We start from the raw sequence: 249,322 nt of genomic DNA on the forward strand, positions 1-249,322 counted from the left end.
CTGTTCTTTAATTTCTGAGTTAAGGCTCCAGACAAAGTGTCAGCCAGGCACATTCTTAACAAAACGCAAGCATCACCATCTGTAAAATTGTAAACTTCATATTCCTCCAAGTTTTTCAGAAAATCGAATGGGTCTTGTTTGGCAGGATTAAATCTCTGAATATTCTTGATCACAGCTTCTAATTCATTTGGATTAAAGCCTCGGACTATGGTAGAAGTCATTGGTTCTTCCCCTTGTTCACTAGCATGCATAGTTGTAGTAGCATGGACTGGTGCCATGGGAAATCTAACTGTACAGTCATAGTACTGGCTACTGAATGACTGAGAATCTTGTCCCCAACCGTCAGTGCCATCTTCCTGCAAAACTGGCATTTCTGGAACTGTATTACACGAAGTGACACCTAACAATGTCTAACTTGTATTTTTCTGAGTTGTGCCATTCTTTATCATGAACTGACAAGCCGTCTTTGCTTCCTCTAAATCATTGAACAGTGTTTCCACAGATGATCTAAGCATACTATTGTTAGTTCTCAGAAGTGCAATTTCATTCTGCATCCTGTCCTTCTCTTCTTTCCATATCGTTTCACTAGCCTGGTAATTTTTTTTAAATTACCCCAAACACTGAGACGCTCATTTTCAGCCTCTAACTCATCTACTCTCCTCCTAGTTACTATGTATGAAGCAAAAACAGCTTGAAGCGCATTTGTGATTTTTCCTTTTTTGTTCCTAGGCATTTTGGGATAATTTTCAAACTTGGAGATAGCCCACTCATATGGTTTATCAACAATATTTTCTATTCCGTCAAACATTCCCTGAAAACCGTGTTTAGCGATGTATTTAACAATCGTTCCTTCCATTTTTAAAGTTTTATTGGGCTTTACAGTATCTACATTCACAACGTCTGATTTAAATGACTACACGTTATCTAGTTGCTTTAAGATATTCGTTAGTCTAATTATTCACAGTTCGGACGCAAATGAACACAACCAGCACACTGACCGAAACTTCTAAACTTAATCAAAGCCACAGTCCTTTGGACCTTAAAGGAGAACTCCGGTCAATTTTAACATTGAGCTCATTTTTTTGTAAATTTGGAGTGCTGTCAGTACAGAGAAAAACGTCAAAATTCGGTGTTGCCTACACCGTGTTATCCTCTTTTAAAATTTGCACCCTGTTGACTTCAATGGGGCAAGTTTTAAACCTGCTTTTAGCCTCTTAACATCCTTGATGTGTCATTACAAGTGCCCAGCCATGTGAGTGATTCCTTCAGAGTGAACACGGGTGAATCTGACTGCAGTAGATGTGAAAGACATTAATAAAAGTGTTGTTATTTCAGCCAGCGCACATACCTGTATTTACATCCTGTTTTCGGTCGAAGTCCACAGTAGTCGATTGTCGAGTTCACGCACATAGGTTTAGTACCTATGATCACGCGCGTGAACTCGACAATCGATTACTGTAAGGATAACACGGTGTAGGCAACACCGATTTTTGTCATTGTTCTCTGTACTGACAGCACTCCAAATTTACAAAAAAATGAGCTCAATGTTAAAAATGACCGGAGTTCTCCTTTAAATTTCACTACACAAAACAGTAAGAAAGGTTGTTTTTTTTTTTTTAAATGAACACTGTTACAGTAGGCCTACGTCAGACAAAACCACACTACGTCGGGTTTTATGTTATTTTCTTAAAACAACTTACTTAGCCACAGTACTTAGGGCTTAAACAATATTTTTTCAAATTTAAAACACTGCCACAGTACGTCGGACAAAACCACACATGCTTCAGGTTCTTGTTTTAAACTTCACAGAGTCACGGTGCGTCAGACTCACTAGTCTACACTATAACACAATAGTTGCTAAATAATTCTGTGACCACAGTGCGTCGGGTCTATTCAACTACTTTAGAATTTCCTCAGAATTATTACAACATCACTTCAAGTATGTTAGAAACATACACATTTGTTTCAGTCACTTTAGAAACAACCAATCTAATAACTCTGCCACCACACTACTTCTGGTTGATTCAATTACTTTAGAATCTTAAAGGGGTGGTATAATGCCCTTGTAACAACAGTCTTTGATGTCCCCAGAGTGTGTATGTGATGTTTTAGCTCAAAATACCCCACAGATATTTTTATATAGCATGTTAAAATTGTCACTTTTTGAGGGTGAGCAAAAATGCACCGTTTTTGTGTCTGTCCCTTTAAATGTAAATGAGCTGCTGCTCCTGGCACAGAGTGTGTCCTTTTACCTCACACAGACATGCACTGAAAATGTCAATGTTTACGTTCAAACCGGAGTCAGACAATAATGGAGAGACTCAAGAAGAAGTGACAACATGTAGACTGCAACAGGACATTTCTGTATGGTTATTTGATGAATTTATGTAGCTTATGTGTAGTTATCTTCTAGTCATTGATTAGCATATTCTGTCTTGATAATCTATAAATCGCGTTCCCGGGGGAGGGGTTAATGTAAATTTTAGGGTTGGTGATGTCACTAACCCAGGAGGAATGTTGTGTAGTCCCTACCAGCCATTATTTGTTGTAGTCCTTAAAAAACGATTTCTTTAAAAGCAAATATCTTCCTTTGCTTTGAACTTTGAGCTTCATAACTTTGCAGATGTTGTTTATGCTCAAACAGCAACATTACACACTAACTAAAGTTAAAAAAGTGAAATCATAATCAATCACCCCTTTAACAGAATTATAAGAGACCAATACCAAGTTTCAGTTACTTTAGAAACTTTACACTTAAGCACTTTGTCTCAATTACTTTAGAAACAACAATTCCAGTACAACTCCCACACCACACTGCTTCCGGCTGATTCAGTTCCGTTAGAATCTTAAACAAAATCGTACGGAAAGGCTTAACAACTCTCTGCTAATACTGAATAAACCAAATTCTCTTCTGTCCTTAAAATTTTCCTTTCTATATTTTTTTAAAACGAGGGGGTTTCCTGAAAAAACCCAGCATAAATGAAAGAAAACAGCTTTTTCTTACCTTTCCCCACTTTTTGTTGGAAATTCCTCGGTGTGGCTCGCCAATGTAAGAAAAAATGATGTGGATGTCGAAGATCTCAGTTTATTACAGCATAGCAGTGGCAAGGTACACAAAGCACCTTGGGTTCACTGGCGTTAGAATGAACCTAGAACATCCAAATCTTAAACCTTTTATCCTGTTCTTAATGTAAATTAAGTTGCTCTTGTTGCAACAACTGTGGTCCGAATGTTAATGAATTTGTGACACCCCATTGTCTGAAAAGGTTCTCTGTGTCCAACACCCAGTCCCATTCTACAATTGACTACCATTTGTTCAGGATGTGATCAACCCAAATGGTGAGGAAACAACATAACTTGACTTTCTTTCATCTCTATGATAATTAAGCCAGTTTGGGGATGAGCTCATTCTAAAATATATTTTGGAGTGGAATCTGGGTCGAGGCAGACTACAGTTTCTTACACCTGTAAACACTGTGAAGTGGTGCAAATATTTAGTTCCAATAAGCAAATTGACATTACATTTTGTCAGCTCACACCATAGGTACATAGATGCTGAACATTAGATTTGTAAATCTCTAGAGACATTTATCTAAACACACAATCACCCTCTTTTTTCATTTTAAAGGGTTAATTGAGTTAACTAACCAAAGTTCTTTTAAACCAAAACATAAATAAAAAAAATAAAAAGAAAAAGAAACACTATACAAGTGAGGGCATATCCAATGCATTGTGAACAAAATGGAGGCATATCATTTATAACCAACAAGACAATTTTAAAAGATTTATTCTGAGCTTACAAACCTGTAGGACCATCTTTCCATTTTCTATTAATTAGGGTCAGTTTCCAAAAACCTTTAACCGTTTTATAAAAGTTAAGCAATTTGTAAACTCTAAACAGGAGTGTGGTGAATCCCTAAGCCAGTTAATTTGACCAGAATGAACATAAGTTAAATTATTCGGTAATAAAAATTATTAAATACAATCAAGAGATAGCATCAATTGACCAAACAGACTGTAACAGGATAGATGCAATAAATCATAAAAGAAATTCACATTTTGATTCAAAAAGCTTGTGAAGTCAACATAAGATATTGCACTTTAAAACTTCCAAGTAAAGTTAAGCTTTAAACTTAACAGCATACAAATTCCTCTGAAAAACAGAAAACCCTTCTTGATTTACACATGATGCAACAAGTGCATTTTGGATGAACCATATATAAACACATACCTGATTAAAGGAATATGATTAAGAATATAAAATTTAAAATATTTTCTTTGGTTGATTACTTTGATTTAGTGTGATGCTCTGAAGCCTTTAAACCCTGTTTCTCTCACACACGATGGTAGTCCATCATTTGAGAAGTCCTAAGGCACGTATTACATTAATTCTTGTACGTGGTCAAAAGCAACATCTCGAGTAATCTCGCCCAGCCTTTATCTGAAATGACTTCATATGTGTGAAGAAATAGCGGCCAAGAACAAAGAGTTACTTCTGAACTTTAACCATGTTTACAAGGTCTCTCCCTATGACACATTAACCAATCATTTGTCTCTTGTGAATTGACTTAAAAGATAAGCAATCCAGAGCGTTCACTACGTAGCTTTTGTACGTACTGTAGTTCCTTGTTGAACAACAATATATGATCTTTACCTTCCAAAGCAAAAATACCTCGTAAAGAAGGGAGAATAACAGGTTTGTACTGGCTTTTTCAGTTCTGACAGTAAAACATCTCATACAAAGTTTGGCGTACATCCATTTGAGCTCACTGGCGCATGAAAAGATTCATCAGTCCAGCCTGATGCAGCTCTTGCCACAACTTCATTTCCATGCGCATGTCATGGTTGGCATAAAAACGCACTTGTTTTATCTGTTTGTCATAGTAGTGGTCTGAATACAAGCTGTAGTCAGGGGTCATGAACCCATAAGCATCAACCTGTTAAAAACACAAACACCATATAATCACGAACTTTTACAAAGACAAATAAAGTATGTTTTATGCAACCCAAGCATAGGTTGCATTTGCAGCAGTTCGGAAATTAAATAAATTCTTTAGTGTTCATTTTTAGCTTGAAACTGCAGGGAATTGTATATTGTACAAAAATGCAAGTAGAGGGATGCACTTCAAATAAGCCTGAGTTTTTTTTATGTTGCCAATACAGCCTGTCAGGTGAGTCTTTAATATGTAGTTACGGCGGTCAGCTGTCTGGTTAGATAACACATCTAACATATGTGAAATAAGTGTCACTAAAACAGTGTTCAAACTTTTTACAACTTTTGCTACTGAAGGTGTTTCCATACAATTTGAGGTATAATGTTTTACTTAGTCTTAGTCTGTACTAAACTGTCATTAGGTTCTTATCAATTGTGACCTCCTCTAAATGGATGGATGAGGATATATGGGTGTTTCTACTCATTTTACAGCAGGGCACACTTATAAGACACATGTTTGATGTCATTAAAATCTCAATAAAAAGATTAAACAAACCTGGTCACATGTATGAATGGCAGCCAGGAGCATTACAGCTCCTGTGGACGGCCTGTAAATTCTTTTCGCACCTGTTTTCAGAAGTTTCGAATGCAGGAACCTTGATGATGAAAAAGAAAAGTTATAAACTTAGATATTTACATACAAATGAAGACAAAACTAAACAAAATATACAACATTTATAACATGCCGCTTTCAGTTGATTGCAGCATTCTGTGGTCATATGTGTGTGTATAATGACCACTGAACTGTATAATTGACCGCTGTCTCCTACAACAGATTTCCGCTATAGCTGTGCCAGATTAATGCTGATTAGTTTCACTCTGCGGGATCTTTCTTCTCATATAATTTCAACTCAGATCAAGTAGTCATGTAATAAGCGAGATAATGTGCAGTCAGCCGCTTTGTGTTTCTTGATCTCCCTGTCTGGGATTAATTTTGCAATAACGACTGGCTGAGTGTACCTTATCCCTAGTCTCTGTTTGCAAATCTTACCTGTTTCTGAGGTAACGGATAAAGTCTGGGTGGTAGATTTTGAATTTTTCTACTGTCACATCTTCACCAAAGTATGTAGGGGGGCTGAGAGAGATATACATTACAATTAAATTGAGTCTTACTTGTGTATACAATGTACTGTATTATATAAACCCAACTAACATTGTTTATTTTTACTATTTATTTACAATAATGAAATAAAACATATGCATTTAGGTTGGAGTGTATCTGTTATAGCGATCAAGGATACGTTTAAGGAACTTTGAAAATATCAGTTTACATATGATGATTCTTTTATATTTACTTTTTGCTGCGCTCAGGGCCTTTGTCAATTGCTGTGCGTGTCGAAGCCGCCCTCATAAGAATGTAATCTCGGTCATGATCTGGCAGAAAAATATACCTGGTCTCCTGAAGATGGAGATCAAGATAAAGAGAGAGTTAGCAAACAACATACAAATGGGTGTTGGATGAACTTCATCAGATTGTAGTCAAATGACTATTTCACTCTATAATCATTTTGACAAACAGTGGAGTTACTTTATCTGGTCACACTTTATATTAGGGGTCTTTACTATGTCCTTACATCAAAAAATAAATACATAGACATAAATACAGTACAGACATACATACATACATGTTTTGAAGTGGGATACGGGTCATGGTTTGGGTGGGTTAAGGGAAGGGCCAACAGTGTAATTATAGATGTAATTACAGAAATTAATTTCATACAGGTTTTTTTTTAGGTTACACTTTATTTTAAGGTGTCCTTGTTACAGTGTAATTTTATATTTAAGTACTGAGTAATATTAACAACTACATGTACTTACTATAGGGTTAGGGTAGGATTAGGATTTGGTTGAGGGTTAGTTGCATGTAATATGCCTAATTTACAGTTAATATTATGGCAAGTACATATAACATATGTAACAAGGACACTAAAATAAAGTGTTAACTTTTTTAAAATACAAGTACAGTGTAAAAACATGCATGTACACAAGTGCATTGTATCAAATTATGAATTTAAATGTTAGAACATGTTTAAAGATACTTAATAAGCGGAGCACTGTGTCTTATCTTTGTGTGGATGTATAATAGTCTGACATCATTGGTTACATTTGATATGGGTGGACCTCTGTAGCCTACGCCAGCATAGCTACGCATGGAGTTTCGCATGGTGTTGGTTGAGAACGTGTAGAATGATGTCCGGGATCCCACATCTTTCTCAAACCCCTTAAGAGCCGCACCATTCACCCTGAAGATGGGAGACAGAAAAAGAGAAGCATTGTGATAATGATCAATAAACCGTTATTTTCTCCCAAAATAAATAGCCAATTTTAAATTGCCTGAAATGAGTTGTCATTAATTCCAGTCTTATTTTCTGCCTATGGCCTTCATTGGTTGTCCGCAAACAATGTCTACTTTGACCCGCCCTTAAACACTGTAGTTGTAGTTGAGGCCAGGAAGAGTTTAGTTTATGTTGTAGAATAGGCTTGCAGCAGTAGTCGGTGTTACCGGAGTTACACTGTGTTCGGCCATACAATGATTACATTACTTGGCCACCACGGCACGCCACTGTCATAAACTCTCCCCCTCCCCCTGCTCTTATCGCTAATACCGGTGTTGTCTTAAGTTTATATACCCATGTGAAAATTTCCTCACCATGACATCCCTATTGTCAACATGTTTAGAAGATGCTTAAATTGACACGGTAAAACCAATGGCATCTTAACTGTGTGTCAAGTTCTGAGGAAGCCCCTGGAGCTGAAATTCAGATATGGTAATGGGCGTATTGTTTCCGACATGCGCTGTAAGTGACCAATCACAACAGACTAAGACATCTGACCAATCAGGGCAGAGTTGGAAAGGAGGGGTTAAGCAAGACCGGATCCTTGATCGAACCATTTTAGACACTGTGAAAAAAAAGGTGATTCTGCAATGTATACTATGAGAAAATTTGCTTTTAACCTTGGATGCATGTAAACCTATTGTAAGAGACCTCCAATGCAAAAAAAAAAATACAAATTAGTAAAAGACTACCAGACATGCAAACTGCTTTCTTTATAAGATTTGCATTACTTTGAGGAGCACTGATATAATAAACATCTGTATCTCTTAATGAACAACCTCCTCACCTGAAGACATAGTCATGTTCATCGATCTCCTTGCCTTTTCTTGAACCATTCAGTATTCCGCCGTTTCCCACCACAGCACAGCGGATACACTGGGATTTGTTCTTTCTCTTCTCCCAGTCATCAAACATCAACCGATTTGCGGTTGTATTTAAAATTCCCAGTGAGCTCTTCAAAACTGTGAACAACACACACACACACTAATCGTTTTGGTCCAGCATGTTACACACATCACGTTAATTTAATCACTATAGAAATTACATTAAATAATTACAAGTAACATCACAAATCAATTACACATTAAATATACTTCATGAGTATGAAGTCAGAAGAGTCAAAAGGAAATTAAATGAATAAATCTTTTAAATATTCAAAAGAAAATGAAGGTATTTATTTTAAAACAATTAAAAAAAAAACAACAACAAAAATGTAATAATGTATTATAATTAGTAATATTTAATGTTAATGATTATCGTTTAAAACATTTCATATAATTTGGCACAAAACTAGGTTGACACTGGATTTTTCAAATAATAATAACAATAAAAAATACATTTAATAAGTTTAATTTCTTATTTCTTAATTGATTCTAGAATTTTTTAATGCTATGCAGTCTGTATAAAATGTACCATCAGAAATGTAACTAGTTTTTTCCTCCTATAATGCCATGTTACAAGTGCTTTGTTGTTTTTTATGAGCAGTGGCATTTTCCATCCTGTTTTCATGTTTGCAACAAATATGCAATCAAAACAGCTAAATATTCAATTTATATATATATATATATATATATATATATATATATATATATTCAATTTATATATATATATATATATATATATATATATATATATATATATATATATATATATATATATATATATATATATATATATATATATATATATATATATATATATATGATTCAAAATACCGTCAATACCCAAGCACAAAAGTAATGGTGCGCTAATGGTTATATCCTCCTGAGACCCATAGATTTTTTTTTATTACATCAATACATTGTTTGGAGTATAAGAAACAAATGGAGAATTAAAAAAATAATAATAATATATATTTAATATATATTTTAGTATATATCCAATGTAAGGAACACCAGCAAATGAAAACAAGACTCTATAACCAAAAACAAAACTGTATATTCAGTATACTAGTTATTGTTTTCTATAACTTGCTCTCTGTAAAACAGATATGAGAATAACATTGGAGAAGATTTTTAGAAAATTTTTATATTTGCAATTTGTATGCATACTAGTGCCTGCATTTAATAGGCGTTTTATGTAAATCAGGGTTTTCAGAACTTCGACAGCTCCAGGAAACTTTTACCTGAACCAAACTATGCACAAAGATTTCGACAAAGATTTTCAACTATGGTATGAAAGATATTCTATTAATATCTAGAATAACCTATTCATTGTCTCTAATTAGCATATTATTTGGGCAACATGTAACAAAAACTATAATTTAGCTATAATTATTTGAGTAATAACTTGGCAACATTTTCATAATATCTCATATTATGAAAATAATATTATGAAAATAAATAAATAATTTCTTCCCTAAAATGCCTAATAAGCTTGCAGTAAGTCCTGGTGTCCTCTACAGTGGACATGTGAACTGATGCATGCCTCATAACAGAAAGTCATAATCTGATTTGAAACCCCACTAGAGTTGTCTTGAGAGGTTAATTTACGACAAACCAGTGTTTCCTCTATGTTGATTAGTTAATGGCGGCCCGCCACGGCAAAATTTTTGCCGCCACGGTAACGTTAGGGCTCTACAGTGCGACCATTTCACTCGCATTTGCGCCTAAATATGTCTGTGTGCGATCATGAAAAGATATTTAGGCGCACTTGTGCGACTGACCCGATCGAAGATTTTTTTTTTTGGCAGCCGCCAAAGCGTTTTTTTCGTCCCGCCAAAGTCTTATTTGACCGGTGTGTAATGTAGATAAACTGCTGCGCTTGTGACAGCTGGGCGCATGTTTAAAAGAACGAGAGAGCGAGAGCGCGCGCCCTCTGGTCGCGTGTGCGCGAGCACTCTCTTTGCGAAGCAAGGTTCCACGTTTTAATGAATGGTTAAACGACTGATCTTTCCAACACTGAACTCACGAGACGTCTGAATCGGTGTATAACAGATCGGTAACACTTTACAATAAGGTTCCATTTATTAAACTCTAGTTATAACTACATTAGTTAACATTAACTTTTAATAAACTGCACTTCTACAGAATGTATTAATTTTTGCTAATGTTCATTTCAACATTTAATAGCCTACATTATTGAAATCAAAAGTTGTATTTGTTAACATTTAGTTAATGCACTGTGAACTAACATGAACAAACAATAAACAGCTGTATTTTTATTAAGATTAATAAAGATGAATACGTTCAGTAACATGTATTGCTCATGGTTCATGTTAGTAATAAACTAATGTTAAATCAAACCATATTGTAAAGTGTTTAAAAAAAATAATTTACAGAACAAATAAGAACGTAAGGTGTGCTTACCCCCTTTAGTACAGCCTATATGGTTAGCTAGATTTAGCCTTAATAAACTACAGCATTTACAACTGAATGGTAGCCTATTCAATTGTAGATGGTAGAAAATAAGACTATTAGTTAAAATAAACTTTTTAATGCTACTTTTTCTCCCTGCTTTTTTATATTGATATGATTATATACCAAAATAATCTATTAAAGAAGGATTTTATCTTACAAAGCTATGAAATCCATAGGTAAAATCACAGCTTTTTTTTTTTTTTTTTAAGTGTTGGCCACCGAAGACCATTTTTGACCCAGGTAAAACCCTGCAGGGCCAACAATGTTTGTGTGCGGACATTCACACTTCAAGCAAGAATCGCTAGTGAGGCACGAAATTTATGAATTTAGGTTTTTTTTTTATTTTTTTTATGCAATTTATTTATGACAGCCAGTGTAATTGTTTTTCTAAAACTGAAAATATTTAATGTTCATAAGGTAAACTTTTGTCACACAATGTGGCACAGTAATATTAGGCTTGTTTGAGATGAGCAAAATCTGCGCAGAATCGATCACCGGTGATCAGCGCGAGATGCATGCCGGTTAGAAATGTGTCCGAGTGCGGTCCGCCTTGCTCTGATGTCATGCTGACGTATGTCAAAAATCTCTCGCGAGCGCAAGGCACACCTGTCGGATTCTGCAGTCGCGCGCAGTTGCTCTCCACCGACTGCGCTGATCAAAAGCATGATGGGAAACGACTTGCTGACGACACAGCTTAATGCTCATTGGTTTAAACCGTGATGTATTTGTTCTCTTTTAAAATGTTTGATTTTAAAACTCTGATATCATGTTTTATGTGTATACATTATGTGTGAATATTCCCAAACTATCTAACAGTGCGATCTCTATGGGTTATGCAATGTATTTTTTATAAAAAAAAAAAAAAAAAAAAAAAAAAAAAAAAAAAACATGTCTGTATTAAAGAAAAAAAGACTGATAAACATGTATTTGGAATGGAATTAAATAAGTAGGCTACTTTGGGTGTCTTGTTCATTATATTTATTTTCATATAAAAGCAACAGAACTTAAATTCCATCCAGTTTATTAGCAACACTGTGCACGAGCGTGAATCCGGTGAATCCCGCGATATCCACCTTTGATCTCGCAGGTGTCAGATCCACTGCGAGAAGAGAGAACTGTCCGGCTTGCCTGCGCTTTTTTCACTCCTCCTCTCACTGCAGCCGCCTACTCTCGCCTACATTTCAGGCGAGGCAAGGCGCATCTCAAACAAGCCTATTGTGTCGTTAAAGGAAAAAAAAAAATTTGGACTGTGCTCCTAAATTTTTTTAATTAGGAGCACAAGTGCTCCTAATAAAACAAGTTACCATAAAGCCCGGGCTGTACGAAAGCCGTCTATCAGCAGTGATTGTTAAAGTGCATGTCGGAGAATCCCGCGGATAATCGCGCGGTTGTTCGGACAGACCTGCCCCCACTGCTAAAAAAAATCCTAAAGGAAACACTGCAAACAACATGAAAATTTGTAAGATTTAAATAATTACAAAACATCATATTCCCATAAGGGTGCTGAATTTAGTCATTCAGATGTCAGTCAGTCAAAGACCAAGTAGAGGGAGTTGTCATGGTGAAACCTCCAAATATTTTGTATCTGTATAAAAAGCATTTGAATGTTTTTTCTTTACAGGACATCTAGACTTAAAACTGTGGCTGATATGGTCTACAAAAAAAAAAAATGTGCTAAAACAATGTCCTCTACAAAGGAAAAAAACTCCATTGCTCGGTCTCGGGAGGATAAAAACACCTTGACAATAAAAAAAAACTCTAGGCAAGTACATTTGAACTTTTTGGAAGACTAGCAGATTCCAAAAAAATGACACACCTTCAATATCAACGCCTCCCCAGCCATGTGCTCCACTGTAGTGACTCAAGCGTTGGTACTGGTCTGGGGTGAAATGCTTTGCCCATTGAAGCACTGGAATACTGTGTAGAAACATCTCAGCAAACTGAGTCTGAGGCACACGCTTCCTAATGTTGTTGGGGCAGTTCTGAGAGAGAGAGAGAGAGAGAGAGAGAGAGAGAGAGAGAGAGAGAGAGAGAGAGAGAGAGAGAGAGAGAGAGAGAGAGAGAGAGAGAGAGAGAGAGAGAGAGAGAGAGAGAGAGAGAGAGAGAGATTTTTTTATTATAGAGAAGATGGGTTTCACCGGTCAGATATTTTATTTTGGGTCATTTATTGTAGTATTTTTAATCTGAATAAAATACTGCCGTTTTGTTGTGATAAACTAACCTTTACTTACTACAAACTTCCGCTGGCTCTTCGCTGAATTTGAATGACCATTAAATTTGAATGAAAAATACAAAACTGGTATGCACATCCCAAACACCCAGATTGGGCTCAGGTGCAGGACATCAAAATAACATAAACAAAAAAAGCACAATCGAAACGTTGTGCTTTTAATAAATTTATCTTGAGTAGCATGCAGTGTGCAGACTTCACTTTTCTTTTTTCATTAAATTTGAATGATCACTGCATTTGTACAAACACTTGAATAAAACTGAATTTAAGCAGGTTTTTCTGGAAATTGCACTCACTCACAATACTAACACAGGCACGATAGTTCACAATACTAGGCCAAAAACCACAAATAGACACTCACTGTTTGTGATGGAAGGTCATCCGTGGCATACCGGTCACCAAAAAAGTCTGGTTCAGTGGGTTTTGTCTCATTATTTGGCATTGGCTTTAAGGAGTTTGTGTTTAAATTAGCTTGATCAGACATTGCGCTGTTTTCTAACACTGATGAATCCTCAAGATTTGATTGCTGGGCTGATTTTCGCTCCAGTTCTTCAGCAGTGTCTAGTTCATTCTCAGCAGACTGCTGATATTCCAAAGAACTGTTGTCACTCTTGACAGAATATAACCTGCGGGAAAGAGAGAAAAAAAAGCAATGTTTTTCACTTTCTAACAGCAAGAATGAAGCTAAGAACAACCAGCTCAAGGCCATTAGTAACCGCCCATCCACTAATGCCGCGTTCCAGGCAACCTGTAACCCGTGTTTTTCCAACCTTATACCTGTGAAAGTGCACTGGAACGGCAGTCAACCCCGTGACTTCCCACCCGTGAACTCGTACTAGATCGATGTACTCCCAGTTATGAGTTGGAAAAACACGGGTTACAGGTTGCCTGGAACGCGGCATAAATCATACATCAATATTCCACTGTTTTCCATGGAAAGACAGAAGTGAGCTTTTATCACCTGTCTTGATATCTAATACATCAGCAAACACATCTTGAACAACAAACATGCAGCATATGCCTGCCAATGACTTCATAACTGGGGCAAGCATAATTGTTCAAGACAACAAAAAGCAAATTACTAATAAGAGAGATGTAATCAAACTAAATACATATTAATATTTACATATTATATCTCGCAGAGGTTTAAATCAAATGACAACACAAGAAAGAGAAAACATCTGAATGCCTTTTTTCATTATTGCTTCACTGTGTGTAATCATGTAAATGGTTGGGAAAATTATTACTAGCATCATACTTCAAAATCCTAAAGATCTTTCTGAACCCCCCCCCCCCCCCCCCCAAAAAAAAAAACCCAAAACAGTGATTAGAAGCAGTACTATGGAAGCCACTGAATAATAAAAAAAAAAAAGTAATTGTGACTTTTTTCTCACAATTGCGAATTTACATCTTGAGTTATGAATTCAGAGTTATGAACTATAAAGTCAGTCTTTTTTTCCTCAGATTTTGACTTTATAACTTGCAATTGCGAGGAAAAAACGTCAGAATTGCAACTTAGATTTGCAATAAAAAGATGCTATTTACTTTTACATTTTTCTTAGTACTTAGCAGAAACAAGCTTCCATATAATACTAACACTTCACTAAATAATAATAATAATAATAATAAATCAATTACAAAAACTGTCACATTATTGAACACTTAACAATAGCTCATTATTTATCCATTATTCTCACACACAAGTTATTATTATGACGTGGCTACTGGCACAACAGGTTTTCAAAGTGCAGTTTTAAAAGGCCCAAAATAACTTCTACAGAATCACAAGTTGTAACGCCAGCTTGTATAATGTGTAATTTCCTGACATTCTGGTTTTTTTTTTTCTTCAACCATGCCTGTGTTAAAATTAGAGCTTTGCCCTTTTAAAAGCATCTGGGCTACATTTCACATAACAGACCCTACTTTCAGAGCAATGATTGTGCACTTCTCTAGAGAATCAAGCCAAACCATGATTCTATGCCTGACTGATTTAAAGGAGCAGCAGTAAATCTCAGGTTGTTTGTTTCTGTCCCTTACTGGAGAACAAAGTAGAAAACTTAGGAAAAGGGATCTCCAAACTCAAACTCTGTCTCTAACGCTTTTAGCTGCTCGGGTTTATAAGCCGCTGTTCTCTGAGAAGCTGTTTTTTGGAACAATACCTATTTTGGAAAGCGCTGTGCAAATACATTGAAATCCAAAAACCTCCCCCTCCCCCTCACTACAGAAAACAAGGGCAGAGAGAGCAAAAGGACATGAAATCACTGTCTTAGCTTCTGACACCCGTCTCCATAGCAATAGCAAACATGCTGAAATAATTAGCAAAGGAAGAGCACTGTGATCATGGCTCTCTAGAGATAACATGCGGACTGTGACATGGCACATTTGAAATTAGTGCTCAACTTTCTCAATTATATTTTATGGATTTGACATTAAAATAGGGCTGTCAGTCAATATATTTATTTTATATATATATATAGTATACATAATATTATTATTTTTATTTATTTTTTAAATAGTTTTAGGTCTTTAAGCCAGGATTAGGCCTTTGTTCAATTAGGACATTTAAGTAGCTTTTATAAATGTGTATTAGAAAAACAAATGACTTTATTTTAAGTTATGTCACTGCAAGCTGCTTTCAGTTAAAACAGCTCAAACATGCATTTTAGTCTGAAAATAGGCGTAAACCTTGTCTGTGAAACTGGGGGATAACATTTTTAAAGAAAGAAAACAAAATATTTTGTGTGGATTACACATGTAGCAAAATATATGCACATATACAAGGAAACCAGACAGGGGGGGGGGTCAATGTCAAATAGCTTGTTACTCATCTGACTAGGGGAAATAAAATCTATACACGAACATTTAAAAAAAGTTTAGGGTTAAAAGTCTTTTATGCTTTCCAAGGCTGCATTTAATTGATCAAAAATACTGTAAAAATAGTAATATTGTGAAATAGTATTACAATTTAAAAGAACTGTTTTCAATTTTAAAACATTTTAAAATATAATTTATTTATGCAACTGCAAAGCTGAATTTTCAGATTTCTCCAGGCTTCAGAAATCAATTCCTTTATTATCAAGAAACATTCCTTATTATCAAGCTTTGGAACAGTAGTGTTTTCTTTAGTAAAAAGAAGACGAAGAACAACAGTGTTTCTCAAAAAGAAATAAACCAAAAAGCAACTGAGCTAAAATCTACAATAATTAAATACAAACTTTTTCCCCACATTGCACGCCACTTAAGTGTTCATAGAAAAAAAAAAACTGAATTCACCTTTAAAGGGGACATATCAAGAAAATCTGAATTTTTCCGTGTTTAAGTGCTATAATCGGGTCCCCGGTGCATCTACCAACCCAGAAAACGTGAAAAGTGGCAACCCAGTAACTTTGTTTTGGTAAGCCTTTCTCTGCAAGCATGCTCAGATTTCTCTCCCCTTGTGCCATAGGAAGGGGATCTTATTATAATATTACCGCCCCTTAATCCGCACATTCCCACCCACGGCGCCGCTATTTTGTTTTGGCAAACAACAACGGTGAACAAGACCCTTGTGTGTATTTGACAGCTTAAACAACAAAAAATGTGAAAGAGAAGTTACTCATGAGACTTGACGTCTGACAGCCAGTTGTCTGTGTGCGTTTGGTTCAGATAAGGGCGCTCAGAAAACTATCCATTAGAAGTTTAAACTGATAAAGCTTTAAAACGCATGGAAAAATAACCTTTAATGATGAAAGAAGAACTATTATGAGTGTGATCGTGATGTAAGTGATAATCAAAACCAAGTAGATGTCTTGTTATATTTGGCAGAGAATCTGATTCAAGCAGGAACTTTAATGGAGTGGGCAGCACACAGCAGCTCATATGCATTTAAAGGCGCATGCACGAAAACAGCCTGTTCTTGACAGTAGTCAGAAATGGGCATTTACAGATTTATAAATGATCTGTGAGGTATTGTATGTTTAGTAGTAGACGAAACCGCGGTGCTCATTCCCACAGACACGGCAGAACATACAGACTTATTTCAATAGCAGTCTTTAATATTCAGACACTAGTCCGTATCGATAAATGATTTATTGTACAGTCCTACTTTTGATTTAATCATCCAAAACTTGCCAAATTCTGTGATGTTCCACTTTAGGCTATATACTAAGTTCCATTTGTGTTATAAAGTTGTTACCATTAGTTTAAGAAGGGTATGCAGTTAATACAAGTCCGCTCTTTATACACTCTTCATAGCGCTCTTCATGGCTATTGAATAGATACAGCAGCTGTTTAAACATATGACGTTTTTTGAAAAATACATATCAGTCTCGAAATTGAAACCCAGCACTAATATGTATATATATATATATACAGGGCTGCCAACTCTCACGCATTGAGCGTGAGACTCACACAATTGACACTTTTCACACGCTCTCACGCCACACATCCGTTTTCTCATGCACAGAAAAATTGCGGAGCAAAGAGGTACTTTTAATATTAAACTAATTCTCAGCTCTTAGATTCCATCAATTTTATTACGAAATTCAGACAAAAATACGTTTGGCGCTTGTAAATGTGACGTGACAGATCGCTGAGCGCCTAAGTTCAAGTGCACGTGAACCGATCTTCTGTTACTTTTTTTATTTAAAGATGCAGTACAACTTACCGAAAGTATACATAATATCGACCAATTAGTGTTTTTCAACCACGAAAAGAGGTAAATATAACAGCAGGAGAACACATAACGTTACATTTAGCTCCGGAAAGACATTTAATGACCATAGCATGTTAATTGAATAGAAAAAATAGCTAGAGAGGAGATTTTGCTGAGCACTATATTACATATTTATTATATTTTTACTTATGTCATTAAATAATTGTTATTATAACAAAAACTGCATTATATTTAATTTAATTTGTTATTTTCAACCTTTAATAATACCAGCAGATTGGGCCCTCTATGTTTACAGCATTAGGTGAGATTATTTTTTTAAATAAAATGTAAAATAAACATGTATCCAAATTAGTCAATATTGAATCAAAATCAGATTCAAATCACAAGAATGGAATTGAAATCTTGACATTTTTGTCAAGCAATAATAAAAACTGTATCCTACCAGTCATTGTACAATGTAAACATTGTAACATGTTGTCACTAAACTTAATAAAATTCTATTTAGTTACCAAATGTTTTGACAATCACAATTACACTTATTGTGATGCAATATTTGTTTTTACATAACCACCCCCCCGCCAAAAATAAAATAAAAATCTCACTCCAAGCTAAACTCAAAAGTTGGCAGCCCTGTATATATATATATATATATATATATATATATATATATATATATATATATATATATATATATAGTGCTGGGTGGTAAACCGGTTTCAATTTCGATATATATATATATATATAAATAAACAACCTTTATTTTTAAGAGTGTAAAGAAGTCCACATGGCATTTTAAGAGATCTGTCTTTACCTGTAATGTTTCATGGTGAAGCTTTGGAGGGTCATCACGCGCCATGGCACTTGGATCTGCAAAGCCACGCACACCACGATTAACGCCAGTATCGCGATTCCCAACAACCCAATGAACCACAGCAGAAGCCTCTGAGGCAGCTGGCCTATCATCGTGCTACTTTCCCCGTGCACAAGTTGCTGCGAGTTCCCCAGAACGTCTGGTCACCATGTAAGCACATGAGCGTTCTCCTGAGGAAGTGGAGCTTTGATGAAATAGGGGTTTGAAAGCGCTCCTCCAGGGGAAGGGTTGGAAGGGTCGCTGCTAGTTAACTAGTTCATTTTGAGCTCCGGCTTTCACACGTGGGAGTCTCCAGCTCCACCGAGGATATCTGTGAGAGGAAGAAAATAACACAATAGAGTAAAACTCCACATGCCGGTTTCTACGCTATTAATCCTGTTTTAATTAAAGGGCCTGGTAAACCAGAAAGATGTGATCCTAGTTTCAAAGTGCACCTTTGCTCAAAGAGCATTTCAGATGCTAATTAATGGTGTCAGAAAGACTGCAGGATTTGACAAAGGAAGAAACGAGAGGGAACGGGTGAAAGACGGAAAGAGAGAGCGTGAAAATACCATACAGACAGAAAATGGCTGTTTTCGGAGTTGTATACAGAAGAGGGCGAGGAAAAGCCTGAGCTATTGTGGTGAAATTGCTTGTTAGCAACTCTCCCCCGAGTACAGGATTTTTTTCTAGCAAACCAGCATTACTCCCTCAGGAAATATTTCCTCATGACCACATCTCCTGCTGATGAGTCTGGAAACACGTAACTTCACAAATCATTTTGTATGCAGACCAAGTATGCAACAAGTAGGCCTAGGTTTTAGCACATACATTTCTTTTAAAACATCTGAAAACCAGTTTTCTCTAGAGTTAAGAGTCAGGCTTTGTTATTAACTAAAAATAAATCACATTAATAGAACTACATTAACAACTATTTGAAAGTCATTTATGCAAAACTGTAAATACATGCTATTCAACATTCATGAACTAGTTATTATCATACCTTGTAGAGTGAAAAATCTGAATAAGGAAAGAAAAAAATGCTCTAAAAGTTTCACTTGGGTTGTTATAATTCTCCAATTCTGTCTCAAAAACGAGATAATAAAGCTGAATTCAGAGGCACAAAGCTTTACTTTTTCTTTTCTTTTGAGAATTCCTGCTTTTCTTTTTCTGACATTTGTGGAATGACAAGAATGCTATTTGTGTGAATCAGTGTTTTAGTGAGTAGAAATGCTCCAGAAACGTGCTGTGCTTATAAACTCAGTCTGAGTAATGTCTAAAGATTAAATTACAAACCAAAATCCATCTCCTTTAGGAAACTGCATACATTTCTCTTTAAATGCATTAAAGGTAGAATTAAATAAAGAAAAGAATACAAAATCTCTCCCAAAATGCATAAAAGCCAATGAAACTTAAAAAAAGTTGTCAAAGCACAAAAATAACCATTTTCCCACTACATCAGACAAAGTAACTGTCACCATATGTAACATTCAAAGACAGCCGACTCGCTGAAGCTCTTAAACTCAAGAAGAACTGACAGAATATGTCAACAGACAGAGGAAAGAAGAACTGTAAAAGAAGTAAAAAAAAATCTCCTACCTGAAGGGAAACTCCTGTCAAGCACTGAGAGGGGAAGTCGAGCTGCAATGTGCCTAGTTTAACAACACAACTCTCAGTCACTCTCACACAGACACACACACAGGGCTGGAGAGGCGGGCCTATTGTGAAATGAGTAACAGCTGCTAGCAATTGGTCAACTCCCCTCCCCCCTCCCCAAAGGAAGACATAAAATACGAGGAAGAGAGATGGCTACTTCAACTCAGAGCTTGGTGATAACAGAAAACAGCAAACAAAACAAAGTCAGCTGACGTTCAAAGACAGACCCTGGAATGTGCAAACGTGAGCGTTCAGGCATCATGGAACAGACATAAGGATGCATGCACCAGTGCAAAAACTACCCAAAAGACAACATGCAGTGACATGCTGAAGGCACCCCATGTTCAAAGAGCCTGATAGTCTGCTTTATCACAACTTACAGCTGCCTCATTTACATACAAGGCAGTTATCATCACACCGTCTCACACAGCGGCCTGTCAGGAGGGCAAAAACAGTCACATTAGACTGATACAGAAGTAAATAGGCTGCGTGCAACTTGTGGTTAGCAAGAAGCTGCAGAAAACAAATGCAGTGCAAAATGGGAAACACCATATGAGGGAGCAAGAGATAAAACAGGGGTAAGAAATGTGGGTCAGACTTTCCTGCAAATGGATGTGACTCGGATTGACATTCACATTATTCATTTAGCAGACACTTGTATACAAAGTAACTTACAAATGACAAAGCTGAAACGATTTGAACGGGAGAAAACAACGCAAGAATAGTACAGCTCTAAAGCTGAAGTGAAAGTGTTTTTTCAGTATGTTTTTCATGTGACAATGTTTGGTGTCAGTAAGATTTTTTTTAATTCTTTTATTCAGCAAGGATGCATTAAATAGATCAAAAGTGATAGTAAAGATATTTAGAATGTTACAAAAGTTTCAGACAAATGCCGTTCTTATGAACTTCCTATTAAATCAAAGAATCCTTAAAAAATGCATCCCAAAAATATTAAGCAGCACAACGGTTTGCAACATTGATAATTAATAAGCATGATTTCTGAAGAATTGTGTGACACTTAAGACTGCTGACTCTAAAAGACTTTCCAAACTTTTGAACGGTAGAGTATGTATATAAGGGAAAGGACATATTTAGGGCCCAAGCCCTGAAAGGGCGAACCCGCGTCCATCAGGGCCGGGCTGAAGCTGGTACCCGGGCATGGCAGGGGGGCTCAACAGCGCCCCCTTGAACGGGGTCCGAAAAACTTGGTCAATATATCAAACATGCTTGCATGAATTAATATGAAACTCGGAACACATATAGATCTCATTGGGCCGAACAACTTCCACACTCAATGTTATTAGCTCCGTCCAACAGGAAGTCAGCTATTATGGGTTGTTTGGAAACGCATGCTGTGGAATTTGATGTACTCCTCCTAGGAAATTTATCCAATCGCCTCCAAACTCGGTCAGCATGAAGTCAAGACATTGAGGATGCTAAATTGCGGACGGATTTTTGATATCTCGAACAGTTTGGCCGTGGCGAGGACACGAATTTATGGCGAGAAAAGAGAAACACGAAGTGTTATAACTTCTGCACACATTAACTGATCTTGATGAAACTTCAGCAGTGTGTTCGTGGTAAGAGGCCGATCAGATGGATGTAACTATTGTGAGTCAAAGTTATAGCGCCACCAACTGGTAGCAGGAAGTGTGTAACTTTCAAAATGCTTTTGACAAAAGTGGGGGGGTTAGTTTTACAAACAGTTACAAAAATCAGTAAGTATATTGGTCTCATCGAGCCGGACAACTTTCTACTTTACAGTCATTAGCTCCGAGCAACAGGAAGTCAGACATTTTGGTTTGAATGTGGATTTTTTGGATATTTCAGACTCCTCCTATGTGGTTTATTTTATTCACACCAAACTTTTTCAACATGATGAAAATACATTAAAGATGCTAAATTGTGAACGGATATTAAACATCTCAAACGGTTTTGCTATAGTGAGGGATTCAAGTAATGTCCAAAAAGGAAACACTAAAAGCCTCATATCTTCTAAAAATGTAATTATACACCATTTATTTCTATATAAAAGTATGCAAATATCCCAACTAAACCCATTTTATTCTTATTTTAAAAAGAATTGTATTCAAATTTTATTCTAAGTTTAAAAACAGTAATAGTAAAAAAAAATCAAGTCATACATAGGGCTATACTGCCCTCTTGTGTTCAAAATCAGGTAGGCCTATTGTATCTATATAAAAATATACTAGGTATGTGACGGTGAGAATATTTTACCACCGGTTAATCGACGTGTGACACCGCAGGGGGCTTTTGAATCACTAACTTAAAAACGAAAGTAAAATATGTTCGTCTGCACAGACATTGATAATGGTGCGGAGTAGAGCGAGCGTTTTCAATGAATTCCTATGGAAGTAGGAATGAAGTAAAAAACGTTGACTGTTCTGCTTGTTCCTCCCGTGGACGCGCAGTCGCGCACCGTTATGAATGCCCGTCCAGCCGTGAGCATTTTAGTTTAATTTTAAAATTAGCGCCTTTCGGGGGGCGGATTGCTTGAATTTATTTTACAAAAGCACAGTATTGTGTTTTATTGCGAGTGTACACAAATATAAGTTAACACTTTGCATTTTGAATAATGTCCTGTATGAAAATAATGACGGAGTATATTTTTATGTGTCCACTGTTCAATCGCGCCCGGCTTTCAATGACCTGAACTTTCATGAGGTCATGAAACCGCATGCACATTATAGACAAGAAAAATGATGACTAATATTTAGTCAACTATCAGAAGTGCAGAACAGTAGAAAAAGGACTTTTATGAGCAATTAAAGTAGGTTAGTTTGGAAGTTCATTCCACCAATCATTGAGGAACAATTTGAATCCAGAGTTTCACACGGAACTAGCTTTAAATGTGAAGAAAAGAGCTGGTTGAAAGAGGACAATTTCTGCAGGGGATAAAAACCAAGCAAAAAGCACCAGATCTGAATGCTCAGGGAGTGGACTGTGGAGAACGGGAGTGATTATGTAATTGCTGGCTTTTGCCAGAGGGAGAAAAAAAGGAAAAAAAAAAAAAAGAAGTCAAACAAACTAATTTTCAAGATTTATTTTCATACTGACAAAATTCGTTACTTCACTATACGAAAAAAAAAAAACAGCTATTAAACTCAATGATCAAAATACAGCATGTGTGTAAAGAAATCAAATTAAGAGCTACATGTTAAAGGGCACATTTAATTTATTTAAAAGCTCAGACATGCAAAAACAAACATTTTAAAAACACAGAGGGAGAGTAGTTTGAAGGCGAAATGATCCAGACATTATTTAAGATAATAAAAGTAGTGTTTTTTCAGACCAGTTACAAAAGGCCAGGAAAATGGCGACCGGCGCTTGGCTATTAAACACTACACACAAAAGAATGGTTCATTGGCACGAGTGGGACTGACACGCACTCGCCATGCCAACCACGCTGCCATTCAAAGGCAGAAAGTCAGCCAAGGACCTGCATCTGCTGCCAATCTGCATCTGACCTTCACCAAATGCATCTGAAACATTCTCAGAATGTTTTAACGCTTTGAACCTCACACTAGGGTTCGAATAAATTGCATCCAACTGACTTTGGATACACACATTTAAGTGTGATGTCAACAGGTGACTCATGAAATTATGCCTCAGAGAAATCTCAGTATTTACGCTTAAACCACATGATAGAGCCTCCTGTATTCTGCAATGGGTCTGCAGTTTAAGCTTACTCTGGCGTTCCCTCTCTGTCCTCAAATGAGACACCTGATCCACTCATTAGAGAACAGGAATGAGGCACTTTTCACTCTGACCTTTTCGATGTGGTTCCGTTCACTAAACAGCTCACAAATCAGTAAGAATCTGATATACAAAATCCATCAAACAATGGTACAAGAAAGCATTGTCTAACATTGGACAGGAAGTTACGGCTCGCACGTGTAGTTCAACTTTTGATAAGCAATTTAATTTGCCATATAAATCAACTTCTCTGACAAGGGTTGTGTTTTGTAGATAAAGAGAAGTTTTTAAATAGAAGTTCTCTTTTGAATACAAAACCTAAAGTTGCCCAAACGGGATAAACATCTGGGTCAAACATTCCCAAGATAATAGGCCAAACATTCAATGATTTTCTGGACTGTGCCATTTTTATTGGCTCTAAATGTTTTAGATAAGTGGCTACTAATAAAACCAAAAGGAAGGGACCTTGTAGAAAGAAACAATGAAGACTTGTGGTAGTTTTGAAGCACCACCCCCCAACCTGCCACCTTAACTCCTGCTGAATTGCATTAATCTCTGTTCCTCTCTTGGATCGACCGCTTGGTACACATTGCAGGGAGAGAAAGTGATTGGAGGATTGGCATTTAGTTGTGCTTGAAACCACAGAATAAATAACATGCATGCTATGTCTCTCCGATCAATATTACAGTACATTAGTGGAAGAACAACACTCCTGTAAATTAAAAACAAAATCATTTCCTGGTTTTCCACGACTGTGGGAACCCTGTATGTTGATTCAGGAACATCCTTCTTGGCAAATCACAGTCATCTTGTCCCATGACGTTCTGTAGAACCCAGCTCTGCTATCCCAAATAATACTCTTAATTTTCTATCCATCTGATATTTTTATCTACCCAACTTTCTACATCCATCTCAACTCAACCTCATCCAGGTCTCTCACTTCAGTATGTGCAAAATGACTGCATATATACGTTCCGTGAGAGCCGCTAAATCTACTGTCAGTCCCTATCAATCTAAAGAGACACTCCACACTTAACTTCTCCACCTTACTGCTTTACTGTCAACAAACCTTCGAAAATCTCTATCGCATAGCTGTGCTGCCATCATTCACTGACATCCGAACCAGAACTGGGCTTCACTGAGGGCTCTGTGCGAGCATGTTTGGGTGTCCTGGGGGCTTCTGGGAAATCTCCTGTAATTTAGAGATAGCCTTGAGGGGGATCAGGACAAAAGGCATCTGTATGCAACACACAAAAGGCAGGGGAGTGGGGATGTTTGTGTCAGTGGGGGGATAGGCCACTCCTCTTTAATGTGAAGAGTTAACTTCTCTGCTCAGTATCAAAGCCTTTGCTCTTCCCACTTCTCCTGTCCACTGTAATCTCCACCCATTCCAGTGCTGGAGAGAGACGGGAAGAGGGTATGAAGTAACAGAAACATCTGGAACAGTTTACTGTGAATGCCTTTGTGCCCAGCAAAAGGGGCTTTTCCACTTCTTGGGTAATCTCACAAACGCATACAGATTTTACCCTCAAATCAAAATAATAAATGCTAGAAAAGCTTATTTTTAGGACCATTTTGCAGTGACAATTTCCATGACAATCAATGACATTTTGCCACAATGTGAACCGTCATTATTGTTTTACTTTTGAGGGTTTTGCAATTCCCATTAATCTCGATAGTGATTCTCATCAGATTTCCATTTTTACTATATTATTATAAAATGACTATAATAAAAGCATAAATTAAAGTTAAAATAAAATAAAAATACCATGTTGTATAAATACTTTACAACTTAAATAATATATTATTGTTTTGAAACTTTTTTTTGTTGCTTAATGAGGCACATTTTTTTATGAAAATAAAGAAATTTTTCATTTATATATTTTGATTCTGAGGTGAAATATGCATGAGTTTATGAGGTGAGGCTTTGTAAGATTCAACAACATAATAGATCTAAACTCTAGTGAGAAAATGTTTTTTTTTTTTTTTTTTCTGAGTTCATTTGTCTGGCTGTGTGAAAACAGTGGTTGAAAGGAATCTGTAATTTGGTCATATCCGTGCAAGAGAGACCCACAAAAGCCTCTCCTGGAATCCCGGAGAAGATTAAATTCCTCTCTTATTTCTTGCCTTGTTCCCATGGGAATGCCAAAGGCCGCCTTTCTGGATGAAAAATCTGGTGGAACTAAAATGTCCACCTAGAATCCATCAGTTCATCCAAACAAGCAAAATAAATAAAACAAATAAAGAGAGGTGGATGTTTCTTTGTGCAGGAGGACGGTATAACAGAAGGGACGGGGTTATGGTGGTGGGAGGGGTCAATGCCCTAACTTGTCAATCATTTCCCTAACAGCTGTTTTCTCTGCTGTTCCAACAAAGACTCAAGATGATCTGCTCTCTTCACCGCAGCCTAAAAGACAGAGGAAAAGACAAGTTAGTTGTGAATCAAAATGTATGCACAACAAGCATTGCATTTACTGCAAGGCAAATATATTGAATCAAATGTGTTGCGATCTACCTCATGCTGCTTCCGCAAGTTATTAACAGTCTCTTCCTTCTTCAAAATAGCTGACTTTACTCTATTAAAGGAAGAAAGAACCATTTTTATTGTGGATGAGACCAGAACCTTAATTCAAACATAGTAAAACACCTCATCTGAAGGTTTAAAGCTAATCATATCAATGACATGGCACTAAAGGAAAAATACTCTTTGCCTCTGACCTCTGATGCACTTCCGCAAGCTCCTCTTCTTTCTCTCTGCTCACTCGCTCCACCTCTAAGCGGAGTCGTGCTTTGGCTTCAGAGATTTCCATCTTCATCCTCCTATTCTCTTCCTCTGTTTCTACAAGGCGCTCAGCAAACTCTTGTCTGATCACTTCTGCTAGGCTGCGGCGCTCATCTGACAACTTATCACGGGCCTGTAGCCATTTCATGAAAAGAGACAGAGGCAAAGCATGAGGACAGTAGTTGATTGAAAACCCAGCTATACAAAATCACAACACTTACTGATGCTTAGAATTCCAAGACATTTAATTCCAAAATAAATAAATATGCAAATAAAACAGTTTAAAAGTATTAAAATAGGCTTAAATTATAATATAAATTATAATGTTGGGGTCAAAAAATGACTCTTCTTGGCAAAAAAGACATTTCTTGGCAGTTCTGTGACATTCTCCGCTGTAGTTAAAGAGTGAAGCAACTGGCCTTGTGTGTCATGTGCAAACTCTAATCCTGGACATCTTATATAACCACAATTGGTTATATATTTTCAGTCGTTTCACACACATGCATTTACAGTTAGGTGTAACATTAAATAGAAAGTGTCAAAGGTCAACCAGTTTATCACATTTTTAGAGAAACAAGTAGCCTAGCTTTTTACCTGAATGATCACTGAATCCGTCTGAGGACTTCCTGTCTTACTAAACAAGTTATTATTTTTATAAAGTCCAACTCAAAAATATATCATTTTTGAATATATCATACCATCTATATATCATATCATATACTATATATCATACCAACTCATCAATATATCAGGGGCCAAGCCCCTGAATCAACTCAAAATGAATAATTTTTATATGCACCACATGTCTTATTTATTGAGTCACTTCTCAGATAGACACCATGTCTGGAACTGAAACATCTTTTGCACCACTTCTGGTGGTGTAAGGAATCTGTATGGAACATGAATCAGTCTGTGTCTGTGGCTCAGCCCCCAATGAGGGTATGATTAAAAAAAAGGTAACACTTTAGTTTAGGTTCTAATGCTCACTATTAACTAGTTTCATTAACATGCAGATGGCAGGGTTTTATCATCACTGAGGTCCCGAATGTGAGGTAGGCTAGTTATGAGGGTTCGGGGGCTCCCCCGAGAAAATTTTGATTTCTCTGATCTACATGTGCATTTTAAGATGTTTTGAAGGCCAAAAAAGTTTGATAACAATAGCTTTAAAACCATGTCACGCAGCTGATTCTTTTTCTCTCCTCATCAGCATCACACTCATTTTCTCTTTGTTTTTCTCTTGCTCTGTCTCTTCCTCTCCTAAAGCTGAGCTTTGACTGATATAGGCTTTTCATTTTTGTCTGTCAGTGAAGAAAGTAAACATAAGTAAACTTTTTTATTTCTCTGATATGTGCATTTCAAGACGTTTGAAGGCCAAAAAAAGGATAAGAAATAGTTTTAAAACCATGTCAGCGGGCAGTAGATTATTTGTCAATACCTGCTCTCACTTTTTATCCATCACTCTTTCTTTTTCTCTCAGTCTCCTCATCTTGCCCTGTCTCTTCCCCTCCTAAAGCTGAACTTTTTTAATTTACTGAAGGCTCCAAATTGTATTATATTAATTCTCAACATGTACACATTCATTATTAATCTTGTGCCTAACATGATGAAAACGGCTTTGTTAATGTTTCTTGTCCCCTCACAATGACAGTAAACTAATTATTACATTACATAGGCCTATTTTCAGTTCAAAATGGCGAAATTAGACAAAAGTATATTCGTTTGCCTGATTATTTTTGTCATTCATTTCAAATTTATGACCTAAAAAAAAACTGTCAAATATGAAATGTTTAGTTTAGCTACTTGCATCTTATCTTGCACTTGACCCTAAACTGAAGCATCAGTCGCTCTGCTAAAATTCGCGCTCAGCAGCTTCTGTGAACATAAATCCCGCCTACTTTGATTTGATTGGTCATCTCAAATATTCTGACATTGATGAGCAGTGACAGACCAATGAGGCTCAGATGAACACACACACACACACACACCCTGTCCTTTGTTTCTGACGTGCGCTCTGCTCGGCACCGCTGCGGATTGAAGATGAAGAACGCGCTGAATCTGATTATAACAAGACTGAAGCGAACACTATTTCAGATTGCCCGTCGGGCAGGCCGGTTATGCATTTTGGTAGCCCAACTGGAAAACACAATAGCCCCGGGACGTCGGGCTAGCGATTTTGCGAGCCCTGTGCTGGAAAGATTTCCATGACAGAAAATGACGTCATAGGGTGCAATCGAATCGGCTTGAGCCACGTAATCAGAGGAAACAAGATTGTTTGTTCCTAGCCTTTACAGTTCAAAAGTTATTACCATAAACATGAGTGAAACTTTGGACAGTTGGTGGCGCTAGAGGGATTGAGTTAGAGACAACAAATTTGCTATGGTGACTGTTCAGACTGTCCTCTATCAGTGTGCCAAATTTCATAACATTCCCGCAAGCAGTTCTATGGGCTGCCATAGACTTGGAAGAATAATAGGAACGCCAACAATTTCAAGAGGTGCATATGCACTTTCAGTGCTTGGCCCCTAATAACTGAGAATTGTTACAGTGTTGTGTATTTAGAGCTTGTGAAACGTAGTGCTTTAACACTAGCACTTTAGGTGCGCTCTCGAGTTCGATTGACGTCAGGGTTCGTTTGTTTGGATGATGTGAGCGGTGTTTTCTGAACTTGGGTGCAAACCGTACCTGCATAAAAAGGTTGGTGTGGGGTACGGTTCATGTGATCTCCGGTAGGGTTCGCTGCTGATATGAACACCATCGTACTAAATCGTAGAAGTAAACCGCCATTGATGACATATTCAATAAAACTGTGTGAAGCAGAGAGAATCTATCTCATTTCTGCTCGCCTTTTGCAGAAATGGACTCCCGTGTTCTTTAGAACATTTGCAGTACATTCGTGGCAGATAGACGCAAGTGGCGTTATGTGAAAACAAAACCAGAGGTAGAAATACCAAAATATAAAAGAGTTGTGAGCAACACAATACATTTTTAAACTCGGGTTCGGACCAGGCAATCGAACCAAGTGTGAAAGCACCCTTAAATCTGTCTGATTACCCAATACAGTGGAATTAGAAGTACTGACTGGTTTTGTTTAGTATAAAGTTAGGACCAACTATCATTAATAAAATGTTAGGGAGCCGGAATCGTTGTGTGAAAATGGAATTCTTATGATTCCCATCTCTACCAAGAAATCTACAATGGAGTCTGTAGATTTATAAGTCACCTATTAACTATGAGCAAGGACAAACAAGGCAGCGTCCCCGTGACGGCGGTTACCTGGGTGAGGTCGCTTATCTCTTGCTCTCGTTGTCGTAACAGTGACTGCAGTCGGAGGAGCTCTGCCTCCATCTCACTGTGTTTCTCTCTCATCTCTTGCTGTTTCTGCAGTGCCGCCCGCTCCGAACGCTCCAGATCTCTGATCTCGGCCTCGTATTTCTCCCTCACGCGCTTTATCCTGCACACGACATACACATTTACATTCAGGTTGTAAAAACCACAGTTCTTCTGCCATATATGTTAAATGGATGGGCTTCAGTGACTTAAATGTAAATGGCCACATATCCTAAATTCAAACTATCCAGGAAGAGCCTAAATATGTGGCCCACAAGGATATTGTTTTATTCAAAACCCTGCTGAAAAAAAAAAAAAAAAAAAAAAAATCAGCATAAGAGCTAAAATGTAATTTTTTTTTTCAAATTTGAAATTTGAATTACACACATAGTATAGTATATATACTATACATACATATGCATTATATATATATATATATATATATATATATATATATATATATATATATATATATATATATATATATATATATATATATATATATATATAATTTTTATTTTTATTTTTTTATTTAAACTCATGATGAACAGTATGGCTTCACTGGTCTACCAGCAAGTTACTGCTCAGCAGGGAAATTTGTAGCAAATACCAAGTCTTACCACCAGTGGAAATAAACTGATGTAGAATTGCATGTGAGCAAAACTGTAACATCCTGTGCTATCTAGCTCTCCACAGACACACAAGTTCACATAAACAGGAAGGTGGAAACACACCGGTTGTCAGCCGCTCTCTCACACTCCTCTCTTGACCCTCTGGTCTCCTCCTCTAGTCTCTGAATGGCCAGCTCAATCTCTTTGTCTCTCCCTCGGCGCACTTCCTCTTTAAGCTCCCTCTCTCTGCTCAGCAGCCACGCTTCCTGTGAGAGGAAACACCATGTTTTGAGAGGACCTTAAAGACTTTGTAACCTTACACACACTTATAATTGTCAAACTTTTTTGACTTTGTTAATACAGAGATGGTATGGTTGGTATCAGGGGTGGGTAAACACACTAAACCTGAAAACTTACATCATAGAAAACTACTCCGTTATCACCTTTAATTCTTGGGACAGGTGGATTATTACTAACCTCGACCAGTCCAAATAGCCTATTAGTGGTACACAGAGGTTAGCCAATCAGGTAATTTGCATTTGCTATGAAATTCTGACTGGTTTAGAGCAAAAAAGCTTAATGCACAAAAGAGATATTTGGAATCGGTCATTTTTTTTATGTTTTTGAAATAAGTCTCTTATGTTCACCAAGTCTGCACTTATTTGAAAAAAAATTTTTGCTTTACATTGTATTTAAATTACTCCAGTCTTTAGTGTCACATTATCTTTCAGAAATCATTCTAATATGCTGATTTGCCACTCAAGAAACATTTAATATTTTTTATTATCAATGTTGAAAACAATTGTGCTGCATAATATTTTGTGGATACATAATTCTCAGGATTTTTTGATGAATAACGTATAAAGTTAAGAACAAAGAATAGAACAACATTTATTTGAAACAGAAATATTTTGTAACAATAAATGTCTTCACTATCACTTTTGATCAGTTGAAAGAATCCTTGCTGAATAAAAGTATAATTTTAAAAACATATATACTGCCCCCAAATTGTTGAAACGTAGTGAAAAATGAATTGATTAGCATTGATGATAAAACTCAAAGCCAAGAAAATTCCGTATATAGTACTTTCTTGTTGAATAATAATGAAAATAAAATAACTAAATGTAATCATAACAACTGTTAGTGAAGTGTAAATCTGAGAGTCTTGGAAAGAAGATATTAGTGTGGACTCTATGATGATGTAATTTCCAACTCCCAGTTAACCGCCAGTGTACTGAGAATCCATCCTATATCTTAGTCGATCACTCAAGCTTTATGTGAGATCACCTGACATTAATCATGAGAAAATAAAATTGATAAGCACTGTAGATGTACATTTAGGCACAACTATAACATATGCATATGTTCTAAACATATGCATACATGCATACAATTGCGTCTTACTCTGTAAACATGTAAATAAGTGTAGTACAAGATAAAATATATAAACTAATTTCAAAACATGTAGACATAAACACTTACCTCTTTTTTCATATAATTTTCTTCCCATGTCTGTTTCTCAATTTCGAGCCTTTCCTTCAGGGCCTTAACTTCAACCTAATGGAAAATACAGACAAAAACACAATTAAAAGAACCAAAAGAATGAGACCCAACATTCTATATTGCCACAAAAATGTGCTTTCTAGTGACCTCTGCAAATATTGCACCACCAAATACAAGACAGGTAATTTGAGTTCTGGTCTGAAAGTCTCAGGCAAAAAAACAGACTACAGGTTAGACAAGGAATGATGTACGGAGGGCAGGAGATGAGTGCTGCGCAGAATGACATCTTTAATCAAAAGACATTTCCTGAGAATGTTAAAAACGTATCAATAATACTTGGTATCAATTCAATTATACTGAAAGTTGCATTTACTGCTGGCTTCCTTTGTTCATTGTTCTTACGTTTTTTTGGTACTACTCACATGAAAGTATCAGTTATACACACAGAACTGTAACCAAAGCATGTGGCTGGTTGCAGAATCTGATGTTACAATTTCTGATTGCTAAACATCTCATTGTGTTCGATGCAGTTAAGAAGAGGCAGAGTCAAATGATGTTGAATACTTGAATACATAACAGTTTGTGTGGACTAACATGACTAGATGTGAGTGTTACCTGGTGACGTCTCTCCTGCTCATCTCTGCTCTTCTCCAGTTCTTCTCTTAACGCTCTTCCTGCCAATGAGCTGTTGTCTTCCAAATGCTTCCTTAAGTCTTCCAGCTCAGCATGCTGCCTATATCACACACACACACACACACACATTCACATTTAGTTTCAACGAAACTTGAATGTTTCATCTCGTCCCTCTCTTTTGGAAAGCAACTGTAAAAAAAAAAAAAAAAAAAAAATGGTAACACTTTACTTAAAGCCTTTATTTATAATGCATTATAAAGATATTCATAATAAACATTATATAATAATGCATTATATCTTTTCATAAATAATTGTAACCAAAGTTAAAATGCATTATATTATTTGCAGATCCCTTGTTGCATCTGAAATTTGTTGTTTGCCATGTGTTTTAATGCTTTACACTTTATAAAGGTGTGTTCAGTGAATAGACAAGTATTACAATGTATTATAATTTAATTATATATACGGTAAATGGTTATGATTGTAACTGGTTACAATTATTCATGAGACCATACAATGCAACATAAGGCATAATTAATGCATTCAAATACTTTTAGAATGCATGATATATAAAGGTTTTATCAGTATGTAATATACTTTTATTTTGTTTCATGTAAAATATCTTATAGCTATTACTCCATTGGATTTTTTCTTGTTTTAAGCATTAATCAGAAAAAAAATTGTGATTTTTATTAAAAAGGAAAAATAAACTTACAAGACTCAAGATGCATTCTCTGAAAATAATTTCAATTTTTTTTTGTTGATATTTTTACTTGAACAAAAATTAACCATCCCAACAAGGAAAAGTATTGAGGTTTCTTAGTGTAATTATTTATGACAATTCCTAGATAGCAACTTTTGGCAATGGTTCAGCCAGATAAGCAGGGTCCTGGTCCTGTGACCTTAAACATCCTTTAAACCTGACCTGGCTCCCAGCTGTGTGATTCGCTCTTTCTCCTCGGACACTTCCTTATACAGGCGCCTCCTCTGCTGCTGCAGTGCGTTCTCCTCTTCCTGCAGCTGTTTCTCAAACCTGACACACAAACACACATTCATTTACTCAGTTGTGTTCTCATAATTCAATGCAGGTGAAATTAAGACTTCATCTTTGTTTTACGTATACACAAGGATCTGAGGGATGAAATTACTGCCCTTGTGAGAATATGTAATCATGTCATCAATAAAAAAGTAACTTTAATCTGATTATTTTAAAAATGTAATATAATCTAATTGTAAGTATGTATATCTCGTTTATATATTATAATCAGATAAATGCAGCCTTGGTGATCTTACCAACCCCAAACTTTTGAACGCTATCCAAAACTGTATTTCAGTCTGATCTTCACACAAAGCTATCATGTGGCTTCAGCATCATATGGGTCACGTTTATGGTCCTTTTATTGTATTTATGTCTTTTTAGGAGCTTGACCGATGTGGTAATTATGAACTGTTGTTGTAGAGAAAGAGCTGCATGAGGAGTGTATGACAGAAGTTTGTGTGTGAAATAAAATGATCTTTGTAGCAAATTATGGTTCACAGATATAAACCAAAGGTTATTGGTAATTTAAAAAAGAGATAAGGCCTTTGACGTTCTACTTCAACATCCTGTTTTAACAGGAAATACATAAACACAGGAAAGAAAACTACAATTTCACAGAACAGCAGAGTTAGTCTGAAATAATTATAATTAGCTTTATATAAAAACAGCAGACTCTATATTCTTTATTCTTATAACTACTGTAAGTAAATGTGTGTGTGTGTGTGTGTGTGTGTGTTTTCAAAGGCTGTATTTAGCTTTGAGATCACGTCTAGCCAGTTTCCTCTGTCGCACTTTCCAGGCCAGTTTGAGTGTGTTTGTGTTTTCTAACATCTGTGAACACATCGTCTTGGCTGCCCATCTCTGTCACTGGTTTGATCTCTGATGAACAGATGTGCACTGGACACATGTGAGTGTGTGTACCTTTGCTTAGCCAGTTCTCTCTCTCTCTGGCACTGTTCATCTCTTTCTCTCTCCAACTGCTGTCGTAACTCCTCGCTCTGCCTGACGTAGCGCTGAGCGGCCCTCTCGTCTGCCTGAAGAAGCTCTGCCTCGTGAAGAACTCTCAGTTTCTTCAGCTCCTGCTTGTGTTTGGAGATCAGCTTCTGAATCTCTGGCTCCAGACCTGGAAGAGACAGTTTTCAAACATAATAAAGAACTAACATAAATATTTGCAGTATAGCATTCAAATAGTCATGGGAGTTCCAACAGAATTTAAAGGAGGAAAAGAATAAAACACACTATTTGCTGATGCAATTAGGTATTAGCATGCCTAAGACTTTTGCACAGTACTGTATATACACACTGTATATATTAAAATCAAAACAGGTGTCAGATGAGTGATGTGCAGTTTGACCAGCTTGAAAGTCCTTGGGGCATATTCTCATTATTATGTAAGCAATTAAAAACCAGTTTGCTCAGTCTCCAGGTTACGCACAAAGGTAATTATACAATGTGAATACATTTTTCACAGGTGTGTCATATATCAGCTATTTTATTTATGTCTTTAGGGCACAGAGACAAATCATAAACGTGACACATTTTGGCAGAACCATGCAGACTGGGCTGAAATGGATACTGTTGAAGCATCTGGTGATGTGGCACTGGTACAAACAGATACTTGTTGTCGAACTCTGCTGACCTTTCACAGTGATCTCCTTGATCTTTTTGGTCTTCTCATCGATCCATTTCTCCCGGCGGATCTTTTCTGTGGCACTCATTAACTCTTTTAGCTTCTTAATCTCCTGTGTGGAGGAAGAGAGGGATAGAAGGATGGTTAAACAGAAAGAGAAAACATCACCAGCACCAGAAAGAGCGCAAATGAATGGGAAAGACTGCTACATCTTGAGACAGGCTCTTAAAATAACTATTTTAACTTGACACGGTGCATTAATAACACGATGCTGAGTGATTAACTCCCGCCAAGCCAGTCACGATGAAAAATAAAATAGTCTGCGCGCTTATTACGATGACTACGGTAATCTGAGCTTTGAGGCCTTTTCCTTTTATCAAGTCTTCAGCAATACTCGATTTTCAATCAAATAACACCAAAGCCTGTCATTTTCTTCTTACTGACCCCAAACTTTTGAACAGTAGTGTACAGTAGATCTAAATATATATTGTCATACACAGAACATCCTGACATCCACTTTAGCCCTGCATTTATAAAAGTTCATGAGAGAAGTAGAGATGACTGATTTGTTAATTGTTTAAATGTTCTTTGTGAACTGGATCAATTGAGTCAATAAAAAGACCCACAAAGAATAATTAGCTCATGAATCGGACATCACTACTTTTCTCATTGATGTGCAAAGGTGACCATAGCCGATTTTTGAAGATTTCAGTTTATTACAACTTTTTTTTTTTTCGTTTTCTCACCCAAAGATATTGTATGACTTCAGAAGTCTTGAAATATTGCCATATGGATCACTTTTAGAATGCTTTTGTCTTTTTAAAAGCTCCATTCCATATTCACTGTAACTGCATTAAAGAGAGTGACCAGCACATTATTCATAATTTCTTCTTTTAGTGGTCCATTGGGAAAAAAGAATCTCATACAAGTTTGGAACAACATGACGGTGAGTAATTGATAACACAGAATACTCGTTTATTGGATGAAAACTAAAATGATAAATATGGGGATGTTCTCATTTACTACTGCATTTAAAAAGAAACTAAACAACTGAAGTCACTGAATAGGTTTATTCATCAACCATTGGCTGGTTGCATACACCGCTTAGACCGATTGTACATGTAAATCAACTCATTTTCCTCTTTAAGACTGGTCATAACTTCATAAAGTCATTTACATTGGCCTAATTTGAATCTGATTTAAATTAGACAGATTTCCCTTGGCTAACTGCTAGTTGGTCAGACTAGTTCTTAAGGCACAGTCTTCACATGATGGTTGTTTTTATACAACAGGCCACACATGTTACAGTTTTTATAATGTTAGAATTTGTTCTGTGCATCTTTCCATGTTGTTAGGGATTCACTAGAGCAATCAGTGGAACAGAATGATGAATAATGAGTGAATGGAACATGAAAATAAAAGTATTAAACTTCTGTAATTAATGAATTACATTAAATGTGCACTCAACATTACATCTTTACGGTACATATTTATTTTATCTTTTTTTTTCTGTTTGGCTATTTCTGTATTTTGTTTATGAATGCATGACAGATCAATATAACAAGTGCCAAAGCAATGGAAACTCACTGGAATATTGATATTATCACACACCAAATTAGCATACTGAATCGAAACTCATCTTATTCAGCAAATATTTAACCATTTATGTGCAGCCACTTGCACTGCACAGTGATGTGTTTATTACAGACTGAAAACAAGACACATTGCAGAGGATTATGACAATGGCAAAGCAGCTCCAATTTAGCGTTTCTTTTATGCAAAATCAAAGCCTAAATCTGAAAATAAACACTGTAGGCTATGTTTGCTGCCTTACAAAAACTGCTGGTTCCTTGAAGTTTAAAAAAAGAATGCAAGGTTAATGGCTCCAAGCAAAATAAAGCTGTCTCTGTAAGTCAGCGTTGAGAGAAGAATAAAAGAATGGAAATGACAGAACAATGGAGTGATGAGGGTTAGAGAGAAAAACAGAGTTACCTCGCACATGGGACCCAGAATTTGCCACACCTACAGGCAGACGGAAGGACAGATAAAGAGAGAAACGCACAACAAATGCAGAAAGAGAAACAGTTAGCAGTGGTAAAAGCAACTGAGCAAGCGAACATGCATTTGATGGTGTGCACAAGTTAATACAAACATACTCAAGATTGTGTGCAGAAACACAGCTAATGACAGCAGCAGAGAAAACCACAAACCACAGTGAAAATAAGAAATGTAGAAACCAGTACACGTTTGAGATTGAGGCACTACAAGATACACTTGAACAGACATTTAAAGGTCGAGCGCTCCCTTGTGGCCAAAGCTGATGCAAAAACTGCTCAGACCCTGAGGCACCTCCTCTGCAGCAGGTCCTGATAGGATCACTGCACCACTTCATTAAAACTCAACTCACCAGCTCATGTTGCTCCTGCATCTGAGCGATCTTCTTAGTGTATTTCTGGTCCACCTGCTTGAGTTCTCCTACTACTTCCTCACACTTTTCACTCAGGGCCTTTTTATCATCAATCAGCTGAGAGAAAGAGAGAGAGAGAGACACACATTAATACAAGCACAACCTCATCTAGCAGTAAGACTAGAATGTCACAATAGTAAAACAGTGTTATTTTGTATTATATATTATTATATTATATATATAATATATATTATTACAATTTAAAATAAAAATTTGAATCAACTAAAGGCTATTTTATAATGTTACTGTGATGACAAAGTAATTTTTTCTACAGCATTACTGTTTCATGATCCTTCAGAAATCATTATGCTGAATCATCAATATGCTGATTTGCAGTTTAAGAAACATTCCACATCAATGTGGACCAGTTGTGTTGCTTAACCCTCTGGGGTCTAAGGTGTTTTTGGGGTCCTTGAGATGTTCTGACATGCCCTGACATTTTTGCTTTTTTCAGTTGCTTATAAACATATTAATGGCAAAAAAAAAATTACACACTATTTAGCACAAACAGGGCTACCATGAAATGTGAGCAACAAGAATGTACATGTCTGCATTTTTGAGAGAATAATGTTTATGCGTGGTTATTGAAAAAACTAAAAACTAAAGTTTCTGAAATAAGGCCATAAAACACATACTAAATATGTGCCAATAAGACTTTTGTCTAATGGATGTCATTAACTAGTGTTTTTTCTTCAAAATGAAGTGAAAATCACCCTGCCTTATCATTCACATAACACAATACATTGATTTGAATTTTGCAAAGCACTTTCTGTTTGGAAAGGCCATATGCGGAGTGGGCGTCAACGGTCATGCATATATAGTGGTTCACACCTGAGGAGACAATGGGGCCCGCATACTTAATTAGCCATTCATTCAGGTGAGTCACTGAGCCACAAGAATGCAAGAGCAACAGTTGGAAGCATCTCAATTCTTTTTTATTTTTCCACATATTGGGCTTGCAATTTGGCCTATAATATCCAAGGAAAACATGTCTAGTAATTGTGCAGTTAATTCTCATACTGTATTTTCAGTTTTGGAATATTTTTCCTCTCCCCAAATTTGTCAATAATAAAACACAATAAAAGTTATTTAAAGAAAAGGCTTATATTTACCTTTTAATAGTTTGTTTACATCTACCTTGTAAATATATTTTTTTATTAAAAAGGTTACAATTACAACAATTCAAGTGTAATCTTTCTTTGTAAAAACTAAAGTATACATTTTATCATACATATTTCAAAGTTAAGGATTTGATTGATTATTTGATAACTTTATTTTTGACAAAACATATTATATTTAACATAAGCAAATATTGGCAAACTTATTTGAAAGCTTATTTGAGGTGGCAGATATTTTACATTAAAAATGTATAATCTATCCAAAACTAATCAACGAAATGTTGTCTTTCATATGTCTGTAATATAGGTCTTTCATTTTTATTATAAGAAATATAAATGTTAATTTGCAGTTTAATACGTTGCTTATACAAATACATTTTATTTCAACATATTTTAGTCGATATTTACTGAGTGTAGCAATACAGTTTGCTAAAACCGAAACATTCATACACAAACAGAAACGCCTGACTGTAACGTTGTTTTTATGAAATATTAGGGCATATAAATGTTAATTTTCAGTTTAAAACGTTGCTTATACAAATAGCCTACATTTTATTTCAACATATTTCTGTCGATTTTTACTCAACTCAGTATAGCAATACAGTTTGCTAAAACATCATCATTCATTCACACACGCAATTTAAATTTAAACTGTCTTTTGCGAGCTGTGGTAAACAGCGCGCATCTCTGCCGTTCATTCATCAAAAACAGAAACCCAATTCACGTGAGAAGAAAAAAAAACTTACAGTATTCCTCAGCTCGCTCCTCGATATACCCGCACTTCTGAGGTACTTTTTTCATTATTGTTATTCCTCACAGCGCTGCGAGACGGTGTAAACAAGTAATGATCTGAATAAACTTGTGTTTCTCGAGCTGATATGGGGGCGTTCACAGGATTGCGCGGATTGCCTCATTCATTTGCGTTTGAATAGCGTGCGCTCTCCGTGGGCGGAGTCACATTACATTTGAATCAGTTGTAATGAGGTCGACTGGAATCGCTCTCTTTTAATACAGATTTCACAAGATGAGAATATTTGTTTTTTATATAAATTACTTCATTTAAGAGAAGAGAATTCAAGCTTCATGCCTGTATGTCTGTATGTCTGTTTGACTGAGTATTCGCTGAGTTATTGTTCATTTTCGGACGCGTTTCAGAATGGACTTAACTGAGAGATAGAAGGCAGAACTCACATCACGTTTATTTTTCTTTATTTGGCGAAAAGCACAACACTTTGTTTTTATTGTGAGTGTACACAAAAATAATACACACTTAACAGGATAGATTGATGTACAACACAAGCATATAAGATAAAAATTAATATTTTTATTTTATTATTTTTTTGCACTCATACGGAAAAAAACGAGCCTATCGCGCCGGCGCGATAGCCGACCTCAGGGGGTTAATATTTTTGGAAACTCAGGTCAAAATATTTCAGGATTCTTTGATGAATAGCTCCGATCTTTTGTGATGTTAGAAATGTCTTTACTATCATTTCTGAACAATTTAATGCACTCTTGTTGAATAAAAGTATTAATTTCTTTAAAAAATACCCTTAAACATTTGTAAATTTTTTTGAAATTATGACATGATTTTCATGACAACTAAACATCTGTTTTCTCCTGATCCCTGTAATCCATCCAAATAATTTATTCTAGATTTTGTTTGTTTGTTTTTGTAATTCTCACTATTCTCAATGATGAATTTTATTACTGTAAAACAATAATTAGGGAAGAGAAGTTTGTAAAGACAAATTTGATGATTGATGAAAGTTGCTGAATAGATGCTGTATAGAGGCTATTGTCTTGTCTTTAAATATCTTGGTGTCTCTATGCTTGAGATTAATACCTGGTCTATAAACGTCAGGTGTCTCTGTATCGTAGCTTCATACTGCTGTTTCTGTAACTGGGACGTATGATTGAGCTCTTTCTCGGTCTCCTTCACATGCCGGATCGTCAGCTCCCTCTGCTGGGCCTAAAGACACACATTCATATTTACAAATTAGTCTCAGGCAGCACTATTCACAGATCTGCGGTTGCATATTTCACGTAAACATTGGTGAAAGTCATCTGAGGTTATGCAGAGTATTCTGAAACATACAGATGATAATATATGCATATGTGTGTTTGTTTTACCAGCGCTGTTTGTAGCATATTGACGGTGCGTTTTTTCTCATCTAGCTCCAGTTTGAGTCTCATCATAGAGCCGGTGACCTCAGCAGCTGTGGCCGACGCTTGTTCCACAACTGCTAGATCTTCCTCTGACAACACCACCTACACACACACATATGAATATAAAATTCAGTGCTGATATAACATAAAACTTAATAACTTCATATAGTCAGTTCAAATGTTTACCTCTCGATGTGATCCAGAGGTGACCGAGCGTGGTCTCTCCTGCTCGGACTTCTCCATCTCATCGAGGAAGCTCATAATGCTCTGCAGTTTAGCTTCTGAAAGCAGAGCGCCCCCATCTGGAAGGACTGGAGTCTGACTCAGCTGCCTGTGCCGTTCCACGTTATCAGTCGTCAGGGAGTTGGCGTCTCCATCCTAAGAAGAAAATGTATGTGAAGGTTAGCCAATCATAAAAAGGTCATTTACATTGCTGTTCAAAAGTTTGTGGTCAATTAGATTTTTTTTTTTTTAAAGAAATGAAATCGTATTCAGCAATAATGCATTAAATTGATCAAAGGTACAGTAAAGACATTTATAATTTTACAAAATATTTATTTTTCAATAAATGCTGTTCTTTTCAACTTTCTATTCACCAAAGAATCCTAAAATATGTATCACAGTTTCCACAAAAATATTAAGCAGTCCAACTAATAAGAATAATAATAAATGTTTTTGAGCAACAAATCAGCATTTCAGAATGATTTCTGAAGGATCATGTGACACTGAAGACTGGAGTAATAATGCTGAAAATTCAGCTTTGCCGTCAAAGGAATAAGTTATATTCTAATATATATTAAAATATAATAAAAAGTTGTAATAATATTTCACAATATTAGTTTTACTGTATTTTTAATCAAATAAATGCAGCCTTGGTGAGCTTAATAAACTTCTTTCAAAAACATTAAAAATAAACCTTACCACCCTCAAAATTTTGAACAGTAGTGTATATACAGAACTGAAGATAGGAAAGTGTCAATCCACCTTGTCAATCCACGCATACTTGTCCTTCCTGTAGCTCTTGGGCTCTGACAGTCTCTCTGGCTCCTCTTCTAAGAGCTTCAGTGTGTCTAGCAGGTCATTCAGAGTGGTTTTTGACTGCGTCCTGCTCGATGGTGCGCCCTGCCGCTGGTCCTCCATGCTCACAGACCTCTGGAGGATCTCCTTAGGGCATGAAGCAATGTGATAAGCAAAAGCTTTAAAATAAAAATTCACAGCTGGTGAAAATAGGGCCAGTTTGTTGTAAGTGGTTACCTGTGAACACTGAGATCCTCTGCACACAGAACCAACAGGTGACGCGGCCCTCAAATTCGTCACATCATCCAGATCAGGCACCACATTTACATTAGAATCTGAAGAATAAATGGCAAAGTTTGTGACTACTTAAGAGTGATTTATGTGACCACATGAAATTCACCCACAAAGTATAAAAGGACACAGAATAAGGTAGAGGAAATCGAGTTTGATCAGAGACCCAGAGTAGTGCACACCTGTGTTCATAGCCTTGACGTCAGTGGGAGAAGTGGGTGAACTCTTGGTGAGTTTTTTACGGCCCACTTTCCCAGCATGTCTTATTGCCTCTACCTCCTCCTCTGCGATCTGTTGTACCTCTGCAGCACGTTGGGCTCTTTTCTGCTGAAGCTCCTGTTTGGATGCGCAAATGATGCAATAATATGTCAGAAAACAATGAAAGTAGCCAACACAAACTACAATAGCATTGCAAACTACACTCTACCTGTATGGCGGTATGCCGAGCCAGACGAGCTTTCTCCTCCCTGATGCGTTTTCGATCATCTTCTTTCTTCTTCAATGACTCAGTGGTTTTTTCCTCCTCTGCTCTTTGCTCCCTCTCCTAGGGAAAATACACAGAATTACGAAATAGGCTAGATACCATCAAAGTGAAAGTGATGTGTAGCCAAGTATGGTGTCCCATTCTCGGAATCTGTTCTCAGCATTTCACCCATACAAGTTCACACACACCGTGGCGTGAACACACATTTTTTACTGCAGTGCCCGGGGAGCAATAGACCTATCCGTAAGCCCCCCCTCGAACGCAGATGAGCCAATGGCAGTTAAGTATCAATTGCACGGGGACCGGAACTCGGACATCTTTAGGTTTCAGCGCCATAGAGAAACATTGGAAGATCCGAAGCTCTCATCGATTTTATGGTGTTTATGTTACAAAAATGGTAAAACTATGTGCCTGGGGTACTTTTAACACCGATTCCAGGTATCCCGAGAGGATGGGCATGGGTATTCATCTATTGAATCACCGTAATGTGCGGGCGTTCACCAGCGCGTTTCAAAAGTGTGATAAGATTTGCGTGAATGGACCAATTATCAGCGCAATACGAATGAAGCCCGGTTGATTCATAATATCAATAAATGTGAGTGCAGTAACCTGGTTCCCTAAGGATTCAACCCCAATCCCAATGAAGACAAAAACGTTCATTTTCTGGTTGTCATACTCTCATTAAGCTATAAGTAAAGTTAGTGAGTCCATGCTAACGTACAAACCTAAATAGCTAACTGTTCTCACATCATGTACAGTTTAGGTCAAAAACACCCAATGGCTCAAAAGAGAGCCATCTGCGAACTTGACGACCGTAACATGAGGCTTCTCCCGCTTGCATTGTGATCTGTAAACCCTCGCTACCAAATTAATCGTGTTACGTACCATATTTATTTTGAAATCTTTTATATATCCCTCCATGGCATATTTAAGTCCCACTTGAATGCTCCTAGACAAGAGGTGGTCCTTCTGTGTCCAAAATTTATCAAAAGCATCTTTTGACAAGGTTTTCACACGGACAGCTGTCATTGTAAGGTAGTTAGCAACTCTGTTTGTTTGTCCGAGACAGCAACAATAACTAAGGGGGGCGGGGCTTACCGGTCAATTGGGGTTTAGGTGCTTTGCTCAAGGGCACCTCAGTTGTGGGTAATGAGGGTGGAAGAGAGTGGTCATCTTAAAGACATTTTCTAAATGTCTATGTAACATCTAAGAGACATATTGCAGATGAGCAAACACTCTAAAAAATGTATCTTGCAGATGTAAATGCAGACATCAAATAGACGTCTCTGTGATGTACATGTGCTATCAGGGATATAATATACTATACTATAATATAATACAATACAATACAATAAAATATAATAATTCAAGGTATTATAAACCTTCTTGGGTGAAATACATTACCTTCTTTTTAGATGTGAGGAGGTGTTTGATTGTATTCTCATTGGCTCTCTTTCTGTTGGCATGGCGACGATACCAACGCTGGATGATAATAGCAGCATGGTTCACCTGCTGAATATACCTGTAATTTTTTTTAAATGTGTTTAACCATGTACAAACAAAAGCCATTTTTGAAAAGTCTGAAATGTCTAAAGGCCAATCAAACATTTATACAGAGATGATTACGTAAAACTCAAGTGCAAACATATGAGGGCTGGAAAACACTGCTGACCTTTCGGCCTCCTCCTCGGTCACCTCTCGTCTGCGTGGCTGACCTGGGCTTCGGGGACTACGGGGGGCGTTGTTGTTGGAGCTCGATGACGCAGAAGAGAAATTCTTCTGAGACTTAGTAAGAGAACCACTCACATCCAGAGTCGAATCATCATTTACGGTGGCTTTGATTATGTTACTGTTAAAACAGAAAGAGGGAGAAAACTGTAAATGTGTAAGCCTGGAAACAGCATACTCTAGCAAAAATAGAGCCTTATGTCTAAGATTAGTTCACAGAGCTGTGCAATCATTTAACGGTCATTATGAACCTACTTGAAGGAGGGTTTCTGATTGGAGCTCTTGGGAGTGAGGGGTTTCTCTGAGTGGTTGTTGTGGAGGATGGTGGTCACAGAGTTTCCCACAGCTGCTTTATTGCTCCTGAAAGTCAACACACAGACATCCTACATATTCAAATACATTTTTGCATAATATAATAATTAATTATATTAATATATATCAATATAATATGCTGTATATTGAAAGAAGTATTTTTGAAAGTCTCTTACGCTCAACAAGGCTGCATTTATTTGATTAAAAACAGTTAAAACTATGGCTGCATGATTCATTGAAATAAAACTGAAATAGCGATTTTGCTTAGTGCGAATATGAAATCAAAAAGGTTGCGATTTTTAATTAAATATATGGAACACTGCAATCAGAGCGGCTTGATTGGTTCAGAAAATGCTGCTCTATCTCTGCAAACGCTGAGTTTGAGTCACTTATAATGTGCATTTGAAAAGCAAAATGCGCCAAACATTAAGTTTTTACTCCAAACTCACTTCAAAATGTTTGAAGTAACTTCCATTTGGGATCTGAAGTGGCTTCTTATCACAGAATGAGGCAGACAATATGTTACTTTGTAGTATTCTATACTGTAATTAATGCTAAGTCGATTAGCACTGCATTATAATTATACTTTATTCTTATGAAAATACCTGATATGACTTGAACACAGATAAACCATGTTTACTGTCTTTATGTTTAATAAGTCAAAGCGTTTTTATCTTTTTTTTTTATTCAGCTACCTACAGTGATAGCTGGATACCTTTGTCCATATTAGGAATTTCCTGGAAGTTTTATTACTTCTGTGAGGCATATTTGGACTTTCTGCACAAGGGCGCCTTTCAGCTTCCAGTATCAATGAAACACTTAAAAAATTATATTATTGTTATAATTTGAATTATTATATTATTATATTTATTCTTAAATGTATTGTATTTTTTATTTTTAATAATTAAATAGTAATAATTCTTATTTTTGTTAATATTTTTATTTAGTATTAATAATCCTAATTATTATTAGTCATATTGATGAACCAGTCATATTGATTGCACAACAAAAATGGTGTTCTTTATAATTGTTTTGTTAATTTGCTTTAAACGTTGCATTTTAAAACGCAATTTATCCAGAAAATATGATTTTTCCCCCAAAATTGTGCGGCGTTAGTAAAAACAGTAATATTGTGATATATAATGACAATTTAAAATAACCATTTTATATTTTAATATATTTTTAAATAGTTTTTATTCCTGTAATGGCGAATCTGAATTTTCAGCAGCCATTTCTGTTACTTCAGTGTTACATGATCCTTCAGAAATCATTCTAATATGATGATTTGGTGCTCAAGAAACATTTCTTATTATTATCAAATAAAAATTTGTTTAGGCCTTAAAGCCTTAAAGTCGAAAGGAATCCTAGCAATCTTCTCCCCCGGGCATGCTCATGCTTTAATTGACAAGCACAAAAAAAAGGCATAAAGTTGTCAGTGACACTGTTGTCATGGCAACAGCAGAGTTGGAAAGCTAATCCATGAGGACAGTGTCTACGCTGTCGGAGAAAATGGCCTCCCACCTGTTGTTGGCAGTGAAGTTGGCAGCCAGAGAGACGCCAGCTTCCCTCTTCTTCAGCCCTGTAGGAGAATCCATACTGCAGGTACTGTGAGAGCTGCTGGGCACAGGGAACACTCTCTGCTGATCATCCTGAAAGCAAGACAGACCACGTGACTTTTAATCTTACCACTGTTTGAGGCCTTTTGAGTTCATACATTCTGTTAAGTTACTTTTCATGGCATAACAATCAGAAGGGCCAGTTACCCTTAAAAAACGTTTAATAAGATCTGACAATCACAATGGCATGAGACATAAAGTAGTGGATGAGTTGGACATTACCAGGATGTTCCAAGTGGTACGGTCTTTGGACGTCTTGGAGAGGCCGGCCAGTTTTCTACGTCCATCAGAGCTGCTGTTAAACAGAGCCAGGAAGTCTTCTGTGTGGCCTTCACTGCAATCAGACGCAGAGAGAGAGAGAGAGAGAGAGAGAGAGAGAGGGAGGGAGGGAGGAAGGAAGGAAGGAAAGAAAGGTCAGACTATTACACACCAAACACACATGAGGAACATATAATACTGACACTTCCATTAATGTTTTTAAAATAAGTCTCTTTTAAGTCTCGTTTAACCCCAAGGCTGAATATATTTGATCAAAAGTACAGTAAAAACAGTACTATTGTGAAATATTCTTAGACATTAAAAGAACCGTTTTCTATTTTAATGTAATTCAAAATATAATTTATTAAAGGGGTACATTTATTATATTATATAATTATATTATTGCTATTGGTACATGCTATAAATTAATAGTTGTTGTATAGGGTTTGTTCAAATGCTTCTTATAAACATTAGGAATACCTAGCATGTGTTTCCTTTCTTTAGAACAAAAATAAAGGCAAATCTAGTGCATGACCTGAGATTCAGCTCCGGTAAAACCAACCAGACTATTTAAGCTAAACATATCAGACGAGCATATAAAAAAAAAGTTCCTTTTTCTGAGGTGACAACAGCTGCACTGGGCTCCCAGCAGAGGAATGCTACAGCAGAGGGGCAGATGCCCATAAGCATATGGCAATCGCACCCCTTAACATTTAAATTGCATCAAATGTTTAACATGATGTCCACCCCTATGTCTGACCCACCGGCATCTGTGCTAGCACCTTCAGTATGCATATGTGAGTGTTTTGGGGGTGTGAGGGGCGCCTAGCGTCAGCTGGTCCAATGAAAAGCAATTCAAGGTACTGCATTCCTCCACATTTCCTCTTTTTAAGTGATTCAGAGGAAAGAGGGGTCACGGAATGACAGTTATTAAACACCAGAAGGAAGGGGGAAGGGGTATTGGGTCGTTCCTTCATTTAAACCCCTCTGTGGCATCCCAGGATGCAGTGGGAGGGGAGGGGAGGGCAGGACTGGCAGCTGCCGGACAAAAGAATTTCAGCATGCACACTTCTCCTTTCACTGCGTTCTCATTCGAGCGAAACCGGAGACCCCGGCTCCCCTCTTGACAAAGCTGAACCCGGCCCCCTCTTGCTTGTCTAGTGTTGCAGCCAGCGGGCCACAATAGCTATTGTCTGGGGAAAACCAAATTCACTCAAACCCCCAGCTGTTGCTGCTTTAAGGGTATAAACCCCCAACCTCCACGTCTAGGAGGTGATCAAGCAAGCATACCACAGCTTGGGTGAAGCAAGTCCATGAAGGCATGTGCAATAGATATGTGCGTGCACAAACATGCCATCATTGCTTTAAAAAAAATCATACATGTTGAATAACCTCTCACTCATGTCCCTTGGGGATCATCCATTCTCAAGGTCTGAATAGGACAGCTGGCAGTGAACCTCACAAAACATTATCTTATTTCATCGCAAAATCAAAAGAAATCAATCAGAAATTATATGTTTCATAAAAAACATTTTAGGTCCCTTTAGGACCAAGATTTTTATTTTTATTTTGCATTGAGACGGCATTTTAATTATAATTTAAACAGATTTTCCCCTCAAATTCTCATTACCGTAATGCAAAAAAAACTGTATTCTAAAAATATCTTAATACTTTAATAATAATATAATCCCAGTAGATTCTAGTATTTTTTTAAACAATATTATAAAAGCAAACACTACATTTTGTAAAGTAACTCAGCATAAACTACAGAAAGCACAACATATGATGTATAAATACTATACAACTTAATATATAAGTATAGTTTTGTGCAATATCCTTTTTTTTTTTGCACCACGGTAATGAGAATTGGAAAGAAAATGTTTCATTGTAATGAAAATAATAATGTCACAAACAACCCTAAACCTATAGATCCTAAAAACAGGCTTCATTTTATTAAATGGGATTTAATTCTTTTTCCTTTTTTTTTGAGATTCATCAGCACCAGAAGAGTCAAATGGCATGCAAATGAATGACAGATGGTTCTGTACCTGGGGCTCGTGTTGGCCTGCTGGTTCACCTGTGTGGTGCTGTTAGACCGACGCAGGTTCTTAATTGCCCGTGAGCTTCCCAATCCAGCATCAGTCTGCCAACAAGAAGAAGTGCAAAACAGTTATAATACTAGGCCTGCTGCAGACTAAGAACAGGTTTAAAATGGCGCATCTCTCACTTTAAAGGAGCAGTTTTAACACCCACCATTTGGTTACAAGACAACCAATGCTGTTATTGATGTCCAAACTGCACAGTAATATTATATTACTTTCAGTCTGTTCTTACACATTGTTTTCACATGGCTTTAGGCGATGTGAAATGTAATGCAGGAGTCATATGTATTAATTTACTTATATGGAGCTTTTATATCTATATGAAGGTGTATTAAAAAGTACATTTTTGTGTTACAGAAAAAATATGATGGTGAGTAAATAATGACAGAATTTTACATTTTGGGTGATTTATTGCTGTACTTTAAACAAAGAAAGAATGGTGATATTAAATATCCTTATTTTCATTAGCCCAAATCTTAATAAATGGGTCAAATGGTGAAGACAAATAGCCTAGAAATCTAGACGCACCCTAGCGGCAGCAAAATTTATTTTGCAGCCAGGGTAGTCTAGCAACTCTCCGTTGACTTTCGGAGCTGTAAAAACCTTAATTGGGTCAGGCCAATCACATCGTGTATAGAGTAGGCGGGGCGGGCTTAACATGATGACAACAGTGTTGCGACGGTTCCCTGCTACTTGAAAACAAAGAAGTGTTGCTGCTTCTGGAGAACAGTCTTTCAAATCGGCTTTGGCCGCGACTCTGAAGGACTTGGAGTTAAGTTTTTCTTCTGCGAAAAGAGCAAAGAACGGCACTTAAGTCATTCTTAAAAAAGGAAGATGTGTTTGTAGTTTTGCTGGCCAGATTCAAAAGTTGAATCTATCAACTAACTAACGTTAGCTCCGCTGTTGGGAAAACGCTCTGGTTGGTTGAAGCGCTGTCCTATTGCGTGCAGAGGGAATTTGAAAGACAGCCGTTTATCCCGCCCCTCGGATTGAGCCGTGTCTATGGAGAGTTGCCAGACCTAACATCTTGATGTAGGTCTGGCTTGCCAGGCTAGAAGACAAACACATGCATGACAGAAACGTTTCCTTTATAACAAATGCAAGTCTCCAAGGGAAGATGGTGGCGTCAAGAGTCCAATTTTATGCTTTCATTTAATGGTTATCTCAATAGTGGCAATGAAAACACATAATAACATTTAACTGCTGTGCATAAAATAAAGCATAACCTGCTTGTCTGAATCACCCTGAAGTGCTATGTATATACACAGTCATGACCATCATTGTTTATTTGATTCCCCTTATACAAGAGACACCTACTACAATATTGTAGCCAAACAGACTCACCAAAGTGTTTCGCTTCCCCCGGCCGTCACTGGCCACAGACACAGATATGGATCGAGAGAAGTGTTTTCCAGGTGAAGCACTGCTGGGTCTGCGACCCATTGCGAGCTGAGAGCCGGTCAGGCTGAGGTCCAGTACGTCTCCAGCTGCTCCTGTCTGGATCGATGCGGATGGACTGCGAGTTGTATGCATCTTAAAATGATGAGCATAGAAGAGCTCAAAAACCACAAAGGTAGTGCTGGATACTGTCAGGATTCCCACAACTTTAGACTAATGAATTTCCAATGTGATTACTAAATCACTATTATAATACAATTATTTTATACATATTGTATTTACACTGATTTAATATTTTAGAGCCAAGCATAACTAGAAACATTTATATTGACTATAAACATTTCCATCACTTTGAAATCTCAATGTTCAGTTTCTCTTATATTTCATGGTTTTCCCATGACCGTTAGATCCTATAGATCAGAAGAAGGTGGAATGCCATAGTTAATTTTATGTCAACACGAATACTGTAAAAGATGCTGTTGAACAGCACAAGTAAAGTCATCCATGGGTCAGTCTCTATGGTAACAGATTCAAAGCATCAACACCGTCCATCATATATCAAAAGATTTCCAAACACTGTTTGGTTTCCCTAAATAGTTGATATTATCTGTACATTGGAAACTATATATAAAACTAGATATCAATATGACAGTCTAGAACTTTCTATTAACGTTACAATTGTCTACAGTTTAAACACATAAAAACAAGGACGTTTTAAAACCAAAGGCCTCCTTCGGTATCAGCTCAAACCTGATGAAGGTCAAAACACAATACACTGCCTCTGAGAAACATTGCAAAAAATATAAACAGATGTTTTATTGAATAGTTACTGGATACTACCACAGGATTGCATTGACTTGGTTCAGCTATGGCGAAACTGTCTTTCTTGCACCACTTCTTGCTAGCTTCACTTGATAAACACGACGAATACAGTAGGATTAAACTGTCAATCCACTGCTTACCTTCTCTAAATCGTCCACATCAGATTAAGCAACTGTCTTTATTCAAATAAGAGCGTTGTTATTCCCGTTAGGAGCGTCTGACAGTGATTTCTCATCTGTCTCCAACTCCACAGCGCAACATCTTCTCATTGGCAACCAGAAAACACACACGAGCGCCGCCCATTAAGAGTTTTGATTGGTGGAGATACGAGCAATCCGATTATCTGATTGGCGATTTCGATGTGTATTTTGGACTTGATGGATGAAAGAGGCGTGACGAAAAGGCAAGATAGGTAGGCGTGCTGCACAGGCGGCAGATGTGGTGTCAATTTGATCTACTGAGATAAATAATTTACTATGACTTCTAGTAAGGGAGTTTTAAATGTGACACACTAATTAAAATAATAACTATAACTATCAAACATGGCAAAAATGTATTTATTTATTGAACGTTGCATTTTATAAATATAATTTTATTACATTTGACCAGAAACTGAAACTATGCACCCGTTTAGTGTAAAAACTGTTTATTTTCTAAAATAATTGGACAAGTTTTTGTATATTGTGTATACAAATCAAATTTGGCACAATGTAAATGCACTGTAGATCAGTAATACAACTTTATTTGTCCCTGATTAATAGCAAAAGTAGAATGAAGCAAAATAAATGAGACAATGTCTCACAACAATACAGTATTGATCAATTAATTCTTGGTCTCTGAATCCTAGTCTAAACAAATCTCTAAACAATAAAATGCTTAACAATTCGAAGACACATTCGAAGTCCTAAAACAGTAAACACATATTATTTTTAATCAATTGAATAAACAATAAAAAAGACAAGAAAGACTTTGGGTGTTGGAATGAGTCCTATACAACTAAAAGGACCAAACGCACCAACATCTGACAACAAAATCAACAAAAGTAGTCCAGATCTTTTCACATATTATTCATTTGGTCCGACTCATTGAGAAGAACATTTCAATGTTTGAACTCCACTGCAAGCCTCCAGATGTCTACTGCTTTAGCCAAAGTAATTTCCTCTGGAAGAGTGTCTAGACCAGGAAAAGAAGTGATGTTCTTCGTCTCCAAATGTGATTCCATGGTGGAGCTGATGCTGTGGTGGGACACAGAAAGAGAAAGGAGGAAGGGTGTTCAGTGTTCAGTGGTGTGGTTTAGGATCAACAGTTAGCTTTGGATGCTATTGTTCTCAACACACGCATTCCTATTCTTTCCGACCAGCTGCCTGCTCAGTAGGTGACCAGAACAGGGCATACTGACAGATGGGAGCCTGGAGGGGTCAAAGTGTGCCTCTCTTGGGTCTGAAAGCCCACAGGTCTCCAGGGAATGACTAGGTCTAGGAGGTCTGCATTGTTGTGATTGAAAGTGCTCATTCTGGGTAAAACTTAAAAGACCCTTATGTCACTTTGTGTCGTAGGACTTGGTATTAAATGCTCTAGGGTCTTTTTAAGTGTATTGACTTTTTATTTTGACAATAATTACCCTGAACAATGACATTAAGGTGTAAGTCATTTGGAATTGGACTGATGTTTTCAATTACAAGCCATATACCAAAATGTTCCAGTGTCATCCAGTTTTAAAACGAATTACTATTCAGATCTTTAAAATACTTGGCTGGCATTTTGCAGTATATTTCTTCATGTCATTCCCTTCATGCTTTGTCCCAGGGTCCTGAACATTCTGTAAAGGTTTATAATGAATGGCTGACTGTAGTTGCCCCTTATGAAATGTACATTTAAAAAGTCTGCTAATCAAATGCCTAGCATTATGTGATAAATGGTCAGGCCATTTTTGTGAGCATTTTGCCTTTTGTAGCCAGTTTGCCTCATTAAACCTCACTCTCACAAATGGTGAGCCAAGAAGGCTGCAGTCCAGATGGCTAAAATGCAAAAAAAATAAGATCAGTTCTTACTCCCATTGTGGAGCGAAGCCATCTTCCACAGTGCTGTTGGTCCTGAGCTGAAGGATCTCATGTAATTCCAAAGAGAAAATGTCAATATCTGTGAGGCCAAGGAAAACCTTCACCTGCTTTCTTTCCTCTGATTTCAGATTATCTCTGAATTCTTTGGACAACTGCTGGAATGGATCCTGTAAAATTGTAAAAGATTTAAATTAGAAAAACTGTAATACACCGGATCAATAAAGATGAAACCATCATTATTATGTTCTGGAATGAAGCGTGAAAAAAAAAGTCTTTAATCAATATTGTCCAGCTATTCAGAAGAGTATGGGTTAAAAGTCTTTGAACTGTTGTTTGAGGCACACGCTCTCTTGTTAAAGCTTGGCACACTCGGACCAACACTCTCCCTTGGATTTACAACCCTCGTTTGTCCACTCTCTCTGTTGTTTAGGGTCAATCAGAGGAGGTCAACAGAGGTTACTAGTAATGGGGTCAGTTTAGTGACAGGCTAAATAGCTGAGCAGAAGTATTAGATGCCTGGACAAAGAATGCACTGTGAAAACATTCATTTTAGCAGAAATCATTTATGCATATACTACCATTCAAAATTGTGGGATTTTTTTTAAATGTTTTTTGAAAGAAGTCTCTTATGCTGAAAAAGGCTGCATATAATATTCAGTAAACACAGTAATATTCTGCAATATTATTAACTGTTTTCTTTATAAATATATTTTAAAATTGACTTTATTCCTGAGATGACAAAGCTTAATTTTCAGCATCATTACTCCAGTCTTCAGTGTCAGACAGTTCTTCAGAAATCATCTAATATGCTGATTTGCTGCTCAAGAAACATTTTTGATTATTATCGGTTGTGCAACTTAACTTTTTTTTTTTTTTGTAGAGACAGTGACGCATTTTTGTCAGGATTCTTTGATAAGCAAAGAAAGAACAGCATTTATTTGAACAAGAAATTTTGCAACGTTATAAATGCCTTTACTGTCCATTTTGCTCAACTGAATGCATCCTTGCTGAATAAAACTATCAATTTCTTTTAAAAAATCATACCTAGTCCAAACTTTTACACAGCAGTGTATTCTATACTAAGGCACTGGCTATTTGCACTAAGTTTAAATATTTGTTAGATGCTATTTATACTTAGTGCAAATAGTGGCAGAAACTATTTGCACCTCAGTGTATTGTAGTATATTATAAAACAGTATGTAATAATAACATATTCAGAGTATATTATCATATTTATTAAAATAATAAATGGATGCTGCTATATTGGAACATTACTTGTACAGTACTTGTCATTACCATCCCTACACCTTCTTCTAACCCTACCCGTTAAACACTTCATTCCCTCTATCAAATACCCTTTATAGATAATTTATTTCCATGTTTTCATAATTTTCATTTAAAATAAACGCTACTCTGAGCTGATACGAACCTGGGTTGGTCATGTTAAAAGCTAACGCCACCCGCCTTATTCTACAGTACATGTCAACGATTATGTTGTCAGTGAGATTTATTTTGTAATTTTGTCTAGCTCGTTCAGATGAATGGTTTGAACTTGTAAATAGACACTCTTTACACTCTAAATCTTTTGAGAACTATACTGAGGAAATTTTATAATGGTCAAAACCTGTGTTAATGCACACTTCCTATTGGCTTAGTGTAGGTAGATCAGAAGAAAACAAATGCTATAAATGTAATTCATAGTTTAGATGTAAAAATACTATGTGATAGCTATGTGTCTTAATGATGTACAGTACTATGTGTCCCCACATCACAGCTAGGCTGAATGTCAAATTACCTGTCCTTTCCTCATCATCTGTTCACTTTTCCAGCAAGTCAGGAGCTGCCAGGTGGCTGTGCACTGACTGAGCCGGTTCTCTTTTAAAGCCTGAAACCAAGAAGTGTGGATTTGAATTACAGAAGCACACAGGTGATACGCACTGAGAGTAGTGGTGAAATACCTGTTTGGTTAAATTTCCTTGAAGTTACTGCTTTAAATACATGCCTCACCTCAGCTATGTTATTTGAGATGTGTTGGTCCATTTTCAAAGAGTCTTTCAGATAGGACAGCAACAGGGCCTGTGGGTCTCCTCCAGTTTTACCTAGGAAACGAAGTCCAATCTCCACAGCATACACTGCATCACACACATCAGTGAATGACCGTAACATTGATCTCATGGAGCTGAGCAGAGAGCCCTTTAGAGGTTCCTGTCAATCGAATGGGAAAAATGAGGATTCATTTAAAGAAATATTCAAGTGGACTTTGAATTAAATAAAAATGTATTCATAAATAATTATATGAATTATATTATATTATATTTTAGGCATTTTGCTGACTGTTTTTGATCAAATGAATTCAGTGCAAAGACACTGAAGAAAATTACCTGAGGTATTTTGGCTCCGACCTCATTGAGAACTTCTATAAAATTCTGATGGCGTCTTCTCAGATATTTATCAGTGTCCTGCAATACATTTTTAATTATGAAGTCTTAAGTAACCAATGAATCTGGTCATATATTGAAAAACAGTATGATAATAAGGTTTAAAATATGTGGACTCACTGTTTGAATGCGTGGCTTGCTTGCAAAAAATCGTCTGCTGAGTTCTCTTTCAATAGCCTGATGATCATAGGAGCTCATTGTCTGCTGACCCTTCTTTAGTGTGTAATGGCAGTTAGCTAACACCAGGGGGAGCAACTCCCTCTCCGGGTGACACAGGGCAAGTTGGCTCTTGGACAGTGCCGCCAATGGAACTTTATAGTCACTGTAAGATAAAATACAACTAATGCATTAAGATGTTGAAACACATTTAGGATGCTTCTCAAACGGAAGGCTGCATGATCCTAGTAAGCGCTGCTGAAGGCTATCTTAATTTGAAGGATCCTTGGAAAGTTGCCTTCATTTCGTGTCCTTTATTCAGTTCATTTTGAAGGATGCATCAAGTATATCCTTTGCATCCTTAAATCACCAACAATCCTTTGCACACATTCCAATTCATAAAAAGAACTGATGGAAAATGAGTCGGCACTGAGCTTGTCTGAGTTCGGAGATGAAGGTATACATGTGTGACGTAGCCATGTGCACTTACTAGATCATTTCATTCTAGCATTTAATGCTAAGGAGGGCTCTAGCTTACACGTCTCCAAAGGACTGGACTAAGAAGGACAAAGCCTCACTAGGATGCAGCCTTCTGTTTGAGCAGCACCCTTAGACTTATAAACATGTAAACTTATAGGCTACTCTTTGATTAAAATGGTCACCACTAATACAAGTTAGAATGTACTTATACTCTTACATAATAGGATGCATTAAATTGATCAAAAGTGACAGTAAAAAAGTTTCATTTTCAAGACATTTTTGCAAATTTACAAATCCTGGCAAAAGAGGACGTATGGTATGGTCACTCTATGTAATGTATGGCACCTGAAATTCAGCTTTGCCATCACAGGAACAAATTACATTTTAAAATATATTAAAATAATAATAAAAAACAGTTATTTTAAATTAATAATATTTCACAATATTTCTTTTTACAGTAATTTTAATTCAAATAAATGAAGCCTTAATGAGCATAAAATACTTAATTAACATTAAAAAAATCTTACCAACCCCACATTTTTGAACAGTATATACATTCATTCTCAAATACACACCTGTCTTCCTGGTGACAGAGTTTTCTTGCTTCTCGCACAAGACTGTTGTGGGTCTCAGACAGAAGATCTATGATTGCGTGGAGACATGAGCCTGGTCCACTACGACTCAGGGACAGATACTGCCCGGAGCTTTCCTTAGTTAGGTCTTTTTCACAAAGTGCATGATCCAAACCCGCTGAAGCTGAAATAATAAAACAATTCAGCAGGTTAGCCAAATTATTGTGTTTTCTACATAGGGATGCACAAAATATCGGTCCTTTATCCATTTTTCATTCTATACATTCTAATGTTCTGCTGTTATAATTGTGACTAAATTCACTTGTAGCGTTTTAATGTTTAAGCATTTATGTGTTTTAAATTTATAACCTCTAACAACTTACTGGATATTTCCATTCTGAGTTGGTTCCACACCTTCATGAAGATCTCTACTCTTTCCGACAATAATTTCTTCTGGTGGCCTATATTCAGTAACACAAATTAGAGTAATGTAACATATATACAAAAGCTTCATAATTCAGTCAACTAGCTCTCTCCACCAGTGAGTATAAGCATGACAGACCAGCAGGAATAGTGTGCAGAAGTGAAGCGATGGTGTGGGTTTGGGTCTCAGAGCCTGAAGGAAGCACTTTCATTAGATCAGACAACAGGGCAGCAAGAGCCGGCAAATGGATCAGCTGTCGTATGCAGTGCACCTGAAAAAGACAAACACACACATGTGCATATATGTTTGGGAACATGATTAAAGGCTACTATAAACCATGTTTGCAACTTCTGTAATGTGACGCAAGGACCTGGATAATTATATAACTTCAGTTAACGAACCTTATTGACAAAAAGCTTAAGCAGGGCTGCTTGACTCTGGTCTATTTGCTGCGATAAGCTTTCCACCGTTAGGACAGGTGAGGGGCTCCAGAAGGCAGAGCGGTGGGTGGGGCAGTTAGTGGGGAGATTAAGGATTTGTTGAGGGTTTCCCCTCATCATCTTTATCAAGGGGCTGTTAGAAAGTCGATTATCAGCTGTAATTTGCTCCTGTGCATGGCCCAACATTCTGTTATCCTGAAAACATAGACAAAGGTTGCCAGAAGCAAGTACATGCGGTTATATGACTAAATATTTACACTTTTAATGTATCCCCTTGATATTTAACAGTATCAAGACTGACCTGTAAAACAGGACTGATGACTGTTTTACACACTGTAATCTCCCACTGCTCTCTGGACTTCCGTGAAGACAGATCCACGCCAGCACCTGATTTAGAGAGGGAAAAAATATCAAACATAGGTTCTCTGACTGCACAATGTTTTTACCCAGTGCTGTTACTGTCAATTACGACTAAAACTATTAAAAATAGTAATTAAAGCAAAGCTGAAATAAAATAATAATAAAAAATAAAAATAAAATAAATATTAGATGAAAAACTTGCACAAAAATTTGAAATGTTGCTGTGGCAACTAACTGAAAAAAAAAAGTTTAATTTTAAATAACAAAATGACTAAACCTAAAATAAAAAATAAAAATGACAAGCACATGACAAAATGACTAAACCTTCAATTAAAATAAAAAATAAAAGCAAATTCGAAATATTAATAAATACGGTGACTAAGGTTTCATTAGTTAACATTAGTTAACTACTTTTAGTTAGCTACTTGAACTAAGAATGAACAATACTTCTACAGCATTAATCTTAGTTCATGTTAATTTTAACATTTATAAATACATTATTAAAATCAAATGTTGTTTGTGTTAACATTAATTAATGCACTGTGAACTAACTTGAACAATGAACTGTATTTTTATTAACTAGCATTTACAAAGATGTAACAAATGTATTGCTCATTGTTAGTTCATGTTAGTCAATACATTAACTAATGTTAACAAATGAGACCTTATTGTAAAGTGTTACCATAAATACTATAATAGTAAATAAACAATACTTAAAAAACATTCTTTGTTACTACTGTAAGTAAAATGCATGCAACACTGTCAAAACTTCAAGCAGGTTTAACTTTAGTCAAGATTAATATGGATACCTGAGGTGGTCTGTAGAGCCCTGCTGAAGATCAGATGAATTATAATGGCACAGTCGTCCATGTTAAGATTCAAAGTCTTCCCAAGAACCTCCATGTCCTTCTCAATATGTTGCCAAAGGAATTCTTCGACATCATAAACATTTTGTTTGATCATATTTCTGATGCCCTGTGAAGAACCAAGGCCTTTAGAAAACAGTGCTTTGATTCTCTAATGCTAGTGGCCCACTTACTGACTAAGTAGTTGGCATTATTTAGATAAGGTTTCCAAAAACCAAGAGAGTTAGCATGTAAAACCACATCTAATAAGTCAACTTTTACTCACACATATTGCCATTAGGGTTCCTTTCAACCTTTTTACCTGTTGTTGATGAATGGCTCCTTGTAACATGGCCAGGTGAAGACATAGACGAAGGACACAAGACTGTGCTCGAGTGAGATTCCTGTTTGGGGCTTCAGACCGGTTTCCAGCCCGCCCCAGTATATGTCCAGGTTTTGTCAGGTCTGTGATACTATTGACTTGAGTAAAACCTTCCACTGGGTTATGATTATGGCCTCCTATAGGCACTCCACAAGTGGCACAAGATGAAAAGGCCACTGGTTTACCACACTAAACAGGTGGAGAGAAATAAACAATCATAATCATTTCCCAGACTACAGTATCAATTCACTCAACTGAAAATGAAAGAAAATATCTCACCTCTCCCACAAAGCATGCATGACCATTAGAACAACCTATAAGGTCAGAATGAAAAACAAATTATTTTAGTTAGGTGGCATTTAAAGAAATATTATTATTTTCATTGACTTCATGAACAAGTCACACTCACAGTACATCTGCAGTTTTCCGTCTTTGAGCCACTTCCGGGCCTCACTGGTATGGTCGTCAGGCATTGTGGGAAGAAAGGCTTCCTGAGGATGAGTAGAGAAGCATGGCTATTTTAATTATCATCTTGATCCATTCAAAAATCAAAATCTGTATAATTCATTAAGTAGTGGTCCTCACTGTCATGTTCTGAGGTTGAGAGGCGATGTTGTAGAGGGGATTGAGCAGTCTGGTTCCACTGTAAAACACTGCGCTCGCATGCACTAGGAGCTCCAGTACAGGACGACGCTGAGCAGGAACACCTGCCCTGAGACTCAGGTTAGATCCTGGACCTCCAATCTGATTGGATAAAAGAGCAGTGCAGAGCTCTCTGGCATGTCCTGAGATGTTCTCTCTAATAACGTCCTCCAAGAGCCTGATCTCCTGTTCACAGAGAGGAAAATTAGTCTGCCAGGAGTGTTTTGCCATTTTTTTTATTTTGAGAATCTCATAAAGGCATTCATGCTCAAACATGTTACTATTACAGGTTGGATACATTTAAAACATCAGAATGATAAGTATGCAAAACTTTGTTGCAATTTCAAATGTAGTCCTACTATGTATGGATTCCAATTGATATCTGCGTTAATAAACTCATAAAACCTAACCAACACTTACCTGTGCCTGAGGATTTATAGCTCTTTCAGTTGACATGAAGCGACAGGTGACCTGCCTGAACACAGCTAGAGTCAGCAGGATGTTTTTCAGTGGGCCAGAACCACCCATTGTCTGAAAAAGTTTTTTATAAAACTGTTTACACTCCAGCTCCAAGTACATTATACACCACTGTTCAGAAGTTTGGGCTAAAGATTATTTTTTTTAATTTTTTTTTTAAGAAAATTATAATTTTGTTCAGCAAGGATGCATTAAATTGATTAAATGTGACAAATACATTCTTTACTGACATTCTATCTAAGACATTTCAAATGCTGTTTTTTTTAAATACTTTCTATTCATCAAAGAATCCAAAAAAACAACTTGGCACTCTCAAATGTGTCCTTAATAAGACATCTGACATAATTTTTTTTTTAAATACATTAATTTTTTTTAAAACAGATGTAGACACTGACCCGTAGAGCATCTTTGAGTCCATTTGTTGTGCCTTCCTGCAGTGCTTCTCCCACTCCATTTCTAAGAATGTGGTAAGACTGACCACAACACAAAAAACGATCCACCTCTGCAGGAATCAACCTCTGTAAAAGAGAAAATAATAATGATAATGGAACAGCTACAATTTTTCCAAACTTAATTTTATTATATAACTATATAATACTGTAAACATCCTAAAAACAACATAATTTTGAATGGCCATACGTGAAGGCGTAGTATCTCCGCAGGAAATATCCATTCATAATCAGTGCTGTTGATCAGTGCTTGCAGACAGTCCATGCCAGCCTGCCTGTTGAGTGCTCGAAGCAGGTAAACTCTGTACCAGTCGTTGTCACAGTATTCACACACAGCCTTCACCTGCTCCAAAAGCTTTATCTCCACTTCATCAAAATTATCTGAAAGACATCAAACATATTGAAGGATTGCACACAGTTTTGCAAATGTTATCTATTGTTATTCATTTGAGCATTGCAATATAACTGCCATGAATCAGTCAGACCAGAAGACCCTCTTACCGGTTCTTTGGCTGACAGCTCTAGACAGGATACGGGCAGCAGAGTCCAGACACAATCTGAGGCGAGCCATAGACAGCAGAAACTCAGCTGGGTCATTCTGTCTGGAAGGTGTCTGTTTACGAGCCAGTCGGCTAAGGAAGCTTGAGTTGTCCTTCAGATGTCTATGATCTCCATTTAATCCAGAACAAAACAGGGAATCCTGAATAAACATAATTTTGCTTTTAGAGAGACATATGCAGACTTTAGATAATAATTTATGTGGCTGAAATCAGAATACAGCCATTGGTGATTATACTACATTAAAAAAAAAAACATGTTTTTAGTGCATTGTTGGGCATTTGCTAAGGTACTCTGGATGATGCTAAGGCAATGATAGAAGGTTGCTTACTGGCCTAAAACAAAAGAGTCAAAAGAGTCCACCATGGGATTTTTCTGTATCGCATGTCCATGGTACAAAACAGATTAAGTGCCAAAGTTTAGTACTCAAGCAATAGTAAAAGTGATACTTGCCTAAGCAAGCGCCATTATTGAGTAAATACAAGACAAAAGGGTGAGATTATGGCACACCTGGAAACAGTTAACAAAGAGTCGATAGAGTTCAGTTCTGTCCTCCTGGTCCAGAATATTATTCTCCAGGTCTTCTAAGTACCTTTGAATATGCTTCTTCACCTGTTTGAAACTGAAGAGATTATCTTATTTAATACTGCTCTTAATAAGAATGACCAAAACTCATAATAGAACAACTCACTATATACTGCATATTTAAAGACATACATAAAAGGTCACATATGCCTGGTGTGTTAAAGTGTATGTATGTGTTGTCAGTATTGCAACACCTGTATTGCAGAAGGAGTTTAGGCAGCACAGAGCGCACCACAGGACTCTGGTCAACACATTCCAAAAATGGGGTGAGCTCTCTGGTCTTATAAACATCTCCTGTAATGTTAGACATGTAAACATAAACATTAAAAAGATAACATATTATAATTCATATTATAGAATAAATCATTATTTCTAGATCTTTGTAATGATTTGGTTGACCTGTTTCACAAAACTCAATCATCCGTTCATAGCAGTTCTCACGTTATTAGCATATTGGAGGGGGAAATTATTATGTTTTAAACTTCGGCCTGTTTTTCACACAAAGCTATTGTATGATTTCAGAAGACTTGAAATACAGAACATCGCATGGACCCCTTTTATGATATTTGAATGCTAAATTTATATCCTTTTTGAAGCTTGAAAGCTCCAGTCCTTATTCACTGTACAGAAATTTAATTTTGAGATGGAAAATTCACCCACCTTGTGACAAGATGAGGAGAGAGAAAAGCAGTTCCACCAGGTCCTCTGTGGGGTCTTGATCATCAGTCAGACAGAAGCGAGAAACCACCTCCAGGAAAAATGTGTTACAGCATTTTCTTATCTCTCTATGCTGCTTCAGGGCTAAGCTGTAACAGACAAAACTCATACTTTACAGACTATACAGTATATATCAGAAGTTACCAAGAACAAGGAATTAAACTCACTCTATGGTTGTGGAAACAATAGGCCGGTAATTGTTCGATAGAGGTGCCCTGCACTTGGGACAGTACTTCGCTTCTTCTCTCTCCGTGGATCTCCTCAGACAGGAGAGACAAAACACATGCTCACAAGGAAGAGAAGTGGGCTCTGACAGATCTAACAGACACACAGAGCACTTCAAACCATATCTGTGAAGAAAGAGTATATGGAAATAAACAAAGGTTATAAATCATTCAGTAATGCTTAGTAAAGTAAAATGCAGATTTAAAATGAATAATATATTTAAATATATTACAATAAAATATTGTTACATAGTTTCAAATAAAATCAAACATATCTCAAATTATACAGCTCAAAAGAAATTCAAGTGTAGGCTACCTCAGTTCTCTGATGATGGACTCATCGTGGTAATCATTAAGTATGCGGATGATTTTCTGAAGATTGTCTGTGGTCCTCAAATCAGGAGACCCTTCCATTAGCTGTGAGAAAGGAAATATAAGCAGCATATATGCTAAGGGCTTTTAGGGTTCTAAACTCAAATGTGTCACTTTGATTTAGCATCTATCCTGAGAAAATTTGCTATAAGCACTCAAATTTTACTACAGCAAAAATGGCTTCAATGTCTCGTACAAAAGTAATAAACAGAGCAGACAATAAGCCTAGACTGACCCCATGTAACTGACTGCAGTGTTTCAGAGTCAGTGCTTTTATCCGCTCATCTCCAGCTTTCATTTTGATGACCACCTTTTCAATGAAAGCAGCCACTAGCAGCAACCCCTGCCACACTGACCTAAGGAAAAAAAAGAAAAGAAAAAGATTTTTCCGATATGAATTGAATAAGAATTCATTACATATATATGTCATAATATACATAAAAATCTTTGTTAATATAAAATCAAGTTTTCAAATGATCCCATTTTCTAATTCTGGAACATTCTTTATAACTCACTTTATAGTATCTAGGTGTTTGAGACAGCCAGGGCTGCAGAGGGCGCTGTAGTCTGGACTAAGCACTCTCTCTAAACATGGCTGAAGTTTCTCAACTCCTTGCAAGAAGGTCTGGCATTCAGGTAGTGATGTTACGGGTAGGAGCTTTGTTTCTTCAACACAGATACCAACAGCTAGAATGTCCTCACACTGTAATGAAAGAGTCTCATTAGTCATCATTTAGTAATTTGACTGCACACTGAAGGTTATATTGCTACATACAGTAGCAGTAGTTTAAATAGGCACTGGAATCTAAGTCACCAGCATGTGTTGACCAACTAACTAAGTTTTGCTGATGAACAGCATAACCAGACTAACATACTGTAAACAATCCTAAATCAACATGAAAATCTATGCTACACTCCTGCTCCTCACCATTTCAGGGCTTTCTCTTTTTGATCTTTCTCGCTGGATGATGTGAACCAGCTGAGGGTTGAGCTGAAGGGTATGTGATAATGTGTCCATGCGTGGGGCGTAGATTTGGGCTGCTGCAAGGATCCATGATGGAGAGAGCTCAGGAGTTACTGACATCTCCATTTGCAGAGCAAACACACAACCCAGCACTGCAGTACGAAAGACCTGCAAAAAAATAATAATACATACACACCCAAAGACGCCCACATTAAAACGAGAGACGTGTGAAAACAAATTTGTTGCCATAAAGACAAAACATATGTATCTCACCCAAAGCTCTTCCTCAGAGCGGACTTTGAATGACAGAAGAACATGATCAGTCAAGTAGCGCTGACCCAAAGCAACTTTCTCTCCCTCTGAGAGTTTCTGAATATAGCTGCCCAGTCCACTGTCTGATACAGCACTAACAAACTGTAGAATCATTGCTTTGCTGCCTTTCTCAGTGCCTGAGAGAAAATGAAAAAGCATTAAGTATAAAGTTTTGCATGACTTTGCATTCCAAAGATAAAGGTGTTTTAAGTACAAGTGTATGTGGTATCTGGTTAGCTAACAGGCCAACTTTAGCCAAACACAAAGCAAGAGAACTCACCTCGCACAAACTCTGATTCCTCCCACAAACTCTGGCAGTATGCTTTTATCCGCCAACTAAAAGGAGCAGCACAGCGTTGTTCCACTTCTCCAACAAACAGCTGACACTGCACATTAATCTCCTGTTCTGGAGTGCTAAAAGACGTAAAAATCCACCTCATCAGTTAAAGTCAGATATTTAAAACCAACTGAATGCCGCATTTAATCATTAAAAGGTTTCATGCATTGAAGATACCTTGCATTTTGAAAGAGAGTTAGGTCAAGGAGCTGTTGATCTTCAAAGATATCCAGCCAGAACTGAGACAGACCCTCGCTGAGCCCTTCTCCATACAGTAGGTTCAAGTTGCAGTCTCTGTCTAACACTTCTAACACTTGGGCCAACACTGGGGTCAAAAAACCCTGTAGACAGCGCCACAAAGTGTGCCTGAACACAAACACAGAAATGTTTTGCTTGCTAATTGTTAGTTATCTCTAATCTATGGCTGATCATTCAGTGGAATAAACTTTAATTATCTTGTTTTGATTGCTTGTATAGCAGACATGCAGAGTCACAATAGCCCTTAGTAGGGATGAAGCTTGAGATTATTTTAAAGGCATTTTTGCTTTGTGAAATGCTAGATATGCAAAGCTTCCAAATCATAATTCTACAGTCATTTTTTAACAGTTCAAAGTAGTTACCATTATTTTCTCCGCACAAGTTTTAACAGTCTGAGATTTTTATCTACCGCCTTTTGATTGACATGATATAATTGGCCCTGAGTATCGGCTGTTTTTGACCATCTGGGATATATAGATGATAGATTGTTAATGCTAGTTGCATCATAGTACTGCATTACCGAAGGGTTCCACCTTCCTGCAGAGCTTTATGGTTCTTTGCCACTTTATAAGCCCAGTCTTCTGGATTAAGAACCATCTCCTCCTTCCGCATCAGTGCAAACTCCAGCCTCCTTAGCAACACTTTCTGGAACCGTACTGTAAATGTATATAAACAAATAGTTGTAATTCAAGCTAATAATTTCTGACAGTTTCTAGTTTCTAGGGGGCGCAAACTGACCTCCTATCCGCCCAGGGTCACCTCCCAGAAGGCCAAGCAATATGTTCATGCGCTCCATACTCCTGGAGGCTTTTTTGCCTATATCTCTCAGCAATGAAGCAGCTTTCTGGGTGCAGGCTCTTATTAGGGACAAACTGTGTAGATGTACTGAATCTCCCTGACAACAAATGAATTATGTTGTAGTCAGAATACTGCAATTTCTTCCCATATGGCACATCGATGTATATGTTTAAACTTATCTGTTGCAAGCTTAAAGGATTTTACCCTCTCACTTTCTGGTCCACTTATATCCATTTCTTCGGATTGCTTGACATCTGTAAAAGAATATTGTTTTTCTTGCATCTTGTCAAAGGTTTTCCGATTTAAAAAAAATAAAATATTAATGGTGCTTGCTTGGGCAAAGCTTGCCACAATGATACTGTCATGGGTTGTGTCCAGGGTGTTGATATTAAGTTTCTAGGGTGTTCTGGGTGTTTATAGACCCTTGATATGGCTTGGGTCTCTTCTTCAGTGCAAGTCTATAGGATTTTTATCATCTACCAGGTCGAAACTGTAAGACCAACCACTTACACTTCTCCTTAATAAGTTGCACAATTTGAGGGATAATTCATGTTTGTTGAGTTTAATATTAAGTGTTAGGGGATTGTTTAAAAATATATTGTTGCCTTAGCCAGAACCACTAATAAATCTAAAAAATATTTGACTCATTTCGCCAATTTTAGCAATTAGTGGATGTACAAATTGCAGGCAGCATTTGGTCCTTACATACCTGACTGGATTGTCTGAGAGATGAGTTTACTTATAGGTATTCCACAAAAAGCATTAAGATTTAAGCTCATGTCATCAGAATCTCTGAGGTCATCAATATGAGCAGACAGCCAAACTCCTTTAGTAAAAAAGATAAAGATACATGTTATTTGACAATAATATCTAAACACGTTTCACCTACCAAAATAGTTCCACTTACCTCCTTGAAAGCCAATGTACTTGTTGCCACTTGTTGTACATTGCTCCCCAATTCGGGAGAGCTTTGTTATGAACACAGTATAGACATTGCATTCATCCGACTTTAAGGATAATATTTCATTCATGGTACAGTACCTAAGGTAAGAGGAATGAAAGATGAAATGTACGGACTGTTACTAAACTGAAATCTGATGCAAGTATACTGTAAAATGTGAGTAACGTAATCCACTTTTTTCTAAAAGTCTTTCTCAGAGATGTCATTGTTTTTTAGCCACCAACATCAAAAGACTCACTTCGCTGAAGCAATAAGTTCATTTTTGCACAATGACTCTTCCATGTCCATCTGAACCAAGAGAATGTGTAGAGACAGCCCAGATTTCTTCAGGAATAACCTGTGGAAAAAGAGATAACGTACAACAAATTGTTGACCATTTGTTACTAAAGTGAAAGGTACTGAATAAATTAAATATATAATAAAAAATATTATCAAATTAACCGTATCTTGCTGCAAAAAGAAACTTCTGTGTCAAATTGGTGTAAAGAGAGCAGAAGAAGCCGCTCGGTGGACAAACCCAAGGCTGGAGCAAGATTTCTCACATCAGCTCCAGTGAGAAGATTAGAGAATGTGGTTACCTAGCAGAAAACATGAGCATTGTTAAGTCTCTTAAAAGTCTTAGGAAAAGTGCATCTATTGTCTGTCATCTGTAAAACATTACCTCTAAGAATTTGCTCTTGTCCTTATCGGTTTTGTTCAGATGGTTTTCTAATAGGTCTCTGAGAGACTGATGGCTTTGCTGATGGAAATACATTCTCTGAAGTGTGTTTTTCTCCTGATTTCCGAATTCGGAATACTTCAACCTAAGTACAGAGTCTGGTGTGGAACAATTCAAGAGAAAGCTTTTGGCAGTTTCATAGGCCTCCTCTTCCTCATCCATGGTTTTGTTTGACTCTATGGTTTTGATTGACTCCATGCTGTCTCTTGCTTCAACATCAACAGGATCTTCATCCATTTTCACAAGACCAAAATCATCTCCAAGAGTCACCATTTCTTCATGAACCTCTGCATCCTGTACCTTACTGTCAACTTCCATTGAGGCATCTCCTTGTGCCTCATCAAGAAATTTGTTAATTTCCTCTTGAGACTCTGTTATATCGTCATCAATGTGATGAGCCACAGTTTCCTCTCTTTTCATGCATATGTCCATGGCCACATTAATGTTAGATCCCTCTTCACTTGGTTCATTGATTTCATTCTTGTAAATGGGAATGCATTGGAGTTCATCATTTTGAGTAGCTTTATCGTGGCCCAATTTTTGTATTTTCTCTAAAGCCTGCAGGAGTGCACTGGCACAAGCATCGCCATGGAAACCAACAAAGGCATCTGATGAGCTGAAATCTGCTTCAGTAGATTCAGACTGCTGAACTTTTGAGAACTCTTGCACCCACTGTTTGAGTTTTCCCAAAACTCTGTGCTGCCAAGGAGTCAAATCTGTACTTCTGTCAACTTTGTGTTTCTCCAGTCTGTTTTTAAGAGGAACAGGAAACTTTCTGTAGACTTTTTCCTGGTCTTCCACCACAACTAGTCTGAAGTCTTTGTGAACTCGACACTTTACTCTATGTGAACCAAGTCCCAAATCAACATACTGTTGTCCACTGAAGTACACATAGTATTGATTCAAAGCATCATACAGGCTTTCATATAGATTAAGGAGATTCAAAAGGATGACCGTTCGACCTGTCTCCATGCATGCCTTTATTCTACTCACATTGCGGCATATCTGGGCATACTCCTGGTCTTTGGGAAATCCTGATCCAAAGACAATTTCTGGGCATGTATAGTTCTCCTTGGAGAAAATATGGTGTTGGATTATGTGTAAGGCAGCATTGTTAGTTGTAAGCAAAAGAAGGTATCGACATTCTTTGTCACTGTGGTGGTTAAGACTTTTTTCAATCATGGTCAATGTACTTGGCCTTTGGACATCTTGAATGTTTTGGAAGATTTCCAAGAAATAATCAAGTGGATCAAAATCCTCCCTTTGTCCACTGAAGTTTCTCAACACAGCCTCTGCCAACTCACTGTCACATGGCTCTTGATCTGAATCGCTGACTGTTGCAAAAAGCATTTTTATCAAGCTATAATAATCTCTGAGTCCAAAGAACTGCTCACTGTCATTTTTACAGATGTTTAGGAAGCCTTTTGCTAATTTTGGCAGAAGGTGCTTGATTTTGAGAAGAACGGTTGATGAGGATTCGCAGATGCCTTCAGCTGTCTCAACTAAGTCTTTTTCACTTGGGTCCCAACGGGACACAAAAATACCCCTGTTCATTTTTGCTGGATCGAGAGCCCAGTTTGAGATTCCAACAAATCCAACCTTCATGTATGGTTGTGGGTTGTCACTGTCTATGCATCCATCCTCTAGAAGAGGATGCAATGTCTTTAATGGCATCTGAGGAGAGTCCTCTGCAAGTCCTATTTCATCCAGTACAACTACTGACACATACTCTTCTAAGTTCTTATCCTTTTGGAACCGGGCACAGTTCCGGAAGGTACCAATGATTCCTTCTGGGCTTGAGTGAGGACTGCACTGAAAGGACACCATGTGAACCTCCTTGAGTTTCTTGAATAAGTCACAGTGAGAAGCCTGGCGCTGCATTGCATCTGCTACGACAGTCTTAGCAAGAGATTTTGAGCTCCCTGGCTTGCCAACCAGAAAGAGTGGGATTCTCAACTCAATGCAGACCACCATAAGGAAGACATTCTCTTTCAAAGCCAGATTTTTGGCAATCGTTTTTCTTGTTTGGATCTTCTTAAGAAAGAAGTCTTGGCATGAAGCTATCTCCAGCTCCAGTGACTCTTTAGAGTTAAACTCATCAGGAAAGTATTTGCTGATAGTCTGTAGGTATGGACTTTTGTCTTCGAGTGATGGGTAATAGCAAACACCGACTGCAAGCACCAAGCATTTCAAGATCATCTGCTTAATTTCAATCGGGTGGACACTTGGAAAAAAATCATCTCTGTGGCTGTAAAACCAAACCAGGACAGCCATTGATCTCTCCACATCCCTAAGGCTTACGAAGCTGCATTCATCTGCTTGGCTGCGCATGTATTTCTGAGAGGCAGCCAAAACTTCTGTGATCACACGGTGGCATGCTAGGGGCAATCCATGATCTCTCATTTGTTTTTGCACAATCTGACGAATGTAAGAGAGTTCAGCTGAATCACTTAACTGTCCAAAATCCCATACCAGAGGGACCATGCTTGGGGGTAACGGGTGAACACGGTACACAAGCTGTCTCATGGGAACTTTACCAAGGCGATCCTCAGTTTCCTCAGCTTTCACTCTGTATCCTAAACCAGCTTGCTCCAAGCGATCAACCATTTTGGGTGTGTGTCTCCTGTATGGATTGCAAGCAGCAATTATTTTCAGGCCAGAGTTTTTCTTCAGAGGGTATCCCTGTACAGTTTTGTCACATAGCACTTCCTTAATGGCAAAGATTGCTTCGGTTGTGTTAGCTTCATCAAAAAACAAAACGGTGTCGAGTTTATAATTTTGCCAATTGTTCTGAGCAAGTTCTTCTGCTTCCCGCACCTTCCTATAGATGATGTCAGAAGTAGTACCTCCATGAACTTTGACTAATTTCATGTTTTCAACATCTCTGCCTTCACGTTGCAGATCACAGAGAAAGCGCACAAGCCGCGTTTTCCCACAGCCAGTTTCTCCCATGATGATCACAGGAATCTCACATCTGAATCTCATATGAATAGCCAACATCTTCATAACATTGTCAGTAGTGAGTTCATACGTTGGATCTGGATCAAACTGTCCTTTTACCCAGCCTTTTTTGGCACCAACAACAAAGGAAATTCTTCGTATCTTGTCTTCTCTGGACAGGTCATCAAAGTCCTCAGAAAGGTTAATTCTTTGTCGCTCAATGTCTGTAAACAGGTCTTGTGTCATCACATTTTCCATTAACACTTTGCCACTTTTTGGATCGACTGCATTAAGAATTGTCCCATTTTTCTTTACGTGGAATCCTAAGAAAGACATGGTGGAATGATCTGCATTGAAAAAGATGTATGGGTGAGATTCATTTTCCCATTGTTTTCGAATAGATAGGATGTCTTCCTCATCTTCATTCTCAGAGAAAAAGGAGGGGCTCTGGTCAGAGATGTCAATGGAAGGAGAGGCAAAGTCTCGAGCCATGTGAATCATGAATTTTACTATGAAGCCCTTAAAGCCACTTAAATTGTCAGCAAGGAAGTCTGGATCACAGAACAAGGAATTCTCACAGTCTTTAAGCTGCAGGTTAAGAAACCAAGTAAAGTGCTTTAATTCTGCCCATGATGGGTCCTTCAAGCCATAGTTTGACAAAAGATGATGGAGACAGTCAACTGGATCACCTTCTACAGAATGATATTTGAAGTGATCCAAGTTTAAATTCCTGTTGAACCTCTTTAGGTATTGGTAGGGTCTCTGAATGGCTTCACTTTTAAACTCTCCATTATCCATCAGTGGATCCAAGGATGTGTACCCCCCTTTTTTTCTCAAGATCTCCAAATCCTTGATGTCTTTAGGGGGCCTGCAGAAGATAGTAGGCAGTGCATTCAAAAACCCATGGGTTGTCTGTAAAACAAAGAAATGCAGAATTCCAGGTTAGTCCCACAATCAAAACGTTTTAATTATGACTCAAGGAGCAAAAAGTTAATAAAACGGAGAAAAAAAATTACAAAGCAAACATTCTACCTCCATTTGGGTTTTACTCTTTTGACCCTGCTGAAGTACTTCAATTGCCACTAAGTGAGCTGCATTTCTCCTCCATATAGTTCCCTTGCTGTCACTAAGACATCCTAGAATTAGCAATTTGAATAGGAATTCCTCCAAGCCATGACGCACCTGTAGAGTCAAGAAATCCATTAATAGCAATCCAAAATGTAAAAGGAAATGTAGTGAGACACCCAAAAATAGTATATAATAGTGCACGCTATGATAGCTAAAATGATTAAGATATTTTTTGAAAAACATACGGCTGCAGCATCAATGTGCAACAGCAAAGGGTCCTGCTCTCTCAGTGGATCTAGTCTCTCAGACAGAGTTTGGACAAATCCATGCATGTCAACGTAAGGCTCGATGAGTCTGATTGTTTGAAAAGTGGCTGTTGGAACTTCTCTTCTGAACTGCTCAAAAAGACGCTTGACATAGAGAGACTTTCCTGCAACATTCCAAAGAAAGAAGAGTATCAGCATGTCTAGTCTTGTCTACAAGAGAATATTAGCACCATATTTAAAGCCAAGATAAAACAAAACCCTTTTTATTTCCACAATGTGGAAATACATTTTTGTTCCACAATTTTTTATAGCACATATTTGGAGGGAATATCAGCCAGAAATCAAAATAGCTTCAGAAGCAACAATGAAGCAAACTATTACAATTTGATGACACCTAGAACATGTGTTAAGAAAGTAAGAGTACATTTTTTATTTCATGTTGACTTATATAATATATCCAATGCTTACCAACAGCTGGACGTTCAGATGCAATCATCCAGACAGAGAGTTGCTCTGGATAGACTTTTGAGTTTGTGACCAGCTTAGACGGTATATGGAAGTGATGGCGAATATAATTTTTCATTCTTTCTGCAGATATAATCATACCAGTTTGCACCTTATAGTTGCTGAAGAAGGAAGGAATATATCTATCCTGGTTTACAGGACAGACCATCACTAGACGGTAATGAGGCCCAGCACACCGTTCATGTGTCTCAAAGTATTCCACCAGAGCCACACTCACATCATAGGTCAGTGATCCTGGATTGACCAGAGTGTAAATCTTCTTATGACGGCTTGCAGTACCCTGTAATAGGCATCGGCGGAGGAAGATCTCCACCTCCTCTTTAGTTGTCTCCTCCTGGCACATTAATACCTCATCAGTTGTTGGAAGAGGAAGCTGTGGACTCTCCGCATAAAAAGACAGAGTGGTGCTAATCAGTTCCGCATCAGAGCATTGGACAAGGTTCGGCCTTCCCTCTTGTATAATCGGAGGAATCTTGCGTTTGATGTGCATTTGATTCATGTCAGAGAGATTGGAGAGAAACCGCCCAAGTGTTTCAACATCCACATGGTGGGTAAGGAATCTGGACATGTTCTCCTTAAATTGCTGCCACAGGTCCTCCAAGCATTCCATTCCAACGTGTAGTAAAGGCAGGCCAAATTCACTATTCTGGTCTGATTCCTCTGCCATGTCACATTGAAACATAGATTCAGTCTCAGTTGCTTTTTCAAAGGCCTCTCTGATCTCATTTAGGGTGCAATCTGATTTAATAGGAGTCAAAAGATGCCACATATGTTGTGGCACAGGTTTCCTTCTGATAGTGACACTGTTGATCCATTCGCAAAGATAGACCACTTGCTCTGAAGTGTAGTGATTCAGTGCGTAGTACTGAGAGCGCATCTTAGTCAAGTGGCTACACCACTCTTTATGGAAGCCCTCCAGGGAGCGACACAGCTTTTGAAGCTCCTCTGTAACCTCACCCCGATATTCAACACACTTGCTTAAAAGGGAAAAGCTAACTTGAATGCAGGGTTGATCTTGGTGGTTGCATGTTATCTGTGCTCCCCAGTTTCGGAAGAGCATATTACCCGATGTGCGCAACTGCAGAAGGATGTGGCCCATCCTCTGAACTCCTTCAAAAACCTACAGAATGAAAACAGAGGTAAGTCTCTACAAAACAAACTTTAATTTTCTTAAAAAAAGTGATGCAAATAGAGAGATGATTGTATCTGGTCTTTTATTGGGAATTTATGTTTTCAGACAATGTTAGTTTAATATTTTTTGCAAAATGTTGGTGGACAATGGTGATAATGGACCCAACCTGAGTAAACTTGTTGACTTGATCCCTTCCATGCTCCCCTTTAGATGACATCAACATGAGCTTATTCTGCAGCTCTAAGAGTTCATTAAGATTGTATGTCTTTGCTTGTTCGTTCTTCGTCACTTTTACATGAAAGACATTCTCCAAGCCTGTCTACAAACAAATCACAACTTATTGTTACCAAACGGATACTCACAAACTCAAATATTCTACATAATGTCTGTTGAGTAGAATAGTATCATTGATTTAAGAAAGCTTTTTAAAGGTAAAAGTCTGATTTTAAGCCACAGAGCATTTGTGTTTTAGGCATTTAACATTTTTATACTAGTATCTACTCACTTTCCCATTGAAATCTTCAGGCCAGCCCACATGATACACGCCTCCAGTGTTGATAGCTGAGGCCAGGGACAAAGATGATTGCTCTACAGAGCCATGAGTCTCCCTTAAACCTTTTAGCCAATCCAACCACCGAGCGGAGTCTATCTGTATACAAGATTTATAGATATAGATATATTGTCAACACTTCATTGAAAGCATGTATGGACATGTTTCATGATAGTGATTAGCCAGTTTTAAATTGCATTAAAAATAAGCATAATTCGGCACATATTCGTTGAAAGAAAATAGACAATATATAATACTTATAAAAGTAGAAAAAAAAAAAAAAAATTGTGCATTTACTCATTTAACTTATCAAGCAATCTATCATAAGATTCATATGAATTAGGTGTTTACAGAAACTAACCAGTTTATCCAGGAGTTTCTTATCTTTGTCTAGGGTGTCCCATACTTGCTTAGCATGGTCCATAAACTTTTCAAATCCTGCATTTTCTGATAGTGAGTAAATCAAAGGGCCATAGCCCATCACAGCAGTTTCAAAACTGGCTAGCCTATCAATGTCTGCATCATTCTCTCCAGCAGAAATTGTGGCCAGTTCCATAAAAACTTTCAGGTCCCTTAAACCTGGATGAAATAAGAAGTAAATTGACAAAAATGTATTGAATATGAAGAATTTTCCCACAGTATAAAATAGATAAATCTGGAAAATCTTACTTAGAATTTGCATTTTGACCCATTTAATCAGAGTGTCACTTTCCAAGAATGCTTTCAGACAGGCTGTGTGCTGGCGTTTGACATCTTCCAGCTTTTGCCTGGCGCTGATGAGATCATCACTCAGCGAACCCAGAGTGTTTTGTTTGAATGAGTCATCTCTCTATACATAAAACAAAAAATGTTCACAAATCTAAACAAAAACACATACATGCTAAATGTAATGCGATCACAATAAAGATTGGTCTCTTACCACTTGAGTCAGGCAATGTATTTGACTGAAGTCTCCTTGCAATCCCAACCTATCTTTAATTTTCAGTATGACCTCAGCAGATTCTGCAGCATGGTGAAGGCGGCTATATTCCTGAATCTGATTGAGACGATACTCTGGCCAGTTCTCATCTGGTGGCTCAAAATGATGGCTTTTCAGCATAGTGGCCATCAAAGTAAACTCTTTCTTTAAACGATCTCCTTCACCCCGATCCTCACACCAGCGCAAAGCCTGGTCCACCTCTTTAAAACAAGTTTCTCCAATTGCAATCCGTTTGCCAAGGTTAAGGAAGTCAGTGAGACAAGGCCTCCAGATTCTTTCATGGACTTCTGTAAAGTCTAGTGACAAGAGCTGAGGACCAGGTATTAAATATTCTGTTGCTTTTTCTCGCCATAAACATAGAAGAATGTTGCTGGTTTTCACTTCATACATCTCCCGTGCCATTTCTTGGACTTGCAGATTAGAAGTGTAGAATAACACTTGCCTTGTGTTCTTTATGTTGATATCGTCTTTGGAGAAATATGTTTGCACTTCAACCAGTTTGTGCAGTGGTTCCGCCTGAAGGTTGGTTTTGACCATGTCTTCAAGGGAAGAAACCTCCGGTACTGATGTGCCCACATGGCAGGTATGGAAAACAAAATGTTATTATAAAAATCTTCAGAGAGCTTCATAAAAGTCTTGGCAGGGGATTTCAAACTGGGGTCCACAAAAATTTTTAGATAAATATATATATATTTTTTTTGTTCACAATAGTATTTTTTTTTATGTGTAATGCAATTAGCGTAAGTAAACACATTTACTGTATCTGATATTATCTCATTCTGCTATCTAAGGACTGCTAAGAAATCATGAGATTAATCATGATTTTTTTTTAACTTTATTGACAGCTTTAGATTGTGATAGAAAGAAATAACAACAAATTTGTGTACAATTTTGTGAAGAGAATATATATATATATATATATATATATATATATATATATATATATATATATATATATATATATATATTTACTTTATACAAAGTAAATATTTTCCAGAAAATATTTTTATAATTTGCTTTGTTTCTAGGAAATGCAACAATATAAATACCAATAATTTTATATTTGGAAACAACATGTTGTCTTTATAATATCACACTTGTTATTTATCAGACACAGTATAATGGGTCTTTCATCTTCATCGTATTTGCGGGTGCTTGGCAACAAAAAGTTTGAAAACCACTGTCCTAAGGTACCTTCCTTACCATCTATGACATCTTCAATCTTCCCCAGCATATTTATAAAGTTGGTCATGTACTCCTTCTGTTGATCAAAGGCTTTCAAGTCATTTTCTCTTTGACTGAGTAGCTCGGACACATCGACTGAGATTTTCTCTTCTTTCTTGTTGCTCTTATCTAAAGCCAAAATAAACAAAAATAAACAAAATAAGCTGGTGCCTAATGAAGACTCTAAAAGTAATAATTAAGTAATTCAGAAATTAAGTGAATAAAGGACTGTTCACACCAAGTACTATAACTATAAGATAACTATTATGATATCTATATTGGAATCATTTGCCGCTTCAAATGCTCAAGCTCTTTAAAAGTCAGGTCGATTCTGATTGGCTGTCAATGGTTTTACTATTCATCAGCTGTAAAAATAATAATGATAATCATAATTCTGAAAGTGATCCATTGATATAATTCCTCTGTGTCATTTGTCGTTATAGTTGTGGTGTGGACTTCCCTATTAACATGGAATTGTAATGATTCATTTTATAGATATTCTTATAGCTATTGTCCTTGGCATGAACGGTCGTTAAGACTTACACTGGCTGAAAAGCCTCTGAAATTGTCTCTTATATTTAAAGATAGTCTTAAGGTGGCCCAGGGGTAAACTTCCCCGGCAAAGTGTCTGAATCAGATAACCCAAGAATGACTGACTATCTGCTATTAAACGACTGGCATCATCTTCTAACTTCCACTGATTCCAATTGTCTGTGAAAATGAAGCAAGCCAATGTTAATGAACAACTGCTGCCCCTAATGTATTTATATACAAGGATTCTTTTAAATTGCGTCCAAGTGTTCTTTCTCTGAATAGTCACATTGTTGTTAGACAATGTTAAAACCATGAAACTTGTGAGACATAGTCACTGCACCTTGAGACAAAAGGAAGTTGATTGCTGATTGTGGGTCCAGTAGTGATTCGTGATTCTCCTCAAAGCGAGCTGCTGACTCCACAATAATGGAGGACACGACAGACCATGAAATATACTTGGAAAAGAGAGAGCGTAAAAGGCCTCCTTCCTTCTTTGCCTGCAAGAAAAAGGCAAAAAGACACAAAAATGTTTTACAAAAAGGTACCAGAACAAGATGTACAAATACACCAATCTACCTAATATTCTTTAAAGAAAAGAAAAAAGAGTGAGTGATACATAAAACAAAACTGCATAAACAACGTAATTCTATCAGCTTCAGAAGGTGACATTACCTGACACTGGTTCTTAATAGCAGCCTTACACAACTCTCTGAAACAAGACTGAAGGTTTACATGACTATTCTCAATAGCCTTTGCTGACGTCTCCAAAAAGTACATACCAATCTTGTCAGTGTCAGAGGTCTGAAAAACAAAAGGAGGATGGCTGCATACATTATCTACAGTTCCAATGTACTGTATGCTTCTAAAATAAGGTTCATATCTTACCTGGGACGCTCTCTGTTTCAGGTCTCGGTCTAATAAACCCATCCAGCTTTCAGAGATGCCTGGTATTGAACACTCAATCCCATACAAATCATTCCACATCTAAAATGAAGAATATATCAAATTACTATTTTATAGACCCAGCCACAAGGTCAAGAACTCTGACCTGCAGATATGCATAGTACAATTCAACTGTGGCTTAAGAGCGTCATGCAGTTGATTAGTTGTGCTGATTACTTCACCTGTATTTCTCTTGGGTAAGTGAATCTGGAGTTCTGCATCAAAGGTTCGAGAAGCAACCCATCTCTCCACTTAGTGAAATCCCTTTGAATGTCCTTAAGTTTAGACAAAAGCTGTTTGTGCTGTTGTTTCATTTCCTCTTCACCCTGCAAAATAAAATGATTTACTTAAAAAGACAGAATACCATGACTGACAAGAAGACCTTTATGATACAGTACCTTTGAAAATGTATCATGAAGAATTTCAGCCACTTTGAGCAGGAGCTGGTAAGAGAGGACTGTGACTTTGTAATGTGAGACAAGTCGAGCATTCTTGCAAGTACTCTTGTGAACACTTATGCAATGCTGAAGGATTAAATCCGACGACTTGGGCTCCATGATTCTATTGATTAAAGAAATTCTGCATTAATACCTGCTCAATATCAAATGTCAATGAATCCCACATGTAATGAACTTCCATACCGCCCTCTGTCCTCCTCAACCTTCTTCAACAAGAAGTTCAGGACCTTTTCGGTTGCCTGCAATTTAAAAAACAAACACCGGTTGGTATGAAAGTGTTCTCTCTGTGCCAAATGCAAAACCTGTAGAGCAAGCGAAGTGCCCTTAATCAAATACCTCCAGATATTTCAGATCAGTGTTAGTCTTTTGTTCAGTCTCCTTCATTCTGTACATCAGACTCTGGATCAGGATTTCAAAACCACTTCCAGTCATCTTGGCAAACTCAGGGACATCCTCAAATGCCACGATAGAAAGCCAGCTTTTCAACAAGTAAGGCTTATCTTTGGTCATTGGTAAGTGATCTCTGATCATCTTAAGGACCATACTACAAAATTAAGAACAACACATGTAATCTCACACATATCTATGTTCAAGTCATTATGAAATTTTGAGAATTGAAAGTGCTCCTCTAAAAGTATTCGGACAAACCTCCTTTTGTCAGCAAATCCTCTAATTCTCTCCCTAAAAGATGGAAACTCTATGTTTTCAAGCCCTGCCCAACTCTGTTCATCCATAGCTGAGCCTGGATCTGACTTTGCTCCTTTGCCCTGTGCATTGAGCTTTCTCAATAAATGAAGGGCAGGAACAAGTAACACCACTTCAGAGATCAGATTCCTTGAACATTGGTTCATCAGTCCCATCACAGTGCTGCAAAGAAACCAAAGTTATGATGATAATTGTGGTGTCTTCAAAGTGTAAACAATAAATAAGTATTCAGTAGGAAAGTCCAATAAATCGTACTCACAACACATCAATTGAAGGTAGGGCTGTTAGGGTTGTTTGCATTTCTCCAAGAGAAGCAGTCCTTTCAGAGACAACACGGCAGAGTTTGCCCCAGTCTTTTGGGCTGAGATCCACTCTGCAGCCACAGCACACCTTGAACACTGAGAGGGCCACTTCCAAAGATATGGGGCTCTCTGAAGTTTTCCCTCCAGATTTTCCGTTTAAAATCCAACTCAGTTTATCAGAAATCAGTCTAGAGACCTAAAACAAAGAGGGCAGATCTATAGTCCTTCTAATCTTTTAGGATAGTGTTTTGAAAAGGAAATAAAGTTACAGAAAGCCCACACTTACGTTTATTTGAGAAGGGGAGAAATTCTCTGGAAATTTCAAACGTCTCATGACCCACTGAAAACCTTCTTGCCATCTGTTTAGGTGTTCAATAAGTGTCTTGTTGTCTTCATTATTAAATGACCCACATTTCTGAAACACTCTGTCCAGCAGTACATGAGCAGAGGTCTCCCAGTGTTTGCAAATTTCTTCTCGTTCGTTCTGAAACCAGTTCTGAAACCAGTTCTTCACTCTTTCTTGAACAGATCTTGAACTTGAACTTATATAACCTTCATAAAGGTGCAGTTCTTGAGAGGAAATACAATATAGACCAGGCATGAGACACACAATGTTCAATGACTTACCAAAAAACTTATTTAACACTTTTAACAGTACCTGTTTTTTCAGTGGGGACGAAAACACACCTAAATGCTATTTCGTCAATGGGGCCATGTTGTTTCTGCACTGCATACTTGTATTCTATTGGAACACCCCTTGCAATGCTTTGCAAAACTGAAAATTTTGCCTCAATCAAATAGCCTTTCTGTCGTAGGTCCCTAAGCAACAAGAAATTACATGACAGCAAAAAACACTTTACAATACAAAGTACACATATAACTTTTACATCAGTTATATGTTCTTGCACAATTCATTTTGTATTTGCTACCTGTAGCCTATAATATAGTGACTATGCTGTCATTATAAATTAATAAAAAACTTACACAAAATATGTAATTTGTAGGTCAATGCATTCATTCCCAGTAAGCAGCAAAAGGGAGTCATGCTGTCTGTCAAATGAGAATCTTTTGTCCAGAACAGCATAAATGTGGAAAGTGAACATCGGCTGTTCATCTGGAGCCCTCACTGGGGAAGGTTTTCTATGAAAAATAAAAATCATTAATCATCATCAATAAATCATCAATGATTTATTAAAATCATTTAAATAAATCTTTAAACAATAAGAGGTCATATACTGTATCTATTTAGGTCAAACATTTGATATGATAAGAGCATTATTTTATAATGCTGCAAACCTTTTTTTACTATCGACCTTATTCGATGTGGTCTGCTTCTTCTCCTCCTTAGACTCTTTAGTCTTTCCAGCTGCAACAGCCACTGCGTACGATTTTGTCTCTTCTGTTCCTGACTTGAGGTTAGTGTCTTTTTGTGAATCTCCTTCTAAATGTTTTTCATTTGTGTCTTTATCTTTCTGATGATCTCCATCTTGTTCTCTGCAACCATCTGATAGGTCAGTCCTTTCTTTTGTCTCCTTAGTAGGTTCCCTTGATTCACTCATTCTCCTTTTCTTCCTCTCTACACTTTCCTTCTTTTCTCCATCACTTTCATTTCCTTTGCTCCTTGGCAGCACAGTTTCCACCTCCATCCTAACATCTTCAGGACTGGGGTCTGTTGGCTGTGACACTTCTGTGATCTCTGTGTTGCCATTTGTCTCTGTTTGTGTCTGCTGTGTTGCATGACTGACAGTCTCTGTCTGAGTCTCCTTGTTTTCCAACCTACTTGAGCCTGTTTGAGTATGAGCCTCTTTGCTCAGCGGCTCAGACTCTGTTGCGCCTGTGCTGTGCTGTCCATGGCCTCTGGATCTGGATCTGCTTGGGTGACTCGTATGCTTGCCTTTTGGTTGATTCTGTGAATTCGTTCTAAATGAAGACGTGCTGCCATCTCTTTTTTGAGTCCCCTTCTTCTGTTTACCTGCATTTCCTTTCGCTCTACCCTTTCCCTTCTTTGGCATTTCTACCTTCTTACAGCTTGTGGCTTCCTGGTTCATGGAAAAGAGGTTCAAAGGTAAAAGATCTTCAAAAATAAATATTTTGTAAATGTGTATGTAATATAAAGGCTATGGAACAAGGACACTAAAGGCACTGCATAACAAAAAAAAAGTTTGTATTGAACATTGATGGATCAACACATTTTGTGAAGAAATCATGTGTGTGTGTGTGTGTGTGTGTGTGTGTGTGTGTGTCTTCAAAAATGTAAAATGTCAAAAATGCACTATGGTTTCAAAAATGGGTTTCAGAATGCGTTTAAATTATGAATTTGTATAAAGAAAAATGCTATAGTTTGCCATAGAGACTATTGCCTAATCATGGAAGTAGTGAGGAGACATCCATGATTTTGCCTGTGGCTATTATGGTTAGGCTGCAAAAACCACAGTTTAAACACGGTTAGGCTACTACACAATAACTTTTTAATTTTTCATAAGGAATCACAGGACATTGCATCGCCCCGCAAATTCATAACAATGTTTTATGTTTTTTCACAGCGCATCGTCAACATAATCTCATAACCATCTCTGTTCACAAATAACAACTTCCTCATTACTTCTTTTAGGTTTAGTTAATGAGAAATGATACTGCCTCACATATTTATCGAAAAGGGAAAAGCAAAAAATGTCTAAATACAGTTGTTTGGTAAATTTAAGTGAAATCTAAAATTAAAAACGTTTCATCATGAACCACAAACAAAACATATCTCGGAATATGCCTACCTGAACTGATCCTTGGCTTTGTAAAAAGATGACAGATACATGTTTTGGAGAGTCACTCTCCCTGAACAGTTTTCACTCCTGTCAGCAAACCGAACTATTCCTTGCAGTTCCGCTCTCTTCGCTTCTTATATAGAATTCGGTACATAACTTTCAGTTTCGTTTCGCCAGCTGGTTTCTAAACACTGGCCATTTCCTCGTCATTACAACCAACGAACGCAAGTATGAAGGTAATATGATGCCATAAATAGATCCACTACACTTACGAATAACAGTAAAATGCTGCAAATATTTTTTTCTTAAACTTAAAAAACGATTTAAACCTTTACAAATCTTCTCTTGCACACTCAAATTTTACTTACGCTTGCAATCTTATGTACACTTTCACAAATCTTACCCTGCACATGCGATTCTTTATGGCATCATATTACCTTCATACACAAGCTTAACTCATGAATATTATTAGATCCCAAACTAACGTTGCTTGACCATCTTAAAATGTCTTTATTTTATTACTGTATTTGAGAGAATAATGATAATACGTATTATTATTAAATGGTATTAATACGTGTTGCAATATCTAATAATCATTTCTTTCTACTATTTATGGAATAGTGCACTTCAAAGGGATCAAGATGGTGCAGCTGTTTCTGGGTTATTTCATGCTGAAAGATGGATTAAAATTTCATTCTCACATCCGCAAAAGTCAAGTCTTAACATCCACAAATGTAGAGATGGGTTACTTCACAAGAAATAGTGCCAAGGTGTGCATTATACAATGCTTAAGCAAGTGGACCCTCTATGTGGACCCTCTATTTTCAATCGCTGTTTAATGTGGTTCATTTATTTACTGTATAGAGGCATAATTTCTTATGGTCTTAAAATTTCAATAACTTGAAATACGACATACTTATTTCTCTGTAATCAAGCGTAATGAGGTTTTTTAGTCAAATAAATACTGAAGAGATTAAAAGAAACTTTCACATTTCAAATTTAATTTCCAGGCTTGTCTTAAACTTATAACAGCAGAGTTGATATGTGTACAATTGTCTATGCTAAAGTTATGACCTTCAAAAAAATAAATGTTCAACAAACTGATGTGGAGTAATTCATCGTGGATGCTTGTTTCAATTTACTTTAGACAGAACTGATTTAAAGTCTATTTGCACTTGGAAAAACGTCCTCGTTTTGGCATGTTTGGAAGCAGTGTTCTACTTGGATGTTTCCTCACACAATGTTTTCCTGCAGGGGACAAGAATCAACTTTAGAAAACATAGATCCAAAACTTTGAGACTAGCCAAACTACATTTCTTTTGTAGTTTGTCTGGTATATGATTATTGATATATTTTACACAACAAGTTATTGACAGTGAAACAGTTAACGATTTAAAATATTATTAAGAATGAAACTCGACCAAGTAAAAACTGTTTAAGTTTTGCACATGTAACGGGGCAAGCTAGTAAGAGTTATGCATATAAACTTCACTCTGACGTATTCAAACTTTAACATCCTGGTTAGCGCGTCCTCCTATCATGCCAGACACGGCGGTTCGAAGCCCGTTCGGAGCGGGTACCAGTTACATTGGTGCATTGGGACTGGGAGTGAGGTTTAAGGGGTTGAGTGTAGTGAATGCAAATGTCGCACTTCATATGCACTTTAGGTCTTGTGGACTTACAATGGCTGCTGCATGCGTGTGTCCGTTAAGTCCATGAGACCGTAAGGGGTGCTTCTCAATATCCCTACTCGTTTCCTCCGTTTCGACACGTAGAAAGACCGCAAGTGCTCAGGGTGCCATTTGGGACAGGGCCTAAGAGCTGTGCATGTAAACTTCACTCCCCTAGCCTCAAGAGGCACGCTGGCGCCTGACATCTTTAGGGGCCGTTCACGTCACCTCTAAAAACACGTGGAAAAAGCTGGCCGTGCCACTTCTCCTCTTTTCAAAAGCACCCGGGAGCGCTGCTGTCGCTAAGCAATCATGAGCCGCGTTCTCCATGAAGGTGAAGAAGTTTCAGCAAAGGGCTAATGCAAGGGCTGGATTTCCATTAGATCTACTACTAGTTATATTTATGAGATGAGAAATAAAAAACCTGCCCTGTACAGCTGCTATGATCAGTTGTTCGTCCATCTAGGCTGAGCTTTCGATGTTGTTAAGGAAAGGCTGAAGCTGATCGGATGGATCTTGTCATGACCTGCAGTGCGTTTGCAGCATTCTGAAAAGTTGAGATATTTTCATCTTACTGCGGTGTAGACGTGTCCGGGAAAAACAGGCGCGTTGCGCATCGCTCTCTATGTAAGTGCGCTTGTCGTGATCTATATTTAAGATCACGAACTTGAGCGTGCAAAAGACGCGACATGTGAACTGCCCCTTAGACTGCAGTCCTTGTTAGTACGCTGTCTCACATGCCAGAGACGCCGGTTCGAATCCCGCTCTGAGCGGGTCGCGTAGGACCGGTTACATTGGTTCCTTGACCAGGATGGAAGTGTGGAAAAGATAACATTCTCTATTCCTAACCTTCTCTCTTTCTCCTCATCCTCTATTTTCTACTCAAAATCCTCGTTCTCAAAAACCTCCACCTCTATACAGGCCAGCAGTTCCTCAATGTCATCAATTACTCAAATTTCATGTCAATATAAATATTAAAGAGTGAATGTATTTGCACGTGTGAAGGAAGGTGTATTTGTGTCTCACCTCTGAGACCAAGGCCTTCTCATTGTTCTTCAGTCTGAACAGGCTTGGTGACATCCTCAGCAGTTTGACGGTTCCCAGCACACCAAACTGTCTTTATTTTGTACACGGATGCTGTACAAAGCTTCGTCACAAACCTGCGAGGAAGAAAAAAACACAAACAGTATAAACAAATAATAATTAGACATTTAAGTGGGAGACATTCTCAGTATGAAAATGAGATATTTAGGACTGACTTTGAGACTGAGAGTAGGGTCCTTCTGTTTAAATATTATGTCCCATACATCCAAGGTCCCATCCATCTTTACCGTAAAGAAGACAGAGGGTCTGAATGGACTCCAACAGCCATCTAACAGATAAGTCATGGGATTTCTGTAGAAACAGATAATAAATATTGGCTCCTTTGCAAGTAGATGCACCAAACAACTACTAAAAGCAGCGGTTTTCGACCTTTTTGACTTTTCAGACTTTTTATTGATGTATTAAATCAATTTGCTTAATTACTTTAATATACAGTGCTATGCATAAGTTTAGACACCCATGCTAAAGTTGACTAAAAAGAAGAATAAAAAATAATCTTTTGGAAATCGAACATAATGCCTTAATTTAAAAAATAAGGAAAAATCCAACCTTTAAGGACACCAATTTTCTTTGTGAATGAATAATGTATCATAAATAAATAAATGTTCTTCCTTAAAATACAGGGTGCATAAGTCTGGACACCCCTATGTTAAATTCCCATAGAGGCAGGCAGATTTTTATTTTTAAGTATTTTTTTTAATTATTTTTTTAGGATACTATGCATCCTGATAAAGTTCCCTTGGCCTTTGGAATTAAAATAGCCCCACATCATCACATAGCCTTCACCATACCTAGAGATTGGCATGGGGTACTTTCCATAAGATCATCTCTCAATGCAAATCAAATCAGCTATTAGGCTAACTGAAATAAAACCATGCCTATCTCTAGGTATGGTGAAGGCTATGTGCTGATGTGGGGCTATTTTAATTCCAAAGGCCAAGGGAACTTTATCAGGATGCATAGTATCCTAAAAAAAAAAAAAAAAAAAAAACTTAAAAAAAAAAAATCTGCCTGCCTCTATGGGAATTTAACATAGGGGTGTCCAAACTTATGCACCCTGTATTTTAAGGAAGAACATTTATTTATTTACGATACATTATTCATTCACAAAGAAAATTGGTGTCCTTAAAGGTTGGATTTTTCCTAATTTTTTTAAATTAAGGCATTAAGTTCAGTTTCCAAAAGATGATTTTTTATTCCTCTTTTTAGTCAACTTTAGTGTGGGTGTCTAAACTTATGCATAGCACTGTATTAACCATAATTAATTCTGTAATTCCAGAAGTTATGTTCTATATACCAGTAACCATTGTAATTTCACTTAGAAAATATAACTTTTTTTAAATATTAAGTCAATAATTAAGATATCTCTGTAATACAGCCCTGGATCTGTTCATTCTTTAATAAAAACAAATGTTATTAAGGGAAAATAAAAAGATAGATTTTTACATGTTGATTTTATGTGTTTTTAGCTTTTTAAAATTAGAGTTAAATTATTTTAGATTTTAGAACTTTTTTAAAATCAATTCAAATAAAAATTCAAATCATCCTCCCTGATTGAGAACCAATAACTTAAAGTATAATTGATCTAAATTTACATCACACATAATAAAATACAACCCATTATTTATCTCTGGGGTTGTACTCCAGACAAACAAGTGGAGATACAGGTTTCAGAGTCATCTCCGGTTCATTGCTTTTTTCTGTAGGTGGGAATAAATAAATAAAATTATTACCAAGAGTGGCATGTGTGCCAGAATAATATTTATGTGCATGACATACCAGTGTTTCATTTATACGAGTCAAAGCTCATATTTTTATGTGCTCTCTGAAATTCCAGGCAAGAGTAGGCAACAGTAGTTTATGATTATCGAGTGGATCCCAGGACAAACTGGTGGCTGCACGCTTTTTTTATTTGGGTCTCTAGAGAAAATCACAAAGCATTTTAGTTACATCAGTGGGACAGAAATTACATACTGCGTCTACCTAGGTCTAAACAAGGTGTCCATGTGCTCTAATGCGTGTGCTCACCTGAACACATTGATTGTTCTTGCTGATGGCTCGGCTTCGTTTTCTTCACCACCCTCTTAGCTTGATATAAATCTGAGTAGGTGTCAGCTTGCTCTGCTTGACACAGTGTTCTATGACCTGCAGCGGACAGGAAGACAATACTCCGACTCAGAATTACAATCACTTCATGAACTCTACTGAGGACCCTATGGGTACTGAAGGATTCAAATTTAAGAATCTATTTCAGATATGCTTCCTTACATAACATCACGGTGAAGAATACTGATTTTAGCATTTGAGGTTTTAATTTAGATAGTATATAAACTGAGAAAGTGATTATTGAGTTTACAGCAAGATATTCCTGCCCGACCTGTTTTTCCTTTGTAAGTTAAATGAGTCAGATCACGGAGACGCTAACCTATTGTCTTTAATGGCTCTTGGAGCAAGAGCCACAGTCCAGACGTTGAATCATTTGGCTGATTGGATTAGCACATATGCATTTGAGTGGTTATGCTGATAAAATTGAGACTGCCGGTCTGGGGCGGGTTCCTTAACCTGTATACTCATTTACATGCTTTGTTTGAATTTGTCTCCACCTTCAAAAGTCCCTCCTCCTAAAATGCCTATAAGACACCATGTAAATTTATATACTTTAGATCATGTTGGAAGTACTACAGCAATGTACAGCGGAGTTCTCAATAAAGAATAACTTCCGTTGAACGCTATCCCAACTGTCTCCTGGTCTCTGCTTCGATGAAAGAAAACTTTCCAACAGTACCTACTGCCTCTGTGAGATTTAAAGAGCAGTTCTGAGAAAGATGGAGATCAAATCTGAAACCAAAACCAAATTCAATTTAATTATCTCCCTGCTGTCTTAAAGGACTTGTTCACCTTGAAATTAAAAATCTGTCATTCTTTACTCTCACGTTGTTCCAACTTCCAAAACTATCTGACTTTCTTTCTTCCACTGAACACAAAAGAAGTCCTGAAGATTGTATTTTATCTATGCAATTGCTTCAAAAGCTTCAAAAGGCAAAAGCACCTAAAAGTATAAAAGAATCATACAAATAATGCACCTGTCTGATCACATGGGTTTGAAACAACATGATCAGAACTTGGTCAGAAGTACAGTATTTTCATCTTTAGCTGAACTAGTCCTTAAACACTTTACAGTTCCTGACATACTGCTAAAATGTTTGTTTTTTTTTGTTTTTTTTTATGGTAATTGTGGTTATGGTGTTTGCACTCACACAGTAGCAATAGTAGTCCATTTTGAAAGCTAAAGGAAAAAATGGGATAGGGAGAGGCATGAAGAGGCACGTTAGATGTACAAAAATCAACATTAAATAATATGATTTAATTCTGTGATTTCTTTTTTGTACTACTTGATTTCTTCTTTCTTTTTTTTATAAATTTGATTTATAAAAAAATTTTTTTTTAAAAATAAGTTTGTTGACATCCTCACATAACTGGAAAATTTTTAATGGCCAGTCCATACCCTTCCCTTCTACATTACTCACATCACTGGGCAATAGCTAACTTCTAAAGGTACATCATAACAAAAGGTACATCATAACAAAAGTGACCCATAAAACAGACAATTTGGTAACTTAGTACGACTGTGTGCTAAAGACTGTAGGGAACAATATCCGCCACTAGAGAGCGCTAGGCCTAAACTATGGAAGCTTGTTTCAGCCACAGAATATCTCACAGTTGAGAGTTTACATCTCGCATTTCTGACTTTTCCTCAGAATTGTGCGATATAAACTCGTAATTCTAAGGGAAAAAGTCAGATCTGATAGATATAAACTCGTATGCGAGAAAAAAGTCAGAATTGTGAGATAAAAAAGGCGTTATTTTTTGGTTTATTCTGTGGCGGAAACAACCTTCCTAAACACTAAACGTTCAAATCTGATGTCTCGGCAAACATGGCACAATTAAAGCTAATAATTACTGAATCTCGTCTTATTTTTAGTTCTTCTCCACATATTTCTGTAATTATTGAGATGTAACCCTTTCAAGATATTTTAGGTTTGAAAAATCTGCCTTTGACTTACCTTGACATTGACAGAATGTGCAAGACTGTATAACCGACACGGATAATGTCATTCTAAAAAAAGAAACACAAAAACCATTGACATCTAACGTTAAAGTTACACTTCGGGCCAGAGGAAACCCATTAAAATGGTCACGGGACTGTGTATTTAAGCTATTTTTTTATATAGGTATTGAAGCCGAGTAATTTTTTTTTATTTTTTACTTCAGTTCATAGTAGGCTACTGTAGATAAAAACGTACGTGCCTCATGAATATTAATTAGATTATGCTACTGGGCGAACACACAACCTAATTAATATTCAATAGCCATTTCATTACCATAGCATAACAACAGTGTATTAGCGTTTGTAAAGCAGGCGCGTTTTGCATTCTTTGTAAAATACCACCGACTACTGTAGGAACAAAATAAATAAAATAATAATATGTTTTTATTTTTTTATTAATGTTATACAATGTATTCACAAGTTAAAAAGGAAAAAAATAACAGAACTACAGAAAATAACACAATACAACATAAGCAGCTGCTGCCATTGTTCATCAGATTTGAATGCAATTGCAATGAATAAAAGTGAAAAGAGCACCAAAAAGAGTAAAGCCTGACATTGACCCATACATTGTCTAAATATTCCAAAAAGCTTACATTTTCTCACCTGAGAAACTTAGTAAAGAGACATTAAATATATATATTTCTAAATCTAGATACATTAATGTACAATAAATCTTGTCTTGTGTGTAAACAGAAGATACCTGAATCAGTCCTAAACTTGTGAATTATCAGGTTTCTTAACTCTTCGCACCACCACCCTGCTCCTGCGCCCCTGTCTTGTGCCAGGCTGAGGCTCAGCTGGATTTCCCTCTCCCTCAGGAGGTGGGCGCTCCACTCGAGGAGGTGAGTGACTCCTGCCGGTTCGGGCTTCATCCACAAACAACTCTATGCCCTCAAACTTTGTGGTCAGCTCTGCAAGTCTCTCTTTCAAGGAGTTAAATTCCTTGTAGAGGTCATTTAGGGCTTCAGATAATGGCTGAATCCTGAAAAAAAAACATTAAATGGGACAAGTACAATGTGAAAAGAGACACGATTCCACACTTTAGTTCTGTTTCAAAAGTAACTTTTCTTTTTCTGATTTTCTTCTCTCTCTCTCTCTCATATATATATATATAAAATCATAGGCATTTACCATACCTTCCATAGTCTGGTAGCACTGTATTGTGATCATTCAGAAGGAGGTCTTTGACTTGGGTCATGATGGCATATTTCCAGTTATCCAAGACTAAGGTGAGATTGGCACATCCTCTCAAGTTCACTTTCTCAGCTAACAAATGGAGGGGGATATGAGTGATCATATATACAAAAATAGACATTTGTATTTTGTTTATAAATTTTGTTAATTCATGTAAATAAAAATGTTATCATGATATTTTCATAGATGTTTGACAATATAACTTACATTTGCAGCAATTAACATTTCAAAAAGCTTTTAAAGGAAAATAGTAGCATTTATTGTACATATTTCACCTTCAGCTTTGTAGTCCCACTCTGAAGTCGGTCTTTGGCTTTTCTGAGCAGCTCCCATGGAGAGCACAAAAAGTAACGGTATGAGACAATTCATTCCTGTGTAAACAAATAAATTCACATGATCACAAACATTTGTGATTGTTTACACTGGCTAAGAGATGATGGGGTAAAATAATGTATTCATATATTGAAGTACTGCCAATATGAAATATCAAAATAATTTTTTGTGAAATTACCATTTTATTGCTATAAAGAAGTGCTTACCTGAGGTTGGTCTGGTCTCACGAGCCAATGAAATAATAATAATAATAATAAATAAATGTAAAATGTGTCTTTCTGGCTTTATATATTCATCCCGACCTAATCCCGCCCACTGGCTAGGGTTGTGTCTAAAAGCGGAGTTATGTTTCAGTTTCAATGACACACTTTATTTTATAAGACCCATCTGCCTTTTTCATGTATATTCAATAAACATAACCAACAGTTTAATTGGATACAAAACTACGGTAGGCAAATCTCTAGAAATCTGTACAGGGTAAAAAAAATATATATATAGGGTCAAACATCCCAGGAAACAGCTGAGAGAAAATAATGGTAAATGAATAATAATAATAACAATATAAAATGTTTTAATGTTAAATTAACCTATTACAAATAGTTATGACGTATAAGGTTTCCATATATACCTACTTTCACTGGTGTGGATGTGTTCACATCGGCTAAAACCATACTGACAGCGACAACAACATGCCAATCACCTCTTCCAAAGTTCAAAGGTAAAAAATAAAACCTTTCAAGGACCTACAACTGTCCCATAAAATTGGTCATCACTTCTGTGGAGTGAAGGGTTAAAGAGAGATAAAGAGTTATGTTGAGGACTAGATAGGATCCAGATGTGTCTGGGGTTATAGATTGAACTTCAGAGAGCTTCAGGTAAGATGTTTGATGTCGAGTTCACTTTACCTCAGCATTCCAGCGACTCATCTGCCACACACATGAGGTCCTTCTGATTGGCTGGAGGTAAAACTTCAGGTCTATTCTTCAACCATTGTTTTTGTTTTTAAAAATATTCTTTAAAGTATCCCACCTCAGGTTACACTCATATTTATTCTAAAAAAATAACTGGTTTGTTAAAACAATTTGAACAATCAAAGTTCAGGTGCAGCTTTCATAAATTATCCTATAATGGAAGCGGTAGGTATTATGATGTCCATGCATCTCCACTCAGCAGAAGACCTATTTTAAAACCAAACCTTTGAATAAGTCCACATGCTCCATTTGTTTTGGATCTACTGTATGTAGAGCCCTTGAAGTACATGTAAAGCGATACATCAAGCAGCACAGGGCCCATCTTGTCTCTCTTATCTTGAAAATGAATCATTTGGACAAAAACAATAGAAAAAACGAATGCATGAGTATTGTAAGAACAAAAAAAATGTAATTAAATAAAAATCAAGCAAAAAAAAAAAAAAAAAAAAGACAAGACCACAGCATCCAAAGTAATCTGTTTTATTGTTGAACTATTCTCTTATTTAAAAACCCAAAACCAATTGAAAGCATACAACTCAGGGCACCTGTGTTTTGTGACAATGTAAGTACAGCTATCCGCAGCTCGGAGGAAAGACTGTGTACAACCGCAAATCTATAATTTTTAAACCAAAAATAGACTTTATCCTGTGGACAAAGATCAACGTGTGCCTATTTAAGTGAACCAATAGCCTGAATTTTAGTGTCGGAAATTATGGGTGAGTTTGGGAATCAAGAAATTTGAGGAAACTACAAAATATAACACAATGTAAACATCTAGATCATTTCAGAAGGCTGAAATTCTCCTGAATGCATATTTAAGAGATCATGTCTTTGGGCTGGTTTCTAAAACATTAAGGAAGTCATGACCAAATGGAAAAAAGTCTGTCAAAAGACAGTATAACCCTGTGTCCAGCCAGTAAAATCTGTCCAGATTACACAGACCAATCTAAAAGATCTATGAGGCTGGTTTACGTCCAAGGACAAAGATGTCAATCAAGTGGACTAAGTTTAGACTTTTGCTTTTATATTTGTAGCTCTGTTCCTTCCCCATCAATCAATCTCTCTATTTCCACCAGATGTGGAGCCGACAGGTGGGTGAGCGTGTTCAGAGATGGCCCTGACAGATCTCTTTGAAGGGGCAATGATACAGGCTCCTCAAGGGCTGAAGGCTGGAAATAAAATCAGCATAACTGGAATCTGGACAAGCGCCAAGGGGACGAAGGGGAAATTGAAAATGAAAGGGTGATGACAGTGAAATGGTGCAGAAAAGGGTACCAGCGCCAAAGTTGAGTGGCTACAGTTTTTACGACGCAAAAGTAAACCAATCAAAGCATAGATTCTTAAGCCTTCAGAAGTCAATGGTCAATTACAATCTTAAGGAAAAGGAACCGCACTCTGGGTCTGCAGCCAATCAACCATTCGAACTCCAATCTAATCAAGCGTTTAGAACTGATGCTTAAGGAAAATCACCGTCCATCAAAACAAAGTGAAGGATTATGTGAAGGAAATGAATGGATGTATATCAAGAAAGCATGCATGTTGGGTGAAGAAAGTGTTCTGAACTTGCAACACTATGGTTGAAGATCTAAGAGACCGTGGTGACGTGAAAGATCTTTCAGCTGCACATTCACCTCAAAATGGGCTTGAAAAAGTCATTTCTCTCAACATATAAAATCTTTTGAAATTAAATAACAGCATTATTCCTTCTCTGTTTATTATTTACACAACATCCTCAGTGAGAGTTGGGGAAAGACGTTTAATATCAGAGAAATTGATCATGTTTCACCAATGGCGCTGAAAGATTATATTGGACCGCAAAGGGAGATGAGTGTGGTGAAAGGAGCTTCGCCCAAGTGCTTTGTCAAAATAAAAGTCCCAGAATGCACTGGGCTCACACAGAGAGTGCTACATGGGTACAACCCATCATCTTCGGCCATCATTCATCATCCAAGTGATGCAGCTCACAGCGTTGGATTGGGCGCATATTCAAGCACGCGACTGGCATAGGCGTTTAGATCCGACACAGTCAGTGAAGGAGGGGAGGAGTTAAGGATTAGGCATTCTAAAACGGCAGGAATACAGGGAAGCACGCCCACTCTCACTGCTGTTCCCGGTGGGATGTACGGTTCAGCCCGAATTCTTGTGGTTTTAGCTGCGAGGCAAACTGCACATCTCGCAGTGCTCGGTGCCAGGTTGGTTCATGAAGGTGCAGTGGAGGCAGGACCACACAGCCGAAGAGGACTGTGGGAGAGTTTGGCCACCCATGGCATAATCCATAGATCCCGATGGCTGCCCTCCAACTGTGTCTGGAATAAAGAATTTAAAAAAAGAACAAGACCCATCTTTGATCATAATATCAAAATGGAGATGCTCTCAACAATGAACTCCTTATCAAAAACACTAAATAATACTGCGCATGACTACTCACTGCAGAGCTGATCGATTGTGGCCCATTGCTCTGATTTCTTCCAGGTCTGAGCCAATTCCTCATTGGATGTCTTCACTGCATCCAGCAGAAGTCCGATACTGTCCTGTAGATATAAGAGAGAAGGGGATGAGGCTGTCAGGCAAAATAAATAAACTTTTTAAAAGATTAAGTTCACACTTGACAAAAACAAGTGTAGTAGTAGTATAGTACAACAAGTATCAGTTGAGCCTACACAGGAACTAAATAAAAACTAAGCATGATAACATGAAGAACCAAAAAAAAAAAAAGAAGGAATTACAGGTTTAAGTAGGAGAGTGTGTTGTGTGTATAGATAAATGCAATGAAAAACTCACCTCTAAGGGCATGACCTCATTGGTGACAAGAAAGAGGAGCAGGTGGAAATCTGAGACGATGCCCAGGAAGGAGGAGGAGGAAGAACACTGGGAAAGATACGTCGCTAAACTGTGGAAGTCCTGCACACACACATTTTTAAGTGAATATTTAACAAAGAACTATACTTCCAGAGGTAGGACTCTACTTTGACCACAGTCAAAAAATGTTAAAAAGTAACATTTTAAAATAAAAGCTGCGCTGCGCTAGTCAATTTACTGGTATTTGCGCTATTATTTAACTTCCAAAAAAAGCATGTCTTAAACCAGATGCTGATTTGCGCTGCTCTTGGTAGATTGCGTTGGTAATTCTGAAAATGATCCGGCTGCGTCTGTGTTCTTTAATGTGCACATCGTCAGTAGATCACGCGCAGAATTTTCCACTCCCATCTGTGCTTTTATAGGATTTTACTCACGCTAATTTGCCATTTAGTAAATCCGGCCCTTAATGTGTACCTGAGTCTCTCCCAAAGCGTCTCTGTTTTCAATGGGGAAGCGAAAAGTAGAGGAGAATGTGAACACAGGGTCTTTTGGGAAAGTGGTAGTGATCTGAAAAAAAGCAATGCAAAACAAAAGACTATGATAGCATTCATTTATTTTCATAGCATTAAATGAAGGAAAGTTTACGGGGTCAATAAGGAATGGGCCATTTGTTTACAGCCAGTTTGATGCCATGTACCATAATTGGCACATGGCTCTCTGTTGGGTCTTAAAGACAGGCTATCCACTTGAGTCTTTGTATCACTCCCCTACACCATTGGCTTTTTGACTGGCATGTGTAGGTTTAAGGTCTAGAGTATGATCAGTGCAAAAGTATGTGGTTGTAACATGACAACTACTCACGTCAATGATCAAGTACTCCACTGGCAGTGGTCGGGCTAAATGTGTGATGTCATTGCCGAATTTGTCTGTATCCTGAAGGTGAAGAAAAAGATCAGAAAATGTTAACCTTTTTATGCCTCACTGACAACCAATCCCCTTCTTTCCTGTGGCAGAAGTGATGCTGATAAGATGGTTTATGCCCAAAACAGACATATTAACTTCTCTCTTTTTTAAGAAATGTGACAAGCTCAGGTAAAAGGAAAGCTCAGATTGTTAAGACATCAGTTAAAACCTGCAAGTGATTTGATCATGGCTACAGTTACATGCTGAAACAGAAATGAAAATGTAAAGAGAGAGGCAAAAAACCTGAAACCACTTAAAAGCTGTGTGACTATGACTATACTGAAAATGTGCATTTATACTTCTGTTCAAAGTTTTGGGGTCAGTAAGATTCTTTTTAAAGAAAATTAATACTTGTATTCACCAATGATGCATTAAATTGATCCAAAGTAACAGCAAAGACTCACATTGTTACAAAAAAAAATCTATTTTTGCTCTTTCAAACTTTCTATTCATTAAAAAATACTGGGGGGAAAAGTTTTCAACAAAAATATTAGGCAGCAAAGCATAGTTTTGCTTTGTTTTTTGAGCACCAAATCAGCATATTAGAATGATTTTTCAAGGATCATGTGACTGAAAACTGGAGTAATGATGCTGAAAAGTCAGCTTTGCCATCACAGAATGAAATTAAGCTTTAAAATATATAAAAATAGAAAAGTTATTTTAAACTGAAATAATAATTTTTTACTGTATTTTTGATCAAATAAACACATCCTTGGTGAGCCCAAGACACTTCTTTCAAAAAAATGTTTTTAAAAAAATCTTTCCGACCCAAACTTTTGAACGTAGTGTATTGTATCTGCATGCATCATGACTGTATGCATTTAGCATCTATGTTTCATAACATGATGTGTGAGGAGCGTTTTAGTCCAGTACCTTATAGAAGACATCAGGGACGTACTGCTCCGTGCTGGACTCTTTGGCATAGCCCAGTTCAGGAGCATCTCTGCAGGGAAGTAGACACTCATCCCTCACCAGAGCCATGCACTGATTGGACACCTGATACCCCTCAAAGTGCACCTGGTTATCAGGACCACCTGCCAACACACAAATATTACTAAACCTTTATTTTTCACAGGTACCAAAAAAATGCTCTGTGCTAAAAAACAGCATGAACTGAAACAGACAGTGATTTATCAGCCTTGAAGCAAATACCAAACAGGCATTTGACACAACCAAATGCCTTAATTTATCACCTCACTGGATAACAGAACAGCAGTAAATCTCGTGTAAAGGAGTACCTGTTGCCACCACTGTGACAAACTTGGATCCAAAATGGCCATCTGGAGAAAGCCGACACGCATTGGATTGTTGGTTCTGGAAGTGTCCAGCTGTGATGCATTCCTCTGCACTAAGGAAGTATGAATCCTGAACAGGTGAAACATATCCATTGGTCAATAATGAAATTAGAACACACCATGTAATTAGTCTCATCTTTCATTTGTCAACTCACCTTGTTTCTGGTGTAGCGAACGGTGCCTATCCTGGTGTCCTCTGACAGCAGATCTGTGAAAATCCACCCCACCTGAAAAAAAATAGCTGATATTACTAATCAAAAACAGCTTTACAGTTTCTGTGTGCCAAAACTACATTTGGAAGCTGTTCCACATGCTCAGGCACAAACAAGGGACACTTCTATCATCCATCAGCGAGTAACTTGAAAGTATCATATGGAAGTCATAGAGGTGTGGAGAGAGAGGAACTCAAAAAATCCCATTAGAGCCTCATGGGATGAATGACTACACTATGGCAGATCTTCACTAAAAGCATCCAGCCTCCCGCCTATAATATATATATATATAAAAAAGAAAAGAGAAAATTGGGATAATTTAGCTTATTGGTCCTGATGGGAGCCACCTGTGATATGTTGAGCTTTTGTCCTTAAAGCATCCCTTCTCTCTCCTCTCCCTCAAGCAGACCATTTTAAATCCTGTTGTCTTTAATAATTTGGGTAAAATGTTATTTCTTTGATAAACTACTATTTACCCAATTTTTAAGAGGCATGGAAAAGGTCTCTCACCTTCCGTAGGCCCAGTTTTGCAGCCATCTCCTCAACTGCTTCTGCTTTGGGATCTTCAATCAATTCCAAGCTATTCTGGGTTCCAATCTGAGTCAGAGCACACGGGTGGCAAAGGAAGAGAATATGAAGCAGCAAAATAATACTTGACCTTTTTAAATCAAATAGTTCCATACATGCATGATTAAAGAAAACCTACAGCAATGAAGTGCAATACTGCATAACTTGAATAATCATCGAGTGTCAATTTGGATGAAATGGCAGACATGGTGAATAAATTTTTTTTATTTAATTAATTCATTCAACAAATGTCATTTATATAAAAAAAAACAGGATAAAAACAGTTTTGGAAATCCTGGATATATGAGGGAATTTTAAAAGTGTGATTTCTTGAATTTTTTGGAATTAAAAAAGAAATGCCAAAAAGTCATGGGCATTTTTATAATGCATATATATTTTTGTCAAGTTATAAAGTTTAATTGGGTAGAAATGTAATCACAAATCGCAAGAAAAATCCCATAAATTAATTGGTCTAAAATTGTAGAACATTCAGTTATTGAAACATCCGAAATGACGGAACTTAATAATTTAAATTATTTATAATTGTTATAATTTAATTATTTTAATATATTATGAATAAAGTTTGAAAATGTGCTTATTTGTCATTTCAGCAGAAGTACCAGAAATACCTTTTGTCTGAGAATGGGAGCCAAACTATAAATATTAGTCTTTTATTGCCCTCTTGTGTTTATCTGGACATGTGCAGATAACACACAAGAGCTTAGAGCAGGATTCCTCAAATCCAGTCCTGGAGGGCCACTGCCCCGCAGAGTTAAGTCCAACCCTAATCAAACACATCTGAAAAAGCTAGTCAAGGTCTTCAGTTACTAGAAAATTGCAGGTAAGTGAGTTTGATCATGGTTTAAGATAAACTCTGCAGGACAGTGGCGCTCCAGGACCGGATTTGAGGAACCCTGGCATAAAGAATCAGTCACTAAAATCATGAAAACATACTTAGTGCTATTGTTGTATTGGCAGTAAAGGATGATGGGCCACTGATTCTGTGTCAGGTCTGAGTCTCTCACCTGAGGAGGTTCATAAATGGCGGCAACCTCTGCTCGAAGGCCGAGAGGGATGTCTTTGTGCTCAGTGTAGCGTCCGTACAGGTACCCCATCCGCTGGTTACCCGTCTTCCTCCAAAAGTCAAGGAAACGGTCAGCAATGGTGTGGTTCTCAAACATAATGTTGTCCACATGTCGATATTTCTGCAACAAGAATTTTTGCAGTTTCAATACGACATGATTTACCCAACCAGGCATGAAACAGAGAAGCAGAGGGTGATTAGTGAACAGTTTGTCTGTATGTAATGTTGGAGTTAGATGAAATTAAGGGTGTTTGTGATACAGACTGAGAGTAGCTTGGTACCTGTCTGTTGAGAGTGATGGCGCTGGGTTGGCACTTGGTACAGATGCCCTCTGGCCATGGCGGATGACCCTCACAGCCAGATTTAATCTTACAGCTGATATTCTCAAGTGCCACAAACTTTCCCCTGAGAGACAGGAAAACTTCATTAAGTCACTTTATTTGCACAGTCTTATTCAGGTAAGAGTGGAGAGTTCCCAGAAGCACTAACTTGTCTGCTCCGCCCGTGAGTTTCCGGATGTAGGCATGGAAGGACATGTGCTTGACCGGTGGGTCGAGGTGGTTCAGATAGTCTTCATCAAAAGGCTATTAAAACAGAAAATGGAAGATGAAATAGCAAATGTACTTCTGTGCCATGTGGATCAGTCTTAACTGCAGTATTGTAATCAGAACTCTCTGTGATGCTCATCTAGATTAGACCAGTGGTCCTCAACCGTTTTGAATTCAAGGCCCCTCATTATCCAAGACAGTATTCCATGTAGACCAAGATATTTATTTAAAGTACTTTTGCTGTAATGACATATCTGCTTGTTTTCAAACTTTTGAATTTACAGAAACTAAGAGTGTCAATATTAAAATAAATAAATAAATAAAATAATTGTAATGGTTACATTAAAATATATATATATTATATTTGTGAATTTTCCACTTGCTTCTAATTGAGATAAATTATTAAAATACTTTTAAGCTCACCCATTTGGCAGTGTCTCAGCAATTTGTACTCAAAATATTGTTAGGGAAAAAAAATGCTAAAATTAAATCCCTTTTTTTATCAGATTTTATTATTTTCTAGGTCTAAAAAAAAACACTTTTACAAATTTCTCATATTTCTGGATTTTTCTAGACTGTGGGGACCCTGGTTCTTATATAAAAATGATAGTTGTAAAGGAACAATTGAAATAAGAAATAATATGTGAGCTTTCATCTTGTATTAGCTTATTTTAAAGCTTATTTTGGCTTATTTTAAGTCATCTTGGGGCCCCCTGGAAGTTTGCCGAGGGACCCTGGTTGAGAACCACTGGGTTAGACTCATTTTCCAATCAGTACTCTGTTGTTCCAAGGGAGGATCACAAGTTTATACCTCTAAAGGTACGCAGTGCACACATTTCCCCATGAGACCATGCCGGCACCTGAGAAACAATGACAAAGAATGCCATACAAATATGTCTTGAGTACTCTGAGTCCTCATATTGCAATGAATTATTCAATAAGCTGCATATTGCAATAGCTCCAAAGTATGGTATGAAAATACTCTAGAAATTGAGAACAATATAGATTAAAAAACTGTTTCCGAGGTAGTGTGGAAAGAAAAGCCGACTCACAGCTGGGGGTCTCTGTTTCTGTAGATCTTTCCCTCCTGTTTGGACAGATACTGGTCAATCTCATCCTCTGGGATCTGTGGTGCAGAGTGTGAGCGGGATAAGGAAGATGATGATGAGGAGGAAGAAGGGAAGGAGGGGTATGAAGAAGAAGTGTGAGGCTGAGCTGTGTCCATGTTCTCGCTGGAGGGTCCAGCTGAGGATGGGTACAGAAAAAGCATGTCCCCATGCCTAAAAGACAAAGAAAAACAACTCAGTCACGTTTACTTGAGCACATGCTAAGACGCAAGCCCACACGTGCACAACAGAGTAAACCCAATCTCTCACAACTGCACACTTACTTGATTTTCAGCAGGCTGAGAGTCTTGTTCTGTGACAGGATCTCTCCAGTCTTGTTCCGGTTCAGGTAGATCGAAAAACCGTTTGAACTGAAGCCAAACTCTTCGGCAACCTGTAAAGAAGGCAAAAAAGGATGTCAGAAACAAGTTAACAAGTTTTTAAAAAAATTCCTGAAACCGATGGAATTAATATAACTGCAGCACAGTTGTTCTCATTCTTGGTCAATTTTGGATGTCTAATCCACCTTTTGGAGTCTCTACTAATAAGATAATAAAGTTTTGATGAGTTAAATAAGGGGTGCATCCAAAATGTGTGGTGTCATTCATGATTATTTGACTTTCAGAGACAGGACTGTGAGTCTCTCTCTCTAATGCCATGCAGATACAATTCCTCAAACTCTAATGAAGTTATGAGAGTAGAGTGCTTAAAAGAAAGAATTTGAGACGATGATGCAACAAAATGAAAGAGATGCAACTCATTCCCAAAAGAAATTAAGGCTACTTGAGCTAAACTTGAAAATTATGTGGTCAGACTCCCTGCATGGTAAAGACAAAATCAGGATAAAATACTACCAAAAATGTTCATTCAAAAGCTTGGGGTCAGTAAGTTTAGGTTTTTGAAAGGAATCTTTTATGCTATCCAAGGCAGCATTTTTTGATTAAAAATACAGAAAATATGTATCAATTTAATGCATCCTCACTGAATGAAAGTATTCATTTCCTTCAATAAAAAAATAAATCTTACTGACCCCAAACTTTTAAAAGATACTGTGTGACCAGGAAAATAATGTAGGTACTCATGGATATCTAGTTTACTTGCTGTTAAGTTCCTCAGACATAGACCCTGAGTATCTTTCAAAGATGTTATGCCGCTAACATGCCAAATGCAGTCATTCATTTCATAATCAAAAGCACCTTTTACGATCATTTATAAGGGGCCATTCACACAGAAAGCGTTTATGCAGTTAAAAATGGAGCAGAAATTAAAATCAAGGTCTAAAGACGCATATTTTAAAAGTCAAACTTATTTTAACTTGAGCCTTGTGTTTTTAGAACGCCGTGTCATGCACGAGATGCTGCAAAAGATGAGAGACACAAGGTCAAAAACGTTCACCTAGCACGTTTATAGACCACAATAAAACAGTAGCGCCGTGGAATGGAAAAACGCATTCTGTATGAACCGGCCCCGACTCATTTTTCCAAGGTGAACTAACTCATAGCTCGACAAGTGTAACTTACTACCCAGTTAATTACATATTCAACACAGAAATGTTTTAAAAATGCAGTATAGAGACAGAGTGACGAGTCATAATCTGAAAACCACGCCCACCGGGGGGGCAATCCAACCGTCTATATTGACTTTGTATCGCGTGAAGGGTCATTTCTGACTTATAACAACTTATAATCTATAACAACTTATAATCAACTTAGAACTAACTTATAGGTGTGGGCGTGGCCTAAATGTGCTCTATCTCTGTGCATTTCTTTTGCTCCAAGCACCAGAACACAAGATGAACAAGAACACATTTCTCACTCAGAGGCCATAGCTAGACTCCTAGACTTTTCTCTGTCCCTTTTCTGCCATTTAATGGCGAAATCAAACAGTGAGACGGTCTCAATTGATCGCTGACTCACTCTCCGCTCTCCTGCTGAGAGACATGAATCTTTAATGGGCCCTGAAGTGTCTACAGCAGGCAAACACAAACCCTCTGCCTCAAAACAGCCTTAACTAAAAACATCCAAAATCCTCTATGACATATATCTTTCTATATCCTAATGACAATTTAAACTATCAAAATCAAGATTTAGATAAGACATGAGGTTGCCATGGAGTAACATGCTGAAACCATTTTCCTGCACTTATTCTGAATATTGATCACCTACTACTACTTTTCTACTACTTCTTTTCTACTACAACTTTTCTACTACTACTTTTCTACTACTACTTTTCTACTAAATGTATAACTAGACAGACCTAGAAATATAATATAATGAAATATACAGCGGGGGAAATAAGTATTGAACACGTCGCCATTTTTCTCAGTAAATATATTTCCAAAGGTGCTATTGACATGAAATTTTCACCAGATGTTGTTAACAACCCAAGGAATCAGTACACACAAAGAAACCCAAACAAATAAGCTCAGAAATTAAGTTATGTGTAATAATGTGAAATGACACAGGGAAAAAGTATTGAACACATGAAGAAAGGGAGGTGCAAAAAGGCATGTAAAGCCAAGACAACTGCTGAAAACTTACAGTAATTAAAAAGCAATCCAGCCCCCTGTCAGTGGAAATTAATAACAGCTGGTTCAGTCCCAAATGATGGCCTACAAAAAGGTCTCATTGCCAAGGTGTCACACAAGACACATCTCATGATGGGTAAAAGCAAAGAGCTGTCTCAAGACCTTCGCAACCTAATTGTTCCAACACATAATGATGGCATTGGTTATAGGCGCATTCTAAGCTTCTGAATGGTCCAGTGAGCACTTTTGGGGCCATAATACGGAAGTGGAAAGACAATCATTTCACCATAAATTTGCCTCGACCAGTGCTCCTCGCAAGATTTCTGACAGAGGAGTGAAAAGAATAATCAGAAGAGTTGAGAGTTATATAAAAATATATATATATCCATAGTTTTTATTAATTTTATTTCAGTTTTGGTTATTTTAGTACATCATGTTAAGCTTAATGAAAATGCAAAATCTGTTTTTTTTATTTTTATTTAAAGCAATAAAAAATGTTTTTTATTTTTTTGAGTTTCAGCTACTGTAGTCTCACATAGCCAGACCTTCAGAGTATCAGTAGAAGGTCTGGGCTCCATCGCAGCTTTCATTGGCCAAGGACCGCCCCAAGACAACATCTGATCAACATGCAAAGCAACCAATAACATTTTGTTTTTTTTCCGCGTTATGTTTAAGGGCGTGAAAATGTAAAAAAAATAAAAAATAAAAATAAAAATGAGAAATGAAAATGTGTAAAATATCCCTACGATAGCAGACCGGTGTGCATCTAATAAATGACTTTTCTCCAACAATGGCACCGCGAACTTCACATAGTTAAAAAAAAAAACAGTGTTTAGTTGATCCTGATAAGCGCTTATTGTCACAGGTGTAAACATGACGACTTTCTTCTTCCATGAAGGGGTTTGGAGCCACAACGGCTTTGTTTCCAGACAGACCGTTAAAGGACGCGACACACACACATCTTCTGAAAATCCTGTATAATTCAACCAATCAGATGACGAGTTCGAAACTCATGAAGTGTTTTACATTTTGTGTGCATTAGACGTTCAGCAAACATCAGCCCGTGGGCACGATATCTAAGGCTGAGGCTAAGTTTCAGCTAACTATAATAACCCTGATATAGGTGCCCTACATTTTATATTTTGGCCTTTCGGTGGCATTTTGGCCCCAAGCCCTGGTTCATTCCTGACTCTGCAGCAAACACACCACCCATCAAGCTTTGCACCACAGCGGAGATGTGTGTCACTGCGGCCCACATCTGTGAGCCTGCAGCATATGGACATACAGTAGGTCTCCTTTTTCAGAGCCGCCTCATTAATAAATCAACATTCAGCACTCAGCAGGAGAAGGAGTCTGTGCTGCCACTTTTACTGACTCAGGATCTGATGCTGTGCATTTGTTGTAGTGCTATTCTCAGCTTCTTTATTGGCAGGCTATGAATGTAACCATTGCAAGAGTGCAGAGGCATGACAATGGATACAATCTGTGGTGAATAGTAACACCTATTCTGTCATAGGGAAGGGTGAGCAAATACATTTGACAGTATATATAATATTCATTTAAATGATTTTGCTGCAGATAAAAAACACCACTTCACTTAATCTGCTTGGCTACAATGGCTTTTTAATAAAAGTTACATTCCATTCTAAAAGCAAATACATATTATACACTGCCGTTCAAAAGTTTGAGGTCAGTGAGATTTTTTTAATGCTTTTGAAGTCTTTTATGCTCACCAAGGCTAAATTCATTTAATACAGTAACAGTAATATGAAATATAATTACAAAATAAAATAACATTTAAAATGTGATTTATTCTTGTGATGGCAAAGCCACGATTCTTCAGAAATCATTATAATATGTTGATTTGGTGCTCAAGAAACACTTCTTGTTATCATCAATGTTGAAAACAGATGTGCTGGTTAAAAATCTTGTAGAAACCCGAATACAAAAATTTCTGGATTCTTTGATGAATAGAAAGTTCAAAAGAACAGCATTTATTGAAAATAGAAATCTTTTGTGACATTATAAATGTCCTTACATTACAATTTATAGCCCACACTTTTGAATATACAATATTATTTGCTATCTTGCAGTGCAGCCGTACTGTCAATAAGAGGTTTAAAGGAGATCATTGTACAGCTTTTATCTTTTAATTGCATGTGTGAGAAAGAAAATTACAGCACAGAGAGAGATCTAGAGCAAAATTTTAATTCCCTTTACCTTCTTAAGGAAAGCTGCAGCTGTCTCACGCTTTGTTGAGGGGATTTTTTTCATTCCATCTGGAGATTGGACACGGATGATCTGTCAATGTCCAAATATAAGGGAAGGGAATTTTACAGTTAGTGCAACAGGTATGACATACAAACGTACAAATTTTCAATAGACAATCAATCTCTATTAGAGGCATAATGCAAGTTACAAGTTAAAAGAGAGGCTGCTCACTGCAGAGCCATGGGTGGAGCATGACATCCAGTTCTGGACATCCAGCTCCCCCTGTCTGGATGTAATAATGGATGGAGCTAGGAGGTCCAAATTAGATTGGACTGGACCACCCATTAGATCCACAGAGGTGGAGCCGGACTAGGTCAAACTCAAGCCATGGCGTCCATAGAGGTGGAGCCAGACTAGGTCAAACTCAAGCCATGGCGTCCAGAGAGGTGGAGCTGGATGTCATTTGGCTCTGCAATGAGCACCACTTGGGTTAAAACGGAACGATAGCACAACTGTTAATCAGCCCAAAACAAGCCAGTGGTACAAATAAGAGAAAACAGGTGGCTGCTGGAGGGCAAACCATTGACATTTGACACTCAAAGCGGTACAGAGGTCTAAACATGCCACACGTCCCCACATCTAGCAGAGTATATATTATTATTACATTATCTTATGAACACAGAGCTACACTCCTGGTCTCGCCGTCTTCTCTTAATACAAAAGCTAAACAAAATAAAATGTGCCATTCAAAATACCTGAATAAGTTACTCAATGTCAATTCACTTCCCAGAGATATAAAACTATCAGAAACACAACCGTTCTAAACAATCCGAACTTAACTGAGGTCATAGCGTTATATCTCAACTATTCATTTAAGTTAGATGCAATCTTGTCTTCATTTACCTGTGCCAAGCCAAATAAAGTCAACCTCAGCAGAAATAACAAGCCCTAGCGGTAAATCATAAGTTAACGAGTCAGATGAGTGGTGAACACAAATGTTGTTTTAATTGTTTAATGCGTTTCTGGACGTTTCTGGACGATTCTGGTTGAGTCTGATCATTAGCATCATGCTAACAATTCTGCTGCCTCATCACTGGATGACAGACTTCACTTAAACTGCCAACATACACACGCAGACTGACACTTACTATGTTTTCTGCCATGTTGATGGTATGAACCGTCCCTCTTGATGTCGCTGAAATGAGACTTGACGTATTTTAATATCGCTGTTTATGTGATCTGCTCGGGTCTATGCAGCGATGCCAAACTCACAGAGCCGGTGCTACATCTATATGAGTCCGGACTCCGGGCTATGACGGGATCATGTTTAAAGTCACCGGATAGAAACTAGGAGAGGTATGTTATGTTCCTGTATATCTTCATTAAAAAAAAAAAGTTGGCAACATATAGCATCCCCCCCCCCCCCCCCCCCAAAAGATAATTAATTTTATATATTATATATTACTAGGTGTTTTTTTAATAGCTTTGCCAGAGATCTTATTAAAGTTTATGACACTTATACTGTAATTTAACCCTTATTTGCATGCTTATTTGTGGTGGCCTGTGTGTGTGTGTGTGTGTGTGTGTGTGTGTGTGTGTGTGTGTGTGTGTGTGTGTGTGTGTGTGTGTGTGTGTGTGTGTGTGTGTTATTTAGTATTTTATTTTGAATAGATGCACTGTCTGTTTTACACTGGATCCAGTACAAAAGTTGAAATCAAAACCACGCACTCACTTAAACTGCAATTGTGATGACAGTTTAATGACACTGCTAATATGTTTATTAATTTATATATTTTACTTTAAATATTCAGAGATGGACAGTAACAAAATACATTTACTTGAGTACTTTACTTAAGTACACTTTTTAAAGTATCTGTACTTTACTTGAGTATTATTTTTTTTCTGGAAACCTTTTACTTTAACTTCACTACATTTAAAGACAAATATCGTACTTTTTACTCCACTACATTTCTGTCAAGGTCCTTAAGTAGAAAGTAGTAACGTCAGTCAGGGGATGATTTTTTGGTTGAAGTCAGAACTCGACGTCAGATTGACGTCAGCATCCTACGTCGGACAGACGTTGGATATTGGTTGGAAATGAAAGTCGGTTTGACGTCAGAACCCGACTGATATTGGTTTCTGACGTCAACACGATTTTCATTTTCAACCACAATACAACGTCTGTCCAACGTTGGAGATTAAAGTCAATCAGACGTTGGATTCTGACATCAACCTGATTTTCATTTTTAGAGTTGGGTTTGGTCTTCTAAATACGAATTTTGTCATTGTTTTGGAGCACACTATAGCTTATAGATAACAGTAAGGCAGTAATAACATATACTAAAAGCCCAAAAACTTTAAATAGGGCACTATTTGAGGGAACAGTCATTTGGTTGTCCGAAACCATTGTGGACTTTACTGAGTGCACTTATTCAATCTCACATTCAATCCCACTACTGGAACTGTGTTCTAGAAATAAATTTGATATTGATATGAGGGTAGGTAGGCAGACATAGATTCAAAAGTACTGTAAGTATTACATACAACAATAATAAAACAATGCATTGACATTTACTTTTACTTTTGATACTTAAGTACTTTTAAAAACGAGTGCTTCTGTACTTTTACTTAAGTAAAAATCGTTTTTTACAACTTTTACTTGTAAGTAAAGTGATATTTGATATTTGACCAGTAGTACCTGTACTTTCAGTCTGTATATATCTGTATATATTATATTATACCAGTTTATATTTTTATATTTTATTCAACAAGTGGAAGTGGATTCTTTACATTTTAGGTAATGCATTATATTTGTAATAAAAAAAAATCATATTTGTTTCTTAATTGATTATATTCAAACATTTTGTAACTTTATTTTTTTTTACAATCTTAATCTTACAATTAATCTTATTTATTTCCCAACCCACTGACTATTATACTGATATCAGAAGCATGAAAAATAAACACACTTTGTTTTCTCTTTTTTTTTCAAGCTTTATTTTGATCTCATCCTGTAGAGGGAAAACTTCACTTTAGTCACTGATGTTATGAAACTTCAAAAATCTGCGAAATACAGGCCAAACCAACACAGGAGAACTTCACTCAGAATTTGAGGATTCAGGAGGACACACAATCTTAATACATAAGGATCTGTGTGAAAATTAAAAATGTGCATGCTTGTACAAGTGAGGAATTTACTTTGGATATATAATTTATTTTTGGATGAATGAGGAGCTGACTGTGTGGGAAATGGGCTTTTTCTATTAGAATTCATTAAATTAAATTAGATTAGATCTACAATGTGACAAAACTAATGGTTAAACAAATCAATGAATGAACATAAAACATAATGGTGAAAGACAGAGCATGCAACAAAAATAAATATAGGGAAATAACACATACTTGACACAATGACAAAAGGGAAAGAAAATGATGGCTAGAAAATCATAAATCTATGAAAGATACAGGACATTTAAATGGAGCATTATATGGTGAGTAGATCAAATTATAATGAATATACAATGAAATATACAAATGGAAAGAATTGAATACATTACTAGTAAAACTAAAATGGGACACAATGATAAAGTGGGATGTGATGATGAAGATGATAAATGATGCTGATGAAAAACAATTACATGGATGAAGGACACAGAAGACATGCCAGCCCAACACTGCTCCCTAACAGTCCCCTGAGAGAAAACCGAGAATTTTAGCCCAAAATGAATTCTAATGATCTAGTTGTACCTGTGTACAGTATGTGTTAACGTATGCATGCGTTGAATGAGGGGGTTGCAAAAGCACAAAGCCAATATGATATTTAAAAAAGTAACCGTTCCTGAGGATATCCTTACACAGAATGAGTGGAAAGGTTGAAATGTCAAATTCTGCATTTATTAATGGGGAAAGAGTGGGCTGAAATAAAGTTTTGGTGGTCTAACTGAAGTGTCGGCCAGCAGGGTGTTTCATCTCTACAGGACTCTGATCTTTTCTTATGAACTCGGCGAAGATGGACAGAAGAGGCAACGAGGCACGTGAAATGAGAAGCCAGGCATTTCACGGGTACGTCTCTTGTTTGTACTCACTGTGAGGCTGTCTTGCTTGCGTATGTTTCGTGTTCCAGAAGAAAACGGAGGAGGGAGAGTAGAAAAGAGCAAAGAAAAGGAGCAGCAGTTTTTCTAGGCAAACAGAACGCAATCTGACGGGATCATATAGACTTTTCTGTTCTATAGTTTGAGCAGAATGTGTTCTCGGACTGCAAGAAAAAAGAGAAACCGGAGGAATGGATAGTCAGATTTTTTTTTTTTGGTAGAAATCTTTTCTTAGTTTTTCCATTTTTATAAATGTTGCTCTTTTGTGTTTTTATTCTATTATAAAAGATGGAACGGTCCACTTGGAGCTGATGGCCAGGATGGAGACGGGTGGTTTGGAGACCATGGCAGGGAGGATGATGGGAAGGTGAAACGCTCAGATGATACCATACTGAGCCAACTCGTGAAGCTCCAGATGGTTGAAGGCCTCCCAGGGGCAGATGACAGTGATGTCTGTAGGTAGAAACACAGCAACATGAGTTCATCTATCATCCAAAGGGTTAACTTAAGCAGCTTGAAGGCCAGGTAGCATTCAGGTCCGTTTAATCATAGTGGTGTCATAATGTCATTGATGATACTCAGTATGAGAGGATTGTCTGACATACATGCACTGTCTGATCAGACTAACCCTGTCAGACAAGGGCGGCTTAGAATAGATGGTAGGTGATGCTGTCCCAATGGCAAAACACGTGAGGAAAAATGTAAAGCAGATTATGCTTACCAGTGCCTAAACCTTCCATGCCAGGGATGTCATCTCCAAAACTGTCAGATAAAATAAGATAAATACAATTAATTGGATATATTCAATTGAACTAAAATATTTGTGTTGCAGAATTATTCAATATTATCATTGTAAAAAATGTTCCCATTTTTATCATCACTGCTGTATAATAAAATATGACTGACGTGTGAAATAACACAAAGCCATTATCATAAAAGTCATGATTTTGACAGTGCGGCTTACCCTTGGATCCCCTTCTTTGGTGGCTTGCTCTTGAACTGGCGGGTCTGCCTCTGCTTGAACTTGGGTGGCCCTTTGCGTGGTGTGGCGGGACCACCAGAGACACGGGTGGCTGATTTGATCTCTGTTTTGGGCAGCTCAAGATTCATGGCTGTTGGTCACTGTTGGTCTCTTTTCTTTGTATTCACTCTCCGTGATGTGGTGCTGATGTAAAAATATCAGAAATAACTGGAGTGAGTTTATGGTTCACACCCAATGGCACATTGATTTTTCTATAACATGGATTTTGGCAAATTTACACGTTAGGCCAGGAAGGTTAGACTAGATCAAGGTCAAAGCAGCACCTAATAAACATCTATGGCATCCACCTCAGGCTGAGAAAACTTTACCCATAATCCTCTTACTGATGAGTAATACGCAAATCCAAATACATATTCTCCTCTAATTGAATGTCTGTCATGGCCCGTGTTCCTTGAAATGAGCTCTGGGAATGAGTGATGGGTAGGGTGACCCATTTTGTGTAATCCAGAGCTTGGATTAATAAATGCCCCCCCCCCCCCCCTCCCCCCCCCCCCCCCCCCTCCCCCCCCCCCCCCCTCCTCTAATGGTGGCAATCTGCACATGGTTAATCTTATTAGAGCAGGGATAACACAAAACATGCTGAGCAAACAGAAAAGATAAGAGTCAAAATATGACCTTCAGGTATATTCCTCAAAGACTAATGAGAATAGATGCAACAGTGTCACAATGGCAATGATGCCTAGAATAATGAATTCTACATGTATAATCACATAATATTTATATTAATAAGGTCAATGGTTTGTATACATATTTTGCAAAAAAAAAAAGTCAATCTATACTCAGTGCATACAATTTGTAAATTATGTATATATTATGCATTATTGAATGCATATGGCCAACTATCCATTCTAAATAAAAAATGTTAATGAAAATAAACCATTTGTCATTATTTGAAATAGTTACATTGAACGTTTTGACACTTTACAGATGAAATTATTATAGAGCATTCTATAGAGCATTATACATTCTGTAATCAAATAATTTTGCATAATGACCACTATTAGGCTACTTGTCCCAGGCAACTATTCATGTCCATTTCTCTTTTTGCATAATGAAATAATTTAACCTAAAATCAATATTTCATACTGTTTATTCATTCAATAAGTAACAATATGATAAGCAAGATAATATACGATCAGCTATAAAAAAAAAAGCCCATTATTTTATTTCAACCACATTGTTACTTTACTATATTATATTATTAAAGAACAGCTCATCCCTTACTGATGATTAAATATTCAAAGGTTCTACTCACCGGTTGATTGACAGGCTGTTGACTGGGTGCAGCTGCAGCACCGTTCCCCTTACGTATCTCTCTCCTGAGGAGGAGTGGATGTCAACGCTCGGCTTTCCTTGGGAGCGGTGCAGGGTTTACAGGCTTTTATACTCTCTGGCCCCCTCAGAAGATTAGGAGAGGGACGCCTCGCGCCCCTGATCCCCTCAGCTGCAGATGAACACAATATGTGTGTATTTGTTTAATGGGGCATTTGTATTTGTGTAACACCATAAGCTTTTAGCAACTTGTTTATATATTTTTTACATAATAAAACAACATATATCTGTAGTAAATTGCATATACAATGGTCATTTGATGAGGCCACATTATATAGGCCTAGTACCGAATCAACCAAAAGAATTAAGAAAAGTGTTTTTGTTGTTATTACCTGCTAATATAATATAATATAATATAATATAATATAATATAATATAATATAATATAATATAATATAATATAATATAATATAATATAATATAATATTTGTTTTGGTTTATTTTGCTTATTTATATTATATATTCATATTCATGTTATGAATTAATACAATTATTATAATAATTCATGAATAACATAAATATGAATAATTAATATGAATGTACTATATTGTTCAATAATAATGGTCAAATGCTTTTCCTATTGTCCATTGTATATATAATGTTTCTGAACTCAATCTGCACAAATGTAGAGCTTGCGGAATTTAGTAATACCGTAAAAAAAAAAAAAATTGCTGGCTTACATTTTTAAGTACAAACAACTTGGATGTTTGAGTCAATTCAACTTAAATTACATTAAACTGACTTAAAAACATGAGCTGAGAAATGTTTAAGGAGAATAATTACATATATATTACATATATATATATATATATATATATATATATATATATATATATATATATATATATATATATCTAGGATATATAGATCCTTTCTAGGATATATATATATATATATATATATATATATATATATATATATATATATATATATATATATATATATATATATATATATATATATATATATATATATATATATATATATATATATATATATGTATATATATATATCCCCTATATCCTAGAAAGGTGACAGGCAGGAATCTTTTCCAGAAGGTTTCTAGAATGGTCTAATTCTGCTTGAGACTGGATTTGCTGACCAAATAACACCGGATAATATCATAATGGAAATATCCAGAAAAGGATCATAACCACTGTTTGACAGAGAGCGCTCTTATAGGGTTTGTTTGTTCTGCAGCTTTCTATCATTGTTACACAACAGGCTCACATCTGTGGGGGTCGAGTGGAGCGATTAGCGATTCATCCTGTAATTTTTATAGCATTTTCAGGGAACGACTCCAGGAAAGACATGAACCCAAATCCCTGTTTCGCACATGCTTTATTTTGAGACTAACAGCGCAAAAATAATTACTGAAGACACTAGATTAAAGGTTGGAGGTTTAATTAGTTGATTACATGATCTAGATCTGCGGTCAGGATTACAGGCACCTGGCCATCTGTATAGTAATAGGAGTCTTTGTTATTGACAGGCTGTTGTCAGTTAAATAATATGAAATCTGTGATTAGGATTAACTATAACTCAAAGAGTATTTTGTTGTACATTACTACGGGTGGGTAAATGTAATAAATTTTTTGTCTGCAGAATATAACATTTTGCAAAATATCTCAAGATGTCTTCTGTCTTCTTTCAATAATAATATAATATAATATAATATAATATAATATAATATAATATAATATAATATAATATATATATATATATATATATATATATATATATATATATATAAATATATATTAATAAATTATTAGTTTTTAAATATCGGGTTGTTTTGTGAGTTGTTTTGTATGACAAAATACCAATACAAAAAATGATAATTGGGATAATCAAATTTTTGTAGAAGAAAAAGGAAAAAATCCAATTAGATGTGTTAAAAAGGGATTTATGGGTCATTGGTTGCTCGTTCTTGTCTTTGTGTCAGAATTTGCCCCCACAACCTCAGCGCAAGGTCATGGGGTCGAACGTGCCCCTTGCTCCGTCTGTGTGTAATGAGATATGAAGACACAACAGAGGAATCGATCAATTATATACAAAGCCAGTGGGTTACTGCGTCCATGCTCTGACAATTGATAACTAGCTTGTGAGATTACTGTGATGACCCAGTTCAAACAATAAACCCGTGACCAAACTGTTATCCCTGGTAGTTATCTGAACCATTTAACCAATCGTAACACTGACCCTTTGATTTGAAGTTACAAGTGTATTATTAGTTTTAAAATACAATATCTGGAATTTAAAATCTGTAATCTATAATCTATCTTATATATATATATATATATATATATATATATATATATATATATATATATATATATATATGTGTGTGTGTGTGTGTGTGTGTGAGTGAGTGTATATGTTTTGTTAGTGTATATATATACAGGTGCTGGTCATAAAATTAGAATATCATCAAAAAGTTAATTTATTTCAAGAATTCAACTTAACAGGTGAAACTAATATATTATATAGACTCATTACATGCAAAGTGAGATATTTCAAGCCTTTATTTGTTATAATTTTGATGATTATGGCTTACAGCTTATGAAACCCACGAAATCAAAATCCCAGAAAATTAGAATATTACAGTAATTACACAGTGATACCATGGTCATTGAACCAGGTTTTGGTTATTTTGGCAGTGTGGGCAGGTGCAAATCCTGCTGGAAAATGAAGGAAGCATGAAGTGCTCTGGAAATGTCCTGGTAGACGGCTGCGTTGACTCTGGATTTAATAAAGCACAGTGGACCAAAGTCCTCTTTTCTGATGAGAGCAAATTTTGCATCTCATTTGGAAACCAAGGTCCCAGAGTCTGGAAGAATGGAGAGGCACACAATCCAAGATGCTTGAAGTCCAGTGTGAAGTTTCCACAGTCTGTGTTGGTTTGAGGAGCCATGTCATCGGCTGGTGTTGGTCCACTGTGCTGTCCACTCAACGCAGCCGTCCACCAGGACATTTCCAGAGCACTTCATGCTTCCTTCAGCAGACAAGCTTTATGGAGATGCTGACTTCATTTTCCAGCAGGATTTGCACCTGCCCACACTGCCAAAAGAACCCAAACCTGGTTCAATTACCATGGTATCACTGTGTAATTACTGTGTGATTTCATGTAATATTCTAATTTTCTGGGATTTTGATTTCGTGGGTTTCATAAGCTGTAAGCCATAATCATCAAAATTATAACAAATAAAGGCTTGAAATATCTCACTTTGCATGTAATGAGTCTATATAATATATTAGTTTCACCTGTTAAGTTGAATTCTTGAAATAAATCAACTTTTTGATGATATTCTAATTTTATGACCAGCACCTGTATATATATATCGGCATGTTAGTATTTTCACCCCCCAAAAAAGGTCAGTAGGATATATCAATTTATATTTCCAAACATTTATTTTGCCATTAATTACATCAGCTGGAGTTGCATCTCAAACTTCACTATGAGGTCATTAATGACCTCCATGAACCAGTGTCACATTGTCTTCTGTACATCTTGTTCACAGAATACCTAACCACTATTCACGTCATTCATCACAAATCCTTCAAGCATCTGGATCACAGCCCTGCTTCCAGACACACGGCATCAAGCCCTCATATGCTGACTCACAGGTACACAGATCAGGACGGCTGTCGTCAACCACTCATACAAGTGCCAGCCAAAGCCATGAACAAGCTAAGCTGCTAGACAACTCTGATGACTAGAGCCAGCCAATGTGGGTTCTAGCGCCACAAGAGCTGATCAGATAGGGAAACGTATGACCTATGTCATTTAAATCAGCATTTGGGTCATAAAGAATTAGTTATGATTTAGATGTGATTGTACAGACAGACTCACTAACCCCTTAAAGTTGATCATAAAGGCATTTTGTTACCCCTTTTGTTAGTCCTTCTCCAAGAAAACATTTTGACATGCATATACTATGCAAGACAACTGAACCTACACAAATTATTTTGTTTACATACTGTACCTTGGTTTTTAATATTGTCATCCCTGGACTGTCCTGATTGCTAAAGCCCAATTTTTTCATCATAATAGTCAAAAAATGACCGCATTGGAAATGAAATGAATGGGAAACTCTGAAAGCTCACTTTTTGAGATATTAACCTCAAATTTGGAACACTGATTTTACAGCTTAATGTCTATTACAGTATACAACATAAATAGAGGGGTGCAGATACAGTAAAATTCAATAGTAAGCTTTAAGAAATTTCTATTTTCATTACACTTCTGTAAAGAGATCTTGCAGTAATTAAAATCACTAAAAAAAGAAAAGTTAAAATAGCAAAGAATTGAATATGAACTTGGCATGCAATACAATATACAATCACAGTAACAATTTAATTCAGCATCCTCGGCTAAATTGCATTACAGTATTGGTGACCATATTTGCCATCCTACAGTATAACTGTTTTTTTAGACTTCTGACAAGACTTTCTCTCCCTCCCCTAGGCAATCGTTTCTCAGTTCTGCAAAAAAAAAAAAAAAAAAAATTATATATATATATTATTACACTGTATGTGTAAGTATAAAAACCCTGCAGATGAGCCTGTAGGCCAACTTTCCTCATGAACAAGAACATGGGTCAACTACAATGCTTTGCATTTCATCAGGAACAAATGTCCTTTGACCCTGTCCCCCTTTTTTCTTTTTCCCTCCTCTTTCTCTTTGTCTCCCACCAGAAGGATCCAAAGCACATAATCACAGGTGGCCCTATTTATATTATTCTGAGTTTCTGATTGGTGTCATCAGTTTTGCTACTTAATGTTTACACATGGATAAATGTATGCTATTTGAGTTCACAGTGTGACACTTGAGGTAATTATAGTGTGTACTTGTGTTTCCTGAATAAGAACATGGTTAAACCTGTGCAAAGGTTTTGCTGAAAAAATTGGAACGTTTGAGAAAAAAGGTGAAATGTGTAAAACGTCTTTGTTTCAAGAACTGAATGAATGGTCTGTGAAATTGGGAAAATCTGTGAAACTGAATATTTCTTTGAGAATGATTTCTGAAGGATCATGTGACACTGAAAACTGGAGTAAAGATGCTGAAAATCCAGCTTTGCCACCACAGGAATAAATTACATTTTAAAATATATTAAAACAGCTATTTTAAATTGTAATAATTTATCACAACATCACTCTTTTTACAGTAATTTTTAAATTAACAGTCTTGGTGAGCATGAGACTTCTTTCAAAAACATTAATAATCTTACAGAGAATTGATAATGATAAATAAAAAATTGTGCACTTTCTCCTAATATTATATTAAATATACATATGAAATTATAAAACATAGCCATCTATACATACATAACAGCAATTCATATATTTTTTTACTGCAGAAGTGTACATATTAAAAACATACTTCTTTAGATAAGGTATTATCATGGGTGTAGTCAAACATCTGTCAGTTCTGTAATATTGAACATGCCCTTAACAATTTTCACAACACACTTTTATGTATATTTTAATTATAATAAAATGCACTACATTTTTTGTAAAGTCCTATAAACATTACAAAAAACTCAAAAGCAAAACATCCACATGGATTTTGATAATGAGAGTTTTGGGGGAGGGATTAATTGTCATGATAGGGTTTATTACCTTTGTGCAATAAACATATATTTTCCTACTGATTTTGAGGTGAAATATGACTCAGACATGTTCTTGACAGATTAAGTGAGACTCACCTATTAAAAACGTGCAAATAGTTGCTGCTATGAAACACTTTGAACTCTCAATAAATATCCCCCCCCACCAAGTCCATTGTCATCAAGGCTTCTTCAGTAACTTGATCTCCATTTTAAGATAAGCCTTTAGGTTGTCATCGAGAACGTTCTCCTCAATGGCCGCCAGAGCTCTCTCTCCACCATTGCTGTAATACTTCAGCAGTTTTTCAGCATGTTCGATCCACACACAGTTATGACAGCCGCTCATGCAGCAGTGGGTGGGGGGAGATGGAGGACCCTCGTCCACTGGTTCTGAGGCGGTCGGTGTCTGGTTTACACTGCTGACAGAGGAGGAAGAGTCTGGGCTTGAACACTGCAGTTCACAGGCAGTGTAGTGCAATGCTCTGTTCTGAGAGAGCACAGTCCAGTGACGGGGTCTGGTCTTGAGGAGAGCCATGTAGCAGATGCACAGCTGGAGAAAAGTGTTACAAATAGATTGATGCTGTTTATGTGGGGAATTTATATGTGGAGAATTTATATGTGGAGCAGTGACCATGTTTATAGTTGAACAGCCTTTTCTTCCTCTGAACTTTTTTTTAAACTTCAACTTTTTCCACAAGGAAAACACATATATATATATATATATATATATATATATATATATATATATATATATATACACACACACACACAGTACAAGTCAAACGTTTGGAAACATTACTACTGTATTTTTTATGTTTTTGAAATAAGTCTCTCTTGAAATAAGTGCTCATCAAGCCTGCATTTATAAAAAAAAATTTTTAAAAACACAACGTCAGGAATATTGTGAAATATTATTACAATTTAAAATAATGGTTTTCTATTTTAATATACTTTAAATATAATTTATTTCTGTGAAGCAAAACTGAATTCTCATCAGACATTACTAGTCTTCAGTGTCACAAGTTGATGTGTAAAATTGTAAAAAGATGATTAAGTGCATGATTTAAAAAATTAATATTCTATTATTTTTTTTATTTTTTTTTACTTTTAAATTGTAAGTGTATCAAGTGTATGATAAAAATATTATTTAATAAAATGTACATATGGTGGTTCTTCAATATTATTTCTCATGAATTTTCATGAAAATTCAAGGGACAGTTACCAAATTTTGAGAATGACTCTGTAACATGTCAATCATTAAATAAATAAACACGAGAGACTCGGACCTCAATGTATTTTGCTATTAGCAATTTTATCTGATTTCTATTTTATAATTGAGGTACAATAATCGGCCTTTGTTTTTAGAATAATTTTAAACCCACCCTTTGTAAACAAGCATGTGAAGGCATCGCAGGAGTAGACAGCTCACACAGTCTCTTCGGGAAGCTCCATATTTTCCATATGATTCAGTGTTTTCGCTTCAAAATAACTGAAATAATAAAAACATTCATTAAACTCACACAGCAGCGTTTCAACAGGACGCGTCCATTTTTTAGTCATGTGTGACCTCTGTTGTGAGTGACGACAATGGCGAAACCAGGTAGCGAATCAGATTGAAGAGAGAAAATTCCTTGAGCCAATTAGAAGTTGAGAGAGATTCTCGGAGGCGGGGTTTATACAGAGAGCAAACAAGCTGCACTACCAAGTATATCCATTAGATGGCAGAAATTGACTATAATCCAACACTAGTCATGGAAAATCTGTGAAGGCAGTGGCACCACTGCCACACACTCTTGACGTTGTGATAAGATATAATAAGATATGCACTACTACTACGACTACAAACAACAACAACAACAACAACAACAACAACAATAATAATAATAATAATAACGATGGTTGGTGTTAGTTGATGATAATACAAATAGCCTAATTAAATAAGCACATTTTACATATTAGAGTTAGAGTGAAAGAAATACTCTATTAATTACATTGCGATCATGCTGTTTTTTTGTTCAAGTCTGCCTTTATTTCATTTTGATGGTCAACTTTTGATGGTCAGCTGTCCCTACATTTTCAATAATATTAAGTACCAGTTATATGACAGGCCAAGAAAAATAGCTTTAAAGTAAATGTATTAAAAGTAGCTTTAAAGTATGGATGGCACTTTTATGGTCAGCCAGGTTGTAAAATATCAGTGATGCATGTAATCATCCAGCCATTCCCACAGGACTGTGTGTTTTAGAGGCACGTCCATAGAAACAGAACACACAACACCCATGAGACCTACTGTACATAAAATATGAATGCATGCATGGAAAATATTCATTTTCATATCTGGTGTCTTAACCCTCTGTTTTATTTCATAATAAAACAATATTTATCTCAGCTAATTTGGTGGATACTGTAAATCTTTCAGATAACCGATACTGATGACTCAGAATCACTTAAAAGTTCCCATGAACAAAACCAGTTTGACTCTCTGGAGAAAAACAAGGCTTGGTTTTCCTGTGATTACGTCTGGAAAAACAAGGCATGCCTTTCAAATGATTGGCTGAGAATATTTTACCCAAAAAGGGTGGAATTTCCGTGTTCATAAAACAAGTTTACTCATGTTTTGTTAGGTGTGAGCACACTGATATCAAAAATATTCATTAAAGGCAACTGGCCTGACAAGTTAACCTTAAAAATTGTGCAATACTATTATGTCCTCAGTGACACCGTTAGCAAGGAGACAGGTATGTAATCTGGGGTCTGAAAAATCACAGGTCTGATACACAACATTATCAGAACAGAGATTGGCGTGGCTTGGTTAGAACATTTTTAGTGATTGTATGAACAGGTGTGTCCATGTAGGAAGATCTTATTATACACTGTAGTAAGTCATTACAAAAAATTACAGAATTATATGGTATTTTGAGATACTTGCTGGGATATATATATATATATATATATATATATATCCCAGCGTTCCCATTACGTTCTTTTTATTAAAACTAACATAATAAAGTAGGCTATGCTTTATTTATTTTTTTTTTATTTTTATTTTTTTTTTTTACTTTGATGAGCATAAAACAAAACAGCTCCTTGGAAAAAATTCATTGTAACCTAATATTGTAGTAGTTATAAAAGGTCTATTTTTAGTTCAGATTAACATTTGAGGGCAGCAATTTTATTCATAATGTCAAAATAAAACCAATGTAATGTTACTTGAAAGCATTATAGCCTACTATTCCTGCCAAACTTCCATGGTTGCAGTTAGTTTTAATACAGTAAATCCATGGTAAATGTTGCAGATCTGTGGACACTGGATAGTTCATTCATGGCACAATGTTTATTCCTGGCTTACGCACTGTTTGATCCGTTAATAACGGAGAAATGTGAATGTTTCTCACTAGATCTCGCAGCGAAGTTATTACTTAAGTATCGAATTCAAATTATTTCTTTACTGGATCTCTTGATCAAGATCGGCTCGCGCTGCTTTGGTCCAAACTGATAAACAACGGTCCGTTAAACACACAATAACGAGTAGCTCAGTTTCGTTCCGCTTGCATTACGTTTGCCATTTGATGTTGGCTAATGTTGTGGTCGCGCCAGCGTCTCTTACATTATGAGCGCGCTTGCCACGCGCGACCCGCCTACATTTGAAATAACGAAATTTTGGTCGGCAGGAAAAATGGTCCAACGAACCGTTCGGTTTGAAAATGCGTACCGAACACCGAACCGAATCCGCGCTAAAATATCAAGGTGAAAGTCATCATAGCTTGCTTAGTAGCCTATAGACCCAGCTCCCAACCCAACTTTGAGAATAGATTAACGGCGATATTTTTTTTTATCGCCCGATAAGAGTCTCACGTTAACGCAGCACGTTAACGCCGATAACGGCCCACCACTAATATATATTTATATCCCATATGTTCCATGCACAGATGAAAGAATGTCATAGAGGTAAGGACATGAGGGTAAATGATGACACAGCTTTCATTTCTGTGTAACTATCCCTTAAAGCAGCTAAAAGATCCATAATAAATTATAAAATCACTGAATCATTCAATTCAAAAGTTTCTGAAATGTTTTACATCATGTACGAACACAACTGTTTGTTAACAGAAATATATTTGCATGTGACATTTATTCTTGCCCTTTTATGGGCAATGGATATCATATCAGTATGTAAAACAGTAATGATATTTTGGAAGCGACGAGCTGCTGTCTGGACAGAACACTTGTGATGGCTCCTCTGACTGTGTGAATCAGTAACCATGCATGGCATGCGAGCATGTCCTGAGTTCGAGAAGAGGAAAGGTCCTTGAACATGCTTTCACACACATATTTCGATAAGTAACCGCACATTTACGTGCACACACACACACACACACACACACACACACACACACACACACACACACACACACACACACACACACACACACACACACACACACACACACACACACACACACACACGTTGGGTTTTCATGCTTTGAGGGGTCTTATAGACATAATAATTTTTATACATATTTCATACCCCTAAACCCACTCATCACAGAAAACTCTGCATTTTTACATTTTCTCAAAAACATCACTTAGTATGATTTATAAGCTGTTTTCCTCATGCTGGGGACCAAAACATTTCCTTACAAGGACAAGGATTTTGGATATTACCATCTTTGTAGGGAAATTTTGTTCCCATTATGTAGGGTTTACCAGGCCACACACACACACACACATTCGATTCTACCTACGGGCAAATACGTTGGACATGTTTCAAACTCAGAACAAAGGTGAAAACAAGGCATTAGAAGATTTATCTAAAAGAGAGTCACACACACAAATGCATAAAAGCGTCTCTTTCATTTAGACCCGAATCAGACTGGGACATTTTAAATACATTAATCCCAGCGACAGAAATGCTCTTTGCACCACAATAAGCCCCTGGCATATTTTCTGCCAAGGTCTGCACATTCCTGACCCTCAGTAATGCCTTCCTGCTCTGTGTAACTGCCTGTGCTAGAAACAGCCATGAGAACAAAAATTCTGCATTATTGTCAGGTATTTAATTGTGTAAAAGTGTGCTCTGTATTACAGTTTTTTACAATCGCTATAGGACACATACTTAGGTCACTTTTTCATAACTCTTCCCACAGTGAGCACAACAGAAGTCTATGTGTGGGCTAAACTGTTGATAATTTATCATTGCTTTGGCACAAAATGCATTCAATTACTACATCTTTCAAATTACATGAATTCTTTTCTCACTTCCACACAACAACTGCCAAAACTCTGTGTACCTACAGGCCAATTTGAGCATTCATACATACTGGTTTCAAAACTTACGTTCAAAACAATAACATAATATAAAACTGAATAAGACAGCAATTTGCTACATTTACACGGTAATATTGTAATGAAATATATTTTGAATCTAAAAATGAAATACTATGAAAACAATTGGACCAACCACAGCTGATTACCATTGTAGATGAACACCTACACAGGAGTTACTCTTTCAATTTCATGGAGCCAACCTCAGAATAGTTTTGTATTGTGATGTAAACATGGACCCAGCCCGATACAAAAATGTAATATATGGCCATATATGTACTTATATTTTAAATAGCATGACATATCTATACATTTGACTTATCTGAGAACACAATATATGCCTGCAACGTATGAACATTTATGTGTCCAAACATGTGAAGAAAATATTTGAGTTCATCCATATATGATACCATATATCTGTATATATTACAGTATAGTATTGGTTTCTCGCATATATGGACAACATTAAGTATAAATATGTGACATACATATTTGTTTTCCACATATTTAATAAATGTATGCAAACATACATGCATGTGATACTGATGCATTTTTAAAGCTGTGGCTTATGGTACTTTGTGGATGTATTTGTCAAAAATGACAAAGAAAACACTGCATTATTGTATTAAAAATACTATATTTGGTATTCACACAATACAGACACAAAATCTCCAACTATAGGCATTTAATTACAAGGCATTCAGATATAAGATACATATATGCGTCTTACATATACAGTATTTCACATTTTTGTGCATATACGGAAAAAAATGTATGGCACTTACATGAAAACGGCCATTTTTGCTATATTTTGAAATATATGTTTCACATATGTCTATGTGTTTTACATATATGAATTTTGCATATATTCTCATATAGGTAGCAGACATACATGGGCACTGATATTATATATGTAATTTACATATATTGACATATATTACATTTCTGTATGGAAAGATAGAGAAGAAGATGAAGCCAGAGATGAAGGCTGAAAGAGGAAGAAGAGTGTCTGGGAGAGGGAGAAGAATACTTATGCGTGGTGGAAGAAGAATAAGAGGAAGATCAAGAGCTGTAGTCTCAGATGAGATCGGAGCTACTGTAATTGATCATGTAATAAATCAGGCTGGTCTGAGAGCGCAGCCAAATCTGCAACGCTTATCAATGGCATCTATTGTTAGAGTTTTTCGGCAAACCAACAGGTAATCTGTATTCTGCAAGGGCATCTGACTGAGCTGCGCATTACAGTAAAGAAGTAAATAGAACAAAGTTTCCAAACCTACTTGTGTGTAATTGCTTTTGCGTTTCTGCTTAGGACTCAACTAAGTCCAAGGTGTTCACTAATGTGGAGGAAACTGCAATCGTTGATATGGTCGACAGAAACAATGGCCAAAAACTCAGACATTCGAGACAGAGTGTTGGCAGCACAGTAAACAATTACCGTCTTTCAACGTTGAAATATGGTTGAGATAAGTCGGTCCGCCTTGACTGGTTTTCGACGTGATTTTCGACGTGATCTAAGTAGTTTCGGCCGGACCGTTTGACTACGTGTTTTCAACTGCATCTAAGATACCACATGTTTTCAACTGATAATCTAAGACAGGATAAGTCTGTTATACATGCTAAAATAACAGAGAAAAACAAACTACCAAACCATGTTCATTATTATCTCAAATAAATTTGAAGAGTTTTACATATTCCATCAAGACGTTGAAGATCGACCTGTTTTCAACGTTGAAAAGTCGTAATTAGACGTTGAAGATTTACGTCTATTCAACATATAATAGACGACTTTTTGCTAGCTGGGAGACAACGTTACTTTTCCAAATACACACACAAAGACACATTTTTTAGGTAGAATTTATGCTTCTGTAATAGCCTAACTCTTATGTTGCCTTGTGGATTTATTTTAGAGAGTCATGGGCAGGCAAACACCCCACATATTCATCTTTGTGAATGAGGCTGGTTTCAACTTGGCCAAAACACGGCAACGAGGAAGGAACGTGATTGGGAAGAGAGCCACAGTGGATGTCCCGGGTCAGAGGGGTGCCAACGTCCCAATGTGTGCAGCAATACCCACTGGTGGACTGCTGTTACACAAACCTCTAATTGGGCATCTCCTTGCGTTCCTGCATGACCTCTATGAAATCAGCCAGCATTTATAATTGTATGGGACACTGTGACATTTCACCACTCCCGTGCAAACACTGAGTGGTTTGCTGCCCATCCCAGGATGGTGTCACATTTCCTCCCACCTTACTCTCCATTCCTCAACCCCATAGAGGAATTCTTTTCTTCGTGGAGGTGGAAGGTTTATGACTACCATCCACGTGATCAAATGTCCCTCCTGGACGCAATGAATGCTGGATGCCTGGACATATCAGCAGAAGATTGCCAGGGCTGGATAAGGCATGCCAGAAGATTCTTTACTAAATGTATTGCCTAGATGACATAAGATGTGACATAAGACCGAGTAGATTAGCATTTCTGTATCGGTGGACGGTGTGTATACAAGTTCTTGTATTTTGGAATTACTGAGTGACAAAACAAACCCTCATAAAATATATTGAATCATACTGCATCATGTCTGATTCACTCCAGTAACATAAATCACAGTGAATTCTAAACAGGTGCCCTTGCTTTACAGAAGAAAACATTGTATTGCTACCTAGGTTATTTGTATGGGTGACAAAGTGTGTTTGTTGGCTGACAACCTTTAGTGTAATGAAATAATGGCTTGATTTGAGACATGTATGAAGTGTTTTGGTAGTTTTAGTACATTTTGAATGTGAAATGAACTGCTGTGCCGAGCTGAAAGCTGGTTAGGAGAACTGGGTGAAGTTTTAAAAAAGTGTATTGAGAAATGTGTCCAACGATTGTAAAAAAAAAAAAAAATCTGTAAAATGTTAATAACTTCATAATATTGGTTCATATGAATTTTTTATACGAAAATATTGTTCTTGGCACAAGAACACCATTCATATAATTTTACACACACACACACACACACACACACACACACACACACACACACACACACACACACACACACACACACACACACACACACACACACACACACACACACACACACACACACATATACAGACCCTTTCCAAAAAATTTGAATATCATGGAAAAGTTTATTTATTTCCATAATTCCATTCAAAACATTAAACTTCCATAGATTATAGATTCAGGGCCCACAACTTAAACGATTTCAAGTATTTAGTTGTTTATTTGTACATAATTTGGGCTTCCAGCTCATAAAACCCACGAAAACAGGATTTCAAAAAAATTGAATATTACATGAAATCACACAGTAATTACACAGTAATCCCATGGTCATTGAAGCAGGTTTTGGTTCTTTTGGCAGTGTGGGCCGGTGCAAATCCTGCTGGAAAATGAAGGAAGCATGAAGTGCTCTGGAAATGTCCTGGTAGACGGCTGCGTTGACTCTGGATTTAATAAAGCACAGTGGACCAAAGTCCTCTTTTCTGATGAGAGCAAATTTTGCATCTCATTTGGAAACCAAGGTCCCAGAGTCTGGAGGAAGAATGGAGAGGCACATAATCCAAGATGCTTGAAGTCCAGTGTGAAGTTTCCACAGTCTGTGTTGGTTTGAGGAGCCATGTCATCGGCTGGTGTTGGTCCACTGTGCTGTCCACTCAACGCAGCCGTCTACCAGGACATTTCCAGAGCACTTCATGCTTCCTTCAGCAGACAAGCTTTATGGAGATGCTTCCTTCATTTTCCAGCAGGATTTGCACCGGCCCACACTGCCAAAAGAACCAAAACCTGGTTCAATGACCATGGGATTACTGTGTAATTACTGTGTGATTTCATGTAATATTCTAATTTTTTGAAATCCTGTTTTCGTGGGTTTTATGAGCTGGAAGCCCAAATTATGTACAAATAAACAACTAAATACTTGAAATCGTTTAAGTTGTGGGCCTTGAATCTATAATCTATGGAAGTTTAACGTTTTGAATGGAATTATGGAAATAAATAAACTTTTCCATGATATTCAAATTTTTTGGAAAGGGTCTGTATATATATATATATATATATATATATATATATATATATATATATATATATATATATATATATATATATATATATATATATATATATATGTATATATGAAGAGTTCAGATGCAAAAGCCTCTAAGTGCCATCTGAAATTTTCTTCTAGAATGATAATTTTTATCAAGCTCATATATTTAAGTTCAATAATTTCACTTAAATGGCAATGCAAATTACCTATTAATTGTCATTTAAGTGGAATTATACTTTATAAAAATGATCATTCTAGAAGAAAATTTCAGATGGCACTTAGAGGCTTTTGCATCTGAACTCTTCATATATACATACATACATATACATATATATATATATATACGCCATTATATATAAACAGCATATATCGTGAAGGAATATTATCATATTTTCATTTCAACAAATATAACTACATAAATGTTTTCAATAAATTACATTTTGCGTAGATTCTTTTTTAATTTTATATAACCTATAATATATATATATATATATATATATATATATATATATATATATATATATATATATATATATATATATATATATATATATATATGTGTGTGTGTGTGTGTGTGTGTGTGTGTGTGTGTGTGTGTGGTCAAACCATTTTTGTGATGTCACTTTTTTATGCAGTCAGAAAGAGTAATTATAGGCCTATAATTACAAAATCTTAATATTCTTTCACAATATATGCAATATATAGCCTATACATAGCAGTATATACAGTATACATACACTGTGTACATGCATAAATATTTTTAAGAAATTACATTTTGGGTATACATTACAGTAACAGGAGTTAAACAGAGTTAAATCTGTCAAATAAATTTGACATTCAGGCATTCACAATATATAAGTACACAATATAAGAACACAAACGGCACCATTTGTTACACGTAAGTAGTACTCAAAGCGATGATGTCATGAAAGATAAAGTAAACATCGTGGAACTATAGTTCAGCTCAACTTGTGCGCACATCTGTTTTTATCTTTATTAACAAAGTTCTGTCCTTTACTCTTTTAGGACTAATTCACTTGCTGCTGTAAGACAACACACTGGACAAACACCTGGATCCTCTGGGACTCTCTTTCTTGTGCATGGCTTCCTGTTTCACTGCCTAGTCATTACGCTTCCTGCCACCCACACACACGTCCACATGTGTCAACAGTTCTTTAGCAATTCTAAGAAGTTGAAAATTGTCTGCACAATTGTGTGCACTGTAAGTGTGTTATTTATAGCTCTCCACACCCCACTTGAACACACAGTAGGACCGTTATACTGCACACACCTCTGTTATACTGAGATATTTTCTTATGAATTGGATCTTTTTGTACTGCCTTTTGTTCAAATACTGCATGTTGGGAGTTTTTTACTTGCTTTGTTTATGGTTTTGTTGCGTGTTTGCATTGTGTCTCTCACTGGAGGTGTTAGAGAGCGAGAGCAGAATCCAAAGGCGGGTTTGGATGAGTGTGTGTGAGGGTCCTTCAGATGTCCTTGGCTTCCAAACCTGTAGAGGAACATTAACCTGCTTTCACACAGGTCCAGCTTTGTCCAGCTCACACAAAGACGTCACTGTTCCTCTCTTTTCCTAACAGGCTCACTGAGACGGTCACAGAATGACACCTTTGTGACAGGCTGCGCTGCTTTTCTATCTTGTCCAACAGCGGAATGAAATGAACATGGATAGTGCTATTGATGTATATATCTCTTTTGCAAATATATTGAACTATATAAACAATACATTGACTTTTCTGGGAAAGCACTTTTTGTAAAGTCATGATTTGCTATTTAGGGTGTAAGCTAATGAAGTAACTGCTAATAATTGTGCAGCAGCTTTCTGTGTTGTGAGGCTGTTGTGTGTAATGAAAAGTCACGACTGACAATGTACAACAAATTGAATCCCAGCAGGGATCCCGCAAGGGCAACAAGACAAACAATACATAGGAGTCATGAGAACGGTCCAATTAAGACCAAAGCCAGTCAACTCTTGTGGGAATTTTGGTATTCTCTCTAAAATCGGTTCAAGGCACTTCTTTCCGGAGACAAATAATCTGATTTATAGGGCACATAATGTTTCTTTTTATTTTGTTCTTTCACTGTAAAAGCTTTGACTCATCAACATAAGTTGAAGCAATTTTCAACTTTTTTAATAAGTTATATAAGATTCAACTTATTTTTTAAAGTCAGTTTAATGTATTTTAAGTTGAAATGACTTAAACATCCAAGGTGATTGTACTTAAAAAATTAAAGGCAGCAATTTTTATTTATTTTTTACAGTGAATTGCTACTTATTTGTCAACAAATCATTAAAAAAGGTGCTCAAAATTCAGAAAAAGTAGTTTGTATACCTCAGAAGTTCAAAATAATTATTTGTGCTCATTTATGCTCATTTAACAAATTTTGGTTCACACATTTTATTTGCCATAAATTAGCCTATGGGTATACTTTAAAACCTTTTAATGGGTTCTTGTGATATCAACTTCAAATTTGTAACACTTTCCGGTGGAAGATCAATAATATGCATTTAGAAGGTAGATCGAGTGAATGTTTTCATCTCATGCAGACTATAGGTGTGATTTTTAAAGCCCTAAAATGAGTATTGGACACTTTAAGATACTTTTTCAATGCAACACATATGTTCAGTCAGCACATGCATTCAGCTAATGTTGACCAGAGACTAATTTAGCAGTAGCTGCTGACATAAATATCACTTTAAAAACACTTACAAATACAGTGTAACAGCTTCTATTCATCTATGTTCTTTCAGCTTGAAGGCAGCACTTTATAAATGAGTCACTGGGTGTGTTTGATGAACTGTGAGGTGAACGGGAGTTTGCAGATGAATTAGTTCTGGTTTACTGAGTTTGTGTGTTTTCCAACAATTGCTTTAACTATAACGTCAAAGACACTTTGCAAACATTACATGCCCAGTGAGGTTACATTTTAAGCCTTTGTTTTTCTATAGGCCAATCGTTTGAACCTTATGTACAACAAAAATGACAAAGAGTCAGTCTTTTGAAGTTCTGTGGTAAAGAATGAAGATTGTACAATACAGAATATAAGAATTGTTTTAATGGGTGAGTCAGAATAAGCGCTGTGGTGACTCCATAAACCAGATGGATCAGTTTCAGTTTAGTTCAAGTTCATACAGAAAATGCCCTGAAGTGAGGATTTCAGCCATTTAATTGAAAAAACTGTTCCTGTAATGCATTTTGTTGTTTGTGCAACATTATGAAAACGAAAAAGTTGGCCATTGCTCATTACAGGCAAATAATATATCACCCTTTTATGTTACACAGCTATTCGAGGTTGATCATTTGATACCACACTGTTTACATGTACAACTAAATTCTGATTGGTCATAATTTGAGTAGGCTATCATATTGCTGGCCTGCGGCCTATACAACGAAGCCGGTTTAGGTGGCTAGCCAGGTACTGTATAGTTTAGTTTGCGTCAACCGAGGATTTATAGGCACCATGAAAGTGTCTCGGCTTTTAGCAGTTCATCACCATAAATGATGCTCCATGGCTAACCTGTTCTGGGGCAGGTTATGATCAAGAGATGATTATCTGATTATCACGTCCTGGTTATTGGAATGAAGTCTTAACCAGAAAATAGATTTTCTTATCTAAAAATTACGTGCATCTAAACTTTGACAGTCTTAAAGATGTCTGACTCTGACAGGTGGCAAATTGAAATCAACTTGTCTTGTGAAATGCTTATTGCCAAATTGCAAACAAGTTTTCATCAGAAATAGGGGTACAGTAGGAGTCCATTTCTGTCCCCAAGGTACAATCTACACTAACGTACCCCATAGGGCTTATTATTGGACCTCGAGGTACATATATGTATCTTTTTGAGGGTCAAAAAGCATTAAAAGGTACATATGTACCGTTTCTTTTAAAGGTTTAGGTACAATATTGTACCCTTGAGGGTACAGCCCCAGTGACAAGCCATTGTACCCCTAAAGGTACAATAATGTACTTTATTTTCTGAGAGTGTACATAATTTAGCCAAATGGGTGGAAATGAGGAAAACTGATAGCTCCACAACACCTACTCATTCATTTAATGTGTCAAATGTCTTTTTAGCTATTAAACATTATAGCTATATTCAATGTCATTGGAGAAAAGATGCTTGTGTCTCAAGGACATGTTTTTATGTCTGCTTTCTCCTTAAATACCCAGCACATTGTGCTCTCAATGTGAGGAGAAAATGCTTATCATATTACCTATAGATTCAGCATCTAGATTTTACCGGCAGCGCTTAACATTTGATACACGGTCAGGATGGGCTGCAGGGAACACATCCAAGAAGGCAGCCGGGGTGAACTTGTCTACACCGATGAATGTTATCGGAGACAGTCGAGAAACTGCAGATGCATCCTAAATCACGTTTTATACCATAAAACCGAAAAGGTAGTTTGTGTTTTTATTGTGAATTTAGCTTGGGTGGATCCTGTTATCTCGAATGAAATGTAAGACAGATGCTGGTGAATTGTTGAATATGATGAACAGGATGTATAGGGAAAGAAATTTAAAGGGCTAGTTCAATCAAAAATGGAAAAAAGTCATCATTTACTCATTCCAAACCTGTATATTAGAATGTGAGATGACGTTTTGAAAAACACTGAGGTCTAAAAAAATTGGACCCCATTGACTTTCATTGTTTGGAGACAGATATGCATTGATAACTTCACTGTATAATATAATTTGATGGTACATTTGCATACATGAAAATTTAGTGGTATTTGCGTAGGTGAATGTTTATTTCGTGGTACACCTACGTATAGGTGAATATTTATTGGAATATAAAACCTCTTATAATACGCAAAGGAGAATATTTACTGGAATAGAAAACTATTGGTAATAAATATATGCAAAAACTTTAGCTACTGCTGCCTCTTTATGTAGCTGCGATTAATGACCAGTCTGTGAAACTTGATTTGAAACCTCATTTTGTGAAAAGTCTGGCATTACTGGACGAGGGAGTAACCCAAAGCTACACTCAATTGATCAGCATTGCTTCCCAAAAAAAACAACCTGATATTTTATACACCTGCACATACTACAAACTCTGTTCTTTTTTATTGTGAAATTGTGTGATGAAAAGAAAGATCTACATTACATAATTTATTTTAAATAGATTATGTTTTCAATGTCACATTTGATTAATTTAATGCATCCTTGCTGAATTAAAGTATTAATTTCTTAAATGAAAATGAAAAAAAAAAACAAAAAAAAAACAAAGGATTAATGTCTTCATCTTTCTGACTTTAAACTTTTGAACGGTAGGTCTCTGATCCGCGCTGTATCGCATCACCCTGTTTATTTACCACCACAGTTACTGAACACTGAACTTACCTCAGCTGAACAATGACACTATTTTCTATTTACAGCTGCTTTACAGTAGAATTTCACTCTCTGTTTGCATCATTGAATCATTATTTTCCTGTTTATCACTGTAAAGCTGCTTTGAAACAATACGTTTTGCATAAAGCGTTATATAAATAAAGGTGACATTGGTCATTTGTACATAATAAAGTTATAATAATAAAAAAAAAAAAAGTGTGAACTTGAACTATATGTTGATGTAATGGCCACCTTTAACAACCCTCCATCTGGAATCCTGTAACTCAGGCTGACATATTGAGAAACTTATCAGCAGCATCTATGTAAATGTAATGACTGGTTAGGGTTTAGAGAATGTTCCATTGAACTAACTTCCCTTTGGGAAGTTATCCCAATGATGTCCCTGTGACCAGGTCATATGCGCAATCAGTCTCACAACGGCATTTCAGAATTTCAAAAATTTAGTTTTTCACATGGTAAGCTGTTTGCAACTACAGCAAGATGAGTTAAAAAATATCCTCTCAAACTGAATTTCCCATTCAGTGAAATTTTAATATTTACTGTACATTAATCAACAGAAGCATTACAAAGATATTCTTCTCAGATTGAGTGTAATGATACTTTGTACATTGACAATAAATACAAAGGTAGGAAAATAATAAAAGTGTCATTAGTCCAGTTGCTGCACCCAAAATTATGATGATTGCACATTATTCATATTTTATATATGTAAATTAGGTTTTATGCATATGTATGGTGTCCAATATTTACAGTGATAGAAGCAGCATGTGAGAATTCCATATACAGGATGAGAGGCAGAAAACCAGCACACATTTATTTTACAGTCCTTTGCTCATCTGTGCTTTCTTAGTAAACACAGCTGGTAGCATTGCAGTAGTCTATACAATCATTGCCATTGGTACAACTTATTTTTTATAACGTGTCCCATGCACAAACAAGCCATACTGTACAATTCCACTTCAATGGCTCAATCAGGTTGAGATAACCCAACACATTGTCTTTCAGTAGAGCAAACCAACAAAATGTTGCTCAGTTACTCTGAGTTCACACAAGTTGGTCTATGCAGTCGACCACAGCGATGGAAAGAAAAACAAAATCACGAATCTTAATTTAGAAACACCAGGGGGGAAAAAACAGCTGGCGTGAGCAGATCACTGGGGTCTTCTGTTGAAATTTCCCTACAGAGAGAAAGAGAGGAAACATTAGATTACATTTCTGGGATCAACATGAAAATATTAATTTAATATGTTACATTTAAACAAAACAAAAAAAGTACATCTGAGAAACAAATACAAATAATATGATTTAAGTGTATGGTTAATTTTAACAGTGATTTTTTGACAGAAAGAGAAAATAGCAATAGACCTTAATCAGGCTAGCGCCATATTTAAGTTTTAATAGGAATGAAAACAAGGCTGTGAGGGATAGAAGAACAGTGCGTTCAATGGATTGTACCGTTGTTTGACAACATACATTGTTGCCTTTCCAAAAATAAAACTTTTAGTAGACAAAAGGGGCCATTTTATATGGAAGCTTGTTTCCGCCACGGAATAATAAATAAATATTTATTAACTTTTTTTCTCACAATTGCGATATATCAAGTCAGAATTGTGACTTTTTTTCTCAGAATTGCGAGATATGAAGTCAGAATTGTGAGAAATAAAGTTGCAATTCTGAGAAATAAAGTCGCAATTGCGAGATATAAAGTCACAATTCTGAGAAATAAAGTCGCAATTGCGAGATATAAAGTCGCAATTCTGAGAAATAAAGTCGCAATTGGGAGATATAAAGTCAGAATTGCATGATATAAAGTCGCAATTGCGTGTTATAAAGTCAGAATTGTGAGATATAAACTATTCTGTGGTAAAATAAAATAAAATAAAAAAAGTCCGTCTTTTTTTTCCTTAGAATTGGACTTTATTTCTCACAATTCTGAGAAAACATGTCAAAATTGCGAGATATAAACTCACAACTGCGAGAAAAAAAGTCAGAATTCTGACTTTATAACACGCAATTCTTACTTTATATCTCGCAATTGCGACTTTATTTCACGCAATTCTGACTTTATATCTCACAATTCTGAGAGATGTAAACTCGCAATTGTGAGATAAAAAGTCGCAATTATCTTTTAAAATGTTTTATTCTGTGGCGGAAACAAGCTTCCATAATTTTACACAACAACATTTTCAACTGAAAACTTTTTGGCTGTTCATTTACACAACAATGGCGTTTTTAGGGCATAAAAAACGCATACTTTTGAAATTGTTTTTTTTTTAAAGTGCAAGTTTTTGAAAACGATACCGTTATCGCCTCCATGTAAACAACAAAAAAGCGAATTTGTGAAAACGGTGACATGTTCAGTCTATAGGCGCAGTGTTTCTTAAAGTGACATCGCCAACTACTGGCCTGGCATGAATAACACAGCGTTTTAGTCATTTTCGTGGAACCGTGTGAATGGGATCATTTTGAAAACGTTGTTGTCTGTATGCGAAAAAAACCAAAGGAAAAACTTTTCCATTTTTAGTAATGGAAACATACCCGAAAACTCCATAAAACAGTTTTGAAAGTTGTGAGTTGTGAAAATTATATGCTCTAGGACCTTTAGTGCCTGCCATAGTAAAGACTATGGGCAAGGCTATCCTTCACAGCCTTGTTTGCATTCATGTTAAATTCAATATGGCGACTAACCAGACCAAGGTCTATACGAGAATACACAGATGCCTCATGTGACAGAGGTGAGAAAAATGGTAATTAAATGATTTTTAAAAAGAAAAGGAAAAGCCAGAAAACATACAGTTTAGTTTAATAGATTTGATCTCTTCATCCACCCCCTCATACCTTCATAAAAAAATGAAAATTATTATAAATCAACACAAACAAACACAAACAAGAAATTCTTAAAATGGCCTTTAAATTCCTCCATCCCAGACAGAAGGCTACAATCACTAAGTGCATTCTAGGAATGAAAGCAGATCTTGAAAGAATGACCGACAAGACAGAAAGAGAAGAATTCCCCACGGACATGTGTAATTGAGAGAGACGATAAAGTGCGAGGCAAGACCCAGAAATTTGAGAAGAAAGTTCAACTTGAAGGATGTTTTGAATGGGTGATTATGAGCTTCAAATATCAAACCATTTAAAAATACGTCATTTTAATGGTTTGACAGCTTGACAAACTTTTGATGTTTATAGGCAACAAAAACATCCTTCCATTGAGTTAGCCACATATGAATGGTACATATAATAATTTTTATTTGTATTTATATATACACATCACCCTTACAAAGCTGAAGGACACTTTACAGTCAATCGGATTAGTAGAAACAGAAAAAAATTCTGTTCAATTGTCAGTAGGTTAATAGCATGTTGAAAAAGGCAGATGAATGTGAAAGGGCGACAGACTGGAGAGACCCAAAGCAAACAAACACAGCATTACTAATGCGCCCCACGTACATTTGAATATATTTGTCTCATATCATCAAGTTGTGTTGAGGGGCTGATGTGACCGCTTTGGTCTCTGGGTGGAGTGCCTACGGATGCTCGTGGAATTATATTGTTATACGATTCCCCCTGTGGCTACAGCCGAAAACACAGTCCAAATAGAAATGGCAGGTGAACACACAAATGCACAAAAACATTCAGACCTACGACATTGAAAGAAGATGTGGACTTTTGCATTTGTAGCTCTCTTTTATTTTTTGTTTGTGAACAGGGACCACAAGGCTCGGTGGTTGTATGCATAGTCAAATCAGTAGTAAAATTTGTGCACTCACATTCCCCACTCCTTTGGTGATGATGGCCAGTTCTGTCGGCTGATATATACTTCGGTGTTGGCCGTTATAGCCGCCGTATGGGGACACAGGATTACCTGAGAACACAATATTTAAAGATGTTAAATGTTTGGACTTGAATACACCCTTTCATGACATGCCTTACACAAATACTTCAGGAGGCAAAAATGACAAAGCTGCTATATGCAATAAATGTGACCAGATAACCTGTTTCCCCCAGAATATTAGTATAATAGTTTATTTCACATTTGTTATGACTGATGTTGAAATGACACTCTTTAGAATATCTATTTAGCATATTTATGTAATATCTGAATTTACACTACTGTTCAAAATTTCGGGGTCAGTATTTTCTTTATGAATACTTTTATTTAGCAAGGATGAATTAAATTGACCAAAAAAGTTATAATGTTACTAAATATTTCAACTAAATGCTATTCTGTTGTGTCTCTAGAAAAATACTAAGCAGCACAACAGTTTTCAACATTGATAATAATAATAAATGCACCAAATCAGCATATTAGAATGATTTCTGAAGGATCATGTGAGACTGAAGACTGGAGTAATGATGCTTTGCCATCAGAGTCATAAATTACATTACAAATCTATTCAAGTATAAAGCAGTTATTTTATATTGTAATAATATTGCATTGTTTAATTGATACATTTTTGATCAAATAGCCGCCATATATATATATATATATATATATATATAGACTTTTTATATTATGTAGAATTTAAACACACTTTATTCACTTATTTTGGAGGACAAGCACAACAATAAAATGATGTTATGTTTTAATACCCTCGAGATATATGCCTTTCTTTTATAACCTCTGAACAAATATCTCAAGTTACCTCAAACACCAGACTTTTCTGTTAGTATGACGCACTATGGTTTGATAAGGTTGCCCTGGTGCAGTGGGGCAGAAATGTCCTCTTGCTCTGTGAAATACTGATGATGATACTATTGCCACGCCTCAGTCTCCGTGGAGACATGCTAATGTAAACACATGCTTCAGGGTCTATATGTGTTCTCATATTGACTCATGCCAGGGTGGGAGAGGTCTTCCATTTTGTTCTGGGTATTCATTTACTAGTGAGATATGACTCCTGAACTTTCCAAACACTCCCTGTAAATACAAACTGACGCATTCCTTTTACTTCACAAAACCACAAACGATATGCAAATATTGATGAACATGAGGAAATGTTATACCTATGGTACGTCATTGATCGATTATTGAATATACAGTATGCAACCGTTCTTTGTATCAGTTATTGGTTGAGTAAACACAGTTGGATATTGTTGATTTGAATGCATGGCTCTGAATGCATGGAAACACTCAGCTACCTGTGGTTCAACTTCATGGACATCAAAGGGCAGAAAAGATATTTGCATGTTTGGCCAGAGGAAACAAGCAGGTGCAAAGACAAAGAGAGAAACCGTCAGAGAGTGAGAAGACAGACAGAGAGGAGGAGAAAGAGGAAGAGAGAACGGATGAACAGCATGTTCAGTGCGGTACCATCAGATATTAGACGGAGTGGATTCAAACATCAGCATATCAAATTCAGTGGTGTAAGCAGCAGTTATTGTGAAATTCAGTCCTGTTTCCAGCATGTTCTGGAGCTTTGTCCTCTCTCAAAGTCACACGTTCCCTCTCTTCTTATTATGTCAACACACACAGACATATTGGGTTTCTGAATTATATACTTGGCAGGCAGAATTAGTTTAATTTGTCATCACTGCATGAAGCTTCTGAAACAGCATAAACTAGAGGTGTAAGGTTACATGCCTGTACACAACGTCAAAGAAGTTTCAGATCCATAAACAGTAATAATTAGAGTTGGGAATTGAGAATCCATCCTTTAAAATACTCGGAATGATCAACGGGATGATTTTCATGATTTTCGGCTTAACAGTTAGGCCTACGATATATGTGAAACCTGAACATAGACACTTTTAGCTTTAAAGGCCTGATTTCATATTTTTTCTTTGTTCTGAAATATGTCAGAACATAACCCATAATGCAACAAGTATACTTTACACACTCAGTGCTTGTGGGTGTAAATGTTCAGCTACAGTCAGTTTTCTCATATATGCCAAATATAGTACGTCCACGCTAATGCGTTAGTCTTGTTTACTGTATAGCTAGCTATCAGAATCCTTCTACCGAATTTAAACGGATTGCATCTGTCAAATGCAAATTGCTATTAGAGACATTAAAGAATCTGATCGCAAATAAAATCATTATAAATGTCTTTACTGTCCTTTTAATAAATTGAATGATCAAATGTGACAGTAAAGACATTTATAACGGTACTAAAGATTTCTATTTCAAATAAACACTACTTTAATTTTCTATTCATCAAAGAATCCTATCACAGTCTCCACAAAAATATTAAGCAGCACAACTGTTTTCAACATAGATAATAAGAAATGTTACTTGAGCACCAAATCAGCATGATTTATGAAGGATCATGTGACGCTAAAGACTGAAGCAATGATGCTGTGTAAATACAGCTTTTTCATCACATGAATAAAATTACATTATATATTAAAATGTATTAAGAGTAAAAAGTTATTTTAAATGTTACATTTATTACTTGCTTTTAACCCCAAAATTTTAAAATGGTAGTGTATACACATTTTAGCAGATGCAGATAGCCAATAACAATCATATTTTACCTGATTACAGAACAAAAAAACAAAACCCCAATAAATAAATATTGTAAATAATAATAAATAGATGTACAGTAGAACATTTTATATCTGACATAGGAAAAAGCCCTTATGTTATCTGGTTCCAATATCAGCCTAATCAACCGATGCTGATAAAAACACTAATATTTCCTGATAATGATATTATCACAGATATATTATGGATCCCTAATAAAAACTAGCTTGTAAAGTTTATTAACTTTAAAGCAAAGATGATAAAGTTAAGAGGAATACAAAGTAAAAGCTCAAAAGCTTGCATTTACCTGTGTGCTCATCCATAGAGAAGGCCTTGTTCTCCATATATATACTCTGTGTGCTTTGTTCCTTCAGAATGTTCTCGTAACCTCTGCTGGGGTACAGATCTTCCTCAACAGCTGGATCGTCATCTACCTCACTCAGGCTGCACACCGCCGGCACATTGTGGAACAGCAGAAACACCCATGCATTTGACACCAGTGCTATAGCCAGTGTGGGGTCATCCCATGTTGGCCCACCATGCTTTGAGTTCCCGTACACATACATGACAATCCATGCCACCCAGATGCCCACCGAGAACAGTCCTGTGACCAGGATGAGGGCTCCATCTTTGCGCCAACGCTTGTGCTTACCTGCTAATATGGGTAAGGATGCCACTATGACTGCCAAGAGTAGATTTAGAACATATATGAGCGCCATGACAAAATCCTGGTTTTCAATGTTACAGGGAATAGCAGTGGCAGGAGCAAGGGTTCCGGTAAAGTTAAAGTTAAAGTTAGTTGGGTATCGTACAATTGTAATAATTAGCCATTCTGTGTTGATGACAACTTCCACCAGCCAGAGTCCCAGAGCGCCCAAACACCAAACCCAACCTCTGGGCCCCGAGTTCCTCCTGACTAGTATGTTCAACCTCACGGCTTGCATGAGAAGGCACGAGAAGCAGCCGGCGAACAACACCCCGAACAGAAAGCGGCGTGACGCGCACGTGGCGAAGTTCTTCCCGACGATAAAGGCGAACGTGAGGGCGAACAGTCCAAACGTGAAGATCAGGAACACAACGTGAAGCCCCAAGGAACTGCGCCAATTCCTGTCAGTGATAAAGGGAAGGCTGGCTAGCAGCACGATCAGAAGAATCAGGGTGGCCACCAAACCAGCAGCTGCAAATGCCTCCACTACAACACCCCAGACAGCACTCAGGTCACACAGATTGAAATACAAGGAGTCCACATTGGCAGGACAGCCCTTGGGGATCGAAGTAGTCTGTGCCAGTGATCCAGGAAGAACGCACAGAGCAATGAGGAGCAGTGGATGAAAACGTGGGGATTTGGAGGTGAGGTGATCCATGGTTTCCAGCACTTGAGATCAGACAAGAGAGAAAAGCAAGAATGAGCATGCAAGCATGAAGCAATTAAGAGTTACAACAAGATAGTGAGTGACATTGACTCAAAATCCTCCCCTTACATACCAAGGGAGGGAGTGACAACGTCAAAATCGTAATATCACAGCCATCTAAACATCACTCACAGGCCCACCCTGGACATTAGGTTGGCTCTCTAAAGGTGTGGTCTCACTAGACTTTGAGCACACAAAATTACTCTAGACTTTGCAATGAATATAGGCATCAGGATTATATAACTTATATGATGATTTAAGTAGCACCGCCATTCAAACTTTTGGGGTCAGTAAGAATTAAATTAACATTTTTACTCAGCAAGGACACATTCATTTGATCAAAAGTGACAGTATAATAAAGACTGGAGTAATGATAGTGAAAATTCAGCTTTTCCATCACAGGAATAAATTACATTTTAAAATATATTAAATTGGAAAACAATCATTTTAATTTGTAATAATATTTCACAATATTACTGTTTTTACTGTATTGTCGATCAAATAAATGCAGCCTTGGCGACTTTTTTCACATTTTAAAAATCATACTGACTTTAAACTTTTGAATGGTAGTGTATATACAGTAAATTAGGGTATTTTCTAGTTATAGATTTGTTACAATTCCAATTCTCGTACAGGGGTCCCGGAGGGCCACTGTCCTGCAGAGTTTAGCCCCGACTTGCCTCAACGCACCTGCCTGGAAGGTTCGTATGCTTAGTAAGACCTTGATTAGCTGGTTCAGCTGTGTTTAATTGGGGTTGGAGCTGAAATCTGCTGGGCAGTGGTCCTCCAAGAGCAGGATTAGACACCCCTGATCTAGTGTGACTGCACTTTATGAGCAGAGATGAATCATTAAGAGCAGGTTTTCCACACCTGGAGCTCATCCAGATCTGTCTGTTAATAATTTATTAGTCTTTTAAAGAATATTGATTTTCTTAGTTCCACTTTCAAAACCTCAAAGAGAGTGATTCAGGTATGTGTAAAAAGCCAAATGGACCGGCCCTTACAGAAAAACCACATGAATTTCACATGTGAAAGACATAGTTTGTAGTACCATTTAACAGCTTAATCCAGGATAGATTAGAATGAAGCTCAAATGTTTTGTTTGAAGAAAAAAAAAAAAAAAAAAAAAAACTGGTCAGAGCTTCCTTAATAAAAGAGATTACAATAAATCTAATTCAATCAGAAAACTCAGTATCCAAAACACATGAATCTTAGTATTTGGTTTTAGCTTAATTCCCTAATAGCCTTACAGTAAAATCAGTATATAAAAACACCACCCATGTTTTTCGTAAAACTTAACGACTGAATTAAAGCAATGAACAGATCTCATTACAACCAGAACTAAGACTGTTGCCCAGTAGTGTTGAGTCTGTTCCTTTTTAACAGGTTGTGTCTGTTTGATCACATTACACTGATTTTATTACTTAATCAATACTACTGATACTGCAGGAACCGCTACAGTACAGTTTGTGCTTAACTGACGCCAGTCGATTTCAGATCAGATTGTTAAAAGTCTATTGTGTAACATAAATGTATATTTGTTTGATTCTTGCCCTTGACGAATTCTGGTTTTCTCTGTAAATCACAACATTAACACAACATAATACATAACTGAATTGAAGCTCCAGCAGAGAATTGAAGTTTTTGAACAATGAGAGATCAAAATATAGTATCATATATTCTACCATAAATGTCAACAATGTGCCAAATAAACATTCAACATGCATTCTATTTGAAATTCAAATGCCTTTTAAATCACTGTGTAGTTTTCCCACCATAGTGGGGAAAGCACCTGTGAGGATGAGTATTTATATTACCAGTAGCCTAATATATTGTTATAAGTAATACAGACAGTTAAGTCACATATAAAGATTAAAAAATTCTACTGTGTCATAAGGCAAAGCTAACAACGCCGCTGAGCGAAGAAACTACAGGAAGACTTATTAACATGTTATCTAGTCATAGTGATTGTATTATAGTTGCATTTTAATTGTTATTTTATTTAGTTCTTTTTTATTGTTATTATATTATATTTACAAAAACTATCATGGGCTATGTAAAAAATATAGCTACTTTATCCGATTTTTGTTACAGAATGCAACAGATGATGATGAAGAAACAAGTGTAACTGATTCACAGTATGATAAGAAACATATGCCATCAGACATCTCGCAAGTTTAAATGCATTTTTGCTTTTTAGCATTTACCAACCCATATGTTATTTAACGTGCTCATTTTTGACATACAGCCGTTTGAACCAATCACATAATTCAATCATTTCCAACGCACCAATCAGAACGCAGCACAGTCAGGCACTCGTGTTTGTGACTGACTGGGCGTCTCACCTGAACAGGTGAACAAAGATTCTCTTCATTACTCAAAATAGATATAACGGGAGTATTTCAGAAATAATGATTCACATCCTTAACACCGTAGTAAAACATTTGCAAAACAACCCCCAAAACAAAACGTCTTTAAATAATCGTGATATTTTTACCAAGAAATTTATAAACACAAAATATTCCCGTAGACTCCATGAAACTGACTGACGCCCAAAACACATATCTAATTAATATCAATAAGCCACAATAAAAACAATAATATAAATCACAAAACACCAAACATACTGTAAAAGTGGAAATCTGTTTACAATATCACAAACATGCACAAGAAAATAATAAAATAAACTCACCCTTTGCAATCAGACGTAGATACTATGTCGTTTCTCTGACTCTCTTTGGTATATGAGCACAATTTACCTGTTCAAGCAAGTGCATGAAAATAAATAAGACATCGCGACGCCAAAATGTGCCAGAGAGCAGCGGTAAGGTATTAAACCCTGGAAAAACAATGTTCCCTTTGTATTCCAGGCAAACAAACCTTCAAAAAGCTTCAAGGATAGTCGAGGGCAAACACTCGGCGAGTTTTGATAGCTTTCAGCCGCTACTGATGTGACTCAAACTCTCAGTTTCACTTGCGCGCGCGCACGCACACTCAATCTTGCGCGTCCCTCTCGAGCTCCCAGCACTCACCGTCGGGAACGCGCCTGTTTTCACTACCTGGAAAAACGGAGGGGGGGAAAAGAGGTATCGTAGAGTGAGCACTTTATGGTGGAGAGTAGAGACTTTGTAAGCTTCATATAATAGAATCTATCCATCCATCTATTTATCTATCTACACATTACAAGAGCCGTTACTAACTTTAGTTGCAGACTCTGGTAATTTGAGGCCTCAATGCTGCATAGCTTTGCTCTACCACAACACCAGGCTACTCAGGTAAATCCAACAATGACTTTGTTTCTTTTTCTTTGGTTTCTTCTGGACCTGAACACAGATGAAGGCACAATCTGCATTTTAAACATAATCGGGGCAAAATGAAGTCACAAATTACGTCTTACCCATTTAAATGTATGCCCAAACTCTTAATATGTGTTCAAAACACGTTGCTTCTGCGTAATATCGATAGTGATATTACAAATATATATTAATATTATCTACATTCCACATTTAGAAGCAGAAAAGTAACAGTTTCAAAACTTAATCCTGTGGGAATTATATTTCTAAATGTGTGAGCACACTGCCACCTAGTGGAAAATCATCAGGTAATCATTATCCTTTATCCCGTGCTTGCTTGACTATTACTCACATTTTCTTCAGATTAATCAGATTTATTTGATATTGGCCATATGCTCTGTGCAACATTTTTTCTTATATAATTCAGGACAGTCAGGACAGCATGCAAGCAACCTGGGATCAAAAGCCTTGCTCAAGGTCACATCATGATCCTCTTTCACTCTCCCTTATACGGTCTTGGATTTAAACCCTAATCTGCTTCTGGTGCTATTGTGTACTCAAAGTATAACCATATAGAGGACTTTGTCCATTTTTTTAAGATTTCAATTATGATATACTCGAAGTAGAAAGCTAGCAGACTCATTGTTTCTTTTCCTGAATGTGTTCTCACTCACACAACAGGATATTGTAGTTATCGCACAGTGTGTTTTCTTTCCTACAGCAAAGAAAAAAAGAGAAAAAAAGAAGAAATTCAAAGAAAGCATGCATCACATTATCTGAATGTTTTAATCACTGAAATGCAACAGAGCTTCAGGCTTGAGTGCATTTATTTTTTAAAGGACTCGAGACACATAAATAGATCCTCATATCCATTTAGTTTCCGATCAAAATGCAACAACAGTTTATCAGTGCACATATTCAATTACACAACCAAAGGAAAGCTTGTGCGTCACAGTATAAAACATGAACAACAAAGCAACTCCTTTAAGGGAAAGCATCATGCAAGCGCCAAATGCAAATTTGTGGGGATATTTGTAGTTTAGAAGTTACGCCACATCATACAGAAACACGTTTAGTGATACAAATCTAAGTCATATTTCATATATGACATGATTTTATGCTAAAATTATATCACTTGATGAAACAGGAAGGTAGGTCTCATGTGGCAGACATCACCAACAAATCATTGCAACTTATTTGGAATCAACTCTTATTTATGTCATTAATTTATCTACTGTAGATCATTTAAAATCAAGTCAATCACAATCAGACCCTTTTCTTGATACATTCTTAGTTTTATGGTGCACAATTTAGTGCACATTAATCAAAAGAAACAATCATCAAAATGTAATTTTAGACAAATCTGTCATTCTTGCTTATGGGAACACAGATATTTTTAAGCCAATTTATTTAATCAGAATACACTGCTACTTTTATATGTACACTAACCAGCCAAATTTGTCCCCTTGCAACTGACTGCAAACTCCCACTTTTCATAATCCAGTCAATTCCCAATGGAAAAAAAAATCCAACCACATAATATAACACCCACTGTAAAATTATTTTGAAGTTGCTATTTTAGTCTTTCTACAGAATTTCACATTTTATTCAATTTGTTACTTGCTGTTTCTTTTAAATTATTTGTGAAATTTACTAGCATTTCCAAGTGTCAAAAGTAAATCCTACACCTTTGTTTTTCAGTGTACAGGGTTGTGAATGTCATTCCATGTTTATCTGACCAGATAATGAAGGTAAAGTAGAAAAAGATACATAGCAAGGACAAAACCGTGATCTGCAGCTGCTTAAGACGCAACAAATCTAAAGCTGACCTCAAACAGAGCAGGTGATTTATTGTCTTAAATATTCAGACTCTTTCTTGCGCTGTCAGCCGTCTGCTCACATTAAGGCTGTAACGATAGATGTGCTTTCTTCTCAGGCATCTGTGTTTGTGATGCAGCGGGAGACTTTTTTCAAAGAGACAACATCTGATAACATCTCCAGGGCCAGAGGCACCCTCTCACGATAGAGAAGGGAGAGAGAGAGAGCTAGAAAGAAAAAAGGAGAGAGAGAGAGAAACAGGATGCAACACTGGGTGCTGAGAAACACAAGTGCACTAAAAGGACATAAGAGTTCGTAACCAAAGCTCCAGATAACAAGTGAGTTTCCCCCCAGACCAAACAGTTAAGAACTTTCCTCTGAAATTGAACAGACTAATTAAATCAAAACTTTTAATGTACCTTTTAGCCAAGACTACACGTCATTAAATCATTAGTCATAATTAAAAAGACCTTCAAAACACATTTAGATAGAGTAGTGCTCAAGGACTGATTTAATTGATGCATGCAGCCTCTCTTCCATCAGAAACTCAACTTAAACTTGCACAAAGTTAAAATACATTTTATATACAGTCGGCAGGTGTGTAAGCGAAAACATCAAGACTTTGGTCATTGTATCACATTTTACTCTGCATTTAGATTGAGCTTGTATATCTAAATGAATCTAAATCGGTTCTCTTTAAGCACACACTGGGCCCGATATCTGATCAGATAACAAATTACAGTCATTTAATCGATTCTGTCCATTCTAACAAATTGAAATTGTAGCTGTTGCTGCATGGGTACGTGCACAGAAGCTCAGGGCTGGCTTTATTCAGCAGACCTTGAGCTCCTCGGATCGGCGGTCTGTTTGTACAGTGGCGTCTTCACTCGTTGTGTTCCCACGTCGAAGCCCCTTTTAAAGCCTCATCCAGTCGCCATTCAATGAATGCACAGCTAAGCCAGCAACTGCACTTTGCACACCGGGGTTAAAAATGTCAACCATCTTGTTCTGCTTCACTGGACTGGCTGTGAAAGGGTTGAACTTAGTCATGCAAAATAACCTACAGCTGCAAGAAAGGTCTCGATCAGAACAGTATACGCTATGTACGTCATCTTGTGTTTGATGAGAAAATGAAATGCTTATCACATTTGTTTCTCATATGGAAAATTATTAAGTGAATAATGATTATGATGTCTTGATTGGATTTAATTTTTAAGATGGCTTCAAATCTAAAGCTGCTTTATAGTACACCCTCAGAAAAAAAGGTACAGCGCTGTCACTGAGGCAGTACCCTAAGGTACAAAAGTGAAAACTTACCCCTAAATGGTACATATTAACAGTTAATAAATTAATGAGTGAGAATAAAAGAAAAGAGTGTTAATGAAACACTATTGTAAAGAACTTCATTCATTTACAATATGAGCAACATTTATAAAAACACATATGACACATATTTTTGCAATATCAAAATACAACATTAAAATGGAACAGTTTACCCAAAAATATAAATAAAACTGACAAAATGTACTCATCCTTGTAAACCTTTATGAATTTCTTTCTACCAACAGTGAAATTTTGAAATGTCCGAATGTGTATTTTGATATTTGTAAACAAATTCAAAGAAACATAGGGTATTTTCATATAATGAATGAAATTCCATCCTTTTTCACACAAAGCTATCTTATACGGCTTCAGACAACCTGGATTATACAGCATGAGTCATATAAAACGTTTATGATACTTTTATGTTGCTTTTTTTTTTTTTTTTTGTTATTGTGGTACTTGATCTCGATTAGTTTCATTATATGGAAAATAGTTTTCCTCCTACCTGAGTTTCACAGAAGAACGTAAGTCATACAGTTTGGTAACACAACCCAAATGTGTCTAAAAGATGACAGAATATTCATATTTCCACCTGTTCCTTTGAAGGTTAACCATTTATGTAAAATGACAAGACATAATACTCATTTAATGAGCCAAATATCTTTGTTTCATAAATACTGTAGTAAGTTTACTTGTCCCCGCAGAGGACAGGACAATAAATAACACAGATATGCAGATCAGTGCAAAACACACTCTATTCTGGAATGGTTATTTCTTGATTGTTAGATGCCCAGACAGCAACATAGTGTCGGCCCAGATCCGGCCCACATCTGGTACTCATGGAATCCACATGCACCAGATGTGGCCCGGATCTGGGCCGACACTATGTTGCTGTCTGGGTGTGATGTCCTGCAAACCTTACTTGTTTTATCAGCAAGACAAAGTTAACGTTTTTGGGCTTTTGTTTAATGACCGTAAACAGTGATATCTTGGGTCACTAACAAGAGGACAGATAAGATGATGAACAGTACCTGTGGTGCACATTAGCGTTGCTCTGCAAAATTTCACGGCCGAAATCCAGTCATTCCAATAAGAATTTGCATAATCAAGGTTTTTGCATAAGGGTGAAAAAGTTACCTTTACTGATTTTACTCATATTCAAATTGATTGTGTGAATTTGCAGTGCTGAAAACAGCTTGGTTTGAAAGTGGCTTTTCTATGAGCTGTGCTTCGTACATCTCTACACTATTGACTATAGAAAATGAACCTTTTTTTTGCACTTATGTGACTGCACCTTTAACCTTTCAATCCACAAAATTCACAAATTAGAACTTGTTTCAAGTTAATTATAAGAACCAGACTGGGACTTAAAGGGATAGTTCACCCAAAAATGAAAATGCTGTAATCATTTACTAAAGTAAACTGCCATTCCAAACCTGTATGATTTTTTCATCTTCAGAACACAAAAAAGATATTCCAAAGAATGTTTCAGTGTTTATTTTTTTTGTGTGTGTGTCAAAAATATGGACAAAAAAGATAAGTCATGAACACTCAGACAGCAACATAGTGTCGGCCCAGATCCGGCCCACATATGGCACTCATGGAATCCACATGTACCAGATGTGGCCCGGATCTGGGCCGACACTATGTTGCTGTCTGGAGTAAATGATGACTGAATTTTCATTTTTAAGTGAACTATGCCTTTAAGCTAGACTACATCTTGATGTCTGCCCTTTTGGGAGAGAGAGGGGTGATCTCTCGCTGGGAACGTTTGGTGCTGGAAATAGAGGAGGTGGAGGCATTGGCAGCATTGCGCTGTTGATGAAGGGGCCGGCGTGGGTGCAACGGTGCCCCCCGGAACAACAGGACGTCCCTCACTGCCGCTCTAAAGGGTTTGCTGACAAAACAGTACAGAAAGAAATTCACAGCAGTGTTTAGCATGGCTAACATGTTGGCTAAGTCGTATGCTAGATGCACCCGCCAATCGTTGTGCACCGATGACACGTAAAGATGGTAGAGCACCACTCCAGTACGAGGCGCCCACAGTATAGCAAACACAGAAGTCACTGCTAAGAGCATCGCTGTGGATTTACCCAGCTTGCCTGGCAGTGCCAGCTGTTGCCCACTCTCGTCTTGGCACATCTGCTGCCGCTGTCTCTTCCGTAGCCTCAGAATGATCAAGGAGTTTAGCACGAGGAAGATGCAGCACGGAAGAAAGTAAATAATAGTCACGTGGGTCCAAACCAGGGCGGTGTCCAAGTTGTTGGGCGCGTGGCTGACCCTCCACATGTCCGACCACCAGAAGAATGGCACGCCGGATGCCAGTGCCAAAGTAAACACCACTGCGATGATCCTCCGGGCCCGTGCCGGGTAGCTGATCTGTCGGTGGAGAAGTGGGTGGCACAAAGCAACGTAGCGGTCGACCGTGAGGGGTACGGTGGCCCATATGGATGCGTGATTGGCGGAAAACTCCATCATACTGACCGAGCGCAGCAGCAGCACAGGGACCTCTCTGTGAAACACGGCCGTTTCCAGCAGGAAGCCCACGAAGATGATGAACAACTGGCTGAGGATGTCCGAGCCGGTTAGAGCAAGAAGGTACACGTAGAGGGCCTTCTGGGTACGAACTGCCAGCCGGTAAAGAGCCACCAATGTCAGGATGTTCACTGGGAAAAGGTGACAACTGGAATTAGAAACAAGAATTGAGGTAGACAAGGATGGACAAGGCATAAACAGTGAGGGAATGAGGCCAGAGAAGGGAGAAACAGAAGACAGAGATTGGAATCAAAGGCATGGAGGGAGTAGACACAGCAGGATTGATGGGAAGTAAAAGATTAGGGGTCATATTTACAGAACATGGCGGCCCTCTGAAACCTTTGCCCTGATTTTCCACAAAGAAGAGATTAAGCTCAAGTGGATATGTACTGCTTTTGCTTGTTGACAAGACAGGAGATAAGTGTATTTTAAGGTTTTTTACTAGTACTAGAACTATTTATAGAAAAAAATCTCCATTAGCAGAAAAAATATGCAGAATTTAACTCCGAGATGGAACTGAATCAAATAAAATTAAAATACTATTTCTTCTTGTTCATATTCATGTTGTTCCAAACCTGTACGCTGCAATTTTTCCATCAAACATTCCTTACAGTTTAGTGACCATGTCATATCACACTAGAAAAGCATGATAAAAAATACAAATACATAATGAGAGAATTTTTATTTAAGGTTAAAATTCTGTCATCATTTCCTCACGCTCATGTCATTTCAAACCTGTATGACTTTCAGTGGAACATTTTGAAAAATCTCTGTGTTTTTTTACATCCATACAATGATGTTTTAGACCATTCAAAGTCTTTTTTTTTGTCATACTGGTTTTGAACAATAGTGGAGCGGCTAAGTGATATAATCGCTCAGTTTATGATACAAGCGTGAAAATTGGCATGAGCAGTCTCCATGGGTCACTTGACAAGAAAATTGTCAGAGCCACTTGAAATTTCAAGATTTTTCATTTTTCAAGATGGCCGACACCTTAGTGGAGCAGTTAAGTGATATAGTGGTTTATTTGGTGATACAAACATGAAAATTGGCATGAGCAGTCTCTGATGGTCACTAGACAATAAGCCACCCACAGCTACTTGAAATTTCAAGATGGCGTCCATTTTTCAAGATGGCCACCACCTTAGTGGAGCAATTAGGCTCATGGCAATTTTCATGTTTGTATCACCAACTAAATGATTTCTTAAGCCTAATTGCTCCACTAAGGTGGTGGCCATCTTGAAAAATGGCCGCCATCTTGAAATTTCAAGTAGCTGTAGGTGGCTTATTGTCAAGTGACCCACAGAGACTGCTCATGCCAATTTTTGGTGTAGTAAAATGTTTGTGGATGCTTAATGATTTCTTGTCTAGTCTGATGTGTGTTTCACTGAATAAATCTACCATGTCCCTCCTCCATCAAACGACTCAAGGTGAAGAAGATCATCTTCCCATGTTCTACAGATTTGTATCTTATAAATGGAACAATTTATGCGCCATGGCCAATATTCAAATAAAATCTTATTTTAATCTTATCTTAATCTAAATACTCGTTAAGTTGGAGTTTGAATCAACTACGTATGCTGAATTGAATTTTGAATTACAGAAGTCAACATTTGAAGTGGATCAAAACCTTTCATCAAAGTTACACATGAATTTTGAACAATACCCGTTCTCGCAACTTTAATGAACTTTTTTGATCCACTTCAAATGTTGACTACTATAGAGTGACAGGATTGGGGAATTTAGAAAAATGTAAGTTAAAATAAATAAAAAATCTAAAGCTAAATCATGCTGTTTTGCTACATTTTTAAGACACTTAACTTAACTTCCCAGATCAATGAATTAACATATTAATATATGTAGATAAAATGCAAAGTCTATTTTAAATGCTGCATAATTCATTCAGAAAAAAATGACGTTTTATTTCAAACTACTGCAGTGTGTTTGAATTTCATTCCATTCCATCATCCTTTCTTTAAATTCAATCAAAAATCGCATCTTGATTTTGACCTTGATTCTTAACTTAAAATGCTTTCTCAATTCAATTCTCAAAGGTGTACAACCCTGATTCTAACCGACCCTTATTTATATAGGTGTTAAAATGCACATCTCATACCTGGCACTCCAACACACAACAGAGCACTGTAGTAGATGACAGGGATGTAGGCCAGCACACACTCTGACCTCTCCTGAGCGCTGCGCTCATCCTCCCGCTGGCCGGGCGCTGTGCCATTGTGCCAGTCAATCATGGCCTCTGAGTTCCTCTTTTGAAAGGAAAGAGAACAGGAAGGAAACCTTAAAACCTCTCTCTAGTGTCTGAAAATGACCTAAAACCTCTGTCACTTTGAGCAACAACTGAAACCAATGTGAAATGAACCTTTTTGTGTGCTGAACGTGTTTTGTCACGGAGTCTGCAGTGCAGAATAATGGGGCAGCATGGAATTTTACTATGCTCTGATCCTCTCGCCGGGTCATTGTGCTAATGACAGAGACAGCTTGCCCTCATAGGTTAAAAACAGTCGATTAGAACAGATGGAATGAGTGCACAACACTCTTCCTCATTTACTTGTCTTATCTTTCCACTTCTGTGTTTAACTTTGATTACTCCCATAATTGCCCCCTAGGATGAGGTAATCAGCTCTGTGCCAAACATGTTTATTTGCTTTCAGACCCAGTGCAGAGAGCAGAAATGATAGCTTTGCTCTGTATATTTCCTTTTATTGCATGACATCATTGAGTTTTACGAACAACTTCCCTAATGTGCTTTGGTGTCTCTCCTGTAAAAAAAAAAACAACTACTGTGCATTTTGCCTTTGCAGTGTGCATTGTTTTGTGTTGTCATTGGAATTGAAATTCAGTATATATAAAAGCCATTCATTTTTCCTCCTGGCAAACAATACGAGAGGGTTAATGTTGTGGAACATGATTGCCTGCTATGATATTGCTGCTTCATCACCTGTCCTGCTTAGGTGGGCAAATTCACACTGTGGGTGAGAATTGGAGAAGGCAGGAATGATTGGTCTTCTGTCACATTATAATTACTTCTGTCTTTGCCCTATTGGGGATTTATGTGGAGACCAGAGTCTTTGTGATTGCCTTAGCAATTCACATTTTCAATTTCTTGCATTCATGTGCATTTATCATCATTTAATTTAGGAAAATCCGTAAAAATCTCTGTTTTTTATATGACAGAATGGTGGTACTATGTTTTGGGAAAACATGTAATACCCATATAAATTATTCAAAAGGGGTATAACCCATAAATACATTTTCACAAATATATGGTGTAAAGAAAATGCTTTAAACAGCTTAAAAATATCTTAAAACAACTGGTCATTGAAAGAAAATTTTGTTTCAATGTTGTTTATCCACTTTTGTTATTTCCTAATAACATGAAATAAAAAAAGTACATCTGTCAGATGTATCAAAAATTCAAAATGATTTGATAGTTTGGGACCAAATGCTGTTTTTAGTGAACTTATATTTCTATATAAGTATAAATATTTTTAAGATAATAAACTTACAATACCAGGGTTGAATGGTTGAGCTTGTCAAATGCAGACAACGGTAGATTTGAGAAGTTTCACAATGCATTTCTGAATTAATAATGATCCACAGATACTTTCAAAAAAGTTCACTTGTACGATCTCACTGATAAAATGCAAGAAGGATCTTTTAATTCCCACTTCCAGAGGAGCATAATCCCATTATTATAGACATTATGTTGTGATGAGACTTTTATGGCTCTTTGTGACCCTTCACTCTATAGTTGTTTTGATACAGAAGCTGATAACTGATAAATCTTTAACTACAGGTGAGCGTGTGCTAGGTTACAGAAGAGAGGTTTTCTCTTAAGTACTTTACTACTGATATTGTTCTCCCTTCTGAAAATATATCTACAAACAAATCATCTCTCATTTAAGCATGTGTGTGTTTATATGCGTCTCTTTGATTGTGTTTATATGATATGCTGCTTGTGCTGTGAATCTGACTCTATGTAAAAATGCCAGGACCAATATGTTTTTCCAGTAAAGCATGTGGTAACTGGACAGCAGTTGAGAAATCCCAAGTGATTATGATTACAAAGCTGTTCAAATGCGCATTGCCTCTCTCAGAATGAGGGGGTGATTGATTTTGGTGGTTTCAAGAAAAAAATCCGATAAATATGAGTATCACACCATATTATTTTCTCAAGAGGTTTAGATTTTTATGGAGAGGAACCTTGTACTCATGCATTGCCTGTTAGCGAAAGCCTGTAATATATCCATATTTCCTTGGGGAAATCTTTTGTGATTAGTATCTTCTTTCTCAAAGCCAACCCTCTTTATAAGAATAATTTTAAGGGCTGGGTGATATAACTAAAAAATTTAACTTCTTCAGCCTTTTGGCGATATCACTATTTATATAATTAAATGGTAAAGTCAATTTCAGTCAGGAACTATAATTCCTTTTTTGCTATAATGTACGCGTCCTTATATGGATGGTACCATCGTCCTTGAGCTCATATAGATATAAAACCAAGCCTTTGTAAGAGGTCAAATATGGTAAAAATAGGGATGTTTCATATTTAATAGGGATATTTCATAATTTTCATTTAAATACACCAATATCTCAATAAACAACTGTTCGTATTTACATATTTTTATATATTTTAATATAATAAAATGTACACACATGGACTTGAATGAACATTTAAGTGATAATGCAAATGAATAATTGAATCAGATTTTTGAATTGATTCATTAAATTAAAATTTTAACTTTTTCACATGAATGAATGAATGAATCTTTTGGAACTGAAGTTTAAATAAGATACACTATTAAAGCATCTCTGTCTACACACACAAATATAGGTTCTTTATTTGCGTTGTTGGTTCCATGAAGAACCTTTGACATCCATTGAATCTTTCCAGTGCACCAAAGGTTATTTATTGGAAAAAGGCTTTTAAAATGTTCTTCACACCAAGAAAAATGGTTCTTTTTAGAATTGGGGAACCATAAATGGTTCTTCTATGGCATCACTGTGACAAAACCCTTTGTAACCTTTCTTTTTAATGCTCTCAAGAGTCATAATAAGACAAGGTAGGATTGTGAAATTAGACACTCTATGACCAAATAATAAAAAAAATGCATTAAATCATGCTGATATTCACAATTAAAGAAATTAACTTGCTGGGATTTTTTTTTAACGTAAATCTGAACTGGCCTTGCACTGTTTCCCCATGAGAGCTTAATTTCAAGAACAGGGATTTCCAAAGTTCCCATCCAGAGACTACCAGTATAGGGTCTCAAAAAGATTCATATAACTTGTACAAGCTGTTTAAGCTCAAAGCATGACATTGCAGCTTATAGCATATCCATGTTTTCCATCACTGCACTAGTTCCCATTGCGTCCTGCCTATACCCACACATTCTATGTTTGTTCAAAGAATCAGCGCATCTGATCTGCACACAATAATGAAACAAATATGTTTTTTTTTCTCTAAATAATGAACTGTGGCTCTATTTACATGTGAAATCACCTCATTTTGCCGAAGTATATAAATAGCCACTGTTGATGTACAGGGAGTCAAATGTGTAAGGTTTCAGATCTCTCTCCATGGACTTTCTGCTCTAATGAACACGCTCAATTATTCATATTCGGCTGGTACACCTGAGACAATAGTTATAATCTCAAGGACAATGGTATAGCAATACCATCCATATCAGGGTATGCAGGGAAAATAGTGTTTCATTGCTTAGGAATAGAGATGAAGGATACAGAAACAGGGCTAAGGATGAGGGATGGAGAAACATTTCAACAGTCTTGAAATTTGCAGTCTTTTGATTACATAATAGCGCTCAAAAACAATACCACAAATTTTTAAGGCTATCTTTATGAGTTATATATATGGATATCCTGAGAAAATATTAAGATGACAAAACACAAGAGGACACAACACGTCAAATAACTTGAGTTATGTGCAGAGCAAATCAGTTAACACTCGTTTTTTTAAAAGCTGGCATTGTACTGCCAATATATATATGTAATATTGGTATATTGCAACTCTAAAAGGCTTTGCATTATTTATGTACCAGTCAAACCGTATTGTGTGACACTTTCATGCTAATTTGTCTCTGGCATTGTTTTAAAATATGACTGCACATGTTTAGACTCTCACACGATCATACAAAGTAGCTAAAGATCTTTATTGCACTATAAAAAATATTATTATTTTTTAAAATACAGCAATATATAAAAAAAAAAAAAGTGCTCCACCTGTATTCACTATTTAATACAGCAAATACAGCAATAACTGTAAATGCAATTGATGCTCACTCCTCACTTAGATAAATTCACTTAGCACCCTCTTAAATACAAATAAATACAAATTCTCCTAAATAAAGGCTGATAGCTTTTCTTACCCTCACAAATGGCTGCAGGTCCCCATCCGTGGACTCTTAACACCCGATGCCCAGCCAGGCAGCCCTTGAGGAGGACAGCGAGGAAGACACACACATCACTGCAACCACACACTGAGTTCAGGAGGAGGTTATGGAAGGAGCTATAGAGAGAGATAGAGAGAGAGAAAGAGAGAGAGGGAGGGAGGGGTTAAGCAGGGCTGATTTCCACAGGGAGAATTTTGGTAAACGAGTGAAGCATTGAGACAGACATAAAGAGGTCCATCTTTCAGAGAGAGGTCAGTATAGCAGAGACACATGAGGAAGAGGGTGTATTGTTTTACACTGCAGCGATGCCTTTAGACCCATGGGAGCGCTTATCTGGTGTGTGTGTGTGATCTTTATAGGATTCTTCTGGCTGTGATGTAAATTTAACTTGAACTTAAAAATAGACTTTGTGGTCCTCTTTAAGCTTTTACCATTTGAATCAATATGTAGATTTGTACATTTACAGAAGTAAATGTGAATGGCGCTTGCCTGCACAGAACTCACTGTCACGATGCTATAGGGTGTTCAGGGTGGTCTTTATGTGGGTGATGTGGTGTACTGGGAAAAAGTCATAAGAGTCCACCGTTCTGATCTCTAAAATATGTAATAAATGGTTACATTTTATTTTAAGGTGTCTTTGTTACACTGTAATTATACATTTAAGTACTGAGTAATATTAAGTAACTACATGTACTTATAGGGTTAGGATTAGGGTTTGGTCTGGTTTAGGATTAGTTGCATTATTATGCATAATTTATAGTTATAACTAGATATGTAACAATGACACTGTAAAATAAAGTGTTACCTAATAAATCTTTCAATGTAAGTTTGTGGGATAATTTATAAATTGTAAGTGTAATCACTTGGCAAACTCAAGCCCCTCAAATCTTAAAAACTATTTTATTTTAATATTTATATACAAATTTGGTATTTTGAACTAGCTTTAATATAAAAAATTTCATTTTAGTTTCAGTAGTGTGCTTTTGTCATTTTATTCTTTTTAGTTTTTTATATTCTATTTAACTTTAATTTATATCTATTTCAGTTTGAGTAATTTCAGTACATCGACATGTTTTATTTCAGTTAGTTGTCAAGACAACATTTCTGATTTTTTTTTCCATCTTCAAAGATTTTCATCTAATATTTGGGTAGCAATTTATTTTACATTCCTGTTTTTCATTAACTATGTACTAATTGTAGTAATGATAATAACTATAGGTATAATCCTGAACCTTAACTTAACCCAACCCATGTAGTCACCTTACACTACATTGTAAAAAAAAATGATAAGATCAAAAAGTTATGACAATATATGTTTTTTGAAAAGCAATTTCAACTTTTTTTTATAAGTTATAGCAAGATTCTCATTTGTTTAAGTCAGTTTAATGTAATTTAAGTTGAAATGACTTAAACATCCAAGTTGATAGTACTAAGTACACTGGAAGTGCACATAAAGTGAAAATAAAGAGTTAATAACACTGCTCACAAAGTCGCACAATCTTAGGCATTTTATTTTTATATGTACTAGGACCAAAATCCATAATTTTCTATTAGAAATCTAAATGTTTTCTAGATTAATTATTCCCTCATCAGCCAGAAACATCATGTCTCCAGATAGATGGAACAAAAAGTACATGTAAACCACCATCTGGACAAAGAAGGAGAGAAAGGGATGCACGGATGCTCTCTCTCTCTCTCTCTCTCTCTCTCTCTCTCTCTCTCTCTCTCTCTCTCTCTCTCTCTCTCTCTCTCTCTCTCGTGAATACTCACCACTGAGTGTTCATTTTGATGAATGCTCTCTGAACTGGCCTTAAACCACAGCAGAGGACTGGCCATGCAGAAAATTAGCTGAGTAAACTCTCTGTCATTGGTCATGGTGTCAGCAGTATGTACTAATATTGTATAGGTGCGATAATAGAGAACAATATCTATATTTCTCAATATAAAGCTGGTTGATCACTTCAGAATGTCCAAATTCTGAGAACATACACACACCTCTGAGAAAAAAAGCCCCTTTTTATATTTCCAAATATCACAGAATCACAAAAAACAATGGAAAAACGAAATAAAATATCTGAGTTACTTTTTCAAATACTGTTTTCCCATTGATTGACTGACAGCTCTCCTGTCCCCATGTTGAGAGAAATTGTGAGTAGGGCCGAGGCGTTGTGTGTAAACATGATGGTTATTGTAGTTCTAGACTACTAAATATTACGTAATCCTGCAATCATTAAATATGTTAAATAGCACAATGTATTTAATCTCACTTTATGTCTTTGCCAAGTCTTTTGGTTATTAAAAAACAAACAAGCAAGCCCATCCCAGGTGAGAAAAAGTAACACAAAATTATAACACATTACTTTCCATAAATACTAACTAAGTAACAAAATTTGTTAATTTTTCAGGGAGTATAGTGCAATACTAAAACACAGGCCTTTTAAAAGTAACTTCCCCAGACACAGGTGACGTATATCTGAGTGAAACTGCTTTTAGAACAAGAAAAAATGTAGGTCAGGAACTGATTTTGTCCATTGAGAATTGAATGGATCTTTGTTTCTTGCTATTGCTACACTCTCAGAAAAAAAGGTACAAAAGCTGTCACTGTGGCTATACCTTTTCAAAAGGTACACCTTTGTACCTAAAGAGTGCATATTAGTCCCTCAAAGGTTGGTACCAAAAGTGTACATATTAGAACCCTTTTGAAGGGTACTGTGACAGCTTTTGTACCTTTTTTTCTGAGAGTGTAGGATCTCATATGAGTGACAGGTTGTGTGAAGAGATGTTGCTAGTTATTTTAGTTAAAGTTTACATGAAGCACATGAAAAAAACATTCACAATATTCCATAAAAATAATTGTCCATTTTGATCTCATGATATGTAGGCTATATGATTTCAAAAGACAGCTATGGGAAGTGGTCAATCTCTGTGGCCTACAAAAATCTCAACTTCCATAACACAATGCGTAGGAGTGGGATACACTTTACACAAGAGCCAGTAGACACTGCTGTGATGTCCACTCTGAACTGATTCCCTTTGCTTTTATGTACTCTTTTGAAGAGTGAAGAAGAAAAACTGTCAACACAAACTCATAAAGCACTTAAAGTGAACAGTCATTTGGTTCAATCTAAACACATTAATTCATAACAGCACGTAATGTGATTGCTGTGAGCGGGGTTCACGGAGGCTAACATTATGAATGTGAATTTAATTACCTGTAATTTCTGAGGCATGTGGGGGAGATGAAGGGAGAGAAACAAAATAAAAGGAAAAACACATGAATAAGTGAGAGAGCTTTTTTGTGAGTAATTATGGATTATTAATGCTCTCTTTTGTCTGGATAACAACAGAAAATGCATTTCACAATGCAAATTTCGTTGGGGTCCCATTAGTTAATACATTAACAATTAGTAATACATTTGTATTTATTCATCTTTGTTAATGCTTTTCATTGTTAGTTTATGCTTGCTCAGGTACATTAAATGATATAAATGCAACTTTTGATTTTTATAATATATTATTAAATGTTGAAATTAACATTAACCTATTAATAACATACTAGTTATGTCAAAGGTGGACTGGACAATCAAAATAAAGTGTTACCTTAATAAATGCTTCAGAATAAGTTTTCAATGCAAGTTTGTGTTAAGTACTGTTAACAAATGGAATCTTATAGTAAAGTGAACTCAAATTTCTATTTAATCAGGAGCATTTATAAGCATTATAAGCATTTCGTTTGTAACGATACTGCCCTCTAGTGACATTATCCATTCAAGTTTAGTAAAATGCGTTGTTGTTTAATAACTCCTGACAGATTCCACAGAATGGCAACCTAATGGTAAACCAAAATAATTAACTCCATTCAAAGGAAAATAAAAATGAAACCAATTTATTCATGACAGAAACAGCACAATATACAGCTGAAATGCAGAAACATTGAGGTGCCAAGTGGGTCAAACTATTATTAGATAGTGAGATAAATCGAATCAGGCTCGCTGGGTCACTGTATCACTGGTTTTGACATTGTCATCAACAATGATCAATATACCAGCAGGCTACATGGCTTTCTTTTTACTGAGTGGTTTAAATGCTGGAGTATAAATTATTTGTATATAATAAACCAAGGGCTGGTCACATTTAAATGATGTCGTCAGTTTAAACGTGCATCTAAAAAAAGTTTAAAGGTGATTTCTGCTGCTAAATAGTCAACATACGTACTCCTACAGTATGCACATTTTTCCAAGTTGTAAAAAACAAAAAAAAACAAAAAAAAGATTATTGGAGTATGCTTTACAAGAAAATATTTCTACCTAAAATTAGTGTGGACTTGATGATAATACGGCCTATATACTTGCCAATGACTGCCTCTTTCGCCCGGAGATGAAAGCTTACTGCTTTATTACACTGTCTATGAGTCACCGTATCACTCATAGTTACTGTTCTAACACTCTACAATAATATTGACTGTTCCTAGGACAGGTCAACAATGAAACAATACAGACATTTAGTAAGCCATATAAGGTATAATCAGATGGTCATTATCAGATGACTGTACATTATCCTGCATTCTTAAAAAGAAATGAATAGTTTTTATTCAGCAAAGGTGCATTAAATTGATCAAAAGTGACAGTAAAGACTTTCTATTTCTAAAAGAATCCTAAAAAAAAAAAAAAAGACTTGTGTAATGGTTGTTGAAAATTCAGCTTTTCCGTCACAGGAATACATTACATTTTAAAATATATAAAAAATAGAAAACATTTATTTTAAGTTATATAAATAATTGAATAATATTTCACAATATTAGTTACCATTTTTACTGTATTTTGATCAAACACACACACACACACACACACACACACACACACACACACACACACACACACACACACACACACACACACACACACACACACATTGTGTGTGTATATGTGTGTATATATATATATGTGTGTGTGTATATATATATATATATTATATATATATATATATATATATATATATATATATATATATATATATATATATATATATATATAATATGCACATTAAGTGCTGAATAGGTTGAAGTGAAGCACATGATTATAAATATGGGTATAAATGCTCTCTGTCATTGAACTGACTGCTGTCTTTTCAGGTCTGTTAAACTTTGCCTGTGCATTGTCCTAGTTAAAATCAAATCAATTTTTATATTCACTCAACCGGATCCCGTATGATGTAGCCTTAAGAGGAATCCATTCATCACTATCAGTCTAGATCAGGATCACAATCGGGCTGATATAGCTTTAGGGTTTCTCCTAAGTAAATGATTTACTCAAATTTTACTCGGAAGCTCATCTCACACACGCACGGCACACATCCGTACACTTGCACAAACACACACATATCTGTTCCTGCTTTTGCCTTGTCACACAGCCAAGGTTCAGGCTCTCTCAGCACATTTCTCCCGCTCCTTTGACTGGCAGTAAACAAGTGACATAACCTCTAACTAGAGGACTCTGCAGGAGTGGATGTCCTTACACACAGCGAGAGAAATAGACTCCAATCCTTCTTTTGATCCTGAGTGTGGACAGCATGTAATAGAAACAACATGTTCAGTCTGGCTGAGTGACTGGCGCAATGCTTAACAGTAAAATACAGTGTACAAGGGTGTCACATACTTCTAGGAGCCATGTTTAGACAGTCCAGTTACAACTTCTCACACAAACCCTTAACCCTAATAATAATCTGCTGAGTGTTTTCTTTAAAACAAGACCAAATAGGTCTATATTCCAACGCATTCTTGAATTACAACCATTTGAGTTTGAATAGTGCATTTTAATATCCATTCTCAAAAAGGGGGGTGACAGTTAAGGGGTTAAACTTCATGTTTGTGCAACAGGCATGAATGATATCTCAAATTGAGCAGTTTGTTGTGCTAATCAAGTTATGCAATTTTAAAACAATAGCTCACCAAAAATTAAAAAATCTGTCTCTTACTCACTCCCAAACCTGTCCCTAACCTGTTTGAGTTTCTTTTGTATGCAGAATACAACATTCATTTTAATGAACGTTTCAACAGTTTTTGTCCATACAAAATGGAAGCTCGTTTCTACTACGGAATAAAAAATAAAGAAGGTAATTGCGACTTTATATCTCACAATTTGAACTTTATAACTGGCAATTCTAAATGTATAGCTATAACACAATTCGGAAGGAAAAAAAGTCAGAATTGCGAGTTGTACACTTGGAATTGTGAGACAAATAAAGAAATAAACTTATGTAAACTTGCAATTTTTCTCACAATTGCAAGTTTGTAACTCACAATTCTGACATCTTGCCGTCTTTGAGAATTGTATAAACCCGCAATTGCGAGAAATAAAGTCACAATTGAGAGAAATAAACTATAACTAACTGAATTACCTTTTTTTTTAATTATTATTATTATTATTACGTGACAGAAACAAGCTTTTGACTTCCGGTCTGTATTTTCACAGCAATTTTGCGTGTTTATTAACGAACGGCTCGTTTTAAAATATTCCCGGTCGACTGACATTTGTTAAGTCATCTGCTTTAAACATTACAGTCCTCATGATAACTTTCGTTAACTTTAATACAATAATTAATACATAATACAATGAAAGTCTTTCATTATGTTATATAAATAATAGAGGTGGGCATAGATTATTTTTTTTAATCTAGATTAATCTAGATTAATTTTGAAATTAATCTAGATTAATCTAGATTAAAATGGCTCATTTGAATTCTGCCGAAGGCATTCAGAATATGTGTGCTACCCAAATAATGACTAAAAAGTAAGTCTTTGAGAACGGGTTTCTCAAGCCAGGTGGCGCATTAGACCAGCGGCTCATCTCCTGTTTCCAAAATGCATCACAAACTGCTTGAGAAAGCTGTTCTACTCATAGACTGTAAAAGGTTACTACTGTACTGTTACTGTCCGTAGGCAACATTAGGTAGGCCTATGTTATTATCAACTACTATAGGCTATCAATTAGGGATGGGCGATATGGCCTAAAATCCATATTGTGATATATATTGTAGCCTCTTGCGATAACGATATATATTATAATAAAAACCATTTCAGAACAGGTTACACAGACCCTGCTAAACAACTGCTAAATGTTTTTTTTTTTTTTTTTTGAAAGGGTGTATGTAGTTTTGAGAACATATATTGTGCAAAACTGTAAGTATACAACATAATTTTGCAGATAAATAAAATTTAACTACACTAGCTGCAGAGACTTAAGTAGGTCTAATGTTTATTATGGCTTGGAGCTTATGAAATCCCAAATTTAAAATTAGAATATTGTCTAACTGATGTCTTTTCAGTTAAAAAGAAACACAACAACGATTCTTAAAATCGGGCGCTTTTAATAAAAAGAGATTATGTGCTACACCACTAAGATATATTGGGAATAATACGCGCGCGCTGGTATTCAGTGATATGTTTCGTTTTGAATTTGAGGTGGTAGAACGGATTAGTCGTGTGTTAACTTACCGAACTGTTACACCACACAGTCTACGTCGGACGGCTTAAATCCGAACCAAGTCCAAATAATGGATGTTGCACCGATCTTTTTCACCAGCTTTCACTTTCAGCTGTGTTTACTTAAGATGACGACGAATATGATGCGTTGCAGCCGCGTGTTGCTCGCGGCCGCGGGTAGATTGCGTCATCATAGCTTGTGTAGCTTGAGCCAGCTCCCAACCCAACTTGGAGAATAGATTATATATTTTTTATCGCGCGATAAGAGTCTCGCATTAACGCCGATAACGGCCCACCACTAATATATATATAAATATATAAATAACCAAAATTCCAATGACCAAATTCTCATTTTGGGGCAAACTATCCATTTAACTTACATTTTTAGGTTCTATTGGAATCTTTGGCTCCATGAAGAACCTTTAACAGCCATGATACCTTTTCAAAGAACAAAAGGTTCTTTATAGACCTTATGTAGGCCCACCCATTCTGTCTTCCGGTTTGTATTTCCACAGCATGAAGGTAAGATCTTACAGATTTATGAATGAACCCGAATTGTTATGACATCTGCTTCAAACATAATGCTCATGATAACTTTTCGTACATTCTCATATTTTTTCCCACCACCATGACCCTTTAGGGTCTCCGTAGTTTTCTCTAGTCAAGTATCACTGATTTTTTTTTAATACTGCATAGACAGATAACTTTTATTAAAAGCCCATCTTGCCAGTGGTCACCGTGATTTTGCCAAGACATATTTTGTTGATCATGGAACAACATTCCTATCTGAAAATGTAGTCCTAAACCTAAACCTATACCATAAGTTATCCCTAAAATCAGAGGGTAATGATTTCCCATATAACTACACTGAAGTAGGAGCACCTAACCCTGGTTGTAAGCCTAAACTTGACATACATTTTTCCCTCAAATATGTGACCCTGGATCACAAAACCAGTCACAAGTCACACGGGCGTATTTGTGGCAATAGCCAACAATACATTGTATGGGTCAAAATTATAGATTTTTCTTTTATGCCAAAAATCATTAGGATATTAAGTAAAGATCATGTTCCATGAAGATATTTTGTACATTTCCTACCATAAATATATAAAACATTTATTTTTGTGAGTGAATGCAGCACAGTCGGGAACATAAATGGACAACTTTAAAGGCCATTTTCTCAATGTTTCAATTTTTTTGCACTCTCAGATTCCAGATTTTCTAATAGTTGTATCTCAGCCAAATATTGTCCTATAACAAACCACACATCAATGCAAGCTTATTTATTCAGCTTTCAGATGATGTATAAATCTCAATTTCAAAAAATTGACCCATGTGACTGGTTTTGTGGTCCAGGGTCACATATGATTGGTTGATTGTTATGTTGTACCAGAATCAACAAAGATGTTGATTCAGGTACATGTTGAACTTGTTAAAATCTCGTTCCCCTCTTGGTCAGTAAGCAACCAGAGCAACCCTCTGGGATCATAGAGGTGAATTATCTACAGGTAAGTACGGTTTTACTTACATTTTTTTCTTAAAATTCTTTTTAAAATCTAGTTCGACGTAGTTCCTAAAAGCATGCATTAATTTATGCATGCAGATTTGCATAAACACACTTGCAACTTTCAGTCACAATTACAGTCCGTGATTAGAATTCCACGCTTGCTCTGCCCGAACAGCTGAGGCCTCCTCTGGATCTATGTCATACAACATTCAAAAAGAGAAAAGTCAAAATCAAAGCCGTCGTCATGGCAACTGGCGTTCCTGCCCACCAAAACGAACTCCCCACCCCCCACAGGTTCCACTGATCGATAGGATATTGTGAGGGTGGAACTAACCCAAAACAACCAGTAACCTACATACTAGTTATGCACCATAGTCTATATGCCTCATAAAGGGGGCCGACAGACCATCCATCATCTACTGAAGAGGAGGAGGAGGAGGAGGAAACAGAAGAAAGACAATTAAATCAAGGAAGAGTAAAGGGTTGAAAAGAGAAAGAAAACAGACGAAAATATAGAATAGAGACAGGAAAGAGAGAAAGAGATCAAATCCACAATCGGACAAGAAAAGATGGCTTATTTGTTGTTTGCCCTGCTCTTCTTGCTGTTGGCCATCGGGTCTCATGTGCAGCCAGTCCATGGAGGTAAGGTGACTTCTCTTGCACTTTCTCCCTGACGTTCGGAAATAGCGTCAGAAGTATTGGATTTGTGGATGGAGGTATCCAGAACTCCGGGTTTCATCTGCTGGATGACAGAAAATAAATAGTCTGGATTGTGAAATCTGCACTTTGCAAACTTGCATGTTAAGAGACATTTTAGCAATGATCAATTGATTAAGATCATGCTTTTTTTTTTTTTTACGAGAAGAATGAAAGCATGTTTTAGCATGAAAAATAATATCCAATTATTCTATCAAATACAATGACTTACCTAATCAATTATGGCTAGTATTCAATTCAATTGTTGTAATCTGATGAAAAAATTAGCGATTAAGACTTTCCTTTGATTTCTGTTATTATGTTGCATTTCATTACGAACCTGTTTTATGATTCATAATGGCTTGTATTTTATGTTGTAGCAAGTCATTGGAAACCAGGGCGCTATAATGCTTTGTTCACACGCACAACACAAACAAATGCACACACACAAATGGCTGATGATATTTCCGAGAACTCTGCAATGACACCCGATCACAACTGAAGTCGGATGATCATTTGAGGGTGCAGAGCCGAACACATGTTTAAAAACATTAGTTCCCTTCTGGAAAAGCAAGAAGGTTAAGACAGTTCTAGTATGTGAAAAATTAACAATGGAAAAGAGGAAACGCTGCAAATTAACGCCGAAACATGCAAGTTCAAATTCTGAGGTGTGATGTGCAGAAAAATCTCATTTAAACTGGAAGGAACTGAAGAGTTCTGAAAATCTAACATAAAAACAATTACATAAAATTAATAAATGTTTAAGATAATCAAATAAGATTATATATATATTTAAAATCTGTAATAAATTATATGATTTTATCATACAAATACTGTTCTTTTGAACTTTCTATTCATGATAGAATATTTATATCACTGTTTCCACAAAAGAAATTAAGCTTCACTAATGGTTTGAACGTTGTTAATAATAAAAATGTCCCTCTTGCACCAAATCAGCATTTCTGAAGGATCATGTGACACTAAAGACTGGAGTAATGTCTGTTAAAAAAATAATCTTTGCACTCACAGGAATAAATTACATTTTAAAATATGTTAAAATTGAAAACAGTTATTTTAAATTGTAATAATATTTAACAATATTACTGTTTTTACTGTATTTTTTGATTAAATAGCCTAAATACAGATGCACATAAGAAAATTCTTTCAAAAACATTACAGATATTACGGGCGGAAAACTTGTGTGTGTTTTGGCCGTTCATTTACACCAAAAAGCCGTTTGGGGGCCTGAAAACGCAAAACTTTAAAGTGCAAGTTTTTGAAAACCGTTATCGTCTCTGTGTAAACTACAAAAATGTAAATTTGTGAAAATGGTGATGTCGTGCAATTGCATAGTATGTGTTCAGTCTATAGACCTTATGTAGCCCCGCCCCTTTTCAGCGCTGCGCTCGTTGTCTTTTGACTTCCGGTCTGTATTTTCACAGCAATTTTGCGTGTTTATTAACGAACGGCTCGTTTTAAAATCTTCCCGGTCGACTGACATTTGTTAAGTCATCTGCTTTAAACATTACAGTCCTCATGATAACTTTCGTTAACTTTACATTAAGTAAATCCACTTCAAAAGCTAATTACTCCTGGACAGCAGCGCCATAGACAACAGAGCGACCGCAAAAACGGAAGTTAAAAGACAATATTCTAAAGATGGCGGCGCCCTCGTTTCACTGGTGCATAAGGTCTATAGGCATGTAGTGTTTCTTTACAAAGTGGCATCGCCAACTACTGGCCTGGAAGAATAAAACAGCATTTTTTGTTTTTTTTGTTTTCGCGGATCCGTGTGCACGGGACCGTTTTGACATCTGTAACGTTACGTAAAAAAAAGCAAAGGAAAAACGTTTCCATTTTTAACATCGTTGTCGTGTAAACATTTATTTGAGTTTCACCTGTTCTCTGTTCTGTTTATGATCCCTTCCCTTCCCTTCTGCATTTAAGCCCTTAGTTTGCCTCTGTTCTTTGTCTTGCGATAACATTATGTTGTGCGCGCTATGTTCCTGTTGTCTATTAGAGAACTCCGGTCAATTTTAACATTGAGCTCATTTTTTTGTAAATTTGGAGTGCTGTCAGTACAGAGAACAACGACAAAAATCGGTGTTACCTACACCGTGTTATCCTCTTTTTAAAATTTGCACCCTGTTGACTTCAATGGGGCAAGTTTTAAACCTGCTTTTAGCCTCTTAACATCCTTGATGTGTCATTACAAGTGCCCAGCCATGTGAGTGATTCCTTCAGAGTGAACGCGGGTGAATCTGACTGCAGTAGATGTGAAAGATATTAATAAAAAATGATAATAATTCAGCCAGCGCTCATACCTGTATTTACTTCCTGTTTTCGGTCGAAGTCCACAGTAGTCGATTGTCGAGTTTGCGCAGTTAGTTAGTTACCTATGATCACGCGCGTGAACTCGACAGTCGACTACTGACTTCGACCGAAAACAGGATATAAATACAGGTATGAGCGCTGGCCGAATTATTATCATTTTTATTCATATCTTTCACATCTACTGCAGTCAGATTCACCGTGTTCACTCTGAAGGAATCACTCAACATGGCTGTGCACTTGTAATGACACATCAAGGATGTTAAGAGGCTAAAAGCAGGTTCAAAACTTGCCCCATTGAAGTCAACAGGGTGCAAATTTTAAAAAGAGGATAACACGGTGTAGGCAACACCGATTTTTGTCGTTGTTCTCTGTACTGACAGCACTCCAAATTTACAAAAAAATGAGCTCAATGTTAAAATTGACCGGAGTTCTCCTTTAAAAGTTATTTGATCCTCTATTCCGTGCCCTGTATCTCTCTCCCTTGGATTATCTAGACACGCACACTGTGACACCCATCACCAGTCACTGGACATGAATAATTCCACTTCTTCCCCGTCGCTCTGCAGGTTTGAGGGCAGAGAGACTGGAAGAAAGCACCACAGAAGTGATCAGTCACTCGCAGGGGCTGTTGGCACGGCTGGAGGGCCTTCTAGTGCTGGGGAATAACAGTGACATTTCCCTACGTGTGGAAACGGTGAATGCAGATGAGGTCAAGGTGATCCAAGCCCACACGCTGGTGCTTTCGCTGCAGAGTCGAGTGTTTGAAGAGATGCTGAGAAACCGAAATAGTAGCACGCTAGTGCTGCGAGAAACGGCAGAATGCACTGCTGTGTTCGATAAGTTCATCAGGTGAGAAGCATTGAGTTAGAGAAAGTTGACATCTCCTTTTAAGGTCTCTCACTCTTATCTCATCCATCCATCCATCCATCCATCCATCCGTTTTATTGTTCTGTGGAACACAAAATGAGAATTTTTTAATTAGTTTTACCATATAACAAGACAATGACTGCCAAGCTTGAAAATGGATTTAAAAAAAAATACACTGCCGTTGTCTCTATTAACCAACATTAAAAGAGCATTAAAATGTCTCTTTGTGTTTCAATAAAATAAAATAAAATATTTTTTTTATATTATTATTATTATTTAGGTCAAACCGAAACTAGAAAGACTAGTAAAGCATTATAAACATGTTTAAAAAAAAGCATTTGAATTGGGTGAGACTTTATTTGGGTTTGAGACTTCATCAAACTGAGTTTATAGAACTGTAAAATTGACATTTTAGGGAAAAGCCTGCATTGCTGTATCATCCCAAAACATGTTAGGACATGACAAATTATGAGAACATTCCCATCCCACACATGTCCAAGCCTCTCTCTAATGGCCAATGGTGGAACTGCAATCTTGCTGTCAGCAGCTTAGACCCCACAGGAGATAAGCTCAATGAAACACAACTGCAATATTTCTAAATGAACTCTTTGCTCTTATGTAAAACACTTTATAATGAGAAGGGCCGAAGTTACAATGGTGAAGTGAAGCTAGCGTGAGAAGATGTTTTGGTTACAAGAGCACATGCCGCCTACACATTTATTTTAAATGAGCTGGAGTTTTTTTGTTTGGGGTATTATTTCCTTTATAGCGATCCAAAGGATAAGACAACAAAGATACAATCCCCAGCAAAAGAGGAAAACAAGGCAAATTTGTGTTGGAGACAGAGGGACAGCATTAAACTACAATGGTAGAGATCAACAAGAGAAATGCATTATTATTAAAGAGATTTATATTTTTATAATAGAACATGATATTATTTTATCAGGTAACAATCCAGTTTGGCTCACAGAGCCAATAGATGCCATAAATAAGATTGTTTTGCAAAATTGTGGAAAACAATTGTTTTGCAAAAAAAAAAAAAAAAACATATATGAATTGAATTGGACACACCCCACAGGAAGCTGAATTGGAATTCGAATAAGAATGACAGGAAGAAAAAATTGCAATTCAATCATTTTGAAAAAGCATGCATATTTTTTCACTGATACACAACACATACAGTTTTTCTCAACCAATATTTCTTAAAGCACAGCCAAAACAATTAATAAAACCAAAATGTTGTCAGCTTTAGCTTTATAAAATAATTTTTTAATAAAGATAATTTATTAAATTTAAATGTATTAAATATTCTGCTATGCATATCTCCTTTTGTTTTCTATGAAGGAAAGGAAATAAAAGTTTTGTGTATTATGGCAACTATTTCTTAAACCTACAGCCAAAACAACTAACAGCCAAAATATTCACCATAATGTTGTCAGCGAAGTTTAGAAAAATTAAAGTTACATATTAAATATGAAATAAAATGAAGGTTTAAAAAGTATGTAATACAGTACACATAGCATACTTATAAATTACAATTACGATTCTGTTTCTTGTTCAATTCAAGCTCAGGCACTGCACTGAAATATAAATATCCTATAACACACACAGTTTGATTCACAAATCTTCTTGCGTTTTGCAGATATCTGTATTGCGGTGAACTCTCGTTGCAGTTGGACCAGGCCACACCACTGCACAGACTGGCTACCAAGTACGGCATCTCCGGCCTCCAGCAAGGACTGACCCAGTACATGAGCCAGAACCTGGCCAGCGATTCTCAGGGCGGTCACGTGGTGGGCTGGTACCAGTACGCCATGACGGTGGGCGACACCCCGCTGAGAGACAATTGCCTTCAGTTTTTGTCCTGGAATCTGTCGTCGGTTCTTCAGAGTGCAGAATGGCCGTCGGTTAGCGTCGAACTGCTAATGACCTTCCTGCAGCGCTCCGATTTGGTATTGAAGAACGAGCTGGAGCTGTTTGAGGCGCTTGAAATCTGGATCTCCAAGAATGACCCGGATAGCCTCACGGCAGAGAACGCCCTTCGCCTGGTGCGTTACGCCATGATCCCTCCACGCGAGCTCTTTCGCTTGCAGCGACAGTCGCCGGTCATGACGCGCTACCACGAGTCGGTGCGTGATCTTCTCTATCTGTCCTACCAGTTCCACTCAGCTTCACCCCTTCAGCTGGCCAAGTTCTTCGACATGAACTGCAGCCTCTTCGTGCCCCGTAACTATCTCTCGTCCATGTGGGGCTCTCAGTGGGCCATAAGCAACCCGGCACGGGACGACCGCAGCTCCAGTTTCCAGACCCAGTTGGGTCCGAGCGGATTTGACTCCAGTAAGCGGGTGACGTGGAACGCCCTGTTCTCGCCCCGCTGGCTCCCTCTCAGCATGCGGCCCATGTACACCGAGCAGGGCGCCATGCAGCCACCGCGGCCCGACGGGGGAAGTGGAATCGCCCGGCCTCGTATCATCATCACACCTGCTACTTCCAGCGCAGATTTCGCAGGTGTGAGCTTTCAAAAGACTGTGCTAATCTTTACAAAGCAGAAGGGCAAGCTTGTGGTGAGGCATATCTTCGGTTTCCACCAAAGCACAGAGGAGGTGGGGGACTTCCTGGCTGACGTGGACCTGCAGTATCGCACATCCGAGTACCTGGTGGATGGATCGCTGTACTTGCACATCATTGTAAAGCCTATTTACCAGACTCTCATAGCAACTAAGAACTAATGTGACAGGCACATTGGAGTAGGATACGCATGCATGATTTACTTTTTTGAATGCGGGGAAGAAAACGTTTAATGTGATTAAGACTAATGAAGTGCATCTCCACTGTCCTTATAATGTATTGTAAGTTAGAGGTTTACCTCGGTGGAAAAGTGTCAAAAATAGTCCAGACGTACGAAATTAAAAGGAAGGTTCAGTCAAAAAAGAAAATTCTTAATAATAAAAGTCATTATTTACTCACCCTCATGTCATTCCAAATCTGTATGACTTTCTTTCTTTCAATCAAACACAAAAGGAAACGTTTTGAAGAATGTTAACGCTGCTCTCTTATTCAATGAAAGTGGAAGGGGACCAGGAGCTGTCAAAAATACCATAAAACCTCATTAAAAGCAGGTAATATGAGTACTGTGTGAAGAACGAATTGAATTATAAGTTGGAAATTGTACCATGTGGTCACCATTCACTGGCACTGAGAAGAGCGGCTTGGAAATTCGTATGAATATGTCTTTTCGCGTTTCACGAAAGAAAGGAAATTGTGACAGCATTTTGATTTTTGACAAAATTATGACTTTAATATAGGCTGTTACACACTTTGTGTCCCAAAGATTACTCATATCGCAGGTAATTTTCAACTCAATTAGGCAGAAGTCCTAAATCATGCAAGTATAATCAACACAACGTCCTTTGTCCAAACTGGACTCATTGGTCAAAGAAAGAGAAAATGAACAAAATCAAAATCAGATTGTTTTCTTCAGCGTTCATATTGTATATTGTAAATAATATTATTATGACTGAACATAATAACATTATTTTTAACATTTAAATTTCCATGGTGCTACTGTAAATATAATGAGATATATCACATCTCTTTCAAACCTGTAATGTTTTGAAATGTCACACGGTTATTTAATATCTAAAATTCTTAGTTAGTTGTTTTTCTGTATTATCTTATCTTTATGCCCTGCTCACTAACTTTTTTTTAGATCAGTTTCCTTGCATGTTGGGATCATGTGTATGTTCAGTAGGCTATTCACTCTCCTGTGCAGACCACACAATAAAATAATGATGCTTATTCATGAAGTTTGAGCCCATCATTGATTATGAGGGTAAAAGAAAGAAAGACTTCAGACACATGGTCATGGTCTTCAGTTCTTAAGAGGGCACGCTTAAATGCACTTATCTGCAGAGATGTAGCCTATGTACACTTAAGCCTTTTCCCATCAAATTGAATTGAATAATCCTTATATATTATTCATATTATAAATTAACCATTTTAAATGAGTAAAAAAACTATAGCTCAATACAACATTTTTTTTTAAATCTCAAACACAAATTTAAACATTTTCATTTTTCTTAAACTAAACTAATTGGTCAATTCCCTTGTTCTATTGAGATTTAGGCCTATACAAAATGTTTTATTAAGGTTTAGGGTTTTTTTTTGTACTCGTTTAAATTTTTTAATGAATAATAATATGTAAGGATTATTCAATTTAATTTGATGGGATTTTACTATTAACTGAAATGCGTAAAAAAGTACAGTAGAGGGAAACTCTCAAGTAGGCCACCAGCGTCAACTGTAGTCCTATTCCGACCGAAACGGTTCTTTTTTACTGAATCAACAACGATTAACGTAGTTCAATTAACAAAAGAACGACTCTAATGAGTCGGTTCTTTTAAGTGAATCAAAACCACTTCTTATAAATGAATCTGTCGGAATCAAAATCAATCAAATAAAAGTTTATTTATAAAGCACCTTAAAAACCGGAGTGTACCAAAGTAGGCTACTACAATTTCAAAGGGATAAGACAAAATACAATATAATACAAATAAAGGAATATATATATATATTTACCACAATTAATGGCAAAAAAATATATTATTTTTATTTTTTAACATCTGAAAATGGTTTCTTGTAGTGATTGTCCTAGGACAAAAAGTAGGCTAGTGAAATAGTTTATAAATAAAATAATTAGAATATGAACAAGAACTTGAATTATTTACGATTCTTAACGAAAAAGAATTAGCCTACACTTGCATAATGAAGTAATTCATAATTCAATTCCTCAAGCACTTCACTGACACCCTGCTTATCTGTCTGAAATACCATACTGTATCTGTCTGCTAGCCTGAAAGAGTCACATTAGCATCTGGCCCGCTCCTCCTTTTTCCCCGGCGCACAACAATTACGTGCAAACTACCAGTCCCATGATCCCCGGCGTCGTCAGGCAGGAAGAGCGTGTGTTAGCAGGGGCTCACACTGATCCAAGTTAGGAGCTTTCAGCTGCTGGCCTTGGCCCATCATGTAAGTGCCTGCCGAGGTTTCGTTGCAGAGCGGTTGCAGAAATCTCCCCGTTTTCGTTGCGTGCAATTGAAAGGCCAGCATTTGCACGGAGAACAAGTTACCCGACGCCCAAAGGCTCCGAGTGCATGAAGATCGGGGCTTGTATTTTGCACCTTTGTTGCAAGCAAGCCCGCTTGAAGCCTCACTGCGAGGGATAGATGGAAGGAGGGAGCGACAAGGAAGGCAAAGTCTTTTGTGCGTCCCCTTCCCCCAACCCAAAAGGGGAGATGTCCGTGCCAAAAGGAGGTAGGTACTTTTTTTTACTCAACCGAACCGTGCAAAACCTCGGAAATGCAGGCAGCGTTGCATGGCTTGCAAAGTGCACGGCTGCAGCTTCATCGTGGCCAATGCATTAAAAGTTTGATGGCTCAGTTGCAATGCATGTTTTAATGATCTGCCCTTTTGCAGATTTACTGGGTAGGCGATGCTCTCCTTAGACACTCGCACAGGCGCTATTTGCATTCTTGTTCTACCACGATTACTAAAAGAAACGCCTTCTTTCCGCGTTGAGGAACTGCCTAGCCAGCAATGCAAAAGTGATTGTGCAACGACAGCCGCGCGCTGCTGTCCGCACCCGACTTATTCACGCGCACGAGGCGATTTTCTCTCGAACAATGTTCGATTGTGACGTCACGACGGCCTCGGTTTCGTTCTGCAGATTAGATTCGTTCGTACAACTTCTGTCGTGGATGCATGCGAGGTGCATTAGGTAACACGAAACTTTGGCCGACGGTTGAGTGTGCAAGTGCAACGGGGAAACGAGGACCTGACAGCCTGGTCGCATGCCATGTTGAGCATGCAACAATTTTTATTAGTTGCGCGTAATGGAAAATGATTCGGACGCTCTGTCATGCAAGCTTTGTTCCAGTAGTAATGCATAGGTAGAGGCTGCAAAAATAAGGAGCTAAATATAGTTTTGTTGCTGCAATCGGTTTAAGGAACAGGGTTCAGATGTGCTACACAAGTCTCCATGCAAAAATATTCACAAACCCTTGAGCAAAATACTGTGGAAAAACAGCGCTTCCTATCTTACTTGCTTGTTGGACAGACAGTGTTGTAATTAAAGGCACACAATTTATAAAACGACTTGTTTAAACCAGGTCATGCACAATCATTAAATTCGTTTTATGCTAATTTGATGCATGCATTTCATATTTTCCTCTTATAGTGCCATACTGCATCAGACTAAGCTCTTAAAATGACCCACCAAGTTTTGTGGCAGTCAACCATTGTTAAGCTTGTCTAGTAACTTCTCAAAATGACTGGTGTATTATTATGCATTCAAAGAAATGGCATGCAAAAGTCGATTGTACCAAATGTAATTCAGACTTGTTTGCGTTTTTCCAAATTCAGAAAGGCAGAAAAATTCCCAGGCAAAAGTAAATGGTGTTTACAGTGTATCTCTAGACCCAAGCCAAATTAATGAGTGTATAACAAAAACCTTCAGTATACTTAGTTCCTACATGACGTCACAACATACGGGCATTTGCCGACCCGGCGCCATTTCTGTGGGCATGTTGTGGGCAGAACATTCGAAGAAGCTGAAACGAGTTAATTTCGTGATAAAAAGTGAAAATGGTCATCTCCTGCTGGGTCAATGGATGTTCAAATCGTGCCGGAGGTTCAGTTAAATTTGGATTTTACAGTATACCCGTCATTAGACTTCATGAATGTGAGAAAACTAAGCTTTTGTCAGAACAACGACGGAGGTTATGGCTGGCGAGGATAAACAGGAAAGAAACTCCCTCAAAACACAGAGCACTTTGTGTCAGGTGCACAATGTTGTGTTTTATTGCGAGTGTACACAAATATGTTAACACTTTGCAGTTTGAATGATGTCCTGTATGAACAAAATGACAAGGTATTAAAAACATACAAAAACAACATTGTTTCCACTGTTCGATCGCGCCCGCGCCTCTCTCTCACTCTCACTCTCACACACACACACACAGACAGACAGACAGCGTTAACGCATACGGATCCACACCATTTATGACTGAAATTTTCGCATTGTACCTCTCTCTGTCTTGTTAATAGAGTCTCTTTATAATCTCTTTAGTCTCTGTCGCTTTGTCTCTTCATGATTTTCGTAACATTATAAACAGAAAGAAATATTCGAAATTTGCTTGTAAAACTTCGTAAACACAGCAGCTTATGCCATCAAAGATGGCGTCTCCGGGGAGGTCACGTGACATTAATTGGCCTGTGGGAACTATGTATATGGAGCTCTATCGTACTGGTGCATGTTTCAAACTTTTCTACTATTTACATTTTGGAATGTGCACTCTGTTTTAAGGCAAAAAAAAGTATAATAATAATAATTCAGACAAAAACACACGTTTCCCAGCCCTGCACTTCTAGACCCCTTAATTACACTCCATGGAGCCTTTGCAGCATATCTAATGTCCTTGCTCTTTTCACAGAAGCACTGTATAGAGCCCGTGTGTGAGGTTTCTTCTCACACCGTGGGCCGAATCGACGTACACGCACTAGCCCAAATTAAAGCTACGGCCAGCAGCTGTTAAACTGGGTCCATTCCGATCCATGCAGGGACTGCAGTCGAGAGGCAGATTGCAGTGCAGGAGCGTTTAAATTCTGTGAACAGAACACTCATGAATCATATGTTAGTAGGCGTGGTTCAAGAATGTTTGATTCTGACGCCCTAATGAGGTGATTTTGGCAGCATTGAAAGAGCAGTAATTGTGTTGTTGTATAACAGTGACACACCTGAGGAACATTTGAGGAACTAAATCCTTATGAACCAACCCCTCCGTCATGCAAACAAACACAGCCTTTACCTGTGCATGAGGAGCTGGAAGGGTTCAGGTAATGGATTGTGAAGGGCAATGTTTATGGAATCCATCTTAAATATATTGAATCCCTCTTTAAAGGGATATTTCACCTTTTACTCACCCTCATGCCCTTCCAAACCTTTGTGCACGAATATATTTCAGAATGTTGTTTTGGACCCCATTGACTTTCATTGAATGGGCAAAAACATTTTGTTTCCTTTTGTTCCACAGATGAAAAAGAATGTTCAGTTTTTTTTTGGTGAACTATCCCTTTAAATGCAATGTTTTGTGGGAAAAAGTTTTTTTTTTTTTTTTTTTTTTTTTTTTTATAAAATGTGCAGCTTATAAAGAATTTATGCTTGTCAGTGTCCTTCCATGCATATGCATGCTTTATACTTTTGTTATGAAGCATACGTGACACAGATTGCAGTTTTTTGTGTGTAAATACCTTAAAGGTGCATAGCTCAGAAGGAAAACTAAAAGTCTGATTGCAAAGTTGATTTGAAACAAACTACTTTTAAGGGGATGCACGTCGACGTTTTAAAAGTTGACCGCAGTTTTGGGTGGAAGCGATTTGTTGGAAGAGCAGTTCCAATTATGTCAGTGGGGGTCTATCTTCTGTGTTTTGGGCCCTGGTTCATTGAGTTTGCACTGGCTCCAGTGGTGCACGCAGTGAATCGATGTCCCCTCCATGCACAAGGCCTTGTTGCCGTCATGTGCAATTGTCACGTTTGTCATGCTAATAGACCACAGAGATACTAAATCCCCTATTTACGACTGCTCAATTGTTGGTGACCGTCCAGCCTTGCTGTGTTGTTTTGATGCAATAGTATGAGGATTGTTTCAAGCATTGTGTTGCTGATCCCCCTCAGACCTTTCACCTTACGGCTGTTTGTGTGGAGAGTACGGCCATGCCGTCCCGTCTCTCTCCAGAATGCTTTTGCATGAATGCATGCTTGCTGCAATTCAGGGCATGGAATCCACACTAGGTACGTGCATGCAAATCACAGCCAGGTTTGCGTCCCACTTTCTACAGCTAAGTGTAAGCAATACATTGCATGCGTTTTATAAGCAGCTAAGCTGTGTTTAAAGGGGTAATGCCAAGCCTGGGAGTGTCCTCCTGCTGAATTGCTTGGGAGTGACCAGTATGATGACTCTATTGGCTCTCTGGGAGGCCCTGTCTAGAGGCCCCTCTCTGTCTGTCGTTTTGTTCTCTCTCTCTCTCTCTCTCTCTCTCTCTCTCTCTCTCTCTCTCTCTCTCTCTCTCTCTCTCTCTCTCTCTCTCTCTCTCTCTCTCTCTCTCTCTCTCTCTCTCTCTCTCTCTCTCTCTCTCTCTCTCTCTCTCTCTCTCTCTCTCTCTCTCTCTCTCTCTCTCTTTCTCTCTCTCTCTCTCCTGTGGGATGTGAGCTATGCTCGGTCGCAAGAACTGCATTCTGACATTGATCCATCTTATTGCAGACTTCTGAATAATTGACCACTTTTAGGGTTTTCTCTTGAAGGCAGCCAGGGTGTCTCTTACCATAGCATTACCAACAGTGTTGCTTTCCAAGAAAGGACTGCATTTAGCTTATTGTGATCAGGGTGTGAAATGCATTTCTAAAAAAGATGATGTCTACCTCCTTAGATGCCTCATATGGGGGCAATAGTATAATTGTGTTTTAAAACCCCAAATTAATTTAATTCTTATTTAGATGGATGTCTTTATGAAACCATATTATCTATAAACCTATATTATAGTCGATTTTTGCAGTAATTGCTTTTTTTTTTTTTCAGCAATATGTGATGCAGTTAAAAATCAGATTTTTATAAATTCTTATTTACATAGAGAATATAAGAATACACTACTGTTCAAAAGTCAGGGGTCAGGACGTTTTTTTTTTTAAACAAATGAATAATTCAAAGTGACGACGATAAAATTGATCACACGTAACCGTAAATAATGTTGTAAAGTAGGCTATTTCTAGTTCAAAAACTTTCTATTCATCAAAGAATCCTTAAAGAAACGTTTAATCGTTTCCACAAAAATATTAATCCGCACAACTGATTTCAACATTGGTAATAAGAAATGTTTCTTTAGCAGAACAACAGCATGATTTCTGAAGGATCATGTGACGTAATGATGCTGAAAATTCAGCTTTGCCATCACAAGAAAACTTTACATTTTAAACTATATTAAATTGGAAAACATTTATTTCAGTTGTAATCATATTTAACAATATTACTATTTTCACTGTGTTTTTGATCAAATAAATGCATTATCAATAATATATAAAATATAATTATTACAATTGATTCCTGCTATTCGTCATTGTAGGACATAGTCTCGTACACTAACTTATTTATTTGATTTGTTTGAAATTTGTGTTCTCGTCTATATTTTATAGAGAATGTGTGCAGAAATGTCTTTCACTATGAATGAATAAACTGTGTACAATACCGACAGAAATGAAGTTCCTGGTGATGATGCTATTGTAGAGAGTGATTACATCATGTATCCTAATTTAAAAAAATATTTGGTATTTACAGCACCCAAGGGAGGACCCTTCTCTGCAGGGGGCAGTAAATTGCTTTCTGTTGTCATCCAATGAAGCCAAAATGTGTTAGATATTAAGGCAGCCCTTACTTGACCCCACATGTTGTGTAAAACTCTCTCGCATGCAGAAAATGATATTCTCTTCCTGGAAATGAAATTCTGTGGTGCAAAATTCTCCTTATGAAAATTATGATTTTATTAAAGCCTTTCAGATTTCATAATAAAGCTTGTAACATTCAATATGCATTTCTTTATATTGTGGAATAATTTGCCGTAAGCTACAGCCTGCTTGCTGAATTTAAAATGGTGGCATCTTTAAAAAAAAAAAAAGGTCTGTTCTCTAAAAACACATCTGTTTGGTTTTGAAAATGGTGTATGTCACAATCAATTATGCTAAGTGCTGAATAAAAGATTTTACATAGAGACAGAGCACTTAGTGTAACTGCGGCGGTGTTGTGGAAGATGTCAGGGTAGATATTGAGTAACAGGTTGAGGACTCCACCCTCTGGTAGCCCTTTGCCTTGCTCGAATTCTGCCAACCAGATCAAGCATCTTTGAATTGGTACGCCTCCTAGTATCTTGCTTGGAGAAGAATATAATCGAAAAACAATACAATTTCATTTTTTTCGAGTTTAAAGTGGACCTATTTTGGTCTTGATTTTGTTTTTGGAGTCTACCAATAAAGGTTTTCTTGCTTGAATGTTCAAAAAACTACATTTTCCACACATTTTACATTTGTTGCAGCACCTCTCTTCTAGAGGTCGACCGATAGTGGATTTTTCCGATAACGCTAAGTTGGACCACGCTGGCCGATAACTGATTAATCAACGGCTAGTTTTTAAAATGGATGCTGAATGAAAATAAACACAACACATAAAATAGTGCTGAACTTTATTACAAAAATTAAAAATCAGTACTGAACCATGAAAATGTACTATACTATTTAAATATAAAAAATATGAATATATTAATTATGCCTTGATCATACATGTTAGTTCATAGTGCTTTAATGTAAAGAGAACTTTAAAGTAAAAATGTTTTTAGTAAATGTTGAAATTAACAATGAATAATACTTTTATTAGCCTTAGTTGATGTTAAAGATGGACTCTTATTGTGAAGTGTTGCCATTTTGTATAAATCCAAACAGTCTTGCTAAAGATGGCCATCTTTAAATATCTACACAAAGGCCATAGCATTGAAATGAGATGCATATGTATATTGTATGTGTATTCTTACACTTTATTTGCTTCTATTTTAGAACACTTGATGATCTAATCAAAATAGCTAAATATGTATTGCAGTCAGTGACGATAAAAAAAGAACTGAAATTGAATGCATTTCTGATGTTTGTTTCTGTTGGTTACATGGTGATACAGTTTGCTTTCTCATGTCACTAGCTTTAAATATGCAACTTCGCTGCATAACGAATGCATAAAAACGACCAGCTGGATATAAACTAATGCAAATAGATGGTAACAATCGTGCCATTAAACATTTGGGTCGGGTTTGCGTATGTTTTTGTCACATTGTTTTAACCTCTTGAGGTATTAATGTTAGTATCTATGTTCTCCACTAATGCAGCATCTAGTCAACAAATTAATTACTTTATAATGATATGAAAACGCATACGGTTGTACTGTACAACATACTGTTTAAATCCGCATCTAAAGTGTCCCGCTTTGTGCAGCGCACTGCCCCGTGTCAAAACAAACACCAAGAGTGATAGTTTTTATTTCGCCTGTAGAGGCTGCTCTCGTACTGTGTAATGACAGCGCATCCTCTCCAGCAAAGGACGCAACCCGGAAAAACTATCGGTATGGATTTTTGCCGATAACTGATTGCTAGCAAAACCGATAAATCGTTCGACGACTTCCCAGTCTGCCAGTAACACTCTGTTTAGTTCCTGTCTCTCTGAAGCCCCTCCTTCCGAAAAGTGCAATGTGCTCTGATTGGTCGGCTGGATCAGTGTGTTATGAAATGATCAACCGCTTTGTTTCGTAAATGCCATCCCCCTTACTATAACCGCGAGATTTAAAACACACACTAACTAAACTCAACCTGGCCTCACCCCTTTTTTTGTGTATGCCTTGGGCGGGAATTATTTAAATTTTAAATGTATTTTAATGTAATTTAAATGAAAGGGATTGTTTAAAAGCAGAGGCATTATGTATTCATAGGTTGTATATATTCATACAACAAAATATTCTGAGGGCCATGAAATTTTGTTAAAAATTATCGTTTTACGCTGGCAATGGCTGGCCTTTTTTTTTTTTTTTTACCGTGACGGGGAAAGAGATACATGTCATTTGCTTTTCATACATCCGTGCACTGCCAGAATATGAATGCAAAATAGATATATAATTACATTGCAGTTAAAGGTAAATTTATATGGTGCGAACATCAACAAATGGACCTACAAAAATAACTGTTTTCAAACAGGTTTGATTTCTTAAGCCAATGTTGCTCTCTTGAGCTGGTCTTCTATCCTAAGCTGCATCTATCTGGTTGATGCGTATGCACACTTTCGTTCAGACAAGTGTCTAGAAGTGTACAAGTGTAATGGCGCGGACCATGTTGTTAGGGCAAACTGTTTTGTTAAATGGAATTACCCGCTTGACTTTGAATTTATAACATTCACAGTTACAGTAATAGATCAGTAAAAAGTTATGCACTGTGGAAAACATTTCTCAGCAAGCAGTTTCTCAGGGCTCACGCGGCAACTACACAAAGCTGTATGATCTACGTTAAAGCAATTACATATTGCTCCCAATTTAGCTTGTGCACTTTCCACTCCAGCTCGCGCTGTGGTCCCTGCCATTCAAATGCATATTTTACATAGAAATGTGTTTTTAACATTGTGTTTTTCAGTACTGTGAAGGTTTTCAGTTCACACATCCAAAATATAAATGAAATTGATTGAATGAAAATCTTTGTTGAATGATTTTCTTTTTAACAGCATTTTCTATGTAGTTGTTTCAACATGTTCAACCTTTTCATGTTGTTATTAAAGGCCAACTACTAGAATTGTACATTTTATTTGACCTTTTATGCAACCTTTAAAGGTGCATTGTGTAATATTTAGGAAGATCTGTAGACAGAAATGCAATATAATATACATAACTATGTTTTCAGTGGTGTATAAAGACCTTACATAATGAACCGTTATGTTTTTATTACCTTAGATTGAGCCATTTCTATCTACACACACCGCCAGTCCCTTACATTGAAATAGCCATTTTGCGCCGACATGTTTCTACGGTAGCCCTAAACGGACAAACTACAGAGCGTGTTTCGTCACTATGTTGTTCTTCCTGCAAAGAAGCTAGCTAAAGTCAGCGAATAAAACACTGACACAATTATGAACAAGTAACAATAATATTCGCAATAATATATCGTTTTACTGAATAATGAAGTAAACATAATTTTATCTTTGTCAAGAAACCTCATTGCTTAACTGGCTACTCTGCTGTCTCAGACGATGACATCTTTTCCCGTCGACCACCGTAACTTTTGTTGGTTGCAATTCGTAACCTCACCACTAGATGCCGCTAAAAATCACACACTGTAGTGATGCGCGGGTCGGCTTTTTTTCCAACCCGCGGGTCCCGCTTTTATGAAATTATTTGGCCCGCCCCAGCCCGCCCCGCACCACTGTATCTATCTATTTTTACAACCCGCCCCGCCCCGCACCCGCGACCATTAAATAGACATACTAGGCATTGTAATGTAAATGAAAACAGCCTTTATTTCAGCCTGAAAGCGCTTGGAAACATCGCCATGTAAACTGGCAATAACAGACGATTCTGAATATGAACCATAAATCATGTCATATTAATAAGATAATGATTTAAACATTTTCAATATTTACAAAGCAGCATTTGTATTCATCTAATTCATCATTCACCTTTTTTTCTTTTAATTATGTAAAATCCCGACCTCAATTTCTCCCGCACCTCATATTCCATCTTCACTTTTATTTCTCCGTCTTTGTTGTTGTGGCTGGCGGCGCGAGCTGCTTTGCGCGAGCTGTGTCACGTGACGCCAAAGGTTTGGGGAAATCACGCAAGTTGCATTGCTACGGCCTTATCAAAGAACCTAAAATATGATTATATTGATATTCCCAAATATTTAATATAGGCTGGACATTGCATGCAACATATATGGATTTTTATTTTATTTTGTTTTTAATGACCCGCCCCAACCCGCCCCGCAAATAAAGTGACAATTTCTTTACCCGCCCCAACCCGCCCCGCAGGTAGACGACCCGCGCATCACTAACACACTGCACCTTTAAAGGGGCTATATGTAGAATTCAGAAACCCTTGTTATTAGCGACACCGATGGCCGTTAAGTGAACTGCAACCAGCAACTAACTGCTCGTGCCTCCATTCGTGCACACACACTGCGTACAAGAGACTGAACATGATTCGTGATTCCGTTATCTATCTCTAAAGATGACATGTCATTCCTGGACTGTCTCTGTCAGGACAGAAGAGGATGCAGTGACGACATTCGTTCTAAAGCAGTGTCCCCAGCTGCTGGAACCCAAAGGGTCTGCCATCTTTGGAAGTATTGAGTGTCTTACAAACTGCCAGTGAGGTCAGAGGGGCCAAACAGCCGGCAGCCCAAGAGAAGTTATTTTCATCTCTCTCTTTCTAATTCACCGGCCCTCCTCCGGGTCCCTGAAATTCCAGTAAAACCCTTGGGATTGTTGAAATTCTGAGTGGGACAGTGAAGGACTAGAACTGGTTGACTTAGGTTTTGTAGACTGCAGACACAGTCCTGGACAGATGACAACCAGTCAAGCAAGCTACATCAATCGGGTCTCAGGGGTCAGTCAAGTTCATGTTACACCATAGTAGGGAAACACGGCGGATTGTCCGGCGATTCGCATTGCTAACAGTCACCTGAGTCCAAACCCTCTGTGTTGCGAATGAAACGGGAATTAGGCATTTGATTTATTCAAACGTGTTTTGAAGGTTTCTATGCAGGCATGTCTGACATACCTGTACACCGTGTGCTTTTCATTACACTTGAAGGCTGAGTTTAAGGAAAAAAGAAATTGGTATGTGCCTTCACTTGTTCAACATAACATTGCCAACATTAGTTGTCTTATTCAAACTGTATAAAAATATAACTGTTGTAAGGTGTGCAGAAATTGAACTTAATTTACTTTCTGTACAATTCCTTTGTTTCCTGCCAATACAGCATGATTATGTAATCTATTGATCTTTTTTGCCTCTTCTCACTATCTTGTTTTCCCTATGCAAGCACTTCGTGTACTGATATTATGTGCTGTCCAGTCATGTGTGTGTTTTTGTTTACTGCTATGGGAACAGTGATTTTTAGGTCAACCTTGGGATTTGACTATGGCTGGTTGTAGCTAAAAAATTAATGAAAAAGTGCCAGCCTTTTTATATCACTGTTGTTATGTAAACCAAGTCTATCAAAGGCAGACTGAAGTGCCTTGAAACGTGCAGCATTTTTCAATGTGTTGATGTCATTTCCACTGAAACTGGATCGAACAGCTCCTCCCCCTTTCTACAATAGCCAATAGTGTTTAGTTTAGATCACAGCGCGGCCAAGCCGCAGTTTCCCCCTAATCGCTAATTGTTTTTTAGCTTTAAAATATAGCATTCTGTGCAGTGTTAAAATGGGGCCGATACGTTTTCTGGTTTGCACCGACTCGCGCATATGATCCGCTCTGTGCTATCGTGTCTCTGGACCGGAACAGACTATGTTTGCACTGCGGTGTTTCACGTGACATTAACGTGAAACCAGACTTCATTCGCCGCAATGAAAAGCATATTTACACTGTCTGAATCATTCCCTATCCCCTATATAGAGCAATCTGCCATTCACCATAGGAAATGGTAAATGTGTGAACAAGTGACTGATTTAAGCCGCAGCTACAGTGTGTATTTATAATGTAGGGGGCGGGACGCTTCAGATTCTAGAGAGCATTTGATTGGACAAAAAATCTGATGAGAACCTGACAGTGATAGACTAAGTTTTGAATTCTTATCTTGTAAATGCAAATTTTGTAATTTTTTGGAGCACACTAGCACATTTATACTAAAAGCCATCAATTTTGATTTCATGGGAACTTTAACATTTTTTCGTTAATTGAAAAAAGCTCAAATAAAATACAAATATTGAACAAATCAAATATGAATTCTAATTTAAAATATTAATAAATATTAGAATAGTATATAAATAATACTAAAATAACACTGGATTATATTCAATACGTCTATATACATGTACTTGTATGTGTTTAATGCAAGTAAATTAATTCAAATTTAAAAATATGCATGGGTATATAGGAACAAATGGCAATGTTCATTTTATTTAATTTGTTCTTCATAATATATGGAAACATTTCTTAATGTTGAATTGTTCAATCAGAGTTTTGATTCAATTCAATGAATCCAACTTTTGTTTTGCATTTTTGCTGCACAATAAGCAATAAATGATTTATGCATAATAACACGATTGCAATTTGCAATAGCTTAAAGGGATAGTTCAGGATTTTAGACATGAATCTCTATAGCTTCCCTATAAGCAGTGTGGTGCATTGACCATGACTTACCCCCGACAGCGTCCTGTGAGCCGAGCTCCGGTCCAGTTTTGGTCAAGATGAAATTAGTCCGGCAAGTTTGCTGGGGTCACGGCAATAAAGCTTTTTTCTTCTCAAATCAATATGTGTTCAAAAGAGTGATATATTTGCAGCACAAAACCGCTGTCTATGGAGAGGTCAGACCTCGTAATGGCTTGGCACTATTTTCTTCCCCGTCATATCACTGCGCGCTGCCGCTACCTACAGCCAGCTGGGAGCTGCGCAGGCGCACACCACTTTTTCAGTTGTTCGGCAGTGTTTACAGCAGTGTTTACGTGCTCAGAAGTTCAGAACAGCTACACGAACGAGCTAACATAGCTACTCACCAAGAGCGATCAGTTTGTACAAGCTTTGTGGCTCCAGCTTCAACTTGTTCAACTTCTCTGTCCATCCTCTCTCTTTCTGTCCTTTCTAACTCCATCTGGCGTAACTCGTCATCTGTGTATTCAGGTTCGTAAAGATATCCTTTTGGCTGTGTGTCGAAGTCAATGTTGTCATCGTCGCTGCTGTAGTCAGACATGTTATCGTTCTCTTTACGAGCTGTAAACAAAGTGACACGTGCGCGGCTCGCAGCTGGCTGTAGGTAGCGGCAGCGCGCAGTGATATGACGGGGAAGAAAATAGTGCCAAGCCATTACGAGGTCTGACCTCTCCATAGACAGCGGTTTTGTGCTGCAAATATATCACTCTTTTGAACACATATTGATTTGAGAAGAAAAAAGCTTTATTGCCGTGACCCCAGCAAACTTGCCGGACTAATTTCATCTTGACCAAAACTGGACCGGAGCTCGGCTCACAGGACGCTGTCGGGGGTAAGCCATGGTCAATGCACCACACTGCTTATGGGGAAGCTATAGAGATTCATGTCTAAAATCCTGAACTATCCCTTTAAGTTAATATTGCTAGCAAAATCAAATCAAATATATTGTGATGAATAGTCAATGTGTTGACCAGCCCTAGTTTGAACTTCACATGGTATTTTAGTTGAATGTATACAGTGGTTCTGTTGAATAAGAAGCCTTATTTATCTCTGTTATGCAAGCAATAATTGACAACCACTTCAAGAGCAGAATTTTGCAAACAGAGTTTGTTGATGCAACCAAAATAAATGCAATATGTGTTTATCTGCAGTTCTGCATGCATGTTTAGTTGTTCTTGATGATGCTGCTGGTAATTTCCGTGATGGCTTCAGCATGGATGAAAGAGCTTCTCCAGTCTGTTGAACACGTCTGTACATGTTCCAGCAGATAGAGCCGCCTCTGCATCTCCCTTTGCATTCTCTCTGTACATCAAATTGCTGTAGGTTGTCGAATCGCTGCAGTGCTAGACTGTTTACCATTTTACTCTGCTCAACTTTGTCACGTCGCCAACGTTCGGTCATGCTGCCTCCCTCATTAATTGCCAATTCTTGCTAAAAACGAACGACTTCCGGTTGCTTTATGGCTTTAATCTCAGTACTCGATACCAGGAACCTTTCACTGGGAGCGTTGTGACATGGAAGGGCACTTGTTATATTTGAAGTGCCTGAAGTGGCTGTTTTTAATGCTTATGCAACAGTTTCATAAAGTTACCAAAGTCACACGGAGGTCCAGTAACTGAGAACAGCCTTTTCCCTACATCGCTGATGTGATCAGTCTGAAGAAATCTATCGGGTGTCGGCCTGTGATGTGTCAGCATGTGTGATTTTAAGGATTAGGGCTTTCACCGTGGAACATTGCTTGAGTGTTGCTAGGGAGTGATTTCCAGTTGGGGCATAGTTATTTTGGCAGTCGTGATCAGTGATATACTTTCTGCAGGAGGCACATGATCATTTTGTGGTTTTGTACCCTTCACTTTAAAAGGGATAGGAGTGCTGGTGAGTTTTTGTTTTTTTGTTTTTTGTTGAGTGTCAGCTTTCTGTTGCTATTGTTGTGCATGTAAAAGCAGGTGGGAGAGGTTCTGAACAACTTTTCTGCTGTTAACAATGGTGTAACGGGCACACAACAGGACACAACCCTCTTCTCACGCTGCACTGGCAAATAGCTGCTCATATTTTGTGTATAATTGTGACAATATGGGAAGTGTCTGCATTTGTTTCCTGTCTGTGGGCTCATGGTGTGGTCGGGACTGTTATGAAGCCACACCTTTCTCATGGAGTGATCGGTGTAGACCTTTGAATATTTGTTAAAGCTTCTTTTGTGTGGTGTTAAAATACTTTCTCCTATTTCAGCTTAATATGCAGAGGTCAACTATAATTGAGACATTTGTGTATTGATTATCCTGAAAACTGTAAACATCATGGCTCTGTCAGGCTGTCAAACTTTGCTCTGTTTGAGCAGCGGGACACAACAACATTGCCTCAACCAATGATGAGAGTTTGGGGTTGGACTAACTGTTTGTCTGACCAATTGCAGTTTGGAAAGTGTTCTGGAAACATTTTTTTTTCTTTTTTTTTTACTGTTATATTTTTATATATTTTTATGTATTTTATATATATATATATATATATATATATATATATATACGCACGCACGCACGCACGCACGCACACACACACTCTTAGTTGTAAACTCTGTTGTTGTAAACTCTGTCACAGAATCGTATTTTCAGTCAGTGCCAATTTCAGTATCAAATTTCTCACTACCAATTTTGATGCAAAAGCATAAACTAATATATTTTTAACTTTATTTGCAAAGCTAAATATAAATATTTTAAAAATTAAACCAATGAATGGCATGTAACTTCAATATTTTATTGATTAATTTTAAAGCTACTTTTTCTACTGTAACTTTTTGTTCAACATGTACAACATTTATATAATGAGTATGTACATCATGAATCCATCTTCGGTCTTTTTGCCTATCATAAGTGTATATATTCAAACCATTTTAGACCGAGCAGGACGCCAGCGGCTGCGGAGTGGCCCAGTTCCTGTGACTCGTCATATACATAAACACAGAGAAGAAGCTCGGCTACGATGTTTTTTCGAGGTTTATTGAGTTTTTTTTTACATTTTCTTTTAATCATTGACTTGTTACCGGGGTACTGCATTAATATTCAGACAAACTGTTGATATGAATTGCAGAATTTAGCAGACTGGAATCAGTTAGTCAGGTGGGTGTGGACAGTTCATGTGCCGTCCGGCATGTGGATTGCCCCGCTCTGGTGTCACTCACGGTGGGTAACACCCGTGACGGTAGCGCCTCCGATCAGCTCCAGATGGAGAGAAAGCACCTGACCCTGCCATCTCGCCTCCCTCTTTCACACTTGCACTCTCTCTCCTCGCACTCTCTCGCTCTTTCACGTTTACTCAGCCAGGATCTGGAGCCGCTTGTGCTGTCTGACCGTAAGTGCTCATCCGATAGGGAATCTCGGAGTTCCATGGGGAGCAGAAATAAAGGAAAGGGCTCTATATCCCTCAGGACAGTTTCAGAATGCCTCTTTTGTTTAGACAGGCCTTTTTTTTACCTCACATAAAGCTTTTTTTTCTCTCTTAAAAGGAACTTTTCTGACAAATGCAATTCATAAGGTCTTTTAATGACTTGGGCATAATAATGATGATTTTTCCTTTTCTTTTTTTCTTCTCTCTGCAGGTAAAAAGAAGCCACCACTCAAGCTTCCAAAAGAGGTGTTTGAGAAACCCCCACCTGCTCCTACGTAAGATTTTATGCAGATTTCAGTGCACTGATTAAATTGAAAGATAATTACGCTGTTATTGATGTCACATTTATATTCATAAACTGATTTTTTTTTTTTTTAGTCAGTGTTTTTGAGGTTCACTCTGGGTGTGCGAGTACAATAGATTTTTATAATTAAGGCTGGCTTTAGTTAATGAGTCAATTACCGTGTCAGACAAGGACACTCAATGGGATTTCTTTGTTCCACAGACCCCCAAGAGACCTGGACTCCAAAGCCTGCGTTACCATTGGAGATAAGGTGCGTTTCATCATCCTTTCTTTAATTAAGATGGATAGTCTTATGTAACTAAATCTTTTTATTTCTCTTTTTAATTGAATTTATCCTGTTGGTCTTCTGTCTTTTATTTCTGATGTTTTTTCCCTTTTCATTTTGGTAAAATTGTTTCAGGAAAAATATTTGCAGGATCTTTTGCAAGCACTATCTGTTATTCATAAATCTGTGCATTGCAAAAAAAAAAAAAAAAAAAACCCTCTATGGGAAATTGTATTTAATGCTTGAAGGTTTATCTTCACCTGCATCTCTTTCTCGTCTGTATTATAAAGCACTGTGAGAGGAACTGTCCTTGGGTCACCTGTATGCAAAGCATTGTGACTTGTAATTTGCATTCCCGTGCTAAGCGGATAAGACTTATCTTTTTAAATGTCATATTTTGCATTGCTTTTATGGTGATGTAACCCTGTCCCGGGCTCGATACGAAGGCTTGGCTCGGTGAAAGACCGACGGGCTGTAAAGAATGGCCCAGTGCACATTACAGCCCTTTTGAATACGTCTGATTGTAGGCAGCCTGGAATGCACTTTACTGCCTCTCAGGCTATAAAAATATTTATTTTAAACTCATCAAATAAGTGGAATTTTCCATTGGCAAAGATTGAGGCTTTTAGTCTTGCAACCTAAGAGTAAGTAACATCAGTTTTTTGATAAAGTCAGATTGGGGTGTTGGAGCTTTTGTGAGGAATATCTGAAGAACCAAGTTTGTTGCCTCCAGGTTTAAGGCGTTTGTTGTGATTTCTAGTGATAGGACAGGGATTGGAAGCATGCATTCCTGGAGATAACATTTTCCTTTCTTCACACCTCGTAGGAAAAAATCAGCTTATGCACTTTTGGGCCATTTTCTTTTTAGATGTCTTTGTCTGTCTGTTTGGAATATAGGCTTCAGTCTGTTAGTGTTACTGTCTCTCTCTTTCCTTTTATCTGCCATTCTGTGTGCATCAATTACGGGAATATACCAATACTTTTAACACTCGTGTTTGTGTTCTGAGCAGAACTTTGTGGTGAAGGCAGATGATTTGGAGCAGATTGGAGAGTTGGGGCGAGGGGCGTATGGAGTGGTGGACAAGATGAGACACGTCCCCAGTGGCGTAATAATGGCAGTAAAGGTGAGTTCACACAGGCCCGTGCTAGATAAACCCATGTGAGGAATATTTTTGTCAGTAACTGTCCAAAGTTTCTTAAACTTTGGACGTTATCATAGTGGTCAAGATTAAGCTTTTCTACGTGTCGCATTTACCTAGCATTGCTTAAAATTATTAAAATATTTCAACAATTAATCCGAAAACAAATTTAAAGTAATCATAAAATACAAATTAAACACTTTGTTAATCTTCAAGTTAACCTTTTTTTTTTTTTAAGTGTTTCTTGATATTTTTATTTTCATTAAAACATTAAGCAACACCTTAAGTGCACTTCCTATAGAAAAGTGATTGTTGTGTGAAGTCTCATTTGTTCATTAAGGCAGCATTTATTTGTTCAAAATAGCAAAGACCGTAATATTGTGAAATATTACAATTTCAAATAATTTATTATAATAATCTATAATATATTTATAGTTTTCTGCAGCCATTATTCCAGTCTTCAATATCATGATCCTTCCGAAATGATTCCAAAATGCTGTTTGGATACTCAAAAAAAGATTTTTTATTTTTATTTTTTAGCATTATCAATGTTGAAAACAGTTTGTAGATGATTTGATAACTAGATATTTCAAAAGAACAGCATTCATTTGAAATAAACTTAATAAATGCCAACATCACCCACTTGTTTCCCGCAGCGGATCCGGGCCACAGTAAACACGCAGGAGCAGAAACGGCTGCTAATGGATCTGGATATCTCAATGAGAACAGTCGACTGCTTTTACACTGTTACCTTCTATGGAGCCCTTTTCAGAGAGGTACGACAACACGTACATTAAACATTAAAATGACCTGTTAGCATTTGCAGCTGTTTTAATACTACAGCACAAAGCAGTTATTGTATAGACGAGAGGCAGAGCAAGTCCAGTTATCTGAATCGATGTCCTTCTAAACGTTGACCCCAAAAAGAAAATCCCACAGGAAGTCGTACAATGGGAATGTGTTTCAGTCATTTCCTGCTGTCTCATTTTTATGTAAGGTTGTTGTTATGTCTCAAACCCCAGTTGTAAGCTGATTGGCTCGTTGTGTTGTCAGGGTGATGTGTGGATCTGCATGGAGCTGATGGACACCTCTCTGGATAAGTTCTATAAGCAGGTGCATGAGAAGGGCATTAACATCCCAGAGGACATCCTGGGCAAGATCACCGTCTCTGTAAGTACCACCTGATTTTCTGCATCTCTCAATGGCAAGCTGTTGCTCTTTGGTCTGCATATTTGAATTTGTGTCTACTTGTATTCCGAAGCGACTTATAATGCTATTAACGTCAAGCATGCAAAACAGAGCACGCATAAATGCACACACATGCGCATGGTAAATAAATCCGTTTTAGCATAGGTGCCACTAGTGTCACAGGACCTGCATACTTCACTTTTAGTGAAATTAAGACTTAAGTAGCTAATCGTAGACACAAGACCCGTTGGACTGAGTTAGAGGAGAACGTTTACAGAACTGCACGCTGTCCACAATACAGTTACATATCCATTAGGACTGTCAAGCGATTACATTTTTTAAATTGAATTAATTACGTGATGTGCTGATTAATTAATCGCACATCGAATTTTGCTGAGTATTTACCCCCAAGTGATAATTATAAAGTCATTATTGTGTTGAATGAGAAAAGCATTTAATAGACATTACAAAAACTTTTTTATTATTATTATTCAACATAGAATTTGTAACACAATTTTTAGGCTACAACAGCCATGATTTTATTTTCAGAATCTGCACCTGAATTGTTATTTAGATATATTTATGGACCAAAACAGTTACCAACATTCTTCAAAATATTTTCCTTTATGATCCGCAAAGTAAGTCAGACAGCTTTGAAACGACATGAGGGCGAGTAAATGTACATTTACAAAATTGAAAATTTTCATTTTTTCAATGAAATGATACTAAAACTAAAACTGCCAGTAGGTGGCGATAAAGGTCTAAACGAGTTAACCATACATTCAATTGATTTTGTTCAAAAGGCTGACTCTTTCAGGAATGAAGTAAATGGCTCTCTTTATGAATGGACCATTGAATCGTTGGTTCACCCAATTGATTCGCTCAAAACGCGGATTTATTTAGAAACTAAACACCGCTGTGTGATGCTCAGAGATGCACAACAGTTCTGCTCTGGCTTAATAGGTATTATTTGTTGTATAAAATCAATATCACATTTGCACTCGTGCTGTTCGGGACAAAAACGGCACTCGTGTGATATTGCTTAACTTTATCCAATTATATAAATATGAGACAGACTCATACAGAGGCATTTTTGCCCTGATATCTTGAAATTTTGGGCCATTCTAACTGCATTTTATAGGCTACATCACGCAGTGAGTTGTTGCCCTGCATCATGTTCGTCACCAATCAACTGTATGAAATGTTAGATGACCTTCGTAGGTCCGGGGTGGGTGCATTAAAAGGATAGTTCACCCAAAAATGAAAATTGTCATCATTTACTCACCCTCAAGTTGTTTCAAACCTGTAAGAATTTCTTTTTTCTGCTGAACACAAAAGAAGATATTTTGAAAAATGTCTGTAACCAAACAGTTGATGGACCCCATTGATTTCCATAGTATTTTTTTTTCCTACTATGGAAGTCAATGGGGTCCATCAACTGTTTGGTTACAGACATTTTTCAAAATATCATCTTTTGTGTTCAGCAGAAAAAAGAAATTCTTACAGGTTTGAAACAACTTGAGGGTGAGTAATTGATGACAGAATTTTCATTTTTGGGTGAACTATCCCTTTAAATCATTTAACTTGTTATTTTTTCATAACTAATTAATTAAATGAACACGTTAAATCGACAGCCCTATTCTCCACACACGTTTTCACTTTTGTTTCGTAAATTTGTATAGGCTTAGCATTTATAATAAATATTGTTTATATGAACAAACACCTCTATAAGTTAATATGCACTGCTCTTTTACATTTATTAATGCACTAATAAAATGCGACTTATCTGTGTTTTTTTTGGTGCCATTCCCACTTGAACATTTGAGATAATTTTAACGCTGTGTAATTCCTGAGGCCGTGCAGTTCTGTAATGAGCCTGATGTTTTATATTCCCGTTGCAGATCGTAAAAGCATTGGAGCATCTCCACAGCAACCTGTCAGTGATCCACAGAGGTGAGCTGGGACTAAAGTACAATATCGGATATTTGCTTTTTAATGATGCCAGCAACTGATTTTCCTGGTGTCCGGGTTTAATTTTAATTTTTTTTTTTTGCAGATGTGAAACCCTCTAACGTCCTGATAAACATGCAGGGTCAGGTGAAAATGTGTGATTTTGGCATCAGTGGGTACCTCGTGGATTCGGTGGCGAAGACAATGGATGCCGGCTGCAAGCCATACATGGCGGTAAGCAAAACAAAAGAGGAAATACATATTTTATTGTCTTATGCTGTGACTTCTATTTTTTTATGCATATCTTTGTCAATTAACGACAGTATGCAAAAAAAAATATTAAATAAATATTAATAATTATTAAAATATTATTTTTATTTATATTATTATATATTAGTTTATATTATGTATATTCATAATAATATTTATATTTTATTATTTTGTCATTATTTTTACAAAAAGTTGTAATTACCTTTATTTCATGAGTTTCTCACAATTGTGATCGTGAGATATAAAATAGTGCGATATAAATTCACAATTACCCAGTATTGTATGGTGGAATCAAGCTTCCATTTAATGAGTTAAATATGAGCCGTAAAAAAATTCAGCCATTCAAAAAAAAAAAGCACACATTGAGACACTGATGTGCTCGAAGCATGAGACAATGCAGATCTAGAGTTCTTCACACACCTCAGACTTCAGTTCGCTGAGTCTGTGTTCATGTGGCTCTGTATAAAGGTGTGAATGTTATGCATCTGAAAAATAGAGAGACGTGTCATAAAGAGGGAATGTAGGACAAGCAAAAGTGAAAAGTATATTTTATCTCTACCTCCTCTTATCAAACCACACTTCCTCTTTTGCCCACAATCAGAATAATCAGTCATTTATCTTTTTTCATTCACAGCCTGAGAGAATCAACCCAGAGACCAATCAGAAAGGCTACAATGTCAAGTCTGATATCTGGAGTTTAGGAATCACAATGGTAAGTCTGTCAGAGTGACCTCACATACTTTTAACACTTGTTGCTTAATTAGTAACACTTCATAAAATGTTTTTTATTATTGACATTATGCAATGTTATGTTTATTAATGCTTACTAGATCAATGATGTGTTTTCAAACTTCATTAGGCCTGTCAATTAATTGTTCAAATATTTAGTCACGATTAATCGCATAATTTCTTTTTATAGTTTACACTTTAACATTTCATTTTAATTGAAAAATTAATAATAGGCCCATGTGTAAATGATAGGTAATAAAACAACTTTCCTCAGAATTTAAGGACATAAACCACATGTAAAATATATTGATGTTTATGTGAATGCCAGTGTTTCGCTTGAGCTTTAAAGTCACCATGAAATCAGTGGAATATTTCAGTATTTATTATGAATGAATTATCTGTGCACATTAGGGCTGGACCCGAGTATTCGAATATTCGTTCGGTGGGTTGGTATTCGATTTGAAAATTTGACATTCGAATATTCGTTTATTTTTATTTATTTATTTATTTATTTTTGCACACCTGGGATCCCCTGCGAAACGGTTCTCATTCGCGATTGAATAAGGCCGGCGACACACTGGCTGCGTGGCGTGAGCGTCTCAGCTGCGTGGCATGTCCGTTTTTATTTCAGCTCCCATGTTAACAGGTTGGAGTTTGCACACTGCCTGCTTGAGACACACAGGCGCGTTTGTATGGACCGAAGTGCATGTCGGAGCTTGTGTTTTGGGTTAAGCTGCGTTGCTTTGACATTGTGGAAAATAGAATAATAGAAACTAAATGTATTAGCCTTTTTACCCGTTATTATCAATCTAAATTAATCTCGTTTTTAATTTAACTTAATTTCGTTTTTCTTTATTTAAATTTCCTTTTTCTTTATTTAAATTTCGTTTTTTCTTTGTTTAAATTTCCTTTTTCTTTATTTAAATTTCGTTTTTTAAAATTTAAATCTACCCTTTACTGTGTCAGTAATTTGTTAGTCAGAAAAATATTAGACTACCTTAAAAGTATTGCTTAAGTTAACAGACCTGTGTGTGTGTGTTTTATATCACTAGTGCAGTGTCCGTTCTCGGGCGCGTTCTCTGCCCGTGTGAGGTGCGCCGCTTCCCGCTCGCGCTGTTCTGTAGTTTACTAAAGGTTTATTAATTCTGAATGTGTCGCGTCTCGCGTGTCCATCTATATTGCACCAAATGCGACACTGCATGCACTCCCTTGTGAAGTCGATTGGATGAACTGTTCTCGAAATAATCAAAATGCAAACGGACATACAGACATACAGACACACAGAGATTCCAGCCTTTATTAGAGAGAAGAATATGTTCAGCACCCTCTCTCCGAAGCTTTGAATATTCGATGTTCATTACTACCAAAGCTTCGAAGCTCAAAAAATGGTATTAGGACCAGCCCTAGTGCACATCATCTTTTTTATTTATTATGAATGAATTATCTGTGCACATCATCTTTTTTTTTTTTGGTCACGTGCCCTCAGATTCTTTCATCTAAATGACTTCCCCTCTCTTGCAACATCTCTTTTCTTCTCTGTGTTTTTCGGTTTGAGTGCGGGACACTCACATGAGATCACAGCAATAGCAAACAACAACAATCCAATAATCCTGATGGACAAAATCAAAAAAAAAAAAAACTTTATTTGTCACAACAGGGAAGAAAAGACTATCGCAACTTCTGTTTCATGCTGACTTTAGTGATTATCTTACAAAAAATAAATAAATTACCCATAAAAAGCATCTTTCTCTATTATTTACCAATTGTTACATAAAAAAAAAAAGTTCCGCTCTGTCTGTGTAGCATGGCATGTTGTGGTTTGTAATGTTGTGTTGTGTATGTTTTTTCGTCCTGTCAGATCGAGCTGGCCATTCTGCGGTTTCCCTATGACTCATGGGGAACGCCGTTTCAGCAGCTCAAGCAGGTGGTGGAGGAGCCGTCGCCCCAGCTGCCTGCAGACCGCTTCTCAGCCGAGTTTGTGGACTTCACGTCACAATGGTGGGCGAGCTGTTACACACATTTGCTAACTTGCACATCAAAGCTCAACAATAAGCTATGCCAACTTTCATTGGGCCAACCACAAATACGCAAGTAGTTAAAAAGGAAACAAAATAGTGTTTTTAATACTATTAATTGGCTCCAGGCCATCCTTATTGTTGAGAAACATTCATTTAAAAAAGAATCATTTGGGGGGTGATTATGCAACACCGTTTTCAACTAAAAACGTAAAACATTTTATGTGTTTTGGCCATTCATTTACATGACAACAGCGCTTTGGGGGCATGATAATGCAAACTTTTGAAAACGGGTTTCAAAATGTGTACGTTTTTGAAAATGATACCGTTATCATCTCCGTTTAAACTACAAAAATACGAATTTGTGACATTGTGACATTATGCCTATGCACATGCGTATTACGTGTTCAGTCTATAGTCGTGTAGTGTTTCTTTACAAAGTGACATCGCCAACTACTGGCCTGGCAGAAGAATACAGCATTTTTACTCGTTTTCGCAGATCCGTGTGGACGGGACCATTTTGACAACTGTCGTCTGTACGCAAAACTTTTCAAAAACGCAAAGAAAAAACTTTTCTGTGTTTTAGTACATCATTTTCATGTAAACATTAGTTTTGAATTGTAAGTGTTATTAAAACTTTGCAGAGTTGGGATCTTTTTTTTTTTTTTTTTTTTTTTTTCAGCAACTACGTTTTAAATGTACCAAAAATCATTTTTTAATCATTTTTGTTTAAAAAAAAAAATTTCACAAAAATATTAAGCAGCACAATAATGTGGATAATAAAAATAAATATTTCTTGATTAAAATGTGGTGATTTCCGAAGTATCGTGTGACACTGAAGACTGTAGGACTGAAAAGTTCACCTTTGCCGTCACAGGAATAAATTACATTTTAAAATGTATAAAAATAGAAAGCCTGCAATAATATTTCACAATATTACTGTTGTAATGCCTTTTTAAGCATAAGACACTTCCTTCAAAAACAAACAAACCTTTGCACCGTGGTGTATATCATCACCGTGACATTTTCAAGGCAATAAACTGTGTCCAAAACATGCGTTTTTATGAATGCAATATAGTTTCATTAAGTGACTGAATCACTGAACTGTTAGATCTGTATACACTTCTGATTGGATCATGAGTGATGGATATTAGTACCATATGTAGATGTGTATAAGTTCACACAGGATGTTTTCTTTGTGGCTCGTATTTGTGGGATGACCATGACTCGAGATTCTGTAGAATTGCATTTCTGTGGAACAGTGCTGACACCACATAGTTTCGTGAAAGTGAAAACACTCTTAGTAAACCTGTAGCGTAGACACACACACACACACACTCTGTACATACATACCTTGACTCTGCATTGTGAAGTAGGAAAGCGAACAGGATGTAGAAACCCTGATTGCATCCTCTCTTTCACATTGTGAGGGGAAGTACTGAGACCACAGCGTGCCTGCATTGAGGTTTTTGCGTTCTCCTGCTGCACTTGTGATGATTTGTTGCGCATTTCTAACATGCATGTGCTTTGTTTTTCTCTGGTTGTTTTTCAGCTTAAGGAAGAATTCCAAAGAGCGGCCAACTTACGCTGAACTAATGGTGAGTATGATGCTGACAGTTTTTCTTTCTTTTTTAAAATTTTTTTTTTTTTATAACAAGCACTTCCCTGGATTGTCCTTTAGATGTCAGACTTGTGCTTTCAATGCAAAGTTGTACCTTCTCCCTATTAGCTCGTAGTGAAGTAGATGTATGATTCTGTTTGGTAGTTGACAGCAGTTTCACTTTCTTTAATTTATCTAAAACTATTGTAATCATTTTCTAATATTGGATATATTTAAACTTAAATATTTGTGTTTAAATTCAGGGATTTTCAAAACCTCAAAAATTGTGATAAGTGTAGTGTGTATATTTTTTCCTTTTTACATACAGTGGGGTCCAAAAGTCTGAAACCACTATAAATAGTGTATTTTGCACTTCGACCTAGAAGTAGTTCACAACTATACATATAGTTGTTAACCATTTTGCATTGAAATATACAATGCAATTTGCTTTTTGTGTGAGCACAACATTGATATTTCAAATCTTTTCCACACCCAGAAACATCCCTTTTTCACCCTCCATGACTCCAAAGACACCGACGTCGCTAGCTTTGTGAAGAGCATCCTTGGGGACTGAGACGGTCCCTCTCGGCAAAACTGACGTGTTGCCGTGGGGGGGTGGGAGATGGGACAATTTCATAAAAAGCACCAATAGCGAGACTAACACCTGTAAGACACGCCCACCTCAGCAGCCAACAGTGCACAGGCATTCAGGAGGATCTGGGGGGTGGGGGTGGACACCAAAACTGAGGGTGGGCGGGGCGTTTCCTAGCAACACACGAAGTAGGGCATGGGACAGGAATCTCAGCGCTTGTGTGCATGTATGTGTGTGTGTGTGAACGAGAGCGTTTGTGTTTGTGTGTGTGTGTGAATTCTTTGCCTGCATGTATATGCATACATGTGCATTAAAAGGTTTTACAGTCCCAAGTCAAACTTCATCTATTGTTCAATCCCAGTCCTCCTCCAGCTTTACCTCTCAATCCAAAAAGAAAAGCAGTTTTAGCATCAGGTGAGTGTGTTATAGATGTCTGTTGAGTTTTCCCAGTGGCACTTCAATGTAATTCTCAAAGTATTCAGCAATGTTATCCACCCCCACGACGTCCGGTTCTTCAAAAAAATATTAAAAAAAAAAAACATTAAAAGAAAAAAAAAGAGAGAGTGGTATAGATATATTTATCTATTATCTAGATATGTATATATACTCAAAAAATATTTCTTGAATTTGTTAAATGAGTATATGAGGATAATATTGTGTTGGCTGTAAGGAGTGATGGTTATTAAAGTGTATGAATGGAGCATCTTTCTTGTTTTCCTGGATTTGCAAAGACTTATTTGTGCATCTGTCACTGAAGGCTTATCAGTTTATAAATGCTGTCTCAATCAGACGTTAACAGCCAGAAGTGAAAAGCCCGCAGTGGTTGGTAGCAAACACTGCTTTTCACATACCCTCCATGAACTGTGTGTGTGTGTGTGACTAAATGGGTGTACGCTTGTGTGTGCTTTATATGCTATTCCTCTATATACCAAGGTAATTTTGGGCAAAAGGTATCAGTCTTTTGGCTACATCTAGACCTCTCTGTTCTGAGCCAATCAAATAATTCTCACTCTTTTCAATTGCAATCCAACTGGAAATTATATTATTATTTTATTATTATTATTATTATTATTATACACAGTGCATATGTATTAACAGTAATGAGGTGTTCTGCAGTTTCTGTATGTGTTGTAACTGCTGTTTTTCTCATTGGAAACTTGACAATTTCTTTTTAATTTTAAAGTGGTGTGCAGGTATGAGCGTGTGGTCATTTGTGTGCATTAAAGTGAGAAAGAGAAAGTGTGTGTGCGCGCGTGCATGTGAGCGTTATATAAAAGTCTGAACACACATAGCTGACACTTCTTTCAAAGCCTCACTGTGACTCGGAAGCCTGATTTTGTGCCTCTATAGAAAAAAAGCAAAAAAACAACAACAAAAAAAACCCACCTACATTAAAACAAACTACAATAGCCACGCTGCGTTGTCACTGAGACATGCTTTGCTTTCCACATGCTTCAGATAGTGGAGGAAGTCTGTTGCTTTGCTCTCTGGGCTTCTGGTTTTATTCTCGTATAATTTCTGTAAGGTGAAGATGATGAATGTGTGTGTGTGCGTGTTTTTTCTTTTTTTTTTTTTTTTCTTTTTTTTTTGTCTTGTGACCACTGTATACAGAATGGATAACACTGCTGATTTGCCTGTAATCGTTATATTGTTTGATTCAAACATAAAAGTTCTCTTATTATCTTCGCTGCTTCTTTTTAATATACTACATTAAAATGGTCAGGATTTAATTTCTGAAATAATTAACCATTTCCTTGGTTTATAATTTTATTTTATTTGTGTGTACTAGAATTATATCAACATGGTCGTGGTCTTTTGACAGGAAACACACATTTATAGATATGTACACAGTATATATAGTTTGTGTATTAGAATTTTATCGTCAAAAAAAATAAAAAAAAATATATTAGTTTTGATATAACTATAGTACACAAGATCATATATACACATTGCTTGTGCACACACACACACACACACACACACACACACACACCTACACCTACCTATCAAGATCACATCATATTAAACACCCCCCAAACTATATGTACCATTAAGGTTTTTTTGCATTGTGACATTTTCATTATTTTCACATTTATTATGTTAACAAAATGAATGCTCATTTAAATAGTTACAGCATTTTTACTGTAATACAATACAAGAAAATGTGGATTGCCGTAATGAAATCACCACTGAGAATAATCTGAATTATCATATAAAGCCACGCGTGTCATGAAAATATCACAATGCAAAAATTTCCTAACATTAATTAATATTGTTTGTGAAATACAATTTTATTGCTTTGGAGTAAAATGTGACCTGGCCATTTTCCCCTAAAATTCACCCACCAAAAATGCAAAACCAGGCATGTTAATGAACTCCTGAAACACGTGAGAACTGACTTTACAGTTTAATGACTTTTCTAGACTTTTCTGTCCTCAAGTGTTCTTCCTCACAAAGATGACCGCTGGATCCCACCCAAATTTCTCCACTCCGTCTGCCTCATTCATCCAAATGAATGTTCCCAGCCGTCATATGTTTTAATATTCGACATCAGAGAGTGGACATGACCATGAGATGACAGTACAAGGGATGACATTCAGCACAAGCCTTTTGAAAGATATTTTTCATGCATGGCTGGTGGAATAAGAGATGTCTTTCTTCTACACAATTCTCTTCATTTCTCATTTGTCCTAATTTCTTTTACCTTTCAAGTGCTATTTTATCAGTTTCTTGTTACTTTATTAACTTTGTTCATTTGATGATGGTCTTTCTATTAAACAGGTGCCATTCGTATCCTTCGTGTACGCTCTTGGGGGGATTAGAGCTTTGTGATTTTATGACATGCCATCCCAGAATGCCCTCTGTTATTGTCACACCAATATATCTTCCATTCGTTTAGTTGATGTGACAAGAAATTTGACTGAGAAGAACCCAACTCATGATGTCCTGCAAAGAACACCCATCTCTCTCTCTCTCTCTCTCTCTGGCAATTTACATCTTCAAAGGTTGTCTAATCCCATCCAATTATTTTTCAAGGGTTGCGGATGCTAAATATATGGCTTTTGAGATTTGCTTAAAGGTTCTGTAAGCGTTTTCAGCTGTTTCAACCGTCTGCACGTCCTCCAAAGCCATGGCGATAAACCTGCACATGCAAAATGACTGACAGGCTAAACTTTTCTGATTAGCTGTTTTTATCTGTAATATAGTATGGAGGGACGTTTTATATATATAAATGCTACAATAGCCTGATTTTACAAATAAATGATTTTGTCAACTCGAAAGTAAATAGGCCTAATACAATGTATCCAAATAACTTACATTTTGAATTTTTGTTTTGTGAATAATTTAATAAATCTATTTTTTTTATTGCAATCAAATAAACAGTACCACATTAAATACATTAACGTAAAAGGAAATTAAATTGACTGTCAACGTCTCCCCCATTGCGTAAGTAGTTGTCACGTGATAAATCTATTTTGGCCGAAAACCGCCCAACAGATTTAATCTGTTTTAAAGAGGGTGAGTAATTTTTCACTTTTATTTGCTTAATGAAAGCCTACTTTAAAATATTGTGTTTATAGTGCATTTAAAAGTGTTTATTGCTAAGTTGGCGCGACATTACCTTACAAGTAATCCGCGTGAGATGTATCTGGTTGCCATCATGCCATGACAACTTCACGCGCTTGCTGCTCTCTGTAGTCATAGTAAAAAAAATAATCACTTCAATATATTGTTATATGTGGAAATATACGGATTGTGAATTTGTAGGTTTACTGTAGAAAAGTTCAAATATGATTCAAATGGTGACTGACCAAAACGACTGGCTCGGTCTGGATTCCCCTGCTGGAAAAGCTGGTTTTAGCTGGTCTCCCAGGCTGGATTTAGAAGGGTTTTGGTTGGACACTATAGTTAGCTGACCAGGCTGGTTTACACTATAAGAATAAGAAAGAATAAGTATTCTTTCTCTTCTCTGGTCAGTGACAGGAAAATGGCAATCCACGTTTCACACTGCAGGTGTCAAAAAATTGCATTTCAAGGAGGTGTGTATTCGTCTGATTGTTAATTAAAGGGTTACAGCTTTCCATGTAGGTGTCTCTATTAGGCAGCTCTATCAAGAGACCCACATGCTGACTAAACTCAAGTTTTATGAATGTCACCTGCACAATACAATGAAAAACGTGCCCTGTGCCGTTGCTGACGTTTCGTTTTGTTGGAACCAAGTGTTCTCAGAAAGAATAAAGATGATTTCATCTCCTGTTATGAGAATACGGCTTTAATTAATCACAAAGTTTCGTGTGCACGTTGATGTGACTGATCCAATGAATCTGATGATCCAATGAATTTTGGACACTATTGTTAGTTGACCAGGCTGGTTAAGATAGCAGACCAGCTAAAAGACCAGATAAAACCAGCTGAACACCAGCTTGGCCAGGCTGGAAGACCAGTTTAAACCAGCTGAGACCAGCCAAACAGCCTAGGCTGGTTTTAAGGTTTTTGTTGTTTTGTTTTTTGTTTTTTTCAGCCAGGGTACCCCAAGCTCAGATGTCAAGCTATGCCCATGTTCCAAAACTAGGTTTTCACAGTGATGCCATAGAAGAACCATTTGCTTCCTCAAACAGCCTTTTAGTGATTTTAGAAATCTAAAGAACATTTTTCCACTATAAAATGTACGTACATTTAAAGATGTGGAAAGTTTCCATGGATGTTAAAGGTTCTTCGTTGAACTATAGCTAGATGCCAATAAAGAATCTTTTTTTAAGAGTGTATACACTCCTCTTCTTTTGCATTGATGTTCATTTCCTTTATTTTTTTTTCAAAGCCGGTTGTATATACGCTTTATTAATCAGTGCATCATCAAAAGAGATGCAGAAAAGAGTTCTTTCATGAGATATCCTCAGTAGGAGGTCATATAATTATTATGCTTTGTGTTTGACCCTTTATGCAGTGGTTTGTCTATTCTTTCTCTCCTCTGGTCTATGACAGGAAAATGACGATCCACGTTTCACACTGCAGGTGTCAAAAGGAGATAGGCGTTTCAAGGAGGTGTGTATTTGATTGTTAATTAAAGGGTTACAGCTTTCCATGTAGACCTGTGACTCTATTAGCCAGCTCTATCAAGAGACCCACATGCTGACTAAACTCAAGTTTTATGAATATGTCACCTGCACAATACAAAACGTGCCCTGGCGTTGCTGACGTTTCGCTCTGTTGATTTGCTTTAACCAAGTGTTCTCAGAAAGAATAAAGCAGATGATTTCATCTCCTCTTACGAGAATATGGCTTTAATTAATCACAAAGCTTCGTGTGCACGTTGATGTGACTGATCCAATGAATCTCCACAGATAAAGAATTCGAGGAAATGTGAGGACATGTCTGTTCCTGTTCCGATGGCGTAAAAAACCTGACGGGGGAAGTCACAGCTTGTGGGGTGGTAGGCATTGCGTCTTGTGGGTTTCTGTTTTATCCAAATCTGAAAAGGCTTCAGGCCTTTAAAGTACTTTTTTTTTTTTTGTCAAATCTGTCCTAACTGTCATAGAGTGTTGGGGATTTCCAATGCACAAGCTGCTCCTAATTCAAAGTAAAATTACAAAAGTAAAATTACAGTCAAACAGTAGCAATACTACACTGAAGTTATTTATACCAAAAATAAATAAAAATTATAGTTAAATTCTTTAATGAATTGCAAACAGTAATGAACAACGTAAAATGCTTTGCTGAAACTTGTGTCAGTATTATAGTATTTTTTTATACTTTAAATGAGCTTTTATTTATATCTTGTCAGTTTTTTATTTTATTTTAAGTTTTAGTCATTGTGCTTTCATCTTTTTTTATAATTTCTATTTAGCTTTAATTTATTTTTATGTCTGTTTTAGCAATTTTAGTACTTCAGTTAGTTTCCCAGGCAACATGTTTGTTTTTTAAGTAAATATTTAAGTGTACATTTTCATCTAATATTTATATTATTTTATTTCAGCTTTACTTTAACATAATTTTAATAGTTATAATTTTTGTTAAAAATAACAATACTATTTTACGTAGGGCCTGAATCATTCGCATGATTTACATAAACCGAACAAAATTATTTGCTAAAATGAATTGGACTTAAAGTTAAAGGGATAGTCAAACAAACAATGAAAATTCTGTCATCATTTACTCACCCTCCATACAGTGGAGTCCAGTGTTGTAAAGGTAACATTCAGAATATCTTCTTTTGTGTTCTGCAGAACAAAGAAAGTCCTACAGGTTTGGAACGATGACATTTTGGGTGAACTATAGCTTTGCTCACTGCTCTTCTACTTTTGTGTAGAAAATGTTTGTTTACAGTGTTGAACTCGGCAGTAAATGCACAGTGAGTTGGTTTTATAACAGCTTTTTCTTTGTAACAAGAGAAAAGTGAGTTTTTAGCTTGAAGACATTGGGGCCTTTTTTTTTTTGTCAGCCTTTTTTATCCTCATTTTACCCCCGATTATTTATTTATTTTTGCAATGCTCCTCTGCAGCTGAGGACAGTTGCCATTAATTTAACAGGTTCTGGGAATGAAATGGGAGCTTTGACTTAATTTTCCTCATGAATAAGACTGCAGCAATGAGAAACAAGGCAGGCAGCATAACCTTTGAAGGTTTAGTTTTTAAAGTGTTTTACATCTCTAAAGAACTGGTGTGAGATAGTGAATGTAGAGATTGTATTTAATTTTTGCTTGTCTACTGCTGAAAGGATTTGTGTGCATATTTTAGATAGCAGAGACTGATTTTGTGAAGTTAATGAAGGGCCCAATAAAAAAGGATTTTGCACTTTTTGCTTTTTCTTCTCATCCTATAAAGAAAAAGACTTTGAGAGACATGGGCTTCAATTGGGGACATTTGATGCATGGCTGGGCTCCTGTGTTTAATCAAAAGCTTGGGCTTTGACAGACTTTTTTTTTTTAGCAGAATGGGGTTTAGGCTGCAGTCACGTAGCATTGTGAACTAGTGTATACTGTAAAGCGGCCACATGAACTCATTGAACTTGAGCGTAATACACATAATATAGACAGCCCAAAACAGCAGAGACGACAGACAAAACATGCTAAAATTAAAGCCTGGCTGTCCAAAAACCCATGGGAAGCAAAGGGAGTGAGAAAATATGAACTTTTGTGGCCCTTGTGTGTGCGACATGATATAACGGGACACTATTTACAGACACCTGCTTTGATGCACTGTGTGTGTTTTGACGCACATCCCCATGACACCCCCCCCCCCCCCCCCTCTTAATGTGCGTCGAAGCTTTCCATTGCACAAAAGATTATTTTATAGTGGAAAAAAGGTTCTTTAGATTATTAAAATTTACACTAAGAACTGTTCACTGAAAGGCTCTTTAGGAATCCAAAATTGTTCTTTTATGGGATCGCTGCAGAAACCTACTTTTAGAGTGTTTGATGTAAAAAGGTTTAATGGAGTTAAAGATGAAAACATAAGTGTTTGCATGAATAAATAACATTCATGGTGTCAGTTCAGCCTTCCATGTTGTTCATGTCTGTAGCCTATAATTTTATATTGAATTTTGACCATTATCAAGACTTTGTTTAGAAGTAAGAAATTAAAAAAGCTGAGCGGTTCTCACAGACATTGAGAAACCAATTAAAAGCCTTTAAGTTTGAAGATAATGAGAAACAAATTCAGTCAAGTGTGTGTTTTTCTTCTGCTTACCTACTTGGCACTGAATCATCAACTTGTTTCCTCTTACTTGTGAGAATTCACGGATTTGAGGGGTCATAAACACAAGACATCCAGAGGAAGTGTTAAAATATGCTCTGCACACCAGTTCTGTGGTTGAAAGGGGACATTTGAGAATATGCATGACATTTCAATTCTGTGAAGTTGAACAGTTTTCAATTTTACTGAACAATTTAATATGTCAGTTGTCATTTGCATATTTTACATTGTTTCTATATAATTAACATAGTTGATTGTTTTACTAGTTTGGTTGAGTGTGAAGTAGGGCTGGGCAGTGTGATACTGTATAGATTCCTCTTATATTGTGGTATAATTTTGACAGAGTTCTTACACAAGTGTCTGCAATAGTTCCCTTTTTCAACAATGCTGAGGTTACTGGGTGTGAATTATGAATTGCATTTGACGCATTTCAGAAAGCAGTAATAAAACGCATGGTGTCATATACTTGTGTTGCAGATGTCAGGCTTTAGTTTTGACACAACACACCATGATAAAGACATAAGAAGTCTTCGGCCATGAACCAAACCGGTGAATCGCAGCATTACAATCAACCATGATTATATTTACAGGAACAATGCAATATATATACAATGAACAAAATTATAAATGCAACATTTTTGTTTTTGCCCCCATTTTTCATGAGCTGAACTCAAAGATCTAAGACTATTTCTATGTACACAAAGGGGGGGTCTGCGGTTGTGAGGCCGGTTGGATGTTGGATTCTCTGAGACGCCTTTTAACACTGCTTATGGTAGAGAAATGAACATTCAATTCACGAGCAACAGCTCTGGTGGAAATACCTGCAGTCAGCATGAATAAATGTGTTTGGGATGCTCTGAATCGGCGTATTCGACAGCGTGTTCCAGGTCCTGCCAATATCCAGCAACTTCGCACTGCCATTGAAGAGGAGTGGACTAACATTCCACAGGCCACAATACAGTAAAACACCCCCCCCCCCCAATACAGTAAAACTGCACATTTTAGAGTGGCCTTTTATTGTGGCCAGCCTAAGGCACACCTGTGCAATATTCATGCTGTCTAATCAGCATCTTGATATGCCACACCTGTGAGGTGGATGGATTATCTCGGCAAAGGAGAAGTGCTCACTAACACAGATTTAGACAGATTTGTGAACAATATTTGAGAGAAATAGGCCTTTTGTGTGGAAAAAGTCTTAGATCTTTGAGTTCAATGTATTTGAATATATATGCATTAATCTAAACTTAATTTACTGTGTTTATCCAATTGATTTGTCCAATGTATTTGAATTGACAAAATAAAAAAAAGTTGTCTCAACTTTTGGGAGTACATAAAACTAAAAAAAAAAGCCCATGCAAAAAAGAAACAAAATATGAGTTGAGATTTTTTACAGTGCAGTAGACACGGTACAGTAGGTTATGTACAGTTGCCAAGAAACATTGCTATTTGCCGTATATATACACAAATAATGTTGTATATAAACCACACATAAATACCACAAACAATGTGTGTATGCTATTTTATGTTTTTTTTTTCTGGCTATATCAAGCTGCTTATTATTGATTTGTCATGAATAATCTTACATTGTGGCTTGTGTCTATGAAGTTCCAAATTTTTCTCCAAATTTTTGAAAAAGTCACATTTTTTAAGTATTTAAGTTGCCGAAGTATGGAAATGTAGACATTAATAGTTGTAATATGTTAAACATTTTGGTGTTGAATTTCCTATAAAGAGAACTATTGTGTGATATCTTTTTTTTAGTGACAGGAAATTTTGGCTATATACCGTCTCCCCAAGTTTAATTGTCGGTTTTTGCAGTGACCTGTGAGGGGCCGTTTTTGAATTTCCATAATTATTAATGCTATTCCATGGCTTTGTGCACACACTCACACCTTTACACACATGTGTAACATTCATCATTGTGAGTGTGTTTCTCAGTGGGACTTCTCGTTGCGTGAGGGGGCTGGTTTCCTCTCTGTGCCCTGGTTTGGGTTTCACAATATAAAGGACCGGCTTCCCATACTGACAGCTGATGATGTCATGGAAACTGTTATGATTGCACTTAAAAATGGGAGAATGATTTGTAATGAAGTGCAGCTCTCTCACTCGACTTTTTCCTCCCCTCATTTTCTTGAGGAAGAGGGGGGATGTGGTCTTCTTTAAGCATTTGTGTTCATTAAAGTCATCTACCTGAGCTGAACTCATATATATTATATTTATGTGTTTACGTAATCCAGAGCAGGGTGCTTTGTGGGACCCTGTTCATGTTGAATTTAATTTATATATATTCTTTAAAAGTGGGCCTCCAGTAAAATATGGTTTTAATGCACATTTTACATCCGTTGCTGCTTTTCAGGCAAGACACTGTAAATTGATTGCAGTACAAAAGACCTATTGACCCGAGACACAAGGTCTCTGCAGACCTTTATATCAAACTGTCCGGTTCTCATGCCAGACCGCTCAAACAGAAAAGCATGTTGAGAGAGGCCAGGGGGCTTATGAGACTTATGCTTATGGGATATTGTTAAAGAAAAACTCAGCGGATATTCTTAATATTTGCACAAAAGATATATGACATAAGGTCCTTACATAAGGTAACAGCCAGTCACGGAAAAACTTGCATGACTAATTTACATAGACATACGTAAAAGCATGCACAACCTAATAAAGTGCAACAGTCAGACTCTGAACATATAAATATCCCATTCATTTTCTCCAAAGAGGAATTTATTTCTAACAATAATATATAAACCTTTTATAATAGACCTACCATGAGCTGTGAGATTAAGTGATGATATGCTTTATTTGTTGTTATTTTTAAAGTATTAAAATGGAGCTCAGCAGCAACCACTCAATGTCAAGAAGTATTGAGAATGACAAGTCAGTCCCCTTATATTCTCAAACTACTTATAATATCTGAATATTTTGAAGTATAATGTTTTTGTACTTATCAATAACTGTATATGGTTTAATTAAGTTCTTCAATCGATTAATTCATTCGCAATGATTCACGCCATGAGAAGTTCATTCCTTTGTAAAAGAATTTAAATACTCAGATTTGTCTTATTTTCACGTCTTTTTTTTATTATAATCAAAGTTTGTAATGTGATTCATCTCACAGCTGTTTGATAGAACTCTTCTTTGAAGATTTAGTTTTTTAATGGATTAGAGTAATTGTGAATTAGTTTTTTTAATTTCTATTTAATTTGGGGTTTGTCTTTAATTATGTTTAATTTAGTTTTTGTTTTCACTTTGTTAATTTGGTGTTTGATTTTTTTTGTTTTGTTGTTGTTGTCAGATTTTCTATAGTTTAATAATTTATTCCGTTATTTTATTTTAAGGGCTGCCAAAACAAATGCGCTAAAAGGTATAATTATGAAATGTATAGAATTTCTCTAGTTGCATTTTGATATTTAATGCAGACATACCATGCATGACAAACAAAATTTATATATATATATATATATATATATATATATATTTCAGTTAAATAAAATAATTTAAAAAAAAATCAATTAGTTGTTGTTAACAATAACAACACTGCCATTGACTAAATGAATGGTAAAAATACTTCCAGAACCAAGGCTACTCATGGTTAGTCACTGTCATGTGCATATGAAGGCCTTGTGTACAAGATTCGGTGTTTGTGCTAGAAATAGCAGAAGATGTGTTTCGTTGATAAAGAGCGTTCACATGGTGGAGGGAGATGAGTTCGGAAGAGGGAAAAAAGGAGGGGAGGTCGAAGCGGTGGGGTGATCACCACGTTGCACCTGCAGTGTCGTTGCTCCTTGGGAAAAGGGAAAAAACAGGATATAGTGCTCAAACAACATCCTGTTACAACACCCCCACCCCTTCGGGCTGTTTGTGCGTGTGTATGTGTGTGTGTGGATTTGTGCGTTTGGTAATTCATGGCTCCTGAGCAAAAAGAGGGAATGACCTGAATTAGAATACAGTGGGGACGATGGTGAAAGGAGAGTGGGTGGTCTTGTCTTTCCAGATTGGGTTTCATCAATTCTCTCCCATTCACCTCTTATTTCATTCTACCTTAGGGGAAAGACAATGAATAGAGTGTGTGTTTGTGTGTGAGAGAGAGGGAAAGAGAAAAAAGCCATCAGAGAGATAAATAGTGAGTGAGTGTGTGTGCATATCCTTTGCTCTTAATGATAGGCTGAGTAAGTGGCCTTTTTACTGGAATCAAAGCCCTTCCAATCGTGGAAAAAATGCTTCATGCTGTAAAACTGCTGGCTAAAATTGGCAAAAAGGTGAAAGAATAGCACCATCATTTCCTTGTGGCGATAAAGTGAGGCATTACTGCACGTTTACACGGACTTCCTACTAGGTTCTCGTAGCAAGAGACTTCCTTCTGTCTGTGTTCAAAGGGAAAGCGGGATATAGCATCAGTCATCACAACAGTACGTGGCAATGATATAGTTAGCTGACCTCGGTGTCGTTGTTTGCGTTCTATTTTTACCGAATCCTAATAGTAAAGTGATTCAGGACCTGAACCAATAGAGTTTGGGTTAATTATGTCTACGCGCATGGATGCTTTTCCTACCTATGCCGTATTTTTCTGTAAAGGAAAGGCCTGTGTGAAGGGAAGTGTGTGTTGTGGTTGTGTTTGGCTACGGGAAGGCAAAGTGTTAAAGTTATTTGCTGAGAGGGAGTGTGGTGTTTAGGGGGCATCCTGTTCACAAAAACGTTTTCCTGTCTCAGCTTAGGATGCCATAAACAACAACGAGAGGGAGAGAGGCATAAAATGATGTGTTTGAAAGATATAACAGGTTCACTAGTCACAAATGACAACTGAGCATAATTCAAGAGATACCATCAGCTCCATAGGGCTTTTTTCTTTGAGTCAATCAAAAGAGCTTTTTCAATGTCACTTTTTTAATGACGCATGCAGATTATTTTTTAATTAAAAACTGGTTACTTGTTATTTTTCAGATATTTTATGTCTTCTTTTCGAAACACTAATAGCTGTGGTAAATCCAGTAATCATTAGACTACATCATTATGAATTTTAATAATAATAATATTTTAATAATTACGATTAATGTTGTGGTTAAAAAGAAATGAATACTTTAAATACTTTCTATAGCAAGGAAACATCAATCAAAAGTGACAGTCAAAACTTTTACATTGTTACGAAAAGGCCTATATTTTAAATATCAGTTTCCACAAAAAAATATTAAGCAGCACAACTGTTTTCAAAATTGATCAAATTTTTATATGAGCACCAAATCACCATATTATAATGACTTCTGAAGGATCATGTGACACTGAAGACTGGAGTAATGATGCTGAAAATTCAGCTTTGCCGTCACAGGAATAAATTACATTTTTAATATATTAAATATGTATATAAATAAATGTATTTTTGATCAAATAAATGGTGAGCATAAGATACTTCTTTCAAAAATATATATAAAAAAAATCTTACTGACCACAAACCTCTGAACAGTAGTGTATTATATGCAGATATAATATAATATGAAATATAATATGAAAGTCTAATAAAACAAATATTTTTATATTTGTATAAAACTAACATTATTTTTTTTATAATACACCAATATACATAAAACTGGCTTTTTTCAAATGAAAAAAGATGCCTTTTTGTTCCAGGTTCTGTATTACAACACCTACCAGCAGGGGTTAATTGAACTGTGTTAACCAGCCAAACCTTCATTTGGTGTAGACTGCTGTGGTGGATGAACAGGACCAGCAGATCTTTCTTACAGCAGCTGCAGCAGGTGCGTGGCTGAAATACACACACACATTTATGAATGTTTTTTGGCTTGCTCACACAGTCAAACCACAAGGCTTGATCCTCGTCATTTCGGCCACCGATTACAGCTCGTAAAACATGTGATATAATTACACAATTATTAGCTGAAATAAGCCAGATGATGTAACACAGCGAAATGAAAGCTTGTTCTTGGATCAGCCCCAAACCGTTTCCTTTGGGAGCTTCCAATGTGCCCTACTGCTCTTCTTGATGAAAGGATTGATCTGTAATTGGGATAATGAAGGAAATAAGCCTTGGGACCATCAAGGCCCTAGTTAGGCCTTGACGTCTATCCATGCCAACTCTTTCCCTCTCTTCCCGTCCCTTTCTGCAACTGGCCTCATGTTGACTTAGGACGCTGCTGATAGACATTTTCTGGCACAGAAGTACCCATCAGATTCTTTTGTCCAATCTTGGCATATGCCCTGTTTTTCTCTCTCATAAGGGTGTCCATGATGATGACTAGGTGTACGTGATGATGCATGTGTGCCAAAATCATTGTGTCATTCAATGCTTGTGTATGCCATCCAGGTAGTGCAGCTGTCCATGTCTGTCTGAATACACACCCCTTCAAGCAGACGAACTGGACTGGTACAAAAGAAAGAGTAGGACAGTGATTTTGTCCATTGGGGATCGACTGGATCATTGTCGTTGGCTATTGCTGCAATCTCATATGAGTGATAGGTTGTCCCAGGTTGTTTTTAATTAATTGTGATGTATTTCAGTGTAAAACAGTATATTAAAAAAAGAGAGAATCCTGAAATACTGAAAATCCTCCTGACATTCACTGTATCTCGAGAGTTTATGATAGGTATAACAATGTCTGATGAATTATTTTCACTGCCTCAATGATCCAAAGCAATAGCTGAAGTGGGAGGTATATACTTGGAGACTGAATATACCCTTGATGAAATTGATTTTTGTTGCTTGTACAGTTTACTTAATAAAATGAGCTAGAACAACACAATTCTTAATAATTTTTGTTCTTAAATTTGTAAAATGGGAAGTTTATTTTAACCATTTGTGTGCTAAAAATTAGTTAAAATGCTGAATTGTTTTAGAATTTATTCCCTTTGTGTACAGATGCGTCTTTTTAAACACTTGTTTGTTTTTGAGGGAACAGGTCAAGAAGAGGTTGCAAAAGGAGTGCAAAAGTTGATACGGAAAAAAATCCAAATGTCTTGGATATTCATGTAGTCTGTCTGCTGTTAACTCCCTTCTTGATGCAGTATCACGTAACAGGTTTCTCCGATCACGAAGCTAAGATTTTCTAACCATCCTGGTGGATTTAAATCCCACAAGGCATGGATCCAAATCCAAATGTGTTGTTATATTCCCTCAACCCATTACGAAATATCTGGAAGCTTTATGAACGTATCAGTTGTGGTGTGGTTGTTAAGTGCTTTGGCTTTCAGGCAATGGCTCTTATTACAGAGATAATTACAAACTGCAACACTACTCTGTGACAAAAATCCAGTACCAAAAACAACAACAACAGCTTGTCCTTAAAGGGGGGGTGAAATGCTATTTCATGCATACTGAGTTTTTTACACTGTTAAAGAGTTGGATTCCCATGCTAAACATGGACAAAGTTTCAAAAATTAAATTGTACGTTTGAAGGAGTATTTCTGTGCCAAAAATTGTCCTTCCGGTTTGTCACAAGTTTCGGAAAGTTTTTTTTCGAGTATGGGCATGTGTGACGTCAGATGTAACGGAATTTCCTTATATGGGTCCTAAGGGCACTTCTCCGGTAAGATCGCGGGCGCGCGCGCACTCGTAGACCAGAGAGAGAGAGCAAAAGCAGTTTGCCATCAAAGCGCTATGCTCGGCTTTTGGGAAGCCAATGTCACCAAAGAAGTGTGTTTTTGGTTGCCAGGGCAAGACAACCCTGCACAGATTCCTAAAGAACCCAGCGTTAAGGAACCAGTGGATGGAGTTTGTTTTTCCTGAGCATAAACGGAGTTGTGTAAGACTGTTTGTTCCCTGCATTTCGACGATGCTTGTTTTATAAACAAAGCCCAGATCGACGGATTTGCAGATCGTCTAATGCTTAAGGATCGAGCAGTCACAATGATAAAGGTTCGGTGAGTAAAACTGCTTCTATTGTCTCTGTGTGTTACTAGCTCGGCGCGTTAGCACAGCTAAGATGAATGTTTTATAAACAAAGCCCAGATCGACGGATTCTCTCTATGGCTCTGGCTTCGCCCACACGGCCCGCCTCCAGCCGCTCGGTTTTTTCCGGAAAGACTCGGTACAGCCTATCTTTCTTTTATAAATATAATAAAACTAAAGACTTTTTGGAGATATGAAGGATGCAATACTACTCTATAGGTACTCAAGATTAACAGGAGATTGAGTGAAAATGAGCATTTCACCCCCCCTTTAATGCAAATGGGTCAGAAATCTTGACACCAACAAAACAATAGTGCTTTATCGGAAAGAACGTTAGAACAACGAATCGAGTTGTTGCGATATATAGAAAAAGGTGGATAGGGTATCTATGGCCCCAAAAAAAGGGAGGGAATATGAGTGGAAGAGTCACCAAGAACCTAAAGAGTGACCTATTGGTTAAAGGCAGGGCATGAGGTTATGTGGTGTGTGTGAAAGGGAAAAAAAATCTGATCTGATCTGAACTCTCAGTCCAGTACCAAGGGCATTCCTCCTCTTCAGGTATCTGTGTGCTGCAAAAAAGGACAACACTTACCATGAATAGGGGTGTAATGTCGTCATTATGATGTTGTTTTATGATTTTAATTGCTGCATAGACTTTAGGTTCAGAGGTTGCACAGGCCAAAATCACAATTTTATGGTGTGATACAGGCATTTGGTGTGTTTACATCTATTATAAAAGATTAATCCTAATGTTCATCCATTATATAGACCACGTGAAATTTGTGCCTATTGCTTAAAATAGTACAAAATTTATGTGACCATAACTTATACCCTATTTGAGGAAAGTGTCTTCTAATGTTTCAATGAGATGGTCTTTATGTGTGTGCGCAGTGGAATGAGTGAATGAATGAGAAGTGTGTTTACAAAGTCTGTGTGTCGTCGAGAGGAAAAAAAGAGAGAGGATTTCATTTTATTGACTGGACGTGGTTAGGCCCCTGTATGGAGGGAAAAGGAGAGGAATTTCCCATGCGGTCTGCGGTGCTTTTAGGAAGCAAAAAGCTTTTAAAAAAGACCTCAGCGGAAACTGGGAGAGGTGGGGGGAAGTCAGAAACGACAGGCCAGGAGTTGGTGTGAAATTATTCCCGCCATGAGAATTCCACACACACACAGACCGGATAAGAAATTTCTTTACATCTTTAGTCAGTGGAGCTCACAGGTCCATTGGCATGATCACAAGACTTCTTTCCGATCGGCTCTTTTGTATCAAATGTCTTCATCTCGTATTCTTTCCGTCGACTTGTGCTCCATGTAACTCAAGACAACGCAACACAATTTGCTGAGGCATGTGCTAAAACCCAAGCTGTACAGTGAAGAGATAGAAGAGAGGCCTAGTTTGAAATAGAGTAATGAGTGTTAGTAATGCTTGTATGAGATCATGTTCATTTCCATTTGTTTGTGTCTTTGTAGTTTCCATATTATGGGCCAAGCGATCGTATTCCGTGAATATGTCCCATTTTAGCCGAACGCTTATGAAGTGCTTAGCCAGCGTCGCTGGCATTTCTAGCTTAGAGCCTAAATGCCTGGGTGGCACCGCTAAGTCAAGTTAGTAACCAATCATTTTAATTTTACAAATACATTACAATACATGTTTTTTTAAACATGTATTAATAGGCCTATACACTACTATTTGTATTTGAAATAAATGAATGCTTTTTTTATACCCCAAGGATGCATTAAATGGATCAAAAATGACAGTAAAGACATTTAATGGCATTCAGTTTCAAATAAATGCTGTTCTTTTGAACCTTTTATATTAAGAATCCTGAATAATGTATCATGGTCTACAAAAATATTAACGTTAACGTTTTTTCAACATTAATAATACGAAATATTACCTGAACACCAAGTCAGTATATTATAATGATTTCTGAAGGATCGTGTGACACTAATGATGTTGAAAATTCATCACAGGAGTATAATATTTTATAATATTACTGTTTTTACTGTGTTTTTGATAAAATAAATGATGCCTTGATGAGAATAAGAATTCTTTCAAAAACATTTAAAAAAAAAAGCTCTAAAATGCTCTAAATAAATGATTTGTTAGTTTTATCTAATGTAACCTAATTACCTTGTTTTTAAAGTTTTAGTGTTACCTCAAACACATGGTTGTTGATGGTAAAATCACATGAGCAGTGGAATACTGCTCACTCTGTCTCAGTTAACCTTATATTACAATTTCTACTGTGGTATTTCTAAAAAAAAATAGCTTAACTCGATTTGCTAAATTTGATGCACCTCTAAGAATATATTAGCTGCAACACTACTCTGTGACAACGATTTCTCATCTAGTACCAAAAACAATTGAAAAGTATAAAGCACATGGTCTTCTTTTCAATAATGATTTTAGTTTTCTTGCTTAAAGGTAATGTAAAAAAAAAAAAAAAAAGTTAAAATAGCTCTATCCCAGGAGATATAGCTGTAAGTAAACTATTCTTAGGTATATTCTACCTTAAAGTGGTACTATCATACTGTATATAGTTTGATGGAGACCAAAAACACAGCAACATTGACTAATGCCAATGAGTTTGAGATACTATCTGTTTAGGCAGCCAAGGTTGGTATTTGGGAAACCTGCTTGAACATTATTTATGAGTAGAAATTACACACTTTGCCTTTAACACGTTCAACTGAACTGAAAGTTGCCAGCACGGGCACTTCCCCTGAATACCTCTATCATCTGCGTGTGTTAGCTTGTCTTGGTTTACACTGTATTTGGTTTACATCCATGTGCAACCATTGAAAGTAATATTCCCAAATCGCTGAGTACCTCCCAGCACTACTACAGTTCTGAGGTCATAATCCATTACCCTGAGAGACACGGATAGCAACATGTGTGATTTAAAGCCTCCTGAAAGCTCTGAACTTCTCACTCAGTCTTCCATTGATAGATTTGGGGTAAGGGGATACATCTGATATGCCTGTAAACACAATTGCCATTAAGTCATTCCTGATAGACAGCCGTTGACCTTTGCTAAAACCGCAGGGCAAGAGGGCTTTGAATATTTCATTGTTCTCATCAGACTACTTTAATGGTCCTATGGGTTTAATGATGGGGTTGAGCCTCTAAGTGAGGTATAGTAACAAGACCCCCGGCATGCACATACAGAGCTCTTTATCTATGAGCCAAGTTGTTTTTGCCTATTTTTGCTATAGAGGATGAAACAGGATCTGTACCTGAGAAAAGAAGCTAAGGAGGTCTGGACAGCTGCAAAGATGCCTCTCGTGGAAAGTGAGAGTTAACAAGTGCAGGCATTGGGTACCTTGTTAAAGTCACGTAAAGAACGTGCCAAGTGTGTGTGTCTAGTGATTTTGAAAGAAATTTCTTATGCTCACCAAGGCTGCATTTATTTAATTAAAAATACAGTTAAAACAGCAATATTGTGAATCATTATTATTATTATTATTACAATTTAAAATAACATTTCTATGTTAGTATTTTTAAATTGAATTCATTCCTGTGACGGCAAAGCTGAATTTTCAGCATCATTACTTCAGTCTTCAGTGTCACATAATCCTTCAGAAATCATTATAATATGCTGATTTGGAGCCTAAGAAACATTTCTTATTAATAACAATAAAAAAATAAATTAAAAAAAACCTTTGTGCTTTGTAATATTTTTGTGGAAACCGTGATATTTTTTTTCTATTATTCTTTGATGAAGATAAATTTTGAAATAGAAATCTTCATTATAAATGTGTTTACTGCCACTTTTGCCACTTTTTCAATTTATGCATCCTTGCTTATTAAAAGTATTTCATATATCTGTACTTTCTAATTTTATTACAATATTAATATAAAGAAACAGTCAGGTCAAGGGTGAATAAATGGTGATAGAAATGTTATTTTCTTTGCACAAAATAGATTGTATGGTTTAGTTTCTGTTTTCATGGACTTGTTCTGTTCAGTTCCTGTTGCCCTGAGTTTCCTTAGTTACTGATTGTTCCTCTGGTTACTGATTATGTTCTTCACCTGTGTCTTGTTTGGTTGTTCATTGCTCATATATATTGCCCTATGTTTCCATCTTGAGTTGTCGATTAATTTCTTTGTTTAACAAAACTGTTACGTTGCATTTTGCTTTGATTTACCTGTTATAATTATCTTTGTTCAATAAGGGGGTGTTTACACTTGGTTTGATTAAAATGAACCCTGGTGCGACTGCTCTGTTAGTGCAGTTCATTTGAATAAGTGTGAACACTGCCATTTGAACACTGGTGCGCACCAAACAAGCAGACCGAGAAAGCTGTAAAGATGGGTCTCTGTCCGCTTCCAAACAAACTCTGGTGTGGTGCGAATGAGATATGACCGCAACAAGGACCAAAGAAATGTAAACAAACCAAAAACGGGACATGACATCAAGATGCAACTCTAAAGAATGCTCAAGCATACCTGTTTTTTTTTTTCCTCTTCATAGTCGCGATGTTACCTTTCAAAGTTAAAAAAGTAAAAAAAGCCGACCAATCAGGTTGTGAACACCTCCCTATGCCTTTAGGTTGGGTGTTAAAATGCCAATGTGAACGCTAAGTGGACACGGTCTCTCAACTCTCCTTGCTGCAACGTGACAGTATGGGACACTATATGACCTCAACTATCCTTCCTTGTTTTGTATTTATATCGAGTTGCCATGGAAATGGAAATGGCATCTAATTGGAAGCATTGGCAGAGGATCTGATGTATTGAGATTAATGGTGTGTGAGAGGGGAAGGTGATGTCTCTCTAGGTCATGTGGGGGACAACCCAAGAGAGATGTCACACGGTCGGCAGTGACGCTTTCTCCCTCCGTCCAGAACAATACACGGAACCAGCTGCTATTGTGAGAGTCACTACAACACCAAGGACCCGACTGAGAACCTGTTTACCCGTGTACCGTCCAGCCGTGCACATGCCGGACACACACACACATCAGTTCCGTCACTAGTTTATCCAGCATCCTCTTCGTTGTGTGCAGGCTGACTGCTGTCATTGTCACCACAACTTCTCACCTTCTCTTTGTCTACAGTAACAACAAAGCCAGCGGAACTCTTTTTGAAGGTCTGAACAAAGAGACCTGAATTATATTTTTGTTGTTGTTTGCGGTCGCACGCCCACAGACAAAAATGACAAGCACTATCCAGCAGTTACTGTAAGACACCTGTCTTCATTTAGAAACTTATTTAAATATGATTCATCCTCAATGCAACTACTTTGAACTCATAACGAACAGTTGAATTAAATGGTTTTACTGGGTTGTAGATGCATGGATGTAAACATGAAAGCTGATCATCATATCTATGGCAATAAAAGTACATTTCATATCCCACTTCAGTGAAGTGAGAAGCCTATTGGAGATTTATTCCTATGGCTGGTGATATTTGAATTAGCTGCAGCTGTACTCTTTAGTACGGGCACAGTTTCCATGAAGCCCTTGAGCTGTTAAAATTTCTGTTGCGGTGAATGGTGAAGCAGATGCGAGAAGAGGCTTCTGGTACCAGGCAATTTAATGTATTTACCTGCTTGCTTACTCTTCAAGATGCTTTAAAGGTGTTGGAATTGCTAACTTTTGCTAACTTCATCCACACAAATTCTCTCCAAATCACTGCTCTCCAAAAATGAATCAGATTTCTGATTTGCTAAAAATGTGTAAGCTTACTTTTATTTGATCATTTATTTAATCAAGTTAGTTACATTTTAGGCTGATTAATTATTCTAATTAATTGCATATATTCGTGCTTCCAATGTCTTTTTTACATATTGATTTTTAATATCAATTTTTTTAAATATTTATTTAATTATTTGAATAAGTTGTATTTGGAACTACATCTGTTGTCTATTTTTAATTATTAATTTTGACATTATTTTATGTAAATAATTATAATATATGAACACTTTAAATTGACAGTCTAGTCACAACCAAACTACAAATAAAAAAAAAAATAAAAAATGCATGTGGTTTCCTAGTGAAATGTGCTATATGTGATAATGTACAAGGTAAAGGCTTCTATTCAGGAAACCGATTGGAGGGAATCAAGAAATGTGTACACAAACACAAAACTCCCTCTCTCTCTGTTTCCTGAACGTAGGATGTGGCCCTTTATATTTAGATCACAGCTGTTCAACATAATAAAAATATTCAAGGCCCCCTGTGGCCAATGGGTGGTGAGACCATACACAATTTCTTCAAAAATCATAAATGCAAGTATTGTACTACTATGGGTTTAATATACCTCAGTTAATATGCTATATCTTAGAGTTTTGCAAGGGATAATGAACAGTAAACTGCCTATTATTGCTGAAATAATCTTGAAAGATTGACCAGGTCAGACTAGAATAAGAGAAAGTATCAGTAAGTTTGATCTGTTTTAAGCATTTAAGCAAAACGGGCGAATGAAAGAGTGGGAAGTCTATGGACATGAGGACATGTGTCTTTGCTTTCACGAGGGTCAATGATGTCTGTCCCACCATGGGATTTCCCATTATAGTGTCTGTGTGTGTGTAAGAGGAAAACACCATGTTGACCTTAGCTAAGTGTGTGTCAGTTCAGACAGCTGCTGACTGCAATGTTGGACAGCTGTTAGGAGAGAGAGAGAGTATTGGATTGTGTGTGGGTTTGAAAGGGACAATATCTGTTTGAGACTCACTTGCTGTTTTTAAACGTGGTGTGTCCCGTTTTCAGTGCGGTTCCGAGTTTCCATGCAAGCCAGATAGGGAAGTATTTTAACCAGCTGAGTGGGAAAGAGGAGACAGCTGGGGTGAAATCTGAAACAGCATCAGACAAGCTTTTAAAAATAAAACTTTCATCCCTTTAGAGGAGTTGTTTTTATCATGTAAAGGTCATTCATGGGGGAAAGTGCGGTCTTCCTTTAATTGTCTTAATAATACTCCTTTTCCATAAAGGAGAATATACTCCGCAACCTGACTATCTAATGTCATATTCCATGTAATATTATTTTACGGTAATCTTTAGAGATTTGACACCCCCAAAAATAAAATAAAAAGTCTGTCATAATTGGTGTTCTAAACCTGTATTGCTATCTTTAGTCAGTGGAACAAACGTTTTAAATATATTTTTTAACAATGATTTTTATGAATAATTTGAAAAATATACCTCTTCATATAGCTTATGTAAATCATTCATTCATTCCTAAAAGTCATGGGACTGTTATTGTGTGGAGAATACCTGCATAAAATTAATTAATTCATTAATTCACTCACTCATTCATTCATTCATTCATTCTTAAAAGTCGTGGGGCTGTTATTGTTTGGAGAATACTTGCATAAAATCATTCATTCACTAATTCACTCATTCATAAATTTATTCTTAGAAGTCATGGGACTCTTATTGTGTGGAGAATACCTGCATAAAAATAATTTATTCATTCATTCACTCATTTGCATTGCAAATACTATTGTGTTTTTAATTATTGTTGATTTTTATTTTTTATCAGAAAATTATTTAAAGATTATCTTAACAATAAACCCACAACATGAATGTTAAAGGGTTAATACTGGCATTCCAAGAATTCTATCTGAAAGTGAAAGTTAAAGAGCAAACTGACATCTCCAAAATATCTTCTTGTTTTCCCACATGGTGTTCGTGATCCACAAAACTCCCTGCTCTTAAGTAGATGACATCTGTCTTCTCATGTTCTTGATTACTGTGGATTTCGCTGCTTTCAGTGTCCAGAAATAAACCTCAGTGGACCCATTTGGGTATATAGTGGAGAGGGATGTCTTTGCACGGAAACTGCTGCTGAGGCTGTAATGTGAAAGGCAGTGACGTTCTCCAAACCAATTGTCCAAAGAGAGCATTGTTTCAAAATTAAGGCTAGAATCACCCTTAAAAAAAGATCAATCCAGAGGACAGGGTTGAATGACAGTCTGAAGAAGGTCCTCGGGTTCTTTTGGGAGTATCAAACCTTTGTCCTGGGACCATTTAGCTTAAAAAAAAAAAAAAACTCCACAAGTGGCTGAAATCTGATTCTTTCTAAAGACGCTCTATCAGCCAATAAGTAACCATCAGTTCTGGTCAAGCATTGGTCAGGCTGAACTCACATAGAACAATGAAGGAGGTTAGCATCTGTTATCCATTTTCTGCACAAAACATGTCCTAGTGAACTCTTTGTGCAATAACCTTGCTGCTTTACCAGTAAAGAAATAATTAGACTGAAAATTCAAGGGTACATGTTGTTTTCACAGACCTGTTTTAGAATATCTTTGCTCAGCAATAGGCCTTGAATATGATTGCTTTGTACACTTAACCTGTTAAAAAGCCTACTTTCATTTTGAAGAAGGTCAAATATGCAATTAAATTCAAATTCACAGCATAAAAGCGTAAAGTTCCAGGAAACAGACTACAAGGGGATGGTAACACAAAAAATTGCAGTTTGATTCATTGCAGAAGTGACCGGTGGGCTTAGTGAGAGCCCTTCAGATTATATCATTAAGAATGAATCTTTAAATATTAAGCCTATAAAGCAGGGATGGGCAACTTTGGTCCTGGAGGGCCACTGTCCTAGTTTAGCTCCAACCCTGAAAAAATCATCTGCCTGTAATTTCCTAGTAATCCTGAGGACCTTGATTAGCTTGTTCAGGTGTGTTTGATTAGGGTTGAAGCTAAACTCTGTAGGACAGTAGCCCTCCAGGACTGAAGTTGCCCATCCCTGCTATAAAGCATACTGTATCATATTTGATGCAAAACTTTAAGGCCTTTATCAACCGATTCAAAACTTTGCTGAAAAACCAGTTGTACTTCTACTATAGGCCTTCTGCCATTTGATTGACAGTTCATACTTAAGTAAAGGGGCATTTAGTGCAATTATAAAAACATCCCCCTTCAGGTTGTGGTACTGTGCAAACACAAGAATGACTTTTATGTTGTTAGTAATATTTCAAGATGATCACTTATTTGACTGAAGAAACTTAGAATAATCGTTTTAACTCTTTCCCCACTATTGACAGAATTTTCATATTTTTGCACATGTTTGGGCCTCTGAATAAAACTGAGGATGAACTTCTCCTCGAGTATGAGGTCCATATTCTCCTATATATCATACTACATTAACCATGAAGGCCAAATTTCAAATGACTATCAATTTCTGGCTATCATTTCAAATGTCAAATTGAGAATTTACATCGGTTACACTTTATTTCAATGGTCCATATTAGACATTCTACTAACTATAAGTAACTTGTCAACTACTGTACAAATAGAGCTCTGTAAGTTGTTTACGTTCATTATTATTGTACGTTTATGTGCTTTGAGACAAGAGGTAATTTAATTTTGTGTAGTTTTCCATGTGGGCCTTGCCATTATGGTAAATGTAGTCCTCGGTCCCTCAGATGCTAATATTGGCGGTGATCTGGCATGACAGGAATTCTGCTTTATAGCAAGTGATATCAAGAACAATTAAGCTGTTGTGATTTAATAAAAACCCAAGCCTGTTAAAACTCATCTTCAGCTGGTTTTCTCCCAGACCCTTCACACGGACTCGACCATGGTTGCACGGAAGCGTATACTGTCAGCTTGTTTTAATGTCTCATTAACTTCCATTAGCTGGACACTCTAACATCTAACAGTTAGCACTGCCACTGTCATGGAGACCAGAGCAAGAGCACCTCTCAGCTCTTATCTAATGGGATTCGCTCTTGTGCGGGCACAGCACTTAATGAGATGCTCTCCAGAACTACACTGCTCTTGTTTTTCTTCCTTGTGGAGAACGTAAGGGGATTGCTTACTAAGCTATGCGATTTTCTGTCAGACATTTTGTGAGACTGGAAAGGAATAGGGTAGCCTATATAGTGTACAAAGAACAAAGAAATAGACAGTGACTGCAAAGTAGCCGAATAAAAAACTGCACTGGCTTTAGCAGAAGTGGGTGACGTTCTTGGAAATTGAGGAGCGAGAAAAGTTCATTTAAAATGAAAAGAATATTTAAAATAGCAGCTAGCAAATTAGCATTAATATTTCAAGGGCTGGTGTTTTAAATTGAGAGGTGGGAAAAATCTAAGATATCTTGTCTGCTTAATATCTGCTAACTCTTTATTTTGATGTTCCCTCAACAGCCATTCTACTGATTATAAGTGTCTTTGCAAGCACATGTCAACTTATTCTACTAAGTTTACTAATGCTCTAATGAGAGTTATTGACTCAATTCTGGATAAATTGAGGCTCTCGATTTTATAGTTTTAAACAGAGACTCTCCCACGATTCTAAACAAACAACTAAACAAAATAACCTAATTTACCAGAGGTTCTGACAAAATGTCAGCCTGTTTAAAATGTTTAATGAATCTGAATTATTTAAAAATCATGAATGATTCAATGACTCACTCATAGATACTTTGCTTGTTTCATTACTGGATGAATCTGCGTTTTTGAACGAATTTCTTGAATGAATGATTCAATGACAAATACAGTAACAATGTAATTGATATAACCGTTGAAGCGCCAAGTTACTTTCAAAAGGTGATTTGCCGTAGACATCAGTGTTTAAATCTGAACTATAAACTTTTAGGCCAGTACTTCTGTGATAAAAATAATATTTGTAATGCAGAAATAATGATAATGTGTGGTTGAAAAGACTAAAGCTGTTTCATACCTATACGTGACAACTGCTCTCTCTGGGTCAGCAGCAGCGCAGACGCAGATTTGAATGTTTCCGAATGTTTGAATGTTTGAATGTGATTTTGTCAAAAGTTTAATAGACAGGCGAATTGTTGTCATTATGTGACCCTGGACCACAAAACCAGTCTTATGGGTAATTTTTTTTTAAATTGAGATTTATACATCACATGAAGGCTGAATAAATAAGCTTTCCATTGATGTATGGTTTGTTAGGATAGGGCAATATTTGACCGAGATACAACTATTAGAACATCTGGAATCTGAGGGTGCAAAAAAATCGAAACATTGAGAAAATGGCCTTTAAAGTTGTCCATTTATGTTGGCGATTGTGCTGGATTCACTCACAAAAATACATTTTTGATCAATTTAAGGTAAGAAATTTATCTTCATGGAACATGATCTTTACTGAATATCCTAATGATTTTTGGCATAAAAGAAAAATTGATCATTTTGACCCTTACAATCTATTGTTGGCTATTGCCACAAATATACCCGTGCGACTGGTTTTGTGATCCAGGGTCACAAATTTATAAATGAGATCGCATGGGTGTTTGAATTGAGATTGCAATGATTGATGATGAATCTTGTAATGATTAATCGTCCAGCTCTATACTGTTTTTTTATTTATTTGTTTATTTTTATGTATATAATTTATACAGTGGGGTCCAAAAGTTTCCAAAAGATTAAAAGGAAAATGCTTCATTATTTTGTATTATTTTTTATTATTAGCATTACGATTTGAACGAGTCACAAATTTGCTATTTGATTAGTGAGTTTAAAATAATGTAGATTTAATAATGCAGGATTTCATTGTTTTATATTTAAACTTACTGGTTAAAAGGTTTAAATGCAGTTAGAGTAAACTGTAAAAAAGTTACAGTAAACAAAAAAAATTGTTGCCTTACATTTTTTACTTGGTTGTTTAAGTCATTTCAACTTAAATGACATTATACTGACTTTAAAAATGAGTTGAATCTTGTATAACATTAAAAAGATGAGTAAAGCAATGTAAAAACATATGTTGTCATTACTTATTGATCATACAATTTTTACAGTGTAAACATATGATAATACACAGTATATTTTCACAGTATATTTTACTTGAATAGAAGTAATTCATCCTAGCATACTAATGTAAGTAAGGATGTGGGAACATTTGAGATTGACTGCTGTGATGAAACTAAGTCTTATCTCAATTTCCCTTTCACGTCAGCGTTTGAATCCTACACCCTCCTTACACACACACACATTGATCATGTATTGCAGGGACCCAGGAAGCTGTTCCGCATGATAGCACAATAGGGGACTTGATAGTGTATTTCAGCAGAGAAAGACGGACACACACACTAACACAGGGAAGCTCCGTGTTCTTTGGCCTCTCCTGTTACCTGCTTGCTGATTAGATGTGGAAAACCAACCTTTAGCATCTCGAGCACTGCTCTTATCTAATGGGATTCTCTATACACAGTCTGAGCCAATGAAGTTTACATTACATTTACAGATTGCATTAACTTAGTGGGTGTGTTGGTCTGTTCTCCATGGAAAAAGCACTTTCATTTATCAACAGAGGCTTGTGTAAATAAGATGAATCTCATAGTTTGCTGAGCTGGTATCAGTGCAATATATTTAATCCCCATTTACTTTAGCCTCCCAGTTTTAGAACCACATTTTTATTCACCGGTGTGATTGTCTCCACTAAAACATGATATACTGCAGTAACAGACCATGGTGTCGGGTATCAATAAATTCAATCCATTTGCTGCACTTCTCACAATGACCAGCAGTGCAAACATTTACTTAAGGTGTTTTTATCTAATGGTACTTAACAGGAAATTAATATAGCAGTGCCATGTACTGTGATATCAATTGATGGAAAATTCAAGTGAGCTGTTAATATGAGCAGAATTGCCTTGTCATTTTACAAATATGATTACTTACAATGCAATAGCCTAATCCGGTTCAGACTGGTGCTCTAATCACTTCAAGTCTTACAGTGGGGTACACATGATTGAGAACACATTCAACGAAATGTTTTTTAAGCAAAACATTAGAAATAAATAGACTCTCACCAAGATGTGTGTGTAAAATATCTAAAATTAAATACCATTTTTGATCAAATGCTGTGTGGGTCTCAGTTTTCAGTGATAGTCACATAGTGGCTGTGACCAGCAGTAGGCTTTTAGGATGGAAGATAAGTAGTAGAGAGAATCAATTATTTATGAATAATTTATTTTCATTGAGAATAACATGTAATCATGCAATCAATAAAAAAGTAACTGTAGTCTGATTAGTGCTGGGTAGTAACTGATTAAATGTAATCTGGTTTACGCAATTAGATTCCAGAAATGAAATCATTTTAATCAGATTATATTCCATTTTAAAAATACTCATATTCAGACTATAGTTACTTTTTTTTATTACATTATTACTTAATATTCACAAAATGCCAGTTAGATATCCAGCATTCATTGCGTCTCCCTAATTATTCTGTTTTATATTTTCGAAAAAAAAACAAAAAAAAACATATTTATTATATATGCATGTATAGAAAGTTGTCTTGTGGAAATGCACATACAGACCGGCCACTAGTCAGACAAGTCATTTTGTATCCCCCCCCCCCCCCCCCCCCCCCCCCCCCCCCCCCCGAAATATTGTACAAGATTATACTACTCACATCAAAGTTATAAACAAGTTAGGTCAAAATGTATCTAAATGTATTCAAAAAGCACTCAATTAGATTACATTACCTGAAATGTATAATGTAATAAATTACATCATGTAATTTGTATTGAGCAATAGAATACAATTTGTGAGTAATCCACCCAGCACTGTATACATGTTTTTATATATTATATTTAATTATAAATATGCTAAACAAACCAGAACCATTTTTAATGGTGGTCTCAGATTTCTGTACCACACTGTAGGCCTTTAACCCATCAGCACATGGCCATGTCACATTACAATATATTCTTAAGGGTTCCTGTGTGTTTTGCTTTGTTCTAAGCATTGAATTACATAACATACAACAGAACCATGCATCAACACTTAACCCCACCATTAAATTAACAGCTGTCCATTTGCACAAAAACAAATTTCACAAAATTTCTGTTTTTGAAAATAACTGTAAAAGTATTCCACATGGATGATCATTATGCATTTGCATATATACACACACACACACATATATTAAATAAAAGTAACCTGCAAGAAAATGCACATATTTTTCATGTCTTCAGCAGCCATTACATGTATACAGGTCAAATACTAGCATTTTAGCTGATATATGCTAATGGCTCAGACAAAAAGTGTCATTATGCATTATGTAACCCAGCACTTTCACTGGCCCGCCTCTTTCGTGACTTTTCTTCACAATTTCTCTCTCTCGCTCTCTCTCCTGAGTGCTGGTGAATACAGTGTTTACCTGACCCCCCTTGGGACTGGTTGCTATGGCTGTGTGTGTGTGTGTGTGTGTGTGTGTGTGTGTGTGTGTGTGTGTGTGTGTGTGTGTGTGTGTGTGTGTGTGTGTGTGATGGAAGGGAGATTGAGCTGATGGTGAGAACAGCAGTGGAAGGTCAGGTGATGGGAGCAAACACTCATACCAAACCATTAGTGCTTAAAACCGCTTGACATGTCGACATTAATCTACCTCAGACCTGTAAAGTAGGGACACTTTAACAAAAGTGTACAAGATGCTCCTGTTCTCATCTACCAAGTGTGTGTTTACATGTGTGAATGCTGTATGTCCGTGTGACTCGCTTTGTTTAGCTTCATAGAGAATCCTGCATTGCTGTTAAGCAAAGTCTGAATGTGCATCATCAAATTTCTAATATATTAGTTTCACATGTGACTGCTGCTTCTGCTTACCTCACCTTGTTCTTACCCTCCCACTCCTCAACCCTAACTGTGGCGTGTGTTGCTGTGGCGCTGGCTATGCTATTATTGGATGGCTAATTGGTTGAAGAGAATTGAGGAGGCCTTGGTTCATTTAGTGCCACTTTTACACGGAGCCAATGACGACAAGTTCAGATGATGATTCACTGACATCTAAGAGGTGGCCCAGAGGTGGCCTGTGTCTCTCATTTACACCTACACAATGGTCTCATACACACAGCTGAAGAATAGAAAGAACATTTTTATAATTGATATGCCTCTATCATGAGTTTCAAATGATCAACACACATGTTAGAGTACAACATGAGATATTATTTGAAATCTTGTATTTGAGTGATATATAGCCTATATATATATATATATATTTTTTTTTTTTTTTTTTTTTTGTAAAAATGAATAGAACTTAATAAATTAGTGTGGATCTATAATTTATTTATTTATTATTATATATTTACATTTATATCCCCCCCCCCCCCACACACACACACACACACATTTTTAAAATGAAAATTAAAGTTCCATAAACAATTTCAATATTGACTGTAAGACTTTTAGAATAGAATGAATATGAAAATGTGACCTGTAATATATATATATAGATCATATCAAAGAAGTGAATAAAACATGTGCAGGCCTGTTCCCTTGCTCGTATGTAATTACAAACCTCAGGCTTTACTCTGGGCTTATCAGATATTTAAAGATGACCTATTCTTTTATTCATGTATTTATTATCCAGAAGCCTTTGTCAATTCTTCTTACAGCACCCCAAATCTGTATATATATATCATATATATATAATCTGTGTAATATCATCCTCTATTCTTTCTGTATTCTAGAGAAATGCATAACTTTAAAGCATCTTTCTCTCTTTCTGTAATTGAACATCAGCTTTATCTTCCTTTGTGTCTCTTTAACCAGTATCACCTTTCTCGCTTTCACTCCCTCTCTCCGGTGGCTAAGTCAGTCTCTAAGGAACTCCAAATTAGCTGGCAGAACAGTTGTTGGTGCTCCGATATTATCGGCGTACTTTCCACAGTAACAAAGACGTGCACAAGTGGGAGTGATTCCATTTGAACATGAATACACGTGTCAAGTTCATAATTCAAGTTTCTCAGTGGAAACTTTGTTGTTATGCTGCTAGCAAGCGGCATCTCATTGAAATGCAAATTGTTGGCATTTTAGTAAATGCTCATCTGACGATGGAGTGCTTTGAATAGTGACTGTTGTGCGAACAATGAAAGATACGTATTTGTTCATTTCATTCAGGACCCCAAGCAACACCCACGGTAGTTTGTGTTGCCAATGTTTCCATGTTCGGAGCTGTCATGTAAAGTAGGCTATGTCTGCAACAGACCGGCAGTGTCAAAGCTGGATGATATACCAGGAAACTGGTTCGATGGCCACACAAAAGGTGTGATCAGAGATGTTTGCCAGACTCCTGGCACTCTGAGCTTACTCTCCAAAACAATCCCATCCTCGCTACAGCTGTTGTTTTCTCTCCACGCCCCATCCTTCCCATATCGTGTCTTTGCACCGAGCTCCTGTTACCCAAATGAACTGGATTTTCACATCAACATATTGACATTGACCGACATACTCATTGGTCATGTATCTAGTTTGAATACAGTTAATAAAACAGTACAAATTTTCCTTGAATGGCCTAAAACTCCATAAGTTTCTTCAAACATTAAAACATAATCTGTGACTAATCAAACTGATTTTTAAGTATTGATACTTCTAATTGAGAAGGAAAATCGCTCAATGCATATATATTTGGCTTACAAATATAATGTTAAATAACATTTATTCATTTATTTTAGTTGCTTAAATTCTATAGTTGCCCATATACTATTTAGTTTTTTTTTTTTGCAATTACATTTAAGCATTATTTTTGATCAATTTTATCATATCATAAACAGTACTATTAAAAAAGAAAATTTAAGTTCAAACACTTTCAGAATAATATACCTGTTAATGTACCTGTTAGTGCTCTCTCTCTCTCTCTCTCTCTCTCTCTCTCTCTCTCTCTCTCTCTCTCTCTCTCTCTCTCTCTCTCTCTCTATATATATATATATATATATATATATATATATATATACATACACACACACACATTATATATACACAAACTTTTAAGAACTTTTATGATTAATCGCGATTAATCGATTTCAATCTAAATCTGAATAAACATGCACATTCTTGCAAACATGCATTTCATGCTTTTCTGTAAAAGTGCATGTAAACAGTCAATGACCGTGTGTTTTCTCCTGATTAAAGTTATTAAGACAACTAAAGTTGTTTTGACGCACCTTTTTGTAACCCATTTAAGTTTATTTAACAGTCGGAGCTGCGGATGTCTCTCTCTTTAGAGCAGCTCACATAGTATCAATGCAACTGTGTTATTTTTACACTAGTGACTGAATGCTCACCCTCAGCAACAGGGGAAACTCACACACTTTACATTCTTTTAAACAGATTCGAAACCAGAATTATATCTTTACATCAAGGCAGTTACAGACTGGACTAACAGGATTACATATGTCTTGAGAAATATGTATGGGTTTGGTGGGAGAGGTTTATTAACTTCTAATGTAGTCACGCAAAGGCAGTCTTCCAGCAGCCTGACCTACGTGTTGTTTACTGTCAGTGGGGATCAGTTTGTCAGCTTTGTGTTAGCTCTAGATGGCTAGCATTGGAAGGACAAGTACATTTCCCAAAATCCTTCCAGAATGGCTTCTCTCATAGACAGAGAAACCTGCGTGTCCTTGACATTATCCAAGTTATCCAAGGTATCGGTTTTAATACCGAGTGGCACCTGTTGTGGCCTAAGTGACTGTTGTCACCGTTGATAAAAGCATCAGATGCGTTGTGGGTAATCCTGGTTGATATCAAACCATAGAGAGAGAGAGAAAGAGAGAGAGAGACCAAGAGAGAAGTTTAAAGAGAGAGCGTGCGTGCCTCAAATTATAGTGTCTGCTGAGAGATGCCAAGAATTCTGCGGATGTCAAATGGAGCTCAGATCGGACTCTGCCAACGCATGTGAGAAAGAAGTGATACATTCTCACACTGACTGACACATACACACCTAGGATTATGAACAGACATGCATTCACAACCGTGCAGCCCTATAGACAAACGCCGCGGTATGCAACCAATACAATCGCATCGAAATTCACACACGCTAATGTGCTGTAAATGAGGTCAGCGGGACCTCTGGGGGTCAGTGTGTAAATGCAGGTCAGTTTAGGGTTTGCTGAAATGCAGCTCAGTAAGCGTACTTTGGGAACGGCCTCGTAAATAAGAAACTTGTCAGCAAACTGATAGGGAAAGTATGGAGCCCCACACAAAACATATGCATGTCGCGATTCGTTCCCACGACTTACTAATACGTCTTTGCTAATCCGTTCCCTCGTTTTAAGTAAATCATGTGCACAATATAATAATTAGTTCCCTTCACAAAACCGTGGCCACATTGTACTAATTCGTTCCTCGTTTTAGTTCAATCAAAAAAGGGAACTAATTAGTTCAACGTGGCCATGATTTACTCAATCGAGGGAACGAATTAATAAATCGTGGGAACTAATTCCTAATCGTAGCCCCGATTTACTAAAATGAGAGAACAAATTCTTAATTCGTGGGAATGAATTCTTAAGTTGTGGCCACGATATATGTATTTTTGTCTGCATGTCACATGCGGGACTCAGTAGTACAGCCCCTGCAAAGAGATACTTTCATTTTACTAACATTCACTGGCATTTCATTTATTGCCTCAGGTAAAGCAACAAGAATGGTGGTCATGCATGCATTACAAAATACATACGAGTCTTCTAGAAGATCTCAGAAATGCAGTCTTTCGTGATGTTTCTTCAAAATCACGTGTTCCTGGGAAATTCCTTAGTCCAGAAATCATAATTATGACACAAAGTCATTTGAATTGGAATAAAACTGACTCACTGGACAATTCAATATTTCTCTGAATCTATTTCACTTACTGTCTAAAACTGGAGGATTTTTAGCGCTAATGAAATATAATGAAGAGCAAAGGATTTGCATTAGGATAGCTTATCTATGTCATTTATCCTTCTTGTGCCTCAGAGAATGTAGTGCGGTTGCATAATTACTGTAAATGTTTCTCATCATAAACCAGTTATATGAGGGTTTTTGTTCAAAATTGTACCATAACATGTATATTTAAAATGTATTAACTTATAATAATAAAATATATGTATATATATATGATACAATTATGCTAAACTTTTTTGTCAAGAATTTTTCTTCATTACACCTTGACTTTTTGAGCACAAAAAATATGCAATGCATATGTTATGACACCTTAATCCAATTTACAGGATTTTTTTTTTTGTCAAGATTTGTTTTATAAGTCAGGTCCTGGGGGGGATGAATACCAGTCCCTCGTTGCTGATGAATCTGTTTTCATTTGAAACATTTAGTCTGCGAGCAGTGAGCCATGTAAAAGAAAAGAACAACTCTAGCGCACGTGATTGAGCTGATAGCTGCCGCGCATCTTTTTCAGATCCGTCCCCGAGATCGGCTTCATCTGCATCACATACTTTCTTTTTCACAGTACTGACTTGCTTTATTTTTCTCATGAGTCATCATGAGAGAATTTCTAATGGTTGCAAATCACAAAAATACTACTAAAATGCATTTTTTTTCTCATTCTTACAAAAAAGAAAATAAACCAAGTCATGGTGTCAGAAGCTAATCAACAGCAATGTAAAAATAACAGTGCTACCTGTGCAACCAAACAATTGTTGCACTAAACACATCCTCATTTTACATTTTGATCAAAAGCATGCCAGGCTCCCGCAGACAGAATAAGCTCTTCCTATTGTTCATGAAATTCCTGACCCATCATGACCCCCTCTGTTTGACGTGATCCACCCACACTGTTGGCTCTGCGATCCCAGCTGTCGGGGGTCTGGCCACTAGTTTACAAACCATAGACACGACACAGACTAGATGCCAGTTATTGCTTCAAAGATATTTTACCATCTTTTTTAGATTACTCCATTTGATTACTTTTCACATACTGCAATTAAAGGCATAGTTTACCTTACGCTTTAACGCATTCATTTAACCAATAAGTTATGGGGAAGAAATAACACGTTATAACGATTAATGCATTTAACGCACCCACCTTGGCCCAGACCATCTTAATAAAGTTGATTGCTGATGAACATGATGCAGGGCAACACATCACTGTGTGATGGAGCCAATAGAATGTGGTTAGAAGGGCCCTAAAATTCAAGATATTGGTGCAAAAATGTCCTTGTGTGGGTTTTTGTATCATATTTATATCATATGATATAGTTAAACAATATCACATGAGCATTATGTGCAATATCACATGAGTACTGTTTTTGTTCCGAAATGCTGGAGTGCAAATGGGATATTGATTTTATACAACAGTTCAATAAAGAAGTTAATATCATGTTATATTTATCACAATATTGTCTTTTTTTGCTCAGTTTTGCCAATGAAAATATGACCTATAAAGCCAGAGCAGAACTGTTGTGCGTCAAGTTTCGTTTCTGAATGAATCCGCGTTTTGAACGAGTCTGGTGAACCAATGATTCAATTGTAACTATTCTGTTAACCAAACTGACATTTCTCAAATTATCTTCTTTTATGTTCCACAGAAGAAAGAAAAGTCATACAGGTTTTAAACTACATGAGAGTGAAAATTTTCACTTTTGGGTAGACTGCTTCTTTAATACCCATTTTAAACCCGTTAATCTCATGGTATTATTTAATTTGTGCATTCATGCCATATCTGAGCTGAGTTGTTGCTTAAAAGTTTATATTGAATTAAATCAAATATTTCGTTCTAAAGCTACTTTTTGGAATGTCTATTTGATGCTTTTCTCATTTAACACAATAATAACTTTAAATAATCTTTTGGGGTAATTTTTTTGATTAATTAATCAGCACATCATGTAATTAATTAGATAAAAAAAAAGTAATCTCTTGACAGCCCTAGATAAATATATTTTATGTTCTATACTGAAGAAAAAAAGTCATACAGGTTTGAAACGACATGAGGGCGAGTATGATATCCCTTTAAATTTTAACAATGGTCAAGTCTTCTCCTCAGCAGAATAAACACCTTTTTCTTAAAAAAAAAAAATCTTTCCAAAAAAATTTGCAGTGCAATTAGCAAATTAGCATCAATTACCTGTATTAATGTGACAACTCAGCAAGATGCTGTATTCACACCCATTACTAACCTCAGGAAAAGCCCAGTTGGCATGAACGCTATCTGACATAGAGATAAGTCAGAGATCTCACATACTTACCACAGACGAGGAGGAGATAGAGCGCAACAGGTTGGTTGAAATTTCTGCCATTCACTTTGCATCCATCCATACATCAGTGTCGGCCATGTCTGTGATGTGAGAAACAAATCAGTTCTGACAGAGTTATTTTAAATCCGATCACACTTAATGCTGCGTAATGTCAACTCGGTAGAAGAGCGCACTCAAACATTTTAGCAACCCTATTTATGAGTACAACAGGTGGTTTTCCTAATCCTGTGTTTCCAAGGACAGAATAAGAACCTTGCATTTTTGTGTCTGCACTGTGTTAATAAATGCGTAGGATGAGCTTTTTCCCAAAAGTGATGTTCTTTTGATGCTGGCAGAATTATCTTCTTTTTTTTTTTTCCCTTGGCAACAAGGCTTTCGAAAACATGTTGATTAATGTTGTGTTCTTGCAAACACTCACACATAATCTAATAACTGCTCGTGCATTTTTACAGTCATACAGCAGTGCATGCTGGGAATTGAGCCACACATGACACATTTCAAACGTGCAGCTTAGTCACTAAGGCAGATGTGCTTACAAAACCCTTAACATCTGTTTGCACATTATTGTGGATATGTTATTTTTTATGTTCCGCTGTTGTATTTTTTCCATTATACAGCTATAATAGGAAACAAACCTGGTAAAAATAAAGGAAAGAAATTCAATTAGCAACATGTAATCTTACCGGTTGAGTAGGAAGGGGGTTGTGTCATGATCTAAAATAAGACTGGAGGGTGGCTGGATTAAATTAGCGCAGGGATCTAGCTGGATAATGATGATGATGATGGTTCTTCCTGATTGCCTGTCGTTAGATGGGACTGTGCACATGGAAGGAGATGGGGAGTGGAGCTGCAGATCATCACATAGTTTGTCACTCTGAGTGACTCAGGACCGTACTGCAGTTTCAAAAACACAAGCCTTAGACCACATGACCAAAATGGTCATGACAAAATAATTATTACTTCTAGCTTTACTAGATCAGGATGAGGAGAGATACATGACAACAGTGTTTATTCTGCTTTTTGGGGAAGGATGTCAAACATTTTTATTGCTGCTCTGGTTTAACACTTAGCTTAAATATTTGAACTGAATGACAGACACATTTCTTGAAAAAAAAGGTGAAGCCCTAAAGGCCCTAAAACTTTACACAACATTTATGCATTTGACAGACACTTGTATCCAATGAAACTTACATCGCTTTCAAGGTATATAATGCATTGGGATGCATGAAATCAAGCTTGTGTAATACTTGCATACAGAATTCAGGCTGCCTCCTAAATCTGTTTGCACATCTTAAACAGATATTTCGAAGAACGTTTCAGCTGTTTTTGGCTTTACAATTAATGTCAATGGGGTCCAAAGAACTAGACTTAAACCAACGTTCATTGTGTGGACAAAAATTCAATGACTTTCATTGTATGGAATCAAAAACATATATATTTTTGTGTTCCACTGAAGAAAAAAATCTTGCCGGTTTGGAACAACATTAAGGTGAGTAAATTAATTTAAATTAATTAAAAGGGGTCCTTGATTATGATTTCACTTTTTTAACTTTAATTAGTGTGTAATGTTGCTGTAACTTTAGTTAATGTGTAATGTTGCTGCATAGCAATCTGCATAGTTACGACGCTCAAAGTTCAATGCAAAGGGAGATATTTTCTTGTACAGAAATTGCTTTTTAAGGACTACTGGGGACTACAACGAGCTTCTTCCCGGGTTGGTGACATCACAAACCCTAAAATTTACATAAATTCCGCCCCCGGGAACACACAACACAGGGGGTGAGGCCATGTTGGGCTGCTTTAGAGAAGAGGAAAAGTTGTTGTCACTGTTTTTTACATCCCAGAAAAAGTTTGTCCTAAGGCCGATGAACTTAGAGAGGTTAAAAAAATGTTGAAAAAAAACACTGTTTCTGAACATTATAACCTCAGCGTTGGTCTGTGCACTGCACATTTTACGGAGAACAGCTTCCAGAAGAGAGTACAATGCAGGCTATATGCACAAAAGCTTGTCCTGAAAGACGTAGCGATTTCCATTTTGTCGGGACAATCTGTTATTTATGGATCACAACTTGTAAGTATGTCTTATTATTTGTAGTTGTGTTTTCTATTAACAGTTCCAGTTATAAGTTTTATGTAGTTGCTAAGCTATGATGTAAAGCAAGGGCAAAGCTTTGTCTCCGCTAGCCTGCTAACTAACATTAATTGATGTAGTGTTTACTTGAGCTTTTGTAAGCTCTTGTTTTTGTAAGACTGTTCACCACCCCTTTGGAAAATTATCCATGATTTTGTGATCGATTACTGTTTGTATTAACATAGTTTTCCGACAAATATGATTAAATGGTGGATAACATCGTATCTGTAAGAAAATTACAAAAAAAACATACCACTTTGAAACGTCCTGTGAAATCCATGCTTGCAAATCCGTTCAGCACCTCTTGTTCGTTAACATTGTCAGGGTCTGAATCGGGTTCGAAATGGTTTGAATGAAATTGACGCCATCTTTAATATTTACATCTGACTAGAGCTTGCGGTTATTAAGGGGCGTGACATTTCCTGAACACGCTGGGCGCTGCCAATTACAACACACTGGGCCAGCTAACCAATCACAGCACATTTCGTAAGGAGGGGCTTCGTCGAAAACGACATGTTCAACCAGTCTGGGGAGAGAGGAGCTGTAATAATGTAAAATATGCGAAAAATAATGATTTTTTTTTTTCACAGTCAAGCATGGAAACATATTCTAGTAGGCCTACACCCCAAAAACAAAATCAAGACCTCGTAAAAATGATAAATGGACCCTTTTAAGGCATTATAGAACCTTAAATATAATGTTTTTCTGTTTACAGCAAAAATGTTCCAGGAAGAGATGCTTTTTTTATTTATTGCTAAAAATTCGTAATTTGTTCTCATTTTGAGCTAATATGAACCCCATTGTAAGTAAGCATTTGTGAATTGTTGTAAAGAGGATAGGTATATGGTTAAATTAAGACCTCTGTGCTATTTGAGTCCTCATTCAGCCTTGTCTAGAGGTCGGAACTATGATTAAGCTTAATAAACTCTGATAAAATAAAAGCAAAGATGATTTCCACTGTCTTGATAAAAAACAGACAAAAGCTCTCAGGATGACAGTGGTAAAAATAAACAAACCAATACCAGCTGATTGATACAAAAAAAAAAAAAAAAGAAAGAAAGAAAAACCTGGATGTCCATTCAAGTTTAGAATTTCACAATCTCCATTATTTTTATCAGAATATGAAGATATGTGGGATTAACACTTGAGCTATAATATCGCAGCTGCCCAGCGCTGACTAAATTCTCCCTACAACACAGATCTATTTCAGTCAGGAGTATTATAGTGGGACAGATGGATGAAAAAAAAAAAAAAAAAACTACAACTTCATCGTCTCTTCACCAACATTACCCCAGTGACCCAGGAGATGGGAGAGATGACTCAGTGAGGAGATAACCCCATCTAGATCTGATGATGTATGGACAGATAAATGGCGTTTCAGGTCAGTGGACTTTGAGAGACATCACAACAGTTCTCAAGTTCTCTTGAACTACTGAAAGAATGTTGTGGCAGCCACAAAAAAGACTCGAGATTAAATTAAAATCAGACATGCCTTGTTTTTGCTGGAAAATTTTGACCTAAAACACTTCCCAGCCTCTCAAGATCAGGGACTTGAAAATTCCAATCAAAATCATTTCTGCTTTACCGGTTCTATTCTATCCCACATCTAAAAGCTGCAGTTTATAAATGTGAATGACCAGGAAAACATTTGTTCGGGTTTAACTCCTGTGCCAGGTCCAGAATGCCTACCAGAGACCAGCTGTTGAAGGCCTGAACTCTGCTTCACACTGTGTGATTGTCCCATCAAGGTCATGTCTGTATGTGCCAGGTCTATCTCCTGTCCATCAGGGCTAATTCCGTCCTACACAGGAGCTCTATTTATCTGCCTGTCATCTATCTATCTACCTGTCTGTCTGTCTGTCTGTCTATCTGTCTATCTGTCTGTCTATCTATCTATCCGTATGTTTGTCTATCAGTGAGTCAGTGTGTCTGTTACAGCATACTTGGTTCAAAAAGTCACTGCTCGCTATTGATATAGGCTATATAATCTAATAAAATGTTAGCATATATGATAAGAACTTGTTTTTAAATGACCATTTTGTTTAAAAAAATAACAATAACTAGTATGTATATATATATACACACACACAATTTTTGTTCAATTAAAGGTACATTATGTAACTTTTAGCCCTCTAGCCCTTAAAAAACGAAACTGCATGTATTTTGTGGAAGAACATTGTTTTGGTTGTGCTTCGGCTCTGCATGACTGTGCTGGTGAATATGGTTCTTTCTCATAACTACAAAAAAGATGGAGATTATCCTTCTGCTCGTAAAACATTCCCATCTAGGCTTAAGAGATATAACCAGTTTAGATGGAAAGGATCTCAAGCTGACTTCCTGAAGACATTACTGTAGCAAAAGACATTGTAAATTCCAGCACAGCGCTACAACAAGCATAATGGAATGACCCTTCCCAATAGATAATGCTTTAATATGTTTGAGAGCTACTGTATATATGGCAGTTTATCTGTTCAATAAAATACCTTACATCTGTTCTGTGTTTTTTGATTGAAGTTTCGGTGGTTGAAGATTTAGCAAATCCATGTCAACCTTTCCCGCTAATTGTGACAACTATCCTATGCCACTCCCACTCCATATATGTGTCAAAATAGCCTGGGGAATTTTTATCTATTTACGGATATGACAGTGACGTATGCGAAAACCATCCCGACAGGTCTAAAACATAAACACTTATAACAGGCTTACTATAGTGAATCAGGGTAAGACAAAAACACATTTTGGAATAAATGTAGATGTATTGACTCATTATTTAAATTTTGTTCATTTTAAACAAAAAGTTACATAGTTTACCTTTAAAATTACTGACATTCTTGACAGTGTTGAGTTTCAGTTTCCTCAAGTCTGATTGAAGGAAGCACAATGAAATTCCACAGATGTACCTATTTAAGGTGCAAAAATGTTCTCAATGTCCTCTTTTATGAGGCTGTCATTTACTGTCAAGTGTAAAAATTGTCCAGGTATCATCTGGTTTTATAACTGATATATAGCGCTATAAGGTTTTTGAGCCAGAGCTAAATATTTGGTCTTATTACTTTTAACAGGATGCTGTGAAACAGAGCAGACGGAACATGGAATTAAAACTTTGGGTATCCACGCATTTGACCTTTTTAACGGAAGCTTTAAAGTCAAATGTATAGTTTTTAAGACACTGCCTGGGTTGGTAAAACTGCGTATCATTCTCCTTTGAAACTTGTAATGGCTTTGCCAGATCTTGTACGTACGTTCTTTTTTTTATCCTAAATTCTGCATGCTTTCCCATTAGCATCAAGCCTCATAAGAACATTACATTACCATTCAGTTGTTGCCGTACAGCTCATGCTGAATTTTGCAAGATAACTCTACACTGTAAAAAATGTAAACATTTCTGCCAGGTCATTATCCGGTAATTTTACGGAAATTTACGTTAAACTTAACACAATGCAATGTGTAATTCAAAATACAGGTAAAACTCGTAACTTCATAAACAGGTGTGCCCTATTTTTACGGATTTAATTTTTTTTTTTTTTTACAGTGCAGTAAAACCCATTTTGGCTTCCAAACGCAGCCTGGGGCTTCATTCACCCAGCAGATGCTATAAACTTTTGGGGACTGATTTTTTTGTCATTGTGTGCTGCGTTATACGAGGACTAAACCTAAAATTCTCTCAAAGTTTTAGTAATTAGGTTATCTCATGAATATTTACATGGTTGCATAATTTACAGTTCAGTCCAGTTATAGGGGACATCCTCCGATACAGGTGTATGTGTACCAAATGTTCCATTATTCATCTCAACAGCTGTTTTCCAGGCATTTCACTCTGCTTATTTATGCAATATTCATGGAAAATTAGTTGCACCCATATCAGCGACAAGTCTCCCACCCATCTCTTGTTATGGCGATAATATGACAGGGCAGGGGCTGAGTGAGCTTCCTGACACTGAGGCCACAGAGAGCAAACTGAAGCAGACTGGAATTAAAGCATAGATTTCTGAGAAAGACGCTAAAAATGACACATGCTGCCCAGTGACATGTACCACACCACCCCCTAACCCCCCATCACCCACCACCCCCCACCCCCCCTTCGCGCTCTCTCTCGCTCGCTGTTATAATAGAAAACCTCCATCAGAAAAAAAGTTTTTGCCTCTATAGCAAAGACAAGACAATGACTGTGCTACTGTGTGTGGTGTCATATTTTCCAGAACAGCAATTTCTATCTAACTGTTCCTATGTTTAGCTAACATTATTTCTCTGACAAAAAATTGCTTTAATCGACTGCTGTTTTTATATTTTAAAATGACTTTAAACGTCATTGTAAGAATAAAACAGATATACTGATATACAGCTGCTATAAAATTGTCTGAAGCTGCTATAATAGTATTCTTAAAAGACATCTTCAGCTCTTCACATAAAAATATGTATTCTTGTATTTATTCAATTCAATTCAATTCAAATTTATTTGTATAGCGCTTTTCACAATACATATTGTTTCAAAGCAGCTTTACAGAAAGTGCATTTCAGAAATGTACATTGAGAAATACAGTTAGTTAATCATGTATTGATTTAGGGCATAAACATCGCCAGCGTCGAGTCGTCTCTTCACAGGCGCCGAGTCGTCTCTGCACGGGTGTTGGAGAATCTGTAGTTTCCATGAGAGGCTGGATACAAACTGGAGCTGACGATCTGTATTTACCTCGGGACTAGCGTCCCGAGATAACAACAGAAAAGCATATGGGAAATAATTAGCGTAGCTGCTGTTCGCAATATTAATGCATTCAATCTGATTCAACTGTAGTATAAAATGTAAGTATTATGTGAATGCTTGGCTGAAGAGATGCGTCTTTAATCTAGTTTTAAACTGGGACAGCGAGTCTGAGCCTCGAACAATATCAGGAAGGCCATTCCAGAGTTTAGGAGCTAAATGTGAAAACGCTCTCCCTCCTTTAGTGGACTTAGATATCCTAGGAATGACCAGAAGCCTCGAATTTAGTGATCTTAAAGAGCGCGATGGATTGTAGGGCGATAGAAGATCCGTTAAATACACGGGAGCTAAACCATTTAGGGCTTTATAGGTCAGTAGCAATACTTTGTAATTGATACGGAACTTTATAGGTAACCAATGTAGAGACGACAGAATTGGTGTTATATGATCGTATTTTCTTGATCTAGTAAGAACTCTAGCGGCGGCATTTTGGACTAACTGTAGCTTGTTTATTGAGGATGCAGGACAACCGGCTAATAAAGCATTACAGTAATCTAGTCTCGAGGTCATGAATGCATGAACTAACTTTTCTGCATCAGAAACAGATAGCATGTTACGTAGCTTAGCAATGTTTCTAAGGTGGAAAAAGGCTGTTCTTGTAACATATGAAATATGATTTTCAAAAGACAAGTTGCGGTCTAATATAACACCCAGGTATTTTACTGTAGAGGATAAAGTAACAGGACACCCTTCTAAATTAAAGTTGTATTGTAAGAGGTTTTGTGGGCAGTTTTTTGGACTAATAAGTAATACCTCCGTTTTATCTGAATTTAATAGCAGAAAATTACATGTCATCCAGTATTTTATATCTTTAACACACTCTGTTAATTTAGATAATTTAGCGTTTTCATCTGGTCGTGATGAAATATATAATTGAGTGTCATCAGCATAACAGTGGAAATTAATTCCATGTTTTCTTATAATATTACCAAGTGGCAGCATATATATTGAGAATAGCAGAGGGCCTAACACAGATCCTTGCGGTACACCGTAGTTTACTGACGTTATCTTCGATTTTTCCCCATTTACGCAGACAAAATGGTAGCGGTCAGATAAATACGATCTAAACCAGCTTAATGCATGTCCCTGAACACCAGTGTAGTTTTGTAGTCGGTCTAAGAGTATTGTGTGATCTATAGTATCGAACGCAGCACTAAGATCAAGTAAAACTAGTATTGAGATACAGCCTTGGTCAGAAGCTAAAAGTAAATCATTTGTGATTTTAACGAGCGCAGTTTCAGTGCTATGGTGCGGCCTGAATCCAGACTGAAACTTTTCATAGATATCATTTTCTTGCAAGAAAGAGCACAGTTGAGCGGACACAACTTTTTCTAGTATTTTAGACATAAATGGAAGATTTGAAATGGGTCTGTAATTTGCTAGGTTATTATGATCTAATTGTGGTTTCTTAATAAGAGGTTTTATAACTGCCAACTTGAATATTCTTGGAACATGACCTAAGGATAAAGACGAGTTAATAATATTGAGAAGAGGCTCTTCCACTACAGGTAACACTTGTTTCAGTAGTTTAGTGGGTATTGGATCTAATAAACACGTTGTTGGTTTAGATGCAATGAAAAGTTTATTTAACTCTTCCTGTCCTATAGTTGCAAAGCGCTGTAATTGTTCTTGCGGGGTGATAATTGAGGCTGAATCATAAGACACCATTAAAGATTGTACATTTACAATTGTGTTTCTGATGCTTTCTATTTTCTCAGTGAAGAAATTCATAAAATCATTACTACTACACTGTAACGGAATATTTTGCTCCGGTAACGTCTGTTTATTTGTTAGTCTAGCGACGGTGTTAAATAAAAACCTAGGATTAGGATGATTATTTATGCATGTTTCTACAGTTTAAGCTTCTTTTATACGTCCCAGAGGTTGAATTCAACCTTTTTGTCGTTTTATTAAGGTCACATTAAAAGTGTCTTTGAAACTTACCATACCTTCATTGACATGCCATTTTTTTTGTGCAATATTTCATATTTAAATCATTCATAGAATGGGGTATTGGTGGTTTCTTTTCTCTCTTTCTTTAAATCTCACTTTCTGATTGCACAATATGTATTGTTTATGGTGTTTTGCTGGGAAAGAGTAAGTGTTGATTATTTGCATTCATGTTCATGTTCCGTCATGTCTTGCATACCTTGTAAAGAAACAGCATTCTACCAGTTTTCATTTCATTTCAGGTCTCAGTCATTTCTTGTAAGATGCCGCTGCAGAGCAGGAGATCGTGTGAAACAGGAATAGTGTGCTCAATAAACAGACAACACTGTGAAGATCACAGGATTACGGCAGAGCTCGGAGTGTCTGATAGAGCAGTTTCCCAGACGGTGGCTTGTTAGAAGGTTTTTTCCGGTGATAGTTTGGTACACGGATTGTTTTATGTTGCCTGGACAGGGGCCTCTGAGTTCAGCATTGTTTACCCTCTCTTCAGATCACAGCTGGGCAGAAAATCTTAAAAGAAATCACCTGTTTGTGGACAGATACACGCAGATACACTTAAACCAGACTTCAAAATCATTAACCTTTTTGTGGACACAACCGAGATTCCATTTATACATTTTAGATAAATTTTAAGGCCCTTAAGTGAGAGGGCCCTTCAATTTTTCCACATGGGATAAATAAAATGATTAAAGGGTTAAAGGATTAATATCATGAGGAATAACATTTTCCTTGATCTTCTGAGATACAATGGTTCATTTTGCTATGAAAACATACTGGGTGTCCGCTGATAGCACTGTTTATTTGCACGTGGATTGTTTTAGTGGCCGATCCTTCTCTAAAGGAGTTATCCAAATCATGTAATGTTGCAAAATTAGTTCTGAACACAATTTGCATGCTGCAATTCCTGCTCTTGCAGACCTATTCTGAGTGCTGAGCTGTGGGAGATGCAGCAGACCACTGTGATGTTTTACTTTAAAGGTGCAGTAAGTGATTTCTGAGAAACACTGTTGATATTTGAAATCAACCCAAACAAACACACACACCTCACTTCATTGCTCCACCCCCAAAATGCACGAACACTAGGGTTGCCACCTTTGATTTGTGCAAAACCGGGACTCTCAGATGAAATTTTTTTTTTTTTTTTTTTGGGGGGGGGGGGGGGGGGTCATTTTTGGCTAGATTTTTGCGTTTGCTTAACTCTGGTGCTTCTTTGTTTTTGCATGATTTTCCAGTGCTGTTTTTCCTTCATATTTAACTGAAATTTTGGCAGGACACGAAACACAGCGGAGAACGGGTCTCCTTGGGTGGGCCTTACCCATTCAGAAAAGTTTTCTCTTTTCGCCCAGTCTGAGTTCTAGGTTGTAAATCTTTTTGTCTTTGACACTGGTGGCTCATCCGATTTTGTTGTGTTATCCTCCTCGTCCGTCTCTCCCCCCATTTCACAAAACTGAGTAAATAGAAAGTTTTAAAAAAGCTAGCTAGCAACTGAACTCACACGGTTTCATCCTGGATGTGTGTGGATGTGTGCGACCGACTGACAGCACAGGCAGTTGCTAGGCGATAGGCGATAAGTTGAGCTTCCAATCAAATAAAAGTAAACGAACTAGAGGTTTAACTGTAAGATTAAAAGTATTATATGAATGCCTGGCTGAAGAGATGCGTCTTTAATCTAGTTTTAAACTGGGAGAGTGAGTCTGAGCAACGAACAGTATCTGGAAGACTATTCCAGAGTTTTGGAGCTAAATGTGAAAATGCTCTCCCTCCTTTGGTGGATCTGGATATCCTAGGTATGACCAAAAGCCTCAAATTTAGTGATCTTAAAGAGTGCGATGGATTATAGGGCGATAGAAGATCCGTTAAATAGACTGGAGCTAAGCCGTTTAGGGCTTTATAAGTCAGTAGCAATACCTTGTAATTAATACGGAACTTTATAGGTAACCAATGTAGTGATGATAAAATTGGTGTTATATGATCATATTTTCTTGATCTAGTAAGTACTCTAGCGGCGGCATTTTGGACTAACTGTAGCTTGTTTATTAAGGATGCAGGACAACCGGCTAATAAAGCATTACAGTAATCTAGTCTCGAGGTCATGAATGCATGAACTAACTTTTCTGCATCAGAAACTGATAGCATGTTACGTAGCTTAGCAATGTTTCTAAGGTGGAAAAAGGCTGTTCTTGTAACATATGAAATATGATTTTCAAAAGACAGGTTGCAGTCTAGTATAACACCCAGGTCTTTTACTGTAGAGGATAAAGTAACAGGACATCCTACTATGTTAAAGTTGTAGTGTGAGAGGTTTTGTGGGCGGTTTTTTGAACCGATGATTAGTACCTCTGTCTTGTCTGGATTTAATAAAAGAAAATTGCGCGTCATCCAATCTTTTATATCTTTAACACACTCTGTCAATTTGGATAATTTAGCGTTTTCATCTGGCCGTGATGAAATATAGATTTGAGTGTCAACAGCATAACAATGGAAACTAATTCCATGTTTCCTTATAATATTTCCAAGTGGCAGCATATATATTGAGAATAACAGAGGGCCTAACACAGATCCCTGCGGCACTCCATAGTTTACTGGAGTTATGATCGATTTTTCTCCATTTAAATAGACAAAATGGTAGCGGTCAGATAAGTATGATCTGAACCAGCTTAATGCTTGTCCTTGAACACCAGTATAATTTTGTAGTCGATCTAAGAGTATTGTGTGATCTATAGTATCGAACGCAGCACTAAGATCAAGTAAAACTAGTATTGAGATACAGCCTTGGTCAGAAGCTAAAAGTAAATCTTAGTTCTGTGAAACATAGCAAAACCAATGTTACTCATGTATGGAGCAGAAACAATGCAACCTCTGTGTCTGTTTTCAGGCCTTCCCGCTTATGTCTCTCCAATGCTGGAAAGCTTTTTTAATATTTCTGCAGATCCTAAACCCTTCTTTTTCCAGTGATATTCCTCTGACCTTTTCTCTTTTGTAATGTCTCTCAGCCATCACTCTTTCTACAGTCGTTCTCTCTACCCCCTACTGCTGATTGGCTACAAGCGTGTTGTGGTGCTCAGTCCAATCCACTTTCAACACTGTTTCTCAGAAAATGTTGCTATGGTTCTTGAAAATGAAATGTACAGATACATCTCTAAAAAGCATCCAGATTCCTGCTTTAATAATTCATATTACAATTATTATTATAGTATAATAATTTTTATTTGTATATGAAATCATTTATTTGCATTTGCACCTTTTCCTAAAACAAATAACCAAACTAAAACTAAAACCAAATGATGCCTGATTTTTAAGCAAAATCATGGTTGAAAATATTTGTGAAGCTCATGGGAGAGGGTGATTAAATAATGAAATTGCATTAGATGGAACCATTAATAATGAATAATTCATCCTATTAGATTGCTTTTATACATACCTTTAAATGACCCAAGAATACGGAATTTTCAATCTAAATAGATGAGCTTAACCTAAAACATTTATCAGAACCTTTAAGTCTCTTGAAGCTTTGTTGGAGCATGTTCGACTTCCATGAGAAATCTAAAAAACGCGGGTGGAGTTATAGGAGACGGAAAAAAAATCACCTACTAAGCAGTGTTACTCATGCATCTTGCCCAACAATGTGATCCCTTCAGACAGGAAGTGCAGACTCAAAGCGCCTTTCCTGGTCACCGCATTGAATAATTCAATAAATAAATGGAATATTAAATGGTGTGACCGGAAAAAGGTGACACCCTATTCCTTATTTTCCCACCAGTGTGACAGCCTGTCCCATACGATCCAGAATCTAGAGCCTCCCCTCTGTTCGAGATTTAGTGTGCTCTCATTTCCCAAAAGCTCTTTAAACTTTCATTTCTTTTACATTTATACTACACCTTTTTAATTTGGTCATTGGCTTATAAAGCCAATCCTGTTTCACTTTAAATGTTCTAGACTCTTCTGCATGTAAAAAAAACAACCAATTTCTTTATGCATACTGTAATGGCCTTTAAATCTATCAGTTTGGCATAATTCATTGCATCTACATTGAAAAATATTTGTGCATTTACAATATAAGATTGGCTTCTAGTTACTGTACTTTCATAGTCATGAATGTTTAAAACATGTACATGTTCAATTTTGAAATATTGAAGGAACTAATGCAATGTCCTGTGCCACGTTTTTAGATTAAGGACGTGGAAGTTACAACATCTTAGTGCTTTTGTATTACATAATTCATTTTTACCGCTAGTCGCAGTCGAAATCCTTAATATTATACGTTAAGTATTTCATGGTCAGAAACCTTGAAGAAAACATGTTTCATTTTGTTTACTCATTGTTCTTCCTGTCCATATCTGCATCATCAGAAGATCTGCTAATGACTAATGAACAGAGCAGATGAGGTGACACACACACACACACACACACACACACACACACACACACACACACACACACACACACACACACACACTCCAGAAATCCAGGCTACCTCAGTTGACATTAGTGTCAATCTAAGCCTCCTGTGTATAGAGATATTTTCCATGGCACCAATCTGAATCGAGTTTCTCCAACATTTTTCTTAAACACAAATCTTGTATTGGATGTGCGGAGCACGACAGTGCATTTGGTATGACAAAAGAACTCATTTCCTTTCCCTAACAAACTGGTATTTCTCATCTTGACATAATGGGGGTGGGTTATACAGAGCCCCTTGAGTCCTTTTTAGGTTAGTAGCACTTATGAAAAAAAAAAAAAATGACACTATGATGTCAATAATTTTAAAAGCATTAAAAGCTCCAGATGTGCCTCAGCAGTTCATTGACAAGTGTACGCACCAGGTTTATTCTCATGATTTTGACAGAGGTGGACAGTAACAAAGTACATTTACTGTATTACTTGAGTATCTGTACTTAACTTTTGACTTTTTTCTGGAAAATTGTTACTTTAACACCACATTTGAAAGACAAATATCGTACTTTTTACTCTGTCAAGGTCCTTGAGGGAGAAAAGTAGTTATGTTAGTCATTGCATGATTTTTTTCCGTATCGTCGACAGTATCATCGTTGTCACAACTAACGTTTTTCATGGCAAAATAAGTATTTCTGTTTTACTCTTTGTTAAAGCAGTATTGCTTTTGGGCAGTTATACAGCTATGTTTTTTTCTGATCAGTTTGTATTTACAGACCACTTGATTAAAATGTGCATGAATGGATGCACATAGATGTGTACTTCTCTTGTGGGGGTGGTAGGAGTGTTAAAAAAAATGAACATGATTATGGCTGGGTTTTTTTGTTGTTGTCATTTCAGTTGTTTAATTCCTATATATAGGTTTTGTAACATTCTAAAAGCTCTCAATTCCTCAGATACTTCAAACTGGTCAGTGTATTCACTAGGATGCTTCAGAGGCATAAGGTACTGTAACAATGCAACAATAATAAAACAATGCGTTGACATTTACTTTTTACTTTTGATACTGAAGTACTTTTAAAAACAAATACTTATGTATTGTAGGCTACTTTTACTTAAGTAAAAATCGGTCTTAACAACTTTTACTTGTAATGGAGTAATATTTGACCTGTAGTATCTGTACTTTTACAGTACTCAAGTAAGGAAGTTGTGTACTTGGTCCACCTCTGGATTTTGATTGTTTTAGGTTGTGTGCTTGGTACAGGTGTGCCAATATGTGGCAAAGAGCTGCTTTGAATTAAAAGGAATGGCGTGAGTGTGTGTGTGTTTTTTTAAGGATTTAGCCTATGCTTTTTATCTCATGGCAACAGGCTGTTTTACGCAAGCAGCTCACCTCTAAAGACATTTTTTGAATGGGAGAATGAATAGGAGAGTGTCTTCTTTTCATGAAAAGTATAAGACATACATTGGGTTGTAGACTTTTTTA

The 249,322-nt window shown here is 36.8% G+C and overlaps 11 protein-coding genes and 2 long non-coding RNA genes across 23 annotated transcripts; 3 read left to right on the top strand and 10 right to left on the bottom strand.

The window, feature by feature from the left end:
- Nucleotides 1–3,771: 3,771 nt before the first annotated feature.
- st6galnac (ST6 (alpha-N-acetyl-neuraminyl-2,3-beta-galactosyl-1,3)-N-acetylgalactosaminide alpha-2,6-sialyltransferase) lies at nucleotides 3,772–20,127 on the bottom strand. Its single transcript, XM_079852373.1, has 10 exons — nucleotides 20,022–20,127; nucleotides 18,384–18,753; nucleotides 13,280–13,544; nucleotides 12,505–12,670; nucleotides 8,117–8,291; nucleotides 7,098–7,236; nucleotides 6,289–6,392; nucleotides 5,985–6,068; nucleotides 5,490–5,589; nucleotides 3,772–4,937 (listed from the first exon to the last, which is right to left on the bottom strand). The coding sequence occupies exons 2-10, from the start codon at nucleotides 18,533–18,535 to the stop codon at nucleotides 4,767–4,769; spliced, it is 1,356 nt and encodes a 451-aa protein (XP_079708499.1). The 5' UTR covers nucleotides 18,536–18,753; nucleotides 20,022–20,127; the 3' UTR covers nucleotides 3,772–4,766.
- A 3,007-nt stretch (nucleotides 20,128–23,134) lies between these two features.
- Nucleotides 23,135–51,419, bottom strand: cep131 (centrosomal protein 131). 4 transcript variants are annotated; one of them, XM_079850617.1, is made up of 27 exons: nucleotides 51,243–51,419; nucleotides 50,227–50,415; nucleotides 48,829–48,923; nucleotides 46,745–46,856; nucleotides 46,428–46,555; nucleotides 44,850–44,954; nucleotides 44,539–44,715; nucleotides 44,271–44,388; nucleotides 42,810–42,926; nucleotides 42,565–42,718; nucleotides 42,329–42,426; nucleotides 42,059–42,238; nucleotides 41,261–41,452; nucleotides 41,039–41,176; nucleotides 40,752–40,877; nucleotides 37,728–37,844; nucleotides 37,313–37,342; nucleotides 35,330–35,432; nucleotides 34,612–34,813; nucleotides 33,577–33,684; nucleotides 32,634–32,751; nucleotides 31,998–32,072; nucleotides 30,639–30,781; nucleotides 29,851–30,028; nucleotides 26,514–26,710; nucleotides 26,311–26,371; nucleotides 23,135–26,202 (listed from the first exon to the last, which is right to left on the bottom strand). In XM_079850617.1, the coding sequence occupies exons 2-27, from the start codon at nucleotides 50,413–50,415 to the stop codon at nucleotides 26,131–26,133; spliced, it is 3,333 nt and encodes a 1,110-aa protein (XP_079706743.1). In that variant the 5' UTR covers nucleotides 51,243–51,419; the 3' UTR covers nucleotides 23,135–26,130. The 4 variants fall into 4 exon arrangements, with proteins under 4 accessions (XP_079706743.1, XP_079706744.1, XP_079706745.1 ...); XM_079850618.1 differs by having other exon boundaries at nucleotides 42,059–42,235; nucleotides 51,243–51,388; XM_079850619.1 differs by lacking the exon at nucleotides 37,313–37,342.
- Nucleotides 51,420–51,828: 409 nt separating this feature from the next.
- rnf213b (ring finger protein 213b) lies at nucleotides 51,829–82,241 on the bottom strand. Its single transcript, XM_079852322.1, has 63 exons — nucleotides 82,025–82,241; nucleotides 80,553–81,295; nucleotides 80,241–80,396; nucleotides 79,915–80,075; nucleotides 79,543–79,826; nucleotides 79,214–79,452; nucleotides 78,898–79,116; nucleotides 78,586–78,793; nucleotides 78,433–78,488; nucleotides 78,190–78,352; nucleotides 77,974–78,117; nucleotides 77,735–77,833; nucleotides 77,522–77,650; nucleotides 77,190–77,346; nucleotides 76,859–77,026; nucleotides 76,295–76,444; nucleotides 75,032–75,654; nucleotides 74,782–74,941; nucleotides 74,474–74,691; nucleotides 74,068–74,211; nucleotides 73,729–73,881; nucleotides 72,374–73,550; nucleotides 71,885–72,069; nucleotides 71,604–71,753; nucleotides 67,575–71,483; nucleotides 67,355–67,491; nucleotides 67,152–67,250; nucleotides 66,860–66,993; nucleotides 66,662–66,778; nucleotides 66,157–66,206; nucleotides 65,893–66,049; nucleotides 65,675–65,810; nucleotides 65,074–65,262; nucleotides 64,840–64,973; nucleotides 64,521–64,696; nucleotides 64,212–64,415; nucleotides 63,799–63,986; nucleotides 63,519–63,639; nucleotides 63,228–63,328; nucleotides 62,855–63,037; nucleotides 62,631–62,776; nucleotides 62,165–62,264; nucleotides 61,896–62,007; nucleotides 61,329–61,527; nucleotides 61,018–61,208; nucleotides 60,774–60,896; nucleotides 60,322–60,432; nucleotides 59,845–60,087; nucleotides 59,669–59,750; nucleotides 59,539–59,573; nucleotides 59,200–59,448; nucleotides 58,842–59,007; nucleotides 57,974–58,059; nucleotides 57,634–57,867; nucleotides 57,371–57,503; nucleotides 57,192–57,269; nucleotides 56,812–56,992; nucleotides 55,721–55,922; nucleotides 55,544–55,621; nucleotides 55,170–55,367; nucleotides 54,958–55,047; nucleotides 53,154–53,329; nucleotides 51,829–52,337 (listed from the first exon to the last, which is right to left on the bottom strand). The coding sequence occupies exons 2-63, from the start codon at nucleotides 81,266–81,268 to the stop codon at nucleotides 52,202–52,204; spliced, it is 15,243 nt and encodes a 5,080-aa protein (XP_079708448.1). The 5' UTR covers nucleotides 81,269–81,295; nucleotides 82,025–82,241; the 3' UTR covers nucleotides 51,829–52,201.
- A 755-nt stretch (nucleotides 82,242–82,996) lies between these two features.
- LOC307147297 lies at nucleotides 82,997–86,934 on the bottom strand. The gene is made up of 5 exons (XR_013819277.1): nucleotides 86,818–86,934; nucleotides 86,569–86,709; nucleotides 84,945–85,080; nucleotides 84,712–84,845; nucleotides 82,997–83,263 (listed from the first exon to the last, which is right to left on the bottom strand). It is a non-coding gene; the product is annotated as an uncharacterized lncRNA (long non-coding RNA).
- Nucleotides 86,935–89,588: 2,654 nt separating this feature from the next.
- LOC307147400 (uncharacterized protein) lies at nucleotides 89,589–90,429 on the bottom strand. Its single transcript, XM_079852135.1, has 3 exons — nucleotides 90,370–90,429; nucleotides 90,037–90,166; nucleotides 89,589–89,882 (listed from the first exon to the last, which is right to left on the bottom strand). Exons 1-3 carry the CDS (start codon nucleotides 90,425–90,427, stop codon nucleotides 89,612–89,614), a joined length of 459 nt encoding a protein of 152 aa, XP_079708261.1. The 5' UTR covers nucleotides 90,428–90,429; the 3' UTR covers nucleotides 89,589–89,611.
- A 1,433-nt stretch (nucleotides 90,430–91,862) lies between these two features.
- nploc4 (NPL4 homolog, ubiquitin recognition factor) lies at nucleotides 91,863–106,010 on the bottom strand. Its single transcript, XM_079852354.1, has 17 exons — nucleotides 105,859–106,010; nucleotides 104,720–104,800; nucleotides 100,257–100,366; nucleotides 99,919–100,146; nucleotides 99,678–99,726; nucleotides 98,808–98,902; nucleotides 98,600–98,723; nucleotides 98,260–98,439; nucleotides 97,178–97,264; nucleotides 96,611–96,682; nucleotides 96,399–96,525; nucleotides 96,034–96,194; nucleotides 95,059–95,130; nucleotides 94,672–94,764; nucleotides 94,180–94,299; nucleotides 93,827–93,929; nucleotides 91,863–93,704 (listed from the first exon to the last, which is right to left on the bottom strand). The coding sequence occupies exons 1-17, from the start codon at nucleotides 105,871–105,873 to the stop codon at nucleotides 93,547–93,549; spliced, it is 1,875 nt and encodes a 624-aa protein (XP_079708480.1). The 5' UTR covers nucleotides 105,874–106,010; the 3' UTR covers nucleotides 91,863–93,546.
- Nucleotides 106,011–107,560: 1,550 nt separating this feature from the next.
- On the bottom strand, nucleotides 107,561–111,310 carry pde6gb (phosphodiesterase 6G, cGMP-specific, rod, gamma, paralog b). Its single transcript, XM_079851383.1, has 4 exons — nucleotides 111,099–111,310; nucleotides 109,766–109,966; nucleotides 109,523–109,563; nucleotides 107,561–109,254 (listed from the first exon to the last, which is right to left on the bottom strand). The coding sequence occupies exons 2-4, from the start codon at nucleotides 109,909–109,911 to the stop codon at nucleotides 109,178–109,180; spliced, it is 264 nt and encodes an 87-aa protein (XP_079707509.1). The 5' UTR covers nucleotides 109,912–109,966; nucleotides 111,099–111,310; the 3' UTR covers nucleotides 107,561–109,177.
- Nucleotides 111,311–114,576: 3,266 nt separating this feature from the next.
- On the bottom strand, nucleotides 114,577–118,364 carry oxld1 (oxidoreductase-like domain containing 1). Of its 2 annotated transcripts, XR_013819197.1 has the most exons (3): nucleotides 118,167–118,364; nucleotides 116,884–117,334; nucleotides 114,577–115,660 (listed from the first exon to the last, which is right to left on the bottom strand). XR_013819197.1 is itself a non-coding variant. In XM_079851384.1 (2 exons), exons 1-2 carry the CDS (start codon nucleotides 118,191–118,193, stop codon nucleotides 116,966–116,968), a joined length of 396 nt encoding a protein of 131 aa, XP_079707510.1. In that variant the 5' UTR covers nucleotides 118,194–118,364; the 3' UTR covers nucleotides 115,862–116,965. The 2 variants fall into 2 exon arrangements, 1 of the variants encoding a protein (XP_079707510.1); XM_079851384.1 differs by lacking the exon at nucleotides 114,577–115,660 and having other exon boundaries at nucleotides 115,862–117,334.
- Nucleotides 118,365–132,466: 14,102 nt separating this feature from the next.
- On the bottom strand, nucleotides 132,467–142,477 carry gprc5c (G protein-coupled receptor, class C, group 5, member C). 4 transcript variants are annotated; one of them, XM_079850862.1, is made up of 6 exons: nucleotides 142,304–142,448; nucleotides 142,116–142,182; nucleotides 138,319–139,386; nucleotides 135,316–135,410; nucleotides 134,996–135,118; nucleotides 132,467–132,720 (listed from the first exon to the last, which is right to left on the bottom strand). In XM_079850862.1, the coding sequence occupies exons 3-6, from the start codon at nucleotides 139,373–139,375 to the stop codon at nucleotides 132,694–132,696; spliced, it is 1,302 nt and encodes a 433-aa protein (XP_079706988.1). In that variant the 5' UTR covers nucleotides 139,376–139,386; nucleotides 142,116–142,182; nucleotides 142,304–142,448; the 3' UTR covers nucleotides 132,467–132,693. The 4 variants fall into 4 exon arrangements, with proteins under 4 accessions (XP_079706988.1, XP_079706990.1, XP_079706987.1 ...); XM_079850864.1 differs by lacking the exon at nucleotides 134,996–135,118 and having other exon boundaries at nucleotides 142,304–142,477; XM_079850861.1 differs by having other exon boundaries at nucleotides 142,116–142,412.
- A 126-nt stretch (nucleotides 142,478–142,603) lies between these two features.
- btbd17a (BTB (POZ) domain containing 17a) lies at nucleotides 142,604–171,508 on the top strand. Of its 4 annotated transcripts, XM_079850859.1 has the most exons (5): nucleotides 142,604–142,698; nucleotides 144,468–144,559; nucleotides 144,653–144,872; nucleotides 167,404–167,686; nucleotides 169,347–171,508. In XM_079850859.1, exons 4-5 carry the CDS (start codon nucleotides 167,607–167,609, stop codon nucleotides 170,431–170,433), a joined length of 1,167 nt encoding a protein of 388 aa, XP_079706985.1. In that variant the 5' UTR covers nucleotides 142,604–142,698; nucleotides 144,468–144,559; nucleotides 144,653–144,872; nucleotides 167,404–167,606; the 3' UTR covers nucleotides 170,434–171,508. The 4 variants fall into 4 exon arrangements, 3 of the variants coding, with proteins under 3 accessions (XP_079706985.1, XP_079706986.1, XP_079706984.1); XR_013819147.1 differs by lacking the exons at nucleotides 167,404–167,686; nucleotides 169,347–171,508 and adding an exon at nucleotides 150,486–150,578; XM_079850860.1 differs by lacking the exons at nucleotides 144,468–144,559; nucleotides 144,653–144,872.
- gpr142 (G protein-coupled receptor 142) lies at nucleotides 147,538–154,831 on the bottom strand. The gene is made up of 3 exons (XM_079850865.1): nucleotides 154,797–154,831; nucleotides 150,509–150,656; nucleotides 147,538–148,523 (listed from the first exon to the last, which is right to left on the bottom strand). The coding sequence occupies exons 2-3, from the start codon at nucleotides 150,639–150,641 to the stop codon at nucleotides 147,571–147,573; spliced, it is 1,086 nt and encodes a 361-aa protein (XP_079706991.1). The 5' UTR covers nucleotides 150,642–150,656; nucleotides 154,797–154,831; the 3' UTR covers nucleotides 147,538–147,570.
- Nucleotides 171,509–172,644: 1,136 nt separating the features above from the next.
- Nucleotides 172,645–198,829, top strand: map2k6 (mitogen-activated protein kinase kinase 6). Its single transcript, XM_079852379.1, has 12 exons — nucleotides 172,645–173,017; nucleotides 188,287–188,350; nucleotides 188,581–188,629; nucleotides 189,655–189,768; nucleotides 190,440–190,559; nucleotides 190,837–190,953; nucleotides 192,873–192,924; nucleotides 193,028–193,155; nucleotides 193,826–193,903; nucleotides 195,779–195,918; nucleotides 197,488–197,533; nucleotides 198,032–198,829. Exons 1-12 carry the CDS (start codon nucleotides 172,930–172,932, stop codon nucleotides 198,107–198,109), a joined length of 1,074 nt encoding a protein of 357 aa, XP_079708505.1. The 5' UTR covers nucleotides 172,645–172,929; the 3' UTR covers nucleotides 198,110–198,829.
- Nucleotides 198,830–201,586: 2,757 nt separating this feature from the next.
- On the top strand, nucleotides 201,587–212,375 carry LOC307146594. The gene is made up of 5 exons (XR_013819130.1): nucleotides 201,587–201,646; nucleotides 203,111–203,170; nucleotides 203,470–203,558; nucleotides 211,444–211,571; nucleotides 212,138–212,375. It is a non-coding gene; the product is annotated as an uncharacterized lncRNA (long non-coding RNA).
- Nucleotides 212,376–249,322: the final 36,947 nt, after the last annotated feature.

This window comes from Squalius cephalus (assembly GCF_949319135.1).
Source record: "Squalius cephalus genome assembly, chromosome: 19".
Taxonomy (NCBI): domain Eukaryota; kingdom Metazoa; phylum Chordata; class Actinopteri; order Cypriniformes; family Leuciscidae; genus Squalius; species Squalius cephalus.

What these genes read in the sequence shown, in the direction of transcription:
- oxld1 (XM_079851384.1), bottom strand. Translation starts at nt 118,193, where the DNA reads ATGCCTTCACATGCTTGTTTACAAAGG. An exon ending in CACATGCTTGTTTACAAAGG is followed by an intron (nt 117,335 to 118,166) that starts GTGGGTTTAAAA and finishes ACTTTTCTCCAG; the next exon opens with CTGTGCATCTGCTACATGGC.
- pde6gb (XM_079851383.1), bottom strand. Translation starts at nt 109,911, where the DNA reads ATGAATCTTGAGCTGCCCAAAACAGAGATCAAATCAGCCACCCGTGTC. An exon ending in CCAAAGAAGGGGATCCAAGG is followed by an intron (nt 109,564 to 109,765) that starts GTAAGCCGCACT and finishes TTTATCTGACAG; the next exon opens with TTTTGGAGATGACATCCCTG. An exon ending in CATGGAAGGTTTAGGCACTG is followed by an intron (nt 109,255 to 109,522) that starts GTAAGCATAATC and finishes TTCTACCTACAG; the next exon opens with ACATCACTGTCATCTGCCCC.
- rnf213b (XM_079852322.1), bottom strand. Translation starts at nt 81,268, where the DNA reads ATGCCAAAGAAGGGAAAGGGTAGAGCGAAAGGAAATGCAGGTAAACAG. An exon ending in CGTCCCCACTGAAAAAACAG is followed by an intron (nt 79,827 to 79,914) that starts GTACTGTTAAAA and finishes TTTCCTCTCAAG; the next exon opens with AACTGCACCTTTATGAAGGT. An exon ending in ACTCAGAATGGAAATATCCA is followed by an intron (nt 56,993 to 57,191) that starts GTAAGTTGTTAG and finishes TTATTATTTCAG; the next exon opens with CTTCAGCGGGTTTGGATCAT.
- cep131 (XM_079850617.1), bottom strand. Translation starts at nt 50,415, where the DNA reads ATGCATACAACTCGCAGTCCATCCGCATCGATCCAGACAGGAGCAGCT. An exon ending in GGGGGAAGCGAAACACTTTG is followed by an intron (nt 48,924 to 50,226) that starts GTGAGTCTGTTT and finishes TCTTGTTGGCAG; the next exon opens with ACTGATGCTGGATTGGGAAG. An exon ending in TCCTCACATCTAAAAAGAAG is followed by an intron (nt 42,927 to 44,270) that starts GTAATGTATTTC and finishes TATTTTCCCTAG; the next exon opens with GAGAGGGAGCAAAGAGCAGA.
- gprc5c (XM_079850862.1), bottom strand. Translation starts at nt 139,375, where the DNA reads ATGGATCACCTCACCTCCAAATCCCCACGTTTTCATCCACTGCTCCTC. An exon ending in CTCTATGGATGAGCACACAG is followed by an intron (nt 135,411 to 138,318) that starts GTAAATGCAAGC and finishes TTGTGTTCTCAG; the next exon opens with GTAATCCTGTGTCCCCATAC. An exon ending in TCACCAAAGGAGTGGGGAAT is followed by an intron (nt 135,119 to 135,315) that starts GTGAGTGCACAA and finishes TTTCGGCTGTAG; the next exon opens with CCACAGGGGGAATCGTATAA.
- gpr142 (XM_079850865.1), bottom strand. Translation starts at nt 150,641, where the DNA reads ATGATTGACTGGCACAATGGCACAGCGCCCGGCCAGCGGGAGGATGAG. An exon ending in GTTGTGTGTTGGAGTGCCAG is followed by an intron (nt 148,524 to 150,508) that starts GTATGAGATGTG and finishes ACCTTTTCCCAG; the next exon opens with TGAACATCCTGACATTGGTG.
- nploc4 (XM_079852354.1), bottom strand. An exon ending in TGTCACAGTGGTGGCAACAG is followed by an intron (nt 96,195 to 96,398) that starts GTACTCCTTTAC and finishes GTGTGTTGGCAG; the next exon opens with GTGGTCCTGATAACCAGGTG. An exon ending in ATGAGGTCATGCCCTTAGAG is followed by an intron (nt 93,930 to 94,179) that starts GTGAGTTTTTCA and finishes TTATATCTACAG; the next exon opens with GACAGTATCGGACTTCTGCT.
- btbd17a (XM_079850858.1), top strand. Translation starts at nt 164,377, where the DNA reads ATGGCTTATTTGTTGTTTGCCCTGCTCTTCTTGCTGTTGGCCATCGGG. An exon ending in TGTGCAGCCAGTCCATGGAG is followed by an intron (nt 164,450 to 167,403) that starts GTAAGGTGACTT and finishes GTCGCTCTGCAG; the next exon opens with GTTTGAGGGCAGAGAGACTG. An exon ending in GTGTTCGATAAGTTCATCAG is followed by an intron (nt 167,687 to 169,346) that starts GTGAGAAGCATT and finishes TGCGTTTTGCAG; the next exon opens with ATATCTGTATTGCGGTGAAC.
- map2k6 (XM_079852379.1), top strand. Translation starts at nt 172,930, where the DNA reads ATGGAAGGAGGGAGCGACAAGGAAGGCAAAGTCTTTTGTGCGTCCCCT. An exon ending in GCGTTACCATTGGAGATAAG is followed by an intron (nt 188,630 to 189,654) that starts GTGCGTTTCATC and finishes TGTTCTGAGCAG; the next exon opens with AACTTTGTGGTGAAGGCAGA. An exon ending in ATGGAGCCCTTTTCAGAGAG is followed by an intron (nt 190,560 to 190,836) that starts GTACGACAACAC and finishes TTGTGTTGTCAG; the next exon opens with GGTGATGTGTGGATCTGCAT.
- st6galnac (XM_079852373.1), bottom strand. Translation starts at nt 18,535, where the DNA reads ATGATAGGCCAGCTGCCTCAGAGGCTTCTGCTGTGGTTCATTGGGTTG. An exon ending in ATGACCTTCCATCACAAACA is followed by an intron (nt 12,671 to 13,279) that starts GTGAGTGTCTAT and finishes TCTCTCTCTCAG; the next exon opens with AACTGCCCCAACAACATTAG. An exon ending in GGGAGGCGTTGATATTGAAG is followed by an intron (nt 8,292 to 12,504) that starts GTGTGTCATTTT and finishes TGTTGTTCACAG; the next exon opens with TTTTGAAGAGCTCACTGGGA.
- LOC307147400 (XM_079852135.1), bottom strand. Translation starts at nt 90,427, where the DNA reads ATGGGAGCTGCTCAGAAAAGCCAAAGACCGACTTCAGAGTGGGACTAC. An exon ending in GTGGGACTACAAAGCTGAAG is followed by an intron (nt 90,167 to 90,369) that starts GTGAAATATGTA and finishes TCCATTTGTTAG; the next exon opens with CTGAGAAAGTGAACTTGAGA. An exon ending in GTGCTACCAGACTATGGAAG is followed by an intron (nt 89,883 to 90,036) that starts GTATGGTAAATG and finishes TTTTTTTTTCAG; the next exon opens with GATTCAGCCATTATCTGAAG.